We start from the raw sequence: 288358 nt of genomic DNA, 5'->3' as shown, positions 1-288358 counted from the left end.
ACGTAGAAACAGACTTGTCAAATAATATAATGTCTCACAGCAGCGATATTTCTTCAAGTCTCCAAGTCCCACTTATATAGCATAATAAAAGAGACCGTTGGAGGGAAAAATATGGATACTAAATAGAGCGGTTGTTCACTGTTGGATTGGTGAAAGGAGTGATGTAATGTACAATCATTCTCCCATAAATTCAGTGACACGTGTGATGTATAATATTGTCCTTTGCCCAAGATATCAGGCAGTGGAAGGAATATTTAATTTGTACTATGTATTATTTGATCACGTATCCATTTTGATCTTATCTTCAAATTCATTGGCTTCTAATTAAAGTTCATGAAGAATGAAATGAAGAAACATACAACTGGATTCAGAAACTTCAGAATATTTAGTCAGAACCTTGACAACGTCGACAGTCTGGCTTGAGATCTTCAGTATCTTCAGAATCTTTAGAATATTCAAATTCTTCAGTCAGAACCTTGATAACCTCAACATATGGCTTGAGGTCTTTAGAATCTTCATCTAAGTAACAAAACTTCAGATGCTTACCATTCTTCAGAAACTTGAAGATCAGAGTCATATCCATAAGCAGAAGTGAAGAGAATGTTGCAACAGCAACATAGCGTCTCTTCAGAAACTTCTCAGGAGTGAATTAGCATAGAAGCATAAAGAACATTACAACAACAGCTTGATACATTTCAGAACCTCTTAGGGTTAGTATAGAAGCAGAACTTCAAACACAATGTTCAGAAACTGATGACATTGCATGCCATATACTCAGAATCAGAACTGGCGGTTAAAGCTACACAATAACAAGCCATTAGGATACCAAAATTATTCTCACACAAATACAACATTGTTATCCTAAAAAGTCAAGGTATATATGCATAACCAAATATTGTTCTAACATGTCTCCCTCTAAGTACCAATGATTAAACTCGTCAAACATATTTCATAAACAAAAAAAACTCTTTGGAAGAAAAGAGGGGTTAGGATGCAATTGTCCTCTCAACTCCCAAGTACTCAGATTGTCGATCGTACCTAGCTTGTGGTAAGATACTTGTCTCCAAGTCTAAAATAAACCACAATTCATCAAATTTAATTTTCCGTCTTAGGGCCCTCAAAACTTTTTCACAAAGGACGTGTTACTTCCATTCTACAATGGTATGAACAAAGCTTAAGCCTCTCATGCACAAGCACACAAGTAATATTTAACTACTAGAATGTGATCCAAGCGCATTCATTCTACCGCAAACAAACAAACATTTAAGCCTTCCATGCGTGAGCACACAAGTCATGTTTAACTGCTAGAACGTGAAAGTTAACATTTTCCATTAAAAATAAATAACACACACACTATTTTATACTATGAATTATGGAGCCATGACTTCCTTATTGCACGATGAGGACATGTAGGAACAAGGGACCAAATCCTTTGTGATCACACTAATTTAAAACTTATTTTTTCTCCATTTACCGATAGCAAGTAACCTTCAGATAACAACATCCATATGCACGAAAAACAAGCATAGTGGTTTCCGTTGAGTACAACGGATGTGAGGGGTGCTAATACCTTCCCCTCGCATAACCTACTCCTGAACCGCTCTTGGTTGCGAAGACCATTATTTTGGAGTTTTATCGTTATTTTCCATTTCCTTTGGAATAAATAAAATTTGGTGGCGACTATATATTTTTCGTGGCGCAATAGCCGCGACCCTTCCCAAGAGAACCTTAGGCCTTATAGGCCTCTAAATATATACCTCCCTCAAAGGAGGAAGTGACATGTCATTACATCCTAAGCATAACGCTTAGACAAATAATTACACCCTGAAAGCATAACGCTTAGACAAATAATTACACCCTGAAAGCATAACGCTTGATCATAACACACTAATCACACCCCTTACACGCTTACTATAAGCACATTAACCATCAATAGAGCTTCTCACCTCACGTGAGTAGAACTCTTAAAACCACCACAAAATACCGTAGTACAGGGCTTCCTGCCGTCGTGGATAAGCCCTAACCACTCAAGTTGTTATAAACCTACTTAGGCCTCTGAGTCCCTTCGCCCCCTTACAGGAGGAACACACATATGTACTTTTTGGACAGTACTAGTTTGTACGTTGATGTGACCCTTTACTTATTTATTTATAACAATGTTTTAGGGTTTCGCAACCCTATAACCTTCGAAGTATGACGAGTGTCAAAACATTATTCTTTATATAATTTGATAACCATGCTTCAAATATTTGCAACTGGATAAGTAACGTCTATGACCTGACTAATGATGATGGCATTGTCAACCATATATGAACTGATCTAACGACATACAACCTTCTTGGCATTGTGAAGTTTCAAGAAAGCTCTATATTTAGACAGGGTCATAACCAATTTGGACCTTTGAACCCGACCGAAACAAATCCATTTCAATTTTTTATAATATTTTTTTAAATAACATTTAAATGATGAGTATATAAAATTATTTTAAAAATTAAAAAATAATTAAACATAATTTTTTTTAAAAGGACTAAAACTTCTTGCACAATCTTATAATGACTAAAAAAATATATCTTAAAAAAAACAAATAAAAAAAATAATTTTATAAAAAATAAAAATATATTTAACTCTATAATTTAATACTACGTCTTTTTTACTTAAGAAAAAAAAAGTTAAAATAAACCAACCACACATGTTTTTCTATTTTCTATTTCTTAAAACAATTTTAAAATTTTTTATTCTCTAATAAAAATAGTGTTTTTTTTTATATTTTAATAGTTGAAATTCACCTTAATATTGATGCACAACTATCAACTTGTCTAATCTAATGTCGCGAACATCTATGAAATCAAAATAAAACAGTTTAATAAAACTTATTCAGAGAGACTCAAAGTATTTTTTTTTTCAATTTAGAGAATTATTATACCTAAAAGAAATAAAACTAAATAAATGCCACTTCAATGAATGCTATGATCAAACAATTACCTTACTAAATATTTCAAAAAAATGTAATTAGAATCACAAAATAATCTTAGTTTTTCTTTCTCGAGCTAACACAGTTAAATTAAAATTTTAGTAACCCTTAACATAATGACCCGACATTTAGGAAATTCTTAACACTCTTATTCCAAAGCACAACTCCTGACTAAAAAGATAAATTTCTCCTAACTAACTCCAATAATATTTCTTAATAAATCCCTCACTCATTCCCTTCCCTACAAATGCGGCAACATATTCTAGTTTATTATATTTCAACACTTCTCATCTTTTAAACTAATTTTTGAGACAAGATCAGAGTCCATTGAATATGATATCAAAGTTATGATAAGAACTGCAATGTGAAGACTTAGGAACCCACACTAAGCATTAAACTGAGATCTGAGCTCAGGTAACACAATATCACATTCTTAGAATATTTACTCTTAATTTTGTTGATTTCAACTATAACAAGCTGATTGATAATGATTGCACATGTTGGTAATAGAAGACAAGACAATATAGAAGCAAAGTTCATCTAACAATTACTCTTCTACTGAGAACTCAAGGTACACATTCTTGATAATTGAAGCAAAAACAAACTTTGTAAATGATATATCTGAAGATTGAAGGTAGAAATGAAGTTACAATTTATAAACCGCAATAAAAGGCATAATAACGCTTCCTATCCAAAGTTGACCATCTTTCTCCTCAACTTCACTGGCAGCTCTAACAACTTTTCCCTCAGTGTCCTCCAATATCTGCAGCAATTTACCTTCAGGACTATACTTCACAATCACACCATGTTGGTTTCCTCCAATATGAATCAGATATTGAAACTTCAATGGTATAGGAAGCTTGAGTATAACTTTACTTATCCATGGATATAAACCAGTAATGTATGAATACATAGTTCTTCTACAGTGAATTGCCACCCAAAAATCACCATCTTCATTCACCCTCACATTGTCGGGAGGTCCAGGTACGATTGCGATGATCTCTGAAGTTCCAGCCTTTTCTCCTTTTAGCCAATATTTACGTAACCTATGCAGTAAGAAACAGTTGGTTTAAAAAATAACACATTCATATGATTTCTGACAAAAAAAGTTTATAGAGAATAGAAGGCAAGCGGGCAACAAGATGCGCCGCTACCTATTTTTAGATGACAGAACCAATTCTCTTAAAAACTACATATATTGACCTAAGAGATACAACATTGTTATGCATAAACCTTTTGACTCTCTGTAATATATGCACAACTTTTGACATGGAAATATAATTACTATCACACTTACATTTTTCTATCCAAAAAATAGAAGACGGCTAGCTAAAGTGGTAAGGTTTACTGACCTGCCAATATCCGCTTCACAAAAGATAAAGAAGGAACCATCTTTACTTAAGGAAATGCCATTTGGGAATTGAATGTTTCTCACAAGAACAGTGGTTTCCTTTGTTGTAGGGTTGTATTTCAAAACCTTGCCACTATCATCCCCGGAAGCTGCCAGCTGAAAAAAATTTCTGTTACAAAATCATGTCAGAAACAAGACAGATGAAACAATCCAATATCTTTATTTCCGAACTCAGAACTTTAAGTTAGACACAAACAAAAAGCTAGACTTATGCAAAATAGTCAATAATCATCCCAGAATGATGAACCATCTTATGCTGTCATCACTCTATGAACAAATATTAACATGATGCCATTCACTAATTTCAAAAAGTTGCATGCAAATTCGGAGTCTAAAAGTTTATCAACAAAATCATACCTCCTCTGATAAATTTCACTGCTATGGGTAAAATAAACATTTCCTTCGGCATCTACATCAACATCATTAGTAAATCTCAGAGGCACCCCTTCAACTTCAGTTGTAAGCGACGTTGCTAAGCCGCCCTCGGGCCCCACCTTCATGAGTCCAAGATATGCATCTGCAATATACAATTCACCTGTTTTCTTGTGAAATCTGAGTCCTAAAGGCCTTCCACAGATATGTTCAGTTTTCACGTAACTAAATGGCGTTGCAGCTTCAACAGGAAGAGGTTTACAGAATGATCTGTTTTTGAAATAGAGAAACAAGAAACTTCATTATCATTTAATCATAACGGAATTTCACAAAAATTCATTACCATTTAATCATAACGGAACTTCACATGATAAAGGTGACTAAGTGGGATGTTGGGGTTCCAACCCACGCCTCCAAAGTTTTAAAAAACTACAGGTGGCCTCGAAAAGGGATGCGACAACTGTACCGACCAAAATCGCTTGTTTTTTAAAATGTGGCGCACCCCTTCCCTTGTCTACGAAATGAGTTACTATATCTTATGTAGTATGATAAAAATATGATTTATATATTCAAGTTCATAGCAGAAGATACTAATTATAGTCTAAAGAATGAAGAAAAGACAAGAGTTTTGAGAAAGGAATTGTGATGTAACGTACCTATTGGGCGAAGTGTAAGCGAAATCAACCCAATTATGCTCATCATTGAGGAACAAGATTCTACCATCAGCAACAGCGGTGTAAGGTCCACGACCAAGATTGTCGAAAACAATGCTCTCGGGTCCTTGTATTTGGTTCAAAAATCTAATATGAGAGTTTTGCAGCAAGTTGTGTTGGTCTCTGTCTTTAGGCAGTTCAGACCATGCTGGCGTGTGAATCTTTTTGACCTCAAAATTAGGGAAATTTGCAATGGGACTGTAGTTGAATGGGTCTAAACCGCAGTATAGAGCAAACAGGAGAAAGATAGCGGCGAAGATTTGAGTAAAAGTCATGGTATTGGAATGAGAGAGAAATGAATGATTGAAGGTTGAAGATATTAGTTGTTGAGTGAGTGAGTGAGTCAGTGTAGTTATTAGTGAAACTTTGAAGTGGGTTGGTAGCAGCAAACCACAATTAGACTTGAAATGAGGTTTTATTATATAGAACAAAAGATAAATATCTGCCGACAGTTTTCCTTTTGATTTGTGTGTTGATTTTGGATAAGGTGAGACAAGTAAAGTTGCTGAGGTGGATGGTTGTTATTGGTTTGGATTTGTGACATTTTGTGTTTTGTTATCCCACTTGGTTGGATAAGAGATTTGAGTTTTTGTGAAATTGTGTCTCTCTCAAGGAGTCGAGATTTCAAGTGCTTTTGTTTGATGGAAACCAAAAGGTGTTAATTTTTGAATGTGTTTTTAAATTTCTTTCTTGAATTATTATTAAATATAATAAAGATTAAGCTTTATTAATCTTCTGCTTTCTTCATTTAATTATTTTATTTTAGTTACTTTTAACACTTTGATATTTTCTACGAATATGAATCACATAATTGAATATTGATGCTCCATTCAATTAAGATGATAGATTTATTGTTTAATTAGTTAATACTTAAAAAAGAGTCTAATTAATATTAAGTAAGTGGTTAAAATCTCAATGACAAATACAACTAAGTTTTCATTTTCATTTTTTTGATTGAATTCTAGTTTGGGTTTAAGGGATATGAGTTGATGGGTTATTGACTCATAGTGATTAGTTCATAATTATTAGTTTAGAATTTTGTTCTTGATTTCTATATGAGTAAAAATCATAAAGTTATGAACATATTCAACAAGTGATTTCAGAGTCACTCATCTCTGATTCAATTTGAATTTGAGATTTTTTTATATTAGAGTTCGAAAATTGGACTCCCTTTTAATCTCTCTATTTTGTTTAAGGTTCATGTCTTTTTATCGTAGTTCATGATTTCGATCTTAATTGATTAAAATGTATTTATAATTTTTAATCATGTTGCCTTCAATATACTTTGCCAAGCGAAATCGGAATTGTACATGAACCAATATGTTTAGAAATCAATTTCATGTTATAACACAGTTTTTTTAAGACCGTGACAGTAATAACATCAAACAGATTTATTAGTTAAATTATGAGGGTTATAAACCTCCTCTAAATGCATAAATTCTCTAACACATTTCATCAAACGGTTTCTGAGCAATCTTTCAATGATTCATCTTGTAGATCTTATGATGTTCATCAGTTTCATTGGGAAGATCTCTCCCCATAATCTGGTACTAGTGGTTTTGGTTCATCACAACAACAACATATGGAATGGATCCTTTGATTTCTCAATTTAATATGTTGTTTGTTGTCATGGACATCAAGTCTAGTCATTCATATAGCTCTTTTTTCATACATTACCATGCACTCAAAATAAAAGGACATGTCAATTATTTGTAGTGACGGTATCATACATTTCATGAGTGGGAGTATATGCTTTGCTCCTTTCTGTCACATATCGATACAATCTTATGCAACATCTCTTCCAAATACAAACTCCATATATAAAGCATCATATTACATCACTAACAAAAGGTATACACAGGAAAATTGGATTATAAAACTCAAGACATTTCTTTTGACATTTGTTACTTTGTTAAAAAAAGAAAAGAAATATGGTTGATAGTTCACCAATCACAATTGTAAGACAATGGAAATCGTGTCCTTCTAATTGATTTGAATAGAATATATATACATCAATGTGTAACATTTGGTCAACTATCTAATTATGATACAACATAATTATAGGAAACTAATTATGACTAATTATAACAAAATATTATATTCTATCACACCCCCGCAGTCGAAGTGGGAGGTTCATGGACGCTTAGACTGGTCCGAAAATCATCAAAGAGAATGTGAAGAAATCCTTTGGTGAAGATGTCTACGATCTGATGTCTTGAGGAAACATGAAGGACGCGAGCCTGGCCATGAGGTACCTTTTCCCGAACAAAATGAATTTCCATCTTAATATGTTTAGTGCGCTAATGCTGCACAGAATTACCAGATAGATAGATGGCACTAACATTGTCACAATACACCAAAGTGGCATGAGGAATAGGAAAATGGAGTTCCAGGAGAAGATTGTGAATCCAACATGATTCAGAGACAACATTGCCAACCCCTCTATATTCGGCTTCAGCACTGAACGGGAGAGAGTTGGCTGCCTTTTGGAAGACCAAGAAATAAGGTTGTCACCTAGAAAAACACAATAACCAGATGTAGAACATCTGGTGTCAGGACATCCACCCCAATCAACGTAAGAGTAGGAGATAAGCTTTGTAATGAGAGATGGGGATAAGTGTAGTCCAAAGTGTAAGATGCCCTGAACATAGCGCAAAATGCGCTTAAGAGCAAGCATGTGTTTCGTGCGAGAGGCATGCATGTGAAGACAAACTTGTTGAACAACATATGATATATCAGTTCGAGTGAAGGTGAGATACTGTAGGGCCCCTGAAGACTCCGATACAAGGAGGGATCCTCATAAGAAGTGTCGGATGAGGTGCTGAATTTCTGCTTGGTGTCAACAGAAGTGGCTGATGGTTTACAGGATGCCATGCCAGCACGTTCAATGATCTCTAAAGAATAAGTTCTTTGACTTGGAAATATGCCATCAGGATGACGAGATACTGCAATACCCAAAAAGTAACTCAAAGGGTCCAAATCCTTCATTGTAAAATCAGATGCTAAGAGTGACATAATTGATAGGCGGAGGACCTGATTGGAGGTGATGAGGATGATGTCGTCTACATATAGTAGAATGTAGGTCATGTCTAAACCTTGTCGATATATGAAGAGGGAGTGGTCTGATGTGCTATGGCGAAAGCCAATGGTGGCGACATAGTTAGTAAAAATGTTGGTACCGTGTCCTAGGCGCTTGCTTGAGACCATATAATGACTTCTTCGACCGACATACATAATCTGGATGACGGAGGTCACGGAAACCCAATGGTTGATGCATGTAAACAGTCTCATGAAGATCACCATGTAAAAAGGCATTTTGGACATCCAGTTGATGAATGGGCCAGGATTTGGAGAGAGCAATGGTAAGCATTATTCGAATGGTAGCGAGTTTCACAACGGGGCTAAAAGTCTCATCACAATCCACACCTGCAACTTGTGACCTGCCATCACCTACAAGATGGGCCTTATAACGCTCAAAGGAGCCATCAAAATTTTTCTTATGCCTAAAAATCCACATACATCGAATAAGATTAGCATCACAAGGACGAGGAACTAAATCCCACATCTTATTTCGAATAAGAGTGTCAAATTCAGATTGCATTGCGGATTTCCAAATCGGGTCTAATAAGGCTAGTTTGGGGTTTTTAGGTATGAGAAATATGGTGTGGTCAGCGTGAGAGATTGATAAGTTAAATATCATGCGGGTTTTGATAATGTCTTTCATGCTTCAGGTGGTGATGGTTCGTGTAGGTGGAGGTGGATGCGGTTGAATTGGTGTTGGTGATGGAGAGTTTATTGTAATGAGTGTATTGATTGAAGAGGTAGGAGATGATGATTGTTGGTTTATTGAGGGTAGTGGTTGGTCAATTGATATTTTGGGTGTGTTGGTTATGTGCAACAGGTGGTGAAATTTGATTTTGCCACTGATGTATAAGGTAGGGGTGAATGTCATCATCTAGGAATTTATAAGAGTGAGGTGAAGGGGAGTGTATCTTGGTGAAGGGAAATTGAGTTTCGTCAAAGATAACATGCCTCGAAAATATTAATTCTCTATTAGATAAATCAAAACACTTGTAACCTCTATGATTCAGCGGATAACCCAAGAAGACACATGGAGTAGAGCGGGGTTGTAACTTATGAATGGTAGATAACAGGAATAATGGATAACATAGATAACCAAAGATTCTAAGATGTGAGTAGGTGGGATCACGATGATATATGAGTTGTGTTGGTGACTGATTATGAAGTGTTTTACAGGGAATATATTTAACATGTAAGTTGCCATGTGGAGAGAATGATGCCAAAATGAGGAGGGAACAAAAGAATAAGATAGCATAGTGCGTATCATATTATTAATGGTTCTTATTTTGCGTTCTGCTTTCCCATTTTATGAGGATGTGTGGGGACAAGAGAAACGAAAAACTAGACCATGATCAGTGCAATATTTTTGAAAAAGCTCATTATTATATTCACCTCCATTGTCACATTGAAATGTTTTGACTTTTTACAAAAATTGAGTTTGAATGAGTTGAGTAAGTGACTTGAACGTTTCAAACACATGAGATTTTCTGCTAATAGGAAAAGTCCACAAGTTTGGAAAATCATCTAAGAATAAGACATAATATTTATGACCAGCCGAACTTAAAATTGGAGACGTCCATAAATCACTATGTAAAATGTCAAAAGGCATCAAAGTCGTAGTTTGAGAATCAAAAAATGGCAATTTAACCTGTTTTCCTAAAACACAATAGTTACAAACGACAGAAGAATTAAAAGGTTCACAACATATGAACTTATTTTTGCAAAGGGAATTCAAAACAGACACGCCAGGATGACCAACACGACTATGCCAAAGACTGGATGTGAGACCGACAAAACTAGGAGGAATGGTAGTTGGATAAAGATATCCATGATTGTCACATATGAGAAGGGTGATCCCCTTCTAAAAATCAGAGACGGTAACACCAAAAGGGTCAAAGGAAACATAAACGTTTTTGTCAGTGGTGAGTCGTCTCTCAGAAATTAAATTTTTATTTTCAGGGCATGCAGGACATGGTTAAGGTGAAGTGGCTGGTGAGATGTGGTTATTTGTGTGTGGTTGGTGTCGTGAATTGGAATTCCATTTCCATTACCAACAATGACTTTCTGATTTGAATTACTTACTGGAAAATAAGATGAGAGATTACCTTGTGATGCGGCTTTGTGAGATGTTGCGCCCGTGTCCATGTACCACTGATTGTCAAGAGTGTGGAGTGACATGGTGTGCATTGCGGTCTCAATGTTTGTCGGTATCTGAGATGAGTTAGAGGTTGCATACACATGAGGACACTGTTCTAGAATGCCTGGATGCTTAGGAGGATCGGCAGGGCGTGTCCACTGAGAGGTGGGATACGGATGCGGTGGCATAGTCCATGGTGGTGGAGTCCAACCCCATGGTTACCAGGTTGGGTACTGCCATTGTTGTTGCCAAGGAGGAGCAGACCAAGGTGATGGAGCGCTAGGAACTCCATACTGAGGTGCACTGCTGTTACCACGTCCCCATCTAGGACCCTGGTTGCCACGGGAGCAAGAACGGTTGTCGGGGCGGCGATTGCCACATTGAGAGGTGTCTTTAGTAGGTTTCAGCTGAGTGGTGTGCATAGTAGCATGATAGCCTATGTTTGCCATCTTAGCCATATCGGCTTCTTCCAACGTGTGCATGGAACGATCCTGATAGATTGCTGGAAGAGGGTTGCTTTGGCGAATCAAAGTAGCAACATTGCGGTAAGCTTCTTGGAGACCAGAGATCAGTTGAAGGACCAGACGATGATTGTTGACAGAGGAGCCAACATTTCTCAACTAATCAGAAAGCATCTTAAGGAGTTGACAATAAGCAGATACATTGAGAAAATCCTCCATACGAGTGTTAGAAAACTCTTGCTCAAGAGTGACAGCTCGAGCATTTTTGTTGACCTGAAAAATATCTTCCAAGCAATTCCATGCTTCCATTGCAGTGGAGTTGGGTTCTAGAATAATGATTAGAAAATCGGTATAAATAGTGGAATAAATACACTGAAGAAGTGGCATCAAGAGTGGATCATTGTTCATGGTTGGAGTCGGTAACGCCTGGTGGCTCTTTTCCGATAGATGGAACGATCTGATGCAGGACTCGATGTGAGTGAGCATGGATGCAGAAAAGCTCGGCCCAGGTACCATATTGATCTTTTTCCATCTCAAGAATAATAGGAATGTGGTTCCTAATATTGAAGACGGCAAGAGCGGGATGAAACTTCGATTTAGAACCTCGAAACATGGTGTTCTTGGGCTGGCCGAAATCACTAGTATCGGCGGATTTGTGGGTATCAGCGTCACTGTGTTATGAATGGTCTGAATCATACATGGCTACAGGTGGAACAGTGAAAACACACAAATAGTAGAGATAGGTGAACACACGTACAGAACAGAACCACTTGTGGAAACACGTGCAAAACACAAATACGCAAACAATAGCGACTGATTTTCGGAGGAGAGAAGGTGCAATTATGGTGTGATATAGAGGTGTCGATCGTAGAATAGGGATCGAAATCGCGTGGGTCCTTGTGCACGGTGGTGTGCAATGGCAACAGCGCTAACATAGGCGGAAGGCAAGAGAATAGGGTGATTCTCGTGTTCGATGACGGTGGCACAGAGGATGGTAGTCCTGTTGTGGCAATAGACTTTAAGGAGGGAGAAGAAGCATCCGGTGGCGGACTGTAATGAGGGAGAAGAAGAAACGTGTTTCTGCGTTTGTTTGTTTTTTTAGAGAGAGAGAGAGATTGGTTAAGGATATCATGTAAGATAATGGAAATCGTGTCCTTCTCATTGCTCTAAATAAAATATATATACATCAATGTGTAACATTTGGTCAACTATCTAATTATGATATAACATGATTATAGGAAACTAATTATGACTAATTATAACAAAATATTCTATTCTATCAACAATTTCACAAAATAAGCTTCCTTAGTATCTTCACCTTTGTAGTTAACAATAATTAGTGGCTTTTCAGCTGGACCAACAATAATCTTAAAAGGCTATAATTTCATGTCACTATGAACAAATGCATCAGAGACTCTACGACCAATCAATCTCTTTGCATCTGTAAAAGTTAAAATCATCTTAGCATCACAAACTCAGTATCTCATCTAATTTAAGCTAGGAAGGGTATAAAACATATATACAAAACACAAAGATATTACATAATATTATACAACAATTGGAACTTAGGCAGGGGAGGGTAAACAACATATTAAAAATTCATGTTAGTGTATCACATTAATAATTTATTTTGAGATAAATATAACACATCATCATATATACACAATGCATTGATGGTTCGTCATGCAGTATAATAGTTTAATTCAAACATACCATAAGATTACACAATTTGATTGAATCATACTACAAAAGAGGTATCATGTTCATTGAATTCAAAAATCCTGGTCACATTAAACTTAACTATAGAAACACAAAAAGTCATTGGCGTGTAAAGTTAAGTCATGTATCCATGTGTCATACCAAATTATGTTTCACATATTATAAACTATACATAATTTGGTAGACCATGGCAGTACAAAAGACAAATCATGTTCATTGAATTTGAAAATCCCTGCATCGCAACTCAATAAACTGTATCATGTACAGTGGATTTAGAAATTCATATACCAAATCATGTTTCATATTACAGAACTATTGTAAGTATGTTTCACATTACATTATGTAAATTTATGGTCCAAAACGCATATGTATGAATAGTTTGTTTATAGTGGTTGTATGTTTTATGTTGCTTATTTTAAACCATATTTATTTCATAATAGTTTTGTAATGTGAAACATGATTTGGTATGATTTGGTGTTCTTTCCATGTAGCATTCTATTATATTTGACAAAGACTGATGGTTCAATATCAACTTCTTCTTATCCTCCATATCTTTTGCTCCCATCACGTGTTGCCTTAGCTGCATTTGTAAGTGAGTTAATTACAATTCTCTAGTGAATGCATGCTTACATGCATCAATGGGAGAACAAAATTAATGCATACGCGGCAAGTGCTTATTTACTTGCATCAATGGTAAAACAAAATTGGTGCATATGCAAGAAGTGCTCCGATATTTGGCGATCAATATCAGGATCCATTTGATCCAATATAACAAACAACATATCAAATTGAGAAATCAAAGGATCCATTCCATATGTTATTATTGTGATGAATCAGTAACACTAGTACTAGGTTGTGGGAAGAGGTTTTCCCACTGAAACTTATGAACATCCTATGATCTACACGATGAATCATTGAAAGATTGCTCAGAAATTGTTTGATGAAATGTGTGAGAGAATTTAAGAATTTAGGAGAGGTTTATAACCCACATAACTTAGCTAATATAAAAAACAAAAATAATTAATTTAATAAAAATCATACGTGTAAGAAAAACACATTTGGCATGCCACGTAAGCCTATGTTAGTGGAAACTAACGGGAGGGACCAATTTTAGGGATGAAAAAGTTTGCGAGGACCATTGTTTAAAGAAAATTTTAGAGGAACTAAAGTTGAATGTTGAGTTATTTATAGGAACGAAAAACATATTTAACCCTTATTATTATGATTAATAATAAATGTGATTTAATGTCAATTTTTTTAAAGTGTTTGTTGGCCTTTTGCATAATTCAGAATTGTAGTGTTTTGTTGTGCTTCACACAACAACACATACACATATTGAAACACGGTCAAGTCGTGTTGGTTTGCATGGTCGTGTCCCTTAATTGTTTTATCCATTAATTTTGGTACATTTATGTCAAAATTTGGCTACGGTTTGTATTTTATACAATAGTTTAATATTTTAAATCTGTGAATTAAAATAAAAAGTCACCAAAGTGACCTCTTTTATGGAGATTACTCATAAGAAATGTTAAATAATTTTTTTAATTTATTTATGTGCGTGTGTTTATCTATGTGAGTGTCAACTAACCAAAAACATAATTGATGTTTGGCCAAATTTCATAAAATACATGTTATGGTAAACATGTGATAACTATAAGGTTTCACATGTGAATGATAAATCAATTCAAATATAGATTTTTTATTTGATATGTTTTTATTATCGAGGTTTGATCATTACAACAAAAGTACCACTAGAAATCAATATTAATATTCAAAGACTTGATATTGATGGTGCACTAGGTATCTTGAGATAAATTATGTCGTAAGTTGAACATATTTAATATTTGATTTATTTTGTTGTTATGAGTATATTTATGGTATTTAATTTTGTTCTGTTTTTACCTTCAATTGCATTAATATCTATCAACATGAGTTCTGTTTTGATCCTTAATAAGACTAATTTTAAGGAATGGAAAGAGAACATGAACATTATTCTTGGTTACATGGATCTTGACCTTTCACTAAGGAAGGATCAACAACCTTCTCCATGAAAATGAATGAATGAGATGCTCTATAATCAATTAGAACAAATAAAGGTTGATTATTCACATAACATGTACCAACAATTAGGTCACTATTACTCTTGGCCTTTTTAGCATCCAAGGTGTAAGGTCGATCGATACCCTTTCCTTGTGCATTATGAGTTGAAATTCCTTCTCCATATGGACATGTTCATTACATTAGAAACACCTCCATTGACCTAGCCTACACTCCCTGAAATGGTTTCTCCTGCATATGTTACAATAAGGCGGTTGCATTTGCCTTCCACCTTGGGATTACTTCCCCTTTGATGGATAGCCTCGGGGCTTCATATGGTGACCCGGTCTCCCATGCTCCTTGTGTCCTTGCATAGCTTGCTATTTTTCAGCTTGAATCTTCCTTGAACTAATTTATTCAACATAGCATTATTGTAATAGCTTTTCATAGGTATCAAACTTATGTTGGTCAACTGCATGCTCAATCTCACCTCTTTGACTAAACTTTTTTTGGAGTAAACCTCCATATCCTCTAACTTCTCCGTATACTCACCCATTGACATGCTTCCTTATCTTAGGCACGATGGCCTCATTGCCTTCCATGTCTTCATGGACACTCAACCATGATCTTTCCTGACACAGAGATGGTATCAAGTTGATCATGCCTAACACTATACGATATGAAATTGGAATCATGCTTGAAAAACACACATATGAAGAAGAAAAATATTTAATTATGATGTTTCATGATTGGGTAGAGAATTAACCTACTCTGATACTAACTGTAACACCACATACATACATGTATAGAATATTAATATATGTGGCATTAATATGGTACTGAAAATCATACATAAGGTTTTAAATGATATCATAAGTCATGTACAATACAAAATATAAGTTCTGAGTACATGATAACACACTGATATCACTAATAGAAAAAACATACTTAACCTTGGAAGCGAAATGCATTTAACCTTGGCTATAGATGCGAGGTAACGAAGGGCGTCATGAAAAGTGCAAACTTTATCTCTCAGTTTTAAAAAAATCAGCGGGTATGTGAAAAGGTTATGGGTTTGATACCCAGGGAGACATTTTTGGAATTCTAAAATGACGAAAACACATGTCCCCTCGATTTTGTCATTTCACCGACGAATATACTATATTTTCACCTCGGTTATCTCATAAAATCGAGGGGTAAAATAATTTTGAGTTTATTAAATCTAATGTAGATTGCTTATTTCACTAAATCCTATACTGAACATATAACTTCTAAAATTTGGTTAGGCTAATAATTATATGAACAATTATGTTATATTTGAAGAAAAACTTACATTGATTATGATTTTGAAGCATCCTACAACTCATCATTCTTTTCACACCTTTTTATGATTAAAATCTCTCAAATGTTTCAAGTTCTTTATTCAACATAAAATACAACGGAAATAAAATAACTGAAACATATGCAACATTCGGCTCAAGTCACCTTGCCTTTTCCCTTCTCCTTCCTTGAGCTACCTAAAATATTCAACATGAGTGGGTTTAGATACTAATATCAGTGAGTACTAGACTACACCACTGAGTCCAATCGTCTCTACAAGGTTGACAATCTTAAATCGGTTCACTAGTACTACATTTTTGTACTCCAATAAAGAAAATATCAGACAAGGAATTTACCGCTTCATAATGCATGTGAAGGTTGACATACCAATCCCTTTTTTCTGGTAGAACAAAAGGAGTTACGAATGCATAGTTGTGTTGTATTGTAATTACGATACAACTAATACACTTCCCTTAAGGAAGAATGACTGAGGAAGTCTCCCGCCAACCCTACTGTTGGGTTCCATTACCCTTAATTAATTAACTAAGGAGATTCCTTAATATCCTACTTTTGGGACATACTTTCAAAGAATCGACTGAGTAAATCTTTCATTCTCCATACTGTTGAGTCTCATTACCCTCAAGGAATTAACTAAGGAGATTCCTTAATATCCTATTTTTTGAACTACCACTTAGGCAAGATTTAGTATTCATACCCTTCAAAAGTTTCTTCCCACGAATGGGACTTTATCACCATTGGATTATGCACTCAACCTATGGTTTTCCTCACTTACCTATGTTGTACCGTAAAATTTTCTCTCCATTTTTTCATTATTCCGTCTAAACACTTGACTTGGGAATCAGTTGCATACATTAACAACTCATTCATATGCGTAATCCATCAAGTAGTGGATCACCATAAATTCAAAACTTTTGGTTTGTGGATCTAGGGTTTGTGTATGGAATAACTTCAAAAGCATGGTTTAGTTATTCATCAAAGCATGGGGGATGTGAAACCTTAATTGGGGAGGTTCGTCCATTGAAGACTTGTGTATAAAGCATCATGTTTGTGAAGGAGAAGAGCGATTCAAAACGCAGTAGAATTTAAAAATTTCTCCTTTAGTGATCCTTACGAATGGGCATGATCAGTGGTAAAATCTGTTAATACCTCAGGATTGGCATTAATTTTAGAAAACAAATAATGTAATCACCTCTGTTGTTTTAATATGTTGGGTTGAAGAAATTTAACAACTGGACCAACATGTCATGCACGATGTCACGACATCAGGTCTGTGACATCGCACATGTGTAGAAAACTGAATGAATTAATTCAGTATATATTCTGGGATCAGCAAGGATATCTGGTGAATATCCTAACTCCCTTGTGGAGGTCTTGAAGACTAAATCAGAATATATATAGGCTCTAAATATGGAGATATATATGGCGAGAGTTTAGGAACTTGAAGACCTTGTTTGTAGCAGAATTTTTCTGCTGAAGTTGTAACAGCAAAGAACAAGTCTACTGTGATTTCTGAAGGCCCAAATCCAGTTGGGTGATTAGGTTATAAATAGCTGATTGTAATCTAGTTTTTGTAAGCCTCTTAGAATGAATTTTTAGGGGCGTGTGTAAGGTAAACCTCCCAATCTGTGGGAAGGTTACCATGTGTTTCTCAGTGGTAAAACCTGAGAGTGTTTGTAACTCGAAGCCTGTAGGCAAGAGTGATTATGTTCTTGAATGAAGCTGTGAAGCAAGTTCAAGGTGGTTGAACATTACATTGTATTTGTAGTGATAGGAATGGAAACCGAAGGTTTCTATCTAGGAGTTCCTAGGTATAGATTGCATTGGGTAGGGATTAAGTGAAGAGTTGTAAACGGGTGAGTTTAACTCTGAATTAATACTGCTGATAGTGGATCTTCTTCCTGGCTTGGTATGCCCCCAGATGTAGGTCATGTTAGACTGAACTGGGTTAACAATTTCCTGTGTTTGTTTTCCTTCTGTACGATATAATCATGTCTGCCATAACTAAGCATGTATTCCAGTCTGTTCATCAAGATAATAGCAGACCTGATACAAAGCCTTAGGTTGAAAGTCAATCAGAATGTCTTGACATTCATCGTGGACAACATATACTGAATAACTGGCAGGGTGGTTTTTTTGCTTCAGTTCAGTATGTGTCTAAGTCTGGTTTTCAAGTGAAAACAGACCTGATCAAAGGATCATGGTGAAACTGTCTGTCTAGACAGTTGTTCATACAGGCTGATACTGAGTTAGAGGCTGGTTGGCCTTTTACAGTATAGCGAGTTTAGCACAGTCTTCTTTCAGCAACATAACATGATGTATATGTTCTGACTGTCAAATTGAATGTCGTGACAGTCATTCCTGACAGCATGTGCTAAATTGTAGGATGATTGGTTTTTCTGTTTCAGCTTTTTCTCAGGCTATTCTTCAGGGATTCAACAGCTGGGCTAAAATCCAGGAAACCAACTACTAACCTACAATTAATGAACCTAACAAATAGCCTATTTGTTAGCAATCTAATAAGTGGAAATTAGATTAACGTGTTCAACTATAAATTAGGAAATACAAGTAAAAGGCAAGCACACTGGAAAAATGTAATAGATAATAACCGTCTTGTTGTATTAGGTACAATGTTAGATCAGATGTCATGACTTGGAGTAGAACATCTGAACTCTTACTACACCAGAATTTCAATTGGTATCAAAGCAGGCATCCTGGTCTGTCTCTGGATGAGGTCCTTGGGAGATACTTTCTGGTAGCTGACAAGGAGTTATGTTAGTACTGATGCTGGAACCTGTGTAAGGTTCTGTAATTCCCTGAATGGTCCCTTGTAGTAGGTGGATGGACTGTTCATGACAGGAATGGTGTGTACCTGTCTCTGGAGGTTGGCAATTGGCCTGTGTGTGGGACAGCTGTGCCAGTACTGAATCACATTCAAACTTGGTATGGTCTTGGAGGCCAATCTGGTGAAGTGTGTGTTCATAGGTTGAGTTGTATTATGATTTCCGCTGCATAATACCTGGCAAAACTCAAACTCTGATGTAGTTTCCCCTCATGTGGATGAAAGGCTGCTGTGTTCAAGATCTCATCATAATCTACTGAAGATGTCAAAGATACTTGAGTCTCCTCAAGTCCACTCATCATGACGTTCTCACTTCAGGATGGTAAGAATCACTTAATCACTTATTCTTTTACTCTCTTGAGTAGTGTATATGAAGACCTTGAAGACCTTCAAGGAAGGTTTGTTCCAAGGAGGTGGAACTAATGTTCTATGTGATGTTAGAACATGTTGTTCAACAAGTATGCAGCTACTAGTTGAAGAGCAGATGTTTTTAGGTATCAAATAAAGGGATACTTCTGTTTGGAACCTACTCCTGACCTGGAAGAGGAGACATCTGTGTGTGCTAAGTTGACAAGGGAAGGGTCAACTGTATGTGTGCTCAGGAAGGTCACCTTTAGAAGTCTGATCTCTAGAAGTTGAGCTGGTTGAGATGTGGCAGTGTGCAATCTCCTGCTGTTTGACATATTCCTGTAGATTGAGCAGGGTTGGATAGTTGTTCCCTGAAGTACTATGTTGTGTTGGAAGACAAGTCCCCTGGATGTTAGCAATCAATAATGGGGTAACCTGATTGCTGTATCATTTAAGAGGATTGGAACCATGAATCATGTTATTCAAACACCACGTTCAGAAGTGGCAGTTCTGTCAAGGAGTAAGAATATGAAGATTCAGAGGTTGGTTGAGGTAGTATGCCCTGGCAATGCATAACTACTATTGACTGGTATTGTGTGTCTCACTAGTACTTATGGTCAGCTGGAGTCTGATTGGAGGAGTTAGTTGCCACTGGTAGGGATAGTGTATGTCATGTTGAGACATGTGTGTACAATGCATGGATATTGGTGTGGAGTTTCCATGATTGTTAATTTGAGGGGGAGTTTTGGTTAACCTCCTCAAGTTTGGTCAGCCTAGGGTCTGGTTGGCTGTTGACCTGTGTCACATGGGTTCTGGTTGTTGAGTGACACATTTGCAAGGAAGGATTCATCTCTCTCATTCCTAAGGGTGAATCTAATCTGGAAAGAGTCTCAAGACTGTTGAGGTGCTTGCAAGCAGAAGATGTTGACACAAGAAGAGTACTTTCAAAGTATTCTTGTGGTGGAAGTATCTGAAAGGAAAATTGGGAAAGGATTTAAGATCAATGTCTACTTGTGCCTAGTCCAAGTATTTAATTGATTATCCTTGGAGCTCAAGATAACTGATGTTCTTAAAGATGTTGGAACATCTCTTCTTCAAGACACTGTGCAGAATCACAGGAAGGATAGTACATTGGGTTATGATCTATCTCTTTGGTGGCAGCAAAAGCGTATGATCTCTGAAAAGGTTTCCTGGCAAGAAACATGTTCAGCCTTGGTGTGTACAAGAAGAAGAAGACATCATAGTCTTGATGGTGGTTACTTGGATCAGTTTATTTCTGATCTAGGTAAGGAAGTGCATTGGCTAATGCACACTGTGGAGTTAAGAACAAGTGGCAGCATTCTTAACATCATGGAAACAACCTTGCTTTAGGAAGTGGAATCCATGGTATGGCTGAAGGGTTAGTTTCTGACTGGTCCTTTTGAAGACTCATACATCAGAGTGTCTGATGTCTTTGGAGAAGAAGTAGGGATTCATCAAGGTGTGAGCTTGGATGACTTAACTGCAAACCTGCAGGATGGAGGTTGTTTACTCAAACTTGGTTCCACAATCAAGTCTATGAGAACATTGAACTCTTGTTCTGTGAAGGGAGGAAGTTCTTTCAAGTGGCAGAAGAAGGAGCTGAATTCAACAGCTAGATGTCAAAACACAATGTTATGACATTTGGTTCAACATCAGAATCCTAGTTGGTGAAGTGGCACATCAACTTGAGATAGAAGGGTCTACTGGGCTGTAGATTAGATACTTCAAAAAGCTTGAAGTTCAAGTCTCACTTGGAAGGTCAGAATATCTTTGGGAGAAGTCTGATAAACGTGGAGAGGTCAAAAGATTGGCATTTGACTTTCTCATATGAGGATTCATGAAGGAGGTAATCAACCAGTGACACTTGGTCTACCTCAGGAGTGAGTTCGAAGAATCAAGATAATCAACATATGGCAGCCGATTATTCTTGAGGAAAGTCTGAGACAAATTACTTTTGAGCAGAAAAGTAGTAGGTTGAAGACAAACAGAGGTGTTTTCTATTCATCTCTTGGAGCTTGTGGTATGAGTTCTGAGCTATCTATGGAAGATTATCTCATGTAATGGGATGAAAATGTATATGTCCCAATGTATGTCTGGGTTCTTCTTGATCAAGCTGGTGACTCAGTGATATCTGAAGACTATCAGATGGTGTTCCTTGTTATGTGTGAAGGATGTCCTAACGAATGTTAGAACATTTTGTGAAGGGGCCTTTTGTTCTGGTTAGAAGAGAGATTGACACAGAGTGTGGATGTGTTCAGCCAAGAGGGTTGAACAGAGGGTGTGCTCTTGAAGACATGAAGATGCGTCTTATGTTTTCCATTCATCAAGTGGTCTGGAATCTCTTTGAATCAGGAAGTTTGTGAAGGTCCAACCTTGGGGTGTTGGATATGATCATGTGTGACCTCCAAGAGAGTATGATGTCCATGACAGGGGGAGTTTGTCCGTGTGCTGCAAGTAATCACCAAGCTTGTGGTCTATGTGCTCTCAGATAACTGGGTATGGCACCTTGTTAGTTATCAGGATGCTGTGATGTATGTCAAGGCTGAGTGAGCAGAAGAATGTCTGACCGGATGTCATGACATTGCCCTGGACAATGCTGTTAATTCCTTCTGAATCTTAAACTCATTAGAAATTATGAGGGTGATGTGGCTAAGTCTGATAAATCAGAATAAGCCTGATGGCTACAGCTGTGTGGTACAAGGGGAGTAACCATCCGCTGGAGTGTGGGATTTAGGCTGTAGTGCTGCCAGATGTCAAGACACTACAGGAGGTACGAACATGGTCCTAAGAAATGATGCTTGGAAGAATACTGGCAGAATGCAGGGCAAAGCCGCGTGAAATGTCAAGACATCGCGTGCAACGTGTCTGACTGCATATATGGAATAGTCTCCATGCACTGGGACTGCTATTTCGAAAAAGAAACAGTCAAGAGCTATAAAAGGTATTCAAAGATAGCTTGAGATTTTGTTGGTAAGGGTCTGACTGGTTCTCAGCAAATATTAATGAACCTTGACCAAGCATTTAATCTCACTGTTAATTCCTAAGCACGGGCTGGACTATTTAAAGGATGTATCAGCACTCCTCTTCTCACAAGAGATACATTCCACTCTCTCTAAACCATGGGGTTTGTCAAGGTTTTGGCAAACTGTGCGTGGATCTGGTTTTGTGAAGGGTCCCTTTGTAAATGTTCAGCTAAAAAGGGGGAGAGAAAGAGAGTCCTGAGAATGTACCAGAAGCAAGCAAACTACTATGGTGGCAAACAGAAGTTGGAGTCAGGCAGGCACAAAAGCCACCAACTGAGTATATCACTTGTGTCTTGTGATCTGAGTTAAGAGGACAGTTGTGTCTTGTAATCTGAGTTACATCATTTGTGTACTCAACATTACATATTCTTCCGGAAGCTCTCCTATTGAGGGGAAGGGTTCTGGTACAACTGTGTTCCTCTACTTTCTCATGTACACCAACATTGGTGTTCATGGTGGGGGAGATAATAACAGAGGCTTATTTGTTTTAGCTAAAATTTGCCAAAGGGGGAGATTGTTAATACCTCAGGATTGGCATTAATTTTAGAAAACAAATAATGTAATCACCTCTGTTGTTTTAATATGTTGGGTTGAAGAAATTTAACAACTGGACCAACATGTCATGCACGATGTCACGACATCAGGTCTGTGACATCGCACATGTGTAGAAAACTGAATGAATTAATTCAGTATATATTCTGGGATCAGCAAGGATATCTGGTGAATATCCTAACTCCCTTGTGGAGGTCTTGAAGACTAAATCAGAATATATATAGGCTCTAAATATGGAGATATATATGGAGAGAGTTTAGGAACTTGAAGACCTTGTTTGTAGCAGAATTTTTCTGTTGAAGTTGTAACAACGAAGAACAAGTCTGCTGCGATTTCTGAAGGCCCAAATCCAGTTGGGTGATTAGGTTATAAATAGCTGATTGTAATCTAGTTTTTGTAAGCCTCTTAGAATGAATTTTTAGGGGTGTGTGTAAGGTAAACCTCCCAATCTGTGGGAAGGTTACCATGTGTTTCTCAGTGGTAAAACCTGAGAGTGTTTATAACTCGAAGCCTGTAGGCAAGAGTGATTATGTTCTTGAATGGAGCTGTGAAGCAAGTTCAAGGTGGTTGAACATTACATTGTATTTGTAGTGATAGGAATGGAAACTGGAGGTTTCTATCTAGGAGTTCCTAGGTATAGATTGCATTGGGTAGGGATTAAGTGAAGAGTTGTAAACGGGTGAGTTTAACTCTGAATTAATACTGCTGATAGTGGATCTTCTTCCTGGCTTGGTATGCCCCCAGATGTAGGTCATGTTGGACTGAACTGGGTTAACAATTTCCTGTGTTTGTTTTCCTTCTGTATGATATAATCATGTCTGCCATAACTAAGCATGTATTCCAGTCTGTTCATCAAGATAATAGCAGACCTGATACAAAGCCTTAGGTTGAAAGTCAATCAGAATGTCTTGACATTCATCGTGGACAGCATATACTGAATAACTGGCAGGGTGGTTTTTCTGCTTCAGTTCAGTATGTGTCTAAGTTTGGTTTTCAAGTGAAAACAGACCTGATCAAAGGATCATGGTGAAACTGTCTGTCTAGACAGTTGTTCATACAGGCTGATACTGAGTTAGAGGCTGGTTGGCCTTTTACAGTACAACGAGTTTAGCACAGTCTTCTTTCAGCAACATAACATGATGTATATGTTCTGACTGTCAAATTGAATGTCGTGACATTCATTCCTGACAGCATGTGCTAAATTGTAGGATGATTGGTTTTTCTGTTTCAGCTTTTTCTCAGGCTATTCTTCAGGGATTCAACAGCTGGGCTAAAATCCAGGAAACCAACTACTAACCTACAATTAATGAACCTAACAAATAGCCTATTTGTTAGCAATCTAATAAGTGGAAATTAGATTAATGTGTTCAACTGTAAATTAGGAAATACAAGTAAAAGGCAAGCACACTGGAAAAATGTAACAGATAATAATTGTCTTGCTGTATTAGGTACAATGTTAGATCAGATGTCATGACTTGGAGTAGAACATCTGAACTCTGACTACACCAGAATTTCAGAATCGTTACCTCTTATGGAGATTGAAACCTTTGATGCAGATCTACGGAGTGATCACGAACGTTGAATGGTGACAACGCCTCTACCCAGTCCACACGAACAAATTCCTTCAATCTCAGTGCTAGCTGCTACAAATGAAGGCTTTGAGTGAGTGAGAGAGAGAGAGAGAGAGAGAGAGAGAGAGATAGATAGATAGATAGAGAGAGAGAGAGAGAAATGAAATTACAACTGCACAAATTCTTTTGCACAAGGGTTCTATTTATAGAACCACTTGTGTGGGCTGCAAGCTAAAAAGCTCACTTAAGTGTATGTGGCCTATATCTTATCATATGCCAAAATCACTTAAGCATATTTCATATTCTACTTAAGTACACTGTACCTTACGATGTTCTACAATTGACTTAAGTGAACCGTACCTTACAGTGTTCCTTAGTTACTCTATCTCTCATCAATCTATCCTTTTGTGTGTGACCCTGTAGGTTTTCGCGACATTAGCAATTATATTAAATCACGTATTTAACATAATAAACAGTGAGCGGTATGTAGCAACACATCACTGCTACCCAAGACACGAAAATGTCATGTGATCTGACAAATCATTTTGTGAGAATACTTATGTGTATAATTACCCTTTTACCCTTATGTCTATATTGAACACAAGGCATAGATCGTATCATCCTTGTCCAGTTCAATATTGGGCCCGTAGATATTTATCCTATTATGCAGGATGGGCAAATTCCATCTAGGTCACTCATGGCCCTCAGCATGCTTCGTGGAGTATCCATCAACTGTCTTTATGGTCATCCAGTTACGGATAATGTTTGATCAACAATAAGGCACTCGACTCTACATCTAGGGTCCATAGTGGTTTCAGGTCGAAAGGTGGTATACACCATTATCACCCTGAGAATAACTTATGACACTTTGCATAACATTCTATATAGTATTCTCATAGCAGGTCAATCTAGTATAAATATTACTCTTAATATTCATACCTATGTTTAAGACTTGATAACTCCTTATCCATGATCCATGAGATGTGATCATCATTCTATATACATAATAGTCTTAATGCTTTAATGTTATTCAACTTCACAATAAATCTCAACTACAGATACTTTAAGAATAATGTCCTTATGTTTAATGGGATCTCATGATTAAGTCACACTTGATACATTAAATGGACTAGCTATTCTAGGGACTTTATTAAACAAACATAATAAAGAAAAAGCCTTTTGTTATTAATAAATAATTCGATACAAGTACCAAAAGTATTAGCCTCTAGGGATTACACCAATAGTTTGATCTAAAGACCTTGGTTGAAAGACAGACCCCATTGAAACCTTAATCAAGGAGGATTTGGTCCTAGAGCTTGGCTTTTCATTTGGATAGCCCCAAACCCTAATTTCATCCATTGCTTCATCCGTGGCATGATGATTTTCCTCGCTTGATCCTTTCCCCCATAACCTTTTTTCCTAAACCAAGCTTATGGTCCCATAACTCCCATTATCTCTCCATTCATGGCATTTCATCTAGATCACCCTCATTCCTAGTGACTAGGCCATGGTTTGATCATGCCTCGCTTGAGCCCATTTCATCTGACCCTCTCAGGTATATGGTCCACTCGTGGCATGTTTTTGCCTGGTCCTTGTTTTAAAATCCAATTCATCCTATTCGTCAATGTCTTGTCATTTTGTCCATGGATTGTGGGTGTATTCACGACATTGTATATTAAAGTCATCAATTCCTACTGTGTTTCAATTCAAGTGGTGGTTATGTTTATTAATGCACGATTAGTGTTTCATTCAAACATTTGCCCTATTCATCAAATCATGGCCTTATTCATAGACTATATTGATATAACCAAGTCACACTTATGAATCATTTCAATTCAAATCCAAGATTTTATGTGCACCAGAACCAATTCTAATCAAGCATACGCCTAATGCCCATAGATCTAGTATGGCCATCATGCTTCTGCTGTGCAAGAGGCTTTATTAGTGGGTCAGCAATATTGTCAAGTGTAGGTACTCTGCATATTTTCACATCTCCTCTATCTATTATCTCTCGAATTAGGTGATAACGCCTAAGTATGTGTTTGTATCGTTGGTGAGATCTAGACTTCTTAGCTTGTACGATAGCACCATTGTTATCACAATAGAGACCAATCGGATCCACAATGCTAGGAACTATGCCAAGTTCACTAATGAACTTTTTGATCCAAACAGCTTCCTTTGCTGCACTTGAAGCAACAATATACTCGGCATCGGTTATAGAATCAATAACTATATCTTGCTTTGAACTTTTCCAGCTCACAGTGCCACCGTTTAAGCAAAACACATAACCAGATTGCGATCTAAAGTCATCCTTATCTATCTGGAAGCTAGCATCGGTGTATCCAATTATAGCAAGCTTTTCCTGACCTCCATATATCAAGAATGAGTCCTTATTCCTTCTCAAATACTTACATGCCACAAGATCGGAAACACACAGAAGGTCTAAAAGTGGGGAAGCTCTGCTCTAGAGTTGTCATGCAATATGGACCTATGTGTTAGGATTTACAAAGGGGAACATCTACCTAATGTTAGCATGCAAGGAATAGGGGAATTCTACCTATGTTATCATACAAAGGGTTCTACCTAATGGGTGCTACCTAAACGGAACAAGAGTCGACGGATGGAGCGCGGAGAGGAGTTACAAATAAGGGTAGATGGCGATGCCGGAGGCAATCGACTTACAGGTAGATGGCGATGCCTGAGGCAATCGACTTACAAGAGGATGGATGAATGTGTGCTGGTTCTGTTAAGTTTTGAAACTGATTACTCGATGTTGGATCGAGCTTTTGATCTTCGTTTTAATTCTTGTATTAACAGGTGAATAAAGAAATAAATATTATACATTTTATGGGAGAGGGGTACATTTGTTATGAATGGGGATTGTTCATGGCAAACAAACAATAAGAATATATGCCTCACACATCATACAAGTAGGCAACAATTATCAATCAGATCGGATAAATAAACAATATATAATCAAACCAAAGAATCAAATAATGGAGCATTTAAACAATGCATGGGAGTATGAACATGTTAAATAATCAAGCAATAGAAAGCATGAATGAGAGAAACAAGTATAAAAGATAACAGATGAATCAAACAGATGATAATATGCACATGAAGGGTCCACTGAATAATTTAATTAGGAAATGAGGTAAGGACCAAATAAAGTCAAGGTAAAAGGCCTCTAATACATGGCATATGAGATGAACAAGGGAGGATCAAAAGATCTCTTCAATTTCCATAAGCAATCCCTAAGTCAAACATCGAACCTAAAGAAGTCAACTGAAAATTCAAGTCAACTTAAAAAATAACAAATAAATAGTAAATTAATCAAGAAAATTATGAAAAATTAAACTAAATAAGGCGGGGTCAGGACATCATCATCTCCCAAAAATATTTTAAAAATAATGAAAATTGGTACGTGAATTAATTAAAACAAAACATAGGTCAAACCAAAAGTCAATTAATGAGACTAGGTTAGAAATAAATCAAGAATAAATAGTAAATTAATCAAGGAAATTATGAAAAATTAAACTAAATAAGGCAGGGTCAGGATATCATCATCCCCCAAAAATATTTTAAAAATAATTAAAATTGGTACGTGAATTAATTAAAATAAAACAGAAGTCAAATGAAAAGTCAACTAACCAAACTAGGTCAAAAATAAGTCCAAAATAAATTGAAAATATGAAATAAAATTCCCAGAAAAGGTCAGGTTGACCATGAGACAGTGGTTGACCTTCATCCCAAAAATAAAATTCTAACAATAGTTTTAAGTCATAAAAATAAAATCAATAAAAAAGAGTGTGTTAAAATGGACCATTTAGAATAAATAATTAAAATAAAATATTAATATTAAAAAAATTTGAAAATAAAAATTATATAAAATTAAATAGAATGTTAAGAAAAGTGAAAAATATTTTTGGGTAATTTTATGGACGAAGAAAATATTTGAAATAAGAAAAAGAAATATGAAAACGGAAGGATTAATGGTGATGAACATGGTAAGCAAGCATAGATATATCAAAACATGGCCATGGAAGAGATGATTACCTAATGGAAAATAGAAGTGAAATGGAATATGATATGTGATGAAGCTTTGCCTCCTTGCCACAAAATTCCAATGCTCGTTTAGGGTTAGGATTTCAGCTTCTTAAATAGGGTGGATTAGGTGTTCTCATGAGCTTTTTAATAAGTGATTTATCCATAAGAATAAAAGTGTGAAGTGAGGTATAAAATGTTGTTATTTTGGGCCAAAATTAAGTGAATGGATGTCCAATGTATGGCCAAAAGAGATAAAAAAACGTGACTGGTTTGTGCAGCATGCTTAGAAAATCTGATTGGGCCAGCCAGACCCAAAATCTGCCTAGAAAATCAAGTCATGGTGCCCACTTTAAATGAATGTATCTCTCAAACCATGGATCTAAATGAGATGATTCCAAAAGGATGTGAAATAGGACATGGCAAGGTACAATTGTTATGAATAAAGTATTTTCAAATAATGCCTTGAAGTGCAAGAAAATTGACCAAGAAGTCTTGACAAATTTTGAAGATTTTGGACTTAGAATTTTTTCTAAGTGTCCTAAATAAATGTCTCACTTTAACTAAGCATAACTTTCTCAATTATTATCCAAATGGAGCGAACTTTATATTTCTAGAAAGCTTGGAACAAGAGGAACAACTTTCATGTTGGAGAAATGTTCAAATGGAGCTTTTATCCTGATGGAAAATGGGCTTCAAGTGAGTGCAACGATCATGAAAACTTGCCCTAAATGGAAAGTCAACCATTTCCAAATTAAGTAACTTTTCCAATTCTTGATTAAATGATGAATCCATGATCCAACCTTGATAAAATTTGACATGTAGGATCCCCTAGGCATGGATTTTGAGATTCCACTCTCAAAATGTCAATAGTTGACTTTTCTGGCCCCATAGTTGACTTTTCCCAAACTGTCTGATTCCCGATTCCATTAATCAATTGAAGCACTTCTAGCTCAAATAAAGAGCTGATTTTTTGTATGTAGACCCTTGTGGACATACGGAGGGCCATGGAAAAGAGTTTCACCCAAAGAATCAGAAATAAACTGATTTTATACCAAACCCTAGTTTTAGGGCAAAATGATCAGGAACTGATTGCACTGATTGCCAATGGATCTTTTTGAGATAATTGTGAATCTTACTAGACCAAGATGCCTCTCTAATCATGACATGGATGAGCTCCTCTACTTCCAACCAAAAATTGCCTGTTGCAGGTAGCCATGAAACCCTAATTTCTGATTAAATCTAGATGAACACTATGATAGCTTTGAATCCTTCACTGATGAATTGAGGACCATAATAAGATACTTTGACCCCCCTGAGACCCTTGAGACTTGTATACTTAGAAAATGAAGTCAAATTCTCAATCTTGCTTTGTGTGGGCTCCTTCTGTTAAGGAGTGATCGATCAAAACCTGATCTCCATGTCACTAATGTAGTATGCAATGAGTATGACCTAATATAATGCTAATGAAGTGTAAAACATAATCCCATGCTTCCAGGAAAAATGAAGGGTAAATTTTGGGGTATTACAGCTGCCCTTATTCAATCAACTAGAGACCCGAAAGGAAGATAGCAACGACTTTCACACTTTCGAGGTATCAAGTGATTGAATACGATAAAAGCCCGAAAATTTACACTGAAGTGAAAAAATGAAGTAACAATGCCTGTCAGAATCAGCCAAGAGGTGGTCTTGAAAAAGAATCCGTCTGGTACGGTAAGAGTCGGTTTGAACACCGAAACAAGGAATGTTAGCCTGAATACCGCTCATCAATTTGAATACTGGAAATGACTTCGATCTGAGCGTCAAACGATACTTGATTATCAAACATCGATCTAAACACCGGGAAACTGGCTTGAATGCCACTTCGGTCTGAATACCGGAAAACTGGCCTGAATGTCACAAGTTGCATCGACCTGAATGTTGGAAACTTCTTCGATCTGAACATGGAAGATATTAGATTATCAAACATCGGTCTGAACACCAGAAAACTGGCCTGAATGCCACAAGTTGCATCGACCTGAATGTCGGAAACTTCTTCGATCTGAACATCAGAAAACTGGCCTGAATGCCATTTCGGTCTGAATACCGGAAACTTGGCCTGAATGCCACAAGTTGCATCGACTTGAACGTCGGAAACTTCTTCGATCTGAACATCAGAAAATTGGCTTGAATGCCACTTCGATCTGAATACCGGAAAACTGGCATGAATGCCACAAGTTACATCGACCTGAACGTCGGAAACTTCTTCGATCTGAACATCGGAAAATTGACCTGAATGCCACTTTGGTCTGAATACCGGAAAACTTTCATGCTTGTCAGCGTCGGCAGAAATAGGGAAAATAATAATTGAGGTGGCACGTGGGCCAACGACCCCTGCTGGGAATAAATAAAGGATGGATGAGTCATGAACAACCTTCAGTCTAAGTACTGGAAACAACTTCTGGCTTATCACTTGGGATACCGAGAATACCTTATGCTTTACATGCGTATGTTTGAATTTTTCAATGGCGTAATGCTCCATGAAAATGGGAATGCTACACAACTTGGGAGGATGCAATGCAATATGATTCTACATGCAGGGATGCGAAATGCTTGATTAGAGAGAACGCCAAGCTGAGGCAAGGAATTCTGCTGGGGAAATGATCACAATCTTCATGACCCTAGCAAGGATGTTGAAGATGCACAGCACAAAGAACTCTGTGGGGAAATGACCCGCCACAAAATACCGAGACTCTGACTAGGGAGAGAATGGCACTGAAAGCTTGTTGCTGAGGAAAATGACAGTGGTTCTAACAACCATAATCTGTGGGAGAGAAGACTCAGTAGGGGAAGCAAACACCGATACAGTACCGAGATTCTGCTTCAAGGAAAGAGACCATGGGTCTAGCGTCGAGATCATCAATCTGGCATCGAACTCTGAGGAGCAGCCGCTTCTGCTGGGAAGATATAGTCTGGCACTGTCAACTCTGCTGGGGATATACAGTCTGATACTGTCGACTCTACTAGTGAATGTATAATCTGAAACAAATTCTTGGGGAAGTACAGCAGTGAGAGCCTGCTGGGGATTGAAGAATCCAACGCTCGGACCAGCTCTGCAGGGATAAGATACCAAATTCCAACTGTTGAGGAAAAACATCCGCGATCATTTGCTGGGGACCTTAAGGAAATGCCCCGAGTGTACCTGTTCTGAATAGACGATCCAAAGCACTTAAAATTTACAGCAATTTTCAATGTTTATTAAGTACGTACTTGTAAAGCTCTTATGTTTCATGATGCAATGTTTATCAAAAATTCGGACGTCATTTTTGCAAACAAAACAGTAAAATGAAAATGAACAGAGAGATGTACTGAATAACATGATTTTATTGATTGAGTGGCCTCTGAATAGGTGTTTACACCAGGAAGCAATCCCTGAAAAGAGGTAATTGTACAACAGATAAAAACAGTAATTAATCTAATGGCAATGTGAAATGGATTTCTATCGGGTTCCAATTCTGCTATGACTCGCTCGTCTTCAAGATCCTCCAGATGATGAGCTTTCTGAAAAAAGGTAATTGGACAGTTTCCTATCCTTCGAAAGTTTCCAGTTATCGACACGAGATGAGATTCAGAACTACTCAGAACGCAGTCATTCACTTAATCCCTAAGTTTTGCCTGGATCGCCCTTTCGGGTTTTCAATCCACCGGGAAACCCATTTTTGCCTAAGTTGCCTTTTTCAGGTTTTCAACTTACCGGGTGTACAATCTTTCCATTTTTAATCCCTAACTTTTGCACGAACCTTTTTCATTTTCTTGGTTCACCGGGATGCCCATTTTTTTTTGCCTGGACTATTCGTTTTATTGTCTAGCGGGTCTATTTTATGCGAAGTATTTTTTAACTGCGTCTGAGTTCACCGGGGAAGTGAAGTTTTCACCATCCATAGTTGCAAGCATTAAGGCTCCACCATCAAAAACCTTGGTGACAATATACGGTCCATCATAGTTAGGAGTCCACTTGCCCCTGTGATATGTCTGAGGAGGAAGGATCCTTTTCAACACCAAATCTCCGACTTGGAAGCATCGAGGACACACTTTCTGATCAAAGGCTCTCTTCATCCGACTTTGATACAACTGCCCATGACAAATGGCTGCCATTCGCTTCTCTTCGATAAGACTCAACTCATTAAACCTTGTCCGAACCCATTCAGCTTCGTCTAACTTGACATCCAGCAAGACTCTTAGAGAAGGAATCTCCACTTCAACAGGTAGGACTGCTTCCATACCATACACAATGGAGTAAGGGGTTGCCTTAGTCGATGTACGTACTGAAGTACGATACCCATACAAGGCGAAGGGTAGCATCTCATGCCAATCTCTATACGTAACGACTATCTTCTGCATAATATTCTTTATGTTCTTATTTGCTGCCTCAACAACACCGTTCATCTTAGGACGATAAGGGGAAGAGTTGTGATGTTGAATATTGAAGTTCTTGCACAACTCCTTCATCATTTTGTTATTGAGATTAGAACCATTATCAGTAATGATTATTTCAGGAACCCCATAACGACAAATGATTTCTTTCTTAATGAATCGGGAAACCACATGTCTGGTGACCTTCGCAAATGACGCTGCTTCGACCCACTTGGTGAAATAGTCGATGGCAACAAGGATGAAGCGATGCCCATTGGAAGCAGTCAGCTCAATCTTTCCAATCATATCAATGCCCCACATAGAGAACGACCACGACGAAGACATCACATTCAGAGGATTTGGCGGCACATGCACCTTATCAGCATAAATCTGGCATTTATGACACTCCCGAGCATATTTAAAACAATCAGATTCCATGGTCATCCAGTAATAACCCGCCCTCAGCAATTTCTTAGCCATTGCATGTCCGCCGGCAAGAGTACCGAAGGAGCCTTCATGAACTTCCTGCATTAACATGTCAGCTTCGTGTCTATCCACGCATCTGAGCAAAACCATGTCGAAGTTCATCTTATACAGCACATCGTCTTTGTTCAAGAATAAACTGCCTTCCAATCTTCTCAAAGTCTTTCTATCATTGTTGGATGCCCCTGTAGGGTACTCTTGATTCTTCAGAAAGCACTTGATGTCGTGGTACCAGGGCTTGTCATCAACTACCAGTTCAGCAGCAAACACATACGCAGCCCTATCAAGGCGCATAACATCGATCCTGGGAGCATAGTTCCACCGAATAACCTTGATCATGGAGGACAGAGTAGCAAGAGCATCTGCCATCTGTTTCTCATCACGAGGTATATGATACAGCCTTACTGTTGTGAAGAAAGTCAACAGTCTTCTCGTGTAGTCTCTATAGGGGACCAGATTAGGCTGGAGAGTATTCCAATCACCATTCACTTGATTGATCACTAGAGTTGAATCTTCGAAGATGTCCAGAGTCTTGATTCTCAAATCAATGGCTTGCTCGATACCCAAGATACAGGCTTCATACTCAGCTTCATTGTTGGTGCACTCAAAAGTCAGACGAGCGGTGAAAGGCATGTGGGCACCTTTCAGAGTGGTAATGACAGCACCAATTCCACCTCCTTTGGCATTGACGGGCCCATCAAACATTAAAGTCCACTTTTCATCTGGATCAGGTCCCTCCTCAACAACTGGCTCTTCACAGTCTTTCATCTTGAGGAACATGATGTCTTCATCCGGAAAATCAAACTTCATCGGCTCATAATCATCAATCGGCTGCTGAGCAAGATAGTCTGACAGAATACTCCCTTTGATGGCTTTCTGGGATGTATACTGGATGTCGTACTCTGTCAGTACCATTTGCCAACGAGCAACCCTTCTGGTGAGAGCTGGCTTCTCAAATATATACTTGACTGGATCCATTTTGGAGATTAGTAAGGTTGTGTGAGTCAGCATGTATTGTCTCAATCGCTTAGCAGCCCATGCAAGTGCACAACATGTCTTTTCAAGCATTGAGTATCTCGACTCGCAATCTGTGAATTTTTTACTCAGGTAGTAGATGGCATGCTCTTTCCTACCTGTCTCGTCGTGTTGACCGAGAACACAACCCATGGAATTATCAAGTACTTTCAAATACATAATCAGCGGTCTCCCTGGGACTGAAGGCATAAGGATAGGAGGGTTCTGCAAATACTCTTTTATTTTCTCGAAAGCCCTTTCGCAATCATCATTCCACCTGATAGCCTGATCTTTTCTCAACAATTTGAATATTGGCTCATACGTGGCTGTTAGGTGAGAGATGAACCTTGCAATGTAGTTCAACCTTCCTAAGAAACCACGAACTTGTTTTTCTGTTCTTGGCTCAGGCATTTCTTGTATCGCTTTCACTTTGGTCAGATCCACCTCAATCCCTTTTTCACTAACAATAAAACCCAGTAGTTTCCCAGATCTCACCTCGAAAGTACACTTGTTCGGATTAAGCCTCAACTTGAATTTCCTCAAACGCTCAAATAGTTTCTAAAAATTCACCAAATGTTCTTCTTCTGTCTGAGATTTGGCAATCAAATCATCAACATAAACCTCGATTTCATGATGAATCATATCATGGAAAAGCGTGACCATATCTCGTTGATATGTTTCCCCAGCATTTTTCAGACCAAACGGCATCACCTTGTAGTAAAAGGTGCCCCATGGGGTTATGAAAGTTGTCTTCTCCATGTCTTCTGGTGCCATCTTAATTTAATTATAGCCAGAAAAGCCATCCATGAAGGAGAATACTGAAAACTGAGCCGTGTTATCCACCAAAATATCGATGTGAGGTAATGGGAAATCATCTTTATGACTAGCTCTGTTCAGATCCCGGTAGTCAACGCACATCCGTACCTTTCCATCCTTTTTAGGTACTGGAACGATATTTGCAACCCATGGCGGATAATTTGTAACCGCTAGAAACCCTGCATCCAACTGTTTTTGCACTTCTTCCTTTATCTTGACAACCATCTTTGGTCTTGTTCTTTTGAGCTTCTTCTTGACCGGAGGACAATCCTCTTTGAGAGGCAAACGGTGTACCACAATGTCTGTGTCAAGCCCTGGCATGTCCTGATAAGACCAAGCGAAGATGTCAACATACTCTTGCAGCAATTCAATCAGCCCCTTCTTCACATCATCTTCCAAAGAAGCCCCTATCTTGATTTCTCTCTTGACGTCCTCGGTGCCGAGATTAATCACTTCAATAAACTCTTGATGCGGCTGAATGACCCTTTCCTCTTGTTTTAACAACCTGACAAGTTCTTCAGGGAGTTCACAGTGTTCATCACCCTCTTCTTCAGCTTGAAAGATTGGATTTTCAAATTCGAAGTGAGCCATAGCAAAACTGTTATCAATAGGATCCGGTGACGTGCATCTGCATGAGTGATGGTATGTGCTTATGAGTGTGAACAAGGAGTGAAAACTAAACAAAACATTGCCAAATATATTTTTTTGATTTTTGAAAACTGCAAAAATAGAAAGACAGTGAACAAAATATTTGAATGCAAAAAGACGTCCTTTATTTATGATAAAAAATGCAGGTATCCACATAGACGAGCCCTACAATGAGTCATTGCGCCCTGGGCGGAACGTAAGACTTGGACATGCATAAATGAACAAAGAAAATTACTCTTCAAGAAGAGTGACTTGGATAATCTCTTCAGAATACCAATTGAGGAGAACTTCACCCGGGACCCTTGGACACACCCAGTTGTCAATGTCATAATCACTGTCCCCGTCTTCTTTGTTGATTGCAGAGATCTGGCCATACTGAATGATGCTAGCACTGGAGAAAGTAATCGGCCCCTGACGAGTATGAGGCGTTGAAGTTGTAGAAGTCAATACCGGGTGATACCCAATCCCAAACTTGTCTTCCTTTACAGATAAATCCACCAGACGTCCCCAACCGGGAGCAACACCTGAATTTACCAAGGCTTGTGCCTGCTTGAAGGACAACAAAGAGGCACCTGCTTTTATACCAAACCCTAGTTTTAGGGTAAAATGATCAGGAACTGATTGCACTGATTGCCAATGGATCTTTCTGAGATAATTGTGAATCTTCCTAGGCCAAGATGCCTCTCTAATCATGACATGGATGAGCTCCTCTAATTCCAACCAAACATTGCCTATTGCAGGTAGCCATGAAACCCTAATCTCTTGATTAAATCCAGATGAGCACTCTGATAGCTCTGAATCCTTCACTGATGAACGGAGGACCATAATAAGACACCTAGAACCCCCTGAGAACCTTGAGGCTTGTACACTTAGAAAATGAAGTCCAATTCTCAATCTTGCTTTGTATGGGCTCCTTCTGTCAAGGAGTGATCGATCAAAACCTGATTTCCATGTCACTAATGCAGTATGCAATGAGTATGAACTAGTATGATGCCAATGAAATGTAAAACATAATCCCATGCTTCCAGGAAAAAAATGAAGGGTAAATTTTGGGGTATTACAGTTATTCCTCCGGTTACCCCTGTTCTGATAAGAAGATATGGCATTTGCATCCCCTTCTCTCCTCTTCTGCCCTCCTAAGAACAGCTTCTTCGTCCCTGAAGATGATCTAACCCCGTTTTGGATCTTACACGTCTTCAAGTAGTTCTCCACCCTCTCACCGGTAGAGACCACATCAGCAAAATTCGAGGCGTTGCAACCCATCAGACGCTCCAAATAAGATCCAGGCAGTGTGTTCATAAACATGTTGGCCATCTCTTTCTCCAACATCGGAGGCTGAACACGGGAAGCCATCTCTCTCCAGCGTTGAGCATACTCTTTGAAGCACTCATTGCTCTTGAGAGACAAATTCAGGAGCTGAGTTCTGTCAGGTGCCATGTCCGTGTTGTACTGATATTGCTTCACAAAGGCCTCAGCCAAGTCTCTCCAGCAACCAATATGGGCTTTGTCCAGCCTCATATACCACTCCAAGGATGCCCCAGCTAGACTGTCCTGGAAGAAGTACATGAGCAGCTTCTCATCATCGAAATACGCAACCATCTTGCGGAAGTAAGCTTTTACATGAGTCTTCAGGCAAGAGTTGCCATTGTACTTATCAAACATAGGGACTTTGAATTTTGGCGGAACTCTCACGCCTGGGACCAGCTCCAAGTCAGCAACATCCACACCAAGAGCATTATGCCCTTCCACAACTTTCAACCTCTCTTCCAGTCTCCGAAACATAGGGTCCATACCATAACCCATGCCAAAGTCCTCCTGAAGCAGGGGGAACTGATCCTCCTGACCATCATGGATGGGTTGTTGATCAAGGTTGCCATGTGGGATTGGGATATGCCCCGGTCCATTGGGTCTATTAGCCTCTCCAGCTGGAGGGTCAGCCACAACCTCGGGTTGAGTAGTAGGGGGATTCCCCTGTACCAACAATCTAATCTCCTGCTGTCCCTGAGCCACTCCTTGGACCACTTCCATGAACTGATTCATGCGAATCCTCATTGTCACAACGCGAAAAATGAACGGCGGGAAAATACAGAGCCTCCACCGACGCTATTCATCCTTTGACGGAAAGGGAGCGCTAGACTAACCTAAGAAAGGGAAAGGAACGGTCTTACGACCAGAGATTGCAAGGTACGGGAGTCGGTTACGCAAGGGGAAGGTATTAGCACCCCCTCACGTTTGTCGTACTCGACGGGATCCACGCTCAAAAGAATAGGATAAGGTTGCTAATAAACTGCTCAAAGAATCTGCACAAACTGGAATGAAATAACAGGTGAAAGAAAACGGAGGAAGGGGACTCGGCAGGATGTCGCATCCTGGGCCTACGTAGTTTGTCAAAGACAAACATCAGAGTCAACGTAGTTCGGGGAAATGGGGAACATGCTCGCTAGGACATCGCATCCTATGCCTACGTATCTTCTATATCCAGAGTAAGAATCAGAGCACTCGTAGCTCGGCTAACGCACGCCGAAATAAAACACCGAAAAGAGACGCTGAGACGTCAAAAGAAACACTAAAAAAGGAAACGGATTGACAATAGCTGGTCTTACATCCAACTCCGAACAAACAAACGCCAACAGAAAACAGAATGCCAATAGCTGGTCTTACATCCGACTCCAAACACACACCAAAAAGTTATCAAATTGACAAGCTAATAGGGATTTTGGCACTCGAGCCTAATAGCTGTCACACAAACACCAAGAGACGCTGAGACGTCGGAAGAAACAAAAGGTTGAACAAACAAGCTAATAAGGAGTCTGGAACTCGAGCCTACTAGCTGTCAAGAAAACACACACCAAAAAAGAAAAAGGTTGCCCGGAGAGATCTCGCTCGATCTCCTGCCTACGTATCTTATCTGGTATGAGAATCAGGGCGACGTAGTTCCCCTTAACAGGGGAGAAACTTTCTCCTAACCAGAGACCGGGGAATAACAAACTAAAAGGGAGACTGACTCGAGCCTAATAGTTGTCATGCAATCCACAATAGCCCTAGGTTGAGGTATCTAATCAGAACCTGACTTGCACAGGAAGCAAGTTGAAACAGCAAATAAACATACCAAAAGCAAACACACAAGCAATCATCACACTCTATATACAAAAATAAGGCTCAGACACGGTTGGGCTTTAGTCAAGGGGTCATATCAACCTCGACAAACAAGCCAAAACTGTAGGGGTTCTGAAGCTCTTAACCACTGACATTGACCGTCAGGGTGAGCATATGAAAGGTAATGAGGATTAGACCTCATAACTTTTAACCCTGGCCTGGGTGAGCTCTGATCAAAGAAAGCGTGGGCGTCCAGAAAGAGGGACCCTACTCCACTTGACTGACACTGTACAAGATCTTGGGTTGGGTTCAAGAGCATCAGCACGTAGTGCGAGCATAATGAACGACTCAACGACTAACAGGGGACTGGCTACTAGTCCCTTCTATCCTTCAATTGCCTCTTCACTTAGGAGGACTTAACAAGTAACACGCCTCAACAAGGAGGTCTTTAGCACAAATGTAAACATACACAGTCATTGCCTCTTAAAGAGGACTTCAGCCAAAACGCCTGCCAAAAAAATGGCAGGACTTCCAGACTACATGGAGTTAGAAGGCTAAGCTACCTCAGTGGTGTACCAACCACACTCTAAAGCAAAGCTAAAGCAAGAGCTAAAAGCGGCTAATGTACCTGTACAAAAGCTAACCAGTTAGTATCTCAGACAACCAATCAGAAAACACACAGTGAAACCAAGGCAACTGTACACAATTCAAGTTACAAATGCAAATACTCAAGTGAGTCCACCACATCAATGGACTTACAACATAACAAGAGTTAGCGATTAAAGCAAATGGTATCTCAAATAATGAGATCACACCAATCATCAAAGCCAAATGCTCGAACCTGAAACACAAATCAATGTTAGTATGTACACAAACTACTAGTGCAAATACTAGGGTCAAAGGCAAAGCAAATAACCAAAACAGAAGTCAATACTTCACATGAAGCACATTCAAACATGTCACAAGATGTCCTAAAAAGGATTAAGGCTAACTCATAAAGCAAAGCCATCAAATGATCAAGGTAAAGCATAGGCAAGCAAAGTGCACACAATTGGACATTCAAATGACAAAATTCACATTAAATCAGAAATGAATCCAATGATCATGAAATTTTTTATGTGAGTTTAACATATTATGAGCAAGCATCATACAAAGAATTAAATCCAGAAGAGGTCAATTGGTGTATGAATGAAAATGCATAAGTGCAACATCTAATATGTGACACAAATTGGCACACCATATGTTCATGTGTCTAAAACAGTGATGTCAAATGATAAAAATGCCAAACAAAAGCCAAAAAATCATGTTACATGTTATGATCAGGCATGTCAAATTTCAAGGCAATTGGATAAACCATGAGCATTTCACAAAACAATTAGCACAACATAGCAAATTGGCATCATGTTCAATCAACAAATCACCATTAAAAATCCAGAAGCACAAAAATCATGAAATAAGCATCAAAAAATAATAGACATCAACACAAGCATGTGGAAAAAAGTTTGAATTAATTTGGACATGTTTTCCATTTTTTATGATTTTTAGAAGTTGCATGAAATAAAATGGGATAACATGGAAAATGAGAGGGAAAATGATAATTCAAAAAAATGAAATCACAATGTGCACTCAGCAGGACATGAACACAGGTTAGCAAGGTAAAATGGAGCGCTCATGAAAATAAATTCCAAATTGCCATGGCCAGGAACCGAGCACAGGCGCGCTAGGTCAATAGGGGCGCTCAAAATAAATGCTGAAACAAAGCACATTGCCAAGTATCGAACCCAGGTTCCTATGGAGTTCCAAGCGCTGAAGGAAAAAATGAATTGGAATTCAAAAAACGCTCCAAGCCAGGATCGAACGCGCGTCTCTAAGGTTCATGAGCGCCTGACTCAAAACGCAGCGTTTAGACGCATAAACCCTAGCCAAAGTTCAGACGACGGTGGACGGTGGTTTCCACCGTCTTCTCCGGCCGTGTACACTGCGGAGCCTATGAATATTTTTCCAGAAATTGGCAAACTATATACCGTTGGAAAGGTCTCCTCACGTACATTCCAAATATCATAATAGCTAATCCTAATTCTTCATATAATTTACAGATCGAAGCAAAGAAAATCCTAGATCTAAACTTAAATTCCACATATCTCACTCATCTTTTCACCAAATCAAATTCTAATTATATCAGCATCATCACCACAACAAGATTTACCTAATCATGTACATGAATTGGCAAAAAGAGAGAGTCGAAAATCCACCTACTTGGAATGGCAGTGATGGAAACCGTGTGTGTAGGCTCTCAAACTCTCCAGATATACTCCAATATGATTGATTAGAAGCTTTGAGCACAAATCAGCACTTGAAACCAACCAGAACCAGCTTAATTCCAAACTTCCATTAACATGTTCATGCACTTGAATAGCTTCAAAACCAGCTCAATTTCCACGAATAATGATTGGATCTTGCTCAAAACTCTTCCATGATTATGATTCTTTGAAGAAATTGTGTGTTTGTGTGAAGAAGTTTGAAATTCAAGGAGAGAGAATTTTGGAGGGAAAAATGAATTTGAGATCTAGAATTGTGGTTATGGCAAATTCTGTTATGATTAAGCTTATATACCATCCACTAATGATGCTGTAATCAAAATTAGGCATTGGTTAAATGAGATTAAGGAAATATAAGGTGTTTTGCAAAAATGACAAAGTGAGGTTGCATGGGGTCATGTGCACGTGAACAGTGCCATGCAATGGTCCAATTTCACTCAAAATCATCCAATAAACACAATGCAAGTGGTAATTTGATTGTAGCTTGAACCAAATTTGAATGATCCATTTTCCCTCCAAAATGTACATGAATGAACAAGTTATCACATGAGATTTTTCCATGCAAGGCAATAGTTGATTTGGAAAATATTGGTCAAGACAAACATTTTGCAAAAAGAGTGGACCAATTTGGAGTTTTGAATCAAAAGTTATGGCATGTTGAACTTCCATGTACACTTTATGATCATTTGAGCATAACTCCTCAACCATTCATCAGATGATCATGATCTTAGACTTTTTGAAAAGAGGAGAGAAAGATCTTCAACTTTCTTGTTCACCAAAAATCAATTTGAAGCTTCTTTGATCCTAAAAAGTCAAGTTGAATGTGGACCAAAAACTTGCCATTTTTGGAAACTTTCAATTACAGGTCACTTTCCATTTTTGGAAACTTTTGATTTGACTTCAAAATCTTCAAGATATATGTTTGTAATGACAAATGAACTTCTTTTTAACATGAATGAGGTGTCTCAACTCATCTCCCCACCTCATAGCCCTCAGCTCTTGCACAGTTGACTGTATAGGTCCTCAGATGACCTTGACATGCTCTGATCAGCTTGAACCTCCACCACTTGATAAAATGGCTCAGAAATGAAACCCTAGCTCAAATAAGCTCAATATAATGATCACGTGATTTCCATCTCAATAGAATACCTCATCTCCTTGAAAAGCCCTGGCTGGAATAGAAGTCATTGATTAGGGTTGACCAGAGGTCAAAACCCTAATCCAAAGGAACTTGAGAATGCCATGAAACCCTTGATGAGAATAGAACCATGATGATGGTGATATACCCTTGCAATCAAGATAATGCTCAAGACCTTTGAAGGATCAGGAAACCTTAATGCACTGCAAACCCTCAGATGGTTGACAACCACTTCATAAAGACCCTCAGGCTTGAATCTTGTAACATCTCCCTCTTCTGAAAAAGACTTTGGAGGATGATCTTCTCATTTCCATATGATATGCAAAAATGCAAATGCCTAAGGTCCTAAAACATGAAATGCAATGTGCTGAACTAGTCCCAAGAAGAGGAGGGCAAATTTTGAGGTGTTACAGTTGCCCCTATTCAATCCATTGTGAACCTGTCGATATGAATAGCCTCGGCTTTCAGATGATCAGGGTGAAGAGTGGTTGAATACCAAGAACAGACGAACAATTTGCATTCCGCTAGGGACTATTATATATTTTTTGCTTTTCTTGAACCCCGAAACTTCTTTGATTTTTTTTTATTTTTTTTTTTGAACCCCATAACAAATATTTTCTTCCGCGCGGATGATCCCTGATCGCCGCATTTGAACCCCGACAACTTCATATCACTCTTGTTTGCCAAACAATGAACCTCGTTCTCCATTTGAACCCCAGTCGCCTGACGATAACTCGCGATCATCGTTGTGAACCCCATTCTCCAGAAAACACCCCGTGTCTCCTTTTCTCCATTTGAACCCCGTTCTCCACTCTCTTGTGCTAATTCCGCTGGCAACGTCGGAAAGAACACCAAACACCACTCCGATGGAGACATATCAGAAGGTACACCTTCACAAAAGGAAGGTTACATGCGCATTTCTTCCTCAGAAGACACCCGTAACGACTTCTGTTGGCCTCAGCCAAAGTCTAAGGTGACACATGATCAGAAGACAATCCTGAGGACCTCATCCCAGATACCATCTTCAACTCCAATCTCCATTTGAACCCCGTTCTCCAGAAAATGCCCAGCACTTCCTCTTCTCCATTTGAACCCCGTTCTCCAGAAAATGCCCAGCACTTCCTTTTCTCCATTCTCCGATTTTTATGCTGATTACGTAACGTTCTCTGATCTTCATTTCCATCTACGGCCGACGGAAAATTTTCCTCCAATATCGCACTACTGGGGAATACCGTTGACTCAACGTCACGATGCTAAACTCCTCAGAGTAACATCTTCACCATCCAGCGAAACCAATTCCTCAAACGGTAACCACGGCTTGAGTCGCGCTGATCCAACGTCATGATGCTAAACTCCTCAGAGTAACATCTTCACCAACCAGCTAAACCAATCTTCAAACGGTAACCACGGCTTGAGACTAGTTTATGCTTGCAATGCTGATGCATGAGTTTTTTTTAGCGTAATGCTCCATAACCATGGAAATGTTAAGCAACTAATTATGCAATATGCTATGCTTCTCTAAATGATGAATGCATAAAAAGTATCCCCCTCAGGGGACTCTACTGGGGAGCTCGAGGAACTCGATATCACTCCAATCTCCAATCCTGCTTGGGAATAGCACTGCTGCTGGGCAATAGCACTGCTGCTGGGGAAAGGATAATCCTCACTGGGGATGACCTCCACTGAACCCGATCCGCTTGGAGACTTCGCTGGGGAAGAAACCACCAACGCACACCTCCGCTGGGGAAATAGCAACCTTCAGGCCTGGCTGCTGAGGAAATACCGATCTCGAACCTGCTGGGGAGATAATAATCCCGACCCTGCTACGGAAAATACGGAATATTCGACACGGAACACCTGTCGACTCATCGAACACTAGTGCCCGCCATCCACCCACATTATCGACTTTCCACTTTTTAGACTTTGAAGAGTCTTCTTGATTAACCCTTTAGGATCGTCGCAATCCTTTCGCCGTCTTTTCACCATTCTTCAATTCCTCGTCCCTGATTAGACTCCACGGGGATCTCTTGTCAAAATGCTTCGTATCACAACCTGCAAGTGAGTGAAAATAACCAACAGCACCTGCAAAAGAGATCGTTAGATAAAAACGTGCCCCAGGCGTGTCAAAATTTCAACACCTAGGTCACTCAACCTTCCGAATAAGATTTCAGGTTTTCAATCTTATGAACATGCATTGGAAGGGATCTCCATGTCTCAAAAATGCAAATATTCTTTATCAAAATAAACAGATGTTTTTGCAATCAAAGCGGTAATGAAAACAAAAACAAAATTATTTGACTGAATATGCATTTTATTGATTGAAAAAGGTGGCTCATAACTGAGCAATATACAGAAAGCAACCCCTGAAAAGAGGTAATTGCGCACAAAAGGAAAATCTGTCCTAATGGCAATGTGAACCCGTGATCTCATCGAGTTCCAACTCGGTTACACCCCATATGTCCTCAAGACTCTCCGTGCTTTCTGCCTTCTGAACAAAACGCTTCCGATCGATCCCTGCTGGGGATTATCCAGGTGTCTTAACCAAAGTACAAACGATCATGCCAGACGCAGTTGTTCGTTTCAATCCCTCTTTTGCCTGGACCGCCCTTTCGGATTTTCAGTCCACCGGGATACCCTTTTTTTCCCAAGCCGCCCTTGTGGGGTTTTCGACTTGCCGGGTGTACAGTTTTTTCTCTTTTTATCCCTAATTTTTGCCCAAACCTTTTCATTTTTTTTTGGGTTCGCCGGGATGCCCATTTTTTCCTGGACTATTTTATTCTTTTCGTCCAGCGGGTCTCTTATACGAAGTATTTTCTAACTGCGTCCGCATTCACAGGGGATGGAAAATCCTCACCATCCATGGTCGTTAAGAACAAGGCTCCGCCAGAGAAAACCTTCTTGACCACGAATGGACCTTCATAATTGGGTGTCCACTTGCCCCGACGATCGTTCTAAGGAGGAAGGATCCTTTTCAACACCACATCTCCCACGTGATACACACGAGGTCGCACCTTTCTGTCAAAAGCACGCTTCATTCGCTGTTGGTACAACTGCCCATGACAAATGGCCGCTAGCCTCTTTTCCTCAATCATGCTCAACTCTTCATACCGAGTCCTTACCCATTCAGCCTCTTCCAATTTTACATCCATCAGGACTCTTAATGACGGAATCTGGACCTCAACTGGTAGCACAACTTCCATCCCATACACAAGTGAGAAAGGCGTTGTCCCAGTAGATGTACGCACCGAGGTACGATACCCATGCAATGCAAACGGCAACATCTCGTGCCAATCCTTATAGGTCACGACCATTTTCTGCATAATCTTCTTAATATTCTTATTAGCTGCCTCGACCGCCCCATTCATCTTTGGACGATAAAGAGAAGAATTGTGATGCTCAATCTTGAACTCTCGGCACAGTTCTGCCATCATCTTGTTGTTGAGATTAGAACCATTATCCGTAATGATTCTTTCGGGAACCCCATATCTGCAAATGATGTCTCTCTTGAGGAATCTGGAAACGACCTGTTTCGTCACGTTTGCATAGGAGGCCGCTTCCACCCACTTGGTGAAGTAATCAATAGCCACTAATATGAAACGGTGCCCATTCGAAGCCGTAGGCTCGATCTTTCCAATCATATCAATGCCCCACATAGCAAACGGCCACGGAGATGACATCAAACTCAACGGGTTTGGAGGCACGTGCACCTTGTCATCCAATAATATCCGGCTCTTAACAACTTCTTCACCATTGCATTCCCACTGGCATGGGTACCAAACGACCCCTCGTGCACCTCTTTCATCAATTCGTTTGCTTCTTTGTCATCGACACATCTGAGCAAGACCCAATCAAAATTTATCTTGTACAAAACCCCATCTTTATTCAGATAAAACGCCATGGACAACCTCCTCAGAGTCTTTCGGTCCTTCTTCGACGTTCCCTCAGGATACTCCTGGGTTTCCAAATACCGCTTAATGTCATAGTACCACGGCTTTTCATCATCAAGCGCTGTGTCGACAGCAAACACATAAGCCGGTCTATCCAAGCATCCCACCTCAACACTAGGGAACTGATTCCACCATTGCACCTTAATCAAGGCGGCCAAAGTAGCCAAGGCATCTGCCAAAGGATTCTCTTCTCTCGGCACATGGTGTAATTCCACCTTGGTGAAGAACGTCAACAACCTCCTCGTATAATCCCGGTATGGAATTAAATGAGATTGATGCGTATACCATTTCCCGTTAACCTGGTTCACAACCAAAGCTGAATCTCCATAGATAACAAGGTTTTTGATCCGCAAATCAATCGCCTCTTCAACACCCAAGATACAAGCTTCGTATTCAGCCACATTGTTGGTGCATTCAAATGTTAACTAGGCAGCAAAAGGAATGTGGGATCCCTTTGGCGTAACCAAAACAGCACCAACTCCACTACCATTCACGTTAACGGCCCCATCAAACATGAGAATCCATTCGGACTCAGGGTTAGGCCCCTCCTCCGGGATTGGTTCCTCACAATCTTTCAATTTGAGAAACATGATGTCCTCATCAGGGAACTCAAACTTCATCGGTTGATAATCCTCAATGGGTTGCTGGGCGAGGTAATCAGACAATACACTCCCCTTGATTGCTTTTTGAGAGGTATACTGGATATCATATTCAGTCAAAATCATTTGCCATCTCGCAACCCGTCCGGTCAATGCTGGCTTCTCAAAAATGTACTTGATTGGATCCATCTTGGAAATCAATAAAGTGGTATGAACTATCATATACTGTCTCAGTCGGCGAGCAGCCCATGCCAAAGCACAACAAGTTTTCTCGAGCAGTGAATATCTTGTTTCACAGTCGGTAAACTTTTTGCTAAGGTAGTAAATTGCATGCTCTTTTCGACCAGACTCGTCATGCTGCCCCAATACACACCCCATAGACCCCTCGAGGACTGTCAAGTACAGAATTAAAGGTCGACCCTCCACAGGAGGCATCAGAGTCGGAGGCTCCTGCAAATATTCTTTTATCTTTTCAAATGTCGCTTGGCCATCATCATTCCACCTGACCGTTTGATCTTTTCTCAACAACTTGAATATGGGTTCACACGTGGCTGTTAGATGAGATATGAACCGTGAAATGTAGTTCAATCTACCTAAGAAACCATGAACCTCTTTTTCTGTTCTCGGTTCAGGCATTTCTTGTATTGCTTTTACTTTAGCAGGATCAACCTCGATTCCTCTTTCACTTACAATAAACCCCAGCAACTTACCAAACCGCACTCTGAAAGTGCACTTATTCGGATTCAACCTCAGTTTGAATTGTCTCAGCTGGTCAAACAACTTGGCCAAGTCTACCAAATGCCCTTTTTCTGTTTGGGACTTTGCTATCATGTCATCAACATAACATTCGATTTCATGATGAATCATATCATGAAACAAAGTCACCATAGCTCTCTGATAAGTAGCATCGATGTTCTTGAGACCGAATGGCATCACCTTATAACAAAAAGTGCCCCACGGTGTGATGAACGTTGTTTTCTCCATATCATCTGGTGACATTTTGATCTGATTATAGCCAGAAAAGCCATCCATGAAGGAAAACACCGAGAATTGAGTTGTATTATCTACCAACACGTCGATGTGAGGTAATGGGAAATCATCTTTCGGGATAGCTCTGTTCAAATCCCGGTAGGCCACACACATTCTCACCTTTCCATCCTTTTTCGGCACCGGCACAATATTTGCGACCCAAGGCGGATAATTAGTGACAGCTAGGAAACCAGCATCCAACTGCTTCTGTACTTCCTCTTTAATTTTCATGGCTATCTCGGGTCGAGTTCTGCGCAACTTTTGTTTCACTGGAGGACAGTATTCTCTCAATGGTAACCTATGCACAACAATATTGGTATCCAACCTTGGCATATCTTGATAAGACCAGGCGAAGATATCAACATACTCTTTCAACAGTGCTACCATTCTGCTCTTGACATTCACCTCCAAAGCGCCCCCAACTTTCACTTCCTTTCTGACCTCCTCGGTACCCAGATTGACAATCTCAACTTGCTCCTCGTGCGGTTGAATCACCTTCTCCTCTTGTTTCAACAACCTGGCTAATTCCTCCAGCAGTTCACAATCTTCTTCGCCTTCTTCTTCGGCATGATAGATCGGATTGTCGAAGTCATATGAGGGTGTAACAAGATTGTTATCAATGAGATCCAGAGAATGATCGCATCTGCATGAATGTTGATTCATGCATTGCTTTAGAGTCGGGACGAGACAAGTCAAAAAGATGAAAAATGAAAACAAACATTGCCACTTTTATTTTTGTTTTTATTAAACTGCAAAAACAAACGAAAAACAGGGAACACCGCTTTTAATGAAAAACATCCATTTATTGATGATGCAAATATTGCAAAATGAAACACATGAGGTGGCCCTTACAATGAACCATTACGTTTCAGGAAAAACGTATGGCTTTCATGCAGACAGAATTGAAAAACATAAATATTACTCTTCACGTAGAGTGACAGTGATGATCTTTTCGGCCTTCCAGTTCTGGATCTCCATCCTTGGTACGCACGGTTTTATCCCCAAGTCGAGCTCGCAGTCACTGTCGACCTCTTCACCCACCGCACAGATGCGATCTGGATCTAACATTCCAGCACTTGTGAACGTGAATGGCTGACGACGTCCTTTTCTTTGTCCAGACGAGCCCTGGCCCGGCTGGTAGCCAACCCTAAACCTGTCTTCTTTCGCTGCGATGTCTATCATATTTCCCTAACCTGGGGCTTCTCCTCTCTTCACCACCTCCGCAGCCTGCTTGTAAGAAGAAATAGACGGCTTTTTCTCTTCCTTAGCAAAAATGGCATTCTCCACCTTAACGGTTTCGAACGCCTGACTTGGTGTTTCAAATATTTCACCGTCCATTTCCACGTACTTGAACGATGACAGTTGGCTGACAAAGATATCTTCCTCCCCATAAACCGTCACGACCTGCCCGTCCCAGATATACTTCAACCTCTGGTGCAAAGTCGAAGTCACTGCCCCAGCAACGTGTATCCATGGTCGACCCAACAAGCAACTGTATGCCGGCTGAATATCCATGACATAGAACACAAACTTAAACACCTCGGGCCCGATCTTCACAGGGAGCTCCACTTCCCCAAACACAACCCTTTTTGAGCCATCAAATGCTCTCACCACCAGGTCAGTCGGTCTCAAGACCACTCCTTCACAATCCAGCTTTGCCAGGGCCTTCTTAGGCAACACATTGAGTGATGAGCCGGTATCCACCAAGACGTGCGAAAGCACTGCTCACTTACACTCCATGGAAATGTGTAATGCCTTGTTATGATTACGTCCATCCACAGTCAAATCAAGATCAGTGAAACCCAACCCATGGCTGGCATTGACATTAGACACCACTGTCTCTAGCTAATTAATCGTAATCTCCTGAGGAACATAGGCTCTCTTCAATATTTTCAACAAAGCCTCTCTATGCCCCTTTGAGCTCAGCAGCAGAGATAGGATTGAAATCTTGGACGACGTCTGTTGCAGGTGATCAACAAGTTTATATTCAGATTTCTTGATAATCCTCAAAAACTCCTCGGCTTCATCATCAAGTTCTTTTTCCAACCCAACAGGCGCCGGTGCCACTACAGGAGTACCCTCACTCACCACCTGCTTCCCTCTTGCCTTGGCAAAAGCCTCAGCCTTGTCTCTCTTTTCTTTTTCCGCCTCCATACTCCTTAATGAGTCTGGCGTAAACAACCTTCCACTGCGAGTGAAACCACTAGGTACGACATTATCCACCTTTGAAACGATGGTTTCACCTGCAGCCTGATCATCCTGCTTCTCTCCATTGCAATATACTTCCCCACCATAATCCCACGGCACAACATCGTCGCTTTCATATGGAATAGCCCCCGGTACTGTGATGGTAATTGGAGCTGCATCTACTGGTGCCGACAAGTTGATAGGGTCAAAGTAAATGGTTATGGTGGAAACATCCTCCCTATCCAAATCAACTTTCTCAAATTGGAGACTTCCCTCCTCCATCATTCTCTGGACAGCCTCCCTCAACAATACACACCCATTGGTGGCGACGGTGCAAGCAACACAACAATAATCACAACCCAGAAAAACTCCATTTTTCAACAACTGCCTCTTGACCTCAGACATGGGAGTCCTCAACTGATCCACGTCCGTTACCCAGATTCGGCCCTTATCCTCAGAAATTGTATTCACCCCCATCTGACCATGCGCGGGCATGGGATTAGCATTAACATTCGGCGATGGTGCGAAATTAATGGCTTTGGAGTCTACCAAAATGCTTAAAAGCTTTACAATTCTCAACATTGTGTCCAGGGGCACCAGAATGGAACTCACAATTGGCATTCTCGTCATAGTTGGCAGGCCTCTGATCCGGTCTCAACGGAGCCAATGTTCTCAACTGAACCAACCCCAGATCTTTCAACTTCTTCAAAAAAAATGAGTATGTCACAGGTGGCCTATCAAACTGACGATCAGTCATTCGTCCTCTTACCTGATACCCGGCCCTCTGCGGTCTCTGTTGAAATGGCTGCCGTTGTTGTTGCTATTGTTGTTGTTGTTGTTGTTGCTGTGTAGGTTGATGATTATCAGCAGGAATTGTCACCGCAACAGTGTGCTGGTAGTAACGATCCATACCTTGTCCTCTCTGGGCATACACATCACTCGTGTCACCCTCCTTCTTACGTTGGCCATTACCAAAGGGTTTCTTCGATCCAGACGACGAAGCACTTCCCTGTATCTTTCCCATTTTCAGCCAGCTTTCTATTCTTTCCCCAGCCACCACTATATCTGCAAAGTTGGTAACCGGGTATCCCACCATTCTTTCAGCAAAGGTCCCCTAAAGGGTACCCATGAACAGATCAGACATCTCCTGATCTACCAATGGAGGTTGAACTCTGGCAGCCAACTCCCTCCACCTCTGTGCATATTCTTTAAACCCTTCATTTGGCTTCTGAGACATACCCTGCAACTGGGTACGGCTAGGAGCCATGTCAGCATTGAATTGGTACTGTTTAAAGAAAGCATCCCCCAAATCCTGCCAGCTTTTGATATCGGATGATCTCAACTTGGTATACCATTCCAGAGACCCACCAGACAAACTGTCCTGGAAGAAGTACATCCATAGCTTCTGATCCATTGTATAGGCAGATATTTTCCGGACAAAGGCCTGGAGATGAGTTTCCGGGCAAGAACTCCCATTGTATTTGTCAAACGCGGGCGCTTTAAACTTCTGCGGGATCATAATCCCCTCAACTAGCCCCATGTTTGTCATGTTAACAACCCCAGGAGTAGCATGGCTTTCCAAAGCCCTGATCTTCTCTGCTAGTACCTGAGTTTCTTTGCTTGGTGGCTGAACACCATACTGGCCAAACTGCTCATTCAGTACCGAGAACTGATCTTCCTCTCTATCCTCCTCAGCCCCAAAGAAAGGAGGAAACTGATTATCCTTCAGATTATTGCCTACAGGACCTAGTCCACCGCCTACAGCAAACCCGAAACCACCACCGTTGTTGATCACTACCCCGGATGTAGTTGCCTTCTTTTTGGGATCTCCACCATCCCTAGAACCACCAAGACAGTGGTTGGAGACACCCTCTTGATTATTGCCATTGTTGGCAGCCGAAGCCCGCTCAAGCTTTTCCACCTTATCGGCAAGCGCTTTCTGCCCCAGGGCGAACCCCTGCATGACGTTGATCAATTCACTCATCTTCTCTTTCAACTCGAGAATGTCTGCGTTGGGTAGATCCATCAGCTTGGATTTGTTGCGCCTGGTAGGGTATCTGTGCGGACGAGCTACATGCAAGGGAATGATTCTGCGTGCGCGAGCAATGATTCCTGAAACAACCAAGCACGTTAGGAACCGACACCTGCAAAATAGAAGACAAGTTATTATGATTCATGCATGAATGCAATGTCTATCCATATGAGGAACACTCTATCTTTCGATCCTGGTTTCATCGAGACAGATAATAATCCGACAGCAACATTCTGACATCAATCATCTGGTTTTGCCATACAGAGCAGAGAATTATGATTTAGCAAAGATATCACCCAACCATGTGTGTGCTATGTGAGTGCATACATGAAAGTAAATAAAGCTTGAAGATCAATCACTGAAAGATAATAACCACTGTATATCAAAAGTGCGCTACACGTGCAAGAGTCATACATCAGGCTTGATACAAATCAAATTACAATCCCCCATAATCAGAAAAAAATACAAACAAGTGAATCCCGTCAACATGCCTGACGATAATCCAACTCAATAACAACAAAAGTCTAAACTAAAGAAGATACCACAGAAGGTTCTGCACCATCAACCATCCGGGTAAACTTCATAGCAAACCTGAGCTCAGTGTTCTCCTGCTGAAGTCTTCCCACCTCCTTCTGATGAATCTTCATCTGTCAGAAATAATGGTCCCTCTCAGCAAGATAATGATCTCTCTCAGCCATAATCTTCGCGTTCTCTCCTTCCTTAACTTTCAACTTTACTTCCCACTCTGCGGCAAGGACTTTGGCCCTGGCTTCTCTCTGATTCTTCACAAGGATCTGTCTCCTCTTTTCATCCTCGATGACCTTCAAAGCTCTAGCCAACTTCTCCTTAGTAATGTCGTGCTCCTTCGTAGATGACTCCAACGCTTCGCTGATCTTGCGGTAATAGGCGGTGTCTATCTCAAAGCGCTTCACCTCCAGAGCATGTCTCTTATCCTGGTCTTCTATCTTCCCTTTGATTTCCTGATTAGCCATTTGAATTCTAGCAACACTCATCTCCAACTCAGTCTTTTCTGCTTGCAGTTGATCTCTCTCCCTTTTCATCTCAAGGAATTCTTCCATGCTGACAGAAGAACATGGCCCCTCAATCAATGGGTACCAAGGATCACCCCCAGGAAATGGTAGATGCATGAGCTCAATCCTCTTTTTGAGCCAATCATCAAACAGAGGAAAAGACCTACTATTAACCCTACCAAAAGGAACCTTGCCCTTTCTCTGAATGTGGCGCCATGCTCCAGACACTTGCCTCAATCGTGTCAGATTACCTTCAACAGGGAAGTAAAAAGACTCCTGAATCTCATACTCAAGAGGAGGAACTCCTATGAGAGGCACATTGGGAAAGCTCCCACAACTGTAAATGAAGTCTCGTCCATCCACACCATTGTGAGTCCAAGCTATGTCCTTGGCTCGTAAACCCATCAGCTTGGTCGCCCAATTTACCGTATGGTTAAGAAGAACAAAAGCAACGACACCTCTGGAAGGAAAATATCCCATGAACCATTTGTATAACAGTTGAGCACAACATCTGATCAATCCTCCACTCCGCTTTTCATTCCGGTTATGGACCGAGTAATAGACATCCCCCACCAAGGTAGGAATGGGATTCCTCTGAGCAAACAACTAGATGGCATTAATGTCTACAAAGTTCTTCTGATTAGGGAACATGATGATTCCATAAATGCTCACAGCAAGCATAGCACAGACAGTCTTCCAATCACCCAAAACAGCATACTCCTTGGCTTTAGCCTCCAAGAAACTCAGATGAAAACCAGGCAACTTTCCCTTCTTCTTCAGACCTCCCTTAGTCACTTCGGGGCTCAAATAAAGAGCACGAGAGATCTCACCAACATCAGGTTCTCCCTTAGTGACATAGAAAGGAATCTGGCTTCTGATCTGAATACCCAGGATACTGGCATAGTCCTCCATCAAAGGTCCCAACAAGTAATCCAGGAAGACAAAACATCTCAAACCAGGATCATAGAACTGGAGAAAAGTATGGATGGCGCTCCTATCCCCATCTGTAAGCCTGAAAACCATCTTCAGAATACCCCCATAAGTCTCACAGAACATCCCCACATGGTCATGTGTAATCAATGCTATCATATCTTTCAGTGCATCAATCTCTGGATCAAAGAAACTGTATACAACATCATTCTTCAAGCCGGGCCTCATATCTGGAGCAAAGGTGTCTCTCAACCAGGATCTCAATCAAGAATGTACCCTGCATATGGATAAACATGAGTTAGATGCAGATAAATGCAAAATGGGAATGATGCTGATGCATGAATGCAATGCACTGTGCCATCCTCCAAGTCATCTGAACAACAATTGCACTGGATTCCGGTCTCTGAACTGATCACAACCATCTGAGGGACCGAATAACCACAAATCCAACTTGGGGTTCCGAAATAAACGGAATAGAGGATATATCACCATCATCACCAGACAATCACTGAGCGGATAACACCAAGATCCTCTGAGCCAGCACCTTCCAATTCAACCCGGGGATCCGAAATAAACGGAACCCGCTGATAAATACCACGGACAGAACTCCGGCGTGTCAGAAATAAATATCCATAAATCCAACTCATAAATAGGACCCTGATCAAGAACTGAACCATTAGTCACCATCAGAAAGTCACCACCAGAACATGCATCTGTAGGAATCAAACCCTCCCCTCACAGGTGAATTCTAATAAGGTCATCCTAAGGCGGATAATGGTCTCGACAATCGGACAAGATACTCAACGGGTTTGCCCTTTCGGGTGTGCCGTTGCAGCTCTCATAAGATCATCTAAACCAAAGATCCGGGAGAGAACGGTCACCGAAGTCAACAGCTCAGATGAGGTAACCCAACCAAAGTGGAATACTCCATCCAGAAGAGCTCTCTCAAAAGAACCTCGTCCGGCTTGTGGTATGTCACGTCGCAATAACATGTTGATCCAACATGTGAGGAAACGTGAGACCACACTAATCCTAGGTGTATACTCGGGCCTGGGTTTTAGCCCCACTCAGAACACCCATCCCAAATCAGAGGAACCAACCTGTACAGAATCCAACACAATGATAATATGATGCATGCAAACATATATGCAAATATATACAATCACAGTATAATTATCATAAATGCCATAAACAGAGCAGCAAAAGCAACCAAAACTATCCTAGAGAGCGCTAGGATTGACTCGCTTAGGGAAGATGGACCAGCAAGAGGTCAACTTCAAGTCCCTAGCAGAGTCGCCAGCTGTCGCAACGCGAAAAACAACCGGCGAGAAAATACAGAGCCACCACCGATGCTATTCATCCTCTGACGGAAAGGGAGCACTGGACTAACCTAAGAAAGGGAAAGGAATGGTCTTACGACCAGAGATTTCAAGGTACGAGAGTCGGTTACGCAAGGGGAAGGTATTAGCACCCCCTCACGTCCGTCGTACTCGACGGGATTCACGCTCAAAAGAATAGGATAAGGTTGCTAATAAACTGCTCAAAGAATCTGCACAAACTGGAATGAAATAACAGGTGAAAGAAAACGGAGGAAGGGGACTCGGCAGGATGTCGCATCCTAGGCCTACGTAGTTTGTCAGAGACAAACATCAGAGTCAACGTAGTTCGGGGAAATGGGGAACATGCTCGCTAGGACATCGCATCCTATGCCTACGTATCTTCTCTATCCAGAGTAAGAATCAGAGCACTCGTAGCTCGGCTAACGCACGCCGAAATAAAACACCGAAAAGAGACGCTGAGACGTCAAAAGAAACACTCAAAAAGGAAACGGATTGCCAATAGCTGGTCTTACATCCAACTCCGAACAAACAAACGCCAACAGGAAACAGAATGCCAATAGATGGTCTTACATCCGACTCTAAACACGCACCAAAAAGTTATCAAATTGACAAGCTAATAGGGAATCCGGCACTCGAGCCTAATAGCTGTCACACAAAGACCAAGAGACGCTGAGACGTCGGAAGAAACAAAAGGTTGAACAAACAAGCTAATAGGGAGTCTGGAACTCGAGCCTACTAGTTGTCAAGCAAACACACACCAAAAAAGAAAAAGGTTTCCCGAAGAGATCTCGCTCGATCTCCTGCCTACGTATCTCATCTGGTATGAGAATCAGGGCGACGTAGTTCCCCTTAACAGGGGAGAAACTTTCTCCTAACTAGAGACCGGGGAATAACAAACTAAAAGGGAGACTGACTCGAGCCTAATAGTTGTCATGCAATCCACAATAGCCCTAGGTTGAGGTATCTAATCAGAACCTAACTCGCACAGGAAGCAAGTTGAAACAGCAAATAAACATACCAAAAGCAAACACACAAGCAATCATCACACTCTATATACAAACAAGAGGCTCAGACACGGTTGGGCTTTAGTCAAGGGGTCATATCAACCTCGACAAACAAGCCAAAACTGTAGGGGTTCTGAAGCTCTTAACCATTGACATTGACCGTCAGGGTGAGCATATGAAAGGTAATGAGGATTAGACCTCATAGCTCTTAACCCTGGCCTGGGTGAGCTCTGATCAAAGAAAGTGTGGGCGTCCAGAAAGAGGGACCCTACTCCACTTGACTGACACTGTACAAGATCTTGGGTTGGGTTCAAGAGCATCAGCACGTAGTGCGAGCATAATGAACGACTCAACGACTAACAGGGGACTGGCTACTAGTCCCTTCTATCCTTCAATTGCCTCTTCACTTAGGAGGACTTAACAAGTAACACGCCTCAACAAGGAGGTCTTTAGCACAAATGTAAACATACACAGTCATTGCCTCTTAAGGAGGACTTCAGCCAAAACGCCTGCCAAAAAAGTCGCAGAACTTCCAGACTACATGGAGTTAAAAGGCTAAGCTACCTCAGTGGTGTACCAACCACACTCCAAAGCAAAGCTCAAGCAAGAGCTAAAAGCGGCTAATGTACCTGTACAAAAGCTAACCAGTCAGTATCTCAGACAACCAATCAGAAAACACACAGTGAAACCAAGGCAACTGTACACAATTCAAGTTACAAATGCAAATACTCAATTGAGTCCACCACATCAATGGACTTACAACACAACAAGAGTTAGCTATTAAAGCAAATGGTATCTCAAATAATGAGATCACACCAATCATCAAAGCCAAATGCTCGAACCTGAAACACAAATCAATGTTAGTATGTACACAAACTACTAGTGCAAAGACTAGGGTCAAAGGCAAAGCAAATAACCAAAACAGAAGTCAATACTTCACATGAATCACATTCAAACATGTCACAAGATGTCCTAAAAAGGATCAAGGCTAATTCATAAAGCAAAGCCATCAAATGATCAAGGTAAATCATAGGCAAGCAAAGTGTACACAATTGGACATTCTAATGACAAAATCCACATTAAATCAGAAATGAATCCAATGATCATGAAATTTTTTATGTGAGTTTAACATGTTATGAGCAAGCATCATACAAAGAATTAAATCCAGAAGAGGTCAATTGGTGTATGAATGAAAATGCATAAGTGCAACATCCAATATGTAACACAAATTGGCACACCATATGTTCATGTGTCTAAAACAGTGATGTCAAATGATAAAAATTCCAAACAAAAGCCAAAACATCATGTTACATGTTATGATCAGGCATGTCAAATTTCAAGGAAATTGGATAGACCATGAGCATTTCACAAAACAATTAGCACAACATAGCAAATTGGCATCATGTTCAATCAACAAATCACCATTAAAAATCTAGAAGCACAAAAATCATGAAATAAGCATCAAAAAATAATAGACATCAACACAAGCATGTGGAAAAAGTTTGAATTAATTTGGACATGTTTTCCATTTTTTATGATTTTTAGAAGTTGCATGAAATAAAATGGGATAACATGGAAAATGAGAGGGAAAATGATAATTCAAAAAAATGAAATCACAATGTGCACTCAGCAGGACTTGAACACAGGTTAGCAAGGTAAAATGGAGCGCTCATGAAAATAAATTCCAAATTGCCATGGCCAGGAACCGAGCACAGGTGCGCTAGGTCAATAGGGGCGCTCAAAATAAATGCTGAAACAAAGCACATTGCCAAGTATCGAACCCAGGTTCCTATGGAGTTCCAAGCGCTGAAGGAAAAAATGAATTGGAATTCAAAAAACGCTCCAATCCAAGATCGAACGCGCGTCTCTAAGGTTCATGAGCGCCTGACTCAAAATGCAGCGTTTAGACGCATAAACCCTAGCCAAAGTTCAAACGGCGGTGGACGGTGGTTTCCACCGTCTTCTCAGGCCGTGTACACGGCGGAGCCTATGAATATTTTTCCAGAAATTGGCAAACTATATACCGTTGGAAAGGTTTCCTCACGTACATTCCAAATATCATAATAGCTAATCCTAATTCTCCATATATTTTACGGATTGAAGCAAAGAAAATCCTAGATCTAAACTTATATTCCACATATCTCACTCATCTTTTCACCAAATCAAATTCTAATTATATCAGCATCATCACCACAACAAGATCTACCTAATCATGTACATGAATTGGTAAAAAGAGAGAGTCGAAAATCCACCTACTTGGAATGGCAGTGATGGAAACCGTGTGTGTAGGCTCTCAAACTCTCCAGATATACTCCAATATGATTGATTAGAAGCTTTGAGCACAAATCAACACTTGAAACCAACCAGAACCAGCTTAATTCCAAACTTCCATTAACATGTTCATGCACTTGAATAGCTTCAAAACGAGCTCAATTTCCACGAATAATGATTGGATCTTGCTCAAAACTCTTCCATGATCATGATTCTATGAAGAAATTATGTGTTTGTGTGAAGAATTTTGAAATTCAAGGAGAGAGAATTTTGGAGGGAAAAAATGAATTTGAGATCTAGAATTGTGGTTATGGCAAATTCTGTTATGATTAAGCTTATATACCATCCACTAATGATGCTGTAATCAAAATTAGGCATTGGTTAAATGAGATTAGGGAAATATAAGGTTTTTTGCAAAAATGACAAAGTGAGGTTGCATGGGGTCATGTGCACGTGAACAGTGCCATGCAATGGTCCAATTTCACTCAAAATCATCCAATTAACACAATGGAAGTGGTAATTTGATTGTAGCTTGAACCAAATTTGAATTATCCATTTTCCCTCCAAAATGTACATGAATGAACAAGTTATCACATGAGATTTTTCCATGCAAGGCAATGGTTGATTTGGAAAATATTGGTCAAGACAAACATTTTGCAAAAAGAGTGGACCAATTTGGAGTTTTGAATCAAAAGTTATGGCATGTTGAAGTTCCATGTACACTTTATGATCATTTGAGCATAACTCCTCAACCATTCATCAGATGATCATGATCTTTGACTTTTTGAAAAGAGGAGAGAAAGATCTTCAAATTTCATGTTCACCAAAAATCCATTTGAAGCTTCTTTAATGCTGAAAAGTCAAGTTGAATGTGGACCAAAAACTTGCCATTTTTGGAAACTTTCAATTACAGGTCACTTTCCATTTTTGGAAACTTTTGATTTGACTTCAAAATCTTCAAGATATATGTTTGTAATGACAAATGAAATTCTTTTTAACATGAATTAGGTGTCTCAACTCATCTCCCCACCTCATAGCCCTCAGCTCTTGCACAGTTGACTGTATAGGTCCTCAGATGACCTTGACATGCTCTGATCAGCTTGAACCTCCACCACTTGATAAAATGGCTCAGAAATGAAACCCTAGCTCAAATAAGCTCAATATAATGATCACGTGATTTCCATCTCAATAGAATACCTCATCTCCTTGAAAAGCCCTGGCTGGAATAGAAGTCATTGATTAGGGTTGACCAGAGGTCAAAACCCTAATCCAAAGGAACTTGAGAATGCCATGAAACCCTTGATGAGAATAGAACCATGATGATGGTGATATACCCTTGCAATCATGATAATGCTCAAGACCTTTGAAGGATCAGGAAACCTTAATGCACTGCAAACCGTCATATGGTTGACAACCACTTCATAAAGACCCTCAGGCTTGAATCTTGTAACATCTCCCTCTTCTGAAAAAGACTTTGGAGGATGATCTTCTCATTTCCATATGATATGCAAAAATGCAAATGCCTAAGGTCCTAAAACATGAAATGCAATGTGCTGAACTAGTCCCATGAAGAGGAAGGCAAATTTTGAGGTGTTACACTCATCTCAGCGAGCTCTGCTTGTAGACCTTCCATTGCTCTCTATTGATTCCTTCGGGTGCCGTATCGGTGAATGCCTGAGTCAGCTATCTGAAAAGTGGAATACCAAACAAGATGAGAACACTGCGGCGGTACCTGTTATGCAAGACATGCTAATGAATATGCAAATGCAATGACATGTTTATCAATTTCAAAGGGTATTCTACCCCTTGATTCCAGTCTCACATTAGATAAACAGTGTAAGAAAACTCCGACTAGAATCAAGAAGAAGATATAAACCCCTGGGAATAGATAAACATGATGCATGCAATGCTTATGATTTAATTTTTATATCAGAGGAACTTTAGAGTCTTATTTGCATATTTTGGAAATATTAAACTTATGACATACGAAAATATCACGTCAATTAATATTTGGAAATGTTTTTACACCAAAGAAGTACAATCTTGGTAACCAAATACAATACAAGAGAGAAGGAAAATGAACATCCTATGGATCCCTAGAAGCAATCTTCCAAAGCCCTCGAGACAGGAAGATAAGTTGCACGAAGCCATTTCACCTCCCTCTCGTAGGCTTCCTCCATATTTGCTTTCTCCTTGGCGAGTCGGTCGTACTTCCTCTTCCAAAACCTGAAAGACTAAGGAAGTAGATAAGTCAATGTTGTCGCATCCGCGAAAAACAACCGGCGGGAAAAAACAAAACAAACAGAGCCGCCACCCTGCGTTATTTATCCCAAAGAGGGAAAGGAAACGCTCGAAGTAAACCTGGAAAAGACATGGTCTCGCGACCAAAGAGAGATGGGATCGGGAGTCGGTTATGCGAAGGGAAGGTATTAGCACCCCTACGCATCCGTCGTACTCGACGGGATCCACGCTCAGAAAGATAGAAAAAGGTTGCTAAAAGAAACTGCTCAAAAGAATGCACACACACACACTGAAACAAAGCACAGGAAGGGAGACGGAAGAAGGTGACTCGGCAGGATATCGCATCCTGGGCCTACGTAGTTTGTCAGACACAAACATCAGAGTCAACGTAGTTCGGGACAAGGGAAACGTGCTCGATAGGATATCGCATCCTATGCCTACGTATCTCATCTGGAATGAGAATCAGAGCTACCGCAGTTCGGCTCACGCACGCCAAACAAAACAACAAACACAGGAAACCGACTGCCAATCGCTGGACTTATGTCAGACTCCACACAAAACAGGCAAACATGGAAACCAAATGCCAATCACTGGACTTACATCAGACTCCGAACCAACAAACACACACTGGAAACCAAATGCCAATCACTGGACTTACATCGGACTCCAAGCACACAACAAACACCAACAGGATACGGAATGCCAATCGCTGGTCTTACATCCATCTCCTAACACACACAAGAAGGATAACAAACAAACAAGCTAATAGGGAGTCTGGAACTCGAGCCTAATAACTGTCAAGCAAACACACACAAAAAGAAAAAGGGTGCCCGGAGAGATCTCGTACGACCTCCTGCCTACGTACCTCATCTGGTATGAGGATCAGGGCAACGTAGTTCCCCTTAACAGGGGAGAAACTTTCTCCTAACCAGAGACTGGGAAATGACAAACTAGAAGGGAGACTGACTCGAGCCTAATAGTTATCATGCAATCCACAATGGTCCTAGGTTGAGGTTTCTATCTAACTTGCACAGGCAGCAAGCTATCCTAAACAGCACAAGCAAAGTCATACAAGCACAAAAAGCAAGCACACACACTATATGCAAACAATTGGGCTCATACAAGGCTAGGCTTTAGTCAAGGGGTCATATCAACCTCGACAAACAAGCCACTGTATCAGGGTGATGTTAGCTCTTAACCCTAACATTGAGAGTTAGGGTGAAGCCGATGAAATGGGAAGTGAGGATGAGACCTCACAGCTCTTCTCCCTGGCCTGGGAGAGCTTCAGACAAATGAAGGTGTGGGAGTCCAGAATGTGGGACTCTACTCCACATGACTGACACAACAAAGATCTTGGGTTAATATCCACAATGCATCAACACAAGGTGTGAGCAGAGTGGATGACACACTTAATAACAAGAGATGGATTGCACATCTCTTTTATCTGCCCATTGCCTTATCAAAGGACTTTTCCTGCTTGGCACACAAATAAACAATCACAAGCATTGCCTCTTAAGGAGGGCTTCAGACAGGTGCCTGCCCAAGTAACAGGACAGGTCTTCCAGACTACATGAAGTCAGAGAGTTATACCTATGTGGTCAAGCTGTTGGTGTAAGCCCTAGAGGCCAATACATTTTGGTACTTGTATCGAATAATAAAAGGCATTCTCTTTATTATGGTTGATTAATAAAGTCCCTGGAATAGATAGTCCGTTTAATGTATTAAGTGTGACTTAATCATGAGAACACATTAAACATAAGGACACTATTCCTAAAGTATCCGTAGTCGAGCTTTAGTGTGAAGTGGGATAACGTTAAAGCATTAAGACTATTATGTTTGTAGACTGATGATCACATCTCATGGATCATGGATAAAGAGTTATCAAGTCTTAAACATAGGTATGAATATTAGGAGTAATATTTATACCGGATTGACCCGCTATGAGAATACTATATAGAAAGTTATGCAAGGTGTCATAAGTTATTCTCATGGTGATAATAGTGTATTCCACTCTTCGACCTGAAACCACTATGGACCCTAGATGTAGAGTCGAGTGCTTTATTGCTGATCCAACGTTGTCCGTAACTGGATAACCATAAAGACAGTTGATGGGTACTCCACAAAGCATGCTGAGGGACATGAGTGACCTAGATGGAATTTGCCCATCCTGCATAACAGGATAAATGTCTATGGGCCCAATATTGAACTGGACAAGGATGACACGGTCTATGCCTTGTGTTCAATATAGACATAAGGGCAAAAGGGTAATTATACACATAATTATTATCACAGATGGTTTTGTCAGATCACATGACATTTTCGTGTCTTGGGTAGCAGTGATGTGTTGCTAGATACCGCTCACTGTTTATTATATTAAATGCGTGATTTAATATAATTGCCAACGTCACGAAAACCTACAGGGTCACACACAAAGGACGGATTGATGAGAGATAGAGTAACTAAGGAATACCGTAAGGTACGGTGCCCTTAAGTGAATTATAGAACATCGTAAGGTATGGTGTACTTGAGTAGAATACGAAATATGGTAAGGTACCGTGGGCTTAAGTGATTTTGGGCATATTATAAGATATGGGCCAAAATACACTTAAGTGGGCTTTTAGCTTGAAGCCCACACAAGTGGTTCTATAAATAGAACCCTTGTGCAGAAGCAAAAATTTGCGGTTGCATTATTTTCGTTTTCTATCACTCTCTCTCTCTCTCACACTCAAAGCCTTCATTCGTACCAGCTAGCACTGAGATTGAAGGAAGCCGTTCGTGTGGACTGAGTAGAGACGTTGTCATCGTTCAACGTTCGTGATCGATTCGTGGATCTGCATCAAAGGGTTTTGATCGTTACAAGAGATCTGCACCAAAGGTTTCAACCGTCACAAGAGGTAAATATTCTATCACTGATCATGACCATTCGTAAGGATCTCTAAAGGAGAAATTTTAATTTCCGCTGCGCTTTGGGTCGCAAATTCTCCTTCAGTGGTATCAGAGCCACTTACGAAACCATGAATCAGATAGCTGTTTAATTTCTGTATTAATATGATTAAAAGACAGAATGAATCGATTAATTAAAAGGGTAATTAAATTTGGCATCATGAGTGTACGAGTTGGATGATTGATGTTGACTATGCTTCGGAATCCGACATTAGTATGGTGAAGCAGCGATACATCGATCGTCCATAGGTTACGCAATTGAGACCGATCAACTTATATATGATATAAGTAATCCTAATGCAAAGTACGGTATATGTGATATACTGTTTCTGTTTCATTCATTCGAACACTAAATGATTGTTTTCCTTTGAGCGATCAATGGTCATTTGCTTCGGAATCCGACATTAGTATGGTGAAGCAATGACCTGTCGATCAATCATACTGAATCAACAATCGAGGTGTGTTTGACGGTCTGAAATTGGCGCATTAGGGTTGGTGACGGCGCAAGGGTTGTGCCGTCAAAGAGTTGTGAATTTAGGGCTTTTGGAACACGTCTGTTGACTGTTTCAAAGTTTGTTATTTTGGCTGCGTGAAGCTCGTGTGACGAGCGTGTTGACTGTTTCAAAGTTTGTTATTTTGGCCGCGTGAAGCTCGTGTGACGAGCGTAACATGCGTAACAAACTGGATGTGTGACGGTCGTAACACGCCCATGACGGTCGTAACAAGGACGCATTTTTGTTTTTGACTTGTGACGGTCGTAACGTGTCCTGTGACGCTCGTCACACTCACATGGCCTGTGACGGTCGTCACACACCTGTGACGGTCGTCACACTCACAGAGTCAAAAATTTTGGGGTCTCTGTTTTGTGCCTGCGCAAGAGTTGTGTGGATGCAAAAACAATGTCCATTTCAAATGAATTGTTCATTAAAATTTTGGACAGGGGCGCTGACCGGGCAGCGGAACCACCGTCCGCTGACCGGGCAGCGGAAACCCCGGCTAACTCTGCGTAGTGTGATCGGTCGCCGAAATTTAATTTGGTTTTAATTAATTAAAGGAATTAAAATTAATAATAATAATGTGTTTGTTATTATTGCCTTGTTGTGATCAGTTATGGCCTTAGTCTTTCTTTATTTTATTTTGGGTTTTAAATACGACCTGCGAGTCGTGCCTCTCCTTTTGATCTTTTAATGTAACTTCTTTTCTCATCTCAATCCCTCGTATGTAAAACGAGTTTCTTCTGTAATGTAATGATATGAAGAAAAGAAGAATTCAATATCAAAGGAGAATAATGATATGAAGAAAGAGAAGAAATCAAGATCAAAGGAGGACAACCTTGAAGATCTTGCTTGAAGAAGCTTAGAGAAGAATTCAATACTAAAGGAGGACAACCTTGAAGATCTTGCTTGGAGAAGCTTAGATCGTTTTTAGGTTAGCTTAGGTTCTCTCATTGGCTTGGGAGAACAATTGCGCTAGGGGCCATAACTGTTTCTTTATGTATGTATGTTGATGCATGTGATTGTATGTTGATGCATGTGAGAGACGATTTATATGATAAACAAGCCGGTGAGATCATAACAATTGCAATTCCCTCAAACTAAAATATTAAGTTTATGCTTTCCAAGTTTTAGCACTCATCAAGACTAGTATCGAATAATGTAGGTTTCGCCAAAGCGAGGTGCATGTTCTATATTGGTAAGGTGCGATGGGATAATTGTAATATCCAACTGCTAAAACAATGGGTCAAACTTAACTAAACAAATTATGAGAATATTATATATGTTTGCTTTCCAAGTTTTAGCACTCATCAAGACTAGTATCGGATAATGTAGGTTTCGCCAAAGCGAGGTGCATGTTCTATATTAGTAAGGTGCGATGGGATAATTGTAATATCCAACTGCTAAGACAATGGGTCAAACTTAATTATAATAATATCATATATGTTTTAGAAGCAAGAGTTGGGAATGATCCATATGATGGATTGGAATAAGGAGTTATTCACCCAACTGAAATTTCGAGAGTTGTATGAGATACAATTGGAAGGAGTTCCTACCTAAATAACCTAGTTTTGTGTAATCCGCCTACGCGGACTTAGAACGAAGTGAAATAAGGATCTCGACCCACTAGAAAATCTTCCAACGGGATTTTCCGAATCAAATGATGAGGGTCATTTGTTTTGAGTAAAATAGTGGGAGCATATTTGATTAAAGGCCTAATTAAATATGTTAATGATACTTATATTTTCTTAATCCTTATGTAGATAACCATGACAGCAAACACCTCTAACAACATCTTGCGATCAATCCTTGACAAAGAAAAATTGTCTGGGACAAATTTTCTGGATTGGCACCGAAACCTGAGGATTGTCCTCAAACATGATAAGAAGCTGTATGTCTTGGAGACACCTGTTCCTGAAGAGGAACCTCCTAGTTCTGCACCTAAGGCAGAAAGAGATGCTTATAAGAAGCATGTCGATGATGCCAATGAAACTGCTTGTCTCATGCTGGCTACCATGAACTCAGAATTGCAAAAGCAACATGAGAACATGTCAGCGTTCGATATGATCGAACACCTGAAGCCGCTCTATCAAGAGCAAGCAAGGCATGAGAGGTTTGAAGTTTCAAAAGCCCTTTTCCAAAGCAAGTTAGCTGAGGGAGCCCCCGTAGGTCCCCATGTACTCAAGATGATTGGGTATGTGGAAAACCTTGAGAGATTGGGTTTTCCCCTCGAAAAGGAACTTGCGACTGATTTGATCTTGCAATCGTTGCCAGATAGTTTCAGTCAATTTGTCCTAAATTTCAATATGATTGATATGGACAAATCTCTTCCTGAACTGCTCGCCATGTTAAGAACTGCCGAGCAGAATATGAAGTCAAAAGGGAAGTCCATTCTGATGATCGGAAATGGAAAGAGACAGAACAAAAGGCCCACCAAGCAGGGTGATAAAGGGAAAGGCAAGGAAGTTGCCAAACCCAAACCCACCGTTGCTGCTTTAAAGCCTAGTGGAGGCATAGCAAAAGAAGGCACCTGCTTCCATTGCGGTAAGACCGGACACTGGAAGAGGAACTGCCCAAAGTACCTGGAAGATAAGAAGAATGGAGTAGAGACTTCAACTTCAGGTATTTTTGTTATTAACTTATCTACTTCTGCATCATGGGTATTAGATACTGGATGTGGTTCTCACATTTGTACAAATGTGCAGGGGCTGAAAGGGAGTAGAGATTTGGCAAAAGGTGAAGTTGACCTACGAGTTGGCAATGAAGCAAAGGTTGCTACTTTAGCCGTAGGATCTTATGTATTGACTTTACCTAGTGGTTTTATAATTCAGTTAGAGAACTGTTATTATTAGCAGGAATATTATTTCCATTTCTTGTTTGGACAAGTTTGGTTTTTCATTTATAATAAAGAACAATTGTTGCTCAATTTGTTTGAATGATATATTCTATGCTACTGCACAAATGAGCAATGGACTATATGTCCTTGATCTCGAAATGCCTACTAATAACATTAATACTAAAAGGGTGAAACCTAACGGGTTAAAACCAACTAGGTAAGAATATTAAAACTCTTCGATCAGATCGAGGTGGTGAGTATTTAAGCCTAGAGTTTGATGACCATCTGAAAGAGTGTGGGATCCTATCCCAACTCACTCCTCCTGGAACACCCCAATGGAATGGTGTGTCTGAGAGAAGAAATCGAACCCTGTTAGACATGGTCCGATCCATGATGAGTCACGCCGATCTTCCAAACTCCATTTGGGGACATGCACTATTGACAGCAGCTTACACACTTAACCGTGTTCCATCCAAAAGGTTGAGAAGACACCATATGAGATATGGAGTGGTAAGAAACCACATATGTCTTACATGAAGATTTGGGGTTGCGAAGTTTATGTGAAACGACAAATTTCAACTAAGCTTGAGCCCAAATCTGACAAATGCTTATTTGTGGGGTATCCTAAAGAAACAAGAGGGTATTACTTCTACAATCCTTCTGAGGGCAAAGTGTTTGTCGCTCGAACTGGAGTTTTCCTAGAAAATAATTTTATTTCCAAAGGAACCAGTGGGAGGAAAGTAGAGCTTGAAGAAATTCAAGAATCACAAAGCATCGACACACCTATGGAGGAATTGGAGCAGGAAACACAAGTAGTTGTGTAAGAGCAACCTGCTCAAGTAGAACAAGACCAGCGTAGGTCAGGCAGGATACGTCACCTACCTGAGATATATGGATATCTGATCAAGGTGATGTGTTACTCATGGATCAAGATGAGCTTGTGACCTACTCATGGAATCTTCGTTTTGATGAAACAGTAAAACAATATGGATTCATCAAGAACGAAGATGAGCCTTGTGTCTACAAGAAGGTTAGTGGGAGCATGATCGTATTCCTGGTATTATATGTAGATGAAATATTACTTATTGGAAACGATATCCTACCCTGCAACAAGCAAAGTCTTGGGTAGGGAAATGCTTTTCTATGAAGGACCTAGGTGAAGCAGCCTATATATTAGGAATCAGAATCTATAGAGATAGATCACAAAAACTGCTTGACCTAAGTCAGAGTACATACATAGACAAAGTGTTGAGACGCTTTAATATGCATGATTCCAAGAAAGGATTCATACCTATGCAACATGGCCTGTGTCTATCAAAAACACAATCCCCTTTAACTAAGGAAGAAAGGGATCGCATGAATAAGATTCCATATGCATCTGCAATAGGATCTATCATGTATGCCATGTTATGTACTCGACCAGATGTCTCGTATGCTTTGAGTGCAACGAGTAGGTACCAATCTGATCCTGGTGATGCTCACTGGGTAGCTGTCAAGAATATCCTTAAGTATTTAAGAAGGACTAAGGACTCATTCTTGATATATGGAGGTCAGGAAGAGTTGGCTATAATTGGATACACTGATGCTAGCTTCCAGACAGATAAGGATGACTTTAGATCGCAATCTGGTTATGTGTTTTGCTTAAACGGTGGCGCTGTGAGCTGGAAAAGTTCAAAGCAAGATACAGTTGCTGATTCTACAACCGAGGCCGAGTATATTGCTGCCTCAAGTGCAGCAAAGGAAGCTGTTTGGATCAAAAGTTCATTAGTGAACTTGGCATAGTCCCTAGCATTGTGGATCCCATTGGTCTCTATTATGATAACAATGGTGCTATCGCATAAGCCAAGGAGCCTAGATCTCACCAACGATCCAAACACATACTTAGGCGTTATCATCTCATTCGAGAGATAATAGATAGAGGAGATGTGAAAATATGTAAAGTACCTACACTTGACAATATAGTTGACCCACTGACAAAGCCTCTTGCGCAGCAGAAGCATGATGGCCATACTAGATCAATGGGCATACGGGGTATGCCTGATTGGCTCTAGTGCTAGTGGGAGATTGTTGGTGTAAGCCCTAGAGGCCAATACATTTTGGTACTTGTATCGAATAATAAAAGGCATTCTCTTTATTATGGTTGATTAATAAAGTCCCTGGAATAGATAGTCCGTTTAATGTATTAAGTGTGACTTAATCATGAGAACACATTAAACATAAGGACACTATTCCTAAAGTATCCGTAGTCGAGCTTTAGTGTGAAGTGGGATAACATTAAAGCATTAAGACTATTATGTTTGTAGACTGATGATCACATCTCATGGATCATGGATAAAGAGTTATCAAGTCTTAAACATAGGTATGAATATTAGGAGTAATATTTATACCGGATTGACCCGCTATGAGAATACTATATAGAAAGTTATGCAAGGTGTCATAAGTTATTCTCATGGTGATAATAGTGTATTCCACTCTTCGACCTGAAACCACTATGGACCCTAGATGTAGAGTCGAGTGCTTTATTGCTGATCCAACGTTGTCCGTAACTGGATAACCATAAAGACAGTTGATGGGTACTCCACAAAGCATGCTGAGGGACATGAGTGACCTAGATGGAATTTGCCCATCCTGCATAACAGGATAAATGTCTATGGGCCCAATATTGAACTGGACAAGGATGACACGGTCTATGCCTTGTGTTCAATATAGACATAAGGGCAAAAGGGTAATTATACACATAATTATTATCACAGATGGTTTTGTCAGATCACATGACATTTTCGTGTCTTGGGTAGCAGTGATGTGTTGCTAGATACCGCTCACTGTTTATTATATTAAATGCGTGATTTAATATAATTGCCAACGTCACGAAAACCTACAGGGTCACACACAAAGGACGGATTGATGAGAGATAGAGTAACTAAGGAATACCGTAAGGTACGGTGCCCTTAAGTGAATTATAGAACATCGTAAGGTATGGTGTACTTGAGTTGAATACGAAATATGGTAAGGTACCGTGGGCTTAAGTGATTTTGGGCATATTATAAGATATGGGCCAAAATACACTTAAGTGGGCTTTTAGCTTGAAGCCCACACAAGTGGTTCTATAAATAGAACCCTTGTGCAGAAGCAAAAATTTGCGGTTGCATTATTTTCGTTTTCTATCACTCTCTCTCTCTCTCACTCAAAGCCTTCATTCGTACCAGCTAGCACTGAGATTGAAGGAAGCCGTTCGTGTGGACTGAGTAGAGACGTTGTCATCGTTCAACGTTCGTGATCGATTCGTGGATCTGCATCAAAGGGTTTTGATCGTTACAAGAGATCTGCACCAAAGGTTTCAACCGTCACAAGAGGTAAATATTCTATCACTGATCATGACCATTCGTAAGGATCTCTAAAGGAGAAATTTTAATTTCCGCTGTGCTTTGGGTCGCAAATTCTCCTTCACAAGCAACCAAGCAAAAGCAAGTTCAAATTGAACTTAAGCAACTTATGTATCTGTGGAAACATCAAACAAATCAGTTCAACTGTACAGACAAACAGACAATCATGAATATCAAACAGTCAAACCCAATGAGCAAAGGCATAAGCCAACAACCCTACAAAACACACAAGGTTAGTGGTCAAAAGTAAACATCAATGGCTCAAGTGATAGAGCATCATCAACTATGGAACTTGAGTGCTCAACCTGAAATCAAAGCTCAAACATAAGAGGCAAACCACTAGGTCAAAGCCTAGGGTCAAAGAGGGAGAAAAAATTCACAACAGAACATGAAAATTGACATGAATCCACTTCAATCAATCAAGAACACCATCCAAAAAGTCCCATATCAATATCATTAACCAAAAGCATTTCACGAACCAAATATGGCAAGGTATGCAAGTTGTAACCACATTATGACATCAGAATGAACAAATGCACATTAATTCAAAAATGATTCAAATAATCTTGGAAAAATTCATGAGTAAGAAGAACATACAACATGATCAACACACAAAAAATTAGGAGCATTGGACAACATTAGGAATGGTAATCAAATTGCATAATTCAAGGCAAGCATAACAAGCACATGTGTGACACCAAATGTCACACCAATTTAGCATAAGCCTAAAACAGAAATGGTAATTGGTAAATACCTCAAACCAAAGCCAAAACAACCTTAATCATGTCTAGAAATAATGTACAAAGTTTCACATCCATAGGATAAAGAACAAGCATTTCACAATCAAATGAAGTTTAAGGCAATGTAAAAGCTCACATATGACCATCCAGAATGCAAAATCTCAATTAAATCAGAAATCAATCCAAAAATTCCACCAAAAATCATGAGCATTCACAACATTCATATCAAGAATCATACAAAAAATCAAGGCATTTGGAATTCATTTGGCATGGAAAATTAATCAATCAAGATGAACATCACAAGGTGTGACACAAATTGTCACACCTATCTTAGAAAAATCATAAAACAGAAATGACACATGATAAAAATACCACATCAACACCAAAATTTCAAGCAAGATGTCTAGTTTCCACATGTAAAATTTCATGAGCATTGGATTAAAAATGAGCATTTCACAAATGAAGAAGCAAGGCAATGTCAAGAATGGACATGTATTCAATCTCCTTAGGCAAAAAAAATTCCAGGCTAGGAACAAATTATGGAAAAATGATGATAAAAAACTAGAGAGAAAATGTGACACAATGCAAAAAACCACATATTTTTTGGATGACTATTTAATTTGTTATGATTTTTTGAAGATTGGAAATGAAATGAAATAACATGTGTAACATTTAAATGGATTAATTGAATTATTATTATTTAATTTGAATATGGAAGTTGGCGCCAAGGTGCAACGCACCGTTTCATTAAAGCCAGGCCTGGTCAACGAAAGTCAGCGCGGGGACAGCCAATAGAAAGCATGCATGGAAAGTGTTCATGACCAATCACGTTTAAACCCTAGTAAACACTATAGCAACGGATTTGCATGGCAGAAAATGGATCAAAGCGTTGCCTAAAGTCTGTAACTCGTCTCCTTCATCGCGCGCTTACATGAACCGTAACGACCTCAAGAACACCATGAACCATATTTCCAAAAATCCAAATCGAATACATCAATGTGTAGGTCCTTCAATGTACATCATGAATCTATGCTTAGCTAAGCCTAAATCAAACTAACATGAGAGAATCGAAGCCAACAAGTTTCATGCATGAATCTTTAAACTACCATAACTCAGTGAATATTGCATGGATTTACATGGTTCAAAGCTCAGTTTAATCAGCTCACAAAGATCTACAATAATAGCATAAGCATTTCAAGAATTAGAGAGATCGAAATTGTGACCTCTTGAAGAAGCAGAACTGGAATTTGATGAATCAAGCCTTCACAATGCTCCAAGTGTCTTCTAGAATGCTTGTACAAGTGTTTGGAAGGAAGATCAAAGCTCTATTGCACACGATTCAATCAGAATTAGATTTCACCATTGTTGAGCTCAAGCTTGCATATGCTTCAATGTGCACGAATTTTCTTGGATCTAGGTTCAATCTTGATCAGTGATGCTTCAAAGTCATGAATTAAGCAAAGAAAATGCAAATTGTTTGAAGAAAATTGAAGAAATTTTTGAGAGAAAATTTGATGAATTTTGGTGATTCTAGATCTAAAATTGGGAATTGTGAAAAACAGTTAGAGATTAGGCTTATATATGCAATGCTAAACATGATTAGGAAAAGATTAGGACAATGCTAATGGAATTAGTGAAATAGGGAGTGTAAATGCAAAAATGAGTTTTCACCCTATGCATGAAAATGCATGGTGAATAGTGCACGAATTTCCACTTAATTTCACTCAAAAATCTGTTTTGGAGCCAATGCTGATGGTCACATGTTCAAACAATGCACAAATTTTAAACTCCACATTTTCCCTCCAAAAATGCAAGAATTCGCAAATGATTATGTGAATGTAATGCATGTCATGTAATTCAAGATTTGGAAAGTATAGGTCAAAACAAGAACAATGCAAAAAGAGCCACTTGATTTGGAGTTTTGGTTGAGAAGTTATGCCCATTTGAAGTTCAATGTTCACTTGGCCAAGTTTGATTATATCGCCTTAACCACACATGTGAAATTGATGATCTTGGACTTTTTGGAAATGGGAGAGAAATATCTACAACTTTCATGTTCAACAAAATTTCATTTGAAGCTTTCTTGATGATGTAATCTTGAGTTGAAAACCTTTCCATTTTTGGCAATTTTGAATTAGAGGTCACTTTCTATTTTTGGAAAGTTTTGACCTGACCTCAAATTCTTCATAGTTGAAGTTTGAAATGTCAAATGAGACTTGTTTGAACATGAATAAAGTATTCCTAACCACTTCCCACCTCTAAATCCAACAGTTGACTTTGTAGTTGACTTTTGTAGTTGATAGATGACTTGGCCATGCACAGATGATATTGAGCCCCAACCACTTGATGAAATGGCACCAAAATGAAACCCTAGCTTATACAAGCTCAACAAAATCACATGATGATCTCCATCTCAACAAAGACCTCATCTCCTTGAAAAACCCTGATTGGCATAATGCAACTGGTTAGGGTTGACCAGAGGTCAAAACCCTAATCCCAAGGAATCTGATCGGGACTAATGAGCCATGATGATGATGATGTACCATTTCCACCAAGATAATACCCAATATCCTTGAGGAACCAAAAAACCCTAATTGCAGCACAAACCCTCAGATGGCTAGTGATCAATTCATGAGACCCTTAGGCTTGCATCTCTTAACCTCTCCATCTTCTGAGAAAGACCTAGGAGGATGACTTGCTCATTGTTTCCACATGATATGCAAAGATGTATTGCCTAATGTCCTAAAAGATGAAATGCACTATGCTAAGCTAGTCCCAAGAGAGGAGGGCAAATTTTGAGGTGTTACAGCTGCCCCTATTCAATCCACTATGAACCTGTCGATGTGAATAGCCTCGGCTTTCAGATGATCAGGGTGAAGAGTGATTGAATACCAAGAACAGACGAACAATTTGCACTCTGATGGGAAAATAATTAACAGTGCCTGTCAGAATCGGCGAAGAAGCAATCTCAAAAAGAAGAACCCGTCTGGTACGAAGAAAGTCGGCCTGAATACCGAAATAGAATGTTGACCTGGATACCAAAATAAATGGTAACACAGGGATAACCATCATGGCCTGAACGCCGCATATCCGCTTGGGATTATTATTACTTTTTTTTTGCTTTTCTTGAACCCCGAAACCTTCTGATTGATAACCTTTTTTCGTTTTTCTTGAACCTCGACAACTTCATAGTAGTCTGGTTTGCCATATAATGAACCCCATTCTCCATTTGAACCCCAGTCTCCTGACAATAACTCGCGATCGCCGTTGTGAACCCCGCTCTCCAAAAAACACCCTGTGTCTCCCTTTCTCCATTTGGACCCCGTTCTCCAGAAAATGCCTAGCACTTCCCTTTCTCCATTTGTACCCCGTTCTCCACTTTCTTGTGATAATTCCGCCAGCAACGTCGGAAATAACACCAAAACACCACTCTGATGGCAACATATCAGAGGGTACACCTTCACAAAAGGAAGGTAACATGTGCAACTCTTCCTTAGAAGACACCCGTAACGACCTCTGTTGACCTCAGCCAAAGTCTAAGGTGACACATGAACATAACATAATCCTGAGGACCTCATCCCGGATATAATCTTCAACTCCAATCTCCATTTGAACCCCGTTCTCCAGGAAATGCCGCAACACTTCCCTTTCTCCAATTGAACCCCGTTCTCCAGAAAATGCCTAGCACTTCCTTTTCTCCAATTGAACCCCGTTCTCCAGAAAATGCCGCAACACTTCCTTTTCTCCAATTGAAATGCATTTTTGAGCTGATCGCATAACGTCCTTTGATTTTATTTCCATCTTCGTCCGATAGAAAAATTTCCTCCAATATCGTACTACTGGGGAACATTGCTGATCTGACGCCATGATGCTAAACTCCTCAGAGTAACATCTTCCAACTTCTATCTCGCACGACAGAAATCTCCTCCAGTATCGCACTACTGGGGAATATTGTTGATTCAACACCATGATGCTAAACCCCTCAGAGTAACATCTTCACCATCCGGAAAAACCAACTCCCAAGCAGTAACCACGGGTCGAGTAACTGATACTTGCAATACTGGTGTTTTTCCAACTAGCGAAACCACTCCTCAAACATTAACCACGGCTTGAGTAGCATTTTCACCCACTGGCGAAACCAAATCTCAAACGGTAACCACGGGTTGAGTAGCATCTTCACCCACTGGCGAAACCAAATCTCAAACGGTAACCACGGCTTGAGACTAGCTTATGCTTGCAATGATGATGCATGATGATTGTAACACCTCAAAATTTGCCCTCCTCTCTTGGGACTAGCTTAGCATATTGCATTTCATCTTTTAGGGCATTAGGCATTGCATCTTTGCATATCATGTGGCAACATTGAGCAAGCCATCCTCCTAGGTCTTGCTCAGAAGATAAAGAGGTTAAAAGATTCAAGCTGAGGGTCTCATTGGATTGATCACTAATCATCTGAGGGTTTGTGTTTCAAATTAGGGTTTCTTGGTTCCTCAAGGAGGTTGATCATTATCTTGGTTGAAATGGTACATCATCATCATCATGGTCTCTTCATCACCAAGAGGTTCATTGTTCATGATCATGTTCCTTGGGATTAGGGTTTTGACCTCTAGTCAACCCTAATCATCTGCATGGTGCCAATCAGGGTTTTGCAAGGAGATGAGGGTTTTAATGGAGATGGGGATCATTCTATGGTTTTATTGAGCTTGTGAAAGTTAGGATTTCATCTTGGAGCCATTTCATCTGAAGATTGAGGCTCAAGTTCATCTATGCATAGCCTATTCATCTATCAGCTGAAAAAGTCAACCAAAGGTCAACTGATGAATTTGGAGGTGGGAGAGGGTTAGAAATACTTCATTCGTGTCCAAACAAGTGTCATTTGACATTGCAAACATCAACAATGGAGAATTTGAGGTCAGAGGAAAAGTTTCCAAAAATAGTAAGTGACCTGTAATTTGAAATTGCCAAAAATGGAAAGGTTTTCTCCTCAAGATTACATGTCCAAAAAAGCTTCAAATGAAATTTTGTCCAACATGAAAGTTGAAGATCTTGATCTCACCTTTCCAAAAAGTCCAAGAACATGAGTTTCCCATGTGTGGTTGAGAAATTATGGATCAATCTTTTCCAAGTCAATTTGAAGTTCAAAAGGGGATAACTTTCACACCAGAAGGCCCAATGGAGTGGGATTTTTGTAACATTCTTGTTTCAACATGAGCTATCCAAAACATGCATCATAAACCATGCATCTCCATTACAAAATTTTGGCATTTTCATTTGAATTCTATTTGAATTTTGGAGGGAAAAGTATAATTTGAAAAATAAACATTGTCATGCATTCCAACATTGGCATTTTGGCTCCAACTTGATTTTTGAGGTGGATTAACACTAAACTCGTGTACTGTAGCACTCATATCATGCATGAGGGTGCATGGGACAATTTTGCACAAACACTTGCATCTCACTAATTACTTTGGCATTTGGCTAATTGTGATTAGTATCTTCATTAATCCATCATATATAAAGATAATCCTAACAGAAAATGCCATTAACATTTCATTCGAACCAGATCTAGATCCAATCACAAATTCTCACAAACTTTTTCTCTCCACTTTTCTGCAAATTTCTTCATAGACCTTGCATTGTTCTTCATTGATCCAGCATCCACAAGCATTTTTGGACAGGATTGAAGCTAGAATTCATCATTTTCGTGCACATTTTGGAACTGTCAAAGCAAGCTTCATCAATAGCAAGTGAGGATTTGAGCTGCATTAAGCACGATTGAGCATTGATCTTTCTTCCATCCATTCACATAAGCATTGGAGAGCAACTGTTTCAACATTACAAGGCCAGAAAACTACAAATTCAGTTCTGCATCTCTTTGAAGGTTGGAATTCGAATCTTGTAATTCTTGAAATTATCATGTGTTTATGGTAGATCTTTCCATGCTGAACATGCTGAGCTTTGTATCTTTGATTTTCATCAAGAAATAAGAGAGTTATGCTGATTTTAAGATTGATGTACAAAACTTCTTTGGCTCGATCCGTGCATGTTGTTGAGAATTAGGATAAATTGATGTTAGATTAGTGATGTGCTTGGAAAGATGAAGCTAATGATATAGGTTTTGTGCATTTTGGTGATAATTTGTTCTTGAGCTGGAAATTCGTGAAGAACATTGCATGAACCCTAAAAAATCGTTTCCAGAAGGTCCTTTGATCCATTTGCGCGCCTATTGCATGTGTTTTGATGTTTACGCTCGCGTATTGGTTGCATGAAATCTTATGTGGCAAAACGATTGGCTCCGCTCGCTTCCCTGCGCCACATCAGCTTTAATGAAACGCTGTGTTTCGTTAAAGCGCGCTTTTGGTTTGAATTGTTGGCCGGTTCGATACCTGGCTGGAGCATTTTCACATTAGGCTTTGGCATTTTTTTCTTCATGCTTCCATGTTCACACCATGCCATTTCACATGTTTTTAATTTTTTTCTCCATTTGAAAAATTCATAACTTCATGATGGATTGTCCAAATAATGTGAGGTTTTTTCCATGATGTTCCTCATGATGTCTAGAATTTAATGAGTATTTTTCCATGATTTGTGCCTGGATGGAATTTGTTTTGGCTTAGGGATTGTTCATGTGTGTATTTCCTTGACATGTCTTGCCATTTTGATTGTGAAATGATGAGCTTTTATCCAACACTCTTGAAATTTTGCATGCTTAAAATAGACATCCTTAGGGACATTTTGGTATAGAGTTTGTATTTTTCCCATTCTTGGTTGGTGAGATATGCTCTGTTGAATGTAGGTGTGACAATGTGTGTCACACATTTGCTTGCTTGACTTGAGGAATTTATTTTCCATGCAATTTCAGTGCCAATTAATCTGATTTTTTGCATGTTGATTCTTCTGGATGTTAGGACTGCTTGTGAAGTTTTATGGAATTTTTGGTTGCATTTCCAATTTGTTTGAGATTTTCTTTGCTGATTGGTCATGATGGGACTTTTGATGAGTGTTGAACTTAGATGATTTGTGAAATTCTTGGTGTTTATCCTATGAACTTGAAATTTTGCACATGTGTTCTAGACACTTTGAAGTTAATGGTGGATTTGGTTTGATACATTTATCATATGTGGATTCTGTTTTATGCTTGTGTGAAGTTGATGTATGAAATTGTGCTTTCTTTGAGCTTGATTTGCCTTGCCTTGCCTTAGGGAATTTATTTGCCATACTTCCACTCATCCAAATGACTTGATTTTTGGTATGTTGATCATTTGATATATGCTGTTTAGCCATGATTTTTATTGATATTTATTGAATTGTTTTTGAGTTGATGTGAATTGGCTCATTCTGTTTGCTTCTATGAACTTTGAACTTGTATGCTTTGCACTATTTGTTTTGTGAAATGAAATTGGTGCATGATATTGATGTGAGACCACTGGGACCTTGTTCTTATTTGATTAAGCTTGCTTCATGCCAATTTTCATGTTCTGTTTTGGTTTATTGCTCCCTCTTTGACCCTAGGCCTTGTCCTAGTGGTTAGTGCTTATGTTTGAGTTGTGTTTTCAGGACCAGAAGCATATGGCCTTGAGGAGTTTGATTCATTTGCTCATTTGGATTGATATTTGATTGATGTTGATTAACATTAAGTTGTTTTGTAGGTGGATTAGCTCCTTTGAGTTGAGCTTGTGCTTTGCTTGATTCATTGCTTGTGTACTGTTGACTTGTAACTGTCTGTTTGACTTTCTGTTTGAGTTGTATACTGACTGTGTTGGATTGTTTTCAGGTACCTTAGTTGCTATAGTTCCTTTGTGAACTTGCTTTTGCTTTGCTTGATAGCTTAAGCATTGAGGTATGACATCTCTTCTCCATGTAGTCTGGAAGACCTGGCCTGTTATGTGGTCAGGCACCTGTCTGAAGTCCTCCTTAAGAGGCAATGCTTGTGATTGTTTATCTTTGTGCCAAGCAGGAAAAGACCTTTGATAAGGCAATTGGCAGAACACAAGAGATGTGCAATCCATCTCATGCTATTCAGTTGAGTCATCCCTTTGCTCACACAACTGGTGTTGATGCATTGTGGATATTAACCCAAGATCTATGTTGAGTCAGTCATAAGTGTAGAAGGGTTCCAACTTTCTGAACCCACACTTTCATGTGTCTAAAGCTCTCCCTGGCCAGGGATAAGAGCTGTGAGGCACACCCCTCACTTCCTATTTCATCTGCTTCACCCTAACTCTCAATGTTAGGGTTAAGAGCTAACATCACCTGATTACAGTTGGCTTGCTTTTGCAACCTAACCCTTGTGTGAGCCCACTTTGTCTGTATATAGTGTGTGCTAATTGTGTGTATGTTTGCTTTGTTTTGATTGTGCTTGCATGCTTTGTTTTGCCTGTTTAAGATAGCTTGCTGCCTGTGCAAGTTAGATAGAAAACTCAACCTAGGACCATTGTGGAATACATGATAACTATTAGGCTCGAGTCAGTCTCCCTTCTAGTTGGTCATTTCCCAGTCTCTGGTTAGGAGAAAGTTTCTCCCCTGTTCAGGGGAACTACGTTGCCCTGATTCTCATACCAGATGAGGTACGTAGGCAGGAGGTCGTACGAGATCTCTCCGGGCACCCTTTTCTTTTTCGCGTGTGTTTGCTTGACAGTTACTAGGCTCGAGTGCCAGACTCCTTAGTAACTTGTTTGCTTGTTTCCTTCTTGTGTGTGTTAGGAGATGGATATAAGACCAACGATTGGCATTCCGTATCCTCTTGTTGTATGCTTGGAGTCCGATATAAGTCTAGCAATTGGCATTTGGTTTCCAGTGTGGGTTTGTTGGTTCGGAGTCTGATGTAAGTCCAGCGATTCGGTTTCCGTGTTTGCATGTGTTTGTGTTTTGTTTCGTTTAGCGTGCGTGAGCCGAACTACGGTAGCTCTGATTCTCATTCCTGATGAGATACGTAGGCATAGGATGCGATATCCTATCGAGCACGTCTCCCCTTGTCCGGAACTACGTTGACTCTGATGTTTGTTTCTGACAAACTACGTAGGACCAGGACGCGATATCCTGTCGAGTTACCTTCCTCCGTCTTCCTTCCTGTGCTTTGTTTTGGTGTGTGTGCGTGCATTCTTTGAGCAGTTTCTTTTAGCAACCTTATCCTATCTTTTTGAGCGTGGATCTCGTCGAGTACGACGGATGCGTAGGGGTGCTAATACCTTCCCTTCGCATAACCGACTCCCGATCCGATTCTCTTTGGTCGCGAGACCATGTCTTTCCCAGGTTTACTTCGAGCGTTTCCTTTCCCTCTTTGGGATAAATAACGCACGGTGGCGGCTCTGTGTTGTTTTGTTTTTAGCCCGCCGGTTGTTTTTCGCGGATGCGACAGCTGGCGACTCTGCTGGGGAAAGAGAAGTTGACCTGTTGCTAGTCCATCTTCCCTAAGCGAGTCTCGCCTAGCGTTCTAGGATAGTTTAGGTTGCTTGTGTTGTTCTATTTATTGCATTGATTATAATGTTGTGTATATATTTGCATAAATATTTGCATGCATCATACTATCATGTTGCTGTCCTCTGTACAGGTAGTTCCTCTGTTTTGGGGTGGGTGTTCTGAGTGGGGCTAAAACCCAGGCCCGAGTATACACCTAGGATTAGTGTGGTCTCACGTTCCTTACATGCTGGTTGGGCATGTTGTTGCGACGTGACATACCACAAGCCGGACGAGGTTTGTAACACCCCGAATAAAATAAGAGGATTATTTAAATTAAGTTAATAATATATTTATTAATTTAGTTAAATAAATTGAATTATTGGATTATTATTATTATTATTTGGAATAATAATTAGTGGAAAATATATAAGTTGGAATAAGAGAAAAGGGTTTTCATTTTTTGGTAAAGAGTTTTCACGTGGAACAGAGAAGCGGCTGAAAGGTGAAAAGTGGAGAAAGGGCAAAGAGGAAGAGCTAGAGAGCAAAGGTTGAAGAACGGAAAAGCTTGAAGCTTAGAGGTTGCCGGATTATCTCAGGTAAGGGGGGGTTTATCGTCGTTTAATGGGTATTATAGATTAACATGTCATGGGTAGTGATAAACCGTTGAAGTGACCCTAATTGGGATGTTGAATGCTGAAATATTGTGATGAATAAGTTGTATTAAAGCTGTAATTGAGTCCGTAATTGTGTGAGTCGTGTTCCCCCGAACGTATAGCTTTTTACGGAAATTGAATCGGAGGTCCGGAAGTCCTCCAACGGCGGAAAATGCGGAGAACTCTGCATTCTGCCTTGTGTTAGCGCAGGAACTGCTGTTTTGTCTGCGTTAACCGGTTAACCCAGGGCGTTAACCGGTTAACACTGTTATATTTTGTGGAAATGTGCTGTTTTGCTTGCGTTAACCGGTTAACCCAGGGCGTTAACCGGTTAACACTGTTGCGTTTTGCCAGAAAGTATGTTTTATCCTGCGTTAACCGGTTAACCCAGGGCGTTAACCGGTTAACACTGTTGGAAATTAGAAAAAAATGGATATTTTAATGTTGTGAACATAATTGGTGATTGGCCTATTATAGTTAATTGTGATGAGTAATTTTGTTGGATTTATGTTATGAAGTGTTGATACAAGTATGTTGCTGAGTTGTTCCGTGTACGGAAAGTTGTTGAAAATACTGAGTTGTAGGCTTGGTGAGCCAAAGTTGATTATAAGTTGATGTTGTTGAAAACATTGTTGTATTGTTATTATTATTATGTTGTCGACAGTTTAAAGTCGTGTATGCCATGTACATTCATATGCATTAAGTCGGAGCTTTGCTCACACCACGTTGGCCTGGATTGGCAAATTTTAAGTTGAAAGTTGAAGGCTTATGCCTTGATGCCCAATAAAATGGCAATGATTTTAAGTTGGGAGTTTTACTCCGAATGGTACCACATGCATGACGAGTCGAGTCTCATTAGAGTTGCATTTTGTTGGCTTGTTGTATGGATATTTAATTTAATTGAGGAGTGGAATTGTGTTGATATTAAGTATGATGTTTGAGTTGATGTGCCGTTACTGGATGTATGTTACGATTAGGGTGATGAAATGTGTGAATTTACTTAGCATTACATGATGAATTATAATGCTTATTATATCGATTGAGGAACTCACCCTTACAACTATTTTTCAGGTAACGAACAAATGAGTTGAATGGAAGCTAATGCTTGGAGTCTAGTGTAGTCTCCTAAGTGGGTCATGCTCTGATAGATGTAACATCGGGAGGGAACATTTTTAATATTGTTGTTGATGATTGTTGAACCAGTTTACATGTAGTATGTTGCATGTTTTGAATGATCGATTTGATCTCTATCCGCTGCGTATTGTGCAAATGTTTTATGTTTTGAGTTAATGAAAGAGCATGACAGTTATTATGGTGTGAAATGTTGTGTGACACCCTTGATTGCATATTTACTCTGATTGATATGTGTTATTTTAATTATATACTTGGGGTATTTTAGAAGGGTGTTACATTAGTGGTATCAGAGCAGGTCGGTCTGTCCGGCCAGTTGTCGTGTCGTTACTGTCTAACAATTGTGTATTGTTACTAATCTAACTTTTAAGTTGTGTTGTATTGATAAGTTGAAATGGCTGGAAGGAATGACGCTGCAATGGCTGCCGCAATGCAAGCGATGGCACAAGCTGTGCAGAACTTGCCAAATGCTGGTGGTGATGCTGGATCACGTAGCTTGGCGACTTTTCAGAGAGAGAATCCGCCGGTGTTTAAAGGGAAGCATGATCCAGATGCAGCCTTGGGATGGTTGAAAGAGATTGAGAGAATCTTCCGTGTTATGGATTGCACTCCAGCTCAGAAGGTTCGGTATGGTACTCACATGCTAGCAGTCGAAGCTGATGACTGGTGGCTAGAGACTCACGAGAGGTTGACCGTGGCAGGTGAAGTCATTACTTGGGATGTATTCCGCAGGGAATTCATGAGAAAGTATTATCCGGAAGATGTCCGTGGTAAGAAGGAAATTGAGTTCCTTGAGCTGAAGCAAGGAAACATGTCTGTCACTGATTATGCTGCAAGATTTGTGGAGCTGTCCAAATTTTATCCTCATTACACTGGTGCTGGTGCTGAATTTTCAAAGTGCATCAAGTTTGAAAATGGACTGCGCTCTGAAATTAAGAAAGTTGTTGGGTATCAGAAGATACACATTTTTACTGAATTGGTTGATAGCTGCAGGATATTTGAAGAAGACAATAATGCTCATTACAAGATTGTCAGTGACCGCAGGGGCAAGCAACATCAAAATCGTGGCAAGCCGTATGATGCCCCAGTGGGAAAAGGGAAACAAGGAGCTGCTCCGGCTCAGAGGACTAGTAGGGGAGGTGCTCCTGCTGGTATAGTTTGCTTCAAATGTGGTCAGGCTGGTCATAAGAGTAATGTATGCACTGCTGAAGTAAAGAGGTGTTTTCGTTGTGGTAAGACTGGTCATGCAATAGCTGATTGCAAGCACAAGGAAATGATTTGTTTTAATTGTGGCGAAGAAGGGCATATTGGAAGTCAGTGTCAGAAGCCAAAGAAATCTCAGACGGGGAAGGTGTTCGCATTGACCGGAACTCAAACCTCCAGTGAGGACAGACTTATCCGAGGTACGTGTTATATTAATGGCTTTCCTCTTGTAGCTATTATTGACACAGGTGCGACTCATTCCTTTATATCTTTGGATTGTGTTGTGAAACTTAAGTTAGAGATATCTGAGATGTTTGGTAGTATGGTAATTGATACTCCTGTGAAGGGTTCAGTGACTACTACTTTGGTTTGTTTAAATTGTCCTTTGAGTATTTTTGGTAGAGACTTTGGGATGGACCTAGTGTGTCTTCCACTAGTGCAGATTGATGTTATTCTGGGTATGAACTGGTTGGTGTTCAACCAAGTTTCTATCAATTGTTTTGATAAGACGGTGGTCTTTCCTGAGATTGAGGAGGGAAAGAGTTTGTTTCTATCAGCAAGGCAAGTGAATGAGGAAGTAGCTGATGGGGCAGAGTTGTTTATGCTGTTAGCGACTTTGGAGGCTAAAGATAAACTGGTGATTGGCGATCTAGCCGTGGTGTGTGATTTTCCTGATGTGTTTCCGGAAGAGGTGAATGAATTACCGCCAGAGCGCGAAGTGGAGTTCTCGATTGATTTGGTACCTGGTACTAGGCCGATATCGATGGCTCCGTACCGTATGTCTGCTGTTGAGTTAACTGAATTGAAGAGTCAGTTGGAAGATCTGTTGGATAAGAAATTTATTCGTCCGAGTGTGTCACCGTGGGGTGCACCAGTGCTATTGGTTAAGAAGAAAGAAGGTACTATGAGGTTGTGTGTGGACTACAGGCAACTGAATAAAGTGACGATCAAGAATCGGTATCCTTTGCCGAGGATTGATGATTTGATGGATCAGTTGGTTGGTGCAAGTGTGTTTAGCAAAATAGATTTGAGATCTGGGTATCATCAGATCCGTGTGAAAACCGAGGATATTCAGAAGACTGCTTTCAGAACAAGGTATGGACATTATGAGTATTCTGTAATGCCTTTTGGTGTGACTAATGCGCCTGGAGTATTTATGGAGTACATGAATAGGATTTTCCATCCGTACCTAGACAAGTTTGTTGTGGTGTTTATTGATGATATTTTGGTGTATTCGAAATCTGAAGAAGAGCATGCTGAACATTTGAGAGTGGTTTTGGGAGTTCTACGAGAAAAGAAGTTAATTGCTAAATTGTCCAAGTGTGAATTTTGGTTAGGAGAGGTGAGTTTTCTTGGTCATGTGATTTCAAGAGGTGGCGTTGCTGTTGATCCTTCTAAGATAGAAGCGGTATCTAAGTGGGAAGCTCCGAAGTCTGTTGCTGAGATTCGAAGTTTCCTTGGTTTGGCTGGTTATTATAGGAAGTTCATTGAGGGATTTTCTAAGTTGGCGTTACCATTGACGATGTTGACTAGGAAGGGGCAAGCGTTTGTTTGGGACTCAAAATGTGAAGAAGGTTTCCAAGAGTTAAAGAGAAGGTTAACTACTGCTCCTATTCTGATATTACCGAGTTCGTCGGAACCATTTGAAGTTTACTGTGATGCTTCATTGTTGGGTTTGGGTGGCGTGTTGATGCAGAATAAGCAGGTTATAGCTTATGCTTCAAGACAGCTGAGGGTTCATGAGAGGAACTATCCGACGCACGATTTAGAGTTGGCGGCTGTGGTGTTTGTTCTGAAGTTATGGAGGCATTACTTGTACGGGTCAAGATTTGAGGTTTTCAGTGACCATAAAAGTTTAAAGTATTTGTTTGATCAGAAAGAGCTGAATATGAGACAGAGAAGATGGTTAGAGTTTCTGAAGGATTATGACTTTGGTTTGAATTACCATCCGGGTAAAGCAAACGTAGTGGCTGATGCATTGAGTCGGAAATCATTGCATATGTCTATGCTAATGGTTAAGGAATTGGATTTAATTGAGCAGTTTAGAGACTTGAGTTTGGTGTGTGAGAGTACTCACAATAGTGTTAAATTGGGAATGTTGAAGTTAACAAGTGGTATTCTGGATGAGATCAGAGAGGGTCAGAAATCCGATGTGCTTTTGGTTGATAAGTTGACTCTAGTGAATCAAGGTCAAGGTGGCGAATTCAGAGTTGATGAGAATGGTATTTTGAAATTTGGGAATCGGGTGTGTATTCCGGATGTTACCGAGCTTAAGAAGAGTATTCTTGAAGAAGGACATCGTAGTGGCCTGAGTATTCATCTTGGAGCTACGAAGATGTATCATGATTTGAAAAAGTTATTTTGGTGGCCGGGAATGAAAAGAGAAATTGCGAGTTTTGTTTATTCCTGTTTGACTTGTCAGAAGTCAAAGATTGAGCATCAAAAGTCGTCTGGGCTAATGCAACCGTTGGCTATTCTAGAGTGGAAGTGGGATAGTATCAGTATGGATTTTGTTTCTGGTTTACCGAGGACAATTAAGAATTTTGAAGCTATTTGGGTGATTGTTGACAGATTGACAAAGTCGGCTCATTTCATTCCGATCAGAATGGACTATCCGTTAGAAAAATTAGCTGAGTTGTATATTGAGAAAATTGTAAGTTTGCATGGTATTCCGTCGAGTATTGTTTCGGACAGAGATCCTAGATTTACATCGAAGTTTTGGGAAGGTTTGCAGAAGGCTTTGGGAACTAAGCTGAGATTGAGTTCTGCATATCACCCGCAGACTGATGGTCAGACTGAGAGGACGATTCAGTCATTAGAGGATCTTTTGAGAGCTTGCGTTTTGGAAAAGGGAGGTGCTTGGGATTGTTATTTACCTTTAATTGAGTTTACCTACAACAATAGTTTTCATTCGAGCATTGGTATGGCGCCGTTTGAAGCTTTGTATGGTAGGAGATGTCGGACACCGTTATGTTGGTATGAGTCCGGTGAGAGTGCTGTGGTTGGACCAGAGATTGTTCAACATACTACAGAAAAGATTAAGATGATTCAGGAGAAGATGAGAATTGCTCAGAGTCGTCAGAAGAGTTATCATGATAAGAGGAGGAAGTCACTTGAGTTCCGAGAGGGAGATCACGTGTTTCTTCGTGTTACTCCGATAACTGGGGTTGGTCGAGCTTTGAAGTCAAAGAAGTTGACACCTCGATTTATTGGTCCTTATCAGATTTTGGAGAGGATAGGAGAGGTAGCCTATCGTATCGCTTTACCGCCGTCACTTGCGAATTTGCATGATGTTTTTCATGTGTCTCAGTTGAGGAGGTACATTCATGATCCGTCGCATGTGATCCAAGTAGATGATGTACAGGTAAGAGATAACCTGACTGTTGAAATATCGCCTATGAGGATTGAGGATCGAGAGTTGAAGCAGTTGCGGGGTAAAGAGATTGCCTTAGTGAAGGTAGCTTGGGGAGGACCAGCAGGTGGCAATGTAACTTGGGAACTGGAGAGTCAGATGAAAGAGTCTTATCCAGAGTTATTTGCTTGAGGTATGTTTTCGAGGACAAAAACTCTTTTAGTGGGGGAGAGTTGTAACACCCCGAATAAAATAAGAGGATTATTTAAATTAAGTTAATAATATATTTATTAATTTAGTTAAATAAATTGAATTATTGGATTATTATTATTATTATTTGGAATAATAATTAGTGGAAAATATATAAGTTGGAATAAGAGAAAAGGGTATTCATTTTTTGGTAAAGAGTTTTCACGTGGAACAGAGAAGCGGCTGAAAGGTGAAAAGTGGAGAAAGGGCAAAGAGGAAGAGCTAGAGAGCAAAGGTTGAAGAACGGAAAAGCTTGAAGCTTAGATGTTGCCGGATTATCTCAGGTAAGGGGGGGTTTATCGTCGTTTAATGGGTATTATAGATTAACATGTCATGGGTAGTGATAAACCGTTGAAGTGACCCTAATTGGGATGTTGAATGCTGAAATATTGTGATGAATAAGTTGTATTAAAGTTGTAATTGAGTCCGTAATTGTGTGAGTCGTGTTTCCCCGAACGTATAGCTTTTTACGGAAATTGAATCGGAGGTCCGGAAGTCCTCCAACGGCGGAAAATGCGGAGAACTCTGCATTCTGCCTTGTGTTAGCGCAGGAACTGCTGTTTTGTCTGCGTTAACCGGTTAACCCAGGGCGTTAACCGGTTAACACTGTTATATTTTGTGGAAATGTGCTGTTTTGCCTGCGTTAACCGGTTAACCCAGGGCGTTAACCGGTTAACACTGTTGCGTTTTGCCAGAAAGTATGTTTTGTCCTGCGTTAACCGGTTAACCCAGGGCGTTAACCGGTTAACACTGTTGGAAATTAGAAAAAAATGGATATTTTAATGTTGTGAACATAATTGGTGATTGGCCTATTATAGTTAATTGTGATGAGTAATTTTGTTGGATTTATGTTATGAAGTGTTGATACAAGTATGTTGCTGAGTTGTTCCGTGTACGGAAAGTTGTTGAAAATACTGAGTTGTAGGCTTGGTGAGCCAAAGTTGATTATAAGTTGATGTTGTTGAAAACATTGTTGTATTGTTATTATTATTATGTTGTCGACAGTTTAAAGTCGTGTATGCCATGTACATTCATATGCATTAAGTCGGAGCTTTGCTCACACCACGTTGGCCTGGATTGGCAAATTTTAAGTTGAAAGTTGAAGGCTTATGCCTTGATGCCCAATAAAATGGCAATGATTTTAAGTTGGGAGTTTTACTCCGAATGGTACCACATGCATGACGAGTCGAGTCTCATTAGAGTTGCATTTTGTTGGCTTGTTGTATGGATATTTAATTTAATTGAGGAGTGGAATTGTGTTGATATTAAGTATGATGTTTGAGTTGATGTGCCGTTACTGGATGTATGTTACGATTAGGGTGATGAAATGTGTGAATTTACTTAGCATTACATGATGAATTATAATGCTTATTATATCGATTGAGGAACTCACCCTTACAACTATTTTTCAGGTAACGAACAAATGAGTTGAATGGAAGCTAATGCTTGGAGTCTAGTGTAGTCTCCTAAGTGGGTCATGCTCTGATAGATGTAACATCGGGAGGGAACATTTTTAATATTGTTGTTGATGATTGTTGAACCAGTTTACATGTAGTATGTTGCATGTTTTGAATGATCGATTTGATCTCTATCCGCTGCGTATTGTGCAAATGTTTTATGTTTTGAGTTAATGAAAGAGCATGACAGTTATTATGGTGTGAAATGTTGTGTGACACCCTTGATTGCATATTTACTCTGATTGATATGTGTTATTTTAATTATATACTTGGGGTATTTTAGAAGGGTGTTACAAGGTTCATCTGAGAGAGCTCTTCCATTGTGGAGTATTCCACTTTGGTCTAGTTACCTTTTTTGAGCTATTGACTTCGGTGACCGATCATTCCCGGATCTTTGGTTTAGGCGATCTTAAGAGAGTTGGAACGGCACACCCGAAAGGGCAAACCCGTTGAGTATCTTGGCCCGATTGTCGAGACTATTATCCGCCTTAGGGTGACCTGATTAGAATTTACCTGTGAGGGGCGGGGTGATTCTTACAGATGCATGTTCAGATGGTGACTTTGATGGTGACTAATGGTTCCGTTGATCAGTGTCCTATTTATAAGTCGGATTTATGCAGTTATTTACGAGACGCCGGAGTGTTGTCCGTGGTATTTATCAGTGGGGGTCCGTTTATTTCGGGATTCCCCGGGCTGGTTCAGAAGGGTTGGTTATCTGTTCAGTGGATCTCTGTGATGATGATGGTGATGTATCTTTCAGTTCCGTTTATTTCGGAACTCTCAAGTCGTATTTGTGATTGCTTAGTACCTCAGATGGTTGTGATCAGTTCAGAGATCAGGCTTCAGTGCAACAGATGATCATATGACTTGGAGGATGGCACTATGCATTGCATTCATTCATCAGCATCATCACATTTTGCATTTATCTGCATCTAACACATGTTTCTCCATATGCAGGGACATTTTTGAATGAGATCCTGGTTGAGAGACTTCTTGCTCAAATATGAGGCCCGGTTTGAAGGACGATGTTGTCTACAGTTTCTTTGACCCAGAGATCAGTGTGCTGAAGGATATGATAACGTTGATCATGCCCGACCATGTGGGGATGTTTCGTGAGATGTATGGGGGTATTCTGAAGATGGTTTTCAGACTCACTGACAGAGATAGGAGTGCCATCCATACTCTTCTCCAGTTTTACGACCCTGGTTTGAGGTGTTTCGTCTTCCCAGATTACTTATTGGGGCCTTTGATGGAGGACTATGCTGGTATCTTGGGCATTCAGATCAGAAATCAGGTTCCTTTCTATGCTACTAAGGAAGAACCTGATATTGGTGGGATCTCCCGTGCTTTTTATTTGAGTCCGGAGATGATTAAGGGGAGTCTGAAAGAGAAGGGGAAGTTGCCTGGTTTTCATCTGAGTTTCCTAGAGGCTAAGGCCAAGGAGCATGCTGAGATGGGTAACTGGAAAGCTGTATATGCCTTGATTGTTGTGAGCATTTATGGGACCATTCTGTTTCCTAATCAGAAGAGCTTCGTGGATATTAATGCCATCCGCTTGTTTGTTCAGAAGAATCCTATCCCTACCTTGATTGGAGATGTCTATTACTCGGTTCATAATCGGAACGAGAAGCGGCGTGGGGGATTGATCCGATGTTGCACTCAGCTACTATACCAGTGGTTTATGGGATATTTGCCTTCCAGGGGTGCTTTTGTTCTCCTTGACCATACTGTCAATTGGGCGACCAAGCTGATGGGTTTGCGGGCCAAAGACATAGCTTGGACTCACAGTAGCGGGGTTGGACAGGACTTCATTTGCAGTTGTGGGAGTTATCCTAATGTGCCTCTTATAGGAGTTCAGGGTTGCATTAATTATAACCCAACGCTTCTTAAGAGACAAATGGGATTCGCTATGGAGGTTCCTCCTCTCAAGAGTGAGATTCAGGAAACTTTGTACTTCCCGGTTGAGGGCAATCAGGCCAAGTTAAGGCAGGTATCTGATGCATGGCGCAGTATTCAAAGGAAAGGCAAGTTTTCTTGGGGTAGAGCTAATAACAGGTCTTTTCCTCCGTTTGATGACTGGCTCAGTGATCAGTCACCATTTATGCTAGACATTCCACTATTTAACCGTAAATAAGTCAGGTAAACTGTGTAAACTGAAGCATTTTTAGTTAGATATAAGCTCAATTCTATAATATTAAGTGTGTTGTTACTTATGAGTTTCTTGAGGATATTTTACACTTTGTGGTATGTTAGCAGGTAAAAAGCTAGTTTGGAAGCTCAGGAAATCAAACGTAAGATGCGAAATCGAGCCCGAGCAAGAAAACGGAAGAAAAAGCTAATTTTTGGAGAACCTGCTGTCCATACGCGTATGGCCTTACATGATACGCGTATGGACCTTCCCACTACGCGTAACATACGTAAATGACCAGAGGGAAGGAAAATTCAGCCAAAAGACAAGCTTCTGGTGATACGCGTACCAGCCTGGGCAATACGCGTACCAACCTGGGCAATACGCGTACCATTCTAGGCAATACGCGTACCAGAGGCTGTGTTACGTCCAATACGCGTTTCATACTAGGCAGTACACGTATGGGACAGCGCAGTACGCGTATGGAGCACAAATTCAGGAAAAATCCAACTGAATAGCTATTAAGAGGCCAGACCACGATTTTCCGGGGGTGGACATTTTTGAGAGAAAAAGGACGCGTTTTGAGAGCTGGAGACTCAACGAATATCAAAGGATTCATATGTTCAAGAGTTTTCCGACTATTGAAGATTGATTCCTCACGAAATTCTGTAATGACAACAATAGTAATCTTTGTTTTTATTTCTATTATGAGTAGCTAAACCCCCCATTGCTAGGGGGGTGACCCTGATTCTGAATGTGACAGATTTGATGTTTATGAATGCATTGACCAGTTATTCTTTTCCATTGATTTGTTCTTATTACCGTTCTGTATGCTTTATTCGTCGGACCAACGAGTGATGATTAATATGAATAGTTTAAGCTGGACAGCGATTATTCATTGACCTGGATAAGAACTTTGGATAGTAAAAATAACCTAGGACTAGGGATTTTCTGTCTAACCGGTAATTCTTGATATTTGAATGCTTGAGTATGAACTTAATGGTTTATGGACATAATAATTAGGTTACATAATCAAAGGTCTGTTTACTAAGGGCTTAGGAATAGATACCCTTGAGGACCGGAATTAATTTGACAGGAATATTGTCTTAGCCTTCATAAATTATATCTGTTACAGGAAGTTTCATTCACCGACCCTAGCAATCGTCTCTCATTTGTATCTCTTTCAACCTTTTTACTTACTTTACTTATTTGCAATTGGTAGGATAATTCCTCACAACACAAAAACAAAAGGCTTTTGTCTAATTGAAACAATCTATAAACTCTGTATCGTCAAGCAGTCCTTGAGATCGACAAACGGGGAATTTCCCTTTTATTACTACAGTTAGAAAAATAGTACACTTGCTATTTTCTTATCAAGTTTTTGGCGCCGTTGCCGGGGACTGCCAAAGATAATAGAGTTTATTAATTTATCTTCAATTAGAATTTTGTTGCTCTGCTTCCAAAATTTTATTTACTGTTAGTTTTAATTTTAATTTTTATTGTATTATAACTAATTTCTTTCTAATCTGTGTATGCGAGGTAAGGCCTCAGCTGATTTTCATTTTGACACAGAACCAGAGAGAACATTGCGTGCAAAGCTCAGAGAGGCTAGAAGAAAGAAACTGGAAAACTCTGACACCGAAGAACCGGCCACACCGAGAACACCAGTCTCTGTTCACTCCGAAAAATCTGAGTCAGACACAGATTCACATCCAGACACTGTACACATGGCTGCAGAACCACCCCCAGCGGAAAGACTTTTAGGTGACTATGGCAGACAGAATAACCCATCAGTGCGGTTGACCATTGTTAACCAACCTGTTAATGTTGCTCACTTCCAGTTACACCCGTCAACTATCCGTCAGTTAGAAAGCAAACCTTTTGCAGGAAAGATCAATGAGGATGCAAACAAGCATCTGCAGAGGTTTCTGACTATGACAACATCCTTAAAAATTGATGGGCATTCTGAAGAGGCAAAGAGATTGGTCATGTTCCCATTCACGTTATCTGAGGACGCTGAGGAATGGTTCTATTCCCTACCCGCAGGAAGCATTACTACTTGGCAACAAATGGAAACAGCATTCTTGAACGAGTATTTTCCTGCTTCTGTGTATATCCGTAAGAGGTATGACATTGTGAATTTTAAACAGAAAGACGGAGAGACACTTGGAGATGCATACAAAAGATTCAAGAGATGTTTAGTTGCATGTCCTACACATAATCTGGATGAAACTGAACAAATGCAGAATTTTGTAAACGGGCTGAAGATGAAGACTAAGCAACTCATTGATACAGCTGCTGGTGGCTCATCTAATTTTTCAACAGCAACCGGTATCAAAAAGATCATCGAAGCTATTGCAGCGAATGAGCATTTGGAATTATATGACCGGACTGTGAATCAGCCGGAGGGAAAAATTGACTTGAAATTAGCAAATCAGGTAGTGAAAATGGAAGACCAGGTTGCTGCTGAGGTTGAAAGAAGATTGAAAGCTATGAATTTAGGTACCCAGACTGTTGCTCAAGTGCAACCGGTTCCAACAATGATTTGTGAGATTTGTAGTGGACCACACTTTACCATGCATTGTGTTGCCACCGCAGAACAGGTGCAAGCAATAAATTACCTGAGGCAGAATAATCCTTACTCAAATACTTATAATCCGGGGTGGAAAAATCATCCTAATTTCTCTTGGAAAGATCAGCAAGGTAATATTCAGAACCAAGGACCTCCACAACAACAACCATCGTACCAACAGCAACCTTATCAGCAACAAGCTCCAAAGAAAGCTGATTGGGAGATTGCTATAGAGAAGATGGCTACCCAGAGTATGCAATTTCAGGAAGAAACCAGGAATAATCAGAAGAGCACCAATGCATCCATTAAAAATCTGGAGATTCAATTGGGTCAGATAGCACAACAGATAACAAATTCCCAAACACCAGGTGCATTACCTAGTGCAACAGTGACAAATCCGAGGGAGCACAATAATGTGAGTGCGGTAACAACAAGAAGCGAGAAATCTGTTGCAGATCTTCAGAAGAAGGATGAAGAAGAAGATCAATTGCTTGAAGTGGACCTGGAAATCTTAGAAAACAAGACACCAACTCAGGAAGAAAGTGTGACACTGTCGGTGGTGCAAGAAAAGCTACCTGAACCAAAACCCATCATTAAGCTTCCATTCCCACAAAGAAACAAAAAGAAGAAGCAAGATGAGAAAATTTTTCAGAAATTCATGGAGTTGTTCAGGAAACTAGAAATCAATATTCCATTCTCTGAGGCACTTGAGCAGATGCCTATCTATGCGAAGTTCATGAAAGACATCATCTCCAAGAAGCGCACCACTGACACTGACCCTGTTATATTAACTGAAACTTGTAGTGCTATTTTGCAGGGTATGAAGATTCCAGTAAAGAAGCCAGATAGAGGTTCTGTGACCATCCCGTGTACCATTGGAGATAGGTCTTTTAAAAGGGCGCTGATTGATTTGGGGGCTAGTGTTAGCCTTATGCCTTTGTCTATTTACAGGAAGCTAGGAATTGGAAATGTTCAAGATACCAGAATGACACTTCAATTTGCTGACCACTCAGTGAAGAGACCTTTTGGGGTAGTTGAGGATGTTCTGGTCAAAGTTGATAAATTTGTTTACTTGTCTACCATTTCCTATGGTTGATCCTTGGTATCCGTTGATTGAGGAATCTCCTTTTTTCGTCAGTATGGAAGAGTTCCTAGAGATGAAGCGGGAGAGGGATCAGTTGCTTGCAGAGAAAACAGAATTGGAGATGAGTGTTGCTCGAGTTCAGATGGCTAATCAGGAGATCAGAGGGAGGATGGAAGATCAGGACAAGCGAAATGCCCTGGAAGTGAAGCGCTTTGAGGTGGATACCGCTTACTATGGCAAGGTCAGGCAAGCATTGGAGTCGTCTACAAAGGTGCACGACATCACCAAGGAGAGGTTGTCTAGAGCTTCAAAGGTCATTGAAGATGAGAAGAGAAGGCAAATCCTCGTGAAGGATCAGAGAGATGCCAGAGCTAGAGTCCTTGCTACAGAATGGGAAGCAGAGAATGTGAAGGTCATCGCTTAGAGAGATAATTATCTTGCTGAGAGAGATCATTACTTCAGGCAGATGAAAATTCACCAGAAGGAGGTGGGGAGATTACAGCAGGAGAACACCGAGCTCAGGTTCTCCGCAGAGTTTGCGAAGATGGTTGATGATATAGGGCCTTATGTGGGACCTTCATCAGGCTAGACCTTTCTCATTTGTGTGGATTACCGTCAGGCCTGTTGACGGAATTCACTTTCTTGTATTTCCTTTCTGATTCTGGAGAATTGTATTTGATTTGTCTCAGACTTGATGTATGACTATGGTGCTTATTGTGCACTTTTGATATGCAGCGTTATTTTCATTCAGTGATCAATCTTCAAGCTTTATTTGCTTTCCTGTATGCACTCACACAGCACACACATGGTTGGGTGGTATTTTGCTAAATCATATATCTCTGATCTGTATGATCAAATGATGAATGTCAGAATATTGCTGCCAGATTATTATCTGTCTCGATGAAGCCAGGATCAAAAGACAGAGTGTTCCTCATATGGATAGACACTGCATGCATGCATAATCATAATAACTTGCTTTTATTTTGCAGGTATCAGTTCTAACATGCTTGATTGTTTCAGGAATCATTGCTCGTGCTCGTAGAGTTGTACTTTTGCACTCAACACGTCCTCACATATATTTCACCAGACGCAATACCCCTAGACTGATGGATCTACCTAGTGCGGATGTTCTCGAGCTGAAGGATAAAATGAACGAACTGATCAACATCATGTAAGGGTTTGCAGTTGGTCAGAAAGCGCTGGCTGATAAAGTTGAGAAGCTCGAGCGGGCTTCAGCTGCCAACAGCGGTGTCAACCTGGATGGTGTCTCCAACCAGGGGCTTGGTGGTTCTAGGGAAGGTGGAAAGAGGACGACTGTGGGCGTAGTGAACAATGCTGGTGGATTTGGTGCTGCCACAGGTGGTCAACCCGGTCAGATGGGCAATAACTTCAAGGACAGTCTATTTCCTCCGTTCTTCGGGGCTGATGAAGACAGAGAAGAGGACCGGGAAGCTGATCAATTCTCTATGCATAACGAGCCGTTTGGTCAATATGGTGTCCAGCCACCCAACAAAGAAATTCAGTTGCTGGCAGAAAAGATCAGGGCTCTCGAGAGCTATGCCACTCCTGGGGTTGTAAATATGTCAAATATGGGGCTGGTTGAGGGGATTGTGATCCCACAGAAGTTTAAAGCGCCCGCATTTGATAAATATAATGGGAGTTCTTGCCCGGAGACTCACCTGCAAGCTTTTGTCCGTAAGATCTCTGCATACACGATGGATCAGAAGTTGTGGATGTACTTCTTCCAGGACAGTCTGTCCGGAGGATCCTTGGAGTGGTACACCAAGCTAAAATCTTCTGATATTAAGAGCTGGAAGGATCTTGGTGACGCGTTCTTTAAACAGCACCAGTTTAACGCTGACATGGCTCCTAGCCGTACCCAGCTGCAGGGTATGTCTCAGAAGTCAAGCGAGGGGTTTAAAGAGTACGTGCAAAGGCTGAGGGAGTTGGCTGCCGGAGTTCAACCTCCATTAGTGGACAGAGAAATGTCTGACTTGTTCATGGGTACCCTTCAGGGGGCATTTGCTGAGAGAATGGTTGGTTGTCCGGTTACCAATTTCGCAGATATTGTGGTGGCCGGTGAAAGAATTGAGAGCTGGTTGAAGCTGGGGAAAATCCAAGGTGGTAATGCTTTGTCATCAGGATCGAAGAAGCCCTTCGGAAATGGCCAGAGGAAGAAAGAGGGTGATACAAGTGCTGTGTACACCCAAAGAGGACAGAGTAGGGATCGTTACTATCAGCACAATGCTGCGATAACTATTCCTGCTGATAATCAGCCTGCACAACAATAGCAACAACAACAACCACAACAACAAAGACAACCGTTTCAGCAGAGGCCGCAGAGGGCTGGATATCAGGTCAAGGGGAGGATGAATGATCGGCAATTCGACAGGCCACCTGTGACCTATTCTTTCCTGTTGAAAAAGCTGAAAGATCTGGGGTTGGTTCAATTGAGAACTCTGGCACCTTTGAGACCTGATCAGAGGCCAGCCAGTTTTGATGAAAATGCAAAATGTGAATTTCACTCAGGTGCTCCTGGGCATAATGTAGAAGACTGCAAAGCTTTTAAGCATGTAGTCCAAGACCTGGTAGATTCAAAAGCTATTAACTTTGCTCCATCTCCCAACGTGAATGCTAATCCCATGCCTGCGCATGGTCAAAGGGGGGTGAATGCAATCTCCGAGGAGAATCGAATTGGGCTGTTGAGGCTTGATCAGTTGAAGACTCCGTTGGCTGAGGTCAAGAGGCAGTTGTTGGAGAATGGGGTCTTTCCGGGCTGTGATGTTGATTGTGCTGCGTGCATCGTTACTCCTGGTGGGTGTACGTCATTGAGGGAGTCTGTCCAAAGGCTGATGGACGAAGGAAGTCTCAGGTTTGAGAAGGCTGATTTGGGGAAGGAGGATGTCTCCACCATAACTATCTACTTTGACCCGGTTGATTTGTCAATGCTGGCAGAGGCGGCTCCAGTTACTATCACGGTACCTGGGCCGATTCCTTATGACAAAGATGATGTCGTGCCGTGGCATTATGGTGGGGAAGTGTATTGTAATGGGGAGAGAGTGGAAGATCAGACTGCTAGTGAAACCACTATCTCAAAGGGGGATAATGCTGTACCCAGTCGTTTCACTCACAGTGGAAGACTGTTTGCTCCGGATGCTTTGAGAGGGGGGGAAGGAGAAAAAGAAAAGAAAGATAAGGCCGAGGCTTTAGCCAGGGCAAAAGGAAAACAAGCAGTGGTGAATGAAGGTACTCCCGTAGTGACACCGACGCCTGTTGGGTCGGAAAAAGAACTTGATGATGAAACAGAAGAATTCCTCAGAATCATCAAGAAGTCAGAGTACAAACTTGTTGACCATCTGCAGCAAACTCCATCCAAGATCTCGATCTTGTCGTTATTGCTGAGCTCCGAGGGGCATAGAGAGGCTTTGTTGAAGATTTTGAAGAGAGCCTATGTTCCTCAAGAGATAACGATCAATCAATTGGAGACGGTGGTGTCTAATGTTCATGCCAGTCATGGATTGGGTTTCACCGACATGGATTTGACTGTGGATGGAAGGAATCACAACCGGGCTTTACACATTGCGATGGAATGTAAAGGAGCCGTGCTTTCGCATGTGCTGGTTGATACCGGCTCCTATTTAAATGTGTTGCCGAAGAAGGCCCTGGCGAAGCTGAACTGTGAAGGGTTGATCCTGACGCCCACTGATTTGATAGTGCGGGCTTTTGATGGTTCGAAACGGGCAGTGTTCGGAGAGGTTGAGCTCCCGGTGAAGATTTGCCCAGAGGTGTTTAAGTCTGTTTTCTATGTCATGGATATTCAGCCGGCATACAGTTGCCTGTTGGGTCGCCCATGGATTCATGCTGCTGGGGCAGTGACTTCGACTTTGCACCAGAAGCTGAAGTATATATGGGATGGACAGGTTGTCACCATCTGTGGAGAAGAGGATATCTTTGTCAGCCACCTGTCATCATTCAAATATGTTGAAATGGATGGTGAGATATGGGAGACCCCGAGTCAAGCATTCGAAACCGTTAAGGTAGAGAATGCTCTTTTTGCAAAAGAAGAGGAGAAACCGTCCATTTCTTCATATAAACAGGCCGCTGAAGTGGTGAAGAGTGGGGAGGCTCCTGGTTGGGGGAAGATGATGGACATCTCCGCCAAGAAAGACCGCTTTGGAGTGGGTTATCAGCCAGGCAGAGGCTCGTCGGGACAAGGGAGAGGACGTCGTCCTTCCGTCACATTCACCAGTGCTGGAATGCTGGATCCAGATCACGTCTGTATGGTGGGTGATGAAGCTGATGGCGACTGTGAAATTGATCGGTGGATAAAGCCATGCGCACCAGGGATGGCAATCCAGAACTGGAAGGCTGAAAAGATCATCACGGTCACTCTACTTGAAGAGTAATAATTTCCGTTTTTCAATTTTATGTGCATGAAAGCCTTACGTGTTTCCTGACACGTAATGGTTCATTGTAAGGGCCACCTCATGTTTCATTTTGCAAATTTTGTATTATAAATAAATGGATGTTTTTCAGTTAAAAGCGGTGTTCCCTGTTTTTCATTTATTTTTGCAGTTTAAAAATAAAACAAAATAAAAATGGCAATGTTTTCATTTTTCTTTTCGATTTGTCTCGCTCCGGTTCTAAAGCAATGCATGAATCAACATTCATGCAGATGCGATCATTCTCCGGATCTCATTGATAACAATCCTGTTACACCCTCTTATGACTTCGACAATCCGATCTATCATGCCGAAGAAGAAGGCGAAGAAGATTGTGAACTGCCAGGGGAATTAGCCAGGTTGATGAAACAAGAGGAGAAGGTGATTCAGCCGCACGAGGAGCAAGTTCAAATTGTGAATCTGGGTACCGACGAGGTCAAAAAAGAGGTGAAAGTCGGGGCTGCTTTGGAGGCGAGTGTCAAGAGCAGAATGGTAGCATTGTTGAAAGAATATGTCGACATCTTTGCCTGGTCTTATCAAGATATGCCAGGGTTGGATACCGATATTGTTATGCAAAAGCTACCGTTGAGAGCAGATTGTCCTCCAGTGAAGCAGAAGTTGCGTAGAACTCGACCTGAGATGGCCATGAAAATTAAAGAGGAAGTGTAGAAGCAGTGGGATGTTGGTTTCCTTGTTGTTACTAATTATCCGCCTTGGGTCGCAAACATTGTGCCAGTCCCGAAGAAAGATGGGAAGGTGAGAATGTGTGTGGACTACCGGGACCTGAACAGAGCTAGCCCGAAGGATGATTTTCCATTACCTCACATTGATGTGTTGGTAGATAATACAGCTCAATTCTCGGTGTTTTCCTTCATGGATGGCTTTTCTGGCTATAATCAAATCAAAATGTCGCCAGATGATATGGAGAAAACAACGTTCATCACACCGTGGGGCACTTTCTGTTACAAGGTGATGCCGTTTGGTCTCAAGAACGCCGGTGCTACTTATCAGAGAGCCATGGTGACTTTGTTTCATGATATGATTCATCATGAAATTGAATGCTATGTTGATGACATGATAGCAAAGTCCCAGACAGAAGAGGGGCATTTGGTAGATCTGGCTAAGTTGTTTGACCGGCTGAGACAATTCAGACTGAGGTTGAATCCAAACAAGTGCATGTTTGGGGTGCGATCCGATAAATTGCTGGGGTTTATTGTAAGTGAGAAAGGAATCGAGGTTGATCCTGATAAAGTAAAAGCAATATGAGAAATGCCTGAACCGAGAACAGAGAAAGAGGTTCGTGGTTTCTTAGGTAGATTGAACTACATTTCACGATTCATATCTCATCTAACAGCCACGTGTGAACCAATATTCAAGTTGTTGAGAAAAGATCAGACGGTCAGGTGGAATAATGATTGCCAAGCGGCATTTGAAAAGATAAAAGAATATTTGCAGGAGCCTCCGATTCTGATGCCTCCTGTGGAAGGACGACCGTTAGTTTTGTACTTGACGGTCCTCGAGGGGTCCATGGGGTGTGTATTGGGGCAGCATGACGAGTCTGGTCGAAAAGAGCATGCCATATACTACCTTAGCAAAAAGTTTACCGACTGTGAAACAAGATATTCACTGCTCGAGAAAACTTGCTGTGCTTTGGCCTGGGCTGCTCGCCGATTGAGACAGTATATGCTGGTTCATACCACTTTGTTGATTTCCAAGATGGATCCAATCAAGTACATTTTTGAGAAGCAAGCATTGACCGGACGGGTTGCGAGGTGGCAAATGATTTTGACTGAATATGATATCCAGTACACCTCTCAGAAAGCGATCAAGGGGAGTGTATTGTCTAATTACCTCGCCCAGCAACCCATTGAGGATTATCAACCGATGAAGTTTGAATTCCCTGATGAGGACATCATGTTTCTCAAATCGAAAGATTGCGAGGAACCAATCCCGGAGGAGGGGCCTGACCCTGAATCCGAATGGATTTTGATGTTTGATGGGGCCGTTAACGTGAATGGTAGCAGTGTTGGTGCTGTTTTGGTTACGCCGAAAGGATCCCACATTCCTTTTGCTGCCCGGCTAACATTTGAGTGCACCAATAACGTGGCTGAATACGAAGCTTGTATCCTGGGGATTGAAGAGGCGATTGATTTGAGGATCAAAAACCTTGTTATATATGGAGATTCAACTTTGGTTGTAAATCAAGTTAATGGAAAATGGTATACGCATCAATCTCATTTAGTTCCATACCGGGGTTATACGAGGAGATTGTTGACGTTTTTCACCAAGGTGAAGATACATCATGTGCCTAGGGAAGAGAATCCGTTGGCAGATGCTTTGGCTACTCTGGCTGCCTTGATTAAGATGCAGTGGTGGAATCAGTTTCCCAGTGTGGAGGTGGGACGTCTGGATAGACCGACTTATGTGTTTGCTGTTGACACAGCACCTGATGATGAGAAGCCGTGGTATTATGATATCAAGCGCTATCTGGAAACTCAAGAGTATCCTGAGGGAGTATCCAAGAAGGACCGAAAGACTCTGCGGAGGTTGGCCATGGTGTTCTATCTTAATAAGGACGGGGTTCTGTACAAGAGAAATTTTGATTGGGTCTTGCTCAGATGTGTTGATGATAGAGAAGCAAGCCAATTGATAAAAGAGGTTCATGAGGGATCGTTCGGTACCCATGCCAGTGGGAATGCAATGGTAAAGAAGCTGCTAAGAGCAAGTTATTATTGGATGACAATGGAGGCCCAATGTTTCAATTTCGTGCGGAAGTGTCATAAATGCCAGAGTTATGCTGACAAGGTGCACGTGCCTCCAAATCCATTGAGTTCGATGTCGTCTCCGTGGCCGTTCGCTATGTGGGGCATTGATATGATCGGAAAGATTGAGCCTACGGCTTCGAATGGGCACCGATTCATATTAGTGGCTATTGATTACTTCACCAAGTGGGTGGAAGCAGCCTCTTATACGAACGTAACGAAGCAGGTCGTTGCCAGGTTTTTGAAGAGAGACATCATTTGCAGATATGGGGTTCCCGAGAGAATCATTACTGATAATGGTTCTAATTTGAACAATAAGATGATGACAGAGCTATGCCGGGAATTCAAGATCGAGCATCAGAATTCTTCTCCTTATCGTCCGAAGATGAATGGGGCGGTTGAGGCAGCCAACAAGAATATAAAGAAGATTGTGCAGAAGATGGTGGTGACCTATAAAGATTGGCATGAGATGTTGCCGTTTGCATTGCATGGGTATCAAACTTCGGTGCGTACATCTACTGGGGCAACGCCTTTCTCGTTGGTATATGGGATGGAAGCCGTGCTACCAGTTGAGGTTCAAATTCCCTCTTTGAGAGTCCTGATGGACGTGAAGTTGCAAGAGGCTGAATGGGTAAGGACCCGATATGAAGAGTTAAGCTTGATCGAGGAAAAGAGGCTGGCAGCCATCTGTCATGGGCAGTTGTACCAACGACGGATGAAGCGTGCTTTTGACCGAAAGGTACGACCTTGGGTATATCATGTGGGTGATATGGTGCTGAAAAGGATCCTTCCTCCTCAAAACGATCGTAGGGGCAAGTGGACACCCAATTATGAAGGTCCATTTGTGGTCAAGAAGGTTTTCTCTGGCGGAGGCTTGTTGTTAACGACCATGGATGGCGAAGATTTTCCATCCCCTTTGAATGTGGATGCAGTTAAAAAATACTTCGTATAAGAGACCCGCTGGACGAAAAGAATAAAATAGTCCAGGCAAAAATGGGCATCCCGGCGAACCAAAAAACAGAAAAAAAAAGGTTCGGGCAAAAATTAGGGATAAAAAGAAAAAATTGTACACCCGGCAAGTCGAAAACCTGAAAAGGCGGCTTGGGCAAAAAAGGGTATCCCGGTGGACTGAAAACCCGAAAGGGCGGTCCAGGCAAAAGAGGGATTGAAACGAACAACTGCGTCCAGCATGATCGTTTGTACTTCGGATATCACATGGGTAATCCCCGATAGGGATCAATCAGAAGCATCTTGTTCAGAAGGCAGAAAGCTAGGAGAGTATGAGGACATATGGGGTGTAACCGAGTTGGAACTCGATGAGATCACGGTTTCACATTGCCATTAGGATATATTTTTCCTTTTGTGCGCAATTACCTCTTTTCAGGAATTGCTTCCTTTGTATTGCTCAATTTGAGCCACACTTTTTCAATCAATGAAATGCATATTCAGTCAAATAATTTTGTTTTTGTTTTTCATTACCGCTTTGATTGCGAAAACATCTAATTATTTTGATAAAGAATCTTTGCATTTTTAGACATACAGGTCCCTTCCAATGCATGTTTATAAGATTGAAAATTTGAAATCTTATTCGGAAGGTTGAGTGACCCAAGTGTTGAAATCTTGACACGCCTGGGGCACGGTTTTATCTAACGATCTCTTTTGCAGGTGCTGTTAGATATTTTTCACTCACTTGCAGGTTGTGATGTGGAAGCTTTTGACAAAACAATCCCCGCGGAGTCCAGTCCGGGACGAATTGATTGAGAAACGGTGAAAAGACGGCAAGACGTATGACGATCCTAGATGTTAATCAAGAAGACTCTTCAAAGTCTGAAGATTAGAAAGTCTGTATAAATCCCAAGAGTTCGCTTTCCGTCGAGTACGGAGCAGTTGGGAATACAAGGTGATGAATCAGAAAAATCCAGACGAGTCTGGAAGTTCTCAAAATTGGAAAGCTGACAGTGGATTTGGATGATGAATGCCATGGTTCGACGAGCGGACGGGTGGTCAGTACCAAAGTTTCCTCAGTCCCCCAAGCAGAGTCGGAATGACTAATTCCCCAGCAGATTCAAGGTCTATGGCTTCCCTAGCAGGGTCAGGATGGTTATTTTCCCCGGCAGGTTGAGACCGTTGTTTCCCCACAGAGTGTGTTGGTGGTTCTTACCCCAGTAATGTCCCCAAGCAGAGTCGGGATTGTTGTATCCTCAGCAAGACAGAGACCGTTGTTTCCCCACAGAGTGTGTTGGTGGTTCTTACCCCAGCAATGTCCCCAAGCGGATCAGGTGCAGAGGAGGTCTCCCCAGCAAGGGTTGCCTTTTTCCCAGCAGTAGTGCTATTCCCCGGCAGGGTGGAGATCAGAGTGTTGCCGAGTTCCTCAGCAGAGTGTCTTGAGATCCCCGGAAGAGTCCCTTGAGGGGGATACTTTTTATGCATTCATCATGTAGATAGGCATAGCATAGTGCATAATAAATCGCGTAGCATTTCCATGATTATGGAGCATTAAGCATAGCATTTTACGCTACTGATTAAAAATCCTGATGCCAAAACTCCTCGGATTTTAATCAGTTTTGGCATCAGGATTTTTAGCGTAATGCTCCATAATCATGGAAATGCTACGCGATTTATTATGCAATATGCTATGCTTATCTACATGATGAATGCATAAAAAGTATCCCCCTCAAGGGACTCTCCTGGGGAGCTCGAGGCACTCTGCTGAGGAACTCGACAACACTCAAATCTTCACCCTGCTGGGGAATAGCACTGCTGCTGGAAAATAGGCCACCCTCACCAGGGATAACCTCCACTGAACCCGATCCACTTGGGGACACCGCTGGGGAAAGAACCACCAACGCACTCTGTGGGGAAACAACGGTCTTTGACTTGCTGGGGATATACCAATCCTGACTCTGCTTGGAGAAACCACTACCAACAGATACCTCCGCTGGGAAATAGCAACCTTCAGGCCTGGATGCTGAGGAAATACCGATCTCAAACCTGCTGAGGAGATAACCATCCCGACCCTGCTAGGGAAAACACAGACCTTGAATCTGCTGGGGAGGTCAGAATCCCAACTCCGCTTGGGGAAACCAGGAAAGTCTGGTACTAACCACCCGTCGACTCGCCGAACCCTGGTATTCAACATCCAAATCCAGTGCCAGCTTTCCAATTTTGAGAACTCCCAGACTCGTCTGGACTTTTCTGATTCATCACCTTGTATTCTCGTCCACTTCTCCGTACTCTACGAAGAGCGAACTCCTTAGATTGGTACAGACTTTCTAATCTTCAGACTTTGAAGAGTCTTCTTGATTAACCTCCAGGATCGTCGTACGTTCTTGCCGTCTTTTCACCGTTCTTCAATCATTCGTCCCTGATCGGACTCCACGGGGATATTTTATCAAAAGCTTCCACATCACAACCTGCAAGTGAGTGAAAATATCTAACAGCCCCTGCAAAAGAAATCGTTAGATAAAAACGTGCCCCAGGCATGTCAAGATTTCAACACTTGGGTCACTCAACCTTCCGAATAAGATTTCAAGTTTTCAATCTTATAAACATGCATTGGAAGGGACCTGTATGTCTTAAAATGCAAAGATTCTTTATCAAAAATAACTGGATGTTTTTGCAATCAAAGTGATAATGAAAAACAAAAACAAAATTATTTGACTGAATATGCATTTTATTGATTGAAAAAGTGTGGCTCAAAACTGAGCAATACAAAGGAAGCAATTCCTGAAAAGAGGTAATTGCGCACAAAAGGAAAATCTATCCTAATGGCAATGTCCAAAGTACTTTCTGCCTTCGTACTTTCTGCCTTCTGAACAAGACGTCTCCGACTGCTCCCTGCCGGGGATTATCCATGTCATATCCAAAGTACAAACGATCATGCCAGACGCAGTTGTTCGTTTCAATCCCTCTTTTGCTTGGACCGCCCTTTCGTGTTTTCAGTCCACCGGGATACCCTTTTTTTGCCCAAGCCGCCCTTGTGGGGTTTTGACTTGCCGGGTGTACAATTTTCATTTTTATCCCTAATTTTTGCCCGAACCTTTTCATCATTTTTTTCGGTTCGCCGGGATGCCCATTTTTGCCTGGACTATTTTATTCTTTTCGTCCAGCGGGTCTCTTTATACGAAGTATTTTTTCACTGCGTCCGCATTCACAGGGGATGGAAAGTCCTCGCCATCCATGGTCTTTAACAACAAGGCTCCGCCAGAGAAAACCTTCTTGACCATTGTCGCATCCGCGAAAAAACAACCGGCGGGCTAAAACAAAAACAACACAGAGCCGCCATTGCGCGTTATTTATCCCAAGATAGGGAAAGGAAACGCTCAGAGAAACCTGGAAAAAGCATGGTCTCGCGACCAAAGAGAAAGGGTAAGGGAGTCGGTTACGCAAGGGGAAGGTATTAGCACCCCTCACGTCCGTCGTACTCGACGGGATCCACGTTCTAAAAGAAAGAAAAGGTTGCTAAAACATCACACACACACACACGCACCGAAGACAACACAGGTGGGGTTAAGAGGAAGAGAGCTCGATAGGACATCGCATCCTATGCCTACGTATCTCGTCTGGAACGAGAATCAGAGCTGCCGTAGTTCGGCTCACGCACGCCAAACAAACAAATAAACACACCGGCAAACATGGAGCCTGAATGCCAATCACTGGACTTACATCAGCATCCGAACCAAAACGCACACAAGAAGGCAAACGTGGAGCCCGAAAGCCAATCACTGGACTTACATCGGCATCCGAACCAAACACACAACAACCAAACAAGTTAATAGGGAGTCGGGAACTCGAGCCTATAACTGTCAAGCACACACATAAAAAGAAAAAAAAAGTGCCCGGAGAGACCTCGCACGGTCTCCTGCCTACATACCTCGTCTGGAACAAGGATCAGGGCGATGTAGTTCCCCCTCAAGGGAAAGAAACTCTAGCCAGAAACCAAGGGAAGACACACTACCAGGGAGCTGTACTCGAGCCTAGTGTTGTCATGCATCATTGCCCTCCGTTGAGGTTTCTACCTACTTGCACAACTGCAAGCTAATCCTATCCAGGAAGAAAGCAAGCATACAAGCATACAAGCAAACAAATATTCACAAAGCACACACTATAACCAGTCAAGTGGGCTCAAACAATGGGTTTGACTGCCGAAGCAAGTCATCTGTACATGGGTATTATTCGCTCTTAACCTTGCCATTGCGAGGCTAAGGTGAAGCAGATGAGAGGTGAGTGAAGATTAGACTTCACAGCTCTTATCCCTGACCAGGGAGAGCTTCGGACAAAGGAGCGTGGGTCCAGAATGGAGGGACCCTTCTACGCTCAGGACTCTGACTCGATTGTGCAACAGCACAAGATCTTGGGTTTGTGCCCCAATGCATCAACACACAGCCGTGTGAGCAGAGGGACGACTCAACAGAATAGTGGGGGATAGATTGCATATCCCTTGGCTTCCACCAATTGCCTTAATCAAGGACTTTACCTGCTTGGGTACAATATTAAACAATCACAAACATCGCCTCTTAAGGAGGACTTCAGACATTTGCCCGGCCAAGTAACAGGCCGGGTCTCCCAGACTACATGAAGAATAGAAGTCCTACCTCAATTGGCTTAAAAACCAAGCAGCAGCAAGCAAGTTCTTAAAGAACTGTAAGCAACTAAATGTACCTGAAATCAATCAAGTATCATCAGTACTCAGACAAACCAACAGTAAACAGCAAATGTTAATCTATACAGACAACACAAGTTAATGCACACAAGTGCAAGCTATAAGCCTAAGCTCAAGCATCAATCCCTACAAAACAAAGTCAAGTTAGTTTATAAACATCAACTAAACTCAATTCAAATTGCCTTGAAGCAATCTCCTTAAGCATTGTGCATTTCATCCTGAAAATCCACACCAAATGTGAGAAACTAGACCACTAGGCCAAGCCTAGGGTCCAAAAGGGATAAAAAATTCTAAACAGCAAGTGCAAACCAACCAAAATCAAATTAAAACAATTCAAAAGCAAATGCAATTGGTCCCATGCTCATATCATTCACCAATATTATTTCATGCACAATTTAACATCAAACATGCACTTTGCAACTTCAATTGACCAAACAGAACTATCTCACTCAAAAGCATACCAAAACAATTCCAAAAATCCTCAAATAATTCACACCTAAACAGGACACAATCAACAAGTAGCATGTCAATTTTCAGCTCAATTGGACAAAAGAAAGTAGGTCAATGAAAATCAAGAAATCCAGACACAATTATTCAAGCCAAACCAAGACATTCAAGCAAGCATTCACTTCAATAATTCATAAAACAGTGACAACATATTAGAAATGAATGGGATCCAAAGCATGATGTCCTGCAATGTGTCTACTATGCTCATGTCAAATTTCATCTTCATCCAATACCATATGAGAATTTCACAAGCAAAATGCCAACATGTGTCATGCAAGGTTACCAAATGAACCAACAGAGAAGAAAATTACCAATCAATTAGAAATTTCCATCAAAAATTCTAGAAAAATTCACATGTTATCTTGACACATCAGTGATCATTCATGCAAAATTTCAACTCAATCCAACAATCCTAGGTCATGCAAATAAAATCAGAAAGTTGACCTAGCTTGGTGTGACACAAATTGTCACACCTCTAATCAAAAAATCATATCTAATCAACCAAGTATCCAAAATTCACAAACTCTACATGAAAATCACCACCAGCATATCCAGAATAAGCACAAAAATTTTCATTCATTTATTTATAAGTATGAGCATTTCATGTTAAAAATGGCAAAGTGTATAAAAATGTGACACATCAAACAATCCCTAAGCATTTTATTTTTCCATACATGCAAAAAATCCACAAAAAATATCATTAAATTCTACACATTTCCATGAGCATGGCACAAAAAATCTCACAAAAATTGGATGTGTTTTGAGGTCTTTATGATTTTTTAAAGTTTTATTGAATTATTGAATAATTATTGAATGAATTAAAATGAATTATTAAGTCCAATGGCAATTTTGCAATTATCGCTCCCCAGGCCAAAACGGCGTCGCATGGCATTAATGCGTTGGCACTCCCTGATTCGCTGGATCCGGCGGGAAACAAAAGTTTGAAAATGGCCAGGACAATTCAGGATCAAACACGGCTTTTTCCAGGTTTTTGAATCCTCTTCCTCGCGCGCTCACACGTTCTTCAGCTCCAGCAAAGGTTACGAACAAACCTCACTCAAAGTGATGGCAGTTGTTGAACAGCTTGTTTCCACGCTTGATTTTCCAAAACAGATGCAGAAGAAGCTTTAGGAAGTTGAGTGAAGTAACTAGCTCGATCCAAAATTGCTCCAGGAGTGAGAATGCTCAATTCACCATTGTTGAGCTTCCTTTGCACAGTCATGGTTCAGCAAGGTTTAGGCAATGGCACATCAAAACAGCTGAAGATCAATGTTCATAGAGCACAAAGCAAAAGGAATTACTCGAATTGGTGAAGAATTGATGAAGTAATCTTGAAAAAAAGCTTGATGAAAAATTGGAGAGTTTGAGAGAATTTGATGAAATTCTGTTATGGATCTTTGAGGATTGTGATTATTTCTTGCAATTCAGTTATGATTAATGATTTATACTCTTGCTTAATCACCAATTAACCAAAATGACATGTAATTAGCATAATGCAATTTCTTAAGGCAAGGGCAAAATTGGTATTTCACATCAGGCTTTGTGACAGCTGTATGACAGCTCAGACACCTTCCAAATATCATTTGTGATGTGTTGGCATTGGTCCCACATCAATTGGCATTGTATTTCTCATTTTCAATATGTCATGCCAAAAAATGCATTTTAAATGATAGTTCAAAAATGGCCTAGCCAAATATTGAACCTTGAACACTCATGACAGTTGAAACCACTTCTATTTGGCATATGTGATGTGTTGCAAAAACTCCCATGCCAAAATTCCAATTATTTCTCAAGTTGGACCATTTTGCCCTTGGATTTTTAACTGTACACTTGAAAATTGACCTTTTGCCTTGACCATTTTTGATGAATTTCAATCATGCACCATGAAAGTACATGTTAAATGGTGTTTGCTCATAAAAAGATCACTCAATTTGGACATTCCATGTGGAAGTTATGCCACTTTGATTATGGGTCATTTTTGAAATTGAATGGACCATAACTTGTCAACCATACATGGGAATTTCAAGTTCTTGGACTTTTTGGAAAGGTGAGAACAAGATCTACAACTTTAATGTTGAACAAATTTTCATTTGAAGCTTCCTTGGACATGTAAATTTGAGGTCAAAAAACTTTCCATTTTTGGAAACTTCCATTACAAGTCACTTTCTATTTTTGGCAATTTTTGTCCTGACTTTATTTTCTCCATTCTTGAGCTTTGAAATGTCAAATAACACTTGTTCCAACAGGAATGAAGTATATCCAACTCTCTCCTACCTCCAAATCCATAAAATCAAGCACAGTTGACCACAGTTGACTTTTCAACTGATAGATGAATTTGGCAATGCATTGATCCATCTGAGCCCCAATTTTCTGATGAAATGGCTCAAGGGTGAAACCCTAGCCTCAATAATCTCCATACAATCACATGTTGATCCCCATATCAATCATAGACCCCATCTCCTTGCTGTGCCCTGATTGGCCCAATGCAATTAATTAGGGTTGACCAGTGGTCAAAACCCTAATCTCAAGGAATATGCTTCAACACTTGATGATAACAAGACCATGATGATGATGATGTATCACTTCAAACAAGATGAAGACCAATCTCCTTGAGAACCACAAAACCCTAATTTGGACCTCCACATCCTCAGATGATTAGTGACCAGTCCAATGAAACCCTAACTTGCACATGACCCCCTATCTTCTGACCAAGACTTGGGAGAATGGCTTGCACAATGTGACCACATGATATGCAACATGCAATGCCTAATGACCTACAAATGCAATGTAATATGCTAAGCTAGTCCCAAGAGAGGAGGGCAAATTTTGAGGTGTTACAGCTGCCCCTATTCAATCCACTGTGAACCTGTCGATATGAATAGCCTCATCTTTCAGATGATCAGGGTGAAGAGTGATTGAATACCAAGAACAGACGAACAATTTGCACTCTGATGGGAAAATAATTAACAACGCCTGTCAGAATCGGCGAAGAACACAATCTTGAAAGAAAAATCCGTCTGGAACGGAGAAAGCCGGCCTGATCACCGAAACAGCAACATCGACCTGGACACCAAAATAAATGGTAACACGGGGACAACCCATGGTCTAAACACCATCCATCCGCTCGGGATTATCATTTCCTCTTTTTTTTTTCTTTTTTTTTTATGCTTTTCTTGAACCCCGAAATTTTCTTTATTTTTATTTTCTTGAACCCCGAAATTTTCTCTGCGCCAATGATCCCCGATCACTGCATTTGAACCCCGTTCTCCTATTTGCCAAAATGATGAACCCCCTTCTCCAGTTTGAACCCCAGTTGCCTGACGATAACTCACGATCGCCAATGTGAACCCCATCTCCAGAAAATGCTGCAACATCTCCCTTTCTCCATTTGAACCCCGTCTCCAGAAAATGCCTCAACATCTTCTTTTCTCCGTTTGAACCCCGATCCCCAATCTCTCGTGATAATTCCGCTGGCAACGTCGGAAATAACACCAAACACCACTCTGAGGGCGACATGTCAGAGGGTACACCTTCACAAAGGAAAGTAGCATGTGTATCTCTTCCTCAGAAGACACCCATAACGACCTCCATTGGCCTCAGCCAGAGTCTAAGGTGACACATGAACAGAAGATAATCCTGAGGACCTCATCCCGGATACAATCTTTATCTCCAATCTCCATTTGAACCCCAGAAAATGCCTCAGCACCTCCTTTTCTCCTTTTGAACCCCGTCTCCAGAAAATGCCGCAACATCTCCCTTTCTCCGCTTGAACCCCGGAATCGCGCTGACCGCGTAACGTCTTCTGATTTTATCTCCATCTCTGTCCGACGGAAACATTTCCTCCAATATCGCACTACTGGGGAACATTGCTGATCTGACGTCCTGATGCTAAACTCCTCAGAGTAACATCTTCACCATCCGGCGAAACAAAACTCCAAGCAGTAACCACGGCTTGAATCGCACTAATCGCACAACATTTCCCATCTCTGCTCGACGGAAAACTATTACTCCAATATCGCACTACTGGGGAATATCTCTGATTGAATCACGAGGCTCGAACTCCTCAGAGTAACACCTTCACTGTCTGGCAAAAACCACTTCTCAAACGGTAACCACGGCTTGAGACCAGCTTTTGCTCGCAATATGATGCATGATTGATTTTTCTGCGTAATGCTCCATAATTATGGAAATGCTACGCGATTTTATTTTTCTATGCAACATGCTATGCTATTTTTCATGATGAATGTATAAAAAGTATCCCCCTCAAGGGATTCTGCTGAGGAGCTCGAGACACCCTGCTGAGGAACTCGTCAATACTCCAATTCCACCCTGCTGGGGAATAAACACTGCTGCTGGGAAAAGGTAACCCTTGTTGGGGAAGAACCTCCTTTGCACCCAATCCGCTCTAGAAACTGCTGGGGATAAGCACCACCAACACTCTGTGGGGATATAACAGTCTTCAACTTGCTGGGGATATCAATCCCGAATCTGCTTCAGGGAACCCTCACAGATACCTGACGACTTTACTGGGGAAGTGCTTCACAAACACTCTGCTAGGAAACAGCAACCTCCAGGCCTGGTGACTGGGGAAACACCGTTTTACCTGCCGGAGATAACGATCCCGACCCTGCTAGGGAAAACAAATTCCACTCCGCTGGGGACAACCCATGCAATCCATAGGTAGAATCAACTCGGCTGGGGATGCAGATATCAGTCTGCTATGGAAGCTCATCCAATCCATTGGTAGGATGAACACTGCTGGAGATATATTTCAATGAAACCCGCTCCACTCGGGGATAGCAACCTTCAGCCCTGACGGCTGAGGAAACACCGTTTTAACCTGCTGGGGATAACCATCCTTACTCGGCCCGGGAAGTCACAGACCTTGGATCTGCCAGGGATTTGGTCCTCTAATTCTGCTTGGGGACTTAGCTAGGGAAATGAGAGAAGTTGGTACAGAACACCCGTCGACTCGTCGAACCCTGGTATCCACCTTCCAATCTCGCATCAGTTTTCCACTTTTGAGAATTCCCAGACTCGTCTGGACCTTTTCTGCTCCATCATCTTGTATTCCAAGGTCGCGCCGCGATCGACGGAGAGCGAACTCCTGGGGATTATACAGACTTTTCAATCTTCGACTTTGAAGAGTCTTCTTGATTAATTCCAAGGGTCATCGTACGTCTCGACGTATTCTCATCGCTTCTCTACCCATTCATTCGTCCCTGATTGGACCCTGCAGGGAATTCTACAGACTTTCCAATCTTTCGATTTTGAAGAGTCTTCTTGATTAAAATCAAGGATCGTCGTACGTCTCAACGTCTCTTCATCGTCCCTCGTCCCTGATTGGACTCCATGGGGATTTGCTTCCCAACAGCTTCCACCTCACAACCTGCAAGTGAGTGAAAATATCTAACAGCACCTGCAAAACAGATCGTTAGATAAAACCATGCCCCAGGCGTGCCAAGATTTCAACACTTGGGTCACTCAACCTTCCGAACAAGATTTCAAGCTTTCAATCTTATAAACATGCATTGGAAGGAACCTGTATGTCTTAAAATGCAAGATTCTTTATCAAAATATCTGGATGTTTTTGCAATCAAAGCGGTAATGAAAAACAAAAACAAAATTATTTGACTGAATATGCATTTTATTGATTGGAAAAGTGTGGCTCAAATTGAGCAATACAAAGGAAGCAATTCCTGAAAAGAGGTAATTGCGCACAAAAGGAAAAAATCTATCCTAATGGCAATGTGAAACCCGTGATCTCATCGAGTTCCAACTCGGTTACACCCCATATGTCCTCAGACTCTCCGTGCTTTCTGCCTTCTGAACAAGACGATTCCGATCGATCCCTACCGGGTATTATCCATGATGCTGTAACCAAAGCGCAAACGATCATGCGAGACGCAGTTGTTCGTTTCAATCCCTCTTTTGCTTGGACCGCCCTCTCGGGTTTTCCAGTCCACCGGGATACTCCTTTTTGCCCAAGTCGCCTTTTCAGGTTTTCGACTTGCCGGGTGTACAATTTTCCTTTTATCCCTAATTTTTGCCCGAACCTTTCTTTCTGTTTTTGGTTCGCCGGGATGCCCATTTTTGCCTGGACTATTTTATTCTTTTCGTCCAGCGGGTCAATTCATACGAAGTATTTTTTAACTGCGTCCGCATTCACAGGGGATGGAAAATCCTCGCCATCCATGGTCGTTAACAACAAGGCTCCGCCAGAGAAGACCTTCTTGACCACGAATGGACCTTCATAATTCGGTGTCCATTTGCCCCTCCGATCGTTTTGAGGAGGAAGGATCCTTTTCAGCACCATATCACCTACGTGATATACCCGAGGTCGTACCTTCTTGTCAAAAGCACGCTTCATCCTCTGCTGGTATAACTGCCCATGACAGATGGCTGCCAGCCTCTTTTCTTCAATCAGGCTCAACTCCTCATACCGGGTCCTTACCCATTCAGCCTCTTGCAACTTCACGTCCATCAGAACTCTCAAAGAGGGAATCTGAACCTCAACGGGTAACACAGCTTCCATCCCATATACCAATGAGAAAGGAGTTTCCCCAGTAGATGTACGCACCGACGTTCGATACCTATGCAACGCAAACGGCAACATCTCATGCCAATCTTTATAGGTTACCACCATTTTCTGCACAATCTTCTTTATATTCTTATTGGCTGCCTCAACTGCCCCATTCATCTTCGGACGATAGGGAGAAGAATTGTGATGCTCAATCTTAAATTCCCGGCACAACTCAGCCATCATCTTATTGTTCAAGTTAGAACCATTATCAGTAATGATTCTCTCGGGAACCCCATATCTGCAAATGATGTCTCTCTTGAGAAACCTGGCAACGACCTGCTTCGTCACATTCGTATAAGAGGCTGCTTCTACCCACTTGGTGAAGTAATCAATAGCCACTAATATGAATCGATGCCCATTCGAAGCTGTAGGCTCGATCTTTCCGATCATATCAATGCCCCACATAGCAAACGGCCATGGAGACGACATTAAGCTCAACGGATTTGGAGGCACGTGCACCTTGTCAGCATAAATCTGGCATTTATGACACTTCCGCACGAAATTGAAACATTGGGCCTCCATTGTCATCCAATAATAGCCTGCTCTTAGCAGCTTCTTCACCATTGCATTCCCACTGGCATGGGTACCAAACGATCCCTCATGAACCTTTTTGATCAATTGGCTTGCTTCTTTATCATCAACACATCTGAGCAAGACCCAATCAAAATTCCGCTTGTACAAAACCCCATCCTTATTCAAATAAAACACCATGGCCAACCTCCGCAGAGTCTTTCGGTCCTTCTTAGATGCTCCCTCAGGATACTCTTGAGTCTCTAGATAGCGCTTGATATCGTAATACCACGGCTTCTCATCATCAGACGCTGTATCAACAGCAAACACATAAGCCGGTCTATCCAGACGACCCACTTCCACACTGGGGAACTGATTCCACCACTGCACCTTAATCAAGGCGGCTAGAGTAGCCAAAGCATCTGCCAAAGGATTCTCCTCTCTAGGCACATGATGCATCTTCACCTTGGTGAAAAACGTCAACAATCTCCTCGTATAATCTCGATACGGCACTAAATGAGACTGATGCGTATACCATTTTCCGTTAACCTGATTTATCACCAGAGCTGAATCTCCATATATGACAAGGTTCTTGATTCTCAAATCAATCGCCTCTTCAATCCCCAATATGCAAGCTTCATATTCAGCCACGTTGTTGGTGCACTCAAATGTTAGCCGGGCAGCAAAAGGAATATGGGATCCTTTCGGCGTAACCAAAACAGCACCAACACCGCTTCCATTCACGTTAACGGCCCCATCAAACATCAGAATCCATTCGGATCCAGGGTCAGGCCCCTCCTCCGGGATTGGTTCCTCACAATCTTTCGATTTGAGAAACATGATGTCCTCATCAGGGAATTCAAACTTCATCGGTTGATAATCATCAATAGGTTGCTGAGCGAGGTAATCAGACAATACACTCCCCTTGATCGCCTTCTGAGAGGTATACTGTATATCATATTCAGTCAAAATCATTTGCCACCTCGCAACCCGTCCAGTCAATGCTGGCTTCTCAAAAATGTACTTGATTGGATCCATCTTGGAAATCAATAAAGTGGTATGAACCAGCATGTACTGCCTTAGTCGGCGAGCAGCCCAGACCAAAGCACAACAAGTTTTCTCGAGCAGTGAATATCTTGTTTCACAGTCGATAAACTTTTTGCTAAGGTAGTATATGGCATGCTCTTTTCGACCAGACTCGTCATGCTGCCCCAATACACACCCCATAGACCCCTCGAGGACTGTCATGTACAGGATTAACGGTCTTCCCTCCGTAGGAGGCATCAGAATCGGAGGCTCCTGCAAATATTCTTTTATCTTTTCAAATGCCGCTTGGCAATCATTATTCCACCTGACCGTTTGATCTTTTCTCAACAACTTGAATATCGGTTCACACGTGGCTGTTAGGTGAGATATGAACCGTGAAATGTAGTTCAATCTACCTAAGAAACCACGAACCTCCTTCTCTGTTCTCGGTTCAGGCATTTCTCTTATCGCTTTTACTTTTGCAGGATCAACCTCGATTCCTTTCTCACTTACAATAAACCCCAGCAATTTACCGGACCGCACTCCAAACGTGCACTTGTTCGGATTCAACCTCAGTCTGAACTGTCTCAGCCGGTCGAACAACTTGGCCAGATCTACCAAATGCCCCTCTTCTGTTTGGGACTTTGCTATCATGTCATCAACATAGCATTCAATTTCATGATGAATCATATCATGAAACAAAGTCACCATGGCCCTCTGATAAGTAGCACCGGCGTTCTTGAGACCGAATGGCATCACCTTGTAACAAAAAGTACCCCACGGTGTGATGAACGTTGTTTTCTCCATATCATCTGGCGACATTTTGATTTGATTATAGCCAGAAAAGCCATCCATGAAGGAAAACACCGAGAATTGAGCTGTATTATCTACCAACACATCAATGTGAGGTAAGGGAAAATCATCCTTCGGACTAGCTCTGTTCAGGTCTCGGTAGTCCACACACATTCTCACCTTACCATCCTTCTTCGGGACTGGCACGATGTTTGCAACCCATGGCGGATAATTAGTGACAGCAAGGAAACCAGCATCCCACTTCTTCTGCACTTCCTCTTTGATTTTCATTGCCATGTCAGGTCGAGTTCTGCGCAATTTCTGCTTCACTGGAGGACAATCTGATCGCAATGGTAGCTTGTGCACAACAATATCGGTATCCAACCCTGGCATATCTTGATAAGACCAGGCAAAGATGTCGGCATACTCTTTCAACAATACTACCAATCTGTTCTTGACACTTTCCTCCAAAGCAGCCCCGATCTTCACTTCTCTCTTGACCTCGTCGGTACCCAGATTCACCACCTCAATCTGCTCTTCGTGCGGCTGAATCACCTTCTCCTCTTGTTTCAACAACCTGGCTAACTCCCCTGGCAGTTCACAATCTTCTTCGTCTTCTTCTTCAGCAAGATAGATTGGATTGTCGAAGTCATACAAGGGTGTAACAGGATTGTTATCAATGAGATCCGGAGAAGAATCGCATCTGCATGAATGTTGATTCATGCATTGCTTTAGAACCGGTGTGAGACAAATGAAAAAGAAAAATGAAAACATTGCCATTTTTATTTTGTTTTTATTTTTAAACTGCAAAAATAAATGAAAAACAGGGAACACCGCTTTTAACTGAAAAACATCCTTTTATTAATGATGCGAAATCTTGCAAATTTAAACATGAGGTGGCCCTTACAATGGACCATTACGCGTCGGGCAACACGTATGGCTTTCATGCATATAAGACTAAAACAGGAAAAATATTACTCTTCCAGCAGAGTGACCCGGATGATCTTTTCAGCCTTCCAGTTCTGGATTCCCATCCCTGGTGCGCACGGCTTTATCCATCGGTCCATGTCACAGTCGCTGCCAGCGTCATCACTCATCATGCAGATGTGATCCGGATCCAGCATTCCGGCACTTGTGAATGTGACTGACGTACGACGTCCTCTGCCTTGCCCTGAGCCTCGGCCCGGCTGGTACCCCACTCCAAAGCGATCTTTCTTCGCAGAGACATCCATCATTCTGCCCCAACCAGGAGCCTCTCCACTCTTCACCACCTCAGTGGCCTGCTTGTACGAAGCAATGGACGGTTTCTCTTCCTCCTTAGCAAAGAGAGCACTCTCCACCTTAATGGTTTCAAATGCCTGACTGGGCGTCTCCCAGATCTCGCCGTCCATCTCCACATATTTAAACGAGGACAAGTGGCTGACAAAGATGTCCTCCTCCCCGCACACAGTGACGACTTGGCCCTCCCAGATGTACTTCAGCTTCTGGTGGAAAGTCGAAGTTACTGCCCCAGCAGCATGAATCCATGGCCTACCCAACAGGCAACTGTATGCCGGCTGAATATCCATGACATAGAATGTCGACTTGAACACCTCCGGTCCAATCTTCACTGGCAGCTCTACCTCTCCAAACACGGCCCGCTTTGACCCATCGAAAGCCGGCACTATCAAATCTGTTGGAGTCAAAATCAGCCCATCACAGTTCAGCTTCGCCAGAGCCTTCTTCGGCAACACATTCAATGAGGAGCCAGTATCAACCAGCACATGCGAAAGCACGGCCCCTTTACATTCCATAGCAATGTGTAGTGCCCTATTGTGATTCCTCCCATCCACCGTCAAATCCATATCAGTAAAACCCAACCCATGGCTGGCATGCACGTTAGACACCACTGTCTCCAACTGGTTGATCGTAATCTCCTGAGGAACATAAGCCTTCTTCAAGATTTTCAATAAAGCCTCCCTATGCCCCTCTGAGCTCAACAGCAATGACAGAATGGATATTTTGGACGGAGTCTACTGCAAATGGTCCACCAATTTGTACTCTGACTTCTTGATGATTCTAAAAAATTCTTCAGCATCATCATCAAGTTTTTCATCCGACCCCGCAGGCGCCGATGTCACATCAGGAGTACCACTATTCACCACAGCTTTTCCTTTTGCCCTGGCTAAAGCCTCGGCCTTTTCTTTTTTCTCTTTCTCTCCTTCTCCTCCCCTCAGGGCCTCCGGAGCAAATAACCTTCCACTGCGAGTGAAACCACTGGTACCGGCATTATCCACCTTTGAAACGGTGGTTTCACTAGCAGTCTGTTCCTCCAACTTTTCACCATTACAATACACTTCCCCACCATAGTGCCACGGCACGGCATCATCTTTGTCGTATGGAATCGGTCCAGGTACCGTGATGGTAACTAGAGCCGCTTCAGCTAGATTAGACAAATCCACCGGATCGAAGTAGATTGTTATGGTGGAGACATCCTCTTTTTCCTTACCAGCCTTCTTCTCAATAATAATATCCCCATTGTCCATCAGACCCTGGACAGCCTTCCTCAGAAGCATGAACCCATTAACAGAGACGATGCACTCAGCACACTCATGGCCACAGCCCGGATAAACCCCATTCTTCAACAACAGACCCTTGACCTCAGCCAACGGAGTCTTTAACCGGTCAATACACAACAACCCAACTCGACTCTCCTCGGAGATAGCATTCACTGTAAGAACAAAAATTGTGATACAACAGATTCCTTGATTTTGATGATAACAAAGGATGAAACCAAAAATGGCACACTAACGAAAAGTTTCTAACTGTGCAGGACTCTGATGACATCATCAGATAGAGTACCAGATCAGAAGTATATTATCAAATGATCAGAAGCTCTGAAGAAGAAACAAGTTCAAGAAAGTCAAACTCTGAACTAAACAACAAGTATCAGAAGCATCTTAACAGGAAGTAAGTCCTAGAACCTCTGACTCTGAACAACGCTTTCTAAAGAATCTATTTAGATCAACATCAGAAGCAAGATTCCAAGGTTCTCCAGAAACACAAATACTCTGATTATGGATTTGCTAATCATGAAAGAGTAACGTTGAAGACAAGTAAAGTTTTTCAAATGGATTTCCTAATTGAGAAAGAGACGTTAATCTCCAATCTCAATAAAGAAAATACTACTTGTGGTAAGTAGTCATCTCAAGAAGAAAAAGTCATCCTGCATTAGCTAATTATGTGATGGCGTAACTTCATATCAATATCCACCAGTTTCAACTACTACTTCAACTGATCTATATAAAGGATTGCAAATCAACTTTCAGTATTACACAAGCCAATAAGCCAAAACTATACTGAAACTTCAAACATTCAAAGAAAAACACTCTTGCTCTCAAACATTCACGAAGCTTTTGCTTATTACGTGAAAAACTCTTGTTCTTAATATTGTAATACTTGCTTTCTTAGAAGCACTCTAGATTACATAAATCTTTCTTTTATTGTTTGTTGATTTCCTCAAGTGACTTAGTGTAGTCTGTAGACTTGAGAGGACTAAGAGATTTTTTCTCTTAGGCGTTGTTTGTAATCTTTCAAGATTAGTGAATTAAGTCCTTGTTGAAGGCGAAATCACCTTGGCCGGGTGGACTGGAGTAGCTTTGTGTTATAAGCGAACCAGTATAAAATCCTTGTGTGATTTTCAGTTTGAAAAGCGCTTATTTTTAAAAACAATTCAAACCCCCCTTTCTTGTTTTTCTCACCTTCAATTGGTATCAGAGCTCCGACTCTGTTATTGATTTTCTAATCAAACACTTAACCGTGTAGAGAGATCCAGTACGAGAAAAACAATGGCCCACTCAAATGAAAGAGATTCTTACAATGCCAAGCCTCCTGTTTTTGATGGAGAAAAATTTGATTACTGGAAAGACAGAATCGAAAGTTTCTTTCTGGGTTATGATGCTGACCTCTGGGACATTGTCACAGATGGATACAAACCTCCAGTCTTAAATGGAGCTGAAGTTCCCAGAAGTAAGATGTCAGAAGATCAGAAACGTATTTTCAAAAATCACCACAAGGCCAGAACAATACTTCTAAATGCTATATCATACAATGAATATGAAAAGATCACCAACAGAGAGACTGCCAAAGATATACTTGACTCTCTGAAGATGACCCATGAAGGAAACTCCCAAGTCAAAGAGACGAAGGCTCTGGCACTTATCCAGAAATATGAAGCCTTCAAAATGGAAGATGACGAAGCTATAGAGGCTATGTTTTCTAGATTTCAAACTCTTATTGCAGGTCTTAAAGTGTTAGACAAAGGATACACGACTGCAGATCATGTTAAGAAGATAGTCAGAAGTCTGCCAAAGAAATGGAGACCTATGGTTACTGCTCTAAAGCTGTCAAAAGATCTGAACAATATCAGCCTTGAAGAACTTGTTAGTTCTCTCAGAAGCCATGAGATAGAACTAGAGGAGGATGAGCCTCAGAAAAGGAACAAGTCCGTAGCGCTTAAGTCCAGATCTGAAAGACGGAAGCCTGACAGAACCAAAGCTCTCCAGGCAGAAGCTGAAGATACTGACGATTCTGAACCAGAAGACTCTGATGATGAAGAAGAGCTGTCCCTACTAACCAGAAGAGTCAAGCAACTCTGGAAAAAGAGGAACAACAACTTCAGAAGACCAAGACCCAGAGGGGATCGATCAGAGTCAACTTCAAAAGGTAAAGCTAACAAAGATATTACCTGTTATGAATGTAAAGAAACAGGTCATTATAGAAATGAATGCCCCAAGTTGAAGAAGGACAACCCCAGAAAAGAAAGCTTCAAGAAAAACACCTTCAGGACAAAGAAAGGACTGATGGCTACCTGGGATGACAGTGAATCTGGATCATCAGAATCTGAATCTGATGAACAGGCCAACGTAGCACTTATGGCTACCACATCCAGCAGCTCAGACGAAGAATCTGAAGAGGTATTTTCTGAACTTTCTCGATCTGACTTAGAATCATGTTTGTCAGAAACTCTTACATCTTATCAGAAATTAAAACAAAAGTTTAAAAATATTAAAGGCTGTCTTAAAGCAAAATTTGAAGAGTGTAGTGAACTTGAGATAACAATTCTATCACAAGAAGATACAATCAAATCTTTAATGTTAGAAAGAGATGAAGCAAAAACAAAAAGCTCAGAATTAGAAGAAACGTTATCTCAAGCACCACAAACTTCAAATAAAATTATTTATAAGTATGAAGAAGCCTTTCAAGAATTTCTGAAAAATGGGATAGATAGGAGTATTATGGCATCCATGATTTATGGAGTAAGTCAGAACAATAAAAGGGGAATTGGGTATGATCCTAATGAAGATAAAACTTCTGCAAGTAATAAAATTAAATCTCCTTTTTCATATCATTACACACACACACAAGAACACAAATTTAAAAATGCTAGAAGACCCAAAGTTGTAAGAAACTCTGGGAAAACTAATCTAAAAGGACCCAAGAGATTCTGGGTACCGAAAGATAAGATTATCTATGTTGCAGATATCCTATGCAGCAAAGTTCAGACACCAGTCATGGTACCTGGACTCTGGATGCTCGCGACACATGACGGGAAGAAAGTCTATGTTCCAAAGTCTGGAACTTAAAGACGCTGGATTTGTAGGCTTCGGAGGAGATCAGAAAGGAAGGATCAGAGGCTCCGGAACTATTGGTAATGGTACTCTTCCCTCTATATCTGATGTTCTTTATGTAGAAGGATTGATGCATAACTTGTTATCCATAAGTCAATTAAGTGATAACGGTTATGATGTAATCTTCAATCAAAAAACATGTAAAGCCATTAATCAGAACGATGGCTCTGTCCTTTTCACAGGCAAGAGGAAAAACAACATTTACAAAATAAATCTTTCTGATTTAAAAGATCAAAATGTTAAATGTCTAATGTCAGTTCACGAAGAGCAATGGGTATGGCATAGACGCTTGGGCCACATTAGCATGAGGAAACTTTCTCAGCTAACTAAACTCGAGTTAGTCAGAGGCCTACCTAAACTGAAGTTTTCTTCAGATGCTCTGTGTGAAGCTTGTCAGAAAGGAAAATTTTCAAAAACATCTTTTAAAAAGAAAAATGTTGTTTCTACCTCTAAGCCTCTGGAGCTTCTTCACATTGACTTATTTGGTCCTGTGAAAACAGCATCAGTTAATGGAAAGAAGTATGGACTAGTCATTGTTGATGATTACAGTCGCTGGACATGGGTAAAATTCCTAAAGCACAAGAGTGAGTCTCACTCTGTATTCACCAGTTTCTGTTCCAAAGTGCAAAAAGAATTTGACTCTAAAATTATTAGAGTCAGAAGTGATCATGGTGGAGAATTTGAAAACAAAGATTTTGAAGAATTATTTGATTCTAATGGAATATCCCATGATTTCTCCTGCCCTAGAACTCCACAACAAAATGGAGTTGTAGAGAGGAAGAATAGGACACTCCAAGAGATGGCCAAAACCATGATCAATGAAACTAATGTAGCAAAGCACTTTTGAGCAGAAGCTGTAAATACAGCGTGTTACATTCAGAATAGAATCTCTATAAGACCTATTCTAGAAAAGACTCCCTATGAACTGTGTAAAGGAAGAAAACCCAACATCTCATATTTTCATCCTTTTGGATGCTCTTGTTTTATATTAAATACTAAAGAACATCTGAACAAGTTTGATTCCAAAGCACAGAAAGGTATTATGTTAGGATACTCAGAACGCTCTAAAGGCTATAGAGTATACAACACAGAAACCAAAATTGTGGAGGAATCAATTCATGTCAGATTTGATGATAAGCTTGACCCTGAAAAGTCAAAGCTAGTTGAAAAGTTTGCAGATTTGGAAATCACTCTTGTAGAATCTGAGAAAACTCCAGAAGCAACTGTCACTCAAGACTCTGAAGAAATTAAATCTCCAGAAATTCCAAGGAAAGTTAAAAGTCGTATTAATGTATCTGAAGATTTGATTTTGGGAAACAAAGATGAACCTGTTAGAACCAGATCTACCTTCAGAACTTCTGAAGATATTCCTCTGGGACTAGTGTCTCTGATTGAGCCTACGTCCTGTGATGAAGCTCTTCAAGATAACGATTGGGTGGCAGCTATGCAAGAAGAATTAAATCAATTCTCAAAGAATGATGTCTGGGATCTCGTTCCTAAACCCAGAGGCACTCATGTCATTGGAACCAGATGGGTTTTCAGAAACAAGCTGAACGAGAAAGGAGAAGTTGTCAGAAACAAAGCACGACTGGTAGCTCAAGGTTATAGTCAACAAGAAGGTATTGATTATAATGAAACTTTTGCTCCAGTCGCGAGGTTAGAATCTATTCGTCTTCTTGTATCTTTTGCTATTAATCATTCTATCAAATTATACCAAATGGATGTCAAGAGTGCATTTCTTAATGGTTATATTTCAGAAGAAGTGTATGTCAATCAACCTCCAGGGTTTGAAAATTCAAACTTTCCAGAACATGTTTTTAAACTTAAGAAATCCTTATATGGACTTAAACAAGCTCCCAGAGCTTGGTATGAACGCTTAAGCAATTTTCTTCTGGAACAAAATTTTATCAGAGGGAAAGTTGATTCTACACTCTTCTGTAAAAACCTTAATAATGATCTCATGATATGCCAGATTTATGTTGATGATATTATTTTTGGTTCTGCTAATATCTCTGTTTGCCAAGAATTTTCTAAGTTAATGCAGGCAGAATTTGAAATGAGTTTAATGCAAGAACTAAAGTTCTTTCTGGGAGTTCAAATTAATCAAACTCCAGAAGTCACGTACGTTCATCAAAGCAAGTACATTAAAGACGTTCTGAAGAAGTTTGACATGACTGAATGCAACTCTGCAAAAACTCCCATGCACCCAACTTGCATTCTGGAAAAGGAAGAGGTAAGCAACAAGGTTTGTCAGAAGCTCTATCGAGGTATGATAGGCTCTCTTCTCTATCTGACTGCTACTCGTCCTGATATTCTCTTTAGCATCTGTCTTTGTGCCAGATTCCAATCAGATCCTAGAGAATCTCATTTAACAGCTGTTAAGAGAATTCTTAAGTATCTGAAAGGAACTCTTAACCTGGGCCTGATGTATGAGAAAACATCAGAGTATAGGCTTTCTGGTTTCTGTGATGCAGACTACGCAGGAGATAGAATTGAACAAAAAAGCACTTCTGGAAATTGCCAGCTTCTGGGAAACAATCTAATCTCCTGGGCTAGCAAAAGACAGTCAACAATTGTTCTATCAACTGCAGAAGCAGAATACATCTCAGCATCACTGTGCACAACTCAGATGCTCTGGATGAAGCATCAGCTAGAAGATCTTCAGATATTTGAGAGTAACATTCCTATCTTTTGTGATAATACTGCTGCTATTTGTTTAAGTAAGAATCCCATTCTACATTCCAGAGCCAAACACATAGAAATAAAACATCATTTTATCAGAGACTATGTTCAGAAAGGGATAGTAACATTGAAGTTCATTGATACAGAACATCAATGGGCAGATATCTTTACTAAGCCTCTAGCTGAAGATAGATTTCTTTTTATCTTAGAAAATCTGAACATTAAAAATTGCCCTGAATGAAAAATGGCTCTGAAAAATGTAAAATGTGAATCTGATGTAAACAAATGTACTTCTGCCTCTGACTCTGATACTTCTACCAAGTTAAGAAGATATCTGAGTTAGAAATCTTCAGAAACCAATCCTTTGGTATTCCTGAAGATCAGATACATCAACACGTGGAACTTCAAACGTCTAACCCTAGAACTTCTAGACAGCTGTCAAAGAAATCAAAGGTCAGAACGTTTGAAATCTCCTAGAGCAGTGAGCGTACTGTTGGGATTAGACATTCATTTATTAGCTGTAATCATTTTTCCCCCCAAACGTGCTATTTTGATTTTTGTGCTAACGCTGGAATGTGTGTCGTTTTGCATGTTTTTACTTAGAGTATATCAATACTTTCTCTCACTTTTCACACTTATCACTCTCACTCACTCTAAAACCCTAAACCCTCTTTCGAAGCATTCTCTGCAAGTTCTTCATCAATCTTCATCTTCTTCTTCATGGATGCTCAACAACAAGAAGTTTTTAACTTCTCTCAACAGATGGAATCAAGTTCTAATCCCCAAACCTCAAACACTCAAACTCCAACCGTTACCGGCGTCACCGTCACCCCTGTCTACAAAGAACCTCACGTTCTTGACCGTGAACGCCATATAAACCTTTCAACTCCCTTTGAAGGTTTGGACGTCTTGTGTGAATCGCTGGTTGATTTCAACAACCTAAGAAGAAATGGCGTTGATCTAACTGAAGAACTGCGTCAACAAGGGTGGGAGAACTATTTCCAAAGGTTGTATGGTCCAATCTACCCTCTTTTGGTCAAAGAGTTCTGGAGACATGCAGATGCAGATGACAACTTCATTGTCTCATTTGTTCTGGGAGTGAAGATAGTTATCACAGAAGCGTCTATTGCTTCCTTGTTAAATATGGAGCAAAGTGGAGGAAAAAGGATTTACAACATTCCTCCTAGGTCTAAGCGCATCACTGAAGTCATCAACCCAACTATCTTCAAACCAAATGTTGAAGGAAACCCCTCTAAGAACAAGGAGCTACACCAGAACCTCAGAGTGTGGCTGAAGATTATTCTGGGAACTATCCACCATCATCCAGCCTCCAACTCTTCTGATTACATTAATGCAGACCAGAAATGCATTTTGTACTGCATCCAGAAGGGTGTGAAGATCAACCTTCCTGCTCTCCTCTTCAGATATCTGAGAGATTCAGTCAGAGAAACCAGGAATAACATGAAGCCCAGATCCTACATTCCTCTGGGAAGATTGCTCTCTGACGTCTTCATTGAGCATGGACTGGTAGATGAGCTGGAAAAGACCAAGTTGATGGATGATCTGGCAATTGATGTGGGGAAGCCTCTGAATGCCAGAAACCTCAAGAGTATGGGGATTATCAAGGAAATACAAGTCAAGCCAACTCTGGACACATCTTGGGATTCTTTGAAAGATCAGAGGAAGATGCCTCATGGCCTGGCCAGATTCTTCAAAAACGAACCCAGAGATGCTGTTGCCCTCTACCTTCATCGTCTGCTGGAAGAAGGTATTGATGTCTCTGATTTCAGCCTCGATGACTGTCTGGACTCTGAAGAAGATTTAGTCAGATACAAGAGAGGTATTTCTGAGAGAAAGATAGCACCACCAGCAAAGAAAGCCAGACTTGAAGGAGCTTCTGGAAGCGGATCTTCAGCTCCTCTGCAATTTTCTACTGGTAAGTTTGTTCCTCCTACTACCTCTGAATTTATGATGGTTTCCTCTAACCCTCTCTCTTCACAAACCATTTATACCACATCTGACATTTCACCCTCAATCACCAGAACCTTCCAACCTACACCAGTTCTAAACATAGCCAGAACTTTCATACCTCCCTCTAAACCTGCACAAACCCACCAAAGCACTTCATCTTCATCATCCTCAATGCCAGAATCACCACCTTATGTTTCTGTCTCTTCTGACCATGCATTTTCTGACCCTGAATCCCTAACTATAGCCACACTTTACGCTCATAGACTTGCTTCACAACAAACACAAACCACAGAACCTGAAATAACTTCATCACTACAACAAACAACCACCATACCTTCTGAAAACCAACCCTCTGACCATCCCACTTCTGATATCAACCCACCAATCCTTCCCGCTGTCCCTGAACCAGAATCCGAACCCTTAGACTTAAACCCTCTTTACGCTTCATCCCAATCTTCTGAACCTCAACCTGAACCAGAAATTGAACCAAAACCTCTCACTTTAAATCTCAGCCCTCCAAACTCTCCACCGCACACCTCTGAACCAGAACCTGAACCTGAGCTTTCTAAACCTACCCTTAAGGAAGCCATCTTTATGATTGCAGAGGCTTCAGCTCAAAAGGTTGATTCTCTGGTCACTAACTCTGAAATCAGTGATGATCCTAAATCTGTAAGGACACACTGGAACAGAGTCATTGGCTGGATGACATCTGAGTCCTTTAGGCTGAAGAGCATATCTGAACAAGTCAGAAATGACTACATCAGAAATGCTGAGGCAAGACTCCAGGAGAGACTTGCCAGAGAGGCTGAAGCCAGAAGGCTAGAGGAAGAGCGTTTGGCCAAGGAAGCTGAAGAAGAAGCAAAAAGGCTAGAAGAAGAAAGACTTGCTAAGGAAGCTGAACTCCTAAGGCAAAAGGAAGCTGAAGCAAAGGCTCTGGCAGATGCAGAAGCTCAAGCTGCTGCTGAAGCTGAAGCTCAGCAAGCTCTGACTCTGGGGGAGTCATCTTCTGTGATTCCTACGGTTCTTCAGACTCTGAAAGAACTCAAGCAAGATCAGAATGAACTCCGGGCCAGAATGGACAAGCAAGATACTCTCAACGAAAATATCCAGAACATGCTTGCTATGCTGCTTCAGAGAATGCCTCCGCCTCCGAACCCTTAGGCACTTAGGATTATTTATTTTGCTTGCCTATTTTGTTTGCTTCTGTCTTCTTTTGGATCTGATGTGTTTTCTTGTTCCTTTGACTCTGATGTTTTGTTTGTTGCCTTTGTGCTTCTATCTATGAATTTCAAGTTTTTCTCCTTATTTATTTTCTCTTTACTTTTTTTTTTTTTTACTATGTCTTTTTGATTCTGACAAAAAGGGGGAGAAAGTAATTATTAGCTCTGATGAAAATATTGTCTAAAACCATTAAGCATTCTGCAACATTTTTTTTATATATAAACAAAATTATCTAACTTGGACTTAAGAAATTGCAGAAATTCTCAGAAACCTCTTTACTTAAGAAACTCTGGTAAGAACTTAAGAACTTCTGAACTCCCTAGCATTATCTCAGGGGGAGCTTCTGTCTATCTGATCTAATTTTATTCATGTTTCATCTGCTAATTAAAGTTGTTTTGTCATCATCAAAAAGGGGGAGATTGTAAGAACAAATATTGTGATACAACAGATTCCTTGATTTTGATGATAACAAAGGATGAAACCAAAAATGGCACACTAACGAAAAGTTTCTAAGTGTGCAGGACTCTGATGACATCATCAGATAGAGTACCAGATCAGAAGTATATTATCAAATGATCAGAAGCTCTGAAGAAGAAACAAGTTCAAGAAAGTCAAACTCTGAACTAAACAACAAGTATCAGAAGCATCTTAACAGGAAGTAAGTCCTAGAACCTCTGACTCTGAACAACGCTTTCTGAAGAATCTATTTAGATCAACATCAGAAGCAAGATTCCAAGGTTCTCCAGAAACACAAATACTCTGATTATGGATTTGCTAATCATGAAAGAGTAACGTTGAAGACAAGTAAAGTTTTTCAAATGGATTTCCTAATTGAGAAAGAGACGTTAATCTCCAATCTCAATAAAGAAAATACTACTTGTGGTAAGTAGTCATCTCAAGAAGAAAAAGTCATCCTGCATTAGCTAATTATGTGATGGCGTAACTTCATATCAATATCCACCAGTTTCAACTACTACTTCAACTGATCTATATAAAGGATTGCAAATCAACTTTCAGTATTACACAAGCCAATAAGCCAAAACTATACTGAAACTTCAAACATTCAAAGAAAAACACTCTTGCTCTCAAACATTCACGAAGCTTTTGCTTATTACGTGAAAAACTCTTGTTCTTAATATTGTAATACTTGCTTTCTTAGAAGCACTCTAGATTACATAAATCTTTCTTTTATTGTTTGTTGATTTCCTCAAGTGACTTAGTGTAGTCTGTAGACTTGAGAGGACTAAGAGATTTTTTCTCTTAGGCGTTGTTTGTAATCTTTCAAGATTAGTGAATTAAGTCCTTGTTGAAGGCGAAATCACCTTGGCCGGGTGGACTGGAGTAGCTTTGTGTTATAAGCGAACCAATATAAAATCCTTGTGTGATTTTCAGTTTGAAAAGCGCTTATTTTTAAAAACAATTCAAACCCCCCTTTCTTGTTTTTCTCACCTTCATTCACCCCCCTTTGACCATGCGCGGGCATGGGATTGGCGTTAACATTGGGAGATGGTGCGAAGTTGATTGCCTTTGAATCCACCAGGTCTTGAACTGTGTTCTTAAAAGCTTTACAATTCTCAATGTTATGTCCGGGCGCACCTGAATGGAATTCACACTTTGCGTTCTCATCATAGCTGGCTGGCCTTTGATCAGGTCTCAAAGGTGCCAGAGTCCTGGTTTGCACAAGCCCCAAATCCATCAGCTTTTTGAACATGAAAGAATAGGTCACCGGAGGCCTATCAAATTGTCTGTCCATTGCTCTACCCTTCATCTGATAACCAGCCCTTTGAGGCCTCTGCTGAAAGGGTTGCCTCTGCTGCTGAGGTTGCTGCTGTTGCGGTGCAGGCTGATGTTCAGCAGGAATAGTTACCGCAGCGGTGTGCTGAAAGTAACGCTCCCTACTGGGTCCTCGTTGAGCATACACAGCGCTGGTATCGCCCTCTTTCTTCCTCTGGCCACCATTACCAAACGGCTTCTTCGACCCAGACGACGAAGAAGAAGTAACACCCTGAATTTTACCAAGCTTTAACCAGCTCTCAATCCTCTCCCCTGCCACGACAATATCAGAGAAGTTGGTTACCGGACAACCAACCATTCTTTCAGCAAATGCCCCCTGCAGGGTCCCCATGAAAAGATCCGACATCTCTCTGTCGACAAGAGGAGGTTGCACTCTGGCAGCCAACTCTCTCCACCGTTGGGCATATTCCTTAAACCCTTCATTATTTTTCTGAGACATACCCTGCAGCTGGGTACGACTCGGAGCCATGTCAGCGTTGAACTGATATTGCTTGAAGAACGCGTCCCCAAGATCCTGCCAGTTTTTAATATCTGAGGACTTTAGCTTGGTGTACCATTCCAAGGAGCCTCCGGACAGGCTGTCCTGGAAGAAGTACATCCACAGCTTCTGATCCATGGTGTACGCAGAGATCTTGCGGACAAAAGCTTGAAGATGGGTCTCTGGACAAGAACTTCCGTTGTAACGGTCAAAAGCGGGCGCCTTGAACTTCTGCGGGATCACAATCCCCTTCAACAAGCCCCATATTCGACATGTTGACCACCCCAGGAGTGGCATAACTTTCCAGCACTTTAATCTTCTCAGCCAACAGCTGAATCTCCTTGCTTTGAGGCTGGATCCCATATTGACCCAAGGGCTCATTATGTATTGAGAACTGATCGGCTTCCCTGTCTTCCTCTCTGTCCTCATCAAACCCGTAGAATGGAGGCAACAGACCGTCCTTCATATTCTGACCCGGCCCAGGCTGACCACCGGCACCACCAAAACCAGCAGCATTATTCACCATACCGACTGTTGCTCTCTTACCACCATCTCGAGAACCCAGCCCCTGGTTGGAGACACCATCCAGGTTCACACCGCTGTCTGAAACAATCAAGCATGTTAGCAACAGATACCTGCAAAATAAAACACAAGTTATTATGATCATGCATGAATGCAGTGTCTATCCGTATGAAGAACACTTTGTCTCTCGATCTTGGCATCATTGAGACAATATAATAATCCGGCATTAATACTCTGACATTCACATTTGATTTCATCGTGCAGATTGGAGATATGTGATTTAGCAAGATACCCCCAACCATGTGTGTGCTTGTGTGAGTGCATACGGTAAAGCAAATAAAGCTTGAAGATCAATCACTGAATGAAAACCACCATCACATAACAAAATGCACAATAAGTGCCATAGTCATACATCAAATCAGATACAAATCTCCAGAATCGGGAAAGAAATACAAGCAAAGTGAATTCCGTCAACAGGCCTGACGGTAATCCCCACAAATAAGAAAGGTCTAGCCTGACGAGGGTCCCACAGATGGCCCTATATCATCACCCATCCTTGCGAACTCTGCGGCGAACCTGAGCTCGGTGTTCTCCTGCTGTAATCTCCCCACCTCTTTCTGGTGAATCTTCATCTGCCTGAAGTAATGATCTCTCTCAGCCTGACAATGATCCCTCTCAGCTATACAGTGATCTCTCTCGGCGACGATCTTCGCTTTCTCCGCTTCCTTAACCTTCAGCTTGGCCTCCCACTCAGCAATGAGAACTCTGACTCTGTCGTCTCTCTGATCCTTTACGAGAATCTGCCTCCTCTTCTGATCCTCAATGACCTTTGCAGCTCTGGCTAGCTTTTCCTTAGTGATGTCGTGCTCTCTTGTGGAAGATGCTAAGGCTTGGTTAATTTTCCCATAGTAGGCAGTATCCATCTCAAAGCGCTTTGCTTCCAGGGCATGTCGCTTGTCTTGCTCTTCCATCTTCACTTTGATCTCCTGGTTGGCCATCTGAATTCGAGCAACACTCATCTTCAATTCCGCCTTCTCTGCACGCAACTGATCTCTGGCTCTCTTCATCTCGAGGAACTCTTCCATACTAACAGTGGAAGTCGGACCCTCAATCATAGGACGCCCAAGATCACCTCCCGGAAATGGTAGATGTGTAATCTCAATTCTCTTCCGCAACCAATCATCAAATAGAGGAAAATACCGACAGTTGACCTTCCCATAAGGAACTTTGCCCTTCCTCTCAATATCACGCCACTCATCCAATACTTGCCTCAGCTTGGCCTGATTGCCATCAATCGGGAAGTAAAAGGACTCCTGAATCTCTCGACCAAGAGGAGGACCCTCTACAGCAAACCCCATCTGTCTCCTGAGAAGCACCGGGTTGTAATTGATGCAACCCTGCACTCCCACAAGAGGCACATTGGGAAGACTCCCACAACTGTATATAAAATCCCGTCCATCCAGACCATTATGAGTCCATGCAATATCATCAGCCCGCAAACCCATCAATCTGAAGGACCACTTGACAGAAGGATCAAGATGAGCAAAAGCACCTCGAGACGGCAAATACCCCATAAACCACCTAAAGAGCAACTGAGAACAACATCGGATCAGACCACCACGCCGCTTCTCGTTCCTGTTATGAACCGAGTAGTAAACATCTCCGATCAGAGTAGGAATAGGGTTTCTCTGCAGGAATAACCTGATAGCATTATGGTCCACAAAATTCTTCTGATTAGGAAACAGAATAACTCCATAAATGCTCACAGCAATCAAGGCACAAACCGTCTTCCAGTTACCCATAGCCGCATGTTCCTTGGCATTAGCTTCCAAGAAACTCAGATGAAATCCAGGTAACTTCCCCTTTTCCTTCAAACCCTCCTTGATCATTTCCGGACTCAAATAAAGAGCACGGGAAATCTCAAGGACATCAGGCTCCACCCTAGTAACATGGAAAGGAATCTGATCACGGATCTGCATACCCAGAATGCTAGCATAATCCTCCATCAGAGGTCCCAACAAATAGTCTGGAAACACAAAACATCTCAGCCCCGGGTCATAGAACTGGAGAAGAGTATGAATGGCACTTCTGTCACTGTTAGTGAGTCTGAAAACCATCTTCAGGATACTACCGTATGACTCTCTGAACATCCCCACATGGTCGGGAGTAATCAATGCTATCATCTCCTTCAGCACACCAATCTCCGGGTCGAAGAAACTGTAGGCAACATCATGCTTCAAACCGGTCCTCATCTTTGAGCAGAAAGTCTCTCAACCAGGATCTCGATCAAAAGTGTCCCTGCATATGGGTAAACATGTGTTAGATGCAGGTAAATGCATTATGAAATGATGCTGATGAATGAATGCAATGCATTGCCATCCTCCAAGTCATCTGATCATCTGTTGCTCTGAATCATAACTCGGATCTCTGGACTGATCACAACCATCTGAGGGGACATGTAACCACAAATCCATTTCAAGGGTTCCGAAATAAACGGAAGAAAGATACATCGTCATCATCATCAAACCATCTCTGAACAGATACCCATAATCATCTGAATCGGCCCGGGGAATCCTGAAATAAACGGATCCCTACTGATAAATACCACGGACAGCACTCCGGCGTCTCAGAGATAAATGGCCATAAATCCGACTTATAAATATGACTCTGATCCACGGAACAAAAAGTCACCATCTGAGTCACCATCTGAACATGCATCTGAAAGAAATCACCCTCCCCTCACAGGTAAATTCTAATCAGGTCATCCTAAGGCGGATAATAGTCTCGACAATCGGGCAGAGATACTCAATGGGTTTGCCCTTTCGGGTGTGCCATTGTAGCTCTCCTGAGATCGTCTAAACCAAAGATCCGGGAAATGATCGGTCACCAAAGTCAACAGCTCAAATGAAGTAACTCAACCAAAGTGGAGTACCCCACAGAGGAGAGCACTATCAAATGAACCTCGTCCGGCTTGTGGTACATCATGCTGCCAGGCACATATTGACCTAACATGAAAGAGGCAACATGAGACCACACTAATCCTAGGTGTATACTCGGGCCTGGGTTTTAGCCCCACTAGGAACACCCACCCCAAAACAGAGGAACCACCTGCACAGAGGACGGCAACAACATGATAGTATGATGCATGCAAGTATTTATGCAAATATATACACTGGTTAGAATAATAAATGCAATAAATAAAGCACAAGCAACCTAAACTATCCTAGAACGCTAGGAAAGACTCGCTTAGGGAAGATGGACCAGCACAGGTCAACATACAGTCATGAATCCCCAGCAGAGTCGCCAGCTGTCGCATCCGCGAAAAAACAACCGGCGGGCTAAAACAAAAACAACACAGAGCCGCCACTGCGCGTTATTTATCCCAAGATAGGGAAAGGAAACGCTCAGAGAAACCTGGAAAAAGCATGGTCTCGCGACCAAAGAGAAAGGGTAAGGGAGTCGGTTACGCAAGGGGAAGGTATTAGCACCCCTCACGTCCGTCGTACTCGACGGGATCCACGTTCTAAAAGAAAGAAAAGGTTGCTAAAACATCACACACACACACACACACACCGAAGACAACACATGTGGGGTTAAGAGGAAGAGAGCTCGATAAGACATCGCATCCTATGCCTACGTATCTCGTCTGGAACGAGAATCAGAGCTGCCGTAGTTCGGCTCACGCACGCCAAACAAACAAATAAACACACCGGTAAACATGGAGCCTGAATGCCAATCACTGGACTTACATCAGCATCTGAACCAAAACGCACACAAGAAGGCAAACGTGGAGCCCGAAAGCCAATCACTGGACTTACATCGGCATCCGAACCAAACACACAACAACCAAACAAGTTAATAGGGAGTCGGGAACTCGAGCCTATAACTGTCAAGCACACACACAAAAAGAAAAAAAAAGTGCCCGGAGAGACCTCGCACGGTCTCCTGCCTACATACCTCGTCTGGAACAAGGATCAGGGCGATGTAGTTCCCCCTCAAGGGAAAGAAACTCTAGCCAGAAACCAAGGGAAGACACACTACCAGGGAGCTGTACTCGAGCCTAGTGTTGTCATGCATCATTGCCCTCCGTTGAGGTTTCTACCTACTTGCACAACTGCAAGCTAATCCTATCCAGGAAGAAAGCAAGCATACAAGCATACAAGCAAACAAATATTCACAAAGCACACACTATAACCAATCAAGTGGGCTCAAACAATGGGTTTGACTGCCGAAGCAAGTCATCTGTACATGGGTATTATTCGCTCTTAACCTTGCCATTGCGAGGCTAAGGTGAAGCAGATGAGAGGTGAGTGAAGATTAGACTTCACAGCTCTTATCCCTGACCAGGGAGAGCTTCAGACAAAGGAGCGTGGGTCCAGAATGGAGGGACCCTTCTACGCTCAGGACTCTGACTCGATTGTGCAACAGCACAAGATCTTGGGTTTGTGCCCCAATGCATCAACACACAGCCGTGTGAGCAGAGGGACGACTCAACAGAATAGTGGGGGATAGATTGCATATCCCTTGGCTTCCACCAATTGCCTTTATCAAGGACTTTACCTGCTTGGGTACAATATTAAACAATCACAAACATCGCCTCTTAAGGAGGACTTCAGACATTTGCCCGGCCAAGTAACAGGCCGGGTCTCCCAGACTACATGAAGAATAGAAGTCCTACCTCAATTGGCTTAAAAACCAAGCAGCAGCAAGCAAGTTCTTAAAGAACTGTAAGCAACTAAATGTACCTGAAATCAATCAAGTATCATCAGTACTCAGACAAACCAACAGTAAACAGCAAATGTTAATCTATACAGACAACACAAGTTAATGCACACAAGTGCAAGCTATAAGCCTAAGCTCAAGCATCAATCCCTACAAAACAAAGTCAAGTTAGTTTATAAACATCAACCAAACTCAATTCAAATTGCCTTGAAGCAATCTCCTTAAGCATTGTGCATTTCATCCTGAAAATCCACACCAAATGTGAGAAACTAGACCACTAGGCCAAGCCTAGGGTCCAAAAGGGATAAAAAATTCTAAACAGCAAGTGCAAACCAACCAAAATCAAATTAAAACAATTCAAAAGCAAATGCAATTGGTCCCATGCTCATATCATTCACCAATATCATTTCATGCACAATTTAACATCAAACATGCACTTTGCAACTTCAATTGACCAGACAGAACTATCTCACTCAAAAGCATACCAAAACAATTCCAAAAATCCTCAAATAATTCACACCTAAACAGGACACAATCAACAAGTAGCATGTCAATTTTCAGCTCAATTGGACAAAAGAAAGTAGGTCAATGAAAATCAAGAAATCCAGACACAATTATTCAAGCCCAACCAATACATTCAAGCAAGCATTCACTTCAATAATTCATAAAACAGTGACAACATATTAGAAATGAATGGGATCCAAAGCATGATGTCCTGCAATGTGTCTACTATGCTCATGTCAAATTTCATCTTCATCCAATACCATATGAGAATTTCACAAGCAAAATGCCAACATGTGTCATGCAAGGTTACCAAATGAACCAACAGAGAAGAAAATTACCAATCAATTAGAAATTTCCATCAAAAGTTCCAGAAAAATTCACATGTTATCTTGACACATCAGTGATCATTCATGCAAAATTTCAACTCAATCCAACAATCCTAGGTCATGCAAATAAAATCAGAAAGTTGACCTAGCTTGGTGTGACACAAATTGTCACACCTCTAATCAAAAAATCATATCTAATCAACCAAGTATCCAAAATTCACAAACTCTACATGAAAATCACCACCAGCATATCCAGAATAAGCACAAAAATTTTCATTCATTTATTTACAAGTATGAGCATTTCATGTTAAAAATGGCAAAGTGTATAAAAATGTGACACATCAAACAATCCCTAAGCATTTTATTTTTCCATACATGCAAAAAATCCACAAAAAATATCATTAAATTCTACACATTTCCATGAGCATGGCACAAAAAATCTCACAAAAATTGGATGTGTTTTGAGGTCTTTATGATTTTTTAAAGCTTTATTGAATTATTGAATAATTATTGAATGAATTAAAATGAATTATTAAGTCCAATGGCAATTTTGCAATTATCGCTCCCCAGGCCAAAACGGCGTCGCATGGCATTAATGCGTTGGCACTCCCTGATTCGCTGGATCCGGCGGGAAACAAAAGTTTGAAAATGGCCAGGACAATTCAGGATCAAACACGGCTTTTTCCAGGTTTTTGAATCCTCTTCCTCGCGCGCTCACACGTTCTTCAGCTCCAGCAAAGGTTACGAACAAACCTCACTCAAAGTGATGGCAGTTGTTGAACAGCTTGTTTCCACGCTTGATTTTCCAAAACAGATGCAGAAGAAGCTTTAGGAAGTTGAGTGAAGTAACTAGCTCGATCCAAAATTGCTCCAGGAGTGAGAATGCTCAATTCACCATTGTTGAGCTTCCTTTGCACAGTCGTGGTTCAGCAAGGTTTAGGCAATGGCACATCAAAACAGCTGAAGATCAATGTTCATAGAGCACAAAGCAAAAGGAATTACTCGAATTGGTGAAGAATTGATGAAGTAATCTTGAAAAAAAGCTTGATGAAAAATTGGAGAGTTTGAGAGAATTTGATGAAATTCTGTTATGGATCTTTGAGGATTGTGATTATTTCTTGCAATTCAGTTATGATTAATGATTTATACTCTTGCTTAATCACCAATTAACCAAAATGACATGTAATTAGCATAATGCAATTTCTTAAGGCAAGGGCAAAATTGGTATTTCACATCAGGCTTTGTGACAGCTGTATGACAGCTCAGACACCTTCCAAATATCATTTGTGATGTGTTGGCATTGGTCCCACATCAATTGGCATTGTATTTCTCATTTTCAATATGTCATGCCAAAAAATGCATTTTAAATGATAGTTCAAAAATGGCCTAGCCAAATATTGAACCTTGAACACTCATGACAGTTGAAACCACTTCTATTTGGCATATGTGATGTGTTGCAAAAACTCCCATGCCAAAATTCCAATTATTTCTCAAGTTGGACCATTTTGCCCTTGGATTTTTAACTGTACACTTGAAAATTGACCTTTTGCCTTGACCATTTTTGATGAATTTCAATCATGCACCATGAAAGTACATGTCAAATGGAGTTTGCTCATAAAAAGATCACTCAATTTGGACATTCCATGTGGAAGTTATGCCACTTTGATTATGGGTCATTTTTGAAATTGAATGGACCATAACTTGTCAACCATACATGGGAATTTCAAGTTCTTGGACTTTTTGGAAAGGTGAGAACAAGATCTACAACTTTAATGTTGAACAAATTTCCATTTGAAGCTTCCTTGGACATGTAAATTTGAGGTCAAAAAACTTTCCATTTTTGGAAACTTCCATTACAAGTCACTTTCTATTTTTGGCAATTTTTGTCCTGACTTTATTTTCTCCATTCTTGAGCTTTGAAATGTCAAATAACACTTGTTCCAACAGGAATGAAGTATATCCAACTCTCTCCTACCTCCAAATCCATAAAATCAAGCACAGTTGACCACAGTTGACTTTTCAACTGATAGATGAATTTGGCAATGCATTGATCCATCTGAGCCCCAATTTTCTGATGAAATGGCTCAAGGGTGAAACCCTAGCCTCAATAATCTCCATACAATCACATGTTGATCCCCATATCAATCATAGACCCCATCTCCTTGCTGTGCCCTGATTGGCCCAATGCAATTAATTAGGGTTGACCAGTGGTCAAAACCCTAATCTCAAGGAATATGCTTCAACACTTGATGATAACAAGACCATGATGATGATGATGTATCACTTCAAACAAGATGAAGACCAATCTCCTTGAGAACCACAAAACCCTAATTTGGACCTCCACATCCTCAGATGATTAGTGACCAGTCCAATGAAACCCTAACTTGCACATGACCCCCTATCTTCTGACCAAGACTTGGGAGAATGGCTTGCACAATGTGACCACATGATATGCAACATGCAATGCCTAATGACCTACAAATGCAATGTAATATGCTAAGCTAGTCCCAAGAGAGGAGGGCAAATTTTGAGGTGTTACAGCTGCCCCTATTCAATCCACTGTGAACCTGTCGATATGAATAGCCTCAGCTTTCAGATGATCAGGGTGAAGAGTGATTGAATACCAAGAACAGACGAACAATTTGCACTCTGATGGGAAAATAATTAACAACGCCTGTCAGAATCGGCGAAGAACACAATCTTGAAAGAAAAATCCGTCTGGAACGGAGAAAGCCGGCCTGATCACCGAAACAGCAACATCGACCTGGACACCAAAATAAATGGTAACACGGGGACAACCCATGGTCTAAACACCATCCATCCGCTCGGATTATCATTTCCTCTTTTTTTTTTTTTTTTTATGCTTTTCTTGAACCCCGAAATTTTCTTTATTTTTATTTTCTTGAACCCCGAAATTTTCTCTGCGCCAATGATCCCCGATCACTGCATTTGAACCCCGTTCTCCTATTTGCCAAAATGATGAACCCCCTTCTCCAATTTGAACCCCAGTCGCCTGACGATAACTCACGATCGCCAATGTGAACCCCATCTCCAGAAAATGCCGCAACATCTCCCTTTCTCCATTTGAACCCCGTCTCCAGAAAATGCCTCAACATCTTCTTTTCTCCGTTTGAACCCCGATCCCCAATCTCTCGTGATAATTCCGCTGGCAACGTCGGAAATAACACCAAACACCACTCTGAGGGCGACATGTCAGAGGGTACACCTTCACAAAGGAAAGTAGCATGTGTATCTCTTCCTCAGAAGACACCCATAACGACCTCCATTGGCCTCAGCCAGAGTCTAAGGTGACACATGAACAGAAGATAATCCTGAGGACCTCATCCCGGATACAATCTTTATCTCCAATCTCCATTTGAACCCCAGAAAATGCCTCAGCACCTCCTTTTCTCCTTTTGAACCCCGTCTCCAGAAAATGTCGCAACATCTCCCTTTCTCCGCTTGAACCCCGGAATCGCGCTGACCGCGTAACGTCTTCTGATTTTATCTCCATCTCTGTCCGACGGAAACATTTCCTCCAATATCGCACTACTGGGGAACATTGCTGATCTGACGTCCTGATGCTAAACTCCTCAGAGTAACATCTTCACCATCCGGCGAAACAAAACTCCAAGCAGTAACCACGGCTTGAATCGCACTAATCGCACAATATTTCCCATCTCTGCTCGACGGAAAACTATTACTCCAATATCGCATTACTGGGGAATATCTCTGATTGAATCACGAGGCTCGAACTCCTCAGAGTAACACCTTCACTGTCTGGCAAAAACCACTTCTCAAACGGTAACCACGGCTTGAGACCAGCTTTTGCTCGCAATATGATGCATGATTGATTTTTCTGCGTAATGCTCCATAATTATGGAAATGCTACGCGATTTTATTTTTCTATGCAACATGCTATGCTATTTTTCATGATGAATGTATAAAAAGTATCCCCCTCAAGGGATTCTGCTGAGGAGCTCGAGACACCCTGCTGAGGAACTCGTCAATACTCCAATTCCACCCTGCTGGGGAATAAACACTGCTGCTGGGAAAAGGTAACCCTTGTTGGGGAAGAACCTCCTTTGCACCCAATCCGCTCTAGAAACTGCTGGGGATAAGCACCACCAACACTCTGTGGGGATATAACAGTCTTCAACTTGCTGGGGATATCAATCCCGAATCTGCTTCAGGGAACCCTCACAGATACCTGACGACTTTACTGGGGAAGTGCTTCACAAACACTCTGCTGGGAAACAGCAACCTCCAGGCCTGGTGACTGGGGAAACACCGTTTTACCTGCCGGAGATAACGATCCCGACCCTGCTAGGGAAAACAAATTCCACTCCGCTGGGGACAACCCATGCAATCCATAGGTAGAATCAACTCGGCTGGGGATGCAGATATCAGTCTGCTATGGAAGCTCATCCAATCCATTGGTAGGATGAACACTGCTGGAGATATATTTCATTGAAACCCGCTCCACTCGGGGATAGCAACCTTCAGCCCTGACGGCTGAGGAAACACCGTTTTAACCTGCCGGGGATAACCATCCTGACTCGGCCCGGGAAGTCACAGACCTTGGATCTGCCAGGGATTTGGTCCTCTAATTCTGCTTGGGGACTTAGCTAGGGAAATGAGAGAAGTTGGTACAGAACACCCGTCGACTCGTCGAACCCTGGTATCCACCTTCCAATCTCGCATCAGTTTTCCACTTTTGAGAATTCCCAGACTCGTCTGGACCTTTTCTGCTCCATCATCTTGTATTCCAAGGTCGCGCCGCGATCGACGGAGAGCGAACTCCTGGGGATTATACAGACTTTTCAATCTTCGACTTTGAAGAGTCTTCTTGATTAATTCCAAGGGTCATCGTACGTCTCGACGTATTCTCATCGCTTCTCTACCCATTCATTCGTCCCTGATTGGACCCTGCAGGGAATTTCTACAGACTTTCCAATCTTCCGATTTTGAAGAGTCTTCTTGATTAAAATCAAGGATCGTCGTACGTCTCAACGTCTCTTCATCGTCCCTCGTCCCTGATTGGACTCCATGGGGATTTGCTTCCCAACAGCTTCCACCTCACAACCTGCAAGTGAGTGAAAATATCTAACAGCACCTGCAAAACAGATCGTTAGATAAAACCATGCCCCAGGCGTGCCAAGATTTCAACACTTGGGTCACTCAACCTTCCGAACAAGATTTCAAGCTTTCAATCTTATAAACATGCATTGGAAGGAACCTGTATGTCTTAAAATGCAAGATTCTTTATCAAAATATCTGGATGTTTTTGCAATCAAAGCGGTAATGAAAAACAAAAACAAAATTATTTGACTGAATATGCATTTTATTGATTGGAAAAGTGTGGCTCAAATTGAGCAATACAAAGGAAGCAATTCCTGAAAAGAGGTAATTGCGCACAAAAGGAAAAAATCTATCCTAATGGCAATGTGAAACCCGTGATCTCATCGAGTTCCAACTCGGTTACACCCCATATGTCCTCAGACTCTCCGTGCTTTCTGCCTTCTGAACAAGACGATTCCGATCGATCCCTACCGGGTATTATCCATGATGCTGTAACCAAAGCGCAAACGATCATGCGAGACGCAGTTGTTCGTTTTAATCCCTCTTTTGCTTGGACCGCCCTCTCGGGTTTTCCAGTCCACCGGGATACTCCTTTTTGCCCAAGTCGCCTTTTCAGGTTTTCGACTTGCCGGGTGTACAATTTTCCTTTTATCCCTAATTTTTGCCCGAACCTTTCTTTCTGTTTTTGGTTCGCCGGGATGCCCATTTTTGCCTGGACTATTTTATTCTTTTCGTCCAGCGGGTCAATTCATACGAAGTATTTTTTAACTGCGTCCGCATTCACAGGGGATGGAAAATCCTCGCCATCCATGGTCGTTAACAACAAGGCTCCGCCAGAGAAGACCTTCTTGACCACGAATGGACCTTCATAATTCGGTGTCCATTTGCCCCTCCGATCGTTTTGAGGAGGAAGGATCCTTTTCAGCACCATATCACCTACGTGATATACCCGAGGTCGTACCTTCTTGTCAAAAGCACGCTTCATCCTCTGCTGGTATAACTGCCCATGACAGATGGCTGCCAGCCTCTTTTCTTCAATCAGGCTCAACTCCTCATACCGGGTCCTTACCCATTCAGCCTCTTGCAACTTCACGTCCATCAGAACTCTCAAAGAGGGAATCTGAACCTCAACGGGTAACACAGCTTCCATCCCATATACCAATGAGAAAGGAGTTGCCCCAGTAGATGTACGCACCGACGTTCGATACCTATGCAACGCAAACGGCAACATCTCATGCCAATCTTTATAGGTTACCACCATTTTCTGCACAATCTTCTTTATATTCTTATTGGCTGCCTCAACTGCCCCATTCATCTTCGGACGATAGGGAGAAGAATTGTGATGCTCAATCTTAAATTCCCGGCACAACTCAGCCATCATCTTATTGTTCAAGTTAGAACCATTATCAGTAATGATTCTCTCGGGAACCCCATATCTGCAAATGATGTCTCTCTTGAGAAACCTGGCAACGACCTGCTTCGTCACATTCGTATAAGAGGCTGCTTCTACCCACTTGGTGAAGTAATCAATAGCCACTAATATGAATCGATGCCCATTCGAAGCTGTAGGCTCGATCTTTCCGATCATATCAATGCCCCACATAGCAAACGGCCATGGAGACGACATTAAGCTCAACGGATTTGGAGGCACGTGCACCTTGTCAGCATAAATCTGGCATTTATGACACTTCCGCACGAAATTGAAACATTGGGCCTCCATTGTCATCCAATAATAGCCTGCTCTTAGCAGCTTCTTCACCATTGCATTCCCACTGGCATGGGTACCAAACGATCCCTCATGAACCTTTTTGATCAATTGGCTTGCTTCTTTATCATCAACACATCTGAGCAAGACCCAATCAAAATTCCGCTTGTACAAAACCCCATCCTTATTCAAATAAAACACCATGGCCAACCTCCGCAGAGTCTTTCGGTCCTTCTTAGATGCTCCCTCAGGATACTCTTGAGTCTCTAGATAGCGCTTGATATCGTAATACCACGGCTTCTCATCATCAGACGCTGTATCAACAGCAAACACATAAGCCGGTCTATCCAGACGACCCACTTCCACACTGGGGAACTGATTCCACCACTGCACCTTAATCAAGGCGGCTAGAGTAGCCAAAGCATCTGCCAAAGGATTCTCCTCTCTGGGCACATGATGCATCTTCACCTTGGTGAAAAACGTCAACAATCTCCTCGTATAATCTCGATACGGCACTAAATGAGACTGATGCGTATACCATTTTCCGTTAACCTGATTTATCACCAGAGCTGAATCTCCATATATGACAAGGTTCTTGATTCTCAAATCAATCGCCTCTTCAATCCCCAATATGCAAGCTTCATATTCAGCCACGTTGTTGGTGCACTCAAATGTTAGCCGGGCAGCAAAAGGAATATGGGATCCTTTCGGCGTAACCAAAACAGCACCAACACCGCTTCCATTCACGTTAACGGCCCCATCAAACATCAGAATCCATTCGGATCCAGGGTCAGGCCCCTCCTCCGGGATTGGTTCCAAACAATCTTTCGATTTGAGAAACATGATGTCCTCATCAGGGAATTCAAACTTCATCGGTTGATAATCATCAATAGGTTGCTGAGCGAGGTAATCAGACAATACACTCCCCTTGATCGCCTTCTGAGAGGTATAGTGTATATCATATTCAGTCAAAATCATTTGCCACCTCGCAACCCGTCCGGTCAATGCTGGCTTCTCAAAAATGTACTTGATTGGATCCATCTTGGAAATCAATAAAGTGGTATGAACCAGCATGTACTGCCTTAGTCGGCGAGCAGCCCAGACCAAAGCACAACAAGTTTTCTCGAGCAGTGAATATCTTGTTTCACAGTCGATAAACTTTTTACTAAGGTAGTATATGGCATGCTCTTTTCGACCAGACTCGTCATGCTGCCCCAATACACACCCCATAGACCCCTCGAGGACTGTCATGTACAGGATTAACGGTCTTCCCTCCACAGGAGGCATCAGAATCGGAGGCTCCTGCAAATATTCTTTTATCTTTTCAAATGCCGCTTGGCAATCATTATTCCACCTGACCGTTTGATCTTTTCTCAACAACTTGAATATCGGTTCACACGTGGCTGTTAGGTGAGATATGAACCGTGAAATGTAGTTCAATCTACCTAAGAAACCACGAACCTCCTTCTCTGTTCTCGGTTCAGGCATTTCTCTTATCGCTTTTACTTTTGCAGGATCAACCTCGATTCCTTTCTCACTTACAATAAACCCCAGCAATTTACCGGACCGCACTCCGAACGTGCACTTGTTCGGATTCAACCTCAGTCTGAACTGTCTCAGCCGGTCGAACAACTTGGCCAGATCTACCAAATGCCCCTCTTCTGTTTGGGACTTTGCTATCATGTCATCAACATAGCATTCAATTTCATGATGAATCATATCATGAAACAAAGTCACCATGGCCCTCTGATAAGTAGCACCGGCGTTCTTGAGACCGAATGGCATCACCTTGTAACAAAAAGTACCCCACGGTGTGATGAACGTTTTTTTCTCCATATCATCTGGCGACATTTTGATTTGATTATAGCCAGAAAAGCCATCCATGAAGGAAAACACCGAGAATTGAGCTGTATTATCTACCAACACATCAATGTGAGGTAAGGGAAAATCATCCTTCGGACTAGCTCTGTTCAGGTCTCGGTAGTCCACACACATTCTCACCTTACCATCCTTCTTCGGGACTGGCACGATGTTTGCAACCCATGGCGGATAATTAGTGACAGCAAGGAAACCAGCATCCCACTTCTTCTGCACTTCCTCTTTGATTTTCATTGCCATGTCAGGTCGAGTTCTGCGCAATTTCTGCTTCACTGGAGGACAATCTGATCGCAATGGTAGCTTGTGCACAACAATATCGGTATCCAACCCTGGCATATCTTGATAAGACCAGGCAAAGATGTCGGCATACTCTTTCAACAACACTACCAATCTGTTCTTGACACTTTCCTCCAAAGCAGCCCCGATCTTCACTTCTCTCTTGACCTCGTCGGTACCCAGATTCACCACCTCAATCTGCTCTTCGTGCGGCTGAATCACCTTCTCCTCTTGTTTCAACAACCTGGCTAACTCCCCTGGCAGTTCACAATCTTCTTCGTCTTCTTCTTCAGCAAGATAGATTGGATTGTCGAAGTCATACAAGGGTGTGACAGGATTGTTATCAATGAGATCCGGAGAAGAATCGCATCTGCATGAATGTTGATTCATGCATTGCTTTAGAACCGGTGTGAGACAAATGAAAAAGAAAAATGAAAACATTGCCATTTTTATTTTGTTTTTATTTTTAAACTGCAAAAATAAATGAAAAACAGGGAACACCGCTTTTAACTGAAAAACATCCTTTTATTAATGATGCGAAATCTTGCAAATTTAAACATGAGGTGGCCCTTACAATGGACCATTACGCGTCGGGCAACATGTATGGCTTTCATGCATATAAGACTAAAACAGGAAAAATATTACTCTTCCAGCAGAGTGACCCGGATGATCTTTTCAGCCTTCCAGTTCTGGATTCCCATCCCTGGTGCGCACGGCTTTATCCATCGGTCCATGTCACAGTCGCTGCCAGCGTCATCACTCATCATGCAGATGTGATCCGGATCCAGCATTCCGGAACTTGTGAATGTGACTGACGTACGACGTCCTCTGCCTTGCCCTGAGCCTCGGCCCGGCTGGTACCCCACTCCAAAGCGATCTTTCTTCGCAGAGACATCCATCATTCTGCCCCAACCAGGAGCCTCTCCACTCTTCACCACCTCAGTGGCCTGCTTGTACGAAGCAATGGACGGTTTCTCTTCCTCCTTAGCAAAGAGAGCACTCTCCACCTTAATGGTTTCAAATGCCTGACTGGGCGTCTCCCAGATCTCGCCGTCCATCTCCACATATTTAAACGAGGACAAGTGGCTGACAAAGATGTCCTCCTCCCCGCACACAGTGACGACTTGGCCCTCCCAGATGTACTTCAGCTTCTGGTGGAAAGTCGAAGTTACTGCCCCAGCAGCATGAATCCATGGCCTACCCAACAGGCAACTGTATGCCGGCTGAATATCCATGACATAGAATGTCGACTTGAACACCTCCGGTCCAATCTTCACTGGCAGCTCTACCTCTCCAAACACGGCCCGCTTTGACCCATCGAAAGCCGGCACTATCAAATCTGTTGGAGTCAAAATCAGCCCATCACAGTTCAGCTTCGCCAGAGCCTTCTTCGGCAACACATTCAATGAGGAGCCAGTATCAACCAGCACATGCGAAAGCACGACCCCTTTACATTCCATAGCAATGTGTAGTGCCCTATTGTGATTCCTCCCATCCACCGTCAAATCCATATCAGTAAAACCCAACCCATGGCTGGCATGCACGTTAGACACCACTGTCTCCAACTGGTTGATCGTAATCTCCTGAGGAACATAAGCCTTCTTCAAGATTTTCAATAAAGCCTACCTATGCCCCTCTGAGCTCAACAGCAATGACAGAATGGATATTTTGGACGGAGTCTGCTGCAAATGGTCCACCAATTTGTACTCTGACTTCTTGATGATTCTAAAAAATTCTTCAGCATCATCATCAAGTTTTTCATCCGACCCCGCAGGCGCCGATGTCACATCAGGAGTACCACTATTCACCACAGCTTTTCCTTTTGCCCTGGCTAAAGCCTCGGCCTTTTCTTTTTTCTCTTTCTCTCCTTCTCCTCCCCTCAGGGCCTCCGGAGCAAATAACCTTCCACTGCGAGTGAAACCACTGGTACCGGCATTATCCACCTTTGAAACGGTGGTTTCACTAGCAGTCTGTTCCTCCAACTTTTCACCATTACAATACACTTCCCCACCATAGTGCCACGGCACGGCATCATCTTTGTCATATGGAATCGGTCCAGGTACCGTGATGGTAACTAGAGCCGCTTCAGCTAGATTAGACAAATCCACCGGATCGAAGTAGATTGTTATGGTGGAGACATCCTCTTTTTCCTTACCAGCCTTCTTCTCAATAATAATATCCCCATTGTCCATCAGACCCTGGACAGCCTTCCTCAGAAGCATGCACCCATTAACAGAGACGATGCACTCAGCACACTCATGGCCACATCCCGGATAAACCCCATTCTTCAACAACAGACCCTTGACCTCAGCCAACGGAGTCTTTAACCGGTCAATAGACAACAACCCAACTCGACTCTCCTCGGAGATAGAATTCACCCCCCTTTGACCATGCGCGGGCATGGGATTGGCGTTAACATTGGGAGATGGTGCGAAGTTGATTGCCTTTGAATCCACCAGGTCTTGAACTGTGTTCTTAAAAGCTTTACAATTCTCAATGTTATGTCCGGGCGCACCTGAATGGAATTCACACTTTGCGTTCTCATCATAGCTGGCTGGCCTTTGATCAGGTCTCAAAGGTGCCAGAGTCCTGGTTTGCACAAGCCCCAAATCCATCAGCTTTTTGAACATGAAAGAATAGGTCACCGGAGGCCTATCAAATTGTCTGTCCATTGCTCTACCCTTCATCTGATAACCAGCCCTTTGAGGCCTCTGCTGAAAGGGTTGCCTCTGCTGCTGAGGTTGCTGCTGTTGCGGTGCAGGCTGATGTTCAGCAGGAATAGTTACCGCAGCGGTGTGCTGAAAGTAACGCTCCCTACTGGGTCCTCGTTGAGCATACACAGCGCTGGTATCGCCCTCTTTCTTCCTCTGGCCACCATTACCAAACGGCTTCTTCGACCCAGACGATGAAGAAGAAGTAACACCCTGAATTTTACCAAGCTTTAACCAGCTCTCAATCCTCTCCCCTGCCACGACAATATCAGAGAAGTTGGTTACCGGACAACCAACCATTCTTTCAGCAAATGCCCCCTGCAGGGTCCCCATGAAAAGATCCGACATCTCTCTGTCGACAAGAGGAGGTTGCACTCTGGCAGCCAACTCTCTCCACCGTTGGGCATATTCCTTAAACCCTTCATTATTTTTCTGAGACATACCCTGCAGCTGGGTACGACTCGGAGCCATGTCAGCGTTGAACTGATATTGCTTGAAGAACGCGTCCCCAAGATCCTGCCAGTTTTTAATATCTGAGGACTTTAGCTTGGTGTACCATTCCAAGGAGCCTCCGGACAGGCTGTCCTGGAAGAAGTACATCCACAGCTTCTGATCCATGGTGTACGCAGAGATCTTGCGGACAAAAGCTTGAAGATGGGTCTCTGGACAAGAACTTCCGTTGTAACGGTCAAAAGTGGGCGCCTTGAACTTCTGCGGGATCACAATCCCCTCAACAAGCCCCATATTCGACATGTTGACTACCCCAGGAGTGGCATAACTTTCCAGCACTTTAATCTTCTCAGCCAACAGCTGAATCTCCTTGCTTTGAGGCTGGATCCCATATTGACCCAAGGGCTCATTATGTATTGAGAACTGATCGGCTTCCCTGTCTTCCTCTCTGTCCTCATCAAACCCGTAGAATGGAGGCAACAGACCGTCCTTCATATTCTGACCCGGCCCAGGCTGACCACCGGCACCACCAAAACCAGCAGCATTATTCACCATACCGACTGTTGCTCTCTTACCACCATCTCGAGAACCCAGCCCCTGGTTGGAGACACCATCCAGGTTCACACCGCTGTCTGAAACAATCAAGCATGTTAGCAACAGATACCTGTAAAATAAAACACAAGTTATTATGATCATGCATGAATGCAGTGTCTATCCGTATGAAGAACACTTTGTCTCTCGATCTTGGCATCATTGAGACAATATAATAATCCGGCATTAATACTCTGACATTCACATTTGATTTCATCGTGCAGATTGGAGATATGTGATTTAGCAAGATACCCCCAACCATGTGTGTGCTTGTGTGAGTGCATACGGTAAAGCAAATAAAGCTTGAAGATCAATCACTGAATGAAAACCACCATCACATAACAAAATGCACAATAAGTGCCATAGTCATACATCAAATCAGATACAAATCTCCAGAATCGGGAAAGAAATACAAGCAAAGTGAATTCCGTCAACAGGCCTGACGGTAATCCCCACAAATAAGAAAGGTCTAGCCTGACGAGGGTCCCACAGATGGCCCTATATCATCACCCATCCTTGCGAACTCTGCGGCGAACCTGAGCTCGGTGTTCTCCTGCTGTAATCTCCCCACCTCTTTCTGGTGAATCTTCATCTGCCTGAAGTAATGATCTCTCTCAGCCTGACAATGATCCCTCTCAGCTATACAGTGATCTCTCTCGGCGACGATCTTCGCTTTCTCCGCTTCCTTAACCTTCAGCTTGGCCTCCCACTCAGCAATGAGAACTCTGACTCTGTCGTCTCTCTGATCCTTTACGAGAATCTGCCTACTCTTCTGATCCTCAATGACCTTTGCAGCTCTGGCTAGCTTTTCCTTAGTGATGTCGTGCTCTCTTGTGGAAGATGCTAAGGCTTGGTTAATTTTCCCATAGTAGGCAGTATCCATCTCAAAGCGCTTTGCTTCCAGGGCATGTCGCTTGTCTTGCTCTTCCATCTTCACTTTGATCTCCTGGTTGGCCATCTGAATTCGAGCAACACTCATCTTCAATTCCGCCTTCTCTGCACGCAACTGATCTCTGGCTCTCTTCATCTCGAGGAACTCTTCCATACTAACAGTGGAAGTCGGACCCTCAATCATAGGACGCCCAAGATCACCTCCCAGAAATGGTAGATGTGTAATCTCAATTCTCTTCCGCAACCAATCATCAAATAGAGGAAAATACCGACAGTTGACCTTCCCATAAGGAACTTTGCCCTTCCTCTCAATATCACGCCACTCATCCAATACTTGCCTCAGCTTGGCCTGATTGCCATCAATCGGGAAGTAAAAGGACTCCTGAATCTCTCGACCAAGAGGAGGACCCTCTACAGCAAACCCCATCTGTCTCCTGAGAAGCACCGGGTTGTAATTGATGCAACCCTGCACTCCCACAAGAGGCACATTGGGAAGACTCCCACAACTGTATATAAAATCCCGTCCATCCAGACCATTATGAGTCCATCCAATATCATCAGCCCGCAAACCCATCAATCTGAAGGACCACTTGACAGAAGGATCAAGATGAGCAAAAGCACCTCGAGACGGCAAATACCCCATAAACCACCTAAAGAGCAACTGAGAACAACATCGGATCAGACCACCATGCCGCTTCTCGTTCCTGTTATGAACCGAGTAGTAAACATCTCCGATCAGAGTAGGAATAGGGTTTCTCTGCAGGAATAACCTGATAGCATTATGGTCCACAAAATTCTTCTGATTAGGAAACAGAATAACTCCATAAGTGCTCACAGCAATCAAGGCACAAACCGTCTTCCAGTTACCCATAGCCGCATGTTCCTTGGCATTAGCTTCCAAGAAACTCAGATGAAATCCAGGTAACTTCCCCTTTTCCTTCAAACCCTCCTTGATCATTTCCGGACTCAAATAAAGAGCACGGGAAATCTCAAGGACATCAGGCTCCACCCTAGTAACATGGAAAGGAATCTGATCACGGATCTGCATACCCAGAATGCTAGCATAATCCTCCATCAGAGGTCCCAACAAATAGTCTGGAAACACAAAACATCTCAGCCCCGGGTCATAGAACTGGAGAAGAGTATGAATGGCACTTCTGTCACTGTTAGTGAGTCTGAAAACCATCTTCAGGATACTACCGTATGACTCTCTGAACATCCCCACATGGTCGGGAGTAATCAATGCTATCATCTCCTTCAGCACACCAATCTCCGGGTCGAAGAAACTGTAGGCAACATCATGCTTCAAACCGGTCCTCATCTCTGAGCAGAAAGTCTCTCAACCAGGATCTCGATCAAAAGTGTCCCTGCATATGGGTAAACATGTGTTAGATGCAGGTAAATGCATTATGAAATGATGTTGATGAATGAATGCAATGCATTGCCATCCTCCAAGTCATCTGATCATCTGTTGCTCTGAATCATAACTCGGATCTCTGGACTGATCACAACCATCTGAGGGGACATGTAACCACAAATCCATTTCAAGGGTTCCGAAATAAACGGAAGAAAGATACATCGTCATCATCATCAAACCATCTCTGAACAGATACCCATAATCATCTGAATCGGCCCGGGGAATCCTGAAATAAACGGATCCCTACTGATAAATACCACAGACAGCACTCCGGCGTCTCAGAGATAAATGGCCATAAATCCGACTTATAAATATGACTCTGATCCACGGAACAAAAAGTCACCATCTGAGTCACCATCTGAACATGCATCTGAAAGAAATCACCCTCCCCTCACAGGTAAATTCTAATCAGGTCATCCTAAGGCGGATAATAGTCTCGACAATCGGGCAGAGATACTCAATGGGTTTGCCCTTTCGGGTGTGCCATTGTAGCTCTCCTGAGATCGTCTAAACCAAAGATCCGGGAAATGATCGGTCACCAAAGTCAACAGCTCAAATGAAGTAACTCAACCAAAGTGGAGTACCCCACAGAGGAGAGCACTATCAAATGAACCTCGTCCGGCTTGTGGTACATCATGCTGCCAGGCACATATTGACCTAACATGAAAGAGGCAACATGAGACCACACTAATCCTAGGTGTATACTCGGGCCTGGGTTTTAGCCCCACTCAGAACACCCACCCCAAAACAGAGGAACCACCTGCACAGAGGACGGCAACAACATGATAGTATGATGCATGCAAGTATTTATGCAAATATATACACTGGTTAGAATAATAAATGCAATAAATAAAGCACAAGCAACCTAAACTATCCTAGAACGCTAGGAAAGACTCGCTTAGGGAAGATGGACCAGCACAGGTCAACATACAATCATGAATCCCCAGCAGAGTCGCCAGCTGTCGCATCCGCGAAAAAACAACCGGCGGGCTAAAACAAAAACAACACAGAGCCGCCACTACGCGTTATTTATCCCAAGATAGGGAAAGGAAACGCTCAGAGAAACCTGGAAAAAGCATGGTCTCGCGACCAAAGAGAAAGGGTAAGGGAGTCGGTTACGCAAGGGGAAGGTATTAGCACCCCTCACGTCCGTCGTACTCGACGGGATCCACGTTCTAAAAGAAAGAAAAGGTTGCTAAAACATCACACACACACACACGCACCGAAGACAACACAGGTGGGGTTAAGAGGAAGAGAGCTCGATAAGACATCGCATCCTATGCCTACGTATCTCGTCTGGAACGAGAATCAGAGCTGCCGTAGTTCGGCTCACGCACGCCAAACAAACAAATAAACACACCGGCAAACATGGAGCCTGAATGCCAATCACTGGACTTACATCAACATCTGAACCAAAACGCACACAAGAAGGCAAACGTGGAGCCCGAAAGCCAATCACTGGACTTACATCGGCATCCGAACCAAACACACAACAACCAAACAAGTTAATAGGGAGTCGGGAACTCGAGCCTATAACTGTCAAGCACACACACAAAAAGAAAAAAAAAGTGCCCGGAGAGACCTCGCACGGTCTCCTGCCTACATACCTCGTCTGGAACAAGGATCAGGGCGATGTAGTTCCCCCTCAAGGGAAAGAAACTCTAGCCAGAAACCAAGGGAAGACACACTACCAGGGAGCTGTACTCGAGCCTAGTGTTGTCATGCATCATTGCCCTCCGTTGAGGTTTCTACCTACTTGCACAACTGCAAGCTAATCCTATCCAGGAAGAAAGCAAGCATACAAGCATACAAGCAAACAAATATTCACAAAGCACACACTATAACCAATCAAGTGGGCTCAAACAATGGGTTTGACTGCCGAAGCAAGTCATCTGTACATGGGTATTATTCGCTCTTAACCTTGCCATTGCGAGGCTAAGGTGAAGCAGATGAGAGGTGAGTGAAGATTAGACTTCACAACTCTTATCCCTGACCAGGGAGAGCTTCAGACAAAGGAGCGTGGGTCCAGAATGGAGGGACCCTTCTACGCTCAGGACTCTGACTCGATTGTGCAACAGCACAAGATCTTGGGTTTGTGCCCCAATGCATCAACACACAGCCGTGTGAGCAGAGGGACGACTCAACAGAATAGTGGGGAATAGATTGCATATCCCTTGGCTTCCACCAATTGCCTTAATCAAGGACTTTACCTGCTTGGGTACAATATTAAACAATCACAAACATCGCCTCTTAAGGAGGACTTCAGACATTTGCCCGGCCAAGTAACAGGCCGGGTCTCCCAGACTACATGAAGAATAGAAGTCCTACCTCAATTGGCTTAAAAACCAAGCAGCAGCAAGCAAGTTCTTAAAGAACTGTAAGCAACTAAATGTACCTGAAATCAATCAAGTATCATCAGTACTCAGACAAACCAACAGTAAACAGCAAATGTTAATCTATACAGACAACACAAGTTAATGCACACAAGTGCAAGCTATAAGCCTAAGCTCAAGCATCAATCCCTACAAAACAAAGTCAAGTTAGTTTATAAACATCAACCAAACTCAATTCAAATTGCCTTGAAGCAATCTCCTTAAGCATTGTGCATTTCATCCTGAAAATCCACACCAAATGTGAGAAACTAGACCACTAGGCCAAGCCTAGGGTCCAAAAGGGATAAAAAATTCTAAACAGCAAGTGCAAACCAACCAAAATCAAATTAAAACAATTCAAAAGCAAATGCAATTGGTCCCATGCTCATATCATTCACCAATATCATTTCATGCACAATTTAACATCAAACATGCACTTTGCAACTTCAATTGACCAAACAGAACTATCTCACTCAAAAGCATACCAGAACAATTCCAAAAATCCTCAAATAATTCACACCTAAACAGGACACAATCAACAAGTAGCATGTCAATTTTCAGCTCAATTGGACAAAAGAAAGTAGGTCAATGAAAATCAAGAAATCCAGACACAATTATTCAAGCCAAACCAAGACATTCAAGCAAGCATTCACTTCAATAATTCATAAAACAGTGACAACATATTAGAAATGAATGGGATCCAAAGCATGATGTCCTGCAATGTGTCTACTATGCTCATGTCAAATTTCATCTTCATCCAATACCATATGAGAATTTCACAAGCAAAATGCCAACATGTGTCATGCAAGGTTACCAAATGAACCAACAGAGAAGAAAATTACCAATCAATTAGAAATTTCCATCAAAAGTTCCAGAAAAATTCACATGTTATCTTGACACATCAGTGATCATTCATGCAAAATTTCAACTCAATCCAACAATCCTAGGTCATGCAAATAAAATCAGAAAGTTGACCTAGCTTGGTGTGACACAAATTGTCACACCTCTAATCAAAAAATCATATCTAATCAACCAAGTATCCAAAATTCACAAACTCTACATGAAAATCACCACCAGCATATCCAGAATAAGCACAAAAATTTTCATTCATTTATTTACAAGTATGAGCATTTCATGTTAAAAATGGCAAAGTGTATAAAAATGTGACACATCAAACAATCCCTAAGCATTTTATTTTTCCATACATGCAAAAAATCCAGAAAAAATATCATTAAATTCTACACATTTCCATGAGCATGGCACAAAAAATCTCACAAAAATTGGATGTGTTTTGAGGTCTTTATGATTTTTTAAAGTTTTATTGAATTATTGAATAATTATTGAATGAATTAAAATGAATTATTAAGTCCAATGGCAATTTTGCAATTATCGCTCCCCAGGCCAAAACGGCGTCGCATGGCATTAATGCGTTGGCACTCCCTGATTCGCTGGATCCGGCGGGAAACAAAAGTTTGAAAATGGCCAGGACAATTCAGGATCAAACACGGCTTTTTCCAGGTTTTTGAATCCTCTTCCTCGCGCGCTCACACGTTCTTCAGCTCCAGCAAAGGTTACGAACAAACCTCACTCAAAGTGATGGCAGTTGTTGAACAGCTTGTTTCCACGCTTGATTTTCCAAAACAGATGCAGAAGAAGCTTTAGGAAGTTGAGTGAAGTAACTAGCTCGATCCAAAATTGCTCCAGGAGTGAGAATGCTCAATTCACCATTGTTGAGCTTCCTTTGCACAGTCGTGGTTCAGCAAGGTTTAGGCAATGGCACATCAAAACAACTGAAGATCAATGTTCATAGAGCACAAAGCAAAAGGAATTACTCGAATTGGTGAAGAATTGATGAAGTAATCTTGAAAAAAAGCTTGATGAAAAATTGGAGAGTTTGAGAGAATTTGATGAAATTCTGTTATGGATCTTTGAGGATTGTGATTATTTCTTGCAATTCAGTTATGATTAATGATTTATACTCTTGCTGAATCACCAATTAACCAAAATGACATGTAATTAGCATAATGCAATTTCTTAAGGCAAGGGCAAAATTGGTATTTCACATCAGGCTTTGTGACAGCTGTATGACAGCTCAGACACCTTCCAAATATCATTTGTGATGTGTTGGCATTGGTCCCACATCAATTGGCATTGTATTTCTCATTTTCAATATGTCATGCCAAAAAATGCATTTTAAATGATAGTTCAAAAATGGCCTAGCCAAATATTGAACCTTGAACACTCATGACAGTTGAAACCACTTCTATTTGGCATATGTGATGTGTTGCCAAAACTCCCATGCCAAAATTCCAATTATTTCTCAAGTTGGACCATTTTGCCCTTGGATTTTTAACTGTACACTTGAAAATTGACCTTTTGCCTTGACCATTTTTGATGAATTTCAATCATGCACCATGAAAGTACATGTCAAATGGAGTTTGTTCATAAAAAGATCACTCAATTTGGACATTCCATGTGGAAGTTATGCCACTTTGATTATGGGTCATTTTTGAAATTGAATGGACCATAACTTGTCAACCATACATGGGAATTTCAAGTTCTTGGACTTTTTGGAAAGGTGAGAACAAGATCTACAACTTTCGTGTTGAACAAATTTTCATTTGAAGCTTCCTTGGACATGTAAATTTGAGGTCAAAAAACTTTCCATTTTTGGAAACTTCCATTACAAGTCACTTTCTATTTTTGGCAATTTTTGTCCTGACTTTATTTTCTCCATTCTTGAGCTTTGAAATGTCAAATAACACTTGTTCCAACAGGAATGAAGTATATCCAACTCTCTCCTACCTCCAAATCCATAAAATCAAGCACAGTTGACCACAGTTGACTTTTCAACTGATAGATGAATTTGGCAATGCATTGATCCATCTGAGCCCCAATTTTCTGATGAAATGGCTCAAGGGTGAAACCCTAGCCTCAATAATCTCCATACAATCACATGTTGATCCCCATATCAATCATAGACCCCATCTCCTTGCTGTGCCCTGATTGGCCCAATGCAATTAATTAGGGTTGACCAGTGGTCAAAACCCTAATCTCAAGGAATATGCTTCAACACTTGATGATAACAAGACCATGATGATGATGATGTATCACTTCAAACAAGATGAAGACCAATCTCCTTGAGAACCACAAAACCTTAATTTGGACCTCCACATCCTCAGATGATTAGTGACCAGTCCAATGAAACCCTAACTTGCACATGACCCCCTATCTTCTGACCAAGACTTGGGAGAATGGCTTGCACAATGTGACCACATGATATGCAACATGCAATTCCTAATGACCTACAAATGCAATGTAATATGCTAAGCTAGTCCCAAGAGAGGAGGGCAAATTTTGAGGTGTTACAACCATGAATGGACCTTCATAATTGGGTGTCCATTTGCCCCGACGATCGTTTTGAGGAGGAAGGATCCTTTTCAGCACCAGATCACCCACGTGATACACACGAGGTCGTACCTTTCGATCAAAAGCACGTTTCATCCGCTGCTGGTATAACTGCCCATGACAAATGGCTGCCAGCCTCTTTTCCTCAATCAGGCTTAACTCCTCGTACCGGGTCCTTACCCATTCTGCCTCTTGCAATTTCACGTCCATCAGGACTCTCAAAGAGGGGATTTGAACCTCAACCGGTAGCACCGCTTCCATTCCATATACGAGCGAGAAAGGCGTTGCCCGAGTAGATGTACGCACCGAAGTTCGGTACCCATGCAATGCAAACGGCACCATCTCATGCCAGTCCTTACAGGTCACAACCATCTTCTGCACAATCTTCTTTATATTCTTATTGGCTGCCTCAACCGCCCCATTCATCTTCGGACGATAAGGAGAAGAATTGTGATGCTCGATCTTGAATTCCCGGCACAGTTCTGCCATCATCTTGTTGTTCAGATTAGAACCATTATCAGTAATGATTCTCTTGGGAACCCCATATCTGCAAATGATGTCTCTCTTGAGGAATCTGGCAACGACCTGCTTTGTCACATTTGCATAAGAGGCTGCTTCCACCCACTTGGTGAAGTAATCAATAGCCACTAATATGAACCGGTGCCCATTCGAAGCCGTAGGCTCAATCTTTCTGATCATATCAATGCCCCACATAGCGAACGACCATGAAGACGACATCAAACTCAACGGATTTGGAGGCACGTGCACCTTATCAGCATAAATCTGGCATGTATGACACTTCCGCACGAAATTGAAACATTGGGCCTCCATTGTCATCCAATAATAACCTGCTCTTAGCAGCTTCTTCACCATTGCATTCCCACTGGCATGGGTACCGAACGACCCCTCGTGAACCTCTTTCATCAACTGGCTTGCTTCTTTATCATCAACACATCTGAGCAAGACCCAATCAAAATTCCGCTTGTACAAAACCCTATCCTTATTCAAATAGAACACCATAGCCAACCTCCGCAGAGTCTTTCGGTCCTTCTTGGATGCTCCCTCAGGATACTCTTGGGTTTCCAGATAGCGCTTGATATCGTAATACCACGACTTCTCATCATCAGGCGTTGTGTCAACAACAAACACATAAGCCGGTCTATCCAGACGTCCCACCTCAACACTGGGGAACTGGTTCCACCATTGCACCTTAATCAAGGCAGCCAAAGTAGCCAAAGCATCTGCCAACAGATTCTCTTCTCTAGGCACATGATGCAATACCACCTTGGTGAAAAACATCAACAATCTCCTCGTATAATCCCGGTATGGAATTAAGTGAGATTGATGCGTATACCATTTTCCGTTAACCTGATTCACAACCAAAGCTGAATCTCCATATATAACAAGGTTCTTGATCCTCAAATCAATTGCCTCTTCAATCCCCAATATGCAAGCTTCGTATTCAGCCACGTTGTTGGTGCACTCAAATGTTAGCCGGGCAGCAAAAGGAATGTGGGATCCTTTCGGCGTAACCAAAACAGCACCAACACCGCTACCATTCACGTTAACGGCCCCATCAAACATCAGAATCCATTCGGATTCAGGGTCAGGCCCCTCCTCCGGGATTGGTTCCTCGCAATCTTTCGATTTGAGAAACATGATGTCCTCATCAGGGAATTCAAACTTCATCGGTTGATAATCCTAAATAGGTTGCTGGGCGAGGTAATCAGACAATACACTCCCCTTGATTGCTTTCTGAGAGGTATACTGGATATCATACTCAGTCAAAATCATTTGCCACCTCACAACCCGTCCGATCAATGCTGGCTTCTCAAAAATATACTTGATTGGATCCATCTTGGAAATCAATAAAGTGGTATGAACCAGCATATACTGTCTCAGTCGGCGAGCAGCCCAGGCCAAAGCACAACAAGTTTTCTCGAGTAGTGAATATCTTGTTTCACAGTCGGTAAACTTTTTGCTAAGGTAGTATATGGCATGCTCTTTTCGACCAGACTCGTCATGCTGCCCCAATACACATCGCATAGACCACTCGAGGACCATCAAATACAGGATTAACGGTCGTCCCATCACAGGAGGCATCAGAATCGGAGGCTCCTGCAAATATTCTTTTATCTTTTCAAATGCCGCTTGGCAATCATTATTCCACCTGACCATTTGATCTTTTCTTAACAACTTGAATATTGGTTCACACGTGGCTGTTAGATGAGATATGAACCGTGAAATGTAGTTCAATCTACCTAAGAAACCACGAACCTCCTTCTCTGTTATCGGTTCAGGCATTTCTCGTATTGCTTTTACTTTAGCAGGATCAACCTCGATTCCTTTTTCACTTACAATAAACCCCAGCAATTTACCGGACCGCACTCCGAAAGTGCACTTGTTCGGATTCAACCTCAGTCTGAATTGTCTCAACCGGTCAAACAACTTGGCCAGATCTACCAAATGCCCCTCTTCTGTTTGGGACTTTGCTATCATGTCATCAACATAGCATTCAATTTCATGATGAATCATATCATGAAACAAAGTCACCATGGCTCTCTGATAAGTAGCACCGGCGTTCTTGAGACCAAATGGCATCACCTTATAACAAAAAGTGCCCCACGGTGTAATGAACGTTGTTTTCTCCATATCATCTGGCGACATTTTGATCTGATTATAGCCAGAAAAGCCATCCATGAAGGAAAACACCGAGAATTGAGCTGTATTGTCTACCAACACGTCAACGTGAGGTAATGGGAAATCATCCTTCGGGCTAGCTCTGTTCAAATCCCGGTAGTCCACACACATTCTCACCTTCCCATCTTTCTTCGGCACTGGCACAATGTTCGCGACCCAAGGCGGATAATTAGTGACAGCGAGGAAACCAGCATCAAAATGCTTCTGAACTTCCTCTTTAATCTTCATGGCCATTCAGGTCGAGTTCTGCGCAACTTCTGCTTCACTGGAGGACAATCTGCTCTTAACGGTAACTTGTGCACAACGATATCGGTATCCAACCCTGGCATATCTTGATAAGACCAGGCGAAGATATCAACATACTCTTTCAACAAGGCGACCATTCTGCCCTTGACACTCGCCTCCAAAGCAGCCCCCACTTTCACTTCTTTCCTGACCTCGTCGGTACCCAGATTCACAGCCTCAACTTGCTCCTCGTGCGGCTGAATCACCTTCTCCTCTTGTTTTAACAACCTGGCTAATTCCTCCGGCAGTTCACAATCTTCTTCACCTTCTTCTTCGGCATGATAAATCGGATTGTCGAAGTCATATGAGGGTGTAACAGGATTGTTATCAATGAGATCCGAAGAATGATCGCATCTGCATGAATGTTGATTCATGCATTGCTTTAGAACCGGAGCGAGACAAATTGAAAAGGAAAATGAAAACATTGCCATTTTTTATTTTGTTTTTAAACTGCAAAAATAAATGAAAAACAGGGAACGCCGCTTTTAATGAAAAACATCCTTTTATTTATGATGCAAATTTTGCAAAATGAAACATGAGGTGGCCCTTACAATGAACCATTACGTTTCGGGCAAAACGTATGGCTTCCATGCAAATAAAATTGAAAACAGAAAATATTACTCTTCAAGCAAAGTGACAGTGATGATCTTTTCAGCCCTCCAGTTCTGGACTTCCATCCCTGGTGCGCACGGCTTTATCCATTGATCAATTTCACAGTCACTGTCAGCTTCTTCATCCACCATACAGATGTGATCTGGATCCAGCATTCCAACACCGGTGAACGTGAATGACGGACGACGTCCCATACCTTGTCCAGACGAGCCTCGGCCCGGCTGATAACCCACTCCGAATCGGTCTTTCTTGGCAGTGATATCCATCATCTTCCCCCAACCAGGAGCTTCTCCACTCTTTACCACCTCAGTGGCCTGCTTATATGAAGAAATGGACGGTTTCTCCTCTTCTTTGGCAAAAAGAGCATTCTCTACCTTAACGGTTTCGAATGCTTGACTCGGCGTTTCCCATATCTCACCGTCCATTTCCACGTATTTGAACGATGACAGGTGGCTGACGAAGATGTCCTCTTCTCCACAGACTGTGACGACCTGCCCGTCCCAGATATACTTCAGCTTCTGGTGCAAAGTCGAAGTTACTGCCCCAGCAGCATGAATCCACGGCCTACCCAACAGGCAACTGTATGCCGGCTGAATATCCATGACATAGAATACCGACTTGAACACCTCGGGACCAATCTTCACCGGGAGCTCCACTTCTCCGAACACAGCCCGCTTTGAACCGTCGAAAGCTCTCACTATCAGGTCAGTGGGCGTCAGAATCAATCCTTCATAGTTCAGCTTCGCCAAGGCCTTTTTTGGCAACACATTTAATGATGAGCTGGTATCAACCAACACGTGCGAAAGCACGGCTCCTTTACATTCCATAGCAATGTATAAAGCCCGGTTATGATTCCTCCCATCCACAGTCAGATCAAGGTCAGTGAAACCCAGCCCATGGCTGGCATGGACATTTGACACCACCGTCTCCAACTGATTGATTGTGATCTCTTGAGGAACATAGGCCCTCTTCAGAATTTTCAATAGAGCTTCCCTATGCCCCTCAGAGCTCAGCAATAATGACAAGATTGAAATCTTGGATGGGGTCTGCTGCAGATGGTCAACAAGCTTGTAATCTGACTTCTTGATGATTCTCAGAAATTCTTCCACTTCATCATCAAGCTCTTTCTCCGACCCACCAGGCGCCGGTGTCACCACAGGAGTACCTTCGTTCACCACTTGTTTTCCTCTTGCCCTGGCTAAAGCCTCGGCCTTTTCTTTCTTTTCTTTTTCTCCTTCCCCACCCCTCAAAGCATCAGGGGCAAACAACTTTCCACTACGAGTGAAACCACTGGGTCCGGCATTATCCACCTTTGAAACGGTGGTTTCATCCGCAGTCTGATCATCCAACTTCTCCCTATTACAGTACACCTCCCCACCATAATGCCACGACACAACATCATCTTTGTCATAAGGAATTGGCCCAGGTACCGTGATAGTAACCGGAGCCGCATCGGCCAGTGTTGACAAATCAACCGGGTCAAAATAAATAGTTATGGTGGAGACATCTTCCTTCCCCATATCCACTTTCTCAAACCTGAGGCTTCCCTCATCCATCAGCCTCTGGACAGCCTCCCTCAACAGTATACACCCATTGACAGCAACAGTGCACATAGCACAACAGTTATCACAGCCCGGGAAGACCCCATTTTTCAACAATTGTCTTTTGACCTCAGCCAACGGAGTCTTCAATTGATCCACATTCAACAGCCCGATCCTCCTACCATCCTCAGAAATGGCATTCACCCCCATTTGACCATGCGCGGACATGGGATTAGCATTCACATTTGGAGACGGTGCAAAATTGATGGCCTTAGAATCCACCAAGTCCTGGACCACATGCTTAAAAGCTTTGCAATTTTCCACGTTGTGTCCAGGTGCACCTGAATGAAATTCACATTTAGCGTTCTCATCAAAACTGGCTGGCCTCTGATCAGGTCTCAAAGGAGCCAAAGTTCTCAGCTGAACCAACCCCAAATCCTTCAGCTTTTTCAACAAGAATGAATAGGTCACAGGTGGCCTATCAAACTGACGATCATTCATTCGTCCTCTCACCTGATACCCAGCCCTCTGCGGTCTCTGTTGAAATGGTTGTCGTTGTTGCGGTTGTTGTTGTTGTTGTTGTTGTTGTTGATTATCAGCAGGAATAGTTACCGCAGCAGTGTGCTGGTAGTAACGATCCCTACTCTATCCTCTTTGGGTATACACAGCACTTGTATCACCCTCCTTCTTCCTCTGACCATTTCCAAAGGGCTTCTTCAATCCAGATGACGAAGCACTACCCTGTATCTTCCCCAGCTTCAACCAACTCTCTATTCTCTCTCCGGCTACCACAATATCAGCAAAGTTGGTAACCGGGCATCCAACCATCCTTTCAGCAAAGGCCCCCTGCAGGGTACCCATAAACAAATCCGACATTTCTCGGTCTATCAACGGAGGTTGGACCCTAGCAGCCAACTCCCTCCATCTTTGCGCATATTCTTTAAACCCCTCATTAGGCTTCTGAGACATACCCTGCAGCTGGGTACGACTAGGAGCCATGTCAGCGTTAAACTGGTACTGTTTAAAGAATGCATCTCCAAGATCCTGCCAGCTCTTGATGTCAGAAGATTTCAGCTTGGTGTACCATTCCAAGGATCCTCCGGACAGACTGTCCTGGAAGAAGTACATCCACAACTTCTGATCCATCGTATAAGCAGAAATCTTGCGGACAAAAGCCTGGAGGTGAGTTTCCGGGCAAGAACTCCCATTATACTTGTCAAATGTCGGTGCTTTAAACTTCTGTGGGATCACAATCCCCTCAACCAGCCCCATATTTGACATATTAACAAATTCCGGAGTAGCATGGCTTTCAAGAGCCCTTATCTTCTCTGCCAGCAACTGAATCTCTTTATTTGGTGGTTGGGCACCATATTGACCGAATGGCTCATTCAACATGGAGAACTGATTTGCTTCTCTGTCCTCCTCTCTATCCTCCTCAACCCCAAAGAAAGGGGGAAACAGGCTGTCTTTCAAATTATTGCCCATCTGACCGGGTCTACCGCTTGTGGCAGCACCAAAACCACCAGCATTGTTAGTCACTGCACCCACAGTTGTCCTCTTTCCGAGATCTCCTCCATCCTTAGAACCACCAAGGCCATGGTTAGAGACACCCTCCAAGTTGACACCATTGTTGGCAGTTGAAGCCCGCTCGAGCTTCTCCACTTTATCAGCAAGTGCTTTCTGCCCTACGGCAAACCCTTGCATGATATTAATCAGCTCGTTCATCTTCTCCTTCAGCTCGAGAACATCTGTATTGGGTAGATCCATCAGCCTAAGTGTGTTGCATCTGGTGAAGTATCTGTGTGGACGTGTTGTGTGCAAGGGTATAACTCTACGCGCACGAGCAATGATTCCTGTAACAACCAAGCACGTTAGAAACCGATACCTGCAAAATGAATGCGATGTCTATCCACATGAGGAACACTTTGTCTTTCGATCCTGGTTTCATCGAGACAGATAATATTTTGACATCCACATTCTGAAATTCAGGATGTCTCTCAACCAGATTCTCAATCAATAATACTCCCCATATGGCTAGACATAGGTGCAAAATGGGAATGATGCAGATGTATGAATGCAATGCATTGTGCCATCCTCCGAGTCATCTGAACTTCCACCATACTGAAGCCCTGATCTCTGAACTGATCACAACCATCTGAGGGAATATATGACCATAAATCCAACTCATGAGTTCTGAAATAAACGGAACCAGAGAATACATCACCATCATCACCAGACAAACCTCTGAACAGATAACCACAAGACCCTCTGAACCAGCCCGGGGAATCCTGAAATAAACGGATCCCCACTGATAAATATCACGGACATAATTCCGGCGTCTCGGAAATAAATATCCATAAATCCGACTTATAAATAGGACTCTGATCAACGGTTGAACCACTAGTCACCATCAGAACATGCATCTGTAGGAATCAACCCTCCCCTCACAGGTAAATTCTAATCAGGTCATCCTAAGGCGGATAATGGTCTCGACAACCGGGCAAAGATACTCAATGGGTTTGCCCTTTCGGGTGTGCCGTTGCAGCTCTCTTAAGATCGTCTAAACCAAAGATCCGGGAAAGAACGGTCACCGAAGTCAACAACTCAGATGAGATAATCCAACCTAAGTGGAATAACTCCACCCGGAAGGACTCTCTCAGATGAACCTCCTCCGGCTGTGGTGACACGTCTCCTCATCATGTCGTACAACATGTGAAGAAACATGAGACCACACTAATGCTAGGTGTATACTCAGGCCTGGGTATTGGGCCTTACTCAGAACACCCACCCCAAATCAGAGGAGTCAACCTGTACAGAGGACAACACAATGATAATATGATGCATGCCAAAATTTATGCAAATATATATATGCACAGTATCATAAACATCAATAAATAGAGCAACACAAGCAACCTAAACTATCCTAGAGAGCGCTAGGAGAGACTCGCTTAGGGAAGATGGACCAGCAATAGGTCAACTTCTATTATTCCCCAGCAGAGTCGCCAGCTGTCGCATCCGCGAAAAACAACCGGCGGGAAAAAACAAAACAAACAGAGCCGCCACCGTGCGTTATTTATCCCAAAGAGGGAAAGGAAACGCTCGAAGTAAACCTGGAAAAGACATGGTCTCGCGACCAAAGAGAGATGGGATCGGGAGTCGGTTATGCGAAGGGAAGGTATTAGCACCCCTACGCATCCGTCGTACTCGACGGGATCCACGCTCAGAAAGATAGAATAAGGTTGCTAAAAGAAACTGCTCAAAAGAATGCACACACACACTGAAACAAAGCACAGGAAGGGAGACGGAAGAAGGTGACTTGGCAGGATATCGCATCCTGGGCCTACGTAGTTTGTCAGACACAAACATCAGAGTCAACGTAGTTCGGGACAGGGGAAACGTGCTCGATAGGATATCGCATCCTATGCCTACGTATCTCATCTGGAATGAGAATCAGAGCTACCGTAGTTCGGCTCACGCACGCCAAACAAAACAACAAACACAGGAAACCGACTGCCAATCGCTGGACTTATGTCAGACTCCACACAAAACAGGAAAACATGGAAACCAAATGCCAATCACTGGACTTACATCAGACTCCGAACCAACAAACACACACTGGAAACCAAATGCCAATCGTTGGACTTACATCGGACTCCAAGCACACAACAAACACCAATAGGATACAGAATGCCAATCGCTGGTCTTACATCCATCTCCTAACACACACAAGAAGGATAACAAACAAGCTAATAGGGAGTCTGGAACTCGAGCCTAATAACTGTCAAGCAAACACACACAAAAAGAAAAAGGGTGCCCGGAGAGATCTCGTACGACCTCCTGCCTACGTACCTCATCTGGTATGAGGATCAGGGCAACGTAGTTCCCCTTAACAGGGGAGAAACTTTCTCCTAACCAGAGACTGGGAAATGACAAACTAGAAGGGAGACTGACTCGAGCCTAATAGTTATCATGCAATCCACAATGGTCCTAGGTTGAGGTTTCTATCTAACTTGCACAGGCAGTAAGTTATCCTAAACAGCACAAGCAAAGTCATACAAGCACAAAAAGCAAGCACACACACTATATGCAAACAATTGGGCTCATACAAGGCTAGGCTTTAGTCAAAGGGTCATATCAACCTCGACAAACAAGCCACTGTATCAGGGTGATGTTAGCTCTTAACCCTAACATTGAGAGTTAGGGTGAAGCAGATGAAATGGGAAGTGAGGATGAGACCTCACAACTCTTATCCCTGGCCTGGGAGAGCTTCAGACAAATGAAGGTGTGGGAGTCCAGAATGTGGGACTCTACTCCACATGACTGACACAACAAAGATCTTGGGTTAATATCCACAATGCATCAACACAAGGTGTGAGCAGAGTGGATGACACACTGAATAGCAGGAGATGGATTGCACATCTCTTTTATCTGCCCATTGCCTTATCAAAGGACTTTTCCTGCTTGGCACAAAAATAAACAATCACAAGCATTGCCTCTTAAGGAGGGCTTCAGACAGGTGCCTGCCCAAGTAACAGGACAGGTCTTCCAGACTACATGAAGTCAGAGAGTTATACCTATGTGGTTAAGCAACCAAGCAAAAGCAAGTTCAAATTGAACTTAAGCAACTTATGTACCTGTGGAAACATCAAACAAATCAGTTCAACTGTACAGACAAACAGACAATCATGAATATCAAACAGTCAAACCCAATGAGCAAAGGCATAAGCCAACAAGTCAAACTCAAATGAGTTAACAACCCTACAAAACACACAAGGTTAGTGGTCAAAAGTAAACATCAATGGCTCAAGTGATAGAGCATCATCAACTATGGAACTTGAGTGCTCAACCTGAAATCAAAGCTCAAACATAAGAGGCAAACCACTAGGTCAAAGCCTAGGGTCAAAGAGGGAGAAAAAATTCAAAACAGAACATGAAAATTGACATGAATCCACTTCAATCAATCAAGAACACCATCCAAAAAGTCCCATATCAATATCATTAACCAAAAGAATTTCACGAACCAAATATGGCAAGGTATGCAAGTTGTAACCACATTGTGACATCAGAATGAACAAATGCACATTAATTCAAAAATGATTCAAATAATCTTGGAAAGATTCATGAATAGGCAGAACATACAACATGATCATCACACAAAAAATTAGGAGCATTGGACAACATTAGGCATGGTAATCAAATTTCATAAGTCAAGGCAAGCATAACAAGCACATGTGTGACACCAAATGTCACACCAATTTAGCATAAGCCTAAAACAGAAATGGTAATTGGTAAATACCTCAAACTAAAGCCAAAACAACCTCTAACATGTCTAGAAATAATGTACAAAGTTTCACATCCATAGGATAAAGAACAAGCATTTCACAATCAAATGAAGTTCAAGGCAATGTAAAAGCTCACATATGACCATCCAGAATGCAAAATCTCAATTAAATCAGAAATCAATCCAAAAATTCCACCAAAAATCATGAGCATTCACAACATTCATATCAAGCATCATACAAAAAATCAAGGCATTTGGAATTCATTTGGCATGGCAAATTAATCAATCAAGATGAACATCACAAGGTGTGACACAAATGGTCACACCTATCTTAGAAAAATCATAAAACAGAAATGACACATGATAAAAATACCACATCAACACCAAAATTTCAAGCAAGATGTCTAGTTTCCACATGTAAAATTTCATGAGCATTGAATTAAAAATGAGCATTTCACAAATGAAGAAGCAAGGCAATGTCAAGAATGGACATGTATTCAATCTCCTTAGGCAAAAAAATTACCAGGCCAGACACAAATTATGGAGAAATGATGATAAAAAACTAGAGAGAAAATGTGACACAATGCAAAAAACCACATATTTTTTGGATGATTATTTAATTTGTTATGATTTTTTGAAGATTGGAAATGAAATGAAATAACATGTGTAACATTTAAATGGATTAATTGAATTATTATTATTTAATTTGAATATGGAAGCTGGCGCCAAGGTGCAACGCACCGTTTCATTAAAGCCAGGCCTGGTCAACGAAAGTCAGTGCGGGGACAGCCAATAGAAAGCATGCATGGCAAGTGTTCATGACCAATCACGTTTAAACCCTAGTAAACACTATAGCAACGGATTTGCATGGCAGAAAATGGATCAAAGCGTTGCCTAAAGTCTGTAACTCGTCTCCTTCATCGCGCGCTTACATGAACAGTAACGACCTCAAGAACACCATGAACAATATTTCCAGAAATCCAAATCGAATACATCAATGTGTAGGTCCTTCAATGTACATCATGAATCTATGCTTAGCTAAGCCTAAATCAAACTAACATGAGAGAATCGAAGCCAACAAGTTTCATGCATGAATCTTTAAACTACCATAACTCAGTGAATATTGCATGGATTTACATGGTTCAAAGCTCAGTTTAATCAGCTCACAAAGATCTACAATAATAGCATAAGCATTTCAAGAATTGGAGAGATCGAAATTGTGACCTCTTGAAGAAGCAAAACTGGAATTTGATGAATCAAGCCTTCACAATGCTCCAAGTGTCTTCTAGAATGCTTGTACAAGTGTTTGGAAGGAAGATCAAAGCTCTATTGCACACGATTCAACCAGAATTAGATTTCACCATTGTTGAGCTCAAGCTTGCATATGCTTCAATGTGCACGAATTTTCTTGGATCTAGGTTCAATCTTGATCAGTGATGCTTCAAAGTCATGAATTAAGCAAAGAAAATGCAAATTGTTTGAAGAAAATTGAAGAAATTTTTGAGAGAAAATTTGATGAATTTTGGTGATTCTAGATCTTAAATTGGGAATTGTGAAAAACATTTAGAGATTAGGCTTATATATGCAATGCTAAACATGATTAGGAAAAGATTAGGACAATGCTAATGGAATTAGTGAATTAGGGAGTGTAAATGCAAAAATGAGTTTTCACCCTATGCATGAAAATTCATGGTGAATAGTGCACGAATTTCCACTTAATTTCACTCAAAAATCTGTTTTGGAGCCAATGGTGATGGTCACATGTTCAAACAACGCACAAATTTTAAACTCCACATTTTCCCTCCAAAAATGCAAGAATTTGCAAATGATTATGTGAATTTAATGCATGTCATGTAATGCAAGATTTGGAAAGTATAGGTCAAAACAAGAACAATGCAAAAAGAGCCACTTGATTTGGAGTTTTGGTTGAGAAGTTATGCCCATTTGAAGTTCAATGTTCACTTGGCCAAGTTTGATCATATCTCCTTAACCACACATGAGAAATTGATTATCTTGGACTTTTTGGAAATGGGAGAGAAATATCTACAACTTTCATGTTCAACAAAATTTCATTTGAAGCTTTCTTGATGATGTAATCTTGAGTTGAAAACCTTTCCATTTTTGGCAATTTTGAATTAGAGGTCACTTTCTATTTTTGGAAAGTTTTGACCTGACCTCAAATTCTTCACAGTTGAAGTTTGAAATGTCAAATGAGACTTGTTTGAACATGAATAAAGTATTCCTAACCACTTCCCACCTCCAAATCCAACAATTGACTTTGTAGTTGACTTTTGCAGTTGATAGATGACTTGGCCATGCATAGATGATTTTGAGCCCCAACCACTTAATGAAATGGCACCAAAATGAAACCCTAGCTTATACAATCTCAACAAAATCACATGATGATATCCATCTCAATAAAGACCTCATCTCCTTAAAAAACCCTGATTGGCATAATGCAACTAGTTAGGGTTGACCAGAGGTCAAAACCCTAATCCCAAGGAATCTGATCGGGAACAATGAGACATGATGATGATGATGTACCATTTCCACCAAGATAATACCCAATCTCCTTGAGGAACCAAAAAACCCTAATTGAAGCACAAACCCTCAGATGGCTAGTGATCAATTCATGAGACCCTCAGGCTTGCATCTCTTAACCTCTCCATCTTCTGAGAAAGACCTAGGAGGATGACTTGCTCATTGTTTCCACATGATATGCAAAGATGTAATGCCTAATGTCCTAAAAGATGAAATGCACTATGCTAAGCTAGTCCCAAGAGAGGAGGGAAAATTTTGAGGTGTTACAAATGCGTCATCAGGATCATCAATAACCTGTTGCTCAAGGAACTCTATCAAAGCATCCTTCTCTCTGATCTGCTGAAGCAACTCCTCTCGTTCACGGATCCAAGCATGCGAACGGTCTTCGTCTCTCAACTCCTCTACTTTATAGCTAGGGAGGGTTGAAGGCCCAACCATAACCAAAGGTGTAGGTCTCGCGTAGTCATAAGGCATACGGTACTCAGAAGCTCTCCTCCTAACCCACTAGGTATAGGGTTCCGAAGCGATATAGTTCTTCGGACCAAGCTCTTTCCTTCCCTTCTTATGAATCTTGCGGCAAGCGCGAACCATCCTGCCCTTCAAGCCTTGGGGATATTTACCCTTCTGAAAGAACACACCCTCTAACAAAATGTTATTGGGTTTATCCTTTAGGGGGAACCCAAGCTGACGACGTGCAAAAATAGGGTTGTAGTTAATTCCACCGCATGTACCAAGAAGAGGTACATTGGAGAATTCACCACAAGAGTTGATAATCTGCACACCATCATATACACGGTTGTACCAAAAGATATCATCATTAGTGAGAGACATAAGTCTCGTGGACCACCGAAGACATCCTTTGTTCTCCTTGAAGGCGAGTGTCTGAGGCAAGTGCGAAATAAACCACTTGTATAACAGAGGCAAACAGCACACAATGGTACCACCGCCCTTTGCATTCCTCATATGCAAAGAGAAATAAGTGTCACCCAACAGAGTAGGAACGGGATTAAGAGTAGAGAAAATCCTAATGGCATTCACATCCACAAACTTGTCGATGTTGGGGAATAACACTAGCCCATAGATGAGAAGTACAAATATGGCCTCAAAGGCGTCCTCACTCATGGCCTTCCTAAACATAGTAGCTTGATCAATGAGGAAATCAGACGGGAGACCTTGAATTCCACCTTTGGTAGTCATATGAGCACCAATAATAGATTCATCTATACGCAACAGATCAACAATCTCTTGTGAAGAAGGAACTCTCTCCAAGCCACTGAACGACAACTGATCTAGAATAGGTATGCCCACAAGATAGGCATACTCCTCAAGCATGGGCAAAATATGGAAATCCGGAAAAGTGAAGCAACGGTACAAGGGATCATATAACTGCACCAACACACTCATTAGACCTTCATCCACTTGAGTAGCCAGAATAGACAGAAGCTTCCCATGACGAGCCTTGAATTCCAAGGGATCTAATACATAGGGTGTCAAACTCCTTAACTCTTTCAAGTCGGGTTGTCTGAAACTGTACTTCTTCGTATTCCTTCTTTTCTTATCCATGTCTGAAAATTTGCAAATAGACCTCTTAAGTTCCTTGAAAATTTTCTCATTGTTGATGATATGGATGTGTATGAATGCATGAATGCATGGATGCAACAATCACACTCAAGGATCAAGCAAATCACACCACACAAAGGTCATGGGATGGATCAAGTCATCCTTAATATCAATCATCCATTTTGGTGGATTATGGTTTACACCTTATCAACACCCAAGTTCCATTGATATTAAGGATACACAAGAACGAATCAACCACGAATCAAGGGTTTATTGCAAGTCACGAGCATGGAGTCTTGGTTAAGAACCACCCAAAGGGAGTGTACTATGGTTAAACCTGACAATCATGTTCTACAAGAGGTTCCCATAGTCATCATCCCATCTTTCGGATATTATCGGATAAACAACTACTCGTATTCAAAAAATATTCTCAAGAGAGACTCTTATGAGTGTAGTATCATGTAACAATCGTATCAAATCTTACACTTGAACGATCTTCGCACTACGTCCTAAAAATAGGCCAAGATGGGCTTGGTAAACTAAGGCCTTTGGCTTCTAAGGCATATATTAGAAAGAATAATGCCTAACCACGACTACTCATGTGACATTATTGATACCAACATGACCTCCACCAAGTGAATGGGCTTGCAGGTTAACTTGCTAAGGAATAACTCCATACAAGTCAACAAGACTATGGCATTCTCCTATCCTAAGTGCACTCAAGTTCGGGTATAGAACTCATCTCACAAAGATCACCAAGCATACAAGGAATTAGTATTCAAACAATTCAATCATTACATACAATACAGTAATCCCAAATTGCACAAAAATATGTCACAAAGCAATATACCATACAATAAAACAAATATGAAAAGTAGGAAAAACCCACTAGGCAAATGATAGTCCCCAGTAGAGTCGCCGCTTTTCTGTAGCGGGGTATTCGTTACCATTAGAGATATTGACTAAATCTAAGGTAAACCATACAAGTCGAGTCGCCACCGCACTTCTATTTATCCAAAGGAATGGTTAGAAAGCGAACAAAAACCTAAAAGTTTTGTCGAATCAAAAACTAGTAAAAATGTCAGAGATCTGGGTAAGGGAGTTGGTTATGCAATGGGAAGGTTTTAAGCACCCAAAACATCCTAGGTACTCCTAGGGAGCCCTTTTCATAAGTGTTGTTCTAGTCTAAAGGGTATAGGTATATCTAAAGTACTATTTACTAAAAGGAAGGTAAAAAGAAAATGACTCGCAAAAATGTCGCATCCACTGCCTACGTATCTCATATGAGTATGAGAATCAGAGTCTTCGTAGCTCGGCTACCTATGGGTTAAAGATAAGTGTGCTCGGTAAGACGTCACGTCTTATGCCTACGTATCTCATCTGGAATGAGAATTAGAGCAAAACGTAGTTCGGCTAACTACGGGAACAAGGGTCTCGATTGCAACTAGGGCAGAGGAAATGGACGGTGTCGATCGCAACGAGGGCGAGAGAAAAGAATCGCAGCAAGGGCGAAAGCAAGCAAGGATTAGTTGTTAGTCGTCAGTCAAACTCGGCAAGACATCACATCTCGTGCCTACGTATCTCATCTGAACATGAGAATCAAAGTTGTCATAGTTCGGCTAACTAGGGGTTAAGGATTGCCATCTGAACATGGACTTACAAATGAGGACACCAGATGTGTCAATGAGGGGGGCAGTGTGTTCAGCGTCCTAGTAGTAGGTGTCGCAGCTCGCTAAATCGAGTTTTAGGCAGTTACCACTTTGCAATAGAATGGACTGACATGCCACAAGATCGGAGACACACGGAAGGTCTAAAAGTGGGGAAGCTCTGCTCTAGAGTTGTCATGTAATATGAACCTATGTGTTAGGATTTACAAAGGGGAACATCTACCTAATGTTAGCATGCAAAGAATAGGGGAATTCTACCTATGTTATCATACAAAGGGTTCTACCTAATGGGTGCTACCTAAACGGAACAAGAGTCAACGTATGGAGCACGGAGAGGAGTTACAAATAAGGGTAGATGGCGATGCCGGAGGCAATCGAATTACAGGTAGATGGTGATGCCTGAGGCAATCGACTTACAAGAGGATGGATGAATGCGTGTTGGTTCTGTTAAGTTTTGAAAATGATTACTCGACGTTGGGTCGAGCTTTTGATCTTATTTTGAAATGGTTATCGGATATTCGTTTTAATTCTTGTATTAACAGGTGAATAAAGAAATAAAGAAATAAATATTATACACTTTGTGGGAGAGGGGTACATTTGTTATGAATGGGGATTGTTCATGGCAAACAAACAATAAGAATATATGCCTCATACATCATACAAGTAGGCAACAATTATCAATCAGGGAGCATTTAAATAATGGAGCATTTAAACAATGCATGGGAGTATGAACATGTTAAATAATCAAGGAATAGAAAGCATGAATGAGAGAAACAAGTATAAAATATAACAGATGAATCAAACAGATGAAAATATGCACACGAAGGGTCCACTGAATAATTTAATCAGGAAATGAGGTAAGGACAAAATAAAATCAAGGTAAAAGGCCTCTAATACATGGCATATGAGATGAACAAGGGAGGATCAAAAGATCTCTTCAATTGCCATAAGCAATCCCTAAGTCAAACATCGATCATAAAGAAGTCAACTGAAAATTCAAGTCAACTTAAAAAATAACAAATAAATAGTAAATTAATCAAGAAAATTATGAAAAATTAAACTAAATAAGGTGGGGTTAGGACATCATCATCCCCCAAAAAGATTTTAAAAATAATGAAAATTGGTACGTGAATTAATTAAAACAAAACATAGGTCAAACCAAAAGTCAATTAATAAGACTAGGTTAGAAATAAATCAAGAATAAATAGTAAGTTAATCAAGGAAATTATGAAAAATTAAACTAAATAAGGCAGGGTCAGGACATCATCATTCCCCAAAAAGATTTTAAAAATAATTAAAATTGGTACGTAAATTAATTAAAATAAAACAAAAGTCAGATGAAAAGTCAACCAACCAAACTAGGTCAAAAATAAATTGAAAATATGAAATAAAATTCCCAGAAATGGTCAGGTCGACCATGAGACAGTGGTTGACCTTCATCCCAAAAATCAAATGCTAACAATAGTTTTAAGTCAAAAAAATAAAATCAATAAAAAAGAGTGTGTTAAAATGGACCATTTAGAATAAATAATTAAAATAAAATATTAATATTAAAAAAATACGAAAATAAAAATTATATAAAATTAAATAAAACGTTAAGAAAAGTGAAAAATATTTTTGGGTAATTTTATGGACGAAGAAAATATTTGAAATAAGAAAAAGAAATATGAAAACGGAAGGATTAATGGTGATGAACATGGTAAGCAAGCATAGATATATCAAAACATGGCCATGAAAGAGATGATTACCTAATGGAAAATAGAAGTGAAATGGAATCTGATATGTGATGAAGCTTTGCCTCCTTGCCACAAAATTCCAATGCTCGTTTAGGGTCAGGGTTTCAGCTTCTTAAATAGGGTGGATAAGGTGTTCTCATGGGCTTTTTAATAAGTGATTTATCCATAAGAATAAAAGTGTGAAGTGAGGTATAAAATGTTTTTATTTTGGGCCAAACTTAAGTGAATGGATGTCCAATGCATGGCCAAAAGAGATAAAAAAACGTGACTGGTTTGTGCAGCATGCTTAGAAAATCTGATTGGGCCAGCCAGACCCAAAATCTGCCTAGAAAATCAAGTCATGGTGCCCACTTTAAATGAATGTATCTCTCAAACCATGGATCCAAATGAGATGATTCCAAAAGGATGTGAAATAGGACATGGCAAGGTACAATTGTTGTGAAGAAAGTATTTTCAAATAATGCCTTGAAGTGCAATAAAACTGGCCAAGAAGTCTTGACAAATTTTGAAGATTTTGGACTTAGAAATTTTTCTAAGTGTCCTAAATAAATGTCTCACTTTGACTAAGCATAACTTTCTCAATTCTAATCCAAATGGAGCGAACTTTATGTCTCTAGAAAGCTTGGAACAAGAGGAACAACATTCATGTTGGAGAAATATTCAAATGGAGCTTTTATCTTGATGGGAAATGGGCTTAAAGTGAGTGCAACGATCATGAAAACTTGCCCTAAATGGAAAGTCAACAATTTCCAAATTAAGTAACTTTTCCAATTCCTGATTAAATGATGAATCCATGATCCAACCTTGATCAAATTTCACATGTAGGACCCCCTAGGCATGGATATTGAGATTCCACTCTCAAAATGTCAGGAGTTGGCTTTTTGGCCCCACAGTTCACTTTTCCCAAACTGTTTCATTCCCGATTCCATTGATCAATTGAAGCACTTCTAGCTCAAATAAAGAGATGATTTTTTGAATGTAGACCCTTGTGGAAATATGGAGGTCCATGGAAAAGAGTTTCACCCAAAGAATCAGAAATAAACTAAGTTTATACCAAACCCTAGTTTTAGGGCAAAATGATCAGGAACTGATTGCACTGATTGCCAATGGATCTTTCCGAGATAATTGTGAATCTTTCTAGGCCAAGATGCCTCTCTAATCATGACATGGATGAGCTCCTCTACTTCCAACCAAACATTTCATGCTGCAGGTAGCCATGAAACCCTAATTTCTGATTAAATCCAGATGAACACTCTAATAGCTTTGAATCCTTCATTAATGAACTGAGGACCATAATAAGATACTTGGACCCCCCTGAGACCCTTGAGACTTGTATACTTAGAAAATGAAGTCTAATTCTCAATCTTGCTTTGTGTGGGCTCCTTCTGTTAAGGTGTGATAGATCAAAACCTGATCTCCATGTCACTAATGCAGTATGCAATAAGTATGACCTAATATGATGCTAATGAAGTGTAAAACATAATCCCATGCTTCCAGGAAAAATGAAGGCTACATTTTGGGGTATTACACTAGGTCCTTCATAGAAAAGAATTTCCCCAACCAAGACTTTACTTGTTGTAGGGTAGGGACATCGTTTCCAATGAGTAATGTATTATTTACATACAATACCCGGAAGACGATCATGCTCCCACTAACCCTCTTGTAGACACAAGGCTCATCTTCATTCTTGATGAATCCATATTGTTTTACTGTTTCATCAAAACAAAGATTCCAACTTCTGGAAGCTTGCTTCAATCCATAGATTGATCTTTGTAACTTACATATCTTTAAGGCTTCTTCTGGTGTGTCAAATCCTTCAGGCTGTGTCATGTACACATCCTCAAGAAGATTCCCATTAAGGAAAGCAGTTTTTACATCCATCTACCATATTTTATAATCATGATATGCAGCGATAGCAAGTAAAATACGAACAGATTTAAGCATTACAACTGGTGAAAAGGTTTCATCATAGTCAATCCCATGAATTTGTTTATATCCTTTTGCAACCAGTCTTGCCTTATAGGTATGTACCTTACCATCCATGCTAGTCTTCTTTTTGAAGACCCACTTGTATTCTATAGGGTTAACTCCTACAGGAGGCTCTACCAAGGTCCAAACCTGGTTTATGTACACGGAATCCATTTCAGATTTCATGGATTCTAGCCATTTCTCAGACTTGAGACCAGTTATGGCCTCTTGTTAGGTCACAGGCTTATCTTGATCCATGAGTAATACATCACCTTGATCAGGTAGGTGACTATCCTTCTTGACCTACGTTGGTCTTGTTCTACCTGAGCACGTTGATCTTTCATAACTACTTGTGTTTCCTGCTCTATGTAAGACCCTAATTTTGACCCTAATATCCCTCATGGCATCATATCATTGCACTTTGCATTGCCTCAAGGATCATAGCATCTTGGCTCCTTAACCCTAGGGGGAACTTTTGTGAGTTGGTTTGAGATCACCCAGCATGCTTGAATTGTATATTATTACTTTTATTATTTTGTTTACTAACCAAAAGTACAAAAATATGTCACTAACATCTTTTGTTTGTAGCTTGAGCAATCATGAGACCCAAGGCTCCTAGGTGGCCCTATGCTCATTAATATGACCAGGTGAAGGTGAAAGCAAGCTTGAAAATGGTTCCGAAATCTCTCATCCATCAAATATGCCTCCCAAGTATCTCAAATCATCATTTTGATCAAAGCAAACCAAAGGGCTTGAGGATTGCTTCCCAAGGAAACCCTAGTTCATATGTTCATCAAATGTGCCTTGCTCATGAAGAAACCTCAACCCATGATCAAATGCAATCAAGGGAAGTTTCTTCCATTCATCATTTAATGCATATTTGAACTTATTTGAGTGTCCTCAATCATCAATTCATCAAGATATGAGGTTTGGACTTGAGAAGTTGATCAGTCAATTCATCTGACTATTTTGAATTACACTGAGACCTAACACTTGATGTGTTTGTCAAATGGAGATGACCCCAAGAGAAAAAATGTTCTTAATAACCATATGAACAACTTTCATGTTCATCAAAAATCCATTTGAATCTTGGAAGGTCATCATCTATTTCAAGATATTATAGGTCATTTTGACGGAAACCCTAATTTTGGGTCAACTTCCCAAGAACATAAATCATTCATTTTTTATGATTTTGAGGTGGGATCAAATGAATTGGAAATTTCAAGATGTCTACTTCAATTGTTATGTTGAAAAAAGTTTCAAAATCCTAAAAGAAATACATGTGATAATGCAAAACATTATAGGTCACTTTGGACCAAAAGCATTGAAATGTGAAAAAGTCCAACTTCAAGTGCCCATAACTTCTTCATAAAAAATCCAAATGATGCAAAATGTAAGTCCAAATTTATTGTATTGAAAAGAGCTACAACTTTGATGTTGAAGGTTTTGTCATTTGGAGCTTGTATCGTTGAAACAGAAGGGCTTGAAGTTTGGCCATTTTTGAAATTTTCACATATACATGTTTTGCACCTTACACTTCATGATCATGTTTCACCAATTTCCAAATGTCAAATGAAGTTTTGGTAAACATAACAATTAATACTCATGCCAAAAGCTTTCCAAGAATTACCCATAAGGCTATCTTTCATTTTTGGAAATGCCATTTTCAAAGGGATGAACATATTGGTACATTTTTGGAAATCAATTGAAATTGCATTGCATGAGCTCAGCATACATAATCTGCACGTCCATTCTGATTCCATAGAGGTAATTATTTCATGCTTTGAATTGTTGAAATCCAACAAGTTTCAGTTGAACACCACAAAATTCAAGCTCTGATTCCTCTTTCTATGGAAGCCTAGAGTAGAATTGGTTGGTATAGGGGTGATGTACATCACCCCAGCTTTCATTTAATACCAGGATCGTGGCATTTGGTGGAGTTTTATTCTCTGTAATTTTTGGCCGGCGCCGGAAGTTGGTCGGAGAAGACGGTGGTGTACACCACCGTCTGGTCTCCAGATTAAATCATGGCCGTGCATTTTATTTTCCAGATTAGATCTGAGCCACTCAATGTTATGACCTAATTAATGGCAAGGTGTGATTGCATTGACTCCAGTGTTTGGTAGGCGCGCATGTGTGATCCGCATGATTTGCCAGCTCATTTAATGAGCTTCATCCAATGTTTCTTGTTTTTTCGTATTTTTAATTTCTGATTTCAATTTTCTTTTTATTTTTTAAATTCCATTTCATTTAAAAAAATGCTATCTCCTTCATTATTGGTCCAAAAAATGTGAGACCAATTGCATTTTTCTCCTTTTAAATTCTAGTTACTGAAAATGATTTTTAATATTTTTTTATTTTATCATTTGATATTTTTTATGAATTTTCTCTTTTCTGGTAATTTTTAATTTATTTTAAATAGTTTTTGATATTCAAAAAATACAAAAATATTTTTCCAACCTCTTTGAATGATGATAGATCTATGAAAAATATTCTCATCAATTTATTAATTGATTTGAGATTTATTTGAGATTTTAATTCAATTAGGTTATTTTTATGCATTTTTAATTGATTAAAAATAGTTTCTGACTTCTAAAAATGCTGAAATTTTTTGTCAAACTTTGTTTAACCTTGTTGAACTTAGGATAATTCACTTGGACTTTTCAAAGTTGATTTGAAGTGAATTTGAAGTTTGACCTTTCTTTATTATTTTAATTCAAGTATTATTTTACTTTTGAAAAATACCAAAAATATTTTATTTGTTTCTTGACTTCTAATCTTCATCTTGCTTCTGTTTACTATTGTTTGACCTTGATCTCATATATCTTTGGTCAATGCTTGTTGATTATCTCATTTCATTTCCATTAATGCACTTTATTATTCATCTTCTTCTTCTTCTTTTTCTTCTTTTTCTTGTTTGATCAATGAGTTAAAGATTGGTGGTTAGCCTTGATACATGGGAGGTTCAACCTTCCTTGATTCAAATCTAATTCATCTTGATCATGGATCAAGTGAATGACTTTGCATTAAGAATAGGTTGATTCCTAATCAAGCAAAGAACCTAAATCAATACAAGATCATTTCTCATCTTCTTTTTGGCATGGCAAGTTGTAGGAGCTTGATTCACTAATCAAGATCTCTAACTTGTGTTGTTGCCTACATTATTATTGACCGGCCTCAGATAGTTGTGACTTCTACATAAGTCCAATTACGATTGCTTAGCATAGCGCCAAATTGCCTTATGGCACACTAATACTAACCATTAACCATTAACCATTAACATTTAATTCCTGCACTTTACATTTATGCAATTTACTATTCTTGTACATATTATTCATTTGCTTTTTCCCTTTTCTCATTTGAGCACATGTTTATGTTAGTGCAATTTGCCTTTTGCTCACTTGAGCACATAATTGTGTATATATTATTGTGCTTGTGCTTTTGTTTTGATTGTTGTGGACCAAATGCAAAAATGGACAAAAAGGACTTAGATTCTAGGACATTCCCTATGCAAAATGGAGTAAAAAGGCCTTAATGTTGAAGATGGATTAGAAGGACCAAATCTCTAAACTCACTCTTGTCCATTCTTGATTTGCTTCATGAAACCTTTTGATGTGTGTTCTTTTGTGCCAGGGGATTCCTATTTGAGCCAAATTGAAGAACCATTGCCATGTGCTTCTAAAAGAGAGAGATCTAAGAGCTATTGCAGGATTCCTAAGAGCTTTGCTTGATTGATTGATTGCTTGAGTATACACTTATTTGCTTGCTTATTCCAAAGGATGGGAGCTACTTGGATCATCAATATGATCTCAAGAGAGGAACTCCATGTGTGGTCTTGTTTCTTATCCTTCATCTCTTGTATGCTTAGGACTTAGCCATTCTTCTTCTTCCCTCCACTCTAACCCAAGCCAAAACTTTTGTGCAAACATTAACACTTGCTTTCAAACATTAGAAACCTAAGCATTATGCTTTTGATTTTCAAACTTTCATTTCATAACATTTATTTTGAATTGAATCTTTAAGTCAACTTTGACCATACTTTGTAAATACTTTTCATTGGTAAATATAACTCATTCAAATGTTTTGTGGTTTCAATGGCCACTTATTATCAAAAACTTTTCCTAACCTTTAGCTATTAGGTTTGAGTTATCCTTGAGGTAGATATAATACTCACCTATATCCTTAGTGTTGGACAATGAGTCTTCCATGCTTATTATAGGGTTAACCCCTCACTAGCATGTTGAAGCTATCCTCACATGGTGGATTTGTGGTTTTAGGTTGAGTTTTCTCCCTTGGATAACAAAAGACCTTAAGGCTTTATGACCAATCAATTCACCAACTTGTTTTGAGATTTTTACCCCGAACTACGAGGTTTTGATCCTAATCTTTTTTAAGATGGTACGTAGGCAACGGGTTTATCCATTCAAACACAAAGTTGTAAATAAATTGTATATTCTTCTCTCATCCCCCCAATCATGTTTGCACAAACAAATTTTTCACAAAAAATACCAACCTTACAAAAATTGTGAAAAGGGCTCCCTAGGAGTACCTAGGATATTTTGGGTGCTTAAAACCTTCCCATTGCATAACCAACCCCCTTACCCAGATCTCTGACATTTTTATTAGTTTTTGATTTGATAAAACTTCTCAGTTTTTGTTCGCTTTCTAACCTTTCCTTTGGATAAATAGAAGTGCGGTGGCGACTCAACTTGTATGGTTTACTTTTGATTTAGTCCATAAATCTAAAGGTAACGAATACCCCGCTACATTCTAATTCCTCCATAGGTGTATCAATGCTTTATGATTCTTGAATTTCTTCAAGCTATACTTTCCTCCCACTGATTCCTTTGGAAATAAAATCCTTTTCTTGGAAAACTCCAGTTCGAGCGACAAACACTTTTCCCTTAGAAGGATTGTAGAAGTAATACCCTTTTGTTTCTTTAGGATACCCCACAAATAAGCATTTTTCAGATTTGGTCTTAAGCTTAGTTGAAAATTATCGTTTCACATAAACTTCACAACCCCAAATCTTCATGTAAGACATATGTAGTTTCTTACCACTCCATATCTCATATGGTGTCTCCTCAACCTTTTTGGATGGAACACAGTTAAGTGTGTAAGCTGCTATCAATAGTGCATGTCCCCAAAAGGAGTTTGGAAGATCGGCGTGACTCATCATGGATCAGACCATGTCTAACAAGGTCCGATTTCTTCTCTCAGATACACTGTTCCATTGGGGTGCTATAGGAGGAGTAAGTTGGGATAAGATCCCACACTCTTTCAGATGGTCATCAAATCTAGGCTTAAATACTCACCACCTCGATCTGATCGAAGAGTTTTAATATTCTTACCTAGTTGGTTTTGTACTTCATTCTTGAATTCCTTGAACTTTTCAAAGGACTCTGATTTGTGTTTCATTAAATACACATAACCATATCTACTGAAATCATCAGTAAATGTGATGAAGTACTGAAAACCTCCTCTGGCTGGTATGTTCAGTGGTCCACATACATCAGTATTGTAAGACCCCAATTTTGACCCTAAGATCCCTCATGCAATTTCATCATATGCATTAAGCATTGGGATCATACCTTGGCATCCTCCTTACCCCTCTTTCATTGGGTTTGTTTTGGGAGAGATAACCAAGCACCATGTGATTGTATCATGCTTGTATTTTATCATTTTACTAACCAAAATACCAAAAATATGGCTTTGCATTTGCCTAACTCTTTTGTAGGTAGGGCATGATCACCATTGATCTATCAAGTGCATATCTAGGGTTTGAGACCCTCATGACAAGGAGAACAACAATGTATTGATCCAAGAATGGTTATAAGCATCATATATGAGTCCCAATGATTTCTACATGTCATATTGATCAAGTTTTCTTCAAGAGTTTGAGGGTGATTTGCCTTGGAAACCCTAGTTTGAATGGGTATCTTGAGTAACTTCTCCAACAAGCTATCTCACTAATTGATCTAATTTATCAAGGGACACTTCAAAATTCATCATATTATGCATATATGATCTACCATGAGCTAAGAAAGTCAAGAGAATTGAAAGTTAGCAAGTTGGTTGATGGTAGTTGGCCAGATGAATTCATCTAATCAAAACTAGGTCTCCCTAGACCCTATCTCCTAGAATTTTCACCATATGAAAATTATTCCAAGATAAAAGTTACTCTAAATTACATTACAAACAACTTTTATGTTGAGACCTAGAGCTAGTTCTTCTTGGAAAATCTATTTCTATGTTGAAACATTATAGGTCATTTTGTCTAAACCCTAATTTGAAAGTCAACTTCCCAAGGCCATAACTTGCTCAATTTTTATGATATGAAATATTTACAAGTTTAACAATCAAATTCAAGATGCCTACTTCAACTTTTATGTTTGGAGTGGAAGAAAATTCAACTTTTATAAGCATGTGATATGAGGATACATTATAGGTCATTTTTGACCTATACCATTGAACAAGTGATTTTTCCAAACATCAAAAATGCATAACTCTATCATTATAAATCCAAATGACATCAAATTAGTGACCATTTTGTAGGTATTTGAAAGAGCTAAAACTTTGATGAAGACACGTTTCTCTTTTTAAGCTCACATAAAAAGTTAAGTAAGGTGGATTATTGAGATATAGGACTTTATACTTAGAAAATTTTTCAACATGTTGAAATTTCCAAACTTCCACCTCATAATTCACCATGATCCAAGCTCCAAATGAAAAAGTTTTAAACATCAAACTTGTTCCCCTTGATCCAAGATTTCCAAAGAACACAAGTTCATGCATTTTGGATGAGGTTTGCTAGGGCTGCGCATGGGTTTTTAACAGAGCTGCACCATTGGAGAAAATCAAAGTGCAAATGACCATTTCACATTGCCTTTCAAACCAAGCTTCATTTCAACTTCATTTCAGATACATTTGGACCTAAATGGATTGCTTCATGGGCCTGTACACGCCCATGCAAGCTTGTGCATCACATTGCCAAATTTAGCAAATTTTCAAGTGTGCAATTATCAATCTCCAAATGCTATAAATACATGACCACTGTGCTCAACTCAAACAGACCTTGCGCACCAGCTTCCCCCCCCCCCCCCAATTCAAACCCTCTCATTCTAAAGGAAAACTTGAGAATTTTCAATTTGAAAATTGAGTTTGAATCTCAACTATTGGAGATTCAAAAACTCCAGGATCTAAAGCCTTGCACCCTTGCTAATCACTTTCTGGAAGCTTCTCAAGTGTGATCAGATCGTGTTTGAAGCAAGCAACATCAAGTTCTGCACAACATTGAAGGTAATTTTCAGAAAAATTTATCTCTTCGATTCTCATTAAATTCTCATCAATTCTTTTGGATCTTTGGTTGTCTGAAGTCCTACCAATGTAGGCAAGAAGATTGAGTTGCTTAGAGGTCAAATCGAAGCAACTCAGTTGATGCACCTCAAAATTCAACTCCATATCTCTCTCTCTATATTTGGAGTTAGTTAAAATTGAGGTGATATTCGTGATCTACACCATTTTATCTTTCAGATCATGTCCTCCTTTGTCATTTATGTTATGGTGATGAAAGAACCAGTCCGGCCAGGGTCATCAGAGAAGATGATCGGCCTTTGGCTCCGGCGATGAGCTGGAAGTGTTCTGAGCCATTGGATGGATTTAAAATGTTTTAATCAGGGACGTTGCTTGTAATGACCAAGTGTGTGGCGCGCTGACTAGCGTGTACCATGGAACGCACGTTTCTCATCACTTGATCTGCCACCTCAATTAATGAGGCAAATCAAGTTGTCCACGTTTTTTCACATTTTCTGATTTTTCTTTTATTCCTTTTATTTTCATTAATTCATATTAATCTTAATATTGATCCAAAAAATATGAGAGTTTCACCAAAAAATTTCAAATAATTTCCTATTTCATATTTTGAATTAAAATTATTTTTTGGATCATTATTAATATTTTTCATGATTTAATTGCTTTTGTGATTATTTTTAATTGTTTAAAAATACTTTTAAGTCTTTAAAAATTCTGAAGTTTTTTCTCCAAGGTCCTTTGACCTTGTTTGACCTATGATAAATCTCATGCTCATTTCTTTGGTGTTTTGATGAGGTTTTAGGAATTTGACAAACCATATTTAATTTAAATGTATTATTTTAGTATTTTTAACTTGAATAAATGCCAATTAATTGTGTTTACCTATTGTAATGACTTGTATAAGTTTGACTCTTGTTGTTGGGCCTTGGTCAAGGTTGATTTGACTTTGTCAAGTTAATATCATTGGATTTAGGGGATTGATGGAATGAACATTCCATCTCCCAAAATGAATGGATGATATTAATTTGGTAAAAGTCCTACTTTGGCCAATTTGAGTTTTGAGCCATTCCCCTCCCTCTTCACCTCATTCCCATTATTTCTGCATTCGTCTCATTTGGCCTATGATATCTCTAAGTCCTAAGGCTAGTTGATTGCAAAATCAACATAAGTATGGATGAGATTAGGCCACCTCTTTTGCATATTATTTTTGTGTGTGGTATGTTTCATGAGCATAGTCCATTATATTATGTCTCTAGCATGCATTAACACCAAAATTCAATTGCCCGACCTCAAATAGTTGTGACTTCTACATAAGTCCAATTCTGATTGCTTAACATAGTGCTAAATTTGTGACACAAAAAGGCATAGCATTCTAGTTAGTGAGATTGCAAGTCTCCCCTCTTTCATGGTATTGTGTGGAAACTTGGCCTTTTTTCCTTCCTTTGGAAGATGTTTTGGTTCAAGGATCCATGCTTGTGATAAGTGGGTTGAGTGTTCTCTAAAGAATGACTTCAAATAAAAAGCAAAAGCAAAAACAATACTAACTTCTAAATCACTAACAACTAACATTTAATTTCAAGTCATTTATTTTAATGCAATTTAATTTTAGTCTTTATTCATTTGCCATTATTCATACCATTCTAATTGTTTATGTTAATGAAATTTTCATTTTGTCCATTTGGACCATATTGTGTGATATATCTTGCTTGTGTTTATTTTTGTTTGTTTGTGTGGTCTTTGACCATTAATGTACATAATAACAACAAAAAACCCTAAAAAACTTTTGTGTGGACTGTTGGCTTGATCTTGGACAATCGGACTTAGAATTTAGGCAACCTCCCTATGATAAAGGACTTGGCCAATGCCAACTTTCTATGAAACCAAGTGTTTGCAATTTGAAACTTCATCTGATACATCATTCAAGATCGCTTTGAGTTCATCTGCAACATGATCATTGTGAAGCTGTTATTTTGAACTTGTGACTTATGGAATTCGTCTGTTACATGGGCTAATTTGAAGAAGATCATGGAGTGGCTAAGCTTGGATGTGGCTATCTTTATTTGATGCATTGCTCTTCAAGATAATATAAATTGTGCATTTGTGTGTTTCTTGATTTTAAATGTCCAAGGGAATTTGGGTTTCTATTGACACTCTTGTCTATTTGATTGCTACCTATTGGTTAGATCTTTTCAACCCTTAACTTTTAATTTTGTGCATAGAATTAGTCTCTTCAACTCCTCCCCATTTTTTTCATTTTGAAATCTCTCCCTTTTTTTAAAATCTTATTTGATGGAACTTATTTTATTCTAAACTTTGACCACTTTGCAAACAACTTTGGCCTCATGCCATTGCATTTTCAAATTTCTTTTCTTAATCAAACTTGTAAATGAACTTAATTATACTTGACTTAAACTTTCAAAAAAAAAGAACTAACTCATCCAAACCATTTTAGGCCTTTGTGCCTTTCAAACTTAAATTTTGTTATAAGCAATGCATACACTTTGAAATTTGTATCACAAACTACGAGGTTTTGATCCCTTATTTTTATGTTGGTACGTAGGCACAAGTCCGAAGGTCTTGTCAAACACAAAAATATAATTAATGAATTCTTTTCTCATCCCTCTATTCTATTTGTTTGTAAACATCACTTTGTACAAAATACATATGCACACAAAAAAGGGCTCCCTAGGAGTACCTAGGACACTTTGGGTGCTAACACCTTCCCTCTGTGTAACCAATCCCCTTACCTATAATCTCTGGCATTTTATTAGTTTTAATTTGAAAACTTCTTACCTTTTGGGTTTTGTTCGTACTTTTTTCCCTTATCCCTTGGAAATAATAAAAGCGCGGTGGCGACTCTGGTTTTATTGATCTCTAGCTTATCCATAGCTTGATGGTCATGAATTTACCGCTATAGAAATTAAGTGGTGAATCTGCTGGGGAGTAGTCTCCAATGGAGTAGTCCTTAACAAGTTGGCTTGAAATCGATCTGCTCAGTGGAGACTCTTTTAGATTTGGAAATGTCACACAAGTATTTGTGGTTAGGCATTACTATCTCTAATTTGGGTCCGAGAAGCTGAGGACCGTAGAACATTTACCCCCTCTTGGCCTATTTCGGACGTAGTGCGGAAAATGTTCAAGTGTAGACTTGATAATAGTTGTTACGTGATACTACAATCAGACGAGTTTCTCTTGAGAATATTATGGGTCGATGAGTTAGTCATCTTAACCTGTAATATCTGATAGATGGAATTAAGACTTTGGGAACTTTTTAGAACATGATCTATAAGTTTTTATCCTTAGTTCACTCCTTTGGGATGGTTCTTACCCAGACTCCTTGCTCGTGACTCACAACAAACCCTTGATTCTCGGCTGATCCAATCAAGTGTTGTCAATATCAATGGAACTTGGGTGTTGATAAGGTGTAAACCATAATCCACCAAAATGGATGATTGATCTTGACAATGACTTGATTCATCCCTTGATCTTTGTTTGTTTGCCTTGTGTGTGATCCCTTATTTGTGATTGTTGCATTCATGCATTCATGCGCATCATAACATTCATCACACGAAAATTTCAAGGAACTGGGGTATTATTTGCAAATATTTTCAAACCATGGATTGTGGAAGAAGGAACACTAAGAAGTACAGTTTCAGATGTCCCGACTTGAAAGAGTTAAGGAAGCTAGCATCTTTTTTATTAGATCCCTTTGTAGCGGTGTATTCGTCGCTATATGATCTATCGATTAAATCATAAGCTATGAGATACATTGAAATTTTCGAGTCGCCACCGCACTTTTATTTATCCAAAGGATTGGCTAAAAAGCGAACAAAAGCCTAAGAAGTTTTACACGTAGAAAACTAATAAAAAGATCAGAGATTCTGGGTAAGGGGTAAATTACGCAATGGGAAGGTGTTAGGCACCCACTACGTCCTAGGTACTCCTAGGGAGCCCTTTTCACACTTGTTATGCAAAATTATTATTTGTTATGACAAAAAGATTGTGCAAACATGATTGGGATGATGAGAAAAGAACATACATTTTTATTGTTTTTGGGTTCGAACGGATGAACCCGTTGCCTACGTACCTTCCATCAAAGGTAAGGATCAGAACGCCGTAGTTCGGCTAAAAGATTTCCAAAAGTTGGTGGATTCAGTTTTAAACACAAGCACTGAGGCTTTTCATTATCAATGGGAGAACACTCGACCAAAAAAAACAACATCCACCATGCGAGGATAGCTTCGACGTACTAGAGGGGTTAGCCCTGTTTGAAGTACGGAAGTCTTACTGTCGACTCACTAAGGATAGGCAAGATTTACATCAACCACAAAGATAATTGAAGCCTATGGCTAATGCATGAAAAGATTAATGGACAAAGCCAAAACAAGTGAATGAGTGAAGTTAATTGATTGTGATTATGAAAATGGAGTCAAAGTATGATTAAGATTGATTTGAAAGAAGTATTGTGAAATGGAGTTTTGAAAAAAAAGGTCAAGGACTTGAGTCCAGGTTTTTAGTTAGAAAACATGAAGATGTTTGCACAACACTTATGTCAATTTTGAAAGGTATAGTGTGAAAAGTCCAGGACATAGTGAACGATGAATGAATGAGGATGGATAGTAAAACTTCTTAGAAGGTTCACTTCTTGAAATCATATGGGAGATGATTCAAGTGTGTCCTTTGGAATAGCAATGGATAATAACAAACAAACAAGAAAGTCAGCAAAAGCGGATATCGGATGCCAATCAATGGTCTTATACCAATCTCCTAAAACAAAACGGGATATCAGAAGCCACTCAATGGTCTTACACTAATCTCCACAGGCAAAGAAATAAAAAGCGGATACCGGATACCAATAGATGGATTTACACCAGTCTCCTAAAATAAAAATGGATATCAGATGCCACTCAATGGACTTACACCAATCTCCTCAAAAGAAAACAAAGGAATGAAAATATGGAAAGTCAACTGCCAATCTATCTGGACTTAGGTTAACTCCACAGTATGGTCCTAGGAAATCCAATGCCACGTTACAGGGACTTACAATGGATCCTCACATACAAGAACAAAAGCAACAATATGATCACAGTAATGCAAATGCCAACTTACAGGGACTTATAATTGCAACCTCTCACACAAACAGATAAACAAACTATGATCACAGGAAAGCAGATGCCAACTTACAGGGACTTATAACTGCAACCTCACATACAACATCAAACAGATCAAATTATGATCACAGGATAACAGATGCCAACTTACAGGGACTTATAACTGTATCCTCACATACAAATAAACAAAGCAATGAGCAGAGATAAGATGAGTGGCCAAAGTGATGGTCTTATACTCACTTCCATGTCATAGGAGCAATGGCCAAAAGAGATGGACTTACAATTGTCCTCAATGGGTAAACAACAAAGATAGCATCACAAAAGCAAATGAGATGATCATGCATTAATGGCAATTGATGATGATGATAAATGCATAGCATACAGGCAAGCAAATGCACATGAAGCAATCAATCAAGCAATGAATATCAAACAGCACACTCTATAGCCAAACAATGGGGGCTCACACAAGAGGGTTTGACTTTAAAAGTCCACTGTAACAGGTAAGGGTCGCTCTTAACCTGGCCATTGAGGGACTCAAGTGAAGCAGATGAAAAGGAGATGAGGGGTGTGCCTCATTGCTTCAATCTCATATCAGAGAGAGCATCAAAGAAAGTGTGGGAGTTCAGAAAGTAGGAACTCTCTCCACATTATTGACTCGATTAGATCTTGGGTATTTATCTCATTGCTTCAACCATGTAATGGGAGCAAAGAGAGGACACACTGAATAGTGGGGGATAGATTGCTTATCCCTACCTTCCACCAATTGCCTTACTTGAAGGACTTTTCCTGCTTAGGACAAATTTAAACACACACAGGCATTGCCTCTTAAGGAGGACTTCAGACAGTTTGCCCGGTCAAATAACAGACCGGGTCTCCAGACTACATGAAGAAGAAGTAATTATACCTCAAAGCAAATGCTAAAAAGCAAAGCAAGCAATCAAGTTCAAAGAACTTAGGCAACTAAAGTACCTGAAAAAGTCAAACTTATTAGTAAACAAGATCAACAGTCAAAATCAAAGGCAAATGGATAAACAAAAGTCAACCACAGAGGGACCAATTGTGCAAGGCACAAAGACTCAAGCATATGAGTCACCTACAAAACAAATGTTAGCACATGATAAACAAACCAACTCAATCAAAATTGAAAGGTCTTTGAGGTATTGTAGCTCAACCTGAAACAGATGAACTCAACATAAGCTTAGAAGACCACTAGGACTAGCCTAGGGTCAAAGATGAAAGAAAAAGTCAAGGCAGCAAGGAAAAAGTCAACCCAAACCAAATTTAAACATTCAAGAAGCATTCTCAATTGGATTCATAATTATATCATGCATCATGGTCATTTCATATGCAAAAGGATGCAAAGCATGGCAAGAGAAGCATACAAAAGTCAACAGCAAAGACTTCATTCAAAAGTCAACTCAAACATTCTCAAAAATTATGAAATAAATCACACTCAATCCTAACATCTAACATGGTATACATGCAAAATTTCATGGCATTTGGATGAGAGGAAGGCAGTCAATGAAATTCATGAAGTCAAATCAAATTCAAGTAAGCATGGTGAAAGTCAACAAACATGGGTCAACTTCAAAAAATCATATCAATTTGAAAACAGAAGAGAAATGAATGAGATTAACACCAATGCAAAGCTTGAGATGTCTAGTTATCACATATGAAATTTCATGGTCATACAATAAGATTTGAGAATTTCACAAAAGATTTGGCCAGGTATAGCACAAAAAATCAACAAATGACCACATATGGAAGAAAATTCTCAATCAAATGGAAAACAGCAAGATTAATTCCAAGAAAATTCACATACAAACTAGACAAGTGATAGATGGTTCATGCAAAATTTGGAGTCATTTGGATGGGAGGAAGCATGTGAACAAAAATTGGGAAAATGCATGATCATGGTATAGCACCAAATGTAACACATAACTTCAGAAAATCATAACTCTCAATCCACAAATGATAAATGCACAAACTTTATATGGAAATGAAGGTCAATGTGTCTAGTTTTACCACAAAAAATTTCAAAGGCATTGGATATGACATGAGTATTTCACAAAAGATTTGGCACAATGTATCATTCATGCACACATGTTGAGAAAATAATTGTCAATTAAAAACCAACCAATGGAAAATTAATTAAAAATCACAATTAAATTCTAGACTCATTCATGAACATCATGGAAAAAGAATCATAATTTTTGGATGAAAAATGAATTAGAAAATAATTTGTGAAGTTGAGTGAAATAATTGGTGAAACATGAACAAAAAGCAAGGCAAAGTGGTCAAACCAAGGTCAACGGATGGCAATTGTGTAATATTTGCTTTCATTTAACGAAACGCTGTCGTTTCAGGGGCGCCCAGGAAATGTCCTGATTGGCCCGCCCCCAATGAAACAGTGGCAATGGCAAAAACAACCAACCACCATCAAAATTCTGGGTTCTCATGCAATAAACCCTAGGGTTTTGGAAACAGGGAAATTGCAATCACACCAGCCAAGCAAAATTCGACCAAACCAACACAACAACATGCTACTGCAACGCATCATACAACAGGCAAATGAAACACGAGTTCATGCATTCTGAGCAGGTTTCTAGGTTTTAAAGCAAACAAGCAATGTCCAGCAGCATCAAACAAATCAATGTCTGTTGAACTCGAAAAGCAAAGCAAACAAATATGGCATTGGTATAAGCATGTTCATGCATCATCATCATCATGCAGCAACCAAACAACAGCATTCAACATATTTCAACATGGATTTTCTGGACAACCTAAGGTTTAATAGCAGGGCATCTGCTCATGTTCATCAATCATCATATCAAATAGAACAAACAAAAGCAACAACATGTTTCAAAATTGCAGCATGGTTTTAGCATGGCAGCATGTTCATAAACAAAACAACAGCACATGACAGTATATAAACAGCATGGATTTCTGGGCCAAGTTCAAAACAGCAATAGCAGCATCAATTTCATGTTTATGGTTCATCAACATCAAAACAAAAAAATCGACCATCACCCAACAGCATATCATTTAGCAGGACATTGGTACAGGAGCATCAATCAATACTAACCAAAACACAACGTTCAAATTTCTGGAAATTAAAACAGGTGAAGCTCATGAACAGCAGGGGTTTATGGTTTTAGAAATAACAGCACATAGCAGTAAGTATTTGGCAAGCAGCCAACACATCATGGATAGGAGTTATGGAAAATATGAGGGCTCATGAACAGCAGGGCATCGCAGCATGATATCATCATCATTCAAACAGCAGACCAAACAACAGCATGGTATTAACAGCATGGTTTGGTGTCTTCAAGCAAGCAACAACAATATCAAACCAACATGATTCGAACAAACATACAACCATCATGCATTACCAACCAACACAGCATAAGCATACTTCACGAAATTTTCTTGACAAAGTATTTGGTTCAAATAACAGCAGCACTCATCATATTCAGCCACATCAAACAAAAATGATTCAACCAAACCACACAACATAAGCATGAAAACCTAGGCATATTAAGATAGCAAAATAGCAGCAGGGTTTTATTAGCATGTTCATCATCACATAGACACTTCAAGCAGGCACAATCAACAGCATGGCCAATGGAATACCATTTTGCAACATCAAAATAACAACAAACCAAACACAACATTAATCATGAAACTTCTGGACAGATGAACATCATGAGCAACAGGGTATGAATTCCATCACTTCCAGCAGATCGACATTTTCAACATGCTTATAAACAAAAATTGCTCACACCATTATGCTTATCTAACAACAAACATACACATTCCATCAATCATTTTCATGAAAACCACAGCATTTTAGTAAATCGATGAAAAACAACATTCAGGCATAAAAATGAAATCCCTATTCCTCACAGCACGGTTAACCTTTTGACATGCTTCAAAGCTTTAATCAACCTACTAAGTAAGACCTACATGGTGTGTAGCAAGATTTGAGAAAATAATGAAGTTGAAAAAATTCACCTGATGCAAAGAACCCAATGAAACAGTGCTGTTGGTGTGCTTCCAGCTCAATCAGAGGTCCAATATGCTTTTGGAGTGAAGAAACTTTGAAGAACCTTGACTCACACTTGCTTGAAATCCTTCAAAATTCTAACTGCCATGTTTGATGTGCTTGGAAAACAGAACAAAGACTGGAGTTCCAGCTGGTGTTTAAAGATCCAAAAAGTTTCCAAAGGTTGGTTGGATCATGAGGGAACCAAAGATGTTCAAGGTTTTTTGGAGTTTTTATGCAGAAAATCCTTTAGTGCAAAAATGCAAAATGAGAGCAAAAGGAATGTTTCTGGTCGTGGCTGCTATCCAATTAGGGTTGGAATGTCAGAAAATGCAGCTTATATACTTCTGTTTTTGGTCTGCTAATGAAGTGGTAAGTTGGTTTATCTTAAATGATCACAAATGCAATTTTGCTAATTATGCATAAGTGGGGAAATGGAGGGTGTGTTTGCTGCGAATTGGGCCTGCTACAGGCTGCAAAAAGGACAACATATTTGCTGTTTTGGTTGTACAAGAAAATGCTGTACTGATTTTTACTTTTGTGAAGCTTCTTTTGCCAAATTGCCAAATTTGCATTTTGATTCAAAATGATGGGAAAATGGTGGTATGATGATGGTTTTGGGATTGGAACAAGTCACAAGTGTGATATGGAACATTTCCCAATTGACCAAATCAAGAAAAAGTCAAAAACTCAAAAAGTCAAAGTTTGGTCAAACTTTGAATTTAAATGCAAAAGGTCCAAAAATGCCATTTTGATTGGCAAGGTTTTAGGTCATGAAATTTATATTTTTGGAAAGAGGATGAAAAATGTGGTTTGTAGGAAAAAACCCCACCAAATTTGGCCTTATGGTTTGAGAGTTATGGCTTGTTGAAGTTCAAAAATTGGTGAAAATGATTTGATCATATCTTGACAACCACACATGGGATTTGGGTGTTCTTGGACTTTTTGAAAATGGGAAGACAAGATCTTCAACTTTCATGTTGGGCAAAAATTCATTTGGAGCTTGTATCATGATGTAAGTTTAAGATCAAGAAGTTTCCATTTTTGGCAGTTGAAATTACAGGTCCACTTTCTATTTCTGGAAAATTTCTGATTGGCTTGATTTTCTTCCATGATGAGGTTGAACATGATAGATGAGGCTTATACAAGTATGAATGAACTCTTTCAAATCAATTCTATCCATCAAATTCTGATTAAATCAACTGTTGACCAAGCTTGACTTTTCTAGGGTTTTGGACTGATTGATCCTCTTCTGATGATTTCCAAACCCTAATTCCTTGAGAACTTGACTTCAAGTGATGTCCCAAGTTGTATGAACCTTTGATTATTGATCATGGTGCCCAAATTCTGCAAGAATGGCCACCATCCATTGCTTTGACTGATCATTGACCATCTTTGACCTAATTGCTGATGATTGCTTCAACTGCAAGCAACAAGGTTAGACTGACAATATTTTTGTACTTTTTGAATGATAAACATATGAAAGCAAAGATATACAAATGCAAAGTATGCTTGGTGATCAAGAAACAAACCCACAAGGCAAACTATCCACTAGAAGGGGACAAAGGCATGCAATGATCCTTGAGGTCATGATATGATATGATATGGGCCATGAGGGATCTTAGGGCCCAAAATTGGGGTCTTACAGATGCCCCTATTTAAGGTCATTCTAGCCGGAGAAGTGAAGTTTAGAAATCTTCATCTCGACGCGGTAGAATGGACTTAAATAACAGTAATGAGACAAATTTTGGTCCCTAAGAGACCTCATGATGCAGATGTATGTATGCAAAAGACACAAATTCTGTGGGGAATATGATTCACACAGAAGGAAAGACGATCCATCGGAGCAATACACTCACCAGGAACAGAGACTCTAACAAGACTCTAAAGGGGATAATAAAAGAAATGTGTGGACAACACACGACTCCAAACTGGGGAAAAACAAACTGACATAACGTGATCAAAACACGACTCTGATTAGGAAGACAGAAAAACAGACTGGAGAACTCACTGGGGAGTGAAGAACTCACACTGGGGAAAGGAGTTCCAAATGGAAAATAAATCCATTGGAGAGACACAAGCTGACTCCTGGGGAGAAGCAACAAAAAGTTCCACTGGGGAAGCAACAAAGCAAATGAGACGTTACCAGGCATACTGGCAACAAACTCAGGAAAATCTGACTCCACAGGGGGACCGAGGTCATAATAGGGAGCAGAAAGGAGGGAACACCAAGGATACCGGTTACCGGGTATATAATAGGTGACCGACCAAAGACGTGAATTGGTGTGTGTTCCAAAACACTCATCATCCTGAAGAAAGCTAGAACAACAAACTTGTTTATAGGATGGACATTTGATTCTGTAAAGAATGCAAATCTTACTCAATTGGGGAAACAAACAAAGTGTTCGACAAAAGAGTGCATGAGATATATTATTCATAGCCGTCAAAACGTGAATAATGTACTCGCATGGAAAGTTATCCTGAACCGGGTTGTAGGTTGTTTATAGGATAAAATCCGAAATCGTGAATTGGTTTGTGTTCCAAAACACTCATCATCCTGAAGAAAGCTAGAACAGCAGACTTGTTTATAGGATGGACATTCGATTCCACAAGGAATGCGAATCTTACTCGACTGGGGAAGATCAACAAAGGATTCCAACCGAAGAGCGCATGAGACATATTATTCATAGCCGTCAAAACGTGAATAATATACTCGAAAGGAAAATTATCCTGAACCGGTTACTGGGTTGTTTATAGGATAAGATCCGAAATCGTGAATTGGTTTGTGTTCCAAAACACTCATCATCCAAAACACGAATTGGTTAAAGGATGGATATTCGATTCCACAAGGAAAACAAATCTTACTCTGAGGGGAAAACAACAAAAGATTGACCCAAGAGTGAACGAGATATAATATCCATTACCGTCAAAACGTGGATAGAATACTCACAAAGGAAGATTATCCTGAACCGGGTTGTAGGTTGTTTATAGGATAAAATCCGAAATCGTGAATTGGTTTTCACTTCCAAAACACTCATCATCCTGAAGAAAGCTAGAACAGCAGACTTGTTTATAGGATGGACATTCGATTCCACAAGGAATGCGAATCTTACTCGACTGGGGAAGATCAACAAAGGATTCCAACCGAAGAGCGCATGAGACATATTATTCATAGCCGTCAAAACGTGAATAATATACTCGAAAGGAAAATTATCCTGAACCGGTTACTGGGTTGTTTATAGGATAAGATCCGAAATCGTGAATTGGTTTGTGTTCCAAAACACTCATCATCCAAAACACGAATTGGTTAAAGGATGGCTATTCGATTCTACAAAGAATACGAATCTTGCTCAGTTGGGGAAAATCAACAAAGAATTCCAACCAAAGAGCGCATGAGATATATTATTCATAGCCGTCAAAACGTGAATAATAACCTCGCATGGAAGATTATCCTTAACCGGGTTGTAGGTTGTTTATAGGATAAGATCCGAAGAGAAAGGCATCGGGATACCAAACTAGGTATATAATGATAACCAATCAAAAGGAGCAACAGACATTACCGACAAAAGGGTAAATGAAAGGCGATCTGCTGAGGATAAATTGCGAGCATCCGGCAATTATCGACAGAAGACTAGCTGGGGATACATTGATAAACAACCAATGATCCGGGGAACAAATCACTAGCATACGGTGAAAAGACCCACTGGGGATAAAATTGCTAGCATACGGCAATTATCCACAAAAGACTTGCTGAGTATATAAGTGCTGATCTGAGCAGCTTATACAAGCAAAAGGAAAATCATCATCAAATACTAGATGAAGATAACCACAAAATTAGGGTTTACATCTACCGAATACGGGGTAGAAGACCAACAACTCCGCGTGGGGATAGAACAAATCACAAATCTGCACGGGAAACCAAAATAGGGTTATAACAAACCACAAACTGCTGAAGAGCAGGAAAATAGGATTTACAACTACCGGGATATGGGTAGAAAACCAAAACTCTGGCTGGAGAATAAAAGGTGTATAACCACAAATTCTGCCAAGAAAGCCAGGAAAAGTAGGACTTACAACTGCTGGTTTGTAGGCAGAGGCCCAAAAACATTCCGCTGGGGAACAACCCACTGGGAAATACAAGATATCTGACAAATAGCCAATTCGGGAATGATCCGAAGAGACAGACTGAATAAAGACACGTCCTAATGAGGATATAACTCAAATAGGAAAATCCATCCCAATATATGTGTTGGGAGGAAACGGAAGAAACCGTCATCCACGAGGATATATCTCAGTGGGGAACTGCAGAAGGAAAGACAACATTTTCTGCTTATGGGGTTGACTCTATATGGAGAGATTTATAAACACCCGACATCTGCTTGGGGAGATCTGTAAAGAGATCTATATCACCATAGCAGGAGACACGACAAACAAAAGATATATGGCGAAAAATGCAACATGAATATCTAAATGTTTATGAATATGCATGAATATGCGTGATTTATGTTTGATGAATGCTGACAAAACAGACAATTCTAACACAAACAGGTCCAGGGACCAAACGTCCGGTATTATACTTCCAGGGGAAAAACCAACTGGAGAGCCAATCTGCGGAGATCCATATGCTGTAAAGCAAAGATCTGCGAGTACTGCTGAAGAAGCAGAGAATCAGAAATATCAGGAAACAACCCGATCAGGGTACAGAAAGTCACAACGGGCAAAACAGCCACCAAGACATATCTGTAGGGGAACAAGAGAAATCCCCAAGTATATCTGCAGGGGATCCCAGTGTCAACTGAGAAACAACAAAAGAGTGCATTGCACAAGCACAAACTGCTGTAGAAGCAAAAACACACAACTCCGCTGGGGAACAACCCGCTGAGGGAGAATGATATCATCCAAATAGAATGTAACTGCATAAGCAACTCTATTGGGGAAAACTGTCGGCTACTCTCTTGGGAACAAACCACTGAGGGAGGACATATCAAACAAGTAGATTCTGCAACGAAACACTCCACTTGGGGAGAATACACAAAGCAAACTGATCACAACAAGTAGATTCTGCAATATAAGCCACTCTACTGGGGATCACAAACAGTCAGGAAATAAATCCGTTCACTGGAGGCTAGAGCCATCATCCGACCATACTGGGGATTGAAAGAGTATTCAACAGGCAAAGCTGCCACACCAAACACTCTGCAGACTGAGCTGAGGAAAAGATGGTTGAACACATTGGGATATCAACCCAAATCAAAACTGCTCAGGAAAATAAATCCTGCTCTGCTGAAGAGAAAAACTCTGATGGAGAGATAGCAACAATTCCGCAGACGACTTCGCCGGGGAAAAGGTAAAGTACCGGGTATCAACCCACTGACCTACCAAGTCTTCAAAAGAAAACAAACGTGCTGAGGAAACAGACAACTCCGCTAGCACACTGCATGGGGAAAAGAGGTAACAACTCCACTTGCAACCCTGGTGGGGATATTAATAACAGCTCTACTCGCGACTCCGAGGGGAGTACCAATCAATCAGTTACACTCATGACTGTGCTGAAAATAAAGTCTGGGGGGATACGACCCACTGAAGAAAGTGACAGGGCACCAGGATGACAAACCATCAACCGCCGAAACTTCACAAGAAAACACCCATGCTAGGGGAAAACTGCTGCTGGAGAAAACAAAGTCTTCAACAACAAATCACTTGCGAATGTACTGGGGAACAACCCCAACAACAACTTTGTTTGAGGAACAGCCCCAACAAAGATCTGAAGAAAGAAGATACCACCAACCAGGAGTATGAACGAATGTCTTACCTGTTGGGAATCATGCCACCCTCGGGAGAGCACTGAGATATTCTTGAGTATCCTTTCAATCTTATGAATGTTCACTTTGTTTAAAACAAAAATTTTGAAAAATTTGATTTGTTTAAAACAATGACATTTTATCAATTTAAAACATGCAAAACATTTGTAGATTTGAAACAAATAAGAGTGCAAATAAATTGGATAAAAAGCTCAAATTGATTTGATGGAATGGTAGTCTGCAAATGGCAAGACTCCATAGATCTGTACAAATTTGAAATCAGTGATATATATTGGAAGAGGGCTACATTGAACATAATGATCCTTTCTCTACCAATTTGAATCTCGATGTATCCGAAGCTTCAGTTGACGACGAATCGAGAATCTTCTGACGAAATGACGACTGATGAACAAAAAATCTTGTCAGGATGCAGTTACTTGCCAAAATCCCTAATTTTTGCCTAGATTGCCCCAGGGTGAGGTACTCAATCTAGCGGGATGCAAATATATTCTTTTTTTTTTTTTTCATGTCTCTAATTTTTGCCTGGATTACCCTTGCGGGTTCTCCACCGAGACGCTCATTTTTGCCTAAGCCGCCCTTTCGGGTTTTCAACTTAGCGAGCTATTCTGTTTTTTTCATTTGTTTTTTTTTTTTTTTTTTTCATTTGCATATACTGTTTTTTAGGCAAAGTATCTCTTAACTGCATCTGAATTCACAGGACGAGTGAAATCCTCCCCATCCATTGTTGTAAGCATCAAAGCACCGCCTGAAAAGGCTCTCTTAACAACATATGGACCCTCGTAGTTTGGAGTCCACTTGCCCCTGGAATCGGGCGCGAAAGACAAAACTTTCTTGAGCACAAGGTCACCTTCTCGGAACACACGAGGCTTGACCTTCTTGTCGAATGCTTTCTTCATTCTCTGTTGATATAACTGACCATGGCACATGGCAGTCAATCGCTTCTCTTCGATCAAATTCAACTGGTCGTAACGACTCTGAATCCATTCAGCATCAGTCAACTAGGGACTCGAGGGTATACTTTTCTTTTTTCCCTTGGAAAAATTTTAAAAAAATTTTTCCTGGTTTTTGATTTTTTCATCCTTTTTCACCCTCTTTTTTTTTCTTTTTTTCTTTTTTTTTTTTTTTTTTTTGTAATCCCCAGTTTGACTGGTTTGCTGATTTTCATGATACAGCTGAATGAACTTCTCTGGTGCTCGAGAAGGCGGGTAATCTCATCAGGAATCCCCTTCAACATCATCTTCCTCTGCCTCAGATACAAGGACTTCAAGATTGGGAGATGGCGCTGGATCATTATGTTCAATGGGTTTAGAAATCCCTGCATAATGATTCTGGATAATGAAAAGCATTTGAATTTTAAACAAGCAAATCATTATGCAGATGAAAAAGCTGTGTTTATGTTTTTCAGGGTTTTTTGTGATCACTGATTTCATGCAAAAAGCAAAAAGTGAAAACAAATGGAAAAACAAATGTTTAAGCAATGCATTAATTGAATGAAAACATCATTGTATTAAATGCTGCCAACAATGTCATCACTTCTCCTTTTGGCATGGGAGAAGGGTTTTAAACAAGATGAACAAATCACGCTGACTTATGAATGACCGTAGGAACATCCACAGCGACCCAATTGTGGCAAGACACCACCAGGAATGATGAGATTGTTCAGATCTTCTGCGTCTTCTTCAAAGATAGCAGCAGCTTCTTCGGGTTGATTGGCATGGATGAATCCTCCACTTGAACAAACCTTGCTCATTAAGTGCCCCAGAACAGTAGCCAATGCCAGCCCGGGATTGTTAAACCAGGAATAAATCCATCAACAGGAAAAAATCCATCAACAGCACTAAGACTGACAAAATCCTCCTCGGAGTCCACAATTCTCTTGCTCAGGATGATCCATCAATCTGGCAGAGTTGGCTCAGGTATAATACCGGCAAAGTGCGTCTTCAAAATGAATGAAGGTCGCAGGGTCAGACCACAGGACGGGAGACCGGAACGAAACACCTGCTGATGCAAATGATGCATGAAGTGTTTATGCATATGCTTGTTTTTATATCAAAGGAACCCGAGGGTTTTATTTGCAAACCTTGAAGTATTTAAGCATTTTGAGCGTACATGAGAATATCTCATCAGATAGATCAGGTGAAAAAATTTTCCCGGTTTTTTCATGTTTTGAAAATTTTTGCAAATAAACTCCTTTGAGTTCCTTGAAAATTTTCTCTTTTCCTGATGACATGGATGCGGATGAATGCGTGAATGCATGAATGCAACAAACACACTCAAGGATCAAGCAAAGCACACCAAACAAAGGTCGTGGGAAAGCTCTATGTATCCCTAATATCAATCATCCATTTTGGTGGATTTAGGTTTTCACCTTATCAACACCCAAGTTCCATTGATATTAACGGTACATGAACCGGCTCTAACATTCTTAATATCAACCAGCCGCTTTGGTGGATTTTAGGTTTTACACCCGATCCGGGATCCATTGATATTAACAATGTTTGAACGACTCAACCACGAATCACGGGTTTGTTGAGAGTCACGAGCATGGAGTCTCGGTTAAGAACCACCCAAAGGGAATGTACTAGGGTTTAAACCTGCCAGACATGTTCTATCAGAGGTTCCCATAATCATCGTTCCATCTTTCGAATATTATCGGAGGAACGAATACTCGTATTCCAAGAATATTCTCAAGAGAAACTCTTATGAGTGTAGTATCGCGTAACAATCGCATCAGAACTGACATCTGAACGACCTTCGCACTACGGTCCTAAAAATAGGCCAAGATGGGTTTGGTAAACTAAGGTCCTTGGCTTCTGCGGAACATGATTGAAAGAATAATGCCTAACCACAAATAACTTGTGTGACATTATTAGTTCAACATGACCTCCACCAAGTGAATGGGCTCGCAAGTCAACTGGCTAAGGACTACTCCACACCAGTCAACAAGACTATGCCATTCTCCTATCCTAGAGTGCACTCGAGTTCGGGTATAGAACTCATCTCACAGATCACCAAAGCACACAGCAAATGTATATCAAGCAATTCACACATTACAATCAATACAGTTATCCCAAATTGTACAAAAATATGTCAGAAATGACAAATAATAACATATATCACAACAAGGGTGAAAAGTAGGCAATACAACCAGAGATTCTGGGTTCGATCCCCAGTGGAGTCGCCACTTTTCTGTAGCGGTGTATTCGTCGCTATATGATCTATCGATTAAATCATAAGCTATGAGATACATTGAAATTTTCGAGTCGCCACCGCACTTTTATTTATCCAAAGGATTGGCTAAAAAGCGAACAAAAGCCTAAGAAGTTTTACACGTAGAAAACTAATAAAAAGATCAGAGATTCTGGGTAAGGGGTAAATTACGCAATGGGAAGGTGTTAGGCACCCACTACGTCCTAGGTACTCCTAGGGAGCCCTTTTCACACTTGTTATGCAAAATTATTATTTGTTATGACAAAAAGATTGTGCAAACATGATTGGGATGATGAGAAAAGAACATACATTTTTATTGTTTTTGGGTTCGAACGGATGAACCCGTTGCCTACGTACCTTCCATCAAAGGTAAGGATCAGAACGCCGTAGTTCGGCTAAAAGATTTCCAAAAGTTGGTGGATTCAGTTTTAAACACAAGCACTGAGGCTTTTCATTATCAATGGGAGAACACTCGACCAAAAAAAACAACATCCACCATGCGAGGATAGCTTCGACGTACTAGAGGGGTTAGCCCTGTTTGAAGTACGGAAGTCTTACTGTCGACTCACTAAGGATAGGCAAGATTTACATCAACCACAAAGATAATTGAAGCCTATGGCTAATGCATGAAAAGATTAATGGACAAAGCCAAAACAAGTGAATGAGTGAAGTTAATTGATTGTGATTATGAAAATGGAGTCAAAGTATGATTAAGATTGATTTGAAAGAAGTATTGTGAAATGGAGTTTTGAAAAAAAAGGTCAAGGACTTGAGTCCAGGTTTTTAGTTAGAAAACATGAAGATGTTTGCACAACACTTATGTCAATTTTGAAAGGTATAGTGTGAAAAGTCCAGGACATAGTGAACGATGAATGAATGAGGATGGATAGTAAAACTTCTTAGAAGGTTCACTTCTTGAAATCATATGGGAGATGATTCAAGTGTGTCCTTTGGAATAGCAATGGATAATAACAAACAAACAAGAAAGTCAGCAAAAGCGGATATCGGATGCCAATCAATGGTCTTATACCAATCTCCTAAAACAAAACGGGATATCAGAAGCCACTCAATGGTCTTACACTAATCTCCACAGGCAAAGAAATAAAAAGCGGATACCGGATACCAATAGATGGATTTACACCAGTCTCCTAAAATAAAAATGGATATCAGATGCCACTCAATGGACTTACACCAATCTCCTCAAAAGAAAACAAAGGAATGAAAATATGGAAAGTCAACTGCCAATCTATCTGGACTTAGGTTAACTCCACAGTATGGTCCTAGGAAATCCAATGCCATGTTACAGGGACTTACAATGGATCCTCACATACAAGAACAAAAGCAACAATATGATCACAGTAATGCAAATGCCAACTTACAGGGACTTATAATTGCAACCTCTCACACAAACAGATAAACAAACTATGATCACAGGAAAGCAGATGCCAACTTACAGGGACTTATAACTGCAACCTCACATACAACATCAAACAGATCAAATTATGATCACAGGATAACAGATGCCAACTTACAGGGACTTATAACTGTATCCTCACATACAAATAAACAAAGCAATGAGCAGAGATAAGATGAGTGGCCAAAGTGATGGTCTTATACTCACTTCCATGTCATAGGAGCAATGGCCAAAAGAGATGGACTTACAATTGTCCTCAATGGGTAAACAACAAAGATAGCATCACAAAAGCAAATGAGATGATCATGCATTAATGGCAATTGATGATGATGATAAATGCATAACATACAGGCAAGCAAATGCACATGAAGCAATCAATCAAGCAATGAATATCAAACAGCACACTCTATAGCCAAACAATGGGGGCTCACACAAGAGGGTTTGACTTTAAAAGTCCACTGTAACAGGTAAGGGTCGCTCTTAACCTGGCCATTGAGGGACTCAGGTGAAGCAGATGAAAAGGAGATGAGGGGTGTGCCTCATTGCTTCAATCTCATATCAGAGAGAGCATCAAAGAAAGTGTGGGAGTTCAGAAAGTAGGAACTCTCTCCACATTATTGACTCGATTAGATCTTGGGTATTTATCTCATTGCTTCAACCATGTAATGGGAGCAAAGAGAGGACACACTGAATAGTGGGGGATAGATTGCTTATCCCTACCTTCCACCAATTGCCTTACTTGAAGGACTTTTCCTGCTTAGGACAAATTTAAACACACACAGGCATTGCCTCTTAAGGAGGACTTCAGACAGTTTGCCCGGTCAAATAACAGACCGGGTCTCCAGACTACATGAAGAAGAAGTAATTATACCTCAAAGCAAATGCTAAAAAGCAAAGCAAGCAATCAAGTTCAAAGAACTTAGGCAACTAAAGTACCTGAAAAAGTCAAACTTATTAGTAAACAAGATCAACAGTCAAAATCAAAGGCAAATGGATAAACAAAAGTCAACCACAGAGGGACCAATTGTGCAAGGCACAAAGACTCAAGCATATGAGTCACCTACAAAACAAATGTTAGCACATGATAAACAAACCAACTCAATCAAAATTGAAAGGTCTTTGAGGTATTGTAGCTCAACCTGAAACAGATGAACTCAACATAAGCTTAGAAGACCACTAGGACTAGCCTAGGGTCAAAGATGAAAGAAAAAGTCAAGGCAGCAAGGAAAAAGTCAACCCAAACCAAATTTAAACATTCAAGAAGCATTCTCAATTGGATTCATAATTATATCATGCATCATGGTCATTTCATATGCAAAAGGATGCAAAGCATGGCAAGAGAAGCATACAAAAGTCAACAGCAAAGACTTCATTCAAAAGTCAACTCAAACATTCTCAAAAATTATGAAATAAATCACACTCAATCCTAACATCTAACATGGTATACATGCAAAATTTCATGGCATTTGGATGAGAGGAAGGCAGTCAATGAAATTCATGAAGTCAAATCAAATTCAAGTAAGCATGGTGAAAGTCAACAAACATGGGTCAACTTCAAAAAATCATATCAATTTGAAAACAGAAGAGAAATGAATGAGATTAACACCAATGCAAAGCTTGAGATGTCTAGTTATCACATATGAAATTTCATGGTCATACAATAAGATTTGAGAATTTCACAAAAGATTTGGCCAGGTATAGCACAAAAAATCAACAAATGACCACATATGGAAGAAAATTCTCAATCAAATGGAAAACAGCAATATTAATTCCAAGAAAATTCACATACAAACTAGACAAGTGATAGATGGTTCATGCAAAATTTGGAGTCATTTGGATGGGAGGAAGCATGTGAACAAAAATTGGGAAAATGCATGATCATGGTATAGCACCAAATGTAACACATAACTTCAGAAAATCATAACTCTCAATCCACAAATGATAAATGCACAAACTTTATATGGAAATGAAGGTCAATGTGTCTAGTTTTACCACAAAAAATTTCAAAGGCATTGGATATGACATGAGTATTTCACAAAAGATTTGGCACAATGTATCATTCATGCACACATGTTGAGAAAATAATTGTCAATTAAAAACCAACCAATGGAAAATTAATTAAAAATCACAATTAAATTCTAGACTCATTCATGAACATCATGGAAAAAGAATCATAATTTTTGGATGAAAAATGAATTAGAAAATAATTTGTGAAGTTGAGTGAAATAATTGGTGAAACATGAACAAAAAGCAAGGCAAAGTGGTCAAACCAAGGTCAACGGATGGCAATTGTGTAATATTTGCTTTCATTTAACGAAACGCTGTCGTTTCAGGGGCGCCCAGGAAATGTCCTGATTGGCCCGCCCCCAATGAAACAGTGGCAATGGCAAAAACAACCAACCACCATCAAAATTCTGGGTTCTCATGCAATAAACCCTAGGGTTTTGGAAACAGGGAAATTGCAATCACACCAGCCAAGCAAAATTCGACCAAACCAACACAACAACATGCTACTGCAACGCATCATACAACAGGCAAATGAAACACGAGTTCATGCATTCTGAGCAGGTTTCTAGGTTTTAAAGCAAACAAGCAATGTCCAGCAGCATCAAACAAATCAATGTCTGTTGAACTCGAAAAGCAAAGCAAACAAATATGGCATTGGTATAAGCATGTTCATGCATCATCATCATCATGCAGCAACCAAACAACAGCATTCAACATATTTCAACATGGATTTTCTGGACAACCTAAGGTTTAATAGCAGGGCATCTGCTCATGTTCATCAATCATCATATCAAATAGAACAAACAAAAGCAACAACATGTTTCAAAATTGCAGCATGGTTTTAGCATGGCAGCATGTTCATAAACAAAACAACAGCACATGACAGTATATAAACAGCATGGATTTCTGGGCCAAGTTCAAAACAGCAATAGCAGCATCAATTTCATGTTTATGGTTCATCAACATCAAAACAAAAAAATCGACCATCACCCAACAGCATATCATTTAGCAGGACATTGGTACAGGAGCATCAATCAATACTAACCAAAACACAACGTTCAAATTTCTGGAAATTAAAACAGGTGAAGCTCATGAACAGCAGGGGTTTATGGTTTTAGAAATAACAGCACATAGCAGTAAGTATTTGGCAAGCAGCCAACACATCATGGATAGGAGTTATGGAAAATATGAGGGCTCATGAACAGCAGGGCATCGCAGCATGATATCATCATCATTCAAACAGCAGACCAAACAACAGCATGGTATTAACAGCATGGTTTGGTGTCTTCAAGCAAGCAACAACAATATCAAACCAACATGATTCGAACAAACATACAACCATCATGCATTACCAACCAACACAGCATAAGCATACTTCACGAAATTTTCTTGACAAAGTATTTGGTTCAAATAACAGCAGCACTCATCATATTCAGCCACATCAAACAAAAATGATTCAACCAAACCACACAACATAAGCATGAAAACCTAGGCATATTAAGATAGCAAAATAGCAGCAGGGTTTTATTAGCATGTTCATCATCACATAGACACTTCAAGCAGGCACAATCAACAGCATGGCCAATGGAATACCATTTTGCAACATCAAAATAACAACAAACCAAACACAACATTAATCATGAAACTTCTGGACAGATGAACATCATGAGCAACAGGGTATGAATTCCATCACTTCCAGCAGATCGACATTTTCAACATGCTTATAAACAAAAATTGCTCACACCATTATGCTTATCTAACAACAAACATACACATTCCATCAATCATTTTCATGAAAACCACAGCATTTTAGTAAATCGATGAAAAACAACATTCAGGCATAAAAATGAAATCCCTATTCCTCACAGCACGGTTAACCTTTTGACATGCTTCAAAGCTTTAATCAACCTACTAAGTAAGACCTACATGGTGTGTAGCAAGATTTGAGAAAATAATGAAGTTGAAAAAATTCACCTGATGCAAAGAACCCAATGAAACAGTGCTGTTGGTGTGCTTCCAGCTCAATCAGAGGTCCAATATGCTTTTGGAGTGAAGAAACTTTGAAGAACCTTGACTCACACTTGCTTGAAATCCTTCAAAATTCTAACTGCCATGTTTGATGTGCTTGGAAAACAGAACAAAGACTGGAGTTCCAGCTGGTGTTTAAAGATCCAAAAAGTTTCCAAAGGTTGGTTGGATCATGAGGGAACCAAAGATGTTCAAGGTTTTTTGGAGTTTTTATGCAGAAAATCCTTTAGTGCAAAAATGCAAAATGAGAGCAAAAGGAATGTTTCTGGTCGTGGCTGCTATCCAATTAGGGTTGGAATGTCAGAAAATGCAGCTTATATACTTCTGTTTTTGGTCTGCTAATGAAGTGGTAAGTTGGTTTATCTTAAATGATCACAAATGCAATTTTGCTAATTATGCATAAGTGGGGAAATGGAGGGTGTGTTTGCTGCGAATTGGGCCTGCTACAGGCTGCAAAAAGGACAACATATTTGCTGTTTTGGTTGTACAAGAAAATGCTGTACTGATTTTTACTTTTGTGAAGCTTCTTTTGCCAAATTGCCAAATTTGCATTTTTGATTCAAAATGATGGGAAAATGGTGGTATGATGATGGTTTTGGGATTGGAACAAGTCACAAGTGTGATATGGAACATTTCCCAATTGACCAAATCAAGAAAAAGTCAAAAACTCAAAAAGTCAAAGTTTGGTCAAACTTTGAATTTAAATGCAAAAGGTCCAAAAATGCCATTTTGATTGGCAAGGTTTTAGGTCATGAAATTTATATTTTTGGAAAGAGGATGAAAAATGTGGTTTGTAGGAAAAAACCCCACCAAATTTGGCCTTATGGTTTGAGAGTTATGGCTTGTTGAAGTTCAAAAATTGGTGAAAATGATTTGATCATATCTTGACAACCACACATGGGATTTGGGTGTTCTTGGACTTTTTGAAAATGGGAAGACAAGATCTTCAACTTTCATGTTGGGCAAAAATTCATTTGGAGCTTGTATCATGATGTAAGTTTAAGATCAAGAAGTTTCCATTTTTGGCAGTTGAAATTACAGGTCCACTTTCTATTTCTGGAAAATTTCTGATTGGCTTGATTTTCTTCCATGATGAGGTTGAACATGATAGATGAGGCTTATACAAGTATGAATGAACTCTTTCAAATCAATTCTATCCATCAAATTCTGATTAAATCAACTGTTGACCAAGCTTGACTTTTCTAGGGTTTTGGACTGATTGATCCTCTTCTGATGATTTCCAAACCCTAATTCCTTGAGAACTTGACTTCAAGTGATGTCCCAAGTTGTATGAACCTTTGATTATTGATCATGGTGCCCAAATTCTGCAAGAATGGCCACCATCCATTGCTTTGACTGATCATTGACCATCTTTGACCTAATTGCTGATGATTGCTTCAACTGCAAGCAACAAGGTTAGACTGACAATATTTTTGTACTTTTTGAATGATAAACATATGAAAGCAAAGATATACAAATGCAAAGTATGCTTGGTGATCAAGAAACAAACCCACAAGGCAAACTATCCACTAGAAGGGGACAAAGGCATGCAATGATCCTTGAGGTCATGATATGATATGATATGGGCCATGAGGGATCTTAGGGCCCAAAATTGGGGTCTTACACCCTTGGACTTCAAACAACGTCATGGGAAGCTTCTGTCTATCTTGTCTACTGATGTGGTTGAAGGACTCTTGAGTGTATTGGTTCAGTTCTATGACCCTTTCTACTGTTGCTTCACTTTCCCAGATTTTCAACTTGTGCCTACATTGGAGGAGTATTCTCATCTTTTGGGGATACCTGTTTCTAGTAGAGTTCCTTTTAGTGGATTGGAGGTGATTCCCCGATCTAATCTTGTTGTTGAAGCTCTTCACTTGAAGACGTCTGAGATAGAGGCTCGTTGGATGAAGAAAGGAGGATTGTTTGGGTTGCCATCTGATTTCCTCATCAAGGAAGCTACTGCTTTTGCTCAAGCCGGTAGTGTGGATGCTTTTGAAGCTATCTTTGTATTGCTCATCTATGGATTAGCTTTGTTCCCTAACATTGATGGTTTTGTTGATGTTAACGCCATTAGACTTTTCTTGATTGGGAATCCTGTGCCTACGTTATTGGGTGATATGTATTTCTCTTTGCATCTAAGGAATTCTAAGGGCCGTGGAACCATTGTCTGTTGCATTCCTCTTATGTACAAGTGGCTTATTTCACACTTGCCTCAGACACCTACTTTTGTGGAGAACAAACAATGTCTACGATGGTCTCAGAGACTTATGTCTCTCACTAATGATGATATAGTTTGGTATGATCCCTCTTTGAGTAGTTTAGATATTATTGATAGTTATGGTGAATTCTCTAATATGCCTCTCATTGGTACACAAGGACGAATTAACTACAACCCTGCTTTGGCTCGTCGTCAACTTGGGTTCCCCTTGAGAGACAAACCTAATAACACTTTGTTAAAAGGTCTTTTCTATCAAGAGGGTAAAGATCCCCAACATTTGAAGCAGAAGATTGTGCATGCTTGGCATAATATTCATAGGAAAGGAAGATCTGAGCTTGGTCCATGCAATTGTGTAGCCTTGGAAGCTTACACTCTTTGGGTGAAGAAGAGAGCTTTGGAATCGAATATGACTTATCCTTGTGAAAGACCTATGTCAATGGTTGTGGTTGAGCCATTAATTCTCCCTAACCAAGATGTAGAGGAGTTAGAAAACGCACTCGCCAAGATGAAGCAAGAGAAAGATATGTGGGAAGAGTGTTTCCATGATTTGAGCAAGAAGCATGAAGAGTTGCAGTTGGAGTTTAAAGACAAAGATGTACTTATTGAGATACTTGAAGACCGAGTAACGAAGAGACAGAGAGAGCCAGAGGTTTCATCTTCTAGCATGCCTCAACCTTCCGTTGCTTGGAAGAAGATTGTTGATCAGCTTGTCCTTGAGAAGACTCAGATGAAGACTTCTTTTGAGACCAAGATTCGACGCCTTTGAAGGAAGTACGCGCCTTCAGTTAGGTCTTCTGACATTGTTGTTAGGTATCCTTAGGATGACTAGTATCCTTTTCTCTTGTATTTTTTATTTAGTTTCTGAAATTGTACTCAATGTAATCCTTCCAATTATATAAATAAAAAGAGATTTTTGGTCATATAAAAATTATTGCAATTGTTGATATATATATATTTGCAAATGATATAGTAAGTTCCTTGAAAATAAAAATAAATAAACAAGCATTGCATTTCATGCATCATTTGCATAAGCAGGTTTCTATTTCTCCAGATGTCTCATTGGTGTTTGTTATGTGCTTCAGCCAAGTTGACTCATCGGTACAATACTCGCGCCAATCATCTAAGAATCATGGAACATTTGGAGCAAGAGAACAGAGAAGTGAAGGACAAGATCGCCCGACTGACTGCCATGATGGAGACGGTACTAGCTGCTCAGAGCCAGTCTTCTCCAACACCAGTAACTCCTCCTCATAGGAAAGTTATCTAAGAGGTGGCTACCTCTACCATGCATGCTACTGCCACTAACTTCGCGCCTGCCATGACTTCCGGATTCCCGTGGGGAATGCCGCCGAACTTCATGCCTGAAGGCTTTGTGCCTACCTTTGCTTCCATGCCGACATCTAGCTCGGTCATGTTTGTGCCACCTCCCGTTGTGCACACCTTACCTCGTGTAGAGGACACCATTTATCACTCCAAGTCGTCTAAGGGTCCGGATGTCTACGAGAAAATGGATGAAATGAAGGATCAGTTTCTTGAGCTGCGCAAGGAATTAAAGACACTAAGAGGTAAGGACTTGTTTGGAAAAAGTGCTGCTGAGTTGTGTTTAGTGCCAAATGTGAAGATCCTGGTTAAGTTCAAAGTGCCTAACTTTGAAACGTATAAAGGGAACACATGTCCGCTCAGTCATCTAGTGATGTATGCTCGCAAGATGTCTACCCTAACTAATAACGATCAACTGTTGATTCATTACTTCCAAGACAGTTTGACTGGTGCTGTGCTCCGTTGGTATATGGGGTTGGACAGTGCAAGCATTCACACTTTCAACGACTTGAGAGAGGCTTTTGTCAAGCAATATAAATACAATATGGATATGGCGCCTGATAGAGACCAGTTGAGGTCTATGTCTCAGAAGGATAAGGAGACATTCAAAGAGTATGCACAAAGATGGCGGGAATCGGCTGCTCATATCACTCCTCCCCTGGAGGAAAAAGAGATGACAAAGATCTTTCTGAAGACCCTGAGTTCATTTTATTTATGAACGTATGATTGCTAGTGCCCCCAGTGACTTTATCGAAATGGTAAACATGGGGATGAGACTTGAAGAAGGAGTCCGAGAAGGACGATTGTCAAAAGATGAAGCATCGTCAAGTAAGAGGTATGGCAATAGTTTTGGTAAGAAAAAGGACAATGAAGCTAATGCAGTAATCAATGGGAGGCAGAGGAGGCCTCGGATCAGGAGGAGTCAACCACCCCGACAACATCATCACCAATTATCTTCAGTTATTCCAGTATTCTCTAATAATCAATCAGTACCAATTCAACAACAGCAACGTCAACAACAACAACCACAACAACGAACAAACACCTACAACAACAACAATACCAACAACAATCATCATCAACAAAACTCCGAAAGGAAGAAGGTCTCTTTCGACCCGATTCCTATGTCTTATGCAGAATTGTATCCATATTTGATTCTCAAGAACCTACTTCAACCAAGAAACCCACCGCAGATTCCATAACCACTTCCTTGGTGGTATCACTACGCCAAAAAGTGCTTTTGGCAGCACCAAAAAGAAAGCGCCTTTTAAAAAAAGCGCTGTAATAGCTTGAAAAAAAATTCGCCTATGTAAAGAAAGCGCTTTTAAGGTAAAAGCGCTCTTATAGGTCTCCACTTATGAAAGCGCTTTTAAGGTAAAAGCGCTCTTATAGGTCTCAGTCTCACATCTATGAGTTTCACACTTATGAAAGCGCTTTTAAGGTAAAAGCGCTCTTATAGGTCTCATGGGTTTCACACTTATGAAAGCGCTTTTAAGGTAAAAGCGCTCTTATAGGTCTCAGTCTCACATCTATGAGTTTCACACTTATGAAAGCGCTTTTAAGGTAAAAGCGCTCTTATAGGTCTCATGGGTTTCACACTTATGAAAGCGCTTTTGAGGTAAAAGCGCTCTTATAGGTCTCATGGGTTTCAGACTTATGAAAGCGCTTTTAAGGTAAAAGCGCTCTTATAGGTCTCAGTCTCACATCTATGAAAGCGCTTTCATGGTAAAAGCGCTCTCATAGGTCATTTATAAAAATTATAATAAATCTAATATTACAAAATCCCTGACTTTCAGAAATCCCTCTTTCACTCTCTCTCGTTCGAAGCTCTCGCTGCCCTGGAAAAAATTCCACAGAGTACCTGGAAATCTCAACGATAAACACTGCAAATTTGAAAGAGACTGCATTCGAAAGAGAAGGATTCAATACCTGGAAATCTCATTGCGTTTTAAGGTTAGGTTTTCGTGTCTTTCTGTTTTTCCCTAGAAGTCAAAGAATAGGTGGTCGATTTTGGTTTGAATGGACTTGCATTGCTACATTATGGGTTATTTATTTGTCAGTATCGATTATTAGAGTTTGTGACTATGTTTGCTTAATATTCTATAACTTACCGAAAGTTTCATCTTGTTCTGATATAAATGATATTCTGTAACTTGCATCGCCATTGACTTAGAAATAATGTTGGGAGTTCTAATAGAATCAGTGCCTTTTCAACATTTGTTTAAATTTGCTGAGAAAGTAGGAAGGAATGAACTGATATGTTTGCACCATTGTATCCTCATATTCTAACTATTACTGAAATTTCAGAAAGTGATTTTGATGTTAAATGTTGGATACTCAAATGGAATAAATTTGTCTGCTACAGTGATATATGTGATATGGTTTCAAGAACTTAGAGCAATGTCTCATATTTTGGCAATCCTATTACATGTTGGTTTGAATGAACAGTTAAACTTCAAAATGTACATTCATATTTTGGCATAACTTTGTCTGCTACAGTCATATTTTGGCAATCCTATTTAATGTTGTAAAATGATGTTTTAATATTATGTGAATTTTTAAGATGGTCACTGTAGTGTAAAATGAACCCTGATGGACTATATGTACATTTTTCATGTGCTTATCTGCAGGTTGTTGAGTATCGTGGTGAGCAAATAGGAGGTCTTGAGGATCTGAGGGAACCATATATGTTGTTTTCTTCCTTTATAGATAAATTCTTACTTAGCTTTTATTACATGGTTTGCGTCTAATTGAAAACTTCACGTCTTTGCCCATTTCAGGTTCTTACAAAATCGGTACTGCGTCTGAATCTGTTAATGCAGCTTACATATTTTCTAGAAAAGATCTTTCTCGGTATGTCTTTCAGCTTAGATATTATACAAACCCAAAGCATGTGTTTAATCATTTAGTATCTAGAATGAATCATTATGTTCAATTATTCATGTTAAGCTAATGAATCAAGTTACCAAAATATGTTAGTTATGTATGTTGCTTTATTATTTGACCTTGATATGCAGGCCTGCTATACAGATTCCCTGCGCAAGCAAAGCTGTTGTAGCTGTCCGGTTCTGTCCTATATTTTTTAATCTCAAAGCGACAAACTCAGGTACTTGTGCACTTAGTATAGTTCTGTTTACAACCAGTAACTATGTACAACCAGTTATATGTGGTACTGTTCCAATTAAACTGCCTGTGTGGGATGTATTCCGTCTTAAATCTATATGACCTCTTACTAGTAAAGATCATGAGTGGTGGCCTAGAGGTTCAAAGTGATTGGTCTGAGCTAATTAGACAGTTTTATATTACAGTTTTATATTTTTCATTTCATTTTTATATTTTTTCTTTATTACAGGTTAAATGGCTAGTGATCAAGAAAACTCACAAGATGCAAATGCTCCTGATGATACTTCAGAAAAAGAAATTACACGAGGCATCACTATTATGAAGAGTATCATTCGTGATAGAGATAAAGCAGTAACATATAATGTAAATTGGAATGCTGATAACCAACTAATTGGGTCTAATGCTGCAAAGTTGGCAAGCTACATTGGTACACTTGTTCGTATGCACATTCCAATCACTGCTACAAGATGGAGTAATAAAGAGTTGGGTAGCGCTAAAGATAAGATTTGGACTGAGATACTGGTACAATATATGATTGTTTATATTTTCTTTATATTGACAATAATGTGTTTAAATTACTTATACTAACACACTCTATTCCAATATTTTTTCGTAGAGGTCTTTTAACATTGAAGATACAACTATCCGAAAAAAGTATATACTTCAATTGGCCGGAAAAAGACACAGAGGGTGGAGAACGTTTTTAACTAACAAGTATCTTAAGGACAAAGAAAAATTTTTTGTTGAATATGATCCGGAATATCCAGTGAAGTATGCGATCTTCATTACAGAAGAAGAATGGGTTGCTTTTGTAGCCCAAAGAAGAGACGAAAATTTCAAGAAAGTGAGTGCCACAAATCGCGAGAGAGCGTCAACTCCCACGTATGCATACAAAAAAGGGCGTTTGGGATATGCACGCTTAGAGGAAAAAATTGTAAGTATACAAAAATGCTACGATCTTATTAATTGTCTCAATGTGTTATAATTGATTATCTTATTATTTGTGTCAATGCGTAGTTAGACGAGACGAAAAGTGACGCAACATCACTTCCGCCACATGTTTTGTGGAAAGAAGCTCGTGTGGGAAAGGATGGAACTGTTAGGGATGACGTTCAACATATTTATGATGAATGTGTAAGTAGAACATTGTGTCTTTAATTAAATCAAAAGTTTAATAATATATAATTAATTTTTTATCTCCACTAATAATTTCCGATATGTAAATGAATTTCAGGAGACCCTATCTCAATCGATAAGCACAGCTGAGGACCAGGAGAACAGGAGCGTACTTAGTAGAGCACTAAATGTTCCTGAGTATCCCGGTCGGGTGAGGGGTAAAGGGCATGGTTGTACTCCAACTTCCTTGTATAAGAATCCAAGGAGAAGAAATCCTAGCAATCAAGAAGTGATGGAGACGTTGCAGGCATTACAAGCGCAAGTTCTTCAATTGCAAAAGGATAATGAGAGATATAGGTGTATGGAAAAGTGCAGTTCACAGTTGAAAGAAACTAGTGAGAAAGCCAGTATCAATTGTCAAAATAAATTTCCCGAGGTAATTATATATGTTATTTTGAAATTAAAATAGCACATTTATGTTAATTGAAATATATACACATTAAAAGTAACATATTTATTATTGGTTTAGGGCATTTCATCTTGTCAGCTATACTTATCGTCACCGACTTATCGCCTAGTTGGCAAGGGAAAAGTGCACAACACTTCGGGAGATTTACTTCACCATAGACCGCTCCCGGATGGACACCTTAAAGTATCGGTTGATGTTGTATTAGATAAGGATGCGTTGCTACCGATACCTGACATTGTTTCAGAGACAACATTCCTGCGAGATGCAATAGGATCATTTGTTGCATGGCCCTTGGATCTCATTTTCATTGATGATGAGGTATGTTGAATTCAAAAACCACTATGAATCTTTTAGTATTCAAATGTCAATTCTGAACCGTTAAGTTAATTTTTTTTACATGGTAATTTTAGACGCCTACAAAACCCGCATCTAAGTATAAAGGGATTTTGCGGCACAACGAGTTTGTTGCATCACAAAAAGAGGTATATTGAAAGTGTTAATTATATGATCCGAATCAAAAAATGCATGATTTTATAATTTACCTATGTTATATGATTTATAGGTATTTGCTCAAGGGTCACAACAACTGAGCCAGAAAATTGGTAGTCGACAGAAAAACAAAAGGGATCTTCCAGTGACTTCTTTGCCAAAAAAAGGTGCTTTTGTGCCTCGATACCAGATATCTCTTGAAACACTTGTTGACTCATCAGATATGGCAACAGCTGGTGCTATTCGCTTACTGGATATGGAGGAAGATATCTTTCGTTATTCATGCACTGAAACAATCGGAAAAGAAGATCTGGAACATATTTTTCGGCATCAAGAATTAGGCGTCGGTGTTATACACACATACATCCGGTAATCCGATCTATATATTATTTAATTACTTGAACAATTTATTTACACATTTCAATAAAAATAGTCTAATGTTTATTATGTTTTTATTGAAGGTTCTTGTATGACAATTTCATGCGCGGGAATGATCAATTGTCAAACAGATTCCGTTTCGTGTCTTCCTCCCTGGTCAACAAAGCATTAATTTGTAGGGAACCGGATTCATGTAGAGAGTACTTAGTCAAGAGATTCATGGCCAGCAGTACAAACAACTTGTATCTTTGGCCGTATAATTCAGGGTTAGATTTTAATTCTAAGTTTATTCTAATCTTTAATTGTTTCTTTTACGTAAAAAATTTCCATATAAACTTTTGTTTTAATTTATAGGTGTCACTGGTTGTTGCTTGCTATTGATCCTTTAAAAGAAGTGGTATATTTTCTGAATTCGATAGATGGTGAATGGACAAATTATCCGGATATGAAGCAATTAGTTGATACGTAAGTGAGACTGTTCTAAATATTCGTGTATATTTATGTGAGATTGTTCTAAATATATGTTTTTATTTTGTTAGATCAATAAAAGTGTTCCGATCTCAAAGACAAGCTCGAGTACCACGTACTAAATCCAGCAACATTACATGGATAAAAGTGCAGGTACTTTAATTTTCACAATTTTGCTTATAATAGTGATGCTACTTGATAAGAAAAGATAACTATACATTCTTATTTATTTTTCTATGTAGTGTCCTCTACAGCGCAACGGTATCGATTGCGGATACTTTGTAATGAGGTTTATGAGGGAAATCATTAATATGAATCAAATAGAGATTCCAATCACGGTATGGATTTATAACTTAGGATTTGTTTTAATATTTATCGAATATTTCATATTATTTATTACTTTTAACTAAATCATGCATATTATGTTTTGTTATGTAGTACTTTGATGAATACAAGTGTGCTCATTACACGAGACTGCAGTTGGAACAAATCAAGGAGGAATTGTGTCAATATTTTATTGAGAAAAGATTAATTATATAATGGTTTCAAAATAACATGAATACTTTGATGAAGAATGGTTTCTGGTTGGCAAGTGTATAGTTCTTTATATTTTTAACAGATTAGTTATGACTCCAAATAGGCCGTATAACATATTAGTTTTGACTTGTGTATAGTTCTTTATAATTTTAGTGATATCTTTAATTTCATGGATAGATTAATGTGTTCATTCTTGTGTTGGTTTGCTTTAAAAAATTACAAATGCTTGAATTATGACTCCAAATGTGTTCAGTGCCTATCTATCCTTGTGTTGGTTTGCTTGAATTATGACTCCAAATGTGTTCATTCTTGTGTTGGTTTGCTTGTGTTGGTTTAAAAAATTAAAAATGCTTGAATTATGACTCCAAATGCTTGAATTAGAGAGGCTTGATTTACAGGTTTATGGGATTATTCCCAAAAAATATTACAGGTTGAAATGGTAGGCTTAAACTGAAGGCAGCGTTTTGTTATTTTACTAGAGGAAAAGACAGCGCTTTTTAGTAAAAAGCGCTGCTAAAGGTTGTCAATAGAGAGCGCTTTTTACTAAAAAGCGCTGCTAAAGGTTGTCAATAGAGAGCGCTTTTTAGTAAAAAGCGCTGCTATAGGTTGTCAATAGAGAGCGCTTTTTACTAAAAAGCGCTGCTATAGGTTGTCAATAGAGAGCGCTTTTTAGTAAAAAGCGCTGCTATAGGTGGTATATAGACAACCTTTAAGAGCGTTTTTTACTCAAAAGCGCTGCTAAAGGTTGTCAATAGAGAGCGCTTTTTAGTAAAAAGCGCTCTTAAAGGTTGTCTATATACCACCTTTAGCAGCGCTTTTTACTAAAAAGCGCTCTCTATTGACAACCTTTAGCAGCGCTTTTTAGTAAACAAAAAGCGCTGCTAAAACCTATAGCAGCGCCACCTACGGCAGCGCTTTTAAGCGCTTTTAAAGGCCAAAAAAAGCGCTCTCATAGGTCTTTTTTGGCGTAGTGTATAAACCTGAACTCCGTTGTGATTTTCATCAAGGAGCACCCGTAAATGACATTGAGAACTGCTATCCACTCAAGTATGAGGTTCGGAAGCTGATGAAGAGTGGAATGGTGTCCTTTGAGGACCGAGCGCCGAATGTGAAAGAAAATCCATTGCCCGCTCATGGGAATTCTTCTATGAATATGGTGGATGGTTGTCCTGGTGAGTTTAAGGTTTTTGATGTTTGCTTTATCCGGAGGTCCTTGGTGCAGATGCATAAGGACATTTGTTTGGTGAGTGATTGTGAGCATGACCACGATGGTTGTGTTGTTTGCAGAGTTAATTCAAGGGGTTGCGAAGTTGTGAAAAGGGACATCCAACGATTGATGGATGAAGGCATGATCCAAATTTTTGAATCCCTTCATGTAGACAACGATGTAAATGTCATAGTGCCCATTTTCAAGCAACCAAAGAGATTGGTAATTCAATACAACAGCAACAACAGTAACAATGTCAGCAATAGATCAGTATCTCCGTTGGTTATACGGTTAGCGGGCCCAATCTCGTATTCATCTGATAAAGCTGTGCCACATCAGTATAATGCTACAATGATCAAGGACGGTCAAGAGGTCTTGTTGCCTACGATCACCTCCATAGTGAGCATTGCCAATGTTACCAAGGTGACCCGCAGTGGTCGTGTGTTTGGGCCGGTGTTCCCAAAGGATAAAGAAGAATCAGTTGTTGGTAAGAAGGTAGAGGTGCCTGCTGTGGATCCAATTAGTGCTTCAAAGGGTAAGTCTGGTGAATCCAGCGACTTAAAGGCTAACGATGATGATGAGGTACTTAAATTGATCAAGAGGAGTGAGTTTAACGTGGTAGAGTAGCTGCTCCAAACCCCCTCAAAGATCTCAGTGTTGTCTCTGCTCATGAATTCTAAAGCACACATAGAAGCACTGCAGAGAGTTCTAGAGCAAGCGTTTGTAGAACATGATGTTACAGTAGATCAGTTCGATCATATTATGGCCAACTTCACTTCCTGAAACAATCTCAGCTTTTGTGACGAAGAACTCCCTGAGGAGGGCATAAATTATAACTTGGCTTTGCACATTTCCATGAATTGCAAAGAGGATGCTTTGTCTAATGTGCTAGTTGACACCGGGTCATCACTGAATATGCTACCAAAATCAACTCCTTCAAAGCTATCGTACCAGGGAGCGCCTATGAGGTATAGCAGTGTAATCATCAAAGCTTTTGACGGTTCGTGCAAAACAGTTATTGGTGAAGTGGACCTTCCAGTTAAGATAGGTCCGAGTGATTTTCAAATTACTTTTCAAGTAATGGATATCCACCCGACCTACAATTGCTTGTCGGGAAGGCCATGGATCCATGAGGCGGGAGCTGATACCTCCACATTACATCAGAAGCTCAAATTTGTGAAGAATGGAAAGCTTATAATCGTTGGCGGGGAGAAGGAACTGTTAGTTAGCCACCTTTCATCTTTCTCTTATGTTGAAGCTGAGAATGAGGTTGGAACTCTGTTCCAAGCCTTATATGTTGCTGCTGAAAAGAGAGTTAGGGCACCTATGTCCTTATTGAAAAATGCAAAGATTGTGGAAGAAGGCACTGTTGATCATTGGGGGCGTATGGTAGAGGTCTCCGACAACGAAGGCAGAACCGGTTTGGGATTCCAGCACGGTTCATCAGCTACAAGGTATGAATATATGCAACTTAGCTTCCGCAGTGGAGGTTTCATTCATGGCAATGAACAACACTTAGCTGTTATGCTAGATGATGACGAAAAGGAAGACTGCACCAATTTTGTGACGCATGGAAAGGCTTGCAACAATCGGATTGTTGTTGATATTCTTGTTATTTTGCATCAATCTAAGTAATTGCTTTTATATGTTTTTAAAATCCTTCTCCTATGCCTGAGGGGGAAGTGAACATTGTTTGGGTATTTTCAAATTGATCAATAATAAAATCTAATTATATTCATCCACATCTATGATGTTTGTTTTTCTTTTTGATTTATTCTGAAAGTGGTAATCATAAAAAACATAAATAAACAATGTAATTGTCCATTTGCATAATATTTGGTCACAAATCCACTTCTCTAAAATTAAAATATCAAATCATTATGCAGGTTGGTTCCTAACCCCATTGAATACAATGATCCTTATCCTTCTCCAAAATTTGAGTTCCTTGTGTTTGAGGCCGAAGAGGAAAGTGATGAAGAAGTAAGTGATGAATTATCTCGTCTTCTTGAGCATGATGAAAGAATCATTCAACCGTTTGAAGAGCAGATTGAGCTAATCAACCTGGGTTCTGAAGATGATGTGAAGGAAGTCAATATTGGGTCTCGCATGTGTCCAGATGTCAAGAAGGGGTTGATTGATCTTCTTCGAGAGTATTCAAATGTGTTTGCTTGGTCCTATCAAGACATGCCTGATTTGGATTCTGAGATCGTGGAGCATAGATTGTCGTTGAAGCCAGAATGCCCGCCAGTCAAGCAGAAATTGAGAAGAATGCATCCTGATATGGCTGTGAAGATCAAAGAAGAAGTGAAGAAACAGATTGACACCGGTTTCCTTGTGACCGTTGAGTATCCGCAATGGGTGGCCAATATTGTGCATGTGCCGAAGAAAGATGGAAAAGTCCGCATGTGTGTCGACTATAGAGATTTGAATAAAGCAAGTCTGAAAGATGATTTCCCTCTGCCACACATTGATATGTTGGTAGACAATACTGCTAAATTCAAAGTCTTTTCATTTATGGATGGATTTTACGGATATAATCAAATCAAGATGGCACCCGAAGATATGGAGAAGACCATATTAATTACACCTTGGGGAACATTCTATTATAGAATGATGCCTTTCAGTTTGAAGAATGCTGGTGCAACTTACCAAAGAGCAATGACTACTTTTTTTCATTATATGATGCATAAAGAGATTGAAGTATATGTCGATGACATTATTGCTAAATCGATTGATCAAGAGGAACATGTTGAGCATTTGTTGAAGCTATTCCAGCATTTGTGGAAGTATAAACTCTGCTTGAATCCCAATAAATGTACTTTTGGTGTTCGTTCTAGTAAGTTGTTAGGCTTTATTGCCATCGAGAAAGGTATTGAAGTTGGTCCTGCCAAGGCCAAAGCAATACAAGAGATGCCTGCGCCCAAAATTGAGAAGCAAGTCAGAGGTTTCCTCGACCGCTTGAATTATATTTCCAGATTTATTTCACACATGACTGCCACATGTGCGCCTATATTCAAGCTTCTTCGGAAAGATCGGTCTTGTGATTGGACCGAAGACTGCCAGAAAGCTTTTGACAGTATCAAGGAATATCTACTTGAACCTCTGATTTTGTCTCCGCCTGTTGAAGGAAGACTATTGATCATGTATTTGACTGTGCTTGAAGATAGTATGGGTTGTGTTCTTGGTCAGCAAGATGAGACTGGAAAGAAAGAATTTGCAATTTACTACCTTAGTAAGAAGTTCACCGACTGTGAGACTCGGCGTTCTATGCTTGAGAAGACTTGTTGCGCATTGGCTTGGGCTCTAAGCGTCTGCGTCAGTATATGTCGAATCATACCACTTGGTTGATATCCAAAATGGATCCAATCAAGTATATATTTGAGAAGCCTGCTTTAACTGGGAGAATTGGTCGTTGGCAGATGTTGTTATCAGATTATGATATTGAATACCGCTCTCAAAAAGCAATCAAAGGTAGTATCTTGGCTGGCCATTTGGCTCACCAACCAATTGAAGATTACCATTCAGTGCAGTATGATTTTCCTGATGAAATGATCTTGTACTTGAAAATGAAAGATTGTGATGAACCATTGCTTGAAGAAGGGCCAGAACCTGGTTCCCGTGGGGGCATGGTATTTGATGGAGCTGTTAATCAGTATGGTAATGGCATTGGGGAAGTGATTATTACTCCTCAAGGCACACATTTTCCATTTACAGCTAGATTGACTTTCAAGTGTACAAACATTATGGCAGAATATGAAGCTTGCATTATGGGGCTCGAAGAGGCCATTGATCTCATAATCAATCATCTAGGTGTCTTCGGAGATTCCGCTTTGGTTGTGAATCAAATCAAAGGCGAATGGGAGACGAATTAACCCGGTCTAATACCGTATAGAGATTATGCAAGGAGGAATTCAAATTTCTTTACAAAAGTTGAGTTTCATCATATCCCTCGAGATGAGAACCGGATGTCAGATGCTCTTGCAATGTTGGCGTGAATGATTGTAGTGAAGTATTGGAACGAGGTTCCCAATTTGTCTGTGATGCGTCTTGATAGGCCAGCTCATGTGTTTGTTGTTGAAGAGGTCAGAGATGAGAAGCCGTGGTATTATGATATCAAGTTTTTCCTCCAAAGTCAGATTTACCTGTCTGGGGCATCATTGAAAGATAAGAAGACTTTGAGAAGATTAGCCGACAATTTCTACTTGAATAATGATATACTGTACAAGAGAAACTTCGACATGGTTCTGCTCAGATGCGTGGATAGACACGAAGAAGACTTGTTGATGACCGAGGTGCACGAAGGTTCCTTTAGTACTCATTCCAATGGACATGCAATGGTGAAGAAGATGTCGCGAGCAAGTTACTATTGGCTGACAATGGAATCTGACTGTTGCAAGTTAATGAAGAAATGCCACAAGTGTCAAATATATGCTGATAAGATTCATGTTCCTCTGACACTATTGAATGTTATTTCTTCCCCATGGCCCTTCTCCATGTGGGGAGTTGATATGATTGGGATGATTGAGACCAAAGCTTCAAATGGACATCATTTCATTTTAGTCGCAATTGAATACTTCACAATATGGGTCGAAGTGGCATCGTATGCAAATGTAACCAAGTAAGTTGTTATAAGGTTTATCAAGAATCAGATCATATGCCGTTATGGTGTGCCAAGCAAGATCATTACTGATAATGGATCAAACTTGAATAACAATGTGGTGGAAGCTCTTTGCAAAGACTTCAAGATTGCACATCATAATTCTTCTCCTTACAGACTCAAGATGAATGAGGTTGTTGAAGCTGCAAATAAGAACATCAAGAAGATTATCCAGAAGATGGTTGTCACATATAAGGATTGGCATGAGATACTCCCATTTTCTTTGCACGGGTATCGTACATCCATCCGCACTTCAACAGGGGAAACCCCTTTCTCTCTTGTATATGGTATGGAATGTAGTGCTCCCCGTAGAGGTTGAGATTCCATCATTATGTGTGCTCCTGGAAGCCAAGTTGACTGAGGCTAAATGGTGTCAGACCAGGTTCGATCAGTTGAACTTAATTGAAGAGAAGAGATTAACTGCCATGTGCCATGGTCAGTTATATCAGCAAAGGATGAAGAAAGCTTTTGATAAGAAGGTCAGACCTCGTGTGTTCAGAGAAGGTGACCTTGTTCTCAAGAAGATTCTATCTTTCAAACCATATTCTAGGGGCAAATGGACTCCTAATTATGAAGGCCCATATGTTGTTAAGAGAGCCTTTTCAGGCGGTGCTTTGATTCTGACAACTATGGATGGTTGATAACATGAAACTATATCACATTTTTAGACTTGATTTAATTAAATTATATCGTTATTTGATTCAATTTATTTTATATTATTCGATATTACTCGGTATTTTCTTATTATTTATTTCAGGTATCATTATTTAAAGCACGTGTGAAAAAGAAAGAAGAGGGGTGTAAAAAGAAAATTTTCTAGGAAAAGCAGCAAGCTGAAGCACCAAAGCCCAACCCGCGCTTGGAACAAAAAAAAGATTGTTGTCACGACCGTAACAAGCACGTGTCGATCGCCACATCCTAAGACCTAGTGTTACGACCGTAACACATAGTGTGACGAACGTCACACATCCCACTCCTATATTTTGGGCTTTACGTGCGTAACGGAGTGGACGGTTTCCCCTAAATTCTCTCCTACACTCGGAGACGCTTGGACCATACTGAAGACACATTCTAGGAAACAGTTATTTTGGGAGGTGAATATAAATAAACCTCACAAAAGCCAATTGAAGCTCTCTCTTCTCCGTATAATTTTTCCAGCATTTTATTTTTTTAAGCAATTTATTTCCTTTCTTTTTTCTAGTTTAATTTCCGAAGCATACAATTTATTTTCTCACGATAGTTTCTACACCGGAAATTATTGTGTAATTTTTACTGGATCTAACCTTACGTTAGATCATAGTATTTTATTTCCTTGTTTTTACTTTCCTATCTGATCGAGAATTGTGAAGAACAAATCCAACCGACTTGTGGTGGAGTGTTCGAGCACCGAAGCATAGGAGATAGAACCACAGATTTCTAGTATTTTTCCAGGTTCATTAATTAATGGATTTATAGTTTTCATTTACATATGCTTTGTTCCGCTGTTTATATATATTGTTTGTTTGATATGGCCGTATTTATGCATGATTATTGTTTATGCATGTTTATCATGTCTGGCTAATTAATTTAGATATCGGTATGTAAAGTAAGCGGAATAGAGGAATCCAAATTGAGTTGGTTTAAATTTATTTCAGAATATAGTCACTCTTTTTCTGGTCTCAATTTACAAAGTTAATACCAAGGTTTTTGTACGAGAGTAAAAGACATAAACAAGTTAAAATCAATAGAACGACGTTTTGAGCTTTTAACTGGATAGTGTAAATTGAACATTAACTTTAAATCAGGGCGAAAGCAATTTTTAAGGTTAATTAAATTCTAATCATTTTCAAAAATTATTTTTAAAAGTTAAATGTGAGGATGAGAGTTAAGCATTTAAGTTTAATCATATAATCTAAGTCAACAGAGCGAGAGTTTGAGACGAGGGCGTTTAAACGGTTAGTATTTTCTCAAAAGGAGTTTCCATAGATTCTATTATTTTCAAAAGTGATTTTAGATTTAACGAAATAGTGAGAGCGTACGTTAAAATATAAAGTCATAGTCTAATTCAACAGAGCGAGAGTTTGAGGAAAAGACTTTTAATTAATAGTGTCTACTGAAAAGACTTATTTTAAAATTAAGAAAAAGACCAACGAAGATTTGATTCCCCAATTACGACGAACTACATACTGATATCCATATTATTTGATATTTTATCTAGATCCAAATTTAGTTGTACTTTTCCCCCTAATCATTAAAGTATCAACCGCCTTAGCTTTACGCAGTAACCCTAGAAAAACGGTAGATCGATTCATTAAGTCCCTGTGGGATCGATATCTTTTAAAACTACGTGATTAGACTGTGCGCTTGCAGTTAGTACCCCGATAGACTCATAAAGTCGCGACCAAGTTTTTGGCGCCGTTGCCGGGGACTTTTATTTAGTCGATATCGTAACTCTTCTGTTATGCTGTAGAGACTAAGGCAATTTTTTTTCCCTTTTTCGTTGATTTGTATGCCACACACTCGCTCACAAGGCGAGCCGTACTACTTACGAATCAACGATGTTGAACGATATCTCCGATTATTACGACGAATTCGGGAGTATCGTGCTAAAAATAATCTTCCTCCAATCGAAATTCTTGATCTCATAAATCTCCTTCCTTTAACGATACCAGCGATGGCCGAACCAACTCGTGCTCTTCGAGATTACGCTGCTCCATCGCAGGATGAGCCGCATTCGAGTATTGCTCTACCCAGAATCGAAGCGAACAACTTCGAACTTAAACCTTCGCTGTTGCAGGCAGTGCAACAGAATCAACTTTCTGGAAATCCTACCGAGGATCCAAACCTTCATTTATCCGTATTTGTCCAATACGCTGACACTGTTAAAGCTAATGGTGTCACTTCAGAGGCAATTCGACTTCGTCTCTTTCCTTTCTCGTTAAGAGATAAAGCTAGAAGATGGCTTCAGTTTCCTCCTTCCAACTCAGTCACCACATGGAATGAGTTGAAAAAAGTCTTTCTTGCCCGATATTTTCCTCCAAGCAAAACAGCTATGTTGAGAGCCCAGATAAATGGATTTAAGCAAAAAGATAACGAATCTCTTTTCGAAGCATGGGAAAGATACAAGGACATGATGAGACTTTGCCCACACCATGGTTTAGAGGACTGGTTAGTAATTCACACCTTCTACAATGGTCTCTTGTACAACACAAGGTTAACAATAGACGCCGCCGTCGGTGGTGCGCTTATGGATAAACCTTACACCGACGCTTATCAACTTATCGAGAGCATGGCCCAAAATCATTATCAGTGGGGAAGCGACCGAACAGTGGTAGAAAAACCTCAAACAAAAGGTGGCATGTACGAGACAAGTAGCCTTGATCATGTTAATGCAAAAGTGGATGCTCTTGCCCAGAAAATTGAAAGTTTAAATGTATCACCTCCAGCCAGCGTGGTTACCGTAACTCAAAATTGCGAGGTCTGTGGAATTCAAGGTCACACTCCTACAGATTGTCAACTCCTAACAGGAATTCAAACAGATCAGGTGAACTATGTTCAAGGAAATCCTTACTCGCATACCTATAACTCAAACTGGAAGAACCATCCTAATTTCTCGTATAAAAGTAACAACGCTTTATACGCACCAGGTCAAGCTCCCAGTCAAGCTCCAGCTGTACCACCTGGATATCAAAAGCCGACCCCATCTAAATCTAACAATAACGTTCCTAGGAAATCCAACTTGGAAATCATGATGGAGAACTTCATAGCTTCTCAACAGCAAACCAATAAAGAGTTCTTAAACCAGAATGTACACACTAGCGAACAGATTAAATAACTAGCAAGTAAAGTAGATGCTCTGGCTACCCATAACAAAATGCTTGAAACACAAATCTCGCAAGTAGCACAACAACAAGCGTCTACTGCTGCCCCAACTGGTACATTTCCTGGACAGCCACAACCTAATCCGAAAGGCCACGCTCATGCAATTATATTACGAAGTGGTACAGAGGTAGAAGGACCATCTGACCCAAGGATTGAGAACCAAAACTCTAAAAAGTCAAATGAGGAAGAAGGTAAACCTAAGGAAAAGGAAGAGTGTAATAAGGAAACCGTAGAAAAAAAAGAACCTTATGTATCTCCACCGCCTTACAAACCACCCATCCCTTATCCTCAAAGGCTAATTAAAACAAAAAGCGCGGGCCAATTTAAAAAATGTGTTGACCTACTGAAACAATTAAACGTCACAATTCCTTTTACAGAAGCTATTACACAAATGCCCTCATATGCTAAGTTCTTAAAAGAAATTTTATCTAATAAAAGGAAACTTGAAGATAACGAAACTGTTACACTCACTGCTGAGTGTAGCGCAATAATCCAAAATATGCCTCCTAAACTTAAAGATCCTGGTAGTTTTTCTATACCCTGTCATATAGGAAAATTTGTCATAGACAAAGCTTTATGCGATTTAGGAGCCGGTATCAGTGTTATGCCCTTGTCCATATGCAAGAAACTTAAAATGGGAGAATTAAGACCAACTAAAATGTCTGTGCAATTAGCAGATCGTTCCGTTAGATATCCCATAGGAATTCTTGAAAACGTTCCCGTGCGCGTAGGTCAATTCTACATTCCCACCAATTTTATAATTATGGACATAAGAGAAGATGAAGTTACCCCCATTATATTGGGAAGACCCTTCTTAGTAACTGTCGGTGCTATCATATACGTAAAATGAGGATGACTCACTTTCAAAGTAGGAGAAGAGAAAATTGAGTTTATTCTTTCCCAATTTTTGAAAGCACCTGCAATAGAAGACACATGTTACTTCATGGATATCATCGATGAATGCATAAAAGAAACATAATTCGAAAATGACGATTTGTCTGACTATCATGTAGAAGATGGACTGAACCAATGTTTAGCAATAACATCAGATCCTACGCAATGCCTTAAGAAACCAACCCTCGACTTGAAAACACTTCCCAAAAATCTGAGATATGAATTCCTAGACCTAGAACTTGAACGACCAGTAATAGTCAATGCAGACCTAGGAAAACTTGAAACCGAAAAACTCCTACATATCTTAAGAAAATATCCAACCGCATTAGGATACAACACCACCGATCTTAAAGGGATAAGTCCTTCTATTTGTATGCACCGCATCATGCTAGAAGAAGACTGTAAAACTTCTAGGGAACATCAGAGGAGACTAAACCCGATCATGAGTGAGGTAGTGAAGAAGGAAGTAACGAAGTTACTAGAGGCAGGTATCATATATCCTATATCCGATAGCAAATGGGTTAGTCATTGTCGCATTACGCAAAAAAACCGGCGGGAAAACGAAACAACAGAGCCGCCACCGTGCATTATTTATCCCAAAGGAGGGAAAGGAAACGCTCGAAGTAAACCTGGAAAGGACTGGTCTCACGACCGGAGATGGATGGGTACGGGAGTCGGTTATGCGAAGGGAAGGTATTAGCACCCCTACGCATCCGTCGTACTCGACGGGATCCACGCTCAAAAGAATAGAAAGAAGGTTGCTAAAGAAACTGCTCACAAACTCCACACACACTGGAAAGAAACACAAACGAGACGGAGGAAGCGGACTCGGCAGGATATCGCATCCTGGGCCTACGTAGTCTGTCAGACACAGACATCAGAGTCGACGTAGTTCGGGGACAGGGGAAACGTGCTCGCTAGGATGTCGCATCCTATGCATACGTATCTTCTCTAACCAGAGAAAGAATCAGAGCACTCGTAGCTCGGCTAACGCACTCCAAACAAACACACACAAGAAACCGACTGCCAATCGCTGGACTTACTTCAGACTCCAACACAACACAAAGGGGTTGAAAAAAACAAAAAGGTTGCCCGGAGAGATCAGCTCAATCTCCTGCCTACGTACCTCATCTGGTATGAGGATCAGGGCGACGTAGTTCCCCTTAACAGGGAAAGAACTTCTATCCTAACCAGAGACAAAGGGAGATAACAGGCTACTAGGGAGACTACGACTTGAGCCTAGAAGTTGTCATGCATACGATCCCTATGTTGAGGTCTCTATCCTAACTTGCACAGGAAGCAAGCTAGCCTAAACAACACAGTATCAAACATAAGCACAAGAGAGCAAGCACACACATTATATGCAAACAAGTGGCTCATACAAGGCTAGGCTTTAGTCAAGGGGTCATGTCAACCTCGACAAACAAGCCAACTGGAAAAGGGTGTTGTTAGATCTTAACCCTAACATTGAGAGGTAGGGTGAAGCAGATAAAATGGGAAGTGAGGGTAAGACCTCACAGCTCTTATCCCTTGCCCGGGAGAGCTTCAATCAATGAAAGTGTGGAGTCCAGAATGTGGGACTCTTCTCCACATGACTGACACAACAAGATCTTGGATTCTTATTCAAAGTGCATCAACACATGGTGTGAGCAGGATGAATGACACAACTGAATAGCAGGGGATGGATTGCACATCCCTTGTATCTGCCAATGCCTCTTCACTTAGGAGGTCTTTGAATGTACAAGGCACAAATTTAAACAATCACAAACATTGCCTCTTAAGGAGGGCTTCAGACAGGTGCCTACCAATATCAGTAGGTCTTCCAGACTACATGAAGATCAAGGAATTATACCTCAGTGGTATGCAAACCACAAGCTATGCAAAGCAAAGTTCAAATGAACTTAAAGCAACTTAGGTACCTATGGAAATAGCTAAACCAATCAGTACACAAACCAGACAAACAGTCAATAGTCAATATCAAACAGATAGACAAATCATCATCAGACACCAATGGTGCAAGGCATAAGGCAAACACAAATGAATTGTCCTCAAAGCCTACAAAACAAACCAAGGTTAGCCAACAATAACACATGATCTAGCTCAAATGAAGGAGCAACATCAATCAAGGAGATGCACACTTGAACCTGAAATCACAACTCAAATGTAAGTAACAAACCACTAGGTCAAAGCCTAGGGTCAAAAGAGGATCAAAAATCCAAAACAGAACCTCAAGCTCAACATGAATCATATTTAAACAATCAAGAACAAGTCCTAAAAAGGACCAAAGAAAAATCAATAAGCAAGTCCATGTAACAAGCAAGTGAAGTCAATGACCAATTCAAGGCACACATTTGAACATCATGAATGAAAATTCCCAATCAAAACAGAAATGATTCAAATAATTCTGGAAATATTCATGAGCAATTAAGACATCCACAACATCTATCACACAAAAAATCAGAAGCATTAGAGGTCATTTGGCATGGAAATCAAATGGTACAAGTTGAACAACCAAATGTGTGACACAAATTGTTACACCATGCGAACACCAACATAAAATAGAAATGGTACATGAGAAAAATATCAAACCAAGCCTAAAACATCCACCAATGTGTCTAGAATCAGCATGTAAAATTTCAAGTCCATTGGATTAAAAACAAGCATTTCATGATAGTTTAAATCAAGCAAGGTCATACATGCACATGTGATCAATCAACCTAGAGTAAATACATTTCCAGCCATGCACAACTTTTGAAATCATGATCATAAAATACTAGACAAAACAAGGATCATTTTGCAAAAAATTGGGAGTGAATTGGATAATTTTTCAATTTGATATGGATTTTACAAGTTGATAAAAAAAATAAAATTCAAATATGAACATGCATGGCAAAAGAGGGGGAAAATGTGAAAAATGATGAACAATTGAATAATGCAATGCGCCAAGGATCGAACCCTGGCCAAATTCAAAAGGAGCGCGCCAAGGCAAAACGACTGCGTTTGGTCTGGAACCCTAGCGCTGCATGGAAATTGCAGAAAACGACGTTTGAAACCGACGCAATACACCAGAAACCGTCGTAAATGTCCAGAATGCATGAATCTTCATCTTCTTCATGAGGAAGAAGATGAACATTCATGTCAAATTTCCAGATTTTCCAGATTCGCCCAGAATTTCATAAAACGCATATCAAATCAAAGCTTAGGCCATGTAGAGCACGGATCCACAATCATTTAGACTCAAAACATCATAATCAAAGAGAATCGTGCATGAACATTTTTGCATCTCAAACTTTAAATGCACATAACTCCATGAATAATGCACCATTTCACACGATTTTTCTACCAGAATGCTCAGGGAACAAAGATCTACACGAATATACTCATGAATTTGAGAATAATTGAGAGCAAATTTTCACCTTCTTGAAGAGCAGGTTGTGGTTTTGCAAGTTCCAAGGCTCCAAATGATCCAAAGCTGTTCCAGAAGCCTTATGGAGATGATTGATGAAGAACTGGAAGCTTAAACACGTGTGAATCCAACTGAATTTGAAAACTCCATTGATGCATTCAAGCTTGAGCATGCAAGATTTCGAACAGAAATCCACAAGATGCACGTTCAATCTTACTTAAAAACACTCCATAATCATGAATTCACCAAGAGAAATGAGGTTTATGTGAAGAATTTGGAAGTTCTTGGTGAGAGAAAATTTTTGAAAAATTTCAAGATCTAGATCTGAAAATGTGTGTTATTCATGAAACAGTTGTGATTAACCTTTTATATCCTTTGTTAATCATTCTGAAATTAACACTAAGCCATGCTTAATTGGGATTACAAAGAAATAAGGTGCATGCACAAATTTTCACTTTCACCTCATGCATGAGATGCATGCGTGAACAGTACACCATGCTGGCCCAAATTCACTCAAAATTACATTTCAAACACAATGGCAATGGTAGAAAGTCCATACAATGCACCATTTTTAAATTTCTAATTTTCCCTCCAAAATTGACTTGGATATGCAAATGCTCATGTGATAAAATTTCAAGCAATGTGATGGTTGGTTTGGAAACCTCATGACATGAGAAGAACAATGCAAAAAGAACCACCAAATTTGGAGTTTTGGTTCAAAAGATATGGCCATTTGAAGTTTCAAGCATACTTTTCCATGATTTGATCATAACTCTTTAACCATTCATTATAAATTCATGATCTTTGACTTTTTGGAAATTGGAGAGAAAAATCTTCAACTTTCATGTTGGACAAAATTTCATTTGAAGCTTCTTTGATATTGGAAAGTTGAGTTGAAGTTGGTCCAAAAACTTGCCATTTTTGGAAACTTGAAATTACATATCACTTTCCATTTTTGGAAAATTTTGATCTGGCTTCAAAATCTTCAATGTAGACACTTGACATGATAAATGAACCTCTTTTGGACATGAATGAGGTGTTGAAAACCCTTCCTCCACCTCCTAGCCCTCAGTTGACTTGCAGTTGACTTGTAGTTGACTTTTATGGGCCTCAGATGACTTGTACATGCACTGATGAGTTTTGAGCCTCAAACCTTGGCCAAGTTGCTTCAAAATGATACTTGATTCACATGAGCTCTCCAGGACAACTGTAGGGCTTCCATCTCATGGAAATGCTTGGTCTCTTGCACATTTGAATCTCTTGGCCAGTTTTGACTGATGAGATATAACATGCGATGCAATGACAATGCAATGTTAATGTCCTAAAAAAATGAAATGAATGTACAAATGGGAGGTGCAAATTTGAGGTGCTACAGCTGCCCCTATTTAATCAACTGGGAACCTGAACGGATGAGAGCAACGGCTGTGAGACCTTCAAGGTAAACAGGGATTGAATACCAAAGAACCGTAGAAATTTGCACTCTGTGGGGATCCAAGAAAAGAAAGTTCACCAATGGCAACTTCCACTGAGATCTGATATTCGTCAGTGGACCAGACAAGACGTTTACCAACGACTCCACTGGGGATTTGATTTTTTTCCGGAAAAGATACAGCCAGACGTCAACGGACGAATGGGAAAAACTCGACGTTTATGGATACCAACGGAGAGGTGACCAGACATCAACGGATGAACTGGGAAGACTCGACCAGGCACCAACGGACGAACGGGAGAAGCTCGACGTTTATCGACACCAACGGAGAGGTGACCAGACATCAACGGATGAATGGGAGAAAGGGATACAACCATGCGTCAACGGACGAATGGGAAAAACTCAACGTTTATCGAAACCAACGGAGAGGTGACCATACATCAATGGATGAATGGGAAGACTCGACCAGACGTCAACGGACGAACGGGAGAAGCTCGACGTTTACCGAAACCAACGGAGAGGTGACCAGACATCAACGGATGAACTGGGAAGACTCGACCAGACGTCAACGAACGAACGGGAGAAGCTCGACGTTTATCAACACCAACAGAGAGGTGACCAGACATCAACGAATGAATGGGAAGACTCAAACCAGACGTTAACGGACGAACGAGAGAAGCTCGACGTTTATCGACACGAACGGAGAGGTGACCAGACATCAACGGATGAATGGGAAGACTCGACCAGACGTCAACGGGCGAACGGGAGAAGCTCGACGTTTATCGACACCAACGGAGAGGTGACCAGACATCAACGGATGAACTGGGAAAACAGAGATACAACCAGACGTCAACGGACGAATCGGAAAAAGAAAGGGGTGAGGTGTTACCGGTTCGTAGGTAACAAGCTCGGGGAGAATGAATATCAAAGACCGGTGTACGGGTGAGATATATCAATCAACCAAAACATCTGAGGAAAACCTGAAGAGGCATATTTCGACTCAGGAAAACCCGACTCCACGGGGGACCAAGGTCACAATAGGGAGCAGACAGGAAGGAACACCAAGGATACCGGGTTGTAGGCATGTAACAGGTGACCGACCAAGGCGTGAATTGGTTTGTGTTCCAAAACACTCATCATCCTGAAGAGAGCTAACAAACTTGTTAAAGGATGGACACTCGACTCCACAAGGAATACGAATCTTACTCAGTTGGGGAAACAAACAAAAGGTTCCACCAAAGAGTGCATGAGATATATTATCTATAGCCGTCAAAACATAGATAATACACTCGCATGGAAGATCATCCATAACCGGGTTATAGGTTGTCAAAGGATAAATCGACCGAAATCGTGAATTGGTGTGTGTTCCAAAACACTCATCATCCTGAAGAGAGCGAAAGCAAACTTGTTAAAGGATGGACATTCGATTCCACAAGGAATACGAATCTTACTCAACTTGAAGGACGAGACTTCGACTGAAGAGCGCATGAGACATATTATCTATAGCCATCAAAACGTAGATAATATACTCGCAAGGAAGATTATCCATAACCGGGTTGTAGGTTGTCAAAGGATAAATCGACCGAAATCGTGAATTGGTGTGTGTTCCAAAACACTCATCATCCTGAAGAGAGTGAAAGCAAACTTGTTAAAGGATGGACATTCGATTCCACAAGGAATACGAATCTTACTCAACTGGAAGGACGAGACTTCGACTGAAGAGCGCATGAGATATATTATCTATAGCCGTCAAAACATAGATAATATACTCGCAAGGAAGATTATCCATAACCGGGTTGTAGGTTGTCAAAGGATAAATCAACCGAAAAGAAAGGCATCGGGATACCAGACTAGGTATGTAAAGATGACCAATCAAAAGGGGAAACCACAAACATTACCGGTAAACGGTGAATGAAAGAGGACCCACTGAGGATAAAAATGGCTTACTTGGAGCAATTATCCAAAAGGAAGGGGGAAGACCCGCTAGGGATAATATTGATTAATCAAAGCAAATATCCAAAAGGGAAAAGGACTATCAATACCGAAAACTGGGTAATGATAACCGCAAGGAGGGGATTACATCTACCGGTTAGTAGGTAGAAAACCACGAAAAAGTAACCGTCATCGACTAGGATGAGCACAAGGGTTGACTCCACAAAGGGGATAAAAGAGGGTTCACATCTACCAGTTAGTAGGTAGAAGACTACAAAAATCTGCTGAGGAACAGCATGGGAGAAAATAGGATTTACAACTACCGGTTAGTAGGTAAAAGACCGCAAAGATAGGACTTACAGCTACCGGTTAGTGGGTAGAAGCCACAACAATCTGCTGAAGGTAAGATGAATGAGTGTCGGTTAGTGAGCAACTATTCATTTATACCACTGGGAAGCACAAGAGACAGCCAATAGGGAGCCAATTTAGGATCGATCCAAAAAGGCAAACTGAATCAAGACTCATCCTAATGAGGAAAGAACTCAATAGGGAACACCCATCCCGTTATGTGTGTAGGGAGGGAACGGAAACAACCGTCATCCACGAGGATATAGCTCAGTGGGGAGTGCAGAAGGAAATGGTAGACACTTTCTGCTTAAGGGGCTGGCCCTATATGGAGAGATCAGACACACCAACATCTGCTTGGGGAGACCTACTAGGGAGATCCGGATCACCAATCAGCAGGAGACAACAATCCACAGATATACGGCAAAAGATGCAACATGAATATGTGAATGCTATGATTATGCGTATATGCATTATGCATGATGAATGCTGACAAACAGACACGTCTAACACACATAGATCCAGGAATCAACCACCCGGTACTACTCTTCCAGAGGGAAAGCCAAAGATCACCCGAGAGCAAAAGAGATCTGCCAGAGACTGGGATATCAGGGAACAACACCATCCTGCAGGGGAGGAAGGCCACCAGAGGCTTCCGGAGGGATCGTCAGTCACAACCGGAGAAAAGAGTTCATAGCACAGGCAGACACTGCCACAACAGCAACTCATGCTGGGAGTCAAAGATACCCAGAGGCGACCAGACCTCTGGTGGGGATAGATAGGCATTGATAAAGGTCCTCATGCCCATAACTCCGCTGGGGATCTATCTGAGGAAATGATGGAGTACTAGGATGTTAATCCACCAAATACTGAATCTTCCAAAGAAAAGCACCCATGCTGGGGAGAGGAGAAGACTGCTCTGCTGGAGAGAGGAAAAGCTGAAGTCTTCAACAAACACTCTGCTTGGGAACTGGCCACAAGAGTGTTCAAACAGCAACCTACTGGGGATGACCCACAATAGGGCTAATAGGGCTCGGAGGAAGAATGCTACACTGCCGTGGAAATGAAGATGAACAACTTCAAACAACACTGCACTGAGCAACCTCGCTGAGGAGAAATCATGAAAAGGTTCTACAGGGAAGATACATTTATGCTCGAGATATGAACAAATGTCTTACCCTGTTGGGAATCATACCACCCTCGGGAGAGCACTGCGGATCTCCTAAGTATCCTTCCATCATCGTGAATGTTCACTTTGTTTAAGAAAAAATTTGTGAAAGATTTGTTTATTTTGAAAACAATGATACTTTATCAATTAAACATGCAAAACATTTGTTGAGTCGAAACAAATAAGAGTGCAAATAATGGGATAAAAGCTCAAATTGATGTGATGGAATGGTAGTCTGCAAATGGCGAGACTCCATAGATCTGTAAAAGTTTGAAATCGGTGATATATATTGGAGAGGGCTACATTGAACATAATGACCTTTTCTCCACCAATTCCGAATTTTGATGTATTCGAAGCTTCAGTCGATGACGAATCAAGAATTTTCTGGCGGATGACAGATGTAGAATGTAGAACACAGTCTTGTCAGGATGCAGTTACTTGCCAAATCCCTAATTTTTGCCTAGATTGCCCCAGTGTGAGGTACTCAATCTAGCGGGATGCAAATTCTTTTTTCAATGTCTCTAACTTTTGCCTGGATCGCCCTTTCGGGTTTTCAATCCACCGAGACGCTCCTTTTTTGCCTAAGCCGCCCTTTCGGGTGTTCAACTTAGCGAGCTATTCTGCTTTTTAGGCGAAGTATTTCTTGACTGCATCTGAATTCACAGGACGAGTGAAATCCTCCCCGTCCATTGTTGTAAGTGTCAAAGCACCGCCTGAAAAGGCTCTCTTGACAACATATGGACCTTCATAGTTTGGAGTCCACTTGCCCCTGGAATCGGGCGCGAAAGACAAGACTTTCTTGAGCACGAGGTCACCTTCTCGGAACACACGAGGCTTGACCTTCTTATCAAATGCTTTCCTCATCCTCTGCTGATATAACTGACCATGACACATGGCAGTTAATCTCTTTTTTCGATCAGATTCACTTGGTCGTAACGACTCTGAATCCATTCAGCATCAGTCAACTTGGGATTTGAGGGTGCTATTTTTCTTTTGTTTCTTTCTTTCTTTTTTCTTTCTTTTGATTTTGATTTTGGTTTTGCACCCTCTTCTTTTTTTTTTATTACATTTGTAATGCCCCAGTTTGACTGTTTTGTTGATTCTCGAGATACAGCTGAATGATCTTCTTTTCTTGCTCAAGAAGTCGGGAAATCTCGTCAGGAATCCTTTCAACATCATCTTCCTCTGCTTCGAATACAGGGAATTCAAATTTGGGAGATGGCGTTGGATCATTATGTTCAATGGATTTACGAATCAACCTGCATAATGATTTTGAATATAAAAGCTTTTTGGAAATCAAACAAGGCAATCATTATGCAGATGAAAAGATTGCTTTTATTCTTGTTTTTAGGGTTTTTTGTGATCACCAATTTCATGCAAAAAGCGAAAAGGGAAAACAAATGGAAAAACAAATGTTTTAACACGAATTTATTTGAATGAAAATATCATTGCACAAATGTTGCCAACAATGTCATCACTTCTCCTTTTGGCATGAGAGAAGGGTTTTTAAACAAAGTGATTATTACTCTGACTTATGAACGACTGTAGGAACAGCCACAGCGACCCAATTGTGGCAGATCCCGCCAGGGATGACAAATGTCAGTATCCTCTGCATCAGCAGCTTCCGCTCTTGAACAACCCTTTTCGTTGAAGACCTCAGAAGAACAGCCACCGTCAGCCCGGGATTTGCTGTTTTCAAGCTCGATTAACATTGGGACCTAAGTCCTCAAAGCTCAGAATACCTGACCTCACAAGGTCTTGAACCTCATTCTTCAGCTGAAAGCAACTATCCACATCATGACCAGGAGCACCCGAGTGATATACACAATGCTGATCAGGCTTATACCACCACCGAGGGTTAACGGGTATAGTCGGTGGGTCTCTGGGAGTAATCAAGTTCCGCTCTATCAAAGAGGGATACAGTTCTATGTATGACATAGGAATTGGATCAAAAATGATCTTCTTCCTCTCATTACTCGTACTAGCTTGATTATCCTTGTGAGGCTGGTAAGCCTGCTGTTGAGGACGATGTTGTTGATGTTGATATTGCTGAGTTGGTCTTCTTTGTTGTTGTTGTTGAGTTGCTGGAATAGTCACAGCAGAAACCTGACGATATTGTCCTCTGTTCCCATTCCTCCAACGGTGCACAACATTTGTTTCACCCTCTCCCCTTCTGGGTGCCCCAGAGGATGGCTTTTTAGAACTCGAAGAACTTGAAGAGCCAGGATCTTGTATCTTTCCTGCTTTGATTAGACTCTCCGTTCTTTCTCCACAGATTATAACATCTGAAAAGCTACCAAACGGGCAACTTCCCATACGGTCCATGAACACACCCTGCAGGGTTCCAATGAACATATCGGTCAGCTCCCTCTCCAACATCGGAGGTTGCACTCTTGCGGCTAGTTCACGCCACCTCTGGGCGTACTCTTTGAAGCTTTCACCAGATTTTTGGAACAAACTCTGCAGTTGAGTTCTGCTCGGAGCCATATCCATGTTGTGCTTATACTGCCTTAAGAAGGCTTCACCCAAGTCTCTCCAGCTTCTCACAGACTCTCTCTTCAGGTCCATGTACCAGTCCAAGGACGCTCCAGACAAGCTGTCCTGGAAAAAGTATATCCACATCTTCTCGTCGTCTGTATATGCTGAGATTTTCCTGTAGTAAGCCTGCACATGGGTGCGAGGACAAGAAGTGCCATTGTATTTGTCAAAAGATGGCGCCTTGAATTTGTAAGGGATCCTTAGCCCATCAACCAAGCCCATATCGGTAACCTCGAATCCCAAAGAGTTCTGACACTCCATGGCCCGGATCTTCTCAGCTAGGGCATCAACCTTCCTATCCCTCTCTTCAATTCTTACAACTTCATCATCCTCACTGAGGAGAGTAAACATGTCCTCCTGTCTGTCAACTAACGGAGCAGGATGGCGAATCGGAGCACGGGTTATTCTGACATTAACAGTCTCTGGAGCAATAGGTTGTCCTTTGATTCTGATACCCCTCAACTCATCACCCACAGCATAGTTGTTGACGGGAACAGTGGCAACAGCGACGTTGTCATTAACAGGGACCCCCTCTGGTGAGTTACGGTTGACCGGTGGAATCATAGCTTCCTGTCTCTGGGCTAGGGCACGCAGCTCCTCTTGCCCTTGAACAACTCCTTGCATCATGCTCATAAACTGGGCCATGTTAGCCCTCATCTCAGCCAACTCAGCTTGAACTTGATCCATACTTCTCTATTGATTCAGTCTAGTAGCATAGCGGTGCGGACGACGATCAGCAATCCTGCCTAAAACAGGAATCAGAATGAGAAGCCTCTCCCAAGCATGTCTGTAATGCAAGAATGATACGTGCATGATATGCGTGATATGGGTCCTATATTTTATCATGAATGATCCTGATAAAGGATATGCACATGCGGGTTAACTTTTTTCTTCTTCTTTTTTTTGCATTATTTTTCGAAAATAAACATGCTATGATGCAAATGATGCATATGACTGGATGGTTGTACATCACAAGGCACAGGTTCAGAGCTTCGGCATGAATTCGGAACCGGAGAGCACAGATCAAAGTCATTTAGAACCCGAGGTCATCTGGAACCCATACTTCAGAACCAGGTCACCAACAAGACCCAAGAGTCACCAACAGGGTACGGTCACCAACAGATCAAGTCACCAACTGTACCTGTAAAATGATTCATTCCCTCCCCACTCACGGGTGTCATCTAGGCCAGGGTAAGGTCGAGAGAAACGCAGGATAAATAACCCTTTCAAGAATATCATCATATACACACCAGATGTATGTAACGATAAAACCCCATCAGAGTCTGAACTGCTCGTGATATCATGTTCCGCTAAGTGGCGCAATACCACCCGCTTCCCATGAATCACTCTATTCCTAGGTATCCTAGAGTTCACTCATAGCCTGGGTATTGGGCCTTTTACCTCTTGTAACTCCCACCCCAACAGAGAAACAGACAGCCAGCACAATGATAACTGATGCATGCAAACATCAATGCAAACATAAACAATCACAGCATAAACATAAATGCAATAAATAAAACAGTAAAAGCAACCAAACCCTATCCTACAGAGCGCTAGGAGTGACTCGCTTAGGGAAGATGGACCAGCAAGAGGTCAACTTCTCAAGCTTGATTCCCCAGTAGAGTCGCCAGCTATCGCATTACGCGAAAAAACCGGCGGGAAAACGAAACAACAGAGCCGCCACCGTGCGTTGTTTATCCCAAAGGAGGGAAAGGAAACGCTCGAAGTAAACCTGGAAAGGAATGGTCTCACGACCAAAGATGGATGGGTACGGGAGTCGGTTATGCGAAGGGAAGGTATTAGCACCCCTACGCATCCGTCGTACTCGACGGGATCCACGCTCAAAAGAATAGAAAGAAGGTTGCTAAAGAAACTGCTCACAAACTCCACACACACTGGAAAGAAACACAAACGAGACAGAGGAAGCGGACTCGGCAGGATATCGCATCCTGGGCCTACGTAGTCTGTCAGACACAGACATCAGAGTCGACGTAGTTCGGGGACAGGGGAAACGTGCTCGCTAGGATGTCGCATCCTATGCATACGTATCTTCTCTAACCAGAGAAAGAATCAGAGCACTCGTAGCTCGGCTAACGCACGCCAAACAAACACACACAAGAAACCGACTGCCAATCGCTGGACTTACGTCAGACTCCACCACAACACAAAGGGGTTGAAAAAAACAAAAAGGTTACCCGGAGAGATCAGCTCAATCTCCTGCCTACGTACCTCATCTGGTATGAGGATCAGGGCGATGTAGTTCCCCTTAACAGTGAAAGAACTTCTATCCTAACCAGAGACAAAGGGAGATAACAGGCTACTAGGGAGACTACGACTCGAGCCTAGAAGTTGTCATGCATACGATCCCTATGTTGAGGTCTCTATCCTAACTTGCACAGGAAGCAAGCTAGCCTAAACAACATAGTATCAAACACAAGCACAAGAGAGCAAGCACACACATTATATGCAAACAAGTGGCTCATACAAGGCTAGGCTTTAGTCAAGGGGTCATGTCAACCTCGACAAACAAGCCAACTAGAAAAGGGTGTTGTTAGCTCTTAACCCTAACATTGAGAGTTAGGGTGAAGCAGATGAAATGGGAACTGAGGGTAAGACCTCACAGCTTTTATCCCTGGACCGGGAGAGCTTCAATCAATGAAAGTGTGGGAGTCCAGAATGTGGGACTCTTCTCCACATGACTGACACAACAAGATCTTGGGTTCTTATTCAAAGTGCATCAACACATGGTGTGAGCAGGATGAATGACACAACTGAATAGCAGGGGATGGATTGCACATCCCTTGTATCTGCCAATGCCTCTTCACTTAGGAGGTCTTTGAATGTACAAGGCACAAAGTTAAACAATCACAAACATTGCCTCTTAAGGAGGGCTTCAGACAGGTGCCTACCAATAACAGTAGGTCTTCCAGACTACATGAAGATCAAGGAATTATACCTCAGTGGTATGCAAACCACAAGCTATGCAAAGCAAAGTTCAAATGAACCTAAAGCAACTTAGGTACCTATGGAAACAGCTAAACCAATCAGTACACAATCCAGACAAACAGTCAATAGTCAATATCAAACAGATAGACAAATCATCATCAGACACCAATGGTGCAAGGCATAAGGCAAACACAAATGAATTGTCCTCAAAGCCTACAAAACAAACCAAGGTTAGCCAACAATAACACATGATCTAGCTCAAATGAAGGAGCAACATCAATCAAGGAGATGCACACTTGAACCTGAAATCACAACTCAAATGTAAGTAACAAACCACTAGGTCAAAGCCTAGGGTCAAAAGAGGATCAAAAATCCAAAACAGAACCTCAAACTCAACATGAATCATATTTAAACAATCAAGAACAAGTCCTAAAAAGGACCAAAGCAAAATCAATAAGCAAGTCCATGTAACAAGCAAGTGAAGTCAATGACCAATTCAAGGCACACATTTGAACATCATGAATGAAAATTCCCAATCAAAACAAAAATGATTCAAATAATTCTGGAAATATTCATGAGCAATCAAGACATCCACAACATCCATCACACAAAAAAATCAGAAGCATTAGAGGTCATTTGGCATGGAAATCAAATGGTACAAGTTGAACAACCAAATGTGTGACACAAATTGTCACACCATGCGAACACCAGCATAAAACGGAAATGGTACATGAGAAAAATACCAAACCAAGCCTAAAACATCCACCAATGTGCCTAGAATCACCATGTAAAATTTCAAGTCCATTGGATTAAAAACAAGCATTTCATGATAGTTTGAATCAAGCCAGGTCATACATGCACATGCGATCAATCAACCTAGAGCAAATAAATTTCCAGCCATGCACAACTTTTTAAATCATGATCATAAAAAGCTAGACAAAACAAGGATCATTTTGCAAAAAATTGGGAGTGAATTGGATCATTTTTCAATTTGATATGGATTTTACAAGTTGATAACAAAAATAAAATTCAAATATGAACATGCATGGCAAAAGAGGGGGAAAATGTGAAAAATGATGAACAATTGAATAATGCCATGCGCCAAGGATCGAACCCTGGCCAAATTCAAAAGGAGCGCGCCAAGGCAAAACGACCGCGTTTGGTCTGGAACCCTAGCGCTGCATGGAAATTGCAGAAAACGACGTTTGAAACCGACGCAATACACCAGAAATCGTCGTAAATGTCCAGAATGCATGAATCTTCATCTTCTTCATGAGGAAGAAGATGAACATTCATGTCAAATTTCCAGATTTTCCAGATTCACCCAGAATTTCACAAAACGCATATCAAATCAAAGCTTAGGCCATGTAGAGCACGGATCCACAATCATTTAAACTCAAAACATCATAATCAAAGAGAATCGTGCAGGAACATTTTTCCATCTCAAACTTTAAATGCACATAACTCCATGAATAATGCACCAATTCACACGGTTTTTCTACCAGAATGCTCAGGGAACAAAGATCTACACGAATATACTCATGAATTTCAGAATAATTGAGATCGAATTTTCACCTTCTTGAAGAGCAGGTTGTGGTTTTGCAAGTTCCAAGGCTCCAAATGATCCAAAGTTGTTCCAGAAGCCTTATGGAGATGATTGATGAAGAAATGGAAGCTTAAACACGTGCGAATCCAACTGAATTTGAAAACTCCATTGATGCATTCAAGCTTGAGCATGCAAGATTTTGAGCAGAAATCCACAAGATGCACGTTCAATCTTACTTAAAAACACTCCATAATCATGACTTCACCAAGAGAAATGAGGTTTATGTGAAGAATTTAGAAGTTCTTGGTGAGAGAAAATTTTTGAAAAATTTCAAGATCTAGATCTGAAAATGTGTGTTATTCATGAAACAGTTGTGATTAACCTTTTATATCCTTTGTTAATCATTCTGAAATTAACACTAAGCCATGCTTAATTGGGATTAGAAAGAAATAAGGTGCATGCACAAATTTTCACTTTCACCTCATGCATGAGATGCATGCGTGAACAGTACACCATGCTGGCCCAAATTCACTCAAAATTACATTTCAAACACAATGGCAATGGTAGAAAGTCCATACAATGCACCATTTTTAAATTTCTAATTTTCCCTCCAAAATTGACTTGGATATGCAAATGCTCATGTGATAACATTTCAAGCAATGTGATGGTTGGTTTGGAAACCTCATGACATGAGAAGAACAATGCAAAAAGAACCACCAAATTTGGAGTTTTGGTTCAAAAGATATGGCCATTTGAAGTTTCAAGCACACTTTGCCATGATTTGATCATAACTCTTTAACCATTCATTAGAAATTCATGATCTTGGACTTTTTGCGAATGGGAGAGACAAATATTCAACTTTCATGTTGGACAAAATTTCATTTGAAGCTTCTTTGATGTTGGAAAGTTGAGTTGAAGTTGGTCCAAAAACTTGCCATTTTTGGAAACTTGAAATTACAGGTCACTTTCCATTTTTGGAAACTTTTGATCTGGCTTCAAAATCTTCAATGTAGACACTTGACATGATAAATGAACCTCTTTTGGACCTGAATGAGGTGTTGAAAACCCTTCCTCCACCTCTTAGCCCTCAGTTGACTTACATTTGACTTGCAGTTGACTTTTATGGGCCTCAGATGACTTGTACATGCACTGATGAGTTTTGAGCCTCAAACCTTGGCCAAGTTGCTTCAAAATGATTCTTGATTCACATGAGCTCTCTAGGACAACCGTAGGGCTTCCATCTCATGGAAATGCTTGGTCTCTTGCACAGTTGAATCTCCTGACCAGTTTTGACTGATGAGATATAACATGAGATGCAATGACAATGCAATGTTAATGTCCTAAAAAAAATGAAATGAATGTACAAATGAGAGGTGCAAATTTGAGGTGCTACAGTCATGTACACGTAGTACCAAAGAAAGGAGGTATAACAGTGATCGAAAATGAAAAAGGAGAAACTATAACCAAACGAATTGAATCGGGATGGAGAATGTGCATTGATTATAGAAAGCTAAACAAAGAAACCCGAAAAGATCATTTTCCTTTGCCATTCATAGACCAGATGTTAGAACGACTAGCCAAGCATTCTCATTTCTTCTATCTGGACGGTTACTCAGGTTTCTTTCAAATACCAATTCATCCTGATCACCAAGAAAAGACAACGTTCACATGTCCTTTTGGTACCTTCGCTTATCGACGAATGCTGTTTGGCTTGTGCAATGCTCCTGCAACTTTCCAAAGGTGCATGATGGCAATATTCGCCGATTTTCTCGAAAGCAACATGGAAGTCTTTATGGATGACTTTTCCGTATGCGGGCAAAGTTTCGAAGAATGTCTTGAAAACCTAGAAAGAGTTCTAGAACGATGTGTAAAAGTAAACCTAGTACTTAATTGGGAAAAATGTCACTTTATGGTACAAGAAGGAATTGTTTTAGGACACATCATATCAAATAGAGGAATTGAAGTAGACAAAGCCAAAATAGAAGTAATCGAAAACCTTCAACCTCCGAAAACTGTGAGGGAAATACGAAGCTTCTTAGGACATGCCGGTTTTTACCGACGATTCATTAAAGATTTCTCTAAAATAACTAAACCTTTAACCGAATTATTAATGAAAGACGCTGAATTCATCTTCGACAATAAATGTTTAGAAGCATTTCAAACACTTAAACAAGCATTGATCTCCGCGCCCATAATGCAGACCCCGGCTTGGAATGAACCTTTCGAAATAATGTGTGACACAAGTGACTACGCCGTAGGCGCTGTTTTAGGACAACGAAAGGATAAAAAACTTCACGTGATATATTATGCGAGTAGAACTCTAGATGAAGCGCAAATGAATTACACCACGACCGAGAAAGAACTTTTAGCAATAGTATTTGCACTAGATAAATTTCGTTCCTACTTGGTCGGAGCTAAAATAATCGTTTACACTGATCACGCTGCCATTAAGTACCTCTTAACAAAAAAGGACGCTAAACCTAGACTCCTAAGGTGGATCTTGTTGCTACAAGAATTTTATTTGGAAATCAAAGATAAAAAAGGAACTGAAAACGTAGTAGCAGATCACCTCTCTAGACTTGAAAACCTGGAACCGGAAAGAACATCGATCAACGATGATTTCTCGTACGATAAACTTATAGCTAATTTGGAAGAAAATAGAGCTGACAAACAGGTAGAGACCACCTTGGTTGTATGCGTTACACCATGGTACACTGATTTTGTCAATTATTTAGCCGCCAGAGTGGTTCCACTTGATTTATCCTACCAACAAAAGAAACGATTCTTCCATGACATAAAACATTACTACTGGGACGACCCTTTACTTTTCAAAAGAGGCTCCGATGGTATTTTCCGTCGCTGTATACCTGAAGAAGAGGTAGAAAGTATAATCCAACATTGTCATTCCGCTCCTTATGATGGACATGCAAGTACATCCAAAACCTGCTCTAAAATCCTACAAGCCAGTCTTTATTGGCCAAACATATGGAAGGATGTACATACCGCTGTCAAGAAATGCGATAGATGTCAACGCACAGGAAACATATCTAGACGTGACGAAATGCCACAAAAAGGCATTTTGGAAGTAGAAATTTTCGATGTGTGGGGAATAGATTTCATGGGACCTTTTCCACCTTCTTTTGGTAACAAGTACATACTCGTAGCGGTTGACTACGTATCAAAATGGATTGAGGCTATAGCTTCTCCAACAAACGACACACGAGTAGTAATTAAACTCTTTAAGAATATAATCTTTCCAAGATTTGGTGTCCCAAGAATAGTCATCAGTGACGGTGGATCTCATTTCATATCTAAAATACTCGAAAAATTATTGTTTAAGTATGGTGTAAAACATCGAGTAGCAACACCTTACCATCCTCAAACTAGTGGACAAGTCGAAGTGTCTAATAGAGAAATTAAACAGATATTGGAAAAAACAGTCGCTACATCGAGGAAAGACTGGTCATCAAAATTACCCGAAACTTTATGGGCATATCGAACCGCTTACAAAACTCCCATAGGAACAACCCCATTTAAGCTTATTTATGGTAAATCGTGTCACCTCCCGGTGGACTTAGAACATAAGGCCTATTGGGCTATTAAAATTTTAAATTTAAACTATAAGGCCGCCGGTGAAAAGCGAATTCTAGATATAAACGAATTAGAGGAACTTAGACAAGATGCATACGAAAATGCCAAAAACTACAAGGAAAGAACGAAAAAATGGCATGATAAATGTATATCAAGGAAAACTTTCAAACAAGGCGATGTAGTCCTATTGTTTAACTCTAGACTTAAGTTATTCCCGGGAAAACTACGCTCTAGGTGGTCTGGCCCTTTCAAAGTCACTAATGTCTTTACTAGTGGGGCTGTAGAAATTAAAGGAAAATCTATTGAATCATTTATCGTAAACGGACAGCGTCTAAAACATTATCATTATGCTGAAAACAATGAAGACTCGCAAGTCCTGCACTTAGACGTATTGTCTCCAAAATTAATAGATTAACATTTAATAGTTTTCTGTCGAGCTTGCGACATTAAACAAAGCGCTTCGTGGAAGACAACCCACAAATTTTTATTTTTCTTTGATTATTCTTTTGATTTTATTCAGTTTTCATTCTTCATTTTCTTTAGTTTATTAAATTTTTCTTCTGTTCTTCTTTCGGCATCTGGCCAAATCCTGACTAAAATTCTTGTTTTTCTTTTCTTTAGTTAACACTAACCTGATGGCACATATTGATCACATGGGTATTAATTTCTGAGGGAGAGCTCAGAGACAAAAATTTGAAGAACTTGCTGAGAGAGAGATGTGCATGCACCCAAATTTTTATGCTGATGATTGTGCAATGACCGTACTTGGGCTAAGATATAGTGTTCTATATCTGCTGAATCAAATAGGGTGGGAAACCACTCCTATTCGGAGACAATTTGTTACTTACCGGAGGCTAACTCTAGAATTCCTTAGCTCCCTGATTTATTTACCGAACCATGGAAAAGGAATAAACCGAGGTTTCATTCAATTCAGGATGTTCAATATGGAGTATCAGTATAACATTAGAGAATTTACTAACCTCTTAGGGTTTCCTACTTCTTATGACACATTCACCATGAACCAAGAGGACCTCTTTGAATATCGAGAACTTGAGCATTTTTGGGGATGTTTGACGGGAAATGACAAACCTGAGGAACATGAGTTTCTTTCTGGAAACATACATAACCCAGCTTTTCGTTATTTCCACAAGATCCTAGCACACACTCTTTTTGGGAAAAGATCAAACATTGCCACAGTATCACGTGATGAACTTTTCATAATATTTTGTGCTTCCCAGAATCGTCCAGTGAATGGTGCCACTTATATGTTTGCGAGTTTTGACCTCCTTATTCAAGATGACCGTGCACCGATTCAAATAGGGGGATTGATAACTATGATTGCTAATGTTATTGGATTGTGCCAACCCATGCTTGATTTGAACCCTTTTTGCGGTATTCATCCTATGAATATAAATTTCCTTTTCAACACTATGTTTATAGGAAACCTTGGACCTGAAGAGTTTGAACTATTAATTAACAACCAAGCTTTTTACCTATTCACCATGCCTAGCCCGATGACTAGTGTCCATAACCGAAATAATTGGCTCTACAACCTGGATGGAATGCCTTCTCCTGTTAGATCTGTTGAAACCATCCAAGATTATGAGACTCTTAACAACCAGATTCCTAATGCTGAGTCTGATCCGCAGACACCAACTGGTTACCATGATGCTGCCTCTCCACCTCATCCTATCCCGTCCGCAGAATCGGCAGTACCTGATCTTAGACATCATATGCCCGAAACTGATTATAATACCATTATTCAAGCTTTGATGTCAGAACAAGATGCCATTAGAGAAGAGTTAACTAGGATAGGACATGAATTTATGGAACACATGAGTAGAATGACAAATCAATTTCACGAGTTGCTACACCGTGTCAATTCCTTTGCTCCTCCGATGAGAGATTCTATAAGTGGCTAGAAGGATTGCAGTTAACTAGTTTTAGTCCTAGGAAATTTATAGTTTCGTTTGACAATATTTTTAGTCTTAGGATTTTTCGCATGTTTTATTTTATCTTCAGTCAAATACTACATTATGTTTATTTTTATGAAGCTACTGATATTATTGGTTAAATTAAATTTCATTTTGATTTATGCACTGTCTAAAATTACCAATGTTGATATATATTGTATGCTACTACTTACATGCTAAATTTCTGATCACGTACAAGTATACACTACTCATAATATTGTATACTACCACCTATATTTTTGCTTATTAGAGAAAAATATATATATTCTATGGTATAGTAAAGTAGCATCCATGGCACAATTTATAAAGTCACAGTAGCATTGATATTTATGGTCATGGCAATTCAAAAAGAAAAAAAAATAATAAAAAAAAAATTATTTTAAAAAAATAAAAATAAATAAATATAATAATAATAATTAAACACGCATGTTGTCACGAACGTTTTGACCGTTGCATGATCAGAGGTGTGACGAGCGTAACGCATGCTGTCACGGGCGCCACACCCCCATGACACCCGTCACGCATGCTGTCACGAGCGTGACAACTTGCTTTCTCGTAAATGTTGTTGACCGTTATGTCATGACCGTTACTCCCCTTTTCAATTCACCTTTATCCCCATTAATTTTTTTTCTCACCAACTTCTCTTCCCAATTTCAAAACTCTTTCTTTAAATACCTTCACCATATTTTTCTTCCTACACCACATCATTCCAAAAACCATTCTATACAAAAAAAAAATCATCCTCTTTTCCTTTCTCCTTTTTTTCTACCTACCAATCAAAATGGCGGAGAACCAACATCAAATGCAATTTGGAAGTATTATTTTCCGATCTGAAGATAGTAACTATCAACGGGAGCAGTTTGTTCGTTTCCAGCAACGCGGTGTCACATCTACCAGATACCCAGATTTCAATTGCTTACAAGAATTGGGATTACATCAAGGAGTGCAATGGCTGCTTAGGCTATCCGAATTAACTTTTCTGTGCACACAAAATCACCCAACATACCCATCACTCGCCTTGGAGTTTTTAAGCTCTTATTCATACACCACACCAACCGGTGAGGAAAAGTACTTAACCGGTGTCGCAAAATTCCGTATGTTCAACACTGAGTACGCACTATCTCAAGAACAGTTGAGTGCCATGCTACGTTTTCCTGAAGGAGACGACGTCCACCCAAGAATCCCTCCAAACTCAGAGTGGAACACGGTCGCATTCGAACTTTTTGGAAAAATATCTGGTGCGGTAACCACCAATTGGGATGCATTACTTGCTTCACACATACACAACCCCACTATCCGGTATTTTGTCCGTATTTTGCAAAACACCATCTTTGGAAGAGCCAACAACAGCAAAGTTAACGCGAAAGAATTATTCTTTCTACAGTGCATCTTTTCAGCAAATACAAAGGTAAACGCCGCCTCTTTCTTACTTCACCATATCCGTACCCTTTGTGCTCGAGGAAATCAACCTTTTGTGATTGGAGGATTAATAACCACCATCGCACTCGGTTTAAATTTAGGGGGCCGACTTCAGAATTTGCAATCTTTGCCACCCCTGTTTATGGATATCAGCTATTCTCGCTCCTGCCGCTTAATCAAAAATAGGGTAGGCAGGAATTATTATCTTATGGTGAATAACCAAGAAATCCCAAGCGTCATTTTGCCCAACATTTCACTCACCGATGTTACTAACCCTAACAGATTCATCTACGATTTGAATGCTCCCGAACCTACCATGCCTACACAAGCAAACCCGCCCCCGGACGAGTTTGATGAAATGGAGCAAGGTGATCAAGGTCCTGAACAACATTCTGTCCCACATAATCCTTCCGATAATGTAGCTGGTCCATCCTCCCGATGTCGTTGAAGAAGAAGGCCTGCAACAAATGATGACATCATGGATGCTATTGAACATCAAGACCAACAGCTTGATGCCATGCATGCATAAAATAACGAAATAATGCAACTGATGCGCCAGATGCAACAACAACAACAAGAGAGGAATGAAATAACCGACCAGAGGTTCACTGACCTGCTTAACAGGTTTGATGACTTGGCAGTACGTGAACGATCACCGGGTCCAAGAACAAGAGGACACAGGTAGAATTGAGTTTGGGTACCAAATTTTTTTTTCCTTTTTTTTTCTCGCTTTTTTTGAAACATTGGGGACAATGTTTCATTTAAGTGTAGGGGGGAAAACCTTGTTTCAGTCATGTTTATTTCCCTTTCAAGTATGTTATTTCCCTTTCAATATTTCCCTTTCAAGTATGTTATTTCCCTTTCAATAATATTTTTTTTTTCTTAAGTCAAGTCCCTAGTGTGAAATTTTTTATTATCTATTCTCCTCAATTTTCTTGAGCCATAACAAAATTCAACATATTCAATAAGTATAAAGGTTGCTTATTTTATAAAACTTGAGTGAAATTAAGACAAAATTATTACCACCCCAACACTCTAAAAACCTCAGCATGTTAGATCAGTCTAAGTACCTATTATACCAATTCCTTGAACTTTTAGTTCTATAGTAACCCCGAGTAGTTTATACGAGAAGTCGGCACCATCTTAATAGCAAACTACGTGGAGAGCCGATGAATACAAGTGAATGATTCCCAAAACAACATATTAAAAATAAGGATATGCACTAATTAAGTTAGGTGATCCTTACCCGATCATTTAATCCAAAGGTTGCGGACCCTACAAAAACATAGTATGAACGATCCATTGTGAGTTGGTTCAGCGGTTTCTGGTGCTGAACTTGGTAGGGCAGACTACGGTCCGATCCCCCGCAATTTGCAATAGACTAAATAAAGAAGTTATCCAACTTATGTACTAGAACTTCTAACTAAAAGGGGATCAGAATCGCTAACCGATTACTCCACTATGTGCGCGAAAAGATAAAGGGCTTAATGTGATTTCGCTCGAATGAAAACGGGTGAAATAAGAGTAAAAGAACTAGGTTGAGCTATAATAGCATGACTCGAACTGGTTTGCATAAGGTGGAGTTGTCTAGTGTTGTTACGGTAGTTTTTGATGTTAAGATTAAACTCAGGTTATTTCTAACGAGATTTACTTGCAACCTAAATCGATTTCTACACTGGTTCTTGCTTGAGGACAAGCAAAAGTCTAAGTGTGGGGGAGTTTGATAACATGAAACTATATCACATTTTTAGACTTGATTTAATTAAATTATATCGTTATTTGATTCAATTTATTTTATATTATTCGATATTACTCGGTATTTTCTTATTATTTATTTCAGGTATCATTATTTAAAGCACGTGTGAAAAAGAAAGAAGAGGGGTGCAAAAAGAAGATTTTCTAGGAAAAGCAGCAAGCTGAAGCACCAAAGCCCAGCCCACGCTTGGAACAAAAAAAAAGATTGTTGTCACGACCGCAACAAGCACGTGCCGATCGCCACGTCCTAAGACCTAGTGTTACGACCGTAACACATAGTGTGACGGACGTCACACATCCCACTCCTATATTTTGGGCTTTACGTGCGTAACGGAGTGGACGATTTCCCCTAAATTCTCTCCTGCACTCGGAGACGCTTGGACCATACTGAAGACACATTCTAGGAAACAGTTATTTTGGGAGGTGAATATAAATAAACCTCACAAAAGCCAATTGAAGCTCTCTCTTCTCCGTACAATTTTTCCAGCATTTTATTTTTTAAGCAATTTATTTCCTTTCTTTCTTCTAGTTTAATTTCCGAAGCATACAATTTATTTTCTCACGATAGTTTCTACACCGGAAATTATTGTGTAACTTTTACTGGATCTAACCTTACGTTAAATCATAGTATTTTATTTCCTTGTTTTTACTTTCCTATCTGATCGAGAATTATGAAGAACAAATCCAACCGACTTGTAGTGGAGTGTTCGAGCACCGAAGCGTAGAAGATAGAACCACAGATTTCTAGTATTTTTCCAAGTTCATTAATTAATTGATTTATAGTTTTAATTTACATATGCTTTGTTCCGCTGTTTATATATATTGTTTGTTTGATATGGCCGTATTTATGCATGATTATTGTTTATGCATGTTTATCATGTCTGGCTAATTAATTTAGATATCGGTATGTAAAGTAAGCGGAATAGAGGAATCCAAATTGAGTTGGTTTAAATTTATTTCAGAATATAGTCACTCTTTTTCTGGTCTCAATTTACAAATTTAATACCAAGGTTTTTGTACGAGAGTAAAAGACATAAAGAAGTTAAAATCAATAGAACAACGGTTTGAGCTTTTAACTGGACAGTGTAAATTGAACATTAACTTTAAATCAGGGCCAAAGCAATTTTTAAGGTTAATTAAATTCTAATCATTTTCAAAAATTATTTTTAAAAGTTAAATGTGAGGACGAGAGTTAAGCATTTAAGTTTAATCATATAATCTAAGTTAACAGAGCGAGAGTTTGAGACGAGGGCGTTTAAACGGTTAGTATTTTCTCAAAAGGAGTTTCCATAGATTCTATTATTTTCAAAAGTGATTTTAGATTTAACGAAATAGTGAGAGTGTACGTTAAAATATAAAGTCATAGTCTAATTCAACAGAGCGAGAGTTTGAGGAAAAGACTTTTAATTAATAGTGTCTACTGAAAAGACTTATTTTAAAATTAAGAAAAATACCAACGAAGATTTGATTCCCCAATTACGACGAACTACATACTGATATCCATATTATTTGATATTTTATCTAGATCCAAATTTAGTTGTACTTTTCCCCCTAATCGTTAAAGTATCAACCGCCTTAGCTTTACGCAGTAACCCTAGAAAAACGGTAGATCGATTCATTAAGTCCCTGTGGGATCGATATCTTTTAAAACTACGCGATTAGACTGTGCGCTTGCAGTTAGTACCCCGATAGACTCATAAAGTCGCGATCAATGGTGAAGAGTTCACTCGTCCTGTGAACGCAGATGCAGTCAACAAAATACTTCGCCTAAAAAAGAAAATAACAACTCGCTAAGTTGAAAACCCGAAAGGGAGGCTTAGGAAAAAATGAGCGTCTTGGTGGATTGAAAACCCGAAAGGGCGATCCAGGCAAAAATTAGAGACTTAAAACATAAAGAATTTCCCGATGAGTTGAGTACCCCACCTTGGGGCAATTATGCAAAAATTAAGGATTATGGAAAGTAACTGCAGTCTGCTGATCGTCCAGTTTTGGAAAGTCTTTGTTGAGCACAAAGGTTGACGTGGAGTCATCATCCCCAGCAGCGGTCAAGAGCATAGAAAACATCAAAAGTGGTAGAAGGATTAAGGATCATTTGTATTCGATGTAACCCTTTTCCATGTAAATTATCATTTTCAACTTTGTAAAGATCTATGGAGTCTTGTCATTTACAGACTACCATTCTATTAAATAAAGTTGAGCTTTTATCTAATTATTTTTACTCTTATTTACTTCAGCCAATAGTTTTAAATTTTATTATGATCATTTTCGAAATTTAAAATTTTAATCAAAATCATTTTCTTAAACATATAAAAGAAAGAATTTTTCAAAGTAATTAAAAGGAAACATCAACAGCATTTCGAAGAACAACAAGTCTTAAGTGTGAAGCATTAAGGGTTCCCTAAGCATTTAACCCTTTGGGTATCCCCAACCGAGTTTGATGGCCCGATCCCCCTACGGAATGTTTGATACCCAGCGGAGCTTCAATTCTTTCCCAGCTGAGTTGTTCTGATTCAGTGCCCTGCGGCGTTTTTCCCCGACTGAAGTTGTGTTTCCCCAGCAGGGATGGTTTTCAGCAGAGTGAGTTAGATTCCCCAATAGATCGCATTGGTTTCTCCACCAGTCACCATCTGACTTGCTCCCAGTCAGAGTTTCCTCCTGGTTTCTCAGTTGCTACTTGTGTTTATCCTCTGTATGGTTGTCTCCCGTTTTGATATGGTGTTGACCTAGAATTCCCTACAGATTTGATAATGTTTCCTCTCCTCAATAGATTTCCTCCTTCCCCATCTAGGTTTGAGCTATCGGGATGTGGATCTCTCTGTTCTTCGCCAGTTATTTCCCTTTTGTGGATTGACCGAGGATTGTACCGATGATTCCAAAATTTTGTGACACCCTGATCGCTATATTCGCAAGTGCATGAATCGCGTCAGAGTAATATAAAAGAATATCGATCGCACAGAGACCAAATCGTCAATCTATCGATTACTATCGTTACAATGTTTATCTAAGGCGGTATAAAAGCGATATTGATGTTGCAAAATAATGGTAAATAATAAATGCAGTGCAGATAAAGACAGGTTTGAATGTATATCACGTCAGTTAAGTGATGTTTCGATTGTCTAAATAGAACTACTTATGGGGCAATATTTTTTACTCTTGAAAAGAATCCATTTAACAAGAACTGTCGCTTTCGCGTATTCAGAACCGAGTTTACCCTTAAATTAAGGCCTTTTATTGTCACTTATAAAAGGTGCGCAGAATGCTAAAGTAGTATACTTATTTTTAAGAAATAAGACTCATAAACTTAGTTGAAAAGTGATTTTGATTTGGAAAGTTTTACCTAAGGAGTTTCCTGATTTTAAATTTATCAACGCGTCCGAAAATAGTTTCAAAAATCATTTTTCCTTAAAGTGATAAAAACTCCTAGTTAACTAAGCCAGGGTGCTTTCGCACTCCTTGAATAGTTAAAACTAACCAAGTTTGTTTTAGAAAACTCACGTTAAAAAATCAAAACAGCCTTTAAAGCATTTCTACAGATTCAATATGTGAAACATCTCTTTAACCGTGATCCTTACATTCTAACCTTTAAAAGATTTAGTCAGACATGGTAATACCAACAAACACAACGATATTGATCATGATGAAAAGTTATTTTAGAATGTAAGGCGTAAAAATAAAGTAAAGTGTGGACAAAAATTAAATAAAGTAAAGCGTAGACAGAAATTAAATAAAGTAAAGTGTGGACAGAAATTAAATAAAGTAAAGTGTAGACAAGTAAAATAAATAAAATCGATTAAAATAAGAACCTGCTCCAACGGAGGCTTTAAATCTGGTACAAGGAAAATAAACCTTCGACTCTGAAGATAAAGAGGACAGCAAATCTAGGTGACCCAACTCAACCTCACTAAGGTGCGATAACCCCCCGATGTGACGGATTACCGCTTTATAGATGATAAATATAGTCTTAGTGTTGTAAACTAAGTTGGATGATTTGAAAATGAAATGGAACAACCTATTTATAGAGGATTTCAACAGTTTGCAAAGACCATGGTGCCCCTAAACTTCTCCTTAGTGGGAACGTCAAATACAAAGGTGGCGCCCGTCACCCCTTCATGGCGCCCGCCATGTGTGGAAATAGCAAAAATCATGGGAACGTGGAGGTTACCTCCTGGTTGAGGGCTGATGAGTCATGGCTTCTCCTATAGCGACCGCCATGTGCAGCGCCATGTGTACAATATTTGCCGAAAAACCCTAATTTTTGGTCTTTTTGCTTCGTTTCTTCTAAAAGGGTCCCGAAAGAGCTAAATATCTGAAAACAACATAAAAGAGAGCATAATACAAACAAAATGATAATAAAGTCCTAATAAACATGTGAAATCCGAGTCAAAAACACGGTGTGATTCAATGTGATCAAATTTTCCCACACTTAAACCTTTGCTTGTCCTCAAGCAAAACTCTTTATAGTTTATACAAGAAAAACAGTATCAACCAGAGTTAAATCAAGGCAAAAAGGCTTATAAGTTCATTCAAGGAATATATCGATAGGTAATAACGAATCGAACTAAGGATATTATAGTGACACTTCCTGCAAATGCGGTCATAGGCTTCGTTCCTATACAAATCAATCCACATTACCCCACCATACCTAGGCATTCTTTTTGTTTTCTTCAAGTCCTTTTCATTCAGTTGCAATCACATTAAGCTCGTTATCCGTACATACTCATAGTAAAGTGACCGGTTAGTGATTATGATCTTAAGCATGGGGCTCTGGTACATAAGTTGGTGTAACCCCTTTATTCAACCAAATTTGCAGTGGTGGGGGATTGGATCGTAATCCACCCTCCCAAGTTTAGCACCAGATACCTCTGAACCAACCAACAATAGGCATATTCTTATATATATATTTTTTATTTTTCTAAGCATGGGGCTCTGGTACATAAGTTGGTGTAACCCCTTTATTTAACCCAATTTGCAGTTGTGGGGGATTGGATCTTAATCCATCCTACCAAGTTCAGCACCAGATACCTCTGAGCCAACCAGCAATAGGCATATATATATATATATATATATATATATATATATATATATATATATATATATATATATATATATATATATATATATATATATATATATATATATATATATATATATATATATATATATATATATATATATATATATATATATATATATATATATATATTATATATATATATATATATATATATATATATATATATATATATATATATATATATATATATATATATATATATATATATATATATATATATATATATATATATATATATATAATTTTTCTTCTACATGTTTCGCATATGTCTTTATTTTGCTGGGTTAAATGACCGTGTGAGAGTTACCTAACCTGGATTTTAGGGTTTAGGGTATATATATATATATATATATATAATTTTTCTTCTGCATGTTTCACATATGTCTTTATTTTGCTGGGTTAAATGACCGTGTGAGAGTCACCTAACCTGGATTTTCATACGACTTGAGAACAAAGCAGGAATTTTTATGATCATTCACTTGTTTTCATCGGTCCCCTACATAGAGCATGCTTAAGCCGGAGCTGACTGCAAGGATAAACTACTTAAGGACTTATTTGGAACAAAAATTGGGGCCACAGCCTATGGGGTATCAGGATCGCCTCTTATAATCATGAAGCCCACGGTGTTAAGACAATATCGATTTTTAGAAAAAGTTTTCCCAAGTCTTTTAAATCCTGTCATAAACATGTCTTATAGCCTAAATATTCAAGATGTACTGTTTTCTTTGCTCACAATTTTTTTTGATAAGGTTAAAGAAATGGGAGAAATACGGATACACTACACAGATGACTCGTCAAACACATGTTATTTAATTGGAAGGAAAAGCAAACAACTAAAACACACAAAACATACTAAAAATAAAGGAAAGAGATAAAAAGCGATAAAAATATCATCCCACACTTAAACCGAACATTGTCCTCAATGTTTCGATATGAGGTAGGGTAGGAGTAACATGGAAGAGAGAGAGAGAGAGAACTATGGGTGATCACCGGTACCGTCACCGTCACCGCCCTGGTTAAAATTCCTGGGTCGACGACGTCTGCTGCGAGTACTAAGTCCTTCCTGTAGCTGGCTAGAGTGACCTAAGAGATACCCTTGGGTAGCTTCGATAAGTGTGAAGTGACGCTCATTAGCCTGTCGCTGGCGATGGTGCTCATTAGTGATCACAAGTAAGGACTCAATGATAGTCCGATGTGCTTACTCACTACGCTGCTGGGAAGCTACCATAAAACTGATATTATCTGTCAGTTGTTGGTTTATGGTATTCAAAAGGGTGTCACGCCTTTCCTCACGAGCTAGGTGCTCGCGCCACATCTCCTCAGTGATGTAAAAACCGGGAGTGGTACCTGCAAAATGGTCAAAAAAAGAAGGTGCAGTGTCTGCAGGTGATGTAGTAGGAATATCATGAGCAGGTGATTGGTCGCGCCGGTCATACTCATCATCGGTCCCTTGCTCATCGTCCATAGGAACATTAGGTGGCAAAGAACCGGTAAAAGGTGGAGCGTCAAGATCATACGTCCAGTCCCTTGCATGTCACACATCTGTACGCTGAGAGCAAGGTAAAATAACACTGGGTATAGCTACACCATGGATCATGAGGTGATAACCACCCGCTCGCCGCACTTGCATAATTTCATATCCTTCAAAAAATTTAAGTTAATGGTGCGGTGAGGGAGTGGTTCCAAGGTGGCTAACTCAGCGTTGAGATTTAACGCTCTAGCAATAGAAGTAATTAAACCACCGAAAGAAATGGTTCCTCCCTTTTTAAGAATGGCAGACATATGTGCAAGCATAAAAGGAACAGGATTGATCCTGCGATTAGTGAGACAACCCTGTAAAAATAGCAACTCACGAGCATTTACTTTGTTAGAATTCTCCCGACCAAATATAGTACATGCCAAAAGGTATCGAAAAATACGTATGGATGGGTTATGAATATTGGAAGCTAAAATTCCTTCAAAGGAAGTGACAACCACATTTGATAATCTATTCCAAAAAGTAAATGCTTCGAGTGCCCATTCAGCATCTAAGGGCGTCTCACATATGGCAACCTCACCATAAGGCATTCCCAACAAACCTGCTAAGGCATCGGTAGTGTACTCGTATTCCACATTAAACATTCTAAAACAAACGGTACCTATCGTGCTAGCAGTGCCAGGGTAAACAATGTAAATTAGGGAACTCAAAAATTCCCTAGTCAGCCTATCATAGGTGGGTGCTTTATTAGCAAAAATATCATGTAATCCTAAAGTATCAAGCATGTAAAAAAACACTATGGTATGTCTCTAAAGTGTACAAACAATCTTCGTCTACATACCTGGTAACGAGGATTTCCCGAGATTGCAATTTTTGTAAAATCTTGTTTTGTCGCTCTCCGAGTTTTCCTCCGCGAAGAATGATGTTGTTGAACTCCATTCCGGGCATTAATGGTGATTGAAGAGAAAAATTGGTGTTTATGGAAAGAGAGTGAAAAATGGAGTTTTAGTGGGGTTTTGGTGGAGAAATGGAGAAGTGAAGTTTGGAAATGGTAATGGCTTGGAGTTAAAATGAGGAAGTCATGATTTTTTCGTGAACTTTAGTGGAGTTGAGAGGAGGAGAAAATGGGTTTGGAGAGGTTGAAGAAGGTGAAAATGGTGAAATTAGGGATTCTGTCCCGTTAAAGGTTCAGACATTATGGCGCCCGCCATGGCTTCGGAATTGGTTGGGCCGGATTGCTTCTTGGGCCACAACTCTTTGTCTTTATTTTTGCAAGAAGGGAGGTGCACATAGGTTTCTATGGTATGCCGTTTTTTTATTTAAGCTTGACAAAACAAAATAAAATAGTAAAATGAAAATAAATAAAATAAAATAAAATGGACATAAAAAACATAATAATAACAATGCATATATATATATATATATATATATATATATATATATATATATATATATATATATATATATATATATATATATATATATATATATATATATATATATATATATATATGTATGTATATATATATATATCTATATATATGTATATATATATATGTATATATATATATATATATATATATATGTATATATATATATATATATATATATATATATATATATATATATATATATATGTGTGTGTGTGTGTGTGTGTGTGTGTGTGTGTGGTGTGTGTGTGTGTGTGTGTGTGTGTGTGTGTGTGTGAAGAGTTAGTAATAAGTCATGGTCGAGAGATCCTAGGAAAGAAAAAGTAAACATAAAGTCAAAAGGAATAAAATGCTTTTGAGGTGGGATAAAATGCATTGGAAATTTTAAGATGTATAATTCATTTTTTATGTTGGACAAATTTTCATAATCCTAAAAGAAATACATGTGATAATGCAAAGCATTATAGGTCACTTTGGACCAAAGGCATTGAAATGTGAAAAAGTCCAACTTCAAGTGCCGATAACTTTCTCATAAAAAATCAAAATGATGCAAAATTTGAGTCCAAATTGATTGTCTTGAAAATATATACAACTTTGTTGATTAAGCTTTTGTCATTTGGAGCTTGAATCAATGAAATAGAAGGGCTTGAAGTTTGGCCATTTTTGAAATTTTCACACACACATGTTTTATACCTAGAACTTCATGATCAATTTTCACCAATTTCCCATTTCCAAATGAAGTTTTGGTCAACATAACAATTGATCCTCATGCCAAAATCTTTCCAACCATTACCCATAAGGCTATGTTTCGCTTTTCGAAATACCATTTTCGAAGAGATAAACAATTTGGTGCATTTTTGGAAACCAATTAAAAATGCATTGCATGAGCTCAGTACACATTATCTGCACGTCCAAAACACCTTTATTGATGATAAGAATTTATTTCCAATTGGAATTGGGCCCTTCATGCGCCTGTACAGGCCCATGCATAGAGGCCCTTTCCATCCATGCACATGCTTTGATCATGCATACCTTCACCATTTGCTATAAATAAGGGCACAAGGCTTCACAATTACACAACCTGAAGGCACCTGCTATGCTGCACGAATCCCTCCATAACCACACTCAAAGGAACTTTCTCTTTCTTTCAAAAAAATTCAGATCTAAATTTCAATTTCCTTGATTGATTTCTAGATCTATAGTTCCTAAGCCTTGCTCACCTTGATCCTAAGACTACACTGCAAGCAAAAGCTTTGAAGAATTGTGCTCTCAAGATCCTCATTTCAGAGGTTTACATCCAAACTTGGTTTCTTCGAATCTCTTTGTATATAGCTTATTTCTTGCATTTGCTGGGTTGTCTGGAGTCCTCTCAACAGAGGAAATTGTTTTGTGCTTTGAATTTTCGAATTCCATCAAGTTTCAGTTGAACACACCATATTTCAACCTCTGATTTCTTTATCCATAAAAGTCTAGAGTGGAATTGGTTGGTACAGGGGTGATGTACATCACCCCAGCTTTCATTTGACATATGGATCGTGGCATTTGGTGAGGTTTTGATCTCTGCAACTTTCACCGGCGCCGGAAGTCTTGCTGGAGAAGACGGTGGTGTACACCACCGTCTGTTTGCCAGATTAAATCATGGCCACACGATCTCGTTTCCAGATTAGATCTGAACCATTCCATGTTATGACTTTTTTAAAGGCTGTGTGTTACGCATTGACTTGAGTGCACCTTGGACACGCGCATATGATCCACATGATGCGCCAGCTCAATTAATGAGCTCAATCCAATGCCTCATGTTTTTCCACATTTTTAATTTCTGATTTCATTTTTCATTTTATTTCTTTTTAATTCCATTTCATTTCAAAAAATCATATCTCCTTCATTATTGGTCCAAAAAATGTGAGACCAATTTCATTATTTCTCTTTTAATTTCTAGTTTCTAAAAATGATTTTTAATATTGTTTATTTTATCATTTGATAATTTTTAGGAATTTTCTCTTTTCTGGTTATTTTTAAAATCATTTTAAATAGTTTTTGATATTCAAAAAATACAAAAATATTTTCCCAACCTCTTTGAATGATGATGGATATATGGAAAATATCCTCATCAATTTATTAATTGATTTGAGATTTATTTGAGATTTTAATTCAATTAGGTTATTTTTATGCATTTTTAATTGGTTAAAAATAGTTTCTGACTTCTAAAAATGCTGAAATTTTTTGTCAAACTTTGTTTGACCTTTTTGAACTTAGGATAATTCACTTGGACTTTTCAAAGTTGATTTGAAGTGAATTTGAAGTTTGACCTTTAATTGATTATTTTAATTCAAGTGTTATTTTAATTTTGAAAAATTCCAAAGATATTTTATTTGTTTCTTGACTTCTAATCTTCATTTTGCTTTTGTTTACTAATGTTTGACCTTGATTTCATCTATCTTTGGTGAATGCTTGTTGGTTATCTCATTCATTTCCATTAATGCACTTTATTATTCATCTTCTTCTTCTTCTTTTTCTTTTTTGATCAATGAGTTAAAGATTGGTGGTTAGCCTTGATGTATGGGAGGTTTAACCGTCCTTGATTCAAATCTAATTCAACTTGATCATGGATCAAGTGAATGGCTTTGCATTAAGGATAAGTTGCTTCCTAATCAAGCAAAGAACTAAATCAATACAAGATCATTTCTCATCTTCTTTTGGAATGGCAAGTTGTAGAAGCTTGACTCACTAATCAAGATCTCTAACTTGTGTTGTTGCCTACATTTTATTGACCGGCCTCAGATAGGTGTGACTACTACATTAGTCCACTTACAATTGCTTAACAAAGCGCTAAATTGCCTTATGGCACACTAATACTAGTCATTAACCATTAACATTTTATTCTTGCACTTTACATTTATGCAATTTACTATTCTTGTACATATTATTCATTTGCTTTTGCTCTTTGCTCATTTGAGCACAGGTTTATGTTATTGCAATTTGCCTTTTGCTCACTTGAGCACATAATTGTGTATATATTATTGTGCTTGTCTTTTGTTTTGATTGTTGTGAACAAAAATGCAAAAATGGACAAAAAGGACTTAGATTCTAGGACATTCCCTATGCAAAATGGAGTAAAAAGGCCTTAATGTTGAAGATGGATTAGAAGGACCAAATCTCTAAACTCACTCTTGTCCATTCTTGGTTTACTTTATGGAACTTTTTGATGTGTGTGCTTTTGTGCTAGGGATTCCTATTTGAGCCAAATTGAAGAACCATTGTCATGTGCATCTAAAGTGAGAGATACAAGAGCCATTGGAAGATTCCTAAGAGCTTTGCTTGATTGATTGATTGCTTGAGTATACACTTATTTGCTTGCTTATTCCAAAGGATGGAAGCTACTTGGATCATCAATATGATCTCAAGAAGGGAACTCCATTTGTGGTCTTATTTCTTCTCCTTTATCTTTTGTATGCTTAGGACTTAGCCATTCTTCTTCTTCCCTCCACTCTAACCTAAGCCAAAACTTTTGTGCAAACATTAACACTTATTTTCAAACATTAGAAACCTAAGCATTATGCTTTTGATTTTCAAGCTTTCTTTTCATAACACTTATTTTGAATTGAATCTTTAAGTCAACTTTGACCATATCTTATAAATACTTTTCATTGGTAAATATAACTCAGTCAAATACTTTTATGGTTTCAATGGCCACTTCTTATCAAAAACTTTTTCATAACATTTAGCTATTAGGTTTGAGTTATCCTTGAGGTAGATATAATATTCACCTATATCCTTAGTGATGGACAATGAGTCTTCCATGCTTATTATAGGGTTAACCCCCCACTAGCATGTTGAAGTTATCCTCACATGGTGGATTTGTGGTTTTAGGTTGAGTTTTCTCCCTTGGATAACAAAAGACCTTAAGGCTTTTGGACCAATCAATTCACCAACTTGTTTTGAGATTTTTACCCCGAACTATGAGGTTTTGATCCTAATCTTTTTAATATGGTACGTAGGCAATGGGTTCATCCATTCAAACACAAAATTGTAAATAATTTATACATTCTTCTCTCATCTCCCCAATCATGTTTGCACAAACAAATTTTCAGAAAATACCAACCTTACAACAATTGTGAAAAGGGCTCCCTAGGAGTACCTAGGATGTTTTGGGTGCTTAAAACCTTCCCATTGCATAACCAACCCCCTTACCCCGATCTCTGACATTTTTATTAGTTTTTGATTCGATAAAACTTATCGGTTTTTGTTCGCTTTCTAACCTTTCCTTTGGATAAATAGAAGTGCGGTGGCGACTCGACTTGTATGATTTACTTTTGACTTAGTCAATAAATCTAAAGGTAACGAATACCCCGCTACAGAAAAGTGGTGACTCTGCTGGGGAAGTTTGCCTAGTGGGTTTTGCCTACTTTTCATATTTGTTGTATTGTATTATATATTATTATTTTTGTGACATATTTTTGTGCAATTTGGGATTACTGTATTGTATGTAATGATTGAATTGCTTGATATATTAATTCCTTGTATGTTGGTGATCTTTGTGAGATGAGTTCTATACCCGAACTCGAGTGCACTTAGGATAGGAGAATGGCATAGTCTTGTTGACTTGTGTGGAGTTATTCCTTAGCAAGTTGACTTGCAAGCCCATTCACTTGGTGGAGGTCATGTTGGGATCAATAATGTCACACGAGTATGTAAGAACAAAAACTGTTCTACAACAGATTCCAAGATTTTGATGATAACAAAGTATGAAACCAAAAATGGCACTCTAACAAAAAGTTCTAAGTGTGCAGGACTCTAAACAAAAAGAAAAAGAATCTGATTGCATCATCAGATACAGAATCATATCAGATACAAATTACCAAAAGATCAGAAGCATCTGAAGTAGAAACACGCTCAAGAAGTTCTAACTTTGGGCAAAACAGCAGAATATCATAAGCATCTGAAGAAGAAGTGCACTCTAGAAGTTCTGACTCTGAACAACGGTATATCAATTCCAGAAGCTCTCAGCGTCATCTGAAGACATCATCAGAACTCTATGAGATCAACATCAGAAGCTCTGAATCCACATAGCAAGATTCCAAGATTCCCAGAGTCACGTAGACTTTGATAATGGATTTCCTAAATACAGAAAGAGTAACGTCTACTTCAAATTTAAATGGGAAAGAACTATTTTGGAAAGAAGTTATTCAGGGAGACAAAGTTGTTTTGGCAAGAAACAACGGGAATTATGGCATTAATTCCTATTCAAGACAAATTATCTGCCATCAATTTCAACGGTCCTTTCACCCCTATATAAAGGACAGCAAACAACATTGAGAGGCGCGCAAGTACACACTGAAACATTCCTTCTCTCTCTCTCTCTCTTAATCTTTCACAAAGCTTTTGCTTAGAACGTGAAACATTATTTTGTTCTTACAAGTGTAATATTTGCTTTATCCTAGAAGCACTCTAGATTACAAACTTTTTTTTATCTAAGTCGTTTTATTTCCTCAAGTGACTCTGCGCAGTCTGTATACTTGAGAGGACTAAGAGATCTTTCTCTTAGACGTTGGTTGTAAACTATCTTTCAAGATTAGTGGATTAAGTCCTTGTTGAAGGCGAAATCACCTTGGCCGGGTGGACTGGAGTAGCTTTGTGTTATAAGCAAACCAGTATAAATTCCTTGTGTGGTTTTATTCTGAAAAAGCGCTTATTTTCCAAAACAATTCAAACCCCCCCTTTCTTGTTTTTCTCACCTTCAGAGTAGTCGTGGTTAGGCATTACTCTTTCCAATATAGACCTCAAAAGCCAAGGACCTTAGTTTACCAAGCCCATCTTGGCCTATTTTTTAGGACATAGTGCGAAGGTCGTTCAAGTGTAAGATTTGATACGATTGTTACGCGATACTACACTCATAAGAGTCTCTCTTGAAAATATTTTTGGAATACGAGTAGTCGTTTATCCGATAATGTCCGAAAGATGGGATGATGACTATGGGAACCTCTTGTAGAACATGTTTGGCATGTTTAAACCCTAGTACACTCCCTTTGGGTGGTTCTTAACTGAGGCTCCATGCTCGTGACTTGCAACAAACCCTTGATTCATGGTTGATCCGTTCTTGTGTATCCTTAATATCAATGGAACTTGGGTGTTGATAAGGTGTAAACCATAATCCACCAAAATGGATGATTGATATTAAGGATGACTTGATCCATCCCATGACTTTCGTGTGGTGTGCTTTGCTTGATCCTTGAGTTTGATTGTTGCATCCATGCATTCATGCACCCATTTGCATCCATATCATCAATAATGAGAAAATTTTCAAGGAACTTAAGAGGTCTATTTGCAAATTTTTAGACATGGATAGGCAAAGAAGGAATACAAAGAAATACAGTTTCAGACAACCCGACTTGAAAGAGTTAAGGAATTTGACATCCTATGTATTGGACCCCTTGGATTTCAAGGCTCGTCATGGGAAGCTTCTATCTATTCTGGATACTCAGATGGACAAAGGTCTGATGAGTGTATTGGTGCAGTTCTATGATCCCTTGTACCGTTGCTTCACATTCCCGGATTTCTATCTTTTGCCTACGCTTGAGGAGTATGCCTATCTTGTGGGTATACCTGTCCTAGACCAGTTTCCGTTCAGTGTCTTAGAGAGGGTTCCTACTTCTCAAGAGATTGCTGATATGTTGCATATAGATGAATCTCTGGTTGGTGCTCATATGACTACCAAAGGTGGAATTCAAGGTCTCCCTTCTGAGTTCCTCTTTGTATGGGAAGGCCACGAGTGAGGACGCCTTTGAGGCCATATTTGTGCTTCTCATCTATGGGTTAGTGTTATTCCCCAACATCGACAAATTTGTAGATGTGAACGTTATTAGGATTTTCTCTACTCTTAATCCTGTTCCGACTCTGTTGGGTGACACTTACTTTTCTTTGCATATGAGGAATGCAAAAGGTGGTGGTACCATTGTGTGCTGTTTGCCTCTGTTGTACAAGTGGTTTATTTCACACTTGCCGCAGACGGTCGCCTTTAAGGAGAACAAATGATTTCTACGGTGGTCCATGAGACTTATGTCTCTCACTAATGATGATATCTTTTGGTACTACCGTGTATATGATGGTGTGCAGATTATGGACTCTTATGGTGAATTCTCCAATGTGCCTCTTCTTGGTACATGTGGTGGGGTTAACTACAACCCTATTTTGGCACGTCGTCAGCTTGGGTTCCCCCTACAGGATAAACCTAATAACATTCTATTAGAGGGTGTATTCTTTCAGGAGGGTAAAGATCCCCAAGGCTTGAAGGGCAGGATGGTTCGCGCTTGGCGAAAGATCCATAGGAAGGGAAGGAAAGAGCTTGGTCCGAAGAACTGTATTGCTTTGGAACCCTATACCTCGTGGGTTAGGAGGAGAGCTTCCGAGTACCTTATGCCTTACGAGTATCCAAGACCTACACCTTTGGTTGTGGCTGGGCCTTCAACCCTCCCTGACCAAGGAGTAGAGGAGTTGAGAGACGAAGACCGTTCACGTGCTTGGATCCATGAATGAGAAGAGCTACTTCAACAGCTTAGAGATAAAGATGCATTGATAGAATTCCTTGAGCATCAGGTTATCGACGAGCCTGATGATGTGGTGACTTCTCTTCTTCCTCAGTCTTCCAAATTCTGGAAGAGGAAGTACGATCGACTCGCCAAAGAGAAGGCATATATGGAGGCAGCATATGAGAGAGAAGTGAAGAGGCTTCGTGCAGCTTATCTTCCAGTCTCCAGAGCTTTAGACGATTGTTTCTAGGGTTCCATAGGATGTTCATTTTCCTTCTCTCTTGTATTGTATTTGGTTACCAAGACTGTACTTCTTTGGTATAAAAATATTTTCCAGATATTATTGATGTGATATTTCCATATATGTCTAAATGATTAATATTTTCAAATATTTGCAAATAGATCTCTTAAGTTCCTCTGATTAAAAATAAATCATATGCACAAGCATTGCATGCATCATGTGCATAAGCAGGTTTTGCTCCAGGCTTCTTGTTCAATGGTCTAACTCTGTGTTCTTCATTTATTTTGAAGACAAGCTGACTCACCGGTACTACACCAGAGCCAACACTTCAAGACTGATGGATCACTTAGAGCAAGAGAACGGAGAACTCAAGGAGGAAGTGGCCAGACTGACTTCCCTAATGGAGTCTTTCATGGCCGCCCAAAGCTAGTCGTCTCCAACACCTTCAACTCCTCCCCAGAGGACAGTCATCTCTGAGATTGCCTCTTCAACAGTGCCTGCGGCCAGTGCCCATTTTGCACTAACTGCTATGCCAACCAGGTTTCCCTGGGGGATGCCCATAAACTTTGTTCCTGAGGGTCTTGCCCCCATGTTTGCTTCTCTGCCAGCATCTAGCCCGGTCCTCGCCATTCCACCTCCTGTCGTGCATACTATGCCAAGAGTATATGACACCATCTACCACTCTAAGTCGTTTGAGAACCCAGATGTATATGAAAAGATGGATGCTATGAACGATCAGTTTCTTGAACTCCGCAAGGAACTAAAAACTCTCAGAGGAAAGGACCTATTTGGCAAGTCTGCTGCTGAACTCTGCCTAGTTCCGAATGTCAAAATCCCTGTAAAGTTCAAAGTGCCTGACTTTGAAAAGTACAAGGGAAATACTTGCCCTCTCAGCCACCTGGTTATGTATGCGAGGAAGATGTCGACTCAGACCGACAATGATCAGCTCCTCATTCATTATTTCCAGGACAGTCTGTCTGGTGCTGCCTTGAGATGGTACATGGGCTTGGACAGTGTGAACATCCGATCCTTCAATGATCTTGGCGAAGCTTTCGTTAAGCAATACAAGTATAACATAGATATGGCTCCCGATAGGGATCAATTGAGATCCATGTCCCAGAAGGACAAGGAAACTTTCAAAGAGTACGCCCAGAGGTGGCGAGAACTAGCTGCATAGATTGTGCCTTCGCTGGAAGAAAAAGAAATGACCAAGATCTTTCTGAAGACCTTGAGCTCATTTTATTATGAGCGGATGATTGCCAGCGCTCCTTCCGATTTCACCGAAATGGTGAACATGGGGATGCGTTTGGAGGAAGGAGTTAGGGAAGGGCGCCTGACTAGAGAAGAAGGCTCTTCTGCCAAACGATATGGGGCGTTTGGAAAGAAGAAAGATGGTGAGGCACATGCTGTGACCTCCCATGTTAAATCCAGAAGACCCTCGGTAAGGAGGAAGATCGTGCGTCCCGCCGGTAATCAGCATCAGGTGGCTCACATAACACCTGTTTTCAGGGAAAACCAGCACTATCAGCATAATAACCAGCAACAACAACACCAATAATATCAACAACAACAACACCGTCCTCAACAGCTGGCCTACCAGCCTCGAAACAATAATCAGACCAGTACCAACTATGAGAGGAAGAGGGTCACCTTTGATCCTATTCCAATGACCTACGTAGAGCTATATCCCTCTTTGATAGAGAGAAAACTGATTACTCCACGCGACCCGTCGACTATACCTACCAACCCTCAGTGGTGGTATAAGCCCGAGCTACATTGTGTTTATCATTCTGGTGCCCCCGGACATGACGTGGAAAATTGTTACCCGCTGAACACCAAGGTTCAAGACCTTGTGAGAAGTGGTATCTTGTGTTTCGAGGACGTAGGTCCCAACGTTAAGAAGAATGCATTGCCCGAGCATGGGAAATCTGCTATCAACATGGTCCAGGGCTGCCCTGGTAAATATAAAGTCAAATATGTCAGCCATATTCGACAATCATTGGTCGAGATGCACAGACTGTTGTGTGAATACAGTCACTATGAGCACGACCATGACAGATGTCGTGTTTGCACTGTCAATCAAAGGGGATGTCGCCAAGTCCGTAAAGACATGCAAGAAATGCTGGATGAAGGTGTAATTGAAATACTTCAAAATCGCGATGGTGATGATGAAGTCAATGTGATATCACCAGTATTTCGGATTCCAGAGCCTGTTGTCATCCGATATGATGGCAGCAAACAGAAGGCTTCTCCCTCTTTGATAATTAAACCAGCTGGCCTTGTGCCATATTTTTCTGATAAGGTTGTCCCCTATCGTTACAATGTTGTGGCATTGGAAGATGGGAAGGAGGTGCCCCTGCCCTCTACTTCTGTTGTTAATATTGCTGATGTCAGTGGCCTGACCCGTAGCAGTCGCGTTTTATCGGCTCCGCTGAAACCCCAGGCTGACATCAGAAGGGCTGATGTTGCTGATCGTGTTGTGCGCCCGATTGGAAATGCTGTTATTGCTCCGAATCTGGCACTTGTTGCTAATAAACCTGCCACCGTTGTAAGAACTCTTGTCGCTGCTGGCCAGAATGGCACCATGAAAGAAGACTATGATGAGATGCTGAGGCTCATCAAGAGGAGTGAATACAACATTGTAGATCAGCTTCTACAAACGCCATCAAAGATCTTTATGCTATCTTTGTGTATGAACTCAGAACCACACCGTGAAGCTGTGCAAAAGGTGTTGGATGTGGCGTATGTAGATCATGACGTCACAATAGAACAATTCGATAGTATTGTTGCAAACATTACCGCTTGTAACAATTTGAGTTTTTGTGATGCTGATCTCCCCGAGGAGGGAAGAGACCACAATTTGGCACTTCACATATCTATGAGCTGCAAGGATGATGCCATGTCTAATGTGCTGGTAGACACTGGATCATCACTGAATGTGTTGCCAAAATCCACTCTGGCTAGATTGTCATACCAGGGGCCTCCCATGAGGCAGAGTGGAGTAGTGGTAAAAGCTTTTGATGGATCCCGCAAGACGGTGATTGGAGAGGTTGAACTCCCAGTCAAGATTGGACCAAGTGATTTCTAAATCAATTTTCAGGTCATGGATATCCACCCATCATATAGCTGTCTGTTGGGCAGACCATGGATTCACGAGGCAGGCGCCGTGACATCCACCCTACACCAGAAATTGAAATTTGTTAAGAACAAAAAGCTGGTGGTGGTAAGGGGAGATAAGGCTCTCTTGGTTAGCCATTTGTCTTCCCTTTCTTATATATATGCTGAGGATGAAGTTGGAACGCCGTTCCAAGCTTTATCTATTGTTGAGCCTTCTAAGAAAGGAACTTCTTCATTTGCATCATACAATGATGCTAAGCTGGCCATTGAGCATGGCACAACTACTGGTTTGGGACAAATGATCAAGATAGAAGACAATAAATCCTGGGCTGGCATAAGGTATTCTTCTGGAACTTTCAACAAGTGTGGGTTGTTTTAGAGTGGTGGGTTCATCCACACTGTTGAAGATGAGGAAGGTGCTGCTATTGTGGAAGAGGATGCAGAGGGAGATTCTGGCAACTTTGTCATCCTTAGAGGGGTCTGCAATAAATGGGTCGCTGTTGATGTTCCAACAGTTGTCCATAAGTCAACGTAATGTTCATTTTGTATAAAAACCCTCCTCCCATGCCAAAAGGAGGAGTGATAACATTGTTGGCTCATAAATACAATGACATTTCATTCAATAAATTCATGTTAAATGTTTGTTTTTTCAAATTATTTTCACTTTTTGCTTTTTTGCATGAAATTGGTGATCACATAAAACCTTAAAATAGAATAGAATCAATCTTTTCATCTGCATAATGATTTGCTTGGTTTGAATTCTAAAATCTCTTTATATCCAAAAACATTATGCAGGTTGATCAAACCCATTGAACATAATGATCCAACATCATCTCCCAACTTTGAGTTCCCTGTATTTGAGGCCGAAGAAGATGATGTTGAAGAGATTCCTGACGAGATTACCCGTCTACTTGAGCATGAAGAGAAGATCATTCAACCGCATCTTGAGAATCTGGAAATAGTCAACTTGGGGTCTGAAGATTGTGTTCGTGAAGTGAAGATTGGGGCACTCCTTGAAGAATCTGTTAAGAAGGGGTTCATTGAGTTGCTACGAGAATACGCCGACGTCTTTGCCTGGTCATATGAAGACATGCCTGGTCTAGATACTGATATCGTGCAACATTTCCTGCCTTTGAAGCCTGAGTGCGTGCCTGTGAAGCAGAAGCTCAGAAGAACTCATCCTGATATGGCAGTGAAGATCAAAGAAGAAGTTCATAAGCAAATTGATGCAGGGTTTCTGGTGACTTCTACATATCCTCAGTGGGTGACCAATATTGTGCCCATGCCTAAGAAAGATGGAAAAGTCTGAATGTGTGTGGACTATAGAGACTTGAATAAGGCTAGTCCGAAAGATGATTTTCCTCTACCACACATTGATATGTTGGTAGATAATACAGCTAAATTCAATGTCTTCTCGTTTATGAATGGATTTTCCAGATATAATCAGATTAAAATGGCACCCGAGGATATGGAGAAGACAACATTCATCACACCTTAGGGAACATTCTGTTATCGATTGATGCCCTTCGGTTTGAAGAACGCCGGAGCCACGTATCAACAAGCTATGACTACCTTATTTCACGATATGATGCACAAGGGGATCGAGGTGTATGTTGATGATATGATTGCGAAGTCAAGAACGGAAGTTGAACATGTAAAGCACTTGTTGAAGCTTTTTCAGCGTTTGAGGAAGTACAAACTCCACCTGAATCCGAACAAGTGTACATTTGGAGTCCGTTCCCGCAAGTTATTGGGCTTCATTGTCAGCGAGAGAGGTATTGAAGTTGATCCTGCCAAGGTCAAAGCAATACAAGAGATGCCTGTGCCCAAAATTGAGAAGCAAGTCCGAGGTTTTCTTGGCCGCTTGAATTACATTTCCCGATTTATATCAGCGTCATGATTGGAACGAGGATTGCCAAAAAGCCTTTGATAGTATCAAGGAGTATCTGTCTGAGCCTCCAATTTTGTATCCACCTGTGGAAGGGAGACTATTGATTATGTATCTGACAGTTCTTGAAGACTCAATGGGTTGTGTCCTTGGTCAGCAGGATGAATCGGGGAAGAAAGAATATGATATCTACTACCTGAGTAAGAAGTTCACTGATTGTGAGTCCCGATACTCAATGCTTGAGAAGACATGATGTGCTTTGGCTTGGGTTGCTAAGCGTTTACGCCAGTATATGTTGAATCATAGGACGTGGTTGATATCCAAAATGGATCCAATCAAGTATATCTTTGAGAAGCTTGCTTTAACTGGAAGTATTGCCCATTGGCAGATGCTATTGTCTGAGTATGATATTGAGTATCGAGCTCAGAAAGCAATTAAAGGTAGTATCTTGGCTGACCAATTGGTCACCAGCCAATTGAGGATTATCAATCAGTTCAGTACGATTTCCCAGACGAGGAGATTTTGTATTTGAAAATGAAAGATTGTGATGAGCCTACGCTCGACGAAGGGCCAGAGCCTAGTTCCCAATGGAGCATGGTATTTGATGGCGCTGTAAATCAATATGGAAATGGTATTGGGGCAGTGATTATTACTCCTCAGGGCACACATTTTCCTTTTACAGCAAGGCTAACTTTCAAATGCACGAATAATATGGCGGAGTATGAGGCCTATATTATGGGATTGGAAGAATGTATTGATCTTAGGATCAAGCATCTTGATGTTTATGGTGATTCGGCCCTTGTTGTTAATCAGATTAAGGGTGAATGGGAGACGAATCAGCCTGGCCTCATCCCATATAGAGATTATGCGAGGAGGATTTCAACGTTCTTTACTGAGGTTGACTTCCATCATATTCCTCGAGATGAGAATCAGATGGCAGATGCACTTGCTACACTTGCTTCGATGATCGTGGTGAGACTCTGGAATGAGGTCCCCAGTATCACTGTGATGCGCTTGGATAGACCAGCTCATGTATTTGCAGTAGAAGAAGTGAAGGATGATAAGCCATGGTATTATGATATCAAGTGTTTTCTTCAGAGTCAGATTTACCCACCTGGGGCATCTGTGAAAGATAGGAAGACGTTGAGGAGACTATCTGGCAGTTTCTACCTCAATGGTGATGTGCTTTATAAGAGGAATTTTGACATGGTTCTGCTCGGATGTGTGGATAAACACGAAGCAGACCTACTGATGACTGAAGTCCATGAGGGTTTGTTTGGTACTCATTCCAATGGACATGCCATGGCTAGAAAGATGTTGAGAGCAGAATACAATTGGCTGACAATGGAGTCTGACTGCTGCAAATATGTGAAGAAATGCCACAAGTGTCAGATTTATACGGATAAGATTCATATTCCCCCGACACTTCTGAATGTGATTTCATCACCATGGCCTTTCTTTATGTGGAGAATTGACATGATTGGCATGATAGAGCCGAAAGCTTCCATTGGTCACAGAATTATTCTCGTAGCAATTGATTACTTCACCAAGTGGGTTGAAGCGACATCATACGCAAATGTGACCAGGAAGGTGGTTGTGAAGTTTATCAAGAATCAACTCATATGTCGTTATGGTGTTCCAGATAAGATCATTACTGATAATGGATCTAACTTTAACAACAAGATGATGAAAGAGCTGTGTAGTGAGGTCAAGATTGCACATCATAATTCTTCTCCTTATAGACCCAAGATGAATGGGGCTGTTGAAGCTGCTAATAAGAATATCAAGAATATTGTCCAGAAGATGGTTGTTACATACAAATATTGGCATGAGATGCTGCCATTTGCTTTGCATGGATACCGTACATCTGTCCTCACTTCAACAGGGCAACCCATTTCTCCCTTGTATATGGCATGGAGGTTGTGCTCCCAGTAGAGGTGGAGATCCCATCAATGAGAGTCTTGATGGAAGCCAAGCTGACTGATGCTGAATGGGTTCAGAGTCGTTATGACCAACTGAATTTGATAGAAGAGAAGAGATTGACTACCATGTGTCATGGTCAGTTATATCAGCAAAAGATGAGGAAAACCTTTGATAAGAAGGTCAAGCCTCGCGTGTTCCGAGAAGGTGACCTTGTGCTCAAGAAAGTCTTGTCTTTCGCGCCCGATTCTAGGGGCAAGTGGACTCCAAACTATGAAGGTCCATATATTGTTAAGAGAGCCTTTTCAGGCGGTGCTTTGATACTTACAACTATGGATGGGGAGGATTTCACTCGTCCTGTGAATTCAGATGCAGTCAAGAAATATTTCGCCTAAAATAAAAACAGAATAGCTCGCTAAGTTGAAAACCCGAAAGGGCGGCTTAGGAAAAAATGGGCGTCTCGGTGGATTGAAAACCCGAAAGGGCGATCCAAGCAAAAGTTAGAGACATAAAAAATGAATACGTATCCCGCTAGATTGAGTACCTCACCCTGGGGAAATCTAGGCAAAAATTAGGGATTTGGCAAGTAACTGCATCCTGACAAGACTTTGTTCTACAACTGTCATCTGTCAAAGATTCTCGCTCAGTCATCGTCAACTGAAGCTTCAAATACATAGGATTCAGAGTTGGTGGAGAAATGGTCATTATGTTCAATGTAGCATTTTTCCAATATATATCACCAATTTCAAATTTGTAAAGATCCATGGAGTCTTGCCATTTGCAGACTACCATTCGATCAAATAAATTTGAGCCTTTATTCAATTCTTTGCACTCTTATTTGTTTCTATTCAAATATTTTGCATGTTTTAATTGATAAATATCATTGTTTTAAATAACTAAAATTTCCATAAATTATTTTTAAACAAAGTGAACATTCACAATGACAAAAAGGATACTTAGGACGTCTTCAGTGCTCTCCCAAGGATGGTATGATCTCCAAAAGGGTAAGACAGTTGTTCATATTCCCAGCATACTTGTATCCTCTTCATTATCTTTCAGGTTGTCTCCTCCGAGAGTGCAGAAGAAAATTAAGCCCCACCAAATCCCCAGAGAGTTTAGGAGTCTGGTCCTAATCTTCTAGCTCATAGTGAGGCTGGATTTAGCATTTGTGTTATCAATTATATGGTTGTCATCCCTTGCGTGGATTGACCTAAAATCCTTTATAGATTGATAGATTGAATATGCTTAATCTTTTCGAAGAAGTTGGTTTTCCCTCACTTCAAGTTAGAAGTCTCCCTGCTAGAGTGAGCAGGAAATCCCAAGCATGAGCAGAATTATCATCAAGTTTGGTTTGTAGCTTTTCCCCTGTGGACTTGTCTACTTTAATCTCCAGCAGATTTGCTCCTCGACCATCCTCAGCAGGGTTGATCCCACTTTTACTCCTCAGTACGATCGTCAGCAGTGTTTCCCCAGTGGAGTTATCTAATCAAAGCCCGTTGTTGATTCCTCCCGAGCAGAGTAGATGATGAAAAGGTTTTATGTTTCCATCTCCAATGGAGCAGTGTTCTCTTCTCCTCGGAAGATATAATTTATCCAGTAGTGCAAGGAAATGTGTTGATTGGTGGTTCTTCCCCACAGAGTTTCATCCTTCCCCTGGATAATTTCCTTAGTAGAATGGCTTTCTACGAGGGATCGTATCCATATTTGCTTCCCCAACCAAGGCTTTGCTTAACTTCAGAGTGGCGTGGGAACTCCTGAGTAAGATGTGTTGATTCCTTCCTAGCTGAATGATTGGTTCCCCTTTCCCGGCAGAGATTTTTGTTGCCTGGTGTCTGTCGCCCCATCAGATTGGATGTCCTCTAGTGGGCCTGGCTTTCTCTTTTGAGATGTAGTACCGGACTTTTGTTCTTTGATTCTTGGACCTGTTTGTGTTAGATATGTCTGTTTGTCAGCATTCATCATACATAAACCACGCATATATGCATATTCTCAACATTCAGATATTCATGTTGCATTCTTTGCCATATATCTTTGTTTGTTGTCTCCTGCTATTTGATGATACATATTTCCCCAAGCAGATGTTGGTGTTTGATCTCTCCATATATAGAGTCAGCCCCATAGGCAAAAAGTGTCTATCCTTTCTTCCATATTCCCCATTGAGTTGTGTCCTCGTGGATGATTATTATTTCTGTTTCCTCCCAAAATATGTACTGGGATGGAATTTCTCCCCTGAGTTATATCCTCATAGGGTTGATTCTTGTTTCATTGTGTCTCTCTAGCTTGCTCCTAGATTGACTACTCTTGTTTCCCCCCTGCACTTCCCTGTAGTTTAGATGAATGATTGCTCAGTAACAAGTAATTGTCCATCTTTTCCCCGGCGGAGTCTGTGGCCTTCTACCCAGTAACCGGTGGTTGTAAGTCCTATTTCTGTGGTTTTTCTACCCTCATACCGGTAGTTGTAAACCCCATTTTATCCCCTTTGCAGAGTTAACCTAGTTTTGTTCATCCTAACCGTTGGCGGTTACTCTCCTCTGTGGTTTTCTACCCAGTATCTGATAGATGTAATCTCCTCTTTGACGGTTATCTTTATCCAATATTAGGTATCAAGATTCCTTCACCGGTGATATATCCCTGGGATAATTTCTATGATAAAGCAATTTATCCCCAGCGAGTTATATTTCATTTACCCCTGTTTAGGTAATGATTATTTCTCCCCTTTCGATTGGTCATCACTTTATACCTGGTATTCGGTATCCCGATGTCCTTTCCTGTCGGTCGATTTATCCTTTATTAACCCAGTAACCGGTTGTGGATAATCTTCCATGCGAGTATGTTATCTACGTTCTGACGGTAATAGATAATATATCTCATGCGCTCTTCAGTCGAAGTCTTGTTCTTCCCTAGTCGAGTAAGATTCGTATTTCCTTATGGAATCGAATATCCATCATGTAATCGAGTTTTCTTTTTCAGCCCTCCTTTTGGATGATGAGTGTCCTAGAAATATTCCCCAATTCACGCTTGGTTGGTCACCTATTATATGCCCAGTAACCGGTATCCCTGGTGTTCCTTCCCTTCTGCTCCCCATTATGACTTTTTGTCCCCTGTGGAGTCAGATTTCCTGAGTCGAAATATACCTTTTTAGGTCTTCCTCAGATTTTGGATGTTTGATATCTCTCACCCTTATACCGGTCTTAGATATTCATTCTCCTCGAGCGTGTTGTTCTCTCACCCTCATACTGGTGTTTCGATCACATGTCTCCTTAAGCTTATTACCCAGTAACCGGTAATACCTCATCTTGTTGTTTCCTCAGTTGAGTCCTCTTTGGACATTCCCCGACGAAGTCCCTCAATGGATTTTTCCCATCTGAGTCCGGATTTTCATCCGAAGTATCCTTTATGGATAATTTCGCTATATTGGCATATTCCCCAATACATGCATCTTTGCGTCAGCTCGAGTCTTTCCATTGATTTATTTTCATGGGATTCCCCTCGTGTCTCTCAACAAGTTTTAAGTCGTGACCTGCTCACGCATTTTATTCCCTTTATTCCCCATTAGAGTCCCTAGAGTCTCTGTCCCATTTATGAGTGTATTACTCATATGGATTTTCAGTTTCTTTTGATTTCTTTTCTTCTTTGTGGACACATATCTCCACAGAATATTACCTTTTGCATACATACATTTGCATCATGAGGTCTCTTAGGGACCAAAATTCGTCTCTTTGTTATTATTTAAGCCCATTCTACCTCGTCGAGATGAAGATTTTAAACTTCACTTCTCCGGCTAGAATGACCTTAAATAGGGGCATCTGTAAGACCCTAATTTTTACCCTAAGATCCCTCATGGCATCATATCATTGCACATTGCATTTGCCTCAAGGATCATAGCATCTTGGCTCCTTAACCCTAGGGTGGGAACTCTTGTGAGTGGGTTTGAGATCACCAAGCATGCTTGAATTGTATATTATTGCTTTTCTTATTTTGTTTACTAACCAAAATCACAAAAATATGTCACTAACTTTGCTTGTTTTGTAGCTTGAGCAATCATGAGACCCAAGACACCCATGTGGCTCCATGCTCATTGATGTAGCCAGATGAAGATGAAAACAAGTATGAAAATGGTTCAAAAGACTCTCATTCATCATATATGACTCCCAAATACCTCAATTCATCATGATGATCAAAGCAAACCAAAGGGCTTGAGGCTTGTTTCCCAAGGAAACCCTAATTCATCAGTACTTCAACTATGCCTTGCTCATGAAGCAACCTCAACCCATGATCAAATACAATCAAGGGAAGTTCTTCCATTCATCATTTCATGAATATTTGAGGTTATTTGAGTGTCCTCAATTATCAATTCATCAAGATATGAGGTTTGGACTTGAGAAGTTGATCAGTCAATTCATCTGACTATTTTGAAGTACACTGAGACCTAACTTTTGATGTGTTTGTCAAATGGATATGACCCCAAGAGAAAAACTGTTCTTAAGAAACATATGAACAACTTTAATGTTCATCAAAAATTTATTTGAAGCTTGGAAGGTCATCATCCATTTCAAAAAATTATAGGTCATTTTGACTGAAACCCTATTTTTGGGTTAACTTCCCAAGAACATAACTAATTAATTTTTCATGATTTTGAGGTGGGATCAAATGCATTGGAAATTTTAAGATGTCTACTTAATTTTTTATGTTGGACAAATTTTCATAATCCTAAAAGAATTACATGTGATAATGCAAAACATTATAGGTCACTTTGGACCAAAGGCATTGAAATGTGAAAAAGTCCAACTTAAAGTGCCCATAACTTTCTCATAAAAAATCCAAATGATGCGAAATTTGAGTCCAAATTGATTGCCTTGAAGATATCTATAACTTTGACGTTGAAGATCTTTTCATTGGGAGCTTTCATCATTGAAACAGAAGGGCTTGAAGTTTGGCCATTTTTGAAATTTTCACATACACATGTTTTATACCTAGCACTTCATGATCAATTTTCACCAATTTGCCATTTCCAAATGAAGTTTTGGTCAACATAACAATTGATCCTCATGCCAAAATCTTTCCAACCATTACCCATAAGGCTATGTTTCACTTTTGGAAATACCATTTTCGAAGAGATAAACAATTTGGTGCATTTTTGGAAACTAATTGAAAATGCATTGCATGAGCTCAGTACACATTATCTGCACGTCCAAAACACCTTTGCTGATGATAAGCATTCATTTCCAATTGGAATTGGGCCCTCCATGCACCTGTACAGGCCCATGCATGGAGGCCCTTTCCATCCATGCATATGCTTTGATCATGCATACCTTCATCATTTGCTATAAATAAGGGCACAAGGCTTCACAATTACACAACCTGAAGGCACATGTTATGCTGCACGAATCCCTCCATAACCACACTCAAAGGAACTTTCTCTTTCTTTCAAAAAAATTCAGATCTAAATTTTAATTTCCTTAATTGATTTCTAGATCTATAGTTCCTAAGCCTAGCTCACCTTGATCCTAAGACTACACTGCAAGCAAAAGCTTTGAAGAATTGTGCTCTTAAGATCCTCATTTCAGAGGTTTACATCCAAACTTGTTTTCTTCGAATCTCTTGGTATATAGCTTATTTCTTTCATTTGTTGGGTTGTCTGAAGTCCTCTCAACAGAGGCAATTGTTTTGTGCTATGAATTTTCGAATTCCATCAAGTTTCAGTTGAACACCCCAAATTTCAACCTCTGATTTCATTCTCCATGGAAGTCTAGAGTGTAATTGGTTGGTACAGGGGTGATGTACATCACCCCAGCTTTCATTTGATATATGGATCGTGGCATTTGGTGAAGTTTTAATCTCTGCATATTTCACCGGCGCCGGAAGTCTTGCCGGAGAAGACGGTGGTGTACACCACCGTCTGTTTACTAGATTAAATCATGGCCACACGATCTCGTTTCCAGATTAGATCTGAACCATTCCATGTTATGACTTTTTTAAAGGTTGTGTGTTACGAATTGACTTAAGTGCACCTTGGACACGCGCATATGATCCACATGAAGCGCCAGCTCAATTAATGAGCTCAATCCAGCGCCTCCTGTTTTTCCACATTTTTAATTTCTGATTTCATTTTTCATTTTATTTCTTTAATTCCATTTCATTTCAAAAAAGCATATCTCCTTCATTATTGGTCCAAAAAATGTGAGACCAATTTCATTATTTCTCTTTTAATTTCTAGTTTCTAAAAATGATTTTTAATATTTTTTATTTTATAATTTGATATTTTTTAGGAATTTTCTCTGTTCTGGTTATTTTTAATTCATTTTAAATAGTTTTTGATATTCAAAAAATACAAAAATATTTTCCCAACCTCTTTGAATGATGATGGATATATGGAAAATATTTTCATCAATTTATTAATTGATTTGAGATTTATTTGAGATTTTAATTCAATTAGGTTATTTTTATGCATTTTTAATTGGTTAAAAATAGTTTCTGACTTCTAAAAATGCTGGAAATTTTTTGTCAAACTTTGTTTGACCTTGTTGAACTTAGGATAATTCACTTGGACTTTTCAAAGTTGATTTGAAGTGAATTTGAAGTTTGACCTTTAATTGATTATTTTAATTTTGAAAAATACCAAAAATATTTTATTTGTTTCTTGACTTATAATCTTCATTTTGCTTCTGCTTACTAATGTTTGACCTTGATTTCATCTATCTTTGGTCAATGCTTGTTGATTATCTCATTCATTTCCATTAATGCACTTTATTATTCATCTTCTTCTTCTTCTTCTTCTTTTTCTTTTTCTTTTTTGATAAATGAGTTAAAGATTGGTGGTTAGCCTTGATGTATGAGAGGTTTAACTTTCCTTGATTCAAATCTAATTCAACTTGATCATGGATCAAGTGAGTGGCTTTGCATTAAGGATATGTTGCTTCCTAATCAAGCAAAGAACCTAAATCAATATAAGATCATTTCTCATCTTCTTTTGGCATGGTAAGTTGTAGGAGCTCGGTTCACTAATCAAGATCTCTAACTTGTGTTGTTGCCTACATTTTATTGACCGACCTCAGATAGGTGTGACTACTACCTTACGATTGCTTAACATAGCGCTGAATTGCCTTATGGCATACTAATACTAACCATTAACCATTAACATTTAATTCTTGCACTTTACATTTATGCAATTTACTATCTTTGTACATATTATTCATTTGCTTTTGCTCTTTGCTCATTTGAGCACATGTTTATGTTAATGCAATTTGCCTTTTGCTCACTTGAGCACATAATTGTGTATATATTATTGTGCTTGTGTTTTGTTTTGATTGTTGTGAACAAAAATGAAAAAATGGACAAAAAGGACTTAGATTCTAGGACATTCCCTATGCAAAATGGAGTAAAAAGGCCTTAATGTTGAAGATGGATTAGAAGGACCAAATCTCTAAACTCACTCTTGTCCATTCTTGGTTTACTTTATGGAACTTTTTGATATGTGTGCTTTCATGCTAGGGATTCCTATTTGAGCCAAATTGAAGAACCATTGTCATGTGCATCTAAAGTGAGAGATACACGAGCCATTGGAAGATTCCTAAGAGCTTTGCTTGATTGATTGATTGCTTGAGTATACACTTATTTGCTTGCTTATTCCAAAGGATGGAAGCTACTTGGATCATCAATATGATCTCAAGAAGAGAACTCCATTTATGGTCTTATTTCTTCTCCTTTATCTTTTGTATGCTTAGGACTTAGCCATTCTTCTTCTTCCCTCCACTCTAACCCAAGCCAAAACGTTTGTGCAAACATTAACACTTGTTTTCAAACATTAGAAACCTAAGCATTATGATTTTGATTTTCAAACTTTCTTTTCATAACACTTATTTTGAATTGAATCTTTAAGTCAACTTTGACCATATCTTATAAATACTTTTCATTGGTAAATATAACTCATTCAAATACTTTTGTGGTTTCAATAGCCACTTCTTATCAAAAACTTTTTCATAACCTTTAGCTATTAGGTTTGAGTTATCCTTGAGGTAGATATAATACTCACCTATATCCTTAGTGATGGACAATGAGTCTTCCATGCTTATTATAGGGTTAACCCCTCACTAGCATGTTGAAGTTATCCTCACATGGTGGATTTGTGGTTTTAGGTTGAGTTTTCTCCCTTGGATAAGAAAAGACCTTAAGGCTTTTGGACCAATCAATTCACCAACTTGTTTTGAGATTTTTACCCTGAACTACGAGGTTTTGATCCTAATCTTTTTAAGATGGTACGTAGGTAATGGGTTCATCCATTCAAACACAAAATTGTAAATAATTTGTACATTCTTCTCTTATCTCCCCAATCATGTTTGCACAAACAAATTTTCACAAAATACCTACCTTACAACAATTGTGAAAAGGGCTCCCTAGGAGTACCTAGGATGTTTTGGGTGCTTAAAACCTTCCCATTGCATAACCAACCCCCTTACCCCGATCTCTGACATTTTTATTAGTTTTTGATTCGATAAAACTTCTCGGTTTTTGTTCGCTTTCTAACCTTTCCTTTGGATAAATAGAAGTGCGGTGGCGACTCGACTTGTATGATTTACTTTTGATTTAGTCAATAAATCTAAAGGTAACGAATACCCCGCTACAGACTGCATGCTTGGACTCTGAAGATTTGGATTATAGGTGAGGACTTTGATTCTGATAGGTGCGATTTTCGGCTCATCTACTATCTCTCCCTGCCCTTCTAGGGCGTAGGCCCAGTTGGCCTGATCAATAACACAAGTTACCTGAGGGTCCGACAAAGTAAAGTAGGGAATAGTCTCACCCTCGATCAAGAACCTGTATTTATCCGGTTGGAAGGAAGATCTCCTCATAAGGCCACGGTCCAGACAGAAGTGAATATCCATCAAGGTGTAGCTGCAGTAAGACGTCAGGTGAAATAGTCTTCTATCAAGTCCCAGAGAGGAGGCTATATGAGTCACCGTGCTTCCAACGTGTATATGGCTCACAGAAGAGCGAGCATTAAGATAGAGACTCTCGATCAAGAAATCTCCGCAATCTACTGGGTGTGACTGAGTGGTACAGTACATGAAGAAGATCTCTTCAGCACTTACATGCGTATCAGGGTCACTCTTCCCAAGGAAGGTGTGGGCAATAATCATATGAAAGTATCTGAAAGCAGGATTATGAATCTTGTTGGAGATTTGGGTGGAAGGGTCAGAGCTACCTCCACACGTAATGTCACTCCAAAACTTCTCAATGTCTCGACTCAGGAAATAGCTCATGGAGAGCTCAGATGAGGCATCATACGCAGTCTGAAATCCAAGTAAGTCACCGAAACGCTTATGGTTGAAGGTGTATTCTGTCCCAAATAACCTGAAATTAATGTAGCCACCATCACTAGCTTGACCAACATAGGGCTCGTAGGTCAGCGAGCTCAAGAACTCCAAAGTAAGGTTCCTGTAAGTCACATGCATCGCATCAGTATACTCATCCCATTCCAATTGATTGCATAAATGCCTGACACTAGGCTCAATGTCTAATGCCTCCATGCAGCTCAAGTCAGGATATCTGGTGGGCATCATTGGACGCTGGGAAAGCATGGCGTAGCGCTGCTCCTGAACTGGGTCACGAAAGATCACTGGCATAGTGTCGATATTCTCCATCCTGAAAAGTTAGGTTAAAAACAGAGGACACCTGAAATCGTAAATATTGTAAATGTTAGTCTAAAAATAGATATATACATACATAAAACAAATGAAAACGTAAATTGAAATAGTAAAAGTAAAGGAAAAGGAAAAGAGATCATGGGTTGCCTCCCATGCAGCGCTTGTTTAACGTCGTTAGCTTGATGATTCGAACTTTATATATCAGAGGTAGGAACTGGAGGGTTTATTAGAGTATGGCCAGGGCATTCTGTGGGGATGTCACCTCCTTGGTATTGCTTCAGTCTTTGTCCATTTACCACAAACGAATTACAGGAATTGTTCCGGATTTCAACTGCTCCAGATTTTAGGATTTTGGAAACCTCAAAGGGGCGCGTCCATCTCGAATTGAAAAGGAGGACAGAGTCGCCTATATTAAATTCCTTTTTCATAATCCTTTTGTCATGCCAGGCTTTGGTTATTTCTTTGTACATAACGGCATTCTCATAAGCGTTCTGGCGGAGTTCCTCCAATTTGTGGATATCGAGAATTCGCTTCTCGCCAGATGCCAGGTAATCCAAATTCAGGGTCTTGATGGCCCAATATGCCTTGTGCCTGAGTTCAAAATGTGAGTGGCATGACTTCCCGTAGACCAACTGGTATGGTGTAGTTCCAATAGGGGTTTTATAAGCAGTTATGTAAGCCCACAGTGCTTCTGTTAGCTTCAGACCAATCTTTTCTGGATATTGAAACAGTTTTCTCCAAGATCTGCTTAATTTCTCTGTTAGATACTTCCACTTGACCATTAGTCTGGGTATGATATGGTGTTACTACTCTGTGTTTTACTCCATACTTTCTTAAGAGTTTATCAAATATCCTGGATATAAAATGTGATCCACCATCACTTATGACAAGTCGTGGTACTCCGAATCTGGGAAAAATATTATTCTTAGACATCTTGATGAATACTCTTGTGTCGTTAGTGGGTGAGGCTATAGCTTCTATCCATTTGGACACATAGTCAACGACTACCAAAATGTACTTGTTTCCCATCGAAGATGGAAAAGGTCCCATGAAATCAATACTCCAAACATCAAATAATTCCACTTCTTGGATTTTCTTCAAAGGCATTTCGTCACGTCTTGAGATGTTTCCAGCGCGCTGGCACCGGTCACATTGGACAATATAAGTATGGACATCACGCCATAATGTTGGCCAATAAAGACCAGCTTGAAGGATCTTAGCGTATGTCTTGGACGTACTTGAGTGTCCACCATAGGGTGAAGACTGACAATGCTCTATGATATTTCTGACTTCTTCTTCCGGGACGCAAAGTCGGAAGATGTTATTTGTTCCTCTTTTGAAAAGAAGTGGTTCGTCCCACTAGAAATGTCTTATATCTTTAAAGAACTTCTTCTTCTGTTGATAGTTGAGGTAAGGTGGTATGATATCAGCGGCTAGATAATTCACAAAATCAGCGTAGCATGGTACTCTGCTAATTTCTGAAACTGTCCCAAGGTTGTCTCTATCAGGTTCAAGGGGAACGGTATCTAACTTAGCTGTCAATCAGTCATAGGTGAAATCATCATTTATAGGTGTTAGGGACCAATTAGTATTACTTTTTATATCATTTTATTGGTCCCTTTTACCAAATTTGATGTAATTACACACTTTTATTCTTGTTAATTGGTATAAATGCAATTAGATTTAATTTATTTTGCTTTGAATAGTTAATTCACAAATTTGTTAGTTTTGTAGAAGTTTTAGATGAAAGAGCTTTTGGAAAGCAACATCACAAATTGGAAGATTTTGGATAAAGCTTGCAAAGCAAGGAAGCTGGATAAGCTTCAGTTCGCGCTGCAAACCTACTTCGCGCCGCGAAGGCTGCGAATCCAGCAAGCTGATTTTGGGCCAAAAGTGTTGTCCTTCATGACCAGCTGTCTTGCCATTTTGGTGTCTGTCTTGGAATAGCTTTTCTGCTTTGGATAGAAATGATCAATTAAGGAAATGTCAACTCTTTTAGGACATGGGAACACAACATTTTAGGGCATTGATTATTATTCACACATTGAGACATTGAGATATTTTTGTAAGAGAAAAAAACAGAGTTTTTCTTCCATTAACATTCTGCTTTGTAACAATGATGATGATGAGCTAAACTCCATTTTGTCAAGATTGGAGGTAGTAGCTATTCTCATATGTTTATGTATTCCATTTTATTTATATATATGATAAAGATTGTTGATGTATTGAATACTGTTTTTGCCCTAAGTTGAAAACCAGATTTGAGTAGTTGTCGAGAGAGATTATTTGAGTCTTGACATAAAATAGATTTTCAAGTAGTGAATAAGTTGTAGAGATAGATTTATTCATTACTCTTCTTTGGTATCAAACATTAAAGATTTCTATATTGATAGTTAGGTGGAGAGATCGTCTAAGGATCAATATAGTGATTATCACAATATCGTTTAGACATAAATGACTTTGAGAGGATACTTGAACATCATCAATAATCTTAAATCTATATAGTTGTCATAAGGAATCATAAGCATTTGAAATAGTGAACTCCAATCTTGCCAAGCTTTTACATTTGATTAAAACCATTTTACTATTTTTAGTGACATTTACTTACAAGATAATTTTCCAAACAAAACAACTTTGTTACTTTCTAAACTTATAACAAATCGGATTATAGAACGGCGGTAA

General features: G+C 40.2%; 1 protein-coding gene and 1 non-coding gene across 2 annotated transcripts; both read right to left on the bottom strand.

Annotated features, from left to right (window-relative positions):
• Window positions 1-3495: 3495 nt before the first annotated feature.
• On the bottom strand, window positions 3496-5891 carry LOC127108031 (protein STRICTOSIDINE SYNTHASE-LIKE 3). Its single transcript, XM_051045392.1, has 4 exons — window positions 5411-5891; window positions 4740-5024; window positions 4324-4491; window positions 3496-4017 (listed from the first exon to the last, which is right to left on the bottom strand). The coding sequence occupies exons 1-4, from the start codon at window positions 5740-5742 to the stop codon at window positions 3618-3620; spliced, it is 1185 nt and encodes a 394-aa protein (XP_050901349.1). The 5' UTR covers window positions 5743-5891; the 3' UTR covers window positions 3496-3617.
• Window positions 5892-227587: 221696 nt separating this feature from the next.
• LOC127109906 (small nucleolar RNA R71) lies at window positions 227588-227694 on the bottom strand. Its single transcript, XR_007797152.1, has one exon. It is a non-coding gene; the product is annotated as a small nucleolar RNA R71 (small nucleolar RNA).
• Between the last annotated feature and the right edge of the window lie 60664 nt (window positions 227695-288358).

The sequence above is a fragment of the Lathyrus oleraceus genome, chromosome 7 (assembly GCF_024323335.1).
Source record: "Lathyrus oleraceus cultivar Zhongwan6 chromosome 7, CAAS_Psat_ZW6_1.0, whole genome shotgun sequence".
NCBI classification, from domain to species: Eukaryota; Viridiplantae; Streptophyta; class Magnoliopsida; order Fabales; family Fabaceae; genus Lathyrus; species Lathyrus oleraceus.
This window is presented reverse-complemented; position numbering and strand designations above follow the sequence as displayed.

Coding starts and splice junctions, on each gene's coding strand:
- LOC127108031 (XM_051045392.1), bottom strand. CDS start 5,742: ATGACTTTTACTCAAATCTTCGCCGCTATCTTTCTCCTGTTTGCTCTA. Junction 4,492..4,739: donor AGTGAAATTTATCAGAGGAG/GTATGATTTTGT, acceptor ATTTTGTAACAG/AAATTTTTTTCAGCTGGCAG. Junction 4,018..4,323: donor TGTGAAGCGGATATTGGCAG/GTCAGTAAACCT, acceptor CTTACTGCATAG/GTTACGTAAATATTGGCTAA.